Source organism: Mobula birostris, chromosome 24 (assembly GCF_030028105.1).
Source record: "Mobula birostris isolate sMobBir1 chromosome 24, sMobBir1.hap1, whole genome shotgun sequence".
Taxonomy (NCBI): domain Eukaryota; kingdom Metazoa; phylum Chordata; class Chondrichthyes; order Myliobatiformes; family Myliobatidae; genus Mobula; species Mobula birostris.
Window position 1 is genome coordinate 17,537,462 of NC_092393.1, and position 288,358 is coordinate 17,825,819.

Below are 288,358 nucleotides of genomic sequence, written 5' to 3' on the forward strand. Positions count from 1 at the left end.
GCAACACACACAAAATGCTGAAGGAATTCAGTAGGTCAGGCAGCAACTATGGAAAGCAATGAAAAGTCATCATTTTGGGCTGAGACCCTTCATCAGGACTGAGGAAGAAAAAGAGAAAGAAGCCAGCATAAGGGAAAGGGGATGGGATGGATTACAAGCTAGAAGGTGACAGGTGAAGCCATGTGAGGGGGAAGCTGGGTGGGTGGGTGTCTTTTAAATGATGTTACTGTACTACCCTCAACTTCTTCCTCTGACCGCTCATTTTGATTATCTTCCGCCCTCTGCCTGAAGATATTTCTGAACAGGTCCCTTTTAAATCTTTCCCTTCACCTTAAATCTATGTGCTTTAATTTTTGATTCCCTTTCCTTGAAAATTACAGTTACAGCTGTATGAAAAAACTGGCTACCACAATTTTTAGCTTCATCTCTTTTTATTTGCATACTTTTGCTACTCTTTCAATTAACATTCACTATTTTCATGTATCAAATATTTTGTGATGTGACTTCATTAAATTATACGGCTTTTAGTTCCCCAAAAATAAAGAGGTGAAAAACAACAAGTCGGGGAGAAGCTGTGGACAGATAAACAGAGTTAATACTTCAGATTCACAAACACAAGAGATTCTGTAGATGCTGGAAGTTCAAGGCAACGCACACAAAATGCTGGAGGACCTATGGCAAAGAGTAAACAGTCTTTTCCTTAGATGCTGTCTGGCCTGCTGAGTTCCTCCAGCATTTTGTGTATGTTGTTAATGTTTCAGATTGTTGATGCTTCAGATTTCAATCTCTCAAATGGTTTGAATTTCTCAATCCATGGGACCACCACCGTTGCGGCCTCAAGCTCCATTTTTGGGTTTACTCTCCTCATTATTTATACTGCCTTCTGATATCAACACGAATAAATAATCTACACCAATAATCTTCAATGCTAGTTTGTTGTAACCACTGCTGGCTCCTGGGCAGATTTCATATTTGATCAACAAACCTGAATCACTTAAAGTTATTGAATACAATTAGCCATTTAAATGAAAAACTTTGCATTCATTATAGCACTTTTTATGTATATTAAAAGATGCCTCAAAAGCTTTACCAACACTGAAGCACTCTTGAGGTCACATTTATATCATAGGAAATTAATTAAATATAACTATTTCTTGCTTACATGTCATTTCTTACCCTTTGCTTTCAAAAGCCTCATCTGTGCTCCCACCATTTTGGATTTTGCATTCTGAAGACTTCTACTGACTGATCTCTGCATCTCCAGCCTCACGCCCTTAGTTGGTCTAAAACTTCGCTGTTGTTGACCTAGCTTAAAGAAGGATTTTACAGCTAATCTAACTTGTCCTTTTGTATTTTACTTACACCCAATGCTTCAGAAAATGGTCTTCAATGCTCTCATTCTCTGTGCCCAGTGGCTTCCCATCTTGCCCGGATAATCTTTGCGACAAATGTATACAAGATCATGCTTTTCACTTCTTCGGGGATTTCATCTACTTTTGCATTCAACTCATTATGGTCCACCACAACAAAGGAGAGAGTAATGTAATATCAGATTATTGTTTACTTTTTTTTTAAATGGCTATCCCTCTACAGCTATCTTAATTCATTGTCCTCTTTAAAAGGATGCAAATTATGAAATGTAATGGAGAGGGGCAGGTGCTTGCAAGAAAATAAATACATTATTGAAAACCTCGAATCTGTAATATATAAGTGATGTTCTGTAGAGGTCAGTAGTTGGACCCCTTCTTTTCACTTTATATGTCAATGATTTGGATGACGGAATTGATGGCTTTGTGGCCAACTTCGCAGATGATACAAAGGTACGTGGAGGGACAGGTAGTGTTAAGGAAGCAGGGAGCCTGCAGAAGATTTGGACGGATTGGGAAAATAGGCAAAACAGAGCACATAGAATATAGTGTCAGAAAGTGTCATGCACTTTGGTAGAAAGAATAAAGGCATAGACTATCTCTTAAAAGGGGAGAAAGTTCAAAAACCAAAGATGCAAAGGGACATGGGAGTCCTTGTGCAGGATTCCCTAAAGGTTAATTTGCAGGTTGAGTCAATAGTAAAATAGTAAGGAAGACAAATGCAATGTTATCATTCATTTTGAGAGGACTAGAATACAAGTGCAAGGATGTGAGGTTTTATAAGGCAGGAGAATGGTGTTGAAAGGGATAATAAATAAGCCATGATGGAATAGTTGAGCAGAATTGATGGGCCAAATGGCCTAATTTGTCTCCTATGTCTGATGGTCTTAGGATAATATTCACAGTCTTTCCAACCTGTAGCAGTTATACTTTAGTCTATTTGTTCTATGCGTTCATTATTTGTGTATCGGCGCTATTCTTACATGTAGTCTCTTATCACACTGAACAATAAAATCACAATATAAATATTCCTCCATCACAGTATCTGGCTGCTGTCTCATTCCTTGAATATACCTCCTCTTGTTATCTTTGTAATCAATTTACAGCCTACAATTATGTTCTGTATGTGTGTTAAAGAGCAGCTGGTTATCTGGTCTAGCGAAGAGAATTGGAGAGCTTGATGTTGAATAATAGAATTAACAACACTGTAGGAAACTCTTCAGTCACTCTAATTCTATTTCACCGAGCTCTGTCATGATATCTGTTCATTTATTACATTCCCAACTGTTTATTACTGTGCTTCTGATCTTTTTATGATCCAATTTCTCAGTGAGCTTTAATAAATACTCCTTTTTCTTTACAAAGAGTGATCCATTTTCTCTTTAAATGGTGAAATGATCTCAGCCCTCCTCATTAAGTGTGCAGCCAAAGAGCTATACACAGCTCACCATTTGATGACAGAATTTCAGCCATCTCATGAATGGAAACGACCTTTGGTTAGACACTGCGAACGCAGAATGCCCAGGTCCACAAGGGAAGTGGCGACATGCTAGAAAACTGCTTGCATGCACTGGGAAAACAGGGAACTGTGTACCAGCGTGACTCAAAATAAAAAACAAACAAGTCTCCTGACAACTTTTGAAGAAGTTCACAGCAAGCCATATCCATAAGACCACTCAATACTAAAGGAATTAAATGCTGTCTACCTAGGGTATACACAACTCAGCTGTACCTCTACAAATATACGTTTGACCTAAGGGGACATTGGACCACCTGTTGCCAAAAATTATTATTTATTAAACAGCACTGATTCATTTTGCAGGGAAATGTACTATGGACATGTGGTCAATGTTCAGGGATCTCCGACAGGATGATAGGGATAAATTTGTCCTGGTGAGGAAGATAAAGAATAGTAGGGTGAAGGAACCAAGTGAGGTGGAAAATCTAGTCAGGTGGAAGAAGGCAGCATACATGAGGTTTAGGAAGCAAGGATCAGATGGGTCTGTTGAGGAATATAGGGAAGCAAGAAAGGAGCTTAAGAAGGTGCTGAGGCAAGCAAGAAGGGGGCATGAGAAGCCCTTGCCGAGTAGGGTAAAAGAAACCCCAAGGTATTCTTCAATTATGTGAAGAACAAAAGGATGATAGGAGTGAAGGTAGGACCGATTAGAGATAAAGGTGGGAAGATGTGCCTGGAGGCTGTGGAAGTGAGCGAGGTCCTCAATGAATACTTCTCTTCAGTATTCACCAATGAGAGGGAACTTGATAATGGTGAGGACAATATCAGTGAGGTTGATGTTCTGGAGCATGTTGATATTAAGGGAGAGGAGGTGTTGGAGTTGTTAAAATACATTAGGATGGACAAGTCCCCGGGGCCTGATGGAATATTCCCCAGGCTGTTCCATGAGGCAAGGGAAGAGATTACTGAGCCTCTGGCTAGGATCTTTATGTCCTCGTTGTCCACGGAAATGGTACTGGAGGATTGGAGGGAGGTGAATGTTGTCCCCTTGTTCAAAAATGGTAGTAGGGATAGACTGGGTAATTATAGACCAGTGAGCCTTACGTCTGTGGTGGAAAAGCTATTGGAAAAGATTCTTAGAGATAGGATCTATGGGCATTTAGAGAATTATGGTCTGATCAGGGACAGTCAGCATGGCTTTCTGAAGGGCAGATCATGTCTAACAAGCCTGATAGAGTTCTTTTGGGGAGGTGACCAGGCATATAGATGAGGGTAGTACAGTGGATGTGATCTACATGGATTTTAGTAAGGCATTTGACAAGGTTCCACACGGTAGGCTTATTCAGAAAGTCAAAAGGCATGGGATCCAGGGAAGTTTGGGCAGGTGGATTCAGAATTGGCTTGCCAGCAGAAAGCAGAGGGTTGTGGTGGAGGGAGTACATTTAGATTGGAGGGTTGTGACTAGTGGTGTCCCACAAGGATCGGTTCTGGGACCTCCACTTTTTGTGGTTTTTATTAACGACCTGGATGTGGGGGTAGAAGGGTGGGTCGGCAAGTTTGCAGACGACACAAAGGTTGGTGGTGTTGTGGATAGTGTAGAGGATTGTCAAAGATTGCAGAGAGACATTGATAGGATGCAGAAGTGGGCTGAGAAGAGGCAGATGGAGTTCAACCCAGAGAAGTGTGAGGTGATACACTTTAGAAGGACAAACTCCAAGGCAGAGTACAAAGCAAATGGCAGGATACTTAGTAGTGTGGAGGAGCAGAGGGATCTGGGGGTACATGTCCACAGATCCCTGAAAGTTCCCACACAGATAGATAGGGTAGTTAAGAAAGCTTATGGAGTGTAAGCCTTCATAAGTCGAGGGATAGAGTTTAAGAGTCGCGATGTAATGATGCAGCTCTATAAAACTCTGGTTAGGCCACACTTGGAGTACAGTGTCCAGTTCTGGTCGCCTCACCATAGGAAGGATGTGGAAGCATTGGAAAGGGTACAGAGGAGATTTACCAGGATGCTACCTGGTTTAGAGTATGCATTATGATCAGAGATTAAGGGAGCCAGGGCTTTACTCTTTGGAGAGAAGGAGGATGAGAGGAGACATGATAGAGGTGTACAAGATAATAAGAGGAATAGATAGAGCAGATAGCCAGCGCCTCTTCCCCAGGGCACCACTGCTCAGTATAAGAAGACATGGCTTGAAAGTAAGGGGTGGGAAGTTCAAGGGGGATATTAGAGTTTTTTACTCAGAGAGTGGTTGGTGCGTGGAATGCACTGCCTGAGTCAGTGGTGGAGGCAGATACACTAGTGAAATTTAAGAGACTACTAGACATGTGTATGGAGGAATTCAAGGTGGTGGGGGGTTATATGGGAGGCAGGGTTTAAGGGTTGGCACAACATTATGGGCCAAATGGCCTGTACTGTGCTGTACTATTCTATGTTCTAAGTTCTATATGTTAATAATACTTATACTTTATTGTTGCCAAGCAATTGATACTAGAATGTACAATCATCACAGCGATATTTGATTCTGTGCTTCCCGCTCTCTGGATTACAAATTGATAGTAAATATTAAAAATTTAAATTATAAATCATAAATAGAAAAATGGAAGGTAAGGTAGTGCAAAAAAGAACCAAGATGCAGGTCTGGATATTTGGAGGGTATGGTCCAGATCCGGGTCAGGATCCGTTCAGCAGCCTTATCACAGTTGGAAAGAAGCTGTTCCCAAATCTGGCCGTATGAGTCTTCAAGCTCCTGAGCCTTCTTCCGGAGGAAAGAGAGATGAAGAGCATGCTGGCTGGGTGAGTCGTGTCCTTGATTATCCTGGCAGCACTGCTCCGACAGTATGCGGTGTAAAGTGAGTCCAAGGACGGAAGATTGGTTTGTGATGGGCTGCGCCGTGTTCATGATCTTCTGCAGCTTCTTCCGGTCTTGAAAGGGACAACTTCCATACCAGGTTGTGATGCACCCTAGAAGAATGCTTTCCACGGTGCAGCTATAAAAATTAGTGAGGGTTTTAGGGGACAGGCCAAATTTCTTTAGTTTTCTCAGGAAGTAAAGGCGCTGGTGGGCTTCTTGGCAGTGGACTCTGCTTGGTTGGACCAAGTCAGGTCATTTGTGATATTGACCCCGAGGAACTTAAAGCTTTTGACCTTGCGCACCACCGATGTGAATTGGGTCGTGCGGTCCGCTACTCCTTCTGAAGTCAACAATCAATTCCTTCGTCTAGCATCACAATTTAGATAGGATACTCTGTTTTACCTTATCAACACTTTAACTAAAGCAACAGGAGTCAGAGGAAGAAACAAATAGGTTGATAATTGACTTAATGACCATTTTTAGATTATTTACACATTGTCTGCAGCAAGTTGCATCCTGAGAGAATGCAAAGTCAAAAAGTCAAAGCAAAATCATATTTATTGTCATGTGCAATGAAAAACTTACTTACAACAGCATTACAGGCACGTAGCATCAGATAAGCAGTATTGACAAGAAAAACATAAATTAAACCTAAGTTACACACAATTTCTACAAGAGAGAACAGAATTAGAACATAACAAGTCAATTTTAGTGCAAAGTGATCAAAGTAGTCACTGTGTCGCTATGCTGTAATGATTGTGCAGGTTGGTTCAAACACCAAATGGTTGAAGGGGAGTGATCTGTTCTTCAGCCTGCTCTTATTTTCTGGTGACCCAGTCTACCAACCAGGACCTGGGTATCTTGTTTGTCAGTGAACACCATTTGGCATTCTGTTTGATTGCTTCCTCCCAACATGGTGATGGCTTCTTGAATTTTTCACGGTAAGGGTTCTATGTAAACATAAATTAATATTGCCAGAGAGATGTAATTCTGGAATGCACCCACTTAATAGAGTAGTCAACAAACTAATTTACAAAGGGGGTTGTAAATACTGCAGTTGTAAACATGCTTCAAGATGCAGACTGCACATAAAATGAAGAAAATTACAACTCCAGCAAGGAAACTCACATAGTGTTTATATAAAATTAATGGTAACCTTAATAGAAGTCAGAATGTTGATTCCAAGAGGGTCAGTTTATTTTCCTTAAATAAATCTGAACTTTATATGAAATCTAAGAAAAATTTTGGTGACATTTTTAAATGAGCTCTCTATCTATCACTCAAAACTTTAAGCACAGAAGGCAGCCTTCAGCATTCTTGACTCTCAGTGGATTTTTGCTTTAGCTTTAAATTTTTCACAGTTTCTTTTTGGTCCCTTTTTAGAGCAGTGATTCCTTCAGCATCTGTTATGTTGTATTCTACACTCTACGTCCCATCTAGCCCTACCGACATGAAGATTTGTGTGAATCAACCGCTTATTCTGATAGAATGGCCAAGATGGTGTCTTCAACTCACAAATGGAAGGAAAGATCCCTCTTAGTTTTATCTAAAAAAATGTTTTTGGCCATTTTGAACACTTACATCAAGTCTCAATTAATCAAATGTTACTGTCCTTGTTTATTCCGTACCTGCTTCTGACATCTGAAGGATGTCTGTGAATTCTTCAGTTTGTCTGTCCACCATTGCAATGCAGTTTTCTGAGAATTCCCTGCTGCATTTTCCTGTCAGTCTGGGTGAGGCTCATACAACATCACTCCATCCGCCTTTGTGCTTCATACAATATCGTTCTGTCTGCTCGTGAGAGACACAGCCTGGAAACAGGCCTTTTAGCCTTGCCAACTATCAGTCACCCATTTACACTCATCTGAGATTAGTCCCATTTCTTTTCTTTCCACATTCTTCTCAAATCCCCTCAGCTATTATCACCCACCTAAACAGGGTAATTTAACGTGGACAATTAATCTACCTGCCCACAGACTTTTAGGATTTGGGAGTAAATTGGGCATCCAGAGGTTAGCCATGTATTCACGGGTAGAAGGTGCAAACTCCAGGCGGACAGTATCAAAAGTCAAGGTTGGGTCCTTGCATTCCCCTCATATTCATGTGTCTTAAATTCCACCAGAAGGCTCATTTCCACTGCTACCCTAGTAACCTATTCCAGGCAACTACCGCTCTCCGTGTTAAAAAAAAAATTGCCACATATGTCACCTTTAAACTTCTCACCCCCACCCCAACCCCACAATAGTAAAAGCATGCCCTCCTGTGTTTCAAATTTCTACCCTGAGGAAAGAAAAAATGGACAATCTGCTCCATCTATGCCTCTCATAATTTAAAAAACCTCAGTCAAGTCTCCCTTCAGCCTCTGATGCTCCAGAACTTGTCCAACCTTTCTTTAAAGCTTATATTTTCTAATCCTGGTAAAACCTCTTCTGCACCCTCTCTACAGTCTCCACATCCTTTCCACAATGGGGCAATATGTGATACTCCTAGTACCATCTTACTAAACTTTATATAACTGCAGCATGATTTGCTAACTGTTTCACTCCACACCCTTACCAATGAAAGCAGGGAGGCCATACACATTCTTTATCAACTTAAAGAAAGTAAGAACGATTTGCTTTATTTGTTACATGTACATCGAGACATACAGTGAAATGTGTCCTTTGCATCAAATCAAATCAGCAAGGATTATGCTGGATAGGCCATGCCCACATAGGATGTCCGCAACTCACTAAACATAACTGTACGCTTCTAAAGCGTGGGAGGAAACCAGAGCACCTGGTGGAAACCCACATGGTCACAGGGAGAAAGTCCAAACTCCTCACAGACAGCAGTGAGAGTTCAACCCCAACATTACAGCTAGCACTATAAAGAATTGCACTAGTATATTTCAGTAAACTATGGACTGGTCTCAAGATTCCTCTGTCCCTTAATGCTATTAAGGAGTCTACAAATAATTGTATGCTTTCTCCTTTTTCATTTGACTGCCAGAAGTGCAACAGTTTACACCTGTCTGGATTAAACTCCATCTGCCGCTTTTCTACCCATATCTGAACAGATCTGTACTCTCTTATAGTCCTTTAAACAGTTCACAGCTCCACCAATCTTGGCATCATCCACAAACTTGCTCATCTCCCATCTATATTTTCATCAAAATCAGTGATATGTATCACAAGCAACACAGACACCAGCACTGATCTTAGCAGAACACCACTGATCATGGACCTCCCATCAGAAAAACAGCCTTCCATCATTACTCTGTGATGAAAAATGCACATGGACTGGAGGTTCTTGATCTGATTGCATATCTGACTGTACATTGTATCTGACTGTAGATGTATGAATACAAAACAATTATGTATACAATTTTAGTGTTTGGGCAATATCCTTTCACATTTCCCTTCCTTATTGCTTGTACGTAGCGATGGAAACGCAACCTAAAGATTTCTACCCCCTCATGTTGTGAGATAGGTATAAGAAATAAAATTCTAATTCTAATTCTAATTCAATGGACAAGCCAATTCTAAATCCATACTTGCAATTTCCACTGGATCCCATGCATACTTATCTCCTGGATCAAGATATCATGAGGGACCCATTAAATATCTTACTAAAATCCATCTAGATGACATCCACGTCCTTACTCTCATCAAACTCCCTTGTCATCACCTCCAAAAAAACTTGATCATATTTGTAAGGCATAACCAACTCTGCACAAAGCCGTACCAACTGTCCCTAAGCAAGCCATGGTTATATAAATTTGCGTAAATCAATCCCTCAGTATCTACTCCAGTAGTTTCCCTCCCACTGACATGTGGCTTATTGATCTATAAATACCCGAATTATCCCTATTCCCTTTCTCGAACAAAGGCAAACAAAATTGCTATCTTCCATTCCATTGGTCCTTGCCTATTCCTAATCAAGACACAAAGATCTTTGTCAAGGCCCTGGCAATCTCCTCACTTGCCTCTTTCAATTTCTGGGATATATGTCATCAAGTCCTGGGGACTTACCCACCTTAATGCTTTTGTGAAGATCCAGCACCATCGCCATCTCAAAGTATCCCAGAACATTAGGATATTCTACTCTGCACTGTACTCCCAGATTTTCTCCTCGGTAAATATGGACACAATGTACATACTTATGTACACACTTCACTGAGGAAGACATCAGCAGTATACCGGACACTCAAGGGTGTCAGGGAAGAGACGTGTGCACAGTCACAATTACGACAGAGAAAGTACTCAGAAAGCTGAATAGTCTAAGGGTCGATAAATCTCCCGGACCAGATGGAACACATCCTCATGTTCTGAAGGAAGTAGCTGTGGGGATTGCGAAGGCATTAGCAATGATCTTTCAAAAGTCAATAGATTCTGGCATGGTTCCGGAGGACTGGAAGATTGCAAACATCACTCTGTTATTTAAGAAGGGAGCAAGGAAGCAAAAAGGAAATTATAGACCAGTTAGCATGATATCGATGGTTGGGAAGTTGTTGGAGTCGATTGCGGAGTACCTGGAGGCATATGACAAGATAGGCAGAACTCAGCATGGTTTCCTTAAAGGAAAATCCTGCCTGACAAACCTATTGCAATTTTTTGAGGAAATTACAAGTAGGCTAGACAAGGGAGATGCAGTGGATGTTGTGTATTTGGATTTTCAGAAGACCTTTGACAAGATGCCGCACATGAGGCTGCTAAAGAAGATAAGAGCCCATGGAATTATGGGAAAGTTACATACGTTGATAGAGCATTGGCTGATTGGCAGGAAACAGGGTGGGAATAAAGGGTTCCCATTCTGGTTGGCTGCCGGTTACCAGTGGTATTCCACAGGGGTCCATGTTGGGGCCGCTTCTTTTTACTTTGTACATCAACGATTTGGATTATGGAATAGATGGCTTTGTGGCTAAGTTTGCTGACGATACAAAGATAGGTGGAGGGGTTGGTAGTGCTGAGGAAACAGAGAGTCTGCAGAGAGACTTGGATAGATTGGGAGAATGGGTAAAGAAGTGGCAAATGAAATACAATGTTGGAGAGTGTATAGTTATGCATTTTGGTAGAAGAAACAAACGGGGCAGACTATTGTTTAAATGTGGAGAGAATTCAAAGTTCTGAGATGCAATGGCACTTGGGAGTCCTCGTGCAGGATACCCTTAAGGTTAACCTCCAGGTTGAGTCGGTGGTGAAGAAGGCGAATGCAATGTTGGCATTCATTTCTAGAGGAATAGAGTATAGGAGCAGGGATGTGATGTTGAGGCTCTATAAGGCGCTGGTAAGACCTCACTTGGAGTACTGTGGGCAGTTTTGGGCTCCTTATTTAAGAAAGAGTGTGCTGGTGTTGGAGAGGATTCAGAGAAGATTCACTAGAATGATTCCGGGAATGAGAGGGTTAACATATGAGGAACGTTTGACCGCTCTTGGACTGTACTCCTTGGAGTTTAGAAGAATGAGAGGGGACCTCATAGAAACATTTCAAATGTTGAAAGGCATGGACAGAATGGATGTGGCAAAGTTGTTTCCCATGGTGGGGGAGTCTAGTACAAGAGGACATGACTTAAAGATTGAAGGGCACCCATTCAGAACAGAGGTGCAAAGAAATTTTTTCAGCCGGAGGGTGGGGAATCTGTGAAATTTGTTACAACGGGTGGCAGTGGAGGCCAACTCATTGGGTGTATTTAAGGCAGAGATTGATAGGTATCTGAGTAGCCAGGGCATCAAAGGTTATGGTGAGAAGGCGGTGGAGCGGGACTAAATGGGAAATTGGATCAGCTCATGATAGAATGGCAGAGCAGACTCAATGGGCTGAATGGCTGACTTCTGTTCCTTTGTCTTGTGGTCTTATGGTCTTATTACCTCAACCACTTGCTCTGAGTCCAAGAAGAGAGTCCTCTTTTATCTTTGAGTGGACCTATCTTCGCCTTACCATTTTCTTGATGTAAGCATGAAATGTTTTGAGATTCTCCTTGATCTTTATTGCCAGTGATATTCCATGGCCATTTTTGACCTTCCTAGTTGCCTGCCTGAGCACGTTCTTGCTATTATAGAAACATCCCGCCCGATCTTGGCTTCTTGAACCTTGCTTTATTTTTCTTCCAGACTGAACTATAATTATCATGGTGTCCAGAGTTACAGAATCATGCTGTACAACCATAAGTGTCGCACCCAGTTTTACTCTAACCATCTGTGAGAATTTCACACAGTATCATTTTGTTCACCTCTGAATCTCATACAGGATTGTGCCTCCATTTACAGTCATAGGTATTATCAGTAAGATCCATAACACAACCAGTCACTTGAAAAAGTTTTTTCCTGATCACCATCGGTTCTTTACCCAATTTCCTTCATTCTTGTCTCCGGGCTTTTGACCGTTCCACCAATATGAACAGTTTCTCTGTATTTGCTCTGTCCTTAATATTCATGATTTCAAATCTCAGCTCCTCCATTCATTGTACACAACTAATGCTCCTCATCTCTACAATTATTTGTAAAATCTCTTCTATACTGGTTCCAAAGCGTTTATATATGTTGGTAAACTTGTGATGCACAGACTTGGACACTGTACTTGTGGTTGAAACACCTTTTATGGAGGTTCATCGTGACTTCCTTGTTCTTACACTGTGGATCTCTAGGAAACCTGAAAGAGCTAAATTAAAAAAAGACCAACACCCAATTCGCAGAGAAAGAGAAAAAAAAACACAAATTGTGCAAACATTAGAAGCGAGCTCTCACTCCATCCTCCCACCACCCCACTAGGAATAGGGTTCCCCTGGTCCTCACTTACCACCCCACCAGCCTCCGGGTCCAACATATTAGTCTCCGTAACTTCCGCCACCTCCAACGGGATCCCACCACTAAGCACATCTTTCCCTCCCCCCATCTCTCTGCTTTCCGCAGGGATCACTGCCTACGCGACTCCCTTCTCCAATCGTCCCCCCCATCCCTCCCCACTGATCTCCCTCCTGGCACTTATCCTTGTAAGCGGAACAAGTGCTACACATGCTTCTTCCCTTTCCACCATTCAGGGCCCCAGACAGTCCTTCCAGGTGAGGCGACACTTCACCTGTGAGTCGGCTGGGGTGATATACTGTGTCCGGTGCTCCCGATGTGGCCTTTTATATCTTGGCAAGACCCGACGCAGACTGGGAGACCGCTTTGCTGAACACCTACGCTCTGTCCGCCAGAGAAAGCAGGATCTCCCAGTGGCCACACGTTTAAATTTCACATCCCATTCCCATTCTGGTATGTCTATCCACGGCCTCCTCTACTGTAAAGATGAAGCCACACTCAGGTTGGAGGAACAACACCTTATATTGCGTCTGGGTAGCCTCCAAAGTGATGGCATGAACATTGACTTCTCTAACTTCCGTTAATGCCCCACCTCCCCCTCGTACCCCATCCGTTATTTATTTTTATACACACATTCTTTCTCTCTCTCTCCTTTTTCTCCCTCTGTCCCTCTGACTATACCCCTTGCCCATCCTCTGGGTTTCCCCGCCCCCCTTGCTTTCTCCCTGGGCCTCCTGTCCCATGATCCTCTCATATCCCCTTTGCCAATCACCTGTCCAGCTCTTGGCTCCATCCCTCCCCCTCCTGTCTTCTCCTATCATTATGGATCTCCCCCTCCCCCTCCCACTTTCAAATCTCTTACTAACTCTTCCTTCCGTTAGTCCTGACGAAGGGTCTCGGCCTGAAATGTCGACTGTACCTCTTCCTAGAGATGCTGCCTGGCCTGCTGCGTTCACCAGCAACTTTGATGTGTGTTGCTTGAATCTCCAGCATCTGCAGAATTCCTGTTGTTTGCGAATCTTCAAATCTGAATGTCTTTGGAATGTGGGAGAAAACACACACAATCACAGGACAAACATGCAAACTGCACACAGACATCAGCAGAGCCCTGATCATTAGACTATGAGGCAGCAACTCTTCCAGCGGTACCACTGAGCCATAGCTTGATATGGCAATTACCCTGCATGTGACTGCAAGAAACTGCAGAGAGTCGTGGACACAGCTCAGCACGTCATCGAAATCAGACTCCCCTCTATGAGTACTGTCTGTTCTCGATGTCTCAGTAAAGAGCCAATGAAATCAAAGACCCCTCCACCAAAAACATTCTTTCTTCTCCCTTCTCCCATTGGGCAGAAAGTAGAAAAGTGTGGAAGCAGATACTAGGCTCAAGGACAGCTACTATTCCATTGTTAACAGACTCTTGTGTGATAAGTTGGATCATTGGCTTCACAATCTACCTCATTATGATCCTCCACTTTATCATCTACCTGCTCTGATATTTTTCAGCAGCTTCCACACTTTATTCTGCATGGTTATTGTTTTACCTTATTCTAGCCCAATGCATGGTGTAATGATTTGATCTTTATGATCAGAAAGCAAGACAAGCTTTTCACTGTATTTTGGTACATGTGACAATATTAAACACCAGTACTGTGCTGTTTTATTTTTGTTTTGTGCATTTTCAGCTGATGAATCAAGGATTCTATTTGTCCTTTTTAGGCCCTTATTGACTATAAATTATGCTGCCGCAGTTTATGATCTAATCTTGTGAAAGCCTTCTCACAGACGAAGTGACAATTCCAGACTAAACTTGAATCAACGAAGGATGCTCAACAGTCGTGGCAGGGCTTCAATAACTTATAAAGTTAAACTCATGTGACATACAACAGGGCTTCACTTTCAGATGAGGTCAATGCCTTCTATGCTCACTTTGACAGTCAAAACATAGAGAAACCATCACCCACTCTCACGGCCCCCGGTGATCCTGCAATTTCTGTCTCTGAGAGTGACATGTGAGCAGCCTACAGGAAGGTGAACCCACAAAAAGCATCAGCCCGGATGGGGTACCTGGCCAAGTACCAAAGGTCTATGCTGATCAACTGGCTGGAGTGTTCACTGAGATCTTCAATCTCTCGTTCAGCAGTGTGAGGGACACACCTGCTGCAGGCATTCTTCATTTATAAGCAGATGACTAAAAAGAACATGGTAACCTGCCTCAATGACTATCAGCCACAGTGATAAAGTGTTTTGAGAGGTTGGTGATGTAGCATATCAAACTCTGTCTGAGAAGAGACTTCAATCTGCTCAAATTTGCCTACTGGAGCAACAAGTCCATAGCAGATGCCATCTCACTGGCTCGTCACTCAACTCTGGAACATCTAGACAGCAAAGATGCATACACCAGGATGCTCCTTATTGACCACAGCTCAACATTCAATGCCATTATCTCCTCAAGCTGATCAATAAGCTTCATCGCCTCGGTCTCAATACGCTTCAAGACCTTGGTCTCAGTATCGCTTTGTTCAACTGGATTTTCAATTTGCTCACATGCAGATTCCAGTCAGTTCAGATTGACATCTGCTTCATAATGTCCAACAGCACAGGTGCACTATAAAGCTGGGTGCTGAAACCCCTTCTCTCCTCGCTTAACACTTACGACCGTGCGGCTAAACACCGCTCCAATGACATATTCAAGTTTGCTGACAACACCACTGATGTAGGCTGAATCAAAGGTGGTGATGAATCAGCATACAGGAGGGAGATTGAAAATTTGGCTGGATGGTGCCATAAAAACAACCTCTTACTCAATGCCAACCACTAGACCTAAAAGCTGATTATTGGCTTCAAGAAGAAGAAACCAGAGGTCCATGATCCAGTCCTCATCGGAGGATCAGAGGTGGAGAGGGTCAACAATTAAGTACCTTGGTGATAATATTTTGGAGGACGTGTCCTGGGCCCAGCATGTAAGTGAAATAACGAAGAAAGTATGGCAGTGTCTCTACTTCATCGTCAGTATGCCCCGCCACCCAGGACATGCTCTCTTCTTGCTACTGCCATCAGGAAGAAGGTACAGGAGCCTCAGGACACACACCAACCGGTTCAGGAACAGTTATACTCTTCAACTATCAGGCTCTTGAGCCAAAGGGAATAGCTTCACCCGCCCCATCATTGTAATGTTCCCATAACCTATGGACTCACTTTCAAGGACTTTTCATCACATGTTCTTGACATTTGTAGTATAATTATTTATGATTATTATTTCTTTCCTTTTGTATTCACACAGTTTGCTGTCTTTTGCAGACTGGTTGAACACGCAAGTTGGCGTGATCTTTCATTGATTCTGTTATAGTTATTATTCTATTTGAATTTATTGAGAATACCATACCCACAAGAAACTGAATCTCAGGTTGTATATGATGATACATATATATACTAATATACTTTGATATTAATTTTACTTTGAAATTTATGATCTGTTTGTTCATACTCACAGGACCGCATCTACATTTAAAATATTACCAATTAAGGTGCAATTTTTAATCCTATTTTTGCTTCCAATAAATGTTTTCATATTTCAGGTCATTGTTTGCAACTCATAGCAGCTTCAGGCAAGGTGAATGAATGTTATGAAAGGACCACAAGAGTGTTTTGAGGAAGTATGTAGGAAGTTGGAGCTTTACAGTGTGAAAACAAGAGGATTAAGATGATCTCAGGGAAATACAAGACCATAAGACAAAGGAGCAGAATTAGGCCATCTGGCCCATCAAGTCTGCTCCGCCATTCAATCATGGCTGATCCTTTTTATCTATCTCCTCCTCAACCGCAGTTCCCTGTAACCTTTCATGCCATGTTCAATCAAGAACCTATCAATCTTTGCCTTAAATACACCCAATGACCTGGCCTCCACAGCTGCATATGGCAACAAGTTCCACTAATTCACCACCCTTTGGCTAAATTTCTCCACATCTGTTTTGAAAGGGCACCCCTCTATCCTGAGGCTGTGCCCTCTTGTCCAAGACTCTCCCAACATGGGAAACATCCTTTCCAAATCTACTCTGTTTAAGCATTACAACATTCGAAAGGTTTCAATGAGATCCCCTTAACCTTCTGAATTCCAGTGAGTACAGACCCAGAGTCATCAAGCATTCCTCAAATGATAACCCTTTCATTCCCGGAATCATCCTTGTGAACCTCGTCTGGACCCTCTCCAATGCCAGCACACCTTTTCTAAAGATGAGGGGCCCAAGACTATTCACAATACTCAAGGTGAGGCCTCACCAGTGCCTCATAAAGCCTCAGCATCACATCCTTGCTCTTATATTCTAGACCTCTTGAAATGAATGCTAACATGGCATTTGTCTTCCTCACCACTGACTCAACCTGCAAGTTAATCTTCAAGGTGTTCTGCATAAAGACTCCCAAGTCCCTCTGCATCTCAGATTCACGAATTTTCTCCCCGTTAAGAAAACAGTCCGCACATTTATTTCTACTACCAAAGTGCATGACCATGCATTTTCCAACATTGTATTTCTTGCCCACTCTCCTAATCTGTCCAAGTCCTTCTGCATCCTGCCTGTTTTCTCAACACTACCTGCCTCTCCACCAATTTTCGTATCGTCTGCAAACTTGGCAACAAAGCCATCTATTCAATCATCTAAATCATTTACATACAGCATAGAAAGAAGTGGTCCCAACACCGACCCCTACGGAGCACCACTACTCACTGGCGGCCAACCAGAAAAAGATCCTTTTATTCCCACACACTGCCTCCTACCAATCAGCCAATGCTCTAACCATGATAGTAATTTTCCTGTAATACCATGGGCTCTTAACTTGGTAAGCAGCCTCATGTGTGGCACCTTGTCAAAGGCCTTCTGAAAGTCCAAATATACAACATCCACTGCATCTCCTTTATCTATGCTACTTGTAATCTCCTCAAAGAATTCCAACAGGATTGTCAGGCAGGATTTTCCCCAAAGGAAACCATGCCGACTTTGTACTATCTTGTCCTGTATCACCAAGTACTCCATCACCTCATCCTTAACAATTTACTCTAACACCTTACCAACCACTGCAGTCAGGCTAACTGGTCTATAATTTCCTTTCTGCTGCCTTCCTCCTTTCTTAAAGCGTGGAGTAACATTTGCAATTTTCCAGTCCTCTGCCATGATGCCAGAGTCCAACGATTTTTGAAAGATCATTTCTAATGCCACCACAATCTCTAATGCTACCTCTTTCAGAACCCTAGGATGCAGTTCCTCTGGTCTGGGTGACTGATGTACCCTTAGGTCTTTTAGCTTTTTGAGCACTTTCTCTCTTGTAATAGTAACTGCACCCACATCTCTTCCTTCACACTCTACAACATCAGGTATACTGCTAGTGTCCTCCACAGTGAAGACTGATGCAAAATACTCATTTAGTTCATCAACCATCTCCTTATTCCCCATTATTATTTCTCCTGCCTCATTTTCTAGTCATCCTATATCCACTCTCATTTCTCTTTTATTTTTAACATAGTTGAAAAAAAATTTACTATCCACTTGGAAAGTACTTGTTAGATTGCTTCTATATTTCATCTTTTCCCTTCTAGTGATTTTTTTTTTAGTTGCTCTCTGTAGGTTTTTAAAAACTTCCCAATCCTCTATTTTCCCACTAATTTTTGCTTTGTTGTATGCCCTTTCTTTTGCATTTACAATGGCTTGATTTCCCTTGTCAGCCATGGTTGTACTAAATATAACAAATATTCACGGTGGGTCATTACTTCACAGCAAGCCAGAAAAGTTTGAAGGGCTATTCAGATATTACAAAGGGTGAAGTTAGCAGATTTGGAATCCAGAGGCCTGGACTAAAAGCTAAGTGATCCAATTTCAAACCACAAGACTGCTAGGAAGTCTGAACACTGTTAATAATTTGGAAGTGCCTCTAGCTTTATTAAACTGGTAAAAACTACAGGGTGAACAAGGTGGGCTGAAGGATTTTGGTCCCTCACCATAGGACACTACATAAAAATCCACCTGGCTTAATGAAGGGAGAATCTGATGTCCTTGCCTTCTCTGGCTGATATGAAACTCTTGACCTATTCATTGGCTAAAACAGCCTTCAAAGATATTTGGTGATGAATAAGTGCCCAAGTCATAGATTAGAACTTTGTGGATATAGCCTTAAGATTTAGATGGAAAAGAGGAGGAACTGCTTTTCCCAGAGGGTAGTGAAGCTGTAAAATTCTCTGCCCAAGGAAGCAGAAGAGGATACCTCATTAAATATATTTAAAACACAGATATAATTTGCACAGCAGAGGAATTAAGGGTTATGGGAAAAAGGCAGGTGGTGGAGCTGAGTTTACGGCCAGATCAACCAGGATCTTCTTGAATTGCAGTGCAGGATCAACAGACCAGATAACCTACTGCTGCTCCTAGTTCTTATGTTCTTAGATCCTGTAAAGAGAATTACAAACAATGAAAGGCAGGTCTGGAAATCAGTGGGAAGGGTAGGTGGAAATTATTTACTTACAATTATACGTAGCCCATTTAATCTGCCAGCAGAGCATTAGAGGCAGTTACATTAGAGTTGTATATTTTGTACTCTTGGATGGCAGTTTTGGAAATCAGCCAGCTGATTAGGATTGCATGACTGACTTCAGACTTTGTGACAGCAGCAATTCAGCTTGTGTGCAAATGGAGAAACTTGACCTCCTTCTAAGACTTTCTCTTTTGCTCGAGACCCATGTGGTTTCTTCAGAATGGATGCACCAACCCAGCAGCCAACATGGATTGGTGTTTAAACCACAGAAAAACCACACATGCAAATAGCAATCAGATTTACTATTAATTTTGTCCTTTAATTGTGCAGCCAAAAGTAATTGAATTGCTTGTAAAGGAAGCCACCTTATTCCTAATAAACTGGACTATGGCCAAGGGTGAACATTATCATGTTCTTCCACAAGCATGCACAAATTGATCTCCTCCCAGTGTCACAAAGCTCCAGTCATGCCAAAATCATTACCTTAATACGTATTAGCAACACCAAAGTCTCACAGTTTCAGAAACCAAGGCTCAGTCCTTCCCTTGAGTACTGCCTGTGTTGAGTTGGTACATTCTGCGGGTTTCCTCAGGGTGCTATAATTTCCTCCGATATTAATTGGCCAACATTAATTCTCCCTAGTGTGCAGATGAGTGGTAAAACTTGATGAAAATGTGGTCAGATTTTTTTTAGATATGGGTTTATTATAAGATTATATTAATGGGTGATTGATGGCTAGCATAGACTTGATGGACCAAAGGGCCTGTTACATGCTATATCTTTCTATATAGTTAAATAGATTTGCCTCTACTTGATCCTCCATTCATGATGTTCTAGGTCTGGCAATCCATCTGGTGGGGCAGAATTTCTGCCCTCCAGTTGACCTTGATGTTGACCCTGTCAGCTGATTCAAATGTTTCTATCCAGGACAAAGCTGCAGATGTTTAGGCTGGGAGGTGGAGGTGAGTATCCTGGTGGAACACCTCAAAGGTGTTGATTATAAAGTAAGACTATTCTCAAACAATTTGAAGCCAGTGAGAGGGAAACCTTAGCTTCACAGGAGCTGCTAGGAAAGTGAAATGAAAAACATCATGGATAGAATACTAGAGGCCTATTAGTTAGGGCTACTTGGAGTGAGTTAGTCAGGGTCGTGAATGGCAACTCTTTAAGACAAGAGTTTACTCTCGTGCAGAAAGAAATCTAATAACCTGACAAGGCCAGACCAGCTGACTATGAGGGCAATCACAAACAAGAGAAGATCTGCAGATGCTGGAAATCCAAGCAACACATACAAAATGCTGGAGAAACTCAGCAGGTCAGGCAGCTTGTATAGAAAAGAGTACAGTCGATGAAGTGTCTCAGCCCGAAACATCAACTGTACTCTTTACCATAGATGCTGCCTAGCCTGCTGAGTTCCTCCAGCATTTTGTGTGTGTGAGTATGAGGGCAGCCAGCTGCCATTGATCTATATCTACAACCTGAGCTACCTCCCTTCCAATGCCATGAGTGAATCTTCGAGCAGAATTTAGGCCGTAAGATAAATTGGGTACCTACATAATGTCACCTTAGACAGACTAACAATACATTACACATTCCCACTTAAAAAATTTGAGGTGACTCTCAAATGAAAATTAAATTGAGAAACTTATCAACATCTCTAGTTCTGCACCCAGTGAGTCTTATGATTTTATTTCTATCTTAACTTCTCCCTCTGAGGTACACTGGGAAATGATAAATCAAACCAGCAAGGGTATTATATCAGATAAAGGAAAATATGTGTCAGGAAGCATTTTGCCAGGGTTTTCTTAAATATCCAACCATGTTACAATACAGAAAGCTGTTGGTTACCTGATTTGAAAGTGGGACCAACCAATATTATATATGCAAACAACAGGAATTCTGCAGATGCTGGAAATTCAAGCAACACACATCAAAGACGCTGGTGAACGCAGCAGGCCAGGCAGCATCTCTAGGAAGAGGTGCAGTCGACGTTTCAGGCCGAGACCCTTCGTCAGGACTGAAGAAGGGTCTCGGCCTGAAACGTCGACTGCACCTCTTCCTAGAGATGCTGCCTGGCCTGCTGCGTTCACCAGCAACTTTGATGTGTGTTGCCAATATTATATATGCATCAAATGTTACTCTCTCTTTTTATAATGAAGAATAAAAAGAGGAGAAGCAAACATCCAAGGTGTCTAGCCTTATGTACTTTACCTTTTTGTAAAACATCTTTAAGATACTTTAGCCCACGAGCTGTCCTTCCAAATCTGGTTATGCTTTTCTCAGGCCTTGTATAATCTGGATCTTGAATCATCACTGCTTTCTGTCATGCCTATCTTCCATCCATGCTGTGTAAACAACTTTAAATGGTGACTGGCCTTTGGTAGCTCAGTTGTAAACATGTTAATTTGGCTTCCTCTAGTTCTCTGGCAGGTTTTTTTTTGCACTTCAGGTTCTTGCCATCTTTCTGTAGCTGGGAATAGAGTTCTAGGTCCTTGGTTTAGTGGTTTCTGCATTGGAAAGCTCATCATCCCTAGGATCAAACCATTGCAGAATCTAGGACCTCAAACAGAGTCTGATCACAATGACTTAGCTTCCTTAAGCAGTTCATTGAGTCCCTTAGTAATGATGTCTACCTATCCAGCGTTCTGAGAAAAATAAGGCGATGTAATCTGGTAATCTGACTGCAGGACCAGTGAGGAAACCACACAGTTGCTTTTCATCAGCTTGAGCATGCCATTTCCTCCCTTGTGTCAATCTCCATTATAGCACAGCTGGGTGCCTCTTGGCACGTGGCCACTAGGAGAGGGCTCACAAGTGGTGCACAGCTCTCTGATCCCTCTCCCTCCCTCACTGTGATACTGGAACATGGTCAACAATTCAAACAACAAAGATAAAACAAAAGTTCGCAGTAGCATGAAGCATTTGTATCAAATGTTTTCCCCCAAAGGCAGAGAGACTCTGGACAATAATGCAATGTAATGAGTAGGTGGTCACATGAAACAATTTTAAAAGTGGTATGGAAAATCTTATCTGAGCCTTTAATGCTACATTATTTTGTTTGAACTGTTGTGTGATTACCAAGCAGTCTGCTGAGTGGAATAAAATACTCAAGCTGTTAAATTGGCTATAGTTTATTTTCAGGGAAAACAAAAACATAAAAGAGAAATGATGGATCATTCTAAGTTCTAAAAATTGTAGCCAACTGAATGCATTCAATAATTACTAATTCTCAGGCTGCATTTGTTAATTGAGCAAGATGTAAGATAATCAAGCTGCTTAAAAGCCATATCAACATTCCGCCCTTCTATTTCAAAAGTAATCAAGTGTGGCACAGTTTTTTTGTTGTTTTGTTTTTATTTTTTTTGTTGAGATACAGCATGGAATAAGCCCTTCCAAACCTTCAGGTCGCATCACCCAGCAACCCTCGATTTAACACTAAGCTAATCATGGTACGTCTTTGTCCGGGAGAAAGCCCACACAGTCACAGAGCGAATGTACAACTTCTTTACAGGCAGTGGTAGAAATTGAACCCGGGTTGCCTGTACTGTAAAGCATTGTGCTAACTACCAAGTTACCATGCTGCCCAAATTATCAATCTGTAATATAGAACCTGACCTATTGCTTCTCTTATGTTATGTTGCTAATCTCCTTAGTACTAGTTTAGCAGCTTTTTCATACCATAAGTCGAAATGTTTCAAAGCGTCAATGGAATGTTGGCTGTTCTCTGGAATTCAGAGTTCATTCCAAATTGAATCTCTTTGTCATCAATTATATCTAGATCACTCTATCATAGGTAATGGCTACCTCAGAAATGTGATTAATCGGGTGTTTAGCTGTGCAGTTGTGTGCGAGCAGTGTACAGCAGTAGGCTCAGCGCCCAGCCCTGGGAGACACCTCTAACCTTGAATCTCTGTATCTGAAAACTCTCCCTGTATCTAACCATTAAAGTTTTGGCTTGCCTTCTAGTCAAGTCAAGTGGCTTTTTATTGTCATTTTGACCATAAACTGCTGGTACAGTAGACAGTAAAAATCAAACAACGTTCCTCCAGGACCATGGTGCTACACAAAACTACACTAGACTAAGTGAGACAACACAAGCCTACACTAGACTATGTAAAACAAAACAAAAACTACACTAGACTACAGACCTACTCAGGACTACATAAAGTGCACAGAATAGTGCAGGGGAGTACAATAAATAATAAACAAGACAATAGGCACAGTAGAGGACAAATTACAATATAATGATAAACGATGTAGATGTCAGTCCAGGCTCTGGGTATTGAGGAGTCTGATGGCTTGGGGTAAGAAACTGTTGTACAGTCTGGTCGTGAGAGCCCGAATGCTTCGGTACCTTTTGCCAGCTGGCAGGAGGGAGAAGAGTTTGTATGAGGGTATGAGGGGTGCGTGGGGTCCTTCACAATGCTGTTGGCTTTACGGGTGCAGCGTGTGGTGTAGACGTCTGTAATGGCGGGAAGAGAGACCCCGATGATCTTCTCAGCTGACCTCACTATCCGCTGTAGGGTCTTGCGATCTAGGATGGTGCAATTCCCAAACCAGGCAGTGATGCAGCTGCTCAGGATGCTCTCAATACAACCTCTGTAGAATGTGGTGAGGATGGGGGGGTGGGAGATGGACTTTTCTCAGCCGTCGCAGAAAGTAGAGACACTGCTGGGCTAAATGCTCTGACAACCAAAAAAAAGGATCCTTCAGCTTTTCCGACCAGATGAAGATCTTAACTGAAAACGCCAACAGTCCCACTTTCTTCCACAGGTGTTGGCTGACTCTCAGAGTTCCTCCAGCAGTTTGCTCTATTGACTCTATGTTCCAGCATCTGCAATCTCTTGTGCCCCTTCATTTCTTTGCTGATTTCATTGTTTTGATTTTGTATTTAACTATGTGAGCTAATGGTTAATTTCAAATAAAGGCTGAGATTCTCAGAGAAAATTTAATGTAAACTTTGTGTTGATCGTGTTAGTACTGTTAAGTATGGGAGACAAAACATTATGGTGTATTGTGCTTTGACTCTGGAATGCCCCTCAGGAAAGTAAAAGCATTCCCAACCCTGAGTCGAATGGGAGTCAGTACCAGTTGGATAGACTCAGTGAGAACCTAAATCTCAGGTGGAATTTTATTTATTCAGAATGTTTCTGTCCATTGCGCATGCTGTAGGAGCCTGTAAGACATTCCCATGATTCACTATTGACAAACAAAACAGTGTTTGCAGTCCATTGCAATGTGAATCGGCCTGTAAATCTATACAGTAGTTACCACAGCTCTCCAATGAAAGATGCAAAGAAACAACCATTGTTTTCAAGGCCAATATGATGCCACCCGCCAATATGATGCCACCCACCAACAATGCTTTCAACTTTAGAATGCATCTCAGAATCATTTTCTCCCAAACAAGACATTTTTTGTAATTGAAAATTAAGATAATGCTGGCCTTGAAAACACGTGAGAATTCAATGTCCACTTCACAGCTGAGCACTTCTAATCTGTACTAAAGCTAAGTATCATATTAAGGGTGTACAATCTACTGATTGCAGTCAAAGTTCATGAGTTCAAAGTACATTTATTATCAAAGTAAATATACTCTACACAGCCCTGAGATTCATCTTCTTGCAGGCAAGCACAAAACAAACACAATAAAACTCCTTTAAGAAACATACGATACTATCATGCACCCAATGTGTGGAAACAAAAAGAATGGATCTTGCAAACAGTAAAAAAAGTAAACAAATAACACAGAGAACATTAAACGCAGAGTCCCTGAAAGTGAGGCGAGTGAAGCTGGTCCAGGAGTGCGATGACTGCGGGCCATGGCCACGAAGCCAGTTCAGTGCTATGGTTGCAGTCCACAGCTGCAGGGTCAGTTCAGCACTGAAACATCCTGATCAAGTTGTGCAAGTTTAGAGTGCAGAGTTCCCGAAAGTGAATCCACAGCTGCAGAGCAAGTGAAACCCGTTCAGAAGCCCAATGGCTGAAGGGCGACAACTGCCCCCGATCCTGGTGGCATGTGACCCAAGACTCATGCCCCTCCTGCCCAACGGTAGCAATGAGAAGAGAGGGAGACCAGTCAAACGCAGGCAGACAGCGCTGGACACCCGTTTGTTTTTCACGCTCAGCCTTGATGATCTTAATCTTGCTCAATGCTTTGATCTGCGCGGAGTAATGCAGTCAACCATGGGTTTGTGTTCAACCATCAGGAATCGATGCAGCATCCACCCCTAGTGATGACCGCCCCAGCTGTGCCTACACTCTCGAGAGTCTAATTCCTCGAATAACCCAGGAGATGGCAAAAGTACTATGACATGGGGGTTTTTGTCAAAACCAGCATTTTTTGCTGATTCCGAGTTGCATGGTAGAAGATGGATATAAGCCACGTTCTGAAGCAGTTTGGTTTGTGTACAAGATAATAGTGACTCAGGTTACAATGTTCAGAGCAGCAAGAGGGTTCATTGAACTGAAAACTAAATTGAAGTGAGAGTGAAATTAATAAAGCAAGTTTGAAATATAATCCTTGGGATCTGTTGAGGTCATAATTCACTAAAACTATGGTTGCCATTCAATCCCTTCATAAATTACAACCATGAAGTTCACTTTCAGTTTCCCATTCTATATTTGCACCTTGGAAAAAAAGCCAGCAATGTGTCCTCACTGCCTGATGAACTTGCACAGAACAATAATGAAATGGAAAATGCTGAATTTGTCCAGATCTGATGAGAGAAACAGAACTGTCATTCCAGGTCAATGACCCATTATCAGAATGTGCACCAAGTTAGACTCCGAGAGAAAGTGTGTAATTCAGTAAATATTTTACCAAGATACACAGCAGCTCCATAAATTAAGTGAATCTTGCACACTTAGATGCTCTGATTGATACAAGAGCGAACTCTTGCTGACCTACCTCAAGATGGAAAATTCCAGACTTAACAGAGGGTATGCGAAGTCCATGAATCTCTTTCTGGCCTTTCCGTGTATCTGATGAGGAGTACAGAGTGGAACGCAAAGAGGTGCAGCAGCATCTAATGCTTTGCCAGGTATTCTGAGATGCCTTTTCTGGACTTTATACATAATTGTTCCTGGCTCAGGCTGTTCTGTTAGATGCAGAATTTGACTTCCAGCCTTCTGATCTTGCTGTTACTTGCTGACTTCTTCCCATGGCCAGGCTAAATTATGGGCAGCACAGAAGTGTAGTGGTTAACAAAACATTTTACAATAACAGTGACCGAGGTTCACTTCCCACCATTACCTGTAAGAAGTTTCCTGTGACTGTGTGGATTTCCTCCAGGTGCTCAGGTTTCCTCCCAGAGTCCAAAGATGTATTGGCTGATAGGTTACTTGGTCATTGTAAGTTGTCCTGTGATTAGGCTAGGGTTAAATTGGGAGATTGCTGGGCAGTGCAGATCAAAGAGCCGGAAGGGCCTATAGCACACTGCGTCTCAGTAACATTAACAAGCTTTCTCAATGGTTATTTCATTGCCACAGCATTCTTTGCGTCTCTTCGTGGATTCAAAGGCTCAATCCTGATCTTCTGTTCTAATGAGGAGGAGGAGAAGACGTTGGCATGACGCAGCACACGTGGCCGCTTCAGTGGTGATGTCTGTTATTTGTCAAGTAGGGGACTGTGCACAATTCTGATTTGATGGAGACAGACATGAGAGTACGGAGGAACATCTGGAGAAACTTCTGAAATGCCCGCTTCACTGCCGCTGCTACTGTGTGGTCCGGAATCTCCGGAGGAAAAGGCCCCGAATCCTCAGCTTTGCTTGTTTCAGCAGCCGGGTGAGGTTGAAGGCGCTCGGCAGAGGATGGTGTTCGGGAGGCTGTATCAGAGCGGCTGGTCAGAGGCTCGAAGTTTTCGGACAGACAGACTCAGTGTCAGCTGTGGTCGGGTGCTTCCAATGCATCAGCAGTTGTCGGTGCCTGGAGGTTTATGGCAGGGAGTTTCTCCCCTGTTGCCACCTGCAATCGGGGACTCGAGAGTCAATCGACTCGGGACCTCGAGACTTTTTTTTACCGCGCCCATTGTCTATTCTTTATCAAATTGTGGTATTGTTTTGCACTGCTTTAACTATATGTTATAATTATGTGGTTTTGTCAGTGTTAGTCTTTGGTTTGTCCTGTTTTTCTGTGATATCACTCTGGAGGAATATTGTATCATTTCTTAATGCATGTATGCATTTCTAAATGACAATAAGCGAGGACTGAGTGTCTCATAATCTAATGTCCAATTTATTCTGACCGCCCAAGGCTGCACTAATATAGGCATGTTTCTCTTACATTATGTTATATGCATACATCCCTCTATGTCTGTGTGATTACTTATGTATCCACTTTCCAGCTAAAACTAGCACTCAACTTCATTTTAATGTAAGCTCTCCTTCATGGCGACTATAAACAATGACTACTAACAATGAAGACACAAATTTGGGCTGCCAGCATCCAGTTTAGTCATATTACAGGTGGAAAAATGACTTCATCTGAGGCTGATGGTGCCAATGAACCACAGCAACGTTTGGAGGGTTGTGGATAATACATCTAGATATACTTCTTTCAAATTACTCTCACTGCAATCTGCGGCACTTAATTTCCCTTTAAACAGTGTGCTTTTAATTCAACTTATTGGTCTACAGATTTTACGACATTCTGAAAGACAGCAGACAAAGAACGGATGGTACCTTCAAGTGCACGAAGGTTTATCACCATGGCCGTAAGCAAGGCAGGAGCGGGATGGGACTCCAAGCCAGGCTAAAAAGTAGAGTGATGAGATCTCCTCTACCCAGCACCTTGTTAGCAAACGTGCAGTCACTGGAGAACAAAATTGAGAAGCTGAGGGCAGGATTGCCGCATCAGAGAGAAATTAGGGGCTGGTGCGTTCTATGTCAGATCGAGACTTGCCTGTCTCTGGGCACGACAGATGCAGTGATCAAACCAGAAGGCTTCTCAATTTATTGGATAGATTGAACTGCTGATTTGGAAAAGGGAAAAAGAGAAGTTGTGTGTTTCGTGATAAACTCTCAGTCGTGGTTTTATTGAACTCATGTCTCCCCAGCCTTCAACACCTAATGATCAAATGCCGTCCAATCTATTTACCTAGGGAGTTCTCCTACATAATCGTGACTGCAGTTTACATACCTCCAGTGGTCAGCTATAAACAAGCACTTGAGCTACTCCATGATGCCATCTCCAATTACAAAACAGTCCATCCCACTGCATTTCAAATCATAGTTCAGGACTTCAGCCAGGCTTGGTTGAAGAAAACCTTGCCCAATAACCATCAGCAAGGTGAGGAGGTCCTCAAGGGAGATTATAGACAATAGACAGTAGGTGCAGGAGTAGGCCATTCGGCCCTTCGAGCCAGCACGCCATTCACTGTGATCATTGTAGGGAGCTAGGTAAAAAGTTGAGAAGCAGGACCTCCAGTTTAGTAATCTCTGGATTGCTGCCTCTGCCATGTGCCACTGAAGGTAAGAATGGGAAGTTTTGGCAGGTGAATGCGTGGCTGAGGAACTGGTGCAGGGGGCAGGGGTTCAGATTTATGGATCATTTGGATCTCTTCTGCGGAATGTATAACCTGTAAAAAAGGGAGCGGTTACACCTGAACCCTTGCAGGGAGGTTGGCTAGAGTTGCTTGAGTGGGTTTAGACTAACTTGGCAGGGAGACGGAAACTGGAGTGATAATGCTGAAGATGAGGCAGTTGGTTTACAAACAGAGGCAATGTGTAGTGAAACACCTGGCAAGGAGAGGCTGATGAAGGCAAAATTGCAATCAACAGGATAAGTTGCAATGTCAAAGGCAGTCAAAATCAGAAGGGTGAATACAGGACCGAAGCTGCTGTATGTGAATGCACGCAGTATGCACAATAAGGTGAACGAACCTGTAGTACAGTTACAGTCCGGCACGTATGACGTTGTCGGTGTAATATTGATGTGACTCGGACACCGCTGTAGATTGAACAACCAACTTTATTCACCAGGCTTCCATTTTTTAAACCCTTTTCCACGTCCTGACGTCATACGCACTCTGACACTACGAATACTCACACAATACATTACATCCCCCTTCTCAAGACTTTTTTTTTACAACACTGTGAATTACCAAAACAATGCCTGTAGGTATGCACTTCTTACAGTGCAAGACTATGGCATTAACTATAAAAAATCTTACCTTCTTGTACTGTATTCTGCATTGTATTTTACAATACTAACAGCAGTGTATTTTCTTTTACTAACATACACTAATAAACCTTTTATTTCACACCTTGGAACTTATGACATGTGTGACTTTGCCTCAAACTGTACGTCTAGTCTCTGTATCTAGCTGGAAGTTTGACTTGTCTCCCAGACCGTGTGTGATACAACTGTGACTGTGCTTGACCTTCATCCGTGTCAGTCTCTCGAGTGACCTCTGTGTCTTTGCGGTCTGCATCGTTCTTGGTGTCGTTTGTTTCCATGTCTGTATCTGTGGAAATGTCCTGTGCATCTGTACGTGGAAACTCCCCCTCTCCTGTCTTCAGCAGATGCTTCCTGTTCCTCCTGTAGACGTTTCCATCCGGCGTGCGAGCTATGAAGGATCTTGGTTGCTGATGTCTATTCACAACCACAGCTGGTTGCCAAGTGTCTCCTCTCTGTATTCTGACATTTTCACCTGTATGCAGATCTGGCAACTGTCTTGTATGTCTGTCATAGTAGCTCTTTTGCTTTATTTGCTTGCACTTTTGCTTGTCATGTACTTGATGATTACGTTCAGGAGTCAGTAGAGTTGTGGATGTTGGCAGTTTGGACTTCAGACGGCGTCCCATCAACAGCTGCACAGGAGAGAACCCCTCACCCTCAATCGGTGTTGCGGTATTCAAGCAGAGCAATGTAAGAGTCACCGTTGCTGCTATGTGCCTTCTTGAGCATGTTCTTGACAGTTTGTACAGTTCTCTCTGCTTGTCCATTAGAACATGTTCAACTTCTCCTCAGAGATGGGTAGCTGATGTGTAACCCAGTTGACCTCCATCTCTCTTCCTAGCAACTCTTCCTTTTGCTCTTTGAGGTAAGCACGGCTCAAAGCATCAGCAATGTGCAGTTCTTTTCCTGGCTTATAGGTGACTGTGAGAGTGTACCTCTGTAGCCTGAGAAGCATCCTCTGCAGCCTCATAGAAGCTTGGTGGAATGGCTTTTTGAAGATGGTCTCAAGTGGTTTGTGATCACTCTCAACCTGGATTTCTTTGCTATATACATATTGGTGGAACTTCACACACCCAAAAACTATGGCGAGTAATTCCTTCTCTATTTGAGCATATCAGCGTTGACAGTTCGTAAGTGCTCATGATCCTTACGCCACAGGCCTCCCATCCTGCAGTATAACAGCTCCTATTCCTTCCGAACTGGCATCCACAGACATCGTCACTGGTTTATTGACATCATAGAACTTGAGTACTGGTGCATTGGTAACCAACTGCTTCAATGTGTCAAAACCTTTCTTTTGTTTGTCTTCCCAATGCCATTCAGTGTTGCTCTCTAGTAGCTTTTGGAGTAGAGCACTGATCTCTGATAAGTTGGGAATGAATTTGGCAAGATACTGTATCATGCCCATGAACCTCAATAGTTCTTGCTTGTCTTCGGGTGGTGGTAGCTGTACCACAGCTCTGACCTTTTCATCATCTGGTTTTAGCCCATCAGCACTGAGCACATGACCTATGTATTTGATCTCTGTAGTCCTGATCTTACATTTACTTTTGTTCAGCTTTAGGTTGTACTCACGTGCTCTCTCCAGGAGCTTCCTCAATCTCTGATCACGTTCCTCAATTGTATCACCCCATATCAGCAAATCATCAATGATGTTGACCACCCCATCCAGGCCTTCAGTCACTTCTGCCATGGATTTCTGGAATACCTCTGATGCAGAAGAAATCCCAAAGGGTAGACGCAGGAAATGATATCTCCCTATGGGAGTGTTGAAAGTGCATAATTTGGAACTTCCTTCATCCAGCTTGATCTGCCAGAAGCCTTGATTTGCATCTAATACTGAAAAGTATTTTGCATTAGGCATGTGGGAGACAACCTCTTCAACCGTGAGCAGCGGATAGTGCTCTCTTTTGATGGCTTGGTTGAGATCTTGTGGATCCACGCAAATCCTCGTCTTTTTTTCTGTGACCACTGTCACCATACTATTCACCCAGTCGGTCGGTTCTATTTGTCTTGTTATGACTCCCTTCTGTTCCATTCTGTGAAGCTCCTCCACTACTTGATCCCTGAGAGCTACTGGAATCTTTCTCAGGGCATGCACGACTGGTGCAATAGTTGGATCAATCTGGATATGGTGCTTCCATGGTAAACATCCTAATGCAGAAAACAAGTCATCAAAGTTTTTGAGAATATCATTTTCTTTTTCAACACCATAGATTCACTTCACCAGGCCTAGCTTTGTGCATGTTGCTTTGCCCACTATTGCTGGAACATGTTGCTGTACTATTTCAAACTCGATCTTGTATTTTTGGCCTTTGTACACACAGGTGAGTGCCTTTTTGTCCAGTGGCACCATCCTGTGGCCGAAATATGCAACAAGCTTGCAGGCAGATTTTTCCAGTCTTCCTCTGGTATCCAGTGAGTTGAATGTTTCTGCCGACATTACATTGCACTTTGCCCCAGTTTCAAGCTTAAATATCACATCCCTCCTGTTTATTATCAGATCTTGGGTCCAATCATCTTCATCCTCCATCTCTGCATGGTCAATATTCTTGATGCATACCTCCTGTTCCACTTCAACTGTGCCAATGAACATGTCACTGTTGCCCTCACTCTGTTCCACAGCATGCATTTTCCTTGCGTGCTCCTTCACTTTGCACATCCTTGCAAAGTGATTTCTTTTCTGGCATAACTTGCATGTCTGACCAAAGGCTGGACATTTTCTGTACCCATGTTTATAACCACATCTGTTGCAATTAACTTCCTTTTGATCATCCTGTGGAGCTCGCTTTGTCCTACTCTTGTTAGTTTACAGAGTTTTTATTTTGTGCACTTCCATCTCTTCATTGAGCACTTTAACCTGATTTAACGTGATCTGGCTGGCACGGCAAACATCAGTCGCCTTATCTAATGTAAGATCCACCTCTCTCAATAGCCTGCCTCTCACTCGATCACCCCATATGCCGCATACAATCCTGTCACGTATTAAAGAATCATGCAGTTGTCCAAACTCACAGTCTTTTGCCTTGCTCTTCAAATCTGTTACATAGGTGTCTATGGTCTCTATTGGTCCTTGAGCCCTCGTGAAAAACTTGTGTCGGATATACAGTAGGTTTTTTCTCGGTTCACAGTAATCTTGAAACTTTTTCTTCAACACTTCAATTTTATCTTGCTCATCATCTTGGAAGACAAACGTGTTGCAAACCTTTATTGCCTCTTCCCCCGATACGTGCAGAAACGTAGCACACTGCACTTTCTCCGTCTTTTCAGCTAGGCCACTAGCGATGCAAAACAGCTCAAACTTCTGGATCCATATTTTCCAGTTTTCAGCAAGATTACCTTGTCGGCTTAAACTTGACGGTGGCTGTAACTGTGACATCTTTTACATGTCTTCTCTTCCTTTTTATTTTTCACATTTTCTTCTAACACCATATAATATTGATGTGACTCGGACACCGCTGTAGACTGAACAACCAACTTTATTCACCAGACTTCCATTTTTTTAAACCCTTTTCCACGTCCTGACGTCATACGCACTCTGACGCTAAAAATACTCACACAATACATTACAGTAGGCAGCACTGAAACATGGTTGAAAGAAGATAATAACTGGCAGCTTAATGTCCAAGGACACACATTGTATTGAAAGGACAGGCAGGAAGGCAAAAGGGGTGGTGTTGCTCTGTTGGTAAAAACTAAAATCAAATCATTAGAAAGAGGCGACATAGGGTCAGAAGGTGTTGACTCACTATTGATAGAACTAAGGAACTGCAAGAATAAAAAGACCCTGATAGAAGTTATATATAGACCCCCAAACAGTAGTAAGGATGTGCTGTACCAATTACAATGAGTGATAGAAAATGCATGCCAAAAGGGCAAAGTTACAATAGTGCTGTAGAATTTCAATATGCAGGTGATTGGGAAAATCAGGTTGGTGCTGGATTCCAAGATTGGGAATTTCTAGAATGCCAATGAGAGAGCTTTGTAGAGCAGCTCGTGATTGAGCCCAATAGGGGTTCAGGTATTCTGGATTGTGTGTTGTGCAATGAACCAGAATTGATTAGAGAGTTTAAGGTAAAAGAACCCTTAGGAAAATGTGATCACAATATGATCAAATTCACCTTGAAATTTGAGAGGAGAATCTAAAGTCAGATGTATCGGTATTTCAGTAGAGTACAGGAAATTACAGAGGCATGAGAGAGGAGTTGGCCAGAAGTGATTGGAAAAGAACACTGGCAGGGATGATGGTACAGCAGCAATGGCTGGAATCTCTGGAAGCAATTTGGAAGGCACAGGTGTTACATGCTCAAGGAGATCTGTTTTTTTTGAGAGAATGATGTAATGGTCTTTTGGCCGTCACCTGATGTGATTTTCCCGCCGATGTGAGGTCACGTGATGACATGTGCCCCGTGACTATATAAGGGTCGACCCAGGTGACACAGTAGGATTTTGAGTTTGTAAATTTCCAGGTAGAACGTATTGTGCCTCCGTTTCTATTGCATGTTTTTTTTGTGATGCAGTTTCATTTTTAAAATGGAAGGTGTGTTCTCTTACAAGATATTGTATTATTGGACTGGGAATTTGTGGCTGCAAGTGCCAATTTGCTCAATTCTGACATTTGAAGGGAGAGTGAAGAATTCATCGAAGGATCGAGAGAAGTCGGCATCGTTTGGCAGTTTAATAAAAAAAAAATCGACCTTATTGAGTTTTCGTTGGAGAGAAACTGCATCGAGATAACTCTTGCAAAAGGGCAATGAGTCCATGCAAAAAGGTGCTCTCTCTCTAAAGGAACTTAAAGTCAGTCGATTTAAACTGTTTATTTTCGGCATCAGGAATCCTGTGGACAGAACCATCGGTAAAAGTGCGTCAGTGAAGAAATCCTTCTTCAGAGAAGTCTCTCCCAATTGAACGTGTAAAACTGTTGGACTTCCGAAGTTATTGCTTTAAGAACTATATCTGACTGTTTCACTTTAAGAACTGTTTTCGCATTTAACGCTTTAAGAACCAGAGCCGAGTGGAGTTGGTGAACGGCTGCGTACCTGTTAACCTCCGGTTAAAGTTTTCGTGTGTTTTTTTTCCCTTATCGTTTATACATGTTTAATAAATGTTTGGTTGTTTTTATAAAACCTGTCTCGATTAATATTCATTGTTGCCGGTTACATAACACAGGATATATATCCCAAGGAGGAAGAAGCATTGTAAAGGAAAGATGAAACAACCATGGCTAACAAGGGAAGTCAAAGCAAACATAAAAACCAAAGAGAGGGCATATAATGGAGGAAAAAAATAGTGGGCAGTTAGAGGATTGGGAAGCTTTTAAAAATGAACAGAAGGCAACTAAAGAAGCCATTAAGGAAAAGATGGAATATGAAAGTAAGCTAGCCAATAATATTAAAGAGGATACCAAAAATTCCTTCAGGTACACAAAGTGTAAAAGAGAGGCTGGAGTGGGTATTGGACTACTGGAAAATGACACTGGAGTGGTAGTAATGGGGGGACAAGAAAATGGTGGACCAACTGAATAAACATTTTGTATCAGTCTTCAATATAGAAGACACTAGCAATATGGTGGAAGTTCCAGGTGTCGGGGTTGTGAGGTGTCTGACGTTACCATAACTAGAGAGAAGATTCTCAGGAAACTGAAAGGTCTGAAGGTGGATAAGTCACCTGGACCAGATGGTCTACACCCCAGGGTTCTGAAAAAGTGGCTGAAGAGATTATGGGGCCATTAATAATGATCTTTCAAGAATCACTAGATTCCAGAGTAGTTCTGGAAGACTGGAAAACTGCAGATGTCACTCCACTCTGCAAAAAAGAGAGGCAAAAGAAAGTAAATTATAGGCTAGTTAGTTTGACCTCAGTTGTTGGGAAGATGTTAGAGTTGATTGTTAAGGATGTGTTTTGGGGTATTTGATAAAATAAGCTGAGTCAGCATGGTTTCCTGAGGGGAAAATCTTCCCTGACTGTAACTGCACCGGTCCAATGAAATAATGCCCACGCAACTTACAGATGTCCTTGAAGATTTATTTTTATCTTTCTCTCTTCAATAGACACCGTGAAAACTACAAGAAAATGAAGGACATAAAGTTTGAAACATACATTCCTCAGTTTTTTAAGGTCTCTCAAGCTAGTGTCCACTGATAAACAGGCCGAAATACGTTAGCACATCAGAAGTGTGCACGTCAGAAATGTGTTGAAATCAAACAAATCACTAAAACGTATCACACTGGTCATATAAAGACACTTCAACAACATTATATAAAACAAATTAAGAAAAACAGTTACCGTGTGTGCCTCTTGGACCACATGCAGAGTGAGGTTCTTTTAGTGTCTTTCTCTGCTTCCATGTCAGTTCTGTCCCATAATACCATAGTCATGCTTTTATCAAACTCTGGTCATGTGACCTGTTAACTCTGGTCATGTGACCAGTTACGCTCTGCATTAAATAAACGTTACATAAAACATTTAAAAGTGATAAATTGGTCATGAATTTATGACAAAAACATAAAATAAACATTTCAATGAAGCATATCCCTGAGACAGTTACACTCCTACCAAATTGCTATGATTTATGATAACCTTTATACAACTATTTGAATAAATCTAGTAATTTCTAGAACCAAATAATTGGTATTTGTAACAAACTCTAAGGTCAAGAGGGATACTTTAAACTGTCCACACAGGTGTGTTTAGAAATTAGTTCCATTGGAACACATATTAGTTGTTCTCTACAAGGACAACTAATTTATGAATAGGACATTCAAGAATGGATGGATTAATGAGTCGTTGACCCTCTTTTCCCAGCTGTTTATTTCCTAAATGTATTGTGGCTCTTCACACCAGTCCATCTTCATCTTCACAAACATCAAGCACTCTTCCAAGTCTCCATTCACTATGAGGAATCCCTTCCTCTTTTACGATGACAATATCTCCAAACTTCACATTTCTTCTTGAAGAGTGCCAGCGCTGTCTGAAGGTGATGCTTGCTAGATATTCCTTCTTCCATCTACTCCAGAATTGCTCTGTCAGATATTGCACTCTGTGCCACCTTTTCCTGGCATACAGATCTTCTGCCATAAATTTTCCTGGTGGAGGCAGCGGGACAGAGGTTTTCATGGTAAGTAAATAGTTTGGTGTAAGTGGCTCTAGGACTTTGGGATCATTGATGCTGTCAGTGGTGAGTGGATGGCTGTTTATAATTGACATGGCCTCATAGAAAAGGGTTCTCAAAGAAGCATCATCTAATCTTCCAGCGCTCTGTAAGAGGACTGAGCTTAGGACACTCCTAACTGTCCTGATCTGTCGTTCCCAAACACCTCCCATGTGACTGACATCAGGTACATTCATGGTGAAGTCACATTGTTTTTCGGCTAGGTAAGCCGTCACTCTGTCTTTGTCCACTTCCTTTAAGGCTTTTATCAGTTCATTTTTCACTCCAACAAAGTTTGTCCCTTGATCCGATCTGATTTGCCTTACAGCTCCTCGGATAGCTATAAAACACCGTAAGGCATTTATGAAGGCATCAGTTGTTAAATCTTCCAACATTTCTATGCGAATTACCCTCGAGGACAGACAAGTGAATATGAGACCGTATCTCTTGTACTCTCTACGACCTTGCTTAGTGTGAAATGGCCCAAAACAATCCATCCCACAGTATAAGAATAATGGCAAGGGATCAACACGGTAAGCAGGAAAATCCGTCACCTTTTTCGTTTCTGTTGGCCTGCCAGCTTTCCAGCACGTAACACATTGTTTGATGTAGTTCGCCACAACTTTGCTGCCACCAACAACCCAGTAACCATTTCCTCTCAGTTCGTTAAGGGTTTGTCCTCTGCCTTGGTGCTGAGTTTTTCCATGGCAGTAATCTAGGATTAGACGTGTGACCACTCCATCTCTTGGTAGGATTACTGGATGCTTCAAGTCAAGAGGTAAAGGAGCTTTCTTTAATCGCCCTCCCACCCTGAGAACTCCATCTTGCAATACAGGGTCAAGTTGGAACAATAGATGGCTGTGTGGCAGTTTGTCCTGACTCAGTATTCACATTTCCTCTTTGAAGGCATCCCTTTGTGCCAATTTTACAAGCACAAGACTGGCCTTTCTTCTGTCTTTGACAATTATGGGTTTTGCTGTTTTGGCTCTCTTTGCTAGTTGCTGGATCCGGGCAACCACATTCAATGCTGTATGCCATTTTGAGAACCGTTTAAGTCTCTCCAAAAAATTGTCCTCTTTTACCACCTTTGTTTCCTGGGCTTCTCTTACTTTGATCAAATGACATTTCTCTTCTCTGAATTCATTGACAAGTGAATTATTCTGCATATGAAGTGACTTTAATGCTTCAGTTAATTGATCAATCTTGTTGACACTTTTTAGTAATTCTGCCTCTCTCTCTCTCATTCTTGACTTTGTCTGACATTTCCTGGACATTTTCAAGTTCTTTCTAGAGGAGAGATTTGTCATCCTCTAAAATGTAGACTTTTTCATTCAAGTTTATAGTCTCTTGCTGGCAAGCTTTTGTTTCCTGCTCAAGCTCAAGCTGAGACAAAACTCTAACTGTTGAAACTTCTCAGGTAGTGAGTGTCTTACTTGCCCCAAGTTGTAAACCTCTCCTTTCTTGACTGTAAGCATGTTCTCTAGGGATTACACTTCCAAAGACTGTGGTTCATGGACCTGGGACTTGTGGTCAACTTGTGATATGCTCTTTTCCCCAGGGTTTCTATCTCTGAAGTCTGATTTTAGGGCTCTAATGACAGTGGCTGGTGTTAATGGTGGAAATTCCTTGACTGATACATGATGGCACAGACCTCTCACTTCTGCTGACTTTGTGACCCGTGGTGAGCTGTCGACAATGTTCCAACCCATGTCAGTCTTGATGGCATACGGCTCATCGTCACCTCCTGTGATGACATGCCATGGTGCCAACGCTGTCACACAGTCGTAGCCTATCAGGGGTCTGAACTCGCAATCCATCAGCTCTGGTATTTCTTGTGCTATTCCATTCAGATGTTTCCACCTTTTAGCCATTTCAAGGGTAGGAATGTGGGAACGTTCGAGTTGGATGAAATCTCTGGTATAGGCAGGTGGGAAGTTGATAAAACTTTGCGAGGAAAATGCTCTAACTCTAAGCCCACTACCTCTTCCACTCTGAACAATGGATTTTTTTCCCATCATACTGGTAAGCTTTAACTTGACTGGCTCTATTCCTGCCCCCACCTTCTCACACACCTTTTGGTCTACAAAAGTGTTGCTACTCTGTGTATCCAGTAGTGCATACACTGAGGTCTCCGCTTTAGGGGTGGTGATTGAAGAAATCCATACAGGCAATATCATGGATGTGCTCCCACCATTGCCTCTGTCTACGCAGCAAGAAAGGGAAGATGTGTTTTCTTCCACTTGCATAACATGAGAGGATGTGTTTGCTGCAGCAGAAAGACAGTCTTCATGAAGTGGTGTTGGATGATGCTTCTTACATATGCCACAAGTAGCTTTGCTCTAACAATCCTTTGAATTATGTTCTCTCCTAAGACAGCCAAAGCACAGGTTATTGTCCAATTTGAACCTTCTCTTGTCCTCCACAGGCTTATTGGATGGAGTGGCTTTCCCCACAGCACATGCATGTGACTGGGTTTGAAGACGAAAACAAAGTGTTTACCTTCTTGGATCCATTTGAATCCTTTGAGCTGTTCTCCGTGGCACTGTATGCTTCCATTACTGGGCTTGATTTATCCGACACTTTCACACTTGTGATGAACGCGTTAGCCTTTGTGCACTTCATGTCTCTAGGTGGCTTTTCTTCATTCGGCTTCAAGGCATGAAAGGATGTTACAGGATTGCATGCGATTTCTGCTTCTTGTGCCACAATATCAGCAAACTCCTTGAAATCAGGGAATTCCCCTGTTTGTCACAACTGCATTGTGACATGACAATTCCAGCCAGAGGTCACCCAATCAGGGAGTTTTTGGAGTGTCCTTTGATTCTCTTTACAGTCATTTTAACAGCTGAAGCCCTTTGATATGTGACATGGCATTGTTACAGGCTGTCAGAAGATCACTGAATTGTCTCAGTTTAACTGACTCCCTTGAGCCAATCTTTGGGCAGTTATTCAGTTTTGCTCTAACTGCGCGCTGGATTACAAAGGGATGGCCATACCGAGCACTCAAAGCCTCCCATGCCTGGTCGTCAGCTTCATCATCCTTTCTGTAGAAGCTTCCTTCCAACACAGATCCTGCCTCACCACTGATGTATCTTTGTAGGTGGAACAACCTGTCAGCTGCATTTGTGTATCGCCGTTCTATCAATGCCTTAAAACTTGTGCTCCGCTCTAACAACCTCAGTGGGTCCACTGAGAGGACTGATAGCTCGGGTGTAGGGAGTCTGGTGAGAACCATTGTGTCATGTAGGGCTGGTACTAACAATGCTTCATTGTTAGTACTGTTTGTTTGTTCATTGTTAGAGCTCTTACATGTTTGCCCCCCCCCCCCTTTAATTTCTTTATAAGGTATTGGAAGACAATTAGCCGGCTCACTGCTTGCCGTTCTACTTTCCTCCAAGGCCTCACCTGAGACAGCTTCAGAGTAAGCCTTAAGCTTTGCGGCTATTACTTGAAGATCTCTCTGACTTTCCAGTCTTTTAAGTTCTTGCCTTTGTACAGCAATAGCCTCCTCCATCTCCATTTCGGCCTGCTTCGCAGCACACTCTGCACTTTTTGCTGTAACACTTTGCTGTTCTGATAAACAGCCTGAATGGTGGCTGCGAACAGCGGATTTGGAGATCGTAGTCCCAAATATTGACTGGGCATACTCTCTATTGAGCACCATATGAAGTCTTGTGTTTTCTGTCTTAGCATCTAATTCCTCTTGCCCCACTTCACTCATATGTATGTTCATTGGCCCCATCAAATCTTCTGTTACTGCTGTGCAGGAATCCATCTTTCCTCTAATCTCAGTAGAAGGTGCTGATTGGGATCGTATATTTCCAGACACATCTTTCACTTGTGTCTCCAGCCCTTCAACAGCATTCATCGTGTCACATAAGTCTCGGTCAGAACACTCATCCTTAAGTTTGGTGCGTGTAGCTCTAACTTATTCTTTCCAGCTTTCATATAGCTTGATGAATTCACTCTCCTTCTGAGAAGCCTCTTGTTGCTTAAGCTCCAGCATTTTTAGGGTTAACTTTCTTTCCCCTGAAGATATCCTAGGTTCTGCTCTCCTTGAAGTAGCATTGAACATGTTTTAGAAAAAGCAACACTGTATCTATCACCAAGTTATTGCTAAGTATGCATATAACCTTTAGCAACTATGTAATTGTCAGTGCAATTCAAGTACAAATATTTGGTAACTGTTTACTCAATAAACATCCTAATACTCTTTTGATCATGCGTTTGAACTCTCAGATCAAAAGCACCATTAGAACATTCAATACGATGCCACAAGTAAAGCAGGCACAACAGTTAGGCTACAATGATAAATCAATTACTTTTCTCATCAATAAACCAGTATCTTAATAAGTATTTCTCAAATTTTATGTATGTCCATAAGGTGGTAAAGGTAGCACAGTCAACCCTAACACCATCTGCAGAGCCGCACTTTCCTGCCTGAAGACAGCAAGGGAATGAAACAGACACTGCAGTCTGAAGCCTGTAGAGATGATATGTGCAAAGCTGTAGCCTACTCTGGTAAACGTTGCTCTCTCTTAGTGAAATCGTGGTATTCTCAATCTGACAGTGTCAGGAGCCAATAGTCTCATTTTCTCCCTTGAATCAACAAGCCTTTTCTCCAACGACTTCTCCGGCCACCCACTGCTCCAGCGATCGTGCTTCCTCCTCTTTCTTCCCAGACACGCCGCGCTTCTTACTTTGAACTCTCGGCCACGCTGGCTGTACGCTTCCACTTATGCGGCGCTCCTTACTTTGAACTCTCGGCCACGTTGGCTGCACGTTTTCACTGTAACTGCACCGGTCCAATGAAATAATGCCCATGCAACATACAGATGTCCTTGAAGATTTATTTTTATTTCTCCCTCTCTCTCTTCAGTAGACACCGTGAAAACTACAAGAAAATAAAGGACATAAAGTTTGAAACGTAGATCTCTCAGTCTTTTAAAGTCTCTTAAGCTAGTGTCCACCGATAAACAGGCCCAAATACGTTAGCACATCAGAAGTGTGCTAAAATCAAATAAATCACTAAAACGTATCACACTGTTCATATAAAGACATCTCAACAACATTATATAAAACAAATTAAGAAAAACAATTACCGTGTGCGCCTCTTGGACCACATGCAGAATGAGGTTATTTTAGTGTCTTTCTCTGCTTCCATGTCGGTTCTGACCCATAATACCATTGTCATCCGTCTGTCTGTCTGTATCTTGTTTTACAGTGGTTGGCATCCAGCTTAATGGTGCATTACCGCCACCCTCTGCTCCAGAATGTGCACTAGGCATACATTCTAAATCCCTTCACCCAATCACACACACACACAAACCTACAATTCACCCTCCCATCTTTGACCATCCTAGTATCCTATTCCTGTTTATTTGTCATATTCTGTAAAAAACCCCTGTACCCCTTTAAAATGCTAAAAATACCCGGACTTGTGCTCTCTCACCCATGCCCAGCAACCCTTTTAATGTGAATTCCTGCATCCCCAACTCCCTTAATTTATTTCTCATCATCTCTCTCTGTATCCCATACTTCCTGCAACTCAGAACTACATGTTCTACTGACCCCTCTTCCTGACATTCCTCACACAATCCTGTCTGGTGTTTCCCTATCATTTTCAATGTTTTGTTTAATGCACAATGCCCCAGCCTTAACCTAGTCCACACAATTTCCTCTCTTCTGTTTCCATTACCTACCCTAGTAACTGCAACACTCTTTTGTATTTGATATAAATGCCTCCCTTTCCCCTCCCTGTCCCATCTTTCTTGCCACATTTGGTTGACTTTTTCCCAGATTACACACTTAACCTCTGCTTTACTGATACTAATGTGCATTTCCACATTTTCTTTCTTTAACACCCTCTTTGCCAACTCATCCACCCTCTCATTCCCCTTCACCCCTACATATGCTGGAACCCATAGAAATTTTACCTGACCTCCCTGATTTGCAATTCTTGTAACTAACTGAAGGACTTCATAAAGTACATCTTGCCGACTGTTTGTGTGAAAAGACCTTAAACTTGCTAGAACTGAGGACGAATCTGAACATATCAATGCTTTGACTTGTCTGGCTTTCTGCACCCATTGCAACGCAACCAACACTGCCAGCATCTCCACTGTAAACACTCCTAACTTATTAGATGTTCTCCTGCTGATTCCAATTTCTTTTGCTGGTATAACCATCCCAAACCCTGTCACTCCTGTTGCAGGTTCCTTCGCACCATCCGTATAAATGTGAGTATAATCGCTATACTTTTCCATCACATGACAGTTAAATGCATTTACCAAATCTGTTTTATATCTTTCTTTCCTTTTTACCTCTAACAAATGACAGTCTATGTCAGGCCATACAAGCTTCCATGGAGCTACAACCGGATAAACTACTGAAGGACTTATCCTCAGATCAAATACTCCACATTCTTTCGCGATATCATTCCCTACCTGACTAAAATACCATTGCCATGCTTTTAGCAAACTCTGGTCATGTGACCTGTTAACTCTGGTCATGTGACCTGTTACACTCTGCATTAAGTAAACCTTACATAAAATATTTTAAGGTGATAAATTAATCATGAATTTATGATGAAAACGTAAAATAAACATTTCAATGAAATATGTCCCTGAGACTGTTACACTGACAAACCTTTTAGAAATTTTGAAGAAATAACAAGCAGGATAGACAAAGGATAATTGGTTTATGTTGTTTACTTGAAGTTTCTGAAGGCTTTTGACAAGATGCCACATATGAGGCAATTTACAAGCAATGAGCCCATAGTATTACAGGAGAGATTTGAGGGGATAAAGCAGTGGCTGATTAGCAGGATACAAAGAGTGGGAATAAATGGAGCCTTTTCTGGTTGGCTGCCACTGACTAGTGGTGTTCCCCAAGAGCCTGTGTTGGGACTGATTCTTTTTATGTTATATGTCAATTGAATGATGGAATTGATGGCTTTGTTGCAAAGCTGGTAGATGATATAAAGATATGTGGAGGAGCAGGTAGTTTTGATGAAGTAAAGAGGCTACAGAAGGACTTAGACAGATTAGGAAAATGGGCAGATATGCTGCAGATGGAATACAGTGTTAGGAAGTGTATGGTCAAGCACTGTAGTAGAAGAAATGAAAGAGCCGACTATTTTCTAAATGGAGAGAAAACACAAAAATCTGAGGTGCAAAGGGACTTGGGAGTCCTTGTGCAGGATTCCCTAAATGTTGTTTTGCAGGTTGAGTCTGTGGCGAGGAAGGAAAATAGAATGTTAACATTCATTTCAAGAGGACTAGAATATAAAAGGAAGGATGAAATGTTGAGGCTTTATAAAGTACTGGTGAGGCCTCATTTGGAGTACTGTGAGCAGCTTTAGGCCCTTTATCTCCTTGCCTTAGGAAGAATGTCTTGAAGCTGTGGAAGGTTCAAAGGAGGTTGAACGGCTTGTCATGTGAAAAAGTTTTGATGGCTCTGTACCTGTATTCACTAGAATTCAGTAGAATGAGGGGTGACCTAATTGAAACCTATCAAATGGTGAAAGGCCTTGATAGAGTGGATGTAGAGAGAATATTTCCTGTGGTGGGAGAGTCAAAGACCAGGGGACACAACCTCAGAATAGAGGGGTGTCCTTTTAGAACAGAGATGAGGAAGAATTTCTTTAGGCAGAGAAAGGTGAATCTATGGAATTTGTTGCCACAGGCATCTGTCGAGATCAGGTCACAGGGTGCATTTAAGGCAGATGTTGATAGATTCTTGATTAGTCAGGGAGAGAAGGCAAGAGATTGGGGCTGAGAGAAAAGATCGATCGGCCATGAGGAAATTGTGGAGCAGGGCCAAATGGCCTAATTCTGCTCCTGTACCTTGTGGTCTTATGGTCTTTTGTAGCTTCAGTAGTCCCAACACACTAGACCACTGTTATACTAAGATAAGGAATGCCAACTGCTCCATGCTCAGACTGCATTTCATCACTTTGCTGTCATTCAGGCAGAGGTTAAAGTGCAAGTTCCAGAGATTAGGACAACAAAGAGGTGGTTGCAGAAGGGATTGCTTTGAGACAGTGGACTGGACTATGTTCAAGTCCTAATCTGTGGATCTGAATGAATCATTGGCCCCACAGAATCATTTAGTCTTCCCCTATCAACAGCACTGGTTGAACTGTGAGATCCACAATCTGCTGAGGGCCAGATCAGAGGCATTCAAAAGTTACAGGAGGTACAGATATGATTTCCAGAAACCCATCCTGCAGGTGAAATGGCAATTCTGAACTAAATTTGAATCAGCTAAGGCTGAGCTGCAGTATTATCACCTCTTATAAAGTTAAATCAAGCGACTTAAGTGACAGTGCCTTCTATGCTTGCATTGACTATAAAAACATGGAGGAACTATCACAAACTTCCACAGCTCCCGATAATACTGTATTTTCAGTCTCCGAAGCCGACATGTGAGCAGCCATAAGACCATAGACATAGCAACCTTCAGGACAGTGACCCCACAAAAAGCACCTAGCCCATGTCGGGTACCCAGCCAGGTACAAAAGGCTGGTGCTGATCAACTGGCTGGATTGTCTACTGAGATATTTTACCTCTTGCTTCAGCATTCTGAGGTACTAACCTGCTTCAAGTAGGCTCTAATCATACCAGTACTAAGAAAAACATGGTGACCTGCCTGCCTTGGTGACTAACATTCGGTAACACTTATATCCACAGTGATGAAGTATTTTGAGAGGCTGGTGATGAAACATATCAACTTCTGCCTGAGAAGCGACTCGGATCCACTCCAATTTGCCTACTGGAACAATAGGTCCGTAGCATATGCCATCTCATTGGCTCTTCAACCTGGAACATCTGGACAGCAAAACTGCATTCATCAAGATGCTCCTTATCAACTACAGCTCAGCATTCAATACCCGCATCCCCTCAAAACTATTCAATTAACTCCAAGACCTTGGCCTCAATACCTTCCTTGTGCAATTGGATTCTCAATTTCCTCACTCACAAATCCAGTCAGTTCGGATTGGCGACAACATCTCTACACTATCCATCAGCCAAGATGCACCACATGGCTGTGTGCTTAACCCTCTGCTTTACTCACTTTACACTTATGACAGTGTGGCTCAGCACAGCTCCACTGCTATATTCAGGCATTCTGATGACAACATTATCCTAGACCAAATCAAAGGTAGTGACAAATCAGGCAGATTGAAAATCTGGCTGAGAGGTACAACAATGACAACCAATGTCAGCTGGAGCAAGGAGCTGAGTATTGACTTCAGGAGAAGGAAACCAGAGGTCCATGAGCCAGTCCTCATCAGAGCATCTGAGCTGGAGAAGGTTAGCAACTTTAAATTCCTCAGTGTTCTTCTTTTGGAGTACCTGTCCTGGGACAGCGTTTAAGTGCAATTATGAAGAAAGCATGGTGGTGACTCCAATTCTTTAGGAGTCTGCAAAGAGTCAGCATGATGTCTAAAATTTTGCCAAACTTTTTTAGATGTGTAGTGGACAGTAAAGTGACTGGCTACATCACCACCTGGTATGGAAACATCATTGCCCTTGAATGGAAAATCCTATAAGTAGTAGTGGTTATGGCCCAGTCCACCATGATTAAAACCCTCCCCACCATTGAGCACATCTACAATACATGAAATGCTGTCAGTAGAAAGCAACATCCATTATCAGAGACCCTCACCACCAAGGACACTCTCGCTTCTTGCTGTTGCCATCAGGAAGAAGGTTGAGAAGCCTCAACATTCACATTAAGGAGTTATTACCCCTGAACCATCAGGCTATTGAACCAGAGGGGATAACTTCACTCAACGTTACTTGCCCCATCATCAAAATGTTCCCACAACCTGTGGACTCACATTCAAGAACTCTTCATATCATGTTTTCAGCATTTATTGCTTAATTATTTATTTATTATTGTTTCTTTCTTTATGTATTTGCACAGTCTGTTGTGACTGTATATGCTTTATACTTTATATGTGACCATATATGCTTTATACTTTATTGTCGCCAAACAATTGATACTAGAACATAGTGATATTTGATTCTGTGCTTCCCGCTCCCTGGATTACAAATCGATAGTAAATATTAAAAATTTAATTTATAAATCATAAATAGGAAATAGTAAAATGGAAAGTAAGGTAGTGCAAAAAAACCGAGATGCAGGTCCGGATATTTGGAGGGTACGGCCCAGATCCGGGTCAGGATCCGTTCAGCAGTCTTATCACAGTTGGAAAGAAGCTGTTCCCAAATCTGGCCGTATGAGTCTTCAAGCTCCTGAGCCTTCTCTCAGAGGGAAGAGGGATGAAAAGAGTGTTAGCTGGGTGGGTCGTGTCCTTGATTATCCTGGCAGCACTGCTCCGACAGCATGCGGTGTAAAGTGAGTCCAAGGACGGAAGATTGGTTTGTGTGATGTGCTGCGCCATGTTCACGATCTTTTGCAGCCTCTTCAGGTCTTGGACAGGACAACTTAGATAGTAAATTTACTTTGAACTTTGAACTTCATTGGTTGACATCCCCAGCAGGTGACCTTTGCACCAGGGTAACAAGTCTGTTGCAACACAAGAAGTGCTGAAGCAATACAGATGAAGGGTCTCAACTCAAAATATAGAGTTTCCCTGCATAGCTGCTCCCTGACTGGTTGAGTTCCTCCAGTGCTTTTTGTGCTGTTCCAGATTCCAACAACTGCAGTCTCTTGACACCTCTTTAGTTTGCTGGGAGGATTGGACTGATTGATGAGGGTGGAGAGCCACAGGGTGAATATGGCAGCTCCCCCATATTCTATACCCAGAAAAACATCTTTATGTTACAAACTGTAGTAAGCAAGAAGGAAGATCCAAGTCTGTATATACTGAACAATGAGGTAAGACTAACATCAAAACCTGTACTAAAGGACGTGCCAAAAGAAGCTTGAAGTAAAGTTTTGCCAAGATCATTCTGGAGTGTCACTTACACTGTTGCTCCTCAGATCATGTTAAATGCTATGCACCTCTCACCAGTGATGAGCTTTGGAGAAATGGTGAATCCAACGTACTCTGACTTAAATCCCACAACAGCAGGAGAAGATGTGTGTAACATCTGTAAATTACCACTCTTCCCGTCCCAGGAGAATTCCTGGCTACTACTCCACACACTTGGGTTATAACCAGGATGTTGGTTTGTTCACGTCATACGCTAACTGCTTAAACCCTTGTGAAGCCTATTCATACACAGAGGGTAAAAATTGCCACCTCCGCCCACCAACCCTGTGATCTGTTTCAAACCCTGTTCACAATCTAGCCATTTGTTTTAGGTCAAGGAACTATACATAAAAGCAAATGTAACTTTCCCAGCCACTCTCTGATTAAAGGACTAAGAAGTAAGTGTTGTTTTACCTATCCCTTAACACTATTCGAGAGGTTTCATACTCCAGTCTCTTGTCACACATTCACATTCCACTGTAATCGGATATAAGCAATATATCAGACTTAAAGATCACGTCTCAAGAAACATACTCAGGCACTAGAGATTTTACCCACCTTACTTTTCATCTGGTCTCACATATCACCTGCTAGCTTGTACGCCTGCTGCACCACCTTCTTACTCTAGCTGCTACTGACAGGTATCAGTCTGAAATGTGAACCGTTGATTTCCCTTCATCGATGTTGCCTGAATGCCTGAGCTCCACGAGCATTCTGTGTGTATTGCCAAGAAACGTATTGGCAGATCTTTCCAATTTTCTGACTTTTGCAAAGATATCCTGTAAGTCGAGATGGGGAACACTTGGGTTGATGGTGTTGAATGGTGGGTTGGCAGCCTCCACCCGTGTCAGAGGGATCAGTTAAACTTTAGCTGCACACTAACCAGAAATATACACTTCATCTTCATTGAAGTAGAGCAGCAGCCTTCTTAAATAAATTCTAACAGATCCTAATATATCCAATAACATATTACAAAAGGGCTTTTGTGGTGCTGATAAATGTTAAGACTGGGATCTTTTCCCAGTTTAATGCAATGTTAGCATCAAGTGCTGTTGGCACAGGGTGAGGTAAAGACTGAATGTTCACAGCATGGAACTTGCTACCGTGTGATGGTCTTTGTCATGAAATTTAAAGAAGTCATGGCATTGGAGAGGGCAACGGGCGACGGATTTGATGGTCTTTCCTTTGAGTTTATGTCTAGCAGACTGTATCTAACTTTCGGTTCACTTGTGCCAAAGCAGAAAGCAATTACATTCGACTAAAGATACCTGTAAACTTCACTCAGCAGTGCAGAACAGGAGAATTGTTGATGTGGTTAGATCTTCTATTGTTGGTTCATAGCTTATAATCTTTGTTTCTGATTTCAGAGTGCCAGGGAGAAATTGTAATATGTGTGTGAGATTATTAATGGCCATCCATGTTGGAGCAAGCACCTGAAACAGTTTCCATTCTCATTACCCAAGACAATAAACTGAGAGAGCAGAAAATCAGAAGAAATCAGTATTAGATGAGAGATCCCTTCTACTATATTATCACTTTGCAATGAAGACAAGAATCTACTCCTAAAATTATATCAATGTGATGCCATTTCTAATTAGATTTGTCTGCTGCTTTACCATGACTACTTGCTCTGCCTGTCTTTATATCAGTCATATCACTGACAGATGCAGATGACAATGCTAAGCTATCCAAGAATTTCATTGTTCAGTAATGACTTTGAAAATTTCTAGGAATAGCAATACTCCATTACAACTCAGTGGGGAATCAGTCATCATAGTTCCATTCTGGGCTACACTGGCAAATTATTCTGAGGCTGACTTCAGTGGGAAAATCTAAGATTCTGTTAACCAATATGAAGTAAAAACAAAATGAAGACTGTCTCTGTGTTAAAAAATGTGCCTCATACATTTTCCTTGAACATAACCCTCCTCATCTTAAATGTAGGTCCTTTAGTATTAAACATTTCAACCATGGGAAAAGGGATATTAGCTGTTTAATGTACCAATGCCTCTCATAATATTAAAACATTTCATCAGGTTTCCCTTCAGCTTCCAGCACTTCTGAGAAAATAATGTGAGTTTTTCCAACCTCTCCTTACATATCCTCTAATCCAGGACACATCCTGGTAAACAGAGAGTCTGCAGAGAGACTTGGATAAATTGGAAGAATGGGCAAAGAAGTGGCAAATGAAATACAACGTTGGAAAGTGTATGGTTATGCACTTTGGCAGAAGAAATAAACAGGCAGACTATTATTTAAATGGGGGGAGAATTCAAAGTTCTGAGGTGCAACAGGACTTGGGAGTCCTCATGCAGGATACCTTTAAGGTTAACCTCCAGGTTGAGTCAGTGGTGAAGAAGGCGAATACAATGTTGGCATTCATTTCTAGAGGAATAGAGTATAGGAGCAGGGATGTGATGTTGAGGCTCTATAAGGTGCTGGTAAGACCTCACTTGGAGTACTGTGGGCAGTTTTGGTCTCCTTATTTAAGAAAGGATGTGCTGACGTTGGAGAGGGTTCAGAGAAGATTCACTAGAATGATTCCGGGAATGAGAGGGTTAACATATGAGGAACGTTTGTCCGCTCTTGGACTGTATTCCTTGGAGTTTAGAAGAATGAGGGGGGACCTCATGGAAACATTTGGAATGTTGAAAGTCATGGATAGAGTGGATGTGGCAAAGTTGTTTCCCATGATGGGGGAGTCTAGTACGAGAGGGCATGACTTAAGGATTGAAGGGCGCCCATTCAGAACAGAAATGCGAAGAAATTTTTTCAGCCAGAGGTTGGTGAATCTATGGAATTTGTTGCCACGGGCGACAGTGGAGGTCAAGTCATTGGGTGTATTTAAGGCAGAGATTGATAGGTATCTGAGTAGCCAGGGCATTGAAGGTTATGGTGAGAAGACGGGGGAGTGGGACTAAATGGGAGAATGGATCAGCTCATGATAAAATAGCGGAGCAGACTCAATGGGCCGAATGGCTGACTTCTGCTCCTTTGTCTTATTCTATTCAAACCTATTATTCTTATTCAATATTCTTATTGTCTTATTCAAACCTATTCTGTGCTTTCTCCAAAGCCTCCACATACTTCCTACAATGTGGCAACCAGAAATGAACATAAGACTCCGGATGCAGGCGAGTGAGTGTTTTATAAAGCTGTGACATAACTTGGAGACATTTGAGCTCAATGTCTCAACTAATATAAGTAAACGTGCTATATGCCTTCTTTACCACCCTATCTACCTATGCATCCACTTTCAGAGAGCTATAGACTTGGATTGAAGATCCCTCTGTATATCAACACTGCTGAAGGTCCTGCTGTGTACATTCCCTTTACATTAGATCTCCAAAGTGCAAAACTTCACACTTGACCAAATTAAACTCCGTCTTCCATTTCTCCATTTCTGAATATGCTAGCCTGTATTTTCACAATAACTATATGCTACATATTCATTTAAAATCTGTTTCACATCAAGTTAAGAATTGCCAATCATGCCACATTGTGGGACTGACATCATTTATTTTGGTCTGTGTTCCATTCAGCCCCGATGCATTTCTGTTCTGCTGTAGAAATAAAAAATAATCTGCTACTTAAATATGAAGTTAATACATTGATCAATATTGTCCAAACTATTAGCCAACAGCTGCATGTGGAGACTGCGGAATCCAGTTTTGACTAATTGTTTTTTGATTAGCGAAGACAACATAACTAAATGGTATCAGTACTGGGCTTGTGAACTCAATGCATACAGGTATACAGTATACTTACAGTGTTTCTATACCTCTAAATGAGTTGTTTGGTAAAAAGTAAAGCAGAAGTAGAGTATGTGAGTGTCTTCTACTGTTGCATGTATATTAGTTCCTTGGTTGCTGCTTCTTAGTCATCCACCTAAATGATGTGTGACTCTATTTTCACAATGGACAATAGTCAATCAAAAAGCCATCCAAAATTTATGGTCAGAATATACCTCTCCCTCCCCATCTCCCTCTCCCCCTCTCCCTCTCTCTCTCTCCCCCACCCTCTCCCTCTCTCCCTCTTCCTTTACCTCCCCCTTTCCCTCGCCCTCTCCCTCTTGCTCTCCATCCCCCTCCTTCACCCCCTCTCTATCTCACTTCTCCTTCACTTAGGTTTTGTTTAAGGTCTATAAGGTGACTTATCGGTGACTATAAGGTGACTAAGGTGACTGGCAGACCACAGTACGTGTGCTTGCAACACTGTGTGTCCGACAGAGTGATCAGCAGCACTGGGGCTCCACAGGGGACTGTCTTCTCTCCCTTTCTCTTCACCATTTACACCTCAGACTTCAAATACTGCACAGAGTCTTGTCATCTTCAGATGTTTTCAGATGACTCTGCCATAGTTGGATGCATCAGCAAGGGAGATGAGGCTGAGTACAGGGCTACGGTAGGAAACTTTGTCACATGGTGTGAGCAGAATTATCTGCAGCTTAATGTGAAAAAGACTAAGGAGCCGGTGGTAGACCTGAGGAGAGCTAAGGTACCGGTGACCCCTGTTTCCATCCAGGGGGTCAGTGTGGACATGGTGGAGGATTACAAATACCTGGGGATACGAATTGACAATAAACTGGACTGGTCAAAGAACACTGAGGCTGTCTACAACAAGGCCCTCTCTATTTCCTGAGGAGACTGAGGTCCTTTAACATCTGCCGGACGATGCTGAGGATGTTCTACGAGTCTGTGGTGGCCAGTGCTATCATGTTTGCTGTTGTGTGCTGGGGCAGCAGGCTGAGGGTAGCAGACACCAACAGAATCAACAAACTCATTCGTAAGGCCAGTGATGTGGGGATGGATCTGGACTCTCTGAAAGTGGTGTCTGAAAAGAGGATGCTGTCCAAGTTGCATGTCATCTTGAACAATGTCTCCCATCCACTATATAATGTACTGGTTGGGCACAGGAGTACATTCAGCCAGAGACTCATTCCACCGAGATGCAACACAGAGCATCATAGGAAGTCATTCCTGCCTGTGGCCATCAAACTTTACAACTCCTCCCATGGAAGGTCAGACACCCTGAGCCAATAGGCTGGTCCTGGACTTATTTCCTGGCATAATTTACATATTACTATTTAATTATTTATGGTTTTATTACTATTTAATTATTTATGGTGCAACTGTAACGAAAACCAATTTCCCCCCGGGATCAATAAAGTATAACTATGAATATAAATAGGCCATATCACAGTGCCATTTGTCCAGATGTCCTGACATTGATTTTGTCCACAAGTTGGAAAATATGCAAAACACTTGATCTGTCAGCCAACGCACACAAAATGGTGACAAAGGGTCTTAGGCCTGAAACATCAACCGTTTATTCCCTTCAGTAGATGCTGCCTGACTTGATGAATTCCTCCGGCATTTTGTGTGTGCTGCTCAAGATTTCCAGATTTTTTTGTGTTTATATGTTAACCTTACCTTTCCAGTATTGTACCAAATGATGTTAAAAAGATACAATTACTAAAAGGGATGAGGGAGAAAATCAGTTTTGCCATTTGTAGGAATAAACCTATGTACGTACGTCAAACTTTTGAACTTAATAGTATTATGGACATTTGTTTGGATGTAGAGATATCAATTCACAAGTCAGATGTTCTTAATCAATAAGTAGCCTGTAGTATTTATCCTTAATTTTTGATGCAGTTTCTTTGCCATTCTGATGAATCCCTGTATAAAAATGGAGAATTACAGCAATTGAGGACAGCAGAATTATAACAAGCTGTAAAGGACTGTGTATCATTACCTCCAAGAGAGAAAATATATGTATGGCAGACTGAGAGGTGTATCTTAACCTTTACAACTATTTACATTGATAATGCGTCATTCAATTAAGCAAATTGTTAAATTTGTTTTTGTGTGACTCAGAGACAGCAAGGTTTATGAACATGATTGATACCTTAGTGAACCTCGATACTCTGAAATGCACTTCTGCATCTTCACTCAGTTTGGTAAGAAAAGATTTGAGAGCAAAACTGCAGCTGGAGTTTGACATTTAAGAGATCACTATTATCCCTACATTTTGGATCCTGCTACAAGTCAATAATGTTTTATTCCTGTAACAATATCTGACTACTGAATAGAAGATATTCGTTCAATGACTGCATTTCTTATGCCTGTTGTAAAACAGAGACAATAAGAATAGATATTTCTAAACAGTAGTCCAAAATCTAAAACATGACTGCCAAGTAAGTGCTATGTTATCAGTTACTAATAATAAACGCTCCAGACAGTTATGTTGGACGTTGTATTCTGCCTCCAAAATTCAAGCAACTTCAAAGAAATTCATTTTGGGGGTGAATTAATCATGCTGCTGTAAATGTAACATCTTTAACAGAGGTAAAATTCTAAAAACAGTGGCCATAGATGGACAGCTGCATTGTCAGTGTCACTCAGGTACTTCAAATTCCTTAAGGTTGTTATAGTTGGAGGGTGGTAAGCTCCCACTGTCTATTAAACGCTCCCAATGGTGTGCACTTCAAATAGCTTCTGACAGCCAAGTCCAGCTCCTGCTTTTCACATGTGGCTTGGCTACTAAGCCTGGCAGAAGCATTTCTACCGGCACGAGAAAGAGCAAAGGTGGGTTGCTGGCGCCTTTAAACCAATTGGTTTGGGCAGGTGAGGCTCGGCAGCTGTGGTTGACAGCTCATCCAGAAGAAGGACAACACTGAACTCAAACCTCCCGCTGCTTTGCAGCTATACCCACTCATGGGGAGGGCTTCAGGAGTAAGCCCCGGGGGGGAAATTGTGGAGCTGGAGTCCCTAAGGCAGTCCTACGTTCAGTTCAATGTTGACTGGCAACTCCAGCATCACTGCTGCTGCTATACTGTATTGGTCTCCGCTGTTCCTTCGAGTTCATCAGATGTGTGAAGAGGGGGAGCTTGGGTAACAGCTTGCTCTCCATATTATACTGCCTAGCCTTGTGTATCTAGATAGCTAAGATGCAAATCCATGGTCAACCCTGACCAACAGAAGCCTCAGGCTCGTGTATAAGTTGATAACAGGTCCCAGAGTGAAGTGTGACCACAACCATTTCTAGGTCAAATTGTAGTACTCTGCAAATTGGAATGGACAGGAATGATGCTGATACATTTTCATTAATAAACCATCAAGACAGATAGATTGGAAATGAGAAATCCTTTCTTTGTGTGTGTTGTAGATGGTAAAGCAACTACATCATGGGAATCTGAGCCTAAAATCGGGGTCTGGAAATTCAAGAGAGAAACAAAGACTTTAAATGTTACTCATCCATGCAGCATTCCTTAGCTCTGGATAATTGAAAACAAAATTAACTCTCAATCACCAAGGAGTTCAGGTGATCGATCCTATTTTGCAATTTGCTGGTTTGCCTTGAACATTCCTTTATTTCATAATGCTAAAATCACACCCATGACTATTTTATTGACACATATCCAGCATTCCTTCCCTTTGCTCTGTTTCATTCATGTTTGCTTGCTGTAAGTCTGTGATTTGGTCCTTCTTGTGTCAGTGAATTAGCCTATTGTCCACTCATTGTCATCTAGTTTCGAGTTTGGGCCATTGTGATAGCCTAGCTGTTTTGATTGGAAAACTCTGGGTTTAGGAGTGTTTTGGAAAAATCTATGAATATGGTTTATTGAGCACCAACTTGAGCATTAATATCTCCAAAAGCTTTAGAGGGTGAATCCAGGCTTCTTGAAATCGTGATAGTTATCCTCTGTAAATTTGTAAGTCTTATAAACAGCCAGACCACACGCATCAGAGTAGGCAGACATTTAGACTAAAACAAGATACATATCACTGTGTGGTCTGATTACTGATGTTCTTGAATTAGTGTGAAGCTCATACTATTTGTGACTACAGCTCCTTCAGCATCTCATTCAGACATAGATTACCTTAAAAGTTAATTTACTATCCCCTTCATTCTTCATAGAATTCTTTGATATGAAGCTTACTCAATTCAATGTGTGAAGCTCCAATACTGGTTTACTTTGAGTGAAATGGGTTTCTCCTGCAGGTCTGTCTATGGAGCATGACCCGAAGTGACTAATATCTGATTCATCATTCAGTCAGTCACTTCTGCTCTTGTTGAACCAAACCCTCATGTATTAACCTTCCTCCCATTCCTTCCTTCATTGTCCTTGTTTTAATGTCACCACCAGATACAACAAATAGTTCACAATGTCAATGACCAATAAAGAAACACAATTCTGATGCAGGAATTGTTCTTGATTGTCCACCACAGTTCCCATAATTGATGTCCCTTTGGATTAATTGCTAAGTTTGATCTCTATTCCATTTAGTTTGCCTTTGCTTTAATTCCCACAATTATTTCATAGAAACATTTAATAGCTTAGCAACTGGGTGCTTAGAGCAATTTCACCTCCTTCCAGAGAAGATGCCTGCTAATCCTCAATAGTCGTGATCATCTTTAATACAAATTCCTGCTTCCTTTCATTTCTCCTGACTACCTGCAGCATTAACTTTAGTTTAGGGCCACTAATGAATGGTTCCTGTTTGCTGATCTAAATCATCAATTTCCCAAACCTTGTCAGCAAATAAAAAACAAGAACAAAGTCCAAACAGAATAATTTATGGTGAGTGATGTGCTCTCTGATGTTTTAATAACTTCATAACTCAGATTACAGATCCCACATCTCACTGCCCTTCTCACTTTTCCATGCAACTGGTAATCTACAAACTTATCCCTTATGATCAGGCCAAATCCCTTCTTAAATGCTCCTTCTGTTTCCCACAGCCCTTCTACTGTACATTGATGTAGCTTTCCCACATGTTCTACATTTGCTGCAAAGGATCAACGACCCTGCTTTCAGATGGAACAATCTCAATAATGCTATCAGATCATCTGCTGTATATTAGACTGGACTCTATTCCCTCTCTAATTCTTCTCTCTAGTATTAACATCTCTCCAGGAAACATCCCTTAATCTACATAATGTGCAATTAAGCTCTGCACTTTCATGATTTCATTCCCATCCATAAAGCCATTTTCTATACACTGTTAACATATACCCTTCTTTCTTTGTTCATTAATCTCCACTGTGGCATCTACAACTCACCTCAGTGGAACAGCCTCGCCAGTGCAAATCTTTAAATTTAACCTGCAGTAACTCCTCGTAAACTGTCTCTGATACCAATGACACTGCAGCGCCCATTTTCATCCGCACTGTGGCCTCATCCAACCGCGGGGTCACCCAATGGCTGACTTCGTGTCTGGAAACACGTAAAACATACTGAGCTTCTTCAACCACAGAGTGAGAGTCACTCAGTCCACCCTCCATCTTGTTCACATGTTTCTCTTTGTTTTTTTCCAAAAGTCACTTTTCTTTATTACAGTCTTTTTGGTTGATAGTGTCTTTTTCCTTTTACAGGTGCATTCAATATGTCCCCTTTTGCCACAGCTTTGACAATCTGAATCGTTATACCAACTCTTTTCCTGAATTCCCAGTTTTGCCACAATGGTAATATTGATTGCCAATAGTCGCCTTATTCTTAAAGTCAGTAGAAACTTTATGAACTTGGGAAAATGTGCTTGATAGCTGTGCTTCTTTAGCTGCCATCTCCATAAATGCACTAATCTCAATTGCCTTCTCCATAATGTTTGTCTGGCTTCTGTAGGCATATGTCTCTGAATTGCCTCACTACACAGACCATATATGAAACTAACTATCATGTAATATGCTATTCCACCACAAACTGTGAAATAGACTTACCTTCCTCTTGATTCATAGAACGCAGAATATAGAAAACCTACAGCACAATACAGGCCCTTCGGCCCACAATGCTGTGCCAAACATGTACTTACTTTAGAAATTACCTCGGGTTACCACATACCCCCTATTTTTCTAAGCTCCATGTACCTGTCCAGGGGCCTATTAAAAGACCTTATTTTATCCACCTCCACCACAGTCGCCGGCGGCCCATTCCACACACAGATTCCTTTTATGAAATCTAAAGGTCTCAGCAATGAGACTATTATTACTAGACTGTGTAATAAATTAAATGTGTTTGCACCCATCACAGTCAGAAAAGCTGGAACATGAATATCATCTGAAATTTGATTTGACAATGCAAAATATTCAAATCATTCGGTAAATGAACTCCATTGTGCTGTTATTTCATCATATGGCCCATACTTCCAAATATTGTCACTATTCTCAATCACAAGCACATTTCAGAAAGCTTAACTAGTCTTATCTATCTCTCCCTCCCTCTCCTATTTGTTTTCTTTAACCCCCCAGTTCTCATTCTCCCCCCTCGGATTCTTCACTCTCTATGCTTCCTGCTCTTTTCCTTTTAATTTCTGTTTTTTTCTTTTTATCGTCTACAATTTACCTCTAAATTAATTAATCCTAGCTTCATCCAATTAGAGATATTTCCACTGCTCTATCTATCCACCCACTTTTCCCCAACATTTCTGTAATTTAGCAATAATTTCTTTCTCAGCCCTGCCAAACTACCTTCAGGCTGAAATATTAACACTTTTGCTCAGATGCAGCTTGAGCCAATGAACAGTTCCAGCATTTTCTATTTTTATTTCAGATTTCCATTTTAGTTTTGCTTTTAAGTCTTCTGGCTGGACGTAGAGTTTTACTTTCATATAGGAGTCTCAAGTGTGCTGGCACGTAAAACAGCAGCCAGTGTTTCATAACAGACTCTGGCCTATAATTAAGTTGTTTCTAAATATTGCTGCATATTATATATTAAAAGAGAACATTGTACATACATTGTCATCAGTCTGTGCTTTCTGATAATATCTTACGTGAATAATGTGATTCCTGATACTACACATTAAAAATATAAAACCTGGTCATTTATCTTGCTGCTGGTTATTTGCTACTTGTCTCTACATGATAAGTGGCTGCCCATCAAAAATATTTCAATTGCTTTGCAGTGTCTTTTGAAGGTCTGAGATTGCACACAGTATTTACTTGTGAAGGGATGCATATTAAGCTGTATACATTTTATTTTTAAAAATGAGGAATTTTGGATTTATAAATTGAACAGAAAAATAAACTTTATTAAGTCACCAACAAAATAAAATGGATAGAAGTAAAGAATAGTTTTAAAGTTGCATGACATGAATCAATGTGCTGGTGAGTGGTAGAAATAATCACTTTATATGCAAATGAAATGTGATTGTGTAGCTATGTTTCTATAGCAACTGCCTGTTTTTTGCTGTGATTGGTTAGAGAACAGTTTTGGAGTCAGTGCGATGTGTGAGACAACGCAAGGTTCTGACAGTCACAGATTCAGTAGCTGTAGATCTCTCTCTAGAGACTGCACAAGAATCCTACAACACTCTCCACCTCTACCTGTTAATTTTGAATTGGGTTGGCGATGAATAAAACATTGTTGTAACTCAGCACACTAGGGCTTACAGATCTTGAAACAGTGGACAAATAGAAAAAAAGGGGACCTAACAGGAATTGCCTGAGTGATTCCATAACTTTGGGAAAAGGTGTCGAGCGTTCTGGGCTGTGAAGGGAGTTGGATGTTCTTCGATGAATTTGAAGTGGACTATTCTGAAGCAATGGGGATCTTCAGTGACAGAGCCAAGGATGAAAGATTAAGTTTAAATCTGTGGCTGTGTCGTTTACAAACTTCGAGGGCTACAGTATCAGTTTTTCTCTTCATGCTGTTGCTACACATAATGCAGGTAAGGTGTGAAAATGAGTAAGTAAAGACTGTATTAAAATGGTCATGTAAAGGAAATGAATGTACAAATAAAATCATGCAACAAAGATGATTAACACGGTGAACTGTGTCAACTGTGCATTTGGCTAGTTTATTTGTCAGTTAAGGCAGAATCAGTTTCACAAGTTTTGCAAGAACTGCTCCCCTCTCATAGAAAACTTCTCTTTACTTCCGTTCATATTTTGTTACATTAGTTAACGTGTTTGCACTTTTTTGTCTAAATCCTTAATCGGTTTAAATAGTTCAACAACATTGTTAAAATGCCACAGAACTTTCATTAATGCATGGAACAATCAATAAGGAAAAGAAGCTTTTGCTTTCGTTTAGAAAGCTTTGTTTCCTCATCTACTTATTAGAAACACACTGTTGTATCTGAAGTACAATAAGTATGCTCTTGGCAGAATTTTGAGTGTTTACATCCCACTCTATGATATGAGGTAATGAAGCAGACAAGAAGAAACGGGGTAGGAAAGGACAGAGATTCTTGATTGACCAGCAGCAAAACCAGACCCTAAACTCTAGTCCCATATTAAAATAGCTGATATTCTAAGGACTGAATTCCCCAAGCTCAGCTAACTAATTGAAGTTTCTCTAAAGCTCTTTTCTCCTCAAAATATCTTTCACAAACAATAACAGATTTATATCCTATGAAGAGAACAGAACACTCAAAATAGAAGCTTGTTCTGCGATTTAAACACTGGATTATTTACTCAGGATTACTGGTCTGGTGGTATAACCCACACGTTATTGTTTCCAGTGAAGAAGAGGTTTTATCAGCATCTGAGCACACACAAGAATAGATGACCTTTATAAAAACTTGTGTCACCTGTGCTGCAAAGATTTCAAAATCCTAAAGTGTCAATGTTGCTTTCACCAAGCACACATACTATCACTTGAACAAAATTCAAGTGAATTTCATTTTTTTTATTTACTGATATTTTTTCCACACATACATTGAAACATGCAGTGAAATGTCATTTCCATTAATAAACAAGGCAGGAAGACCACAAATGTCGCCACACATTCCAGCATAAAATTGTGCAACATAAAAGACACCATACCTCAATGAGTTTTAAAATAGCTTATTACACTGTAAACTCATACTTCCTACACAAAACACTATATCAACTTTTGTAGAACTTTGCCCAAAAGTCATGCTTCATTTTTTAGAACAGATGTAAACACATTAATTCCAAACTGATGAACAGTTAGAATAACAGTAATACCAAATTAGATACAGTTTACATGTTAAAGATCATTGGAACTTGTACATAGCAAATATTTTATTCACCCTACCAGCGAAGGGCTGGGATACCTAAATGATTAGTTAAGTATTGTCTGACATTTTTCATTAACTACTTAAATAAAATAAAATTTGTGCATAAATAAGCTTATCCAAATTATGTCTTTTCCTTTTAGAAAGCCTGCTTTATATGTAAGTTGAGATGGGACCATAAACTACATTTTTTAGTATGAAAAAACACATTGAAAAGCTGTCCTAGCTAAAGCAAACCATCCAAAATATTGCAAATTGGAAATGTATTAAGTTGGCTAATGACAGGAACTGACTATTACAAATATTAGGATCTGCATTATAAATTTCAAGATTTATGCACTTGTCTTTCTGCAAGAATTTGAAGTTCATGTAAATGTATTTGCTTAGTAATCTTGTTACTCTGTTGTCAAACAGCTGTAATTATCATCCAAATTTTACTGAACAAAATATTTTTTAAAACCTTTTTAAATTTTACAGCTAGATGTTGAGTTTGTGCAATAGTGTATATTGGCTGCTTTGTATCTACTCTATATTTCTCTGTATAAAGCTGAGAAAGTGGTATTACATACTGCAGTTTCAATATCGCCAGTACTATACCATCACAGCGTCAACTCCATCCTTTGTATTTTTATTCAAAGGTATTTACAGATGTGAGATACTGTATGTATAACTGGCCATCTCTATGGCCTGGAACATGAACAAATCAGTGTAATACCAACTGCTAAATCAGAACAAAAAGTAAAATATTCTCCTTCAATCTTAGAACTTGCTTGACCTTATTCTCTTGTTCTCTGCTGCTCGCACTCACGAACTCTTCCTTATTTTCTTCCTTATCTATCACAGTTTTTCCAGTCTCTCCCCTGTTCTAATAAGTGCATTTTACACTAATGTAAGAAATTTTGTTGTAAATTTCTTGAATAACAGAAATATTCCATCTCAACTCTTTAATAAATGAAGTAATTTCTTCAATAATTCTTCCTTCATATTTGGCAATTTTCACATTTTGTGATGAGGTTTGTCTGTTCCGTTGACAGGTATTATTTTATGACACATATTCCAAAACACAACTTAAATGAAATGTTCTTAAAAAAGAATCTTTTGTTTTCAGTGCATGGACCAATCTGCTTGATCTTGAATCTAATTATGTTATAAGAATAAATTAAAAAGAATCATTTATCCACTTCTGTGGCTCATTAAATAAAGTTGCATTTCCAAATTAGAGAAAGCAGTAAGTACTATAGTTAACTCTGGCGATGACTAAAGTCTACCTCTCTCATCACTTGCCTCATACACTAGAGAGCATTTCTCCTCTTCATAAAGCCCTTGAACTCACATCCAAATCATGATATCTGATTTTCTCCAGAAACAGTAAATGTCTTTAATTGTGTTTATTTTTCACCACAAATTAAAGAAGATTATGGAAAGTTGTAATGAATTATGAGGGGTTTAGATGGAGTGGATCAGAATCAGGTTTAAAAATCACTGGCATATGTTGTGAAATTTGTTAACTTAGCAGCAGTAGTACAATGCAATACATGCTAATAGAGAGAAGAAAACTGAGTTTCAGTAAGTGTATATACAGGATATGAAATAGTTAAATGTAATACATAGTGCAAAATAAAATAGGAAATAAAACAGTAGTGAGGTTGTGTTCATGGGTTCAATGTCCATTCAGAAATTGGTTTGCAGAGAGGAAGAAGCTGTTCCTGAATCGCTGAGTGCGCGCCTTCAGGCTTCTGAACCTCCTTCCTGATGGTAGCAAAGAAAAGAGGAATGTCCTGGGTGGTTGGTGCTATTAATGATGGATACTGCTTTTTTGAGGCACTGCTCCTTGAAGATGTCCTAGCTACTACAGAGGATAGTAGTCCCCCATGCTAGACGGAGAAATGCTCTCTATTGACGCGATATTTGCAACTAAATTGGAAGTAAAGTTGAAAAAAGAGAAGGCAATTTTTTTTGTTTTATGCAGTATGGTGCTGTGATGTGTGCAGCATTATGATGACGACACTGCTACCTCATAGTTTCTGAAGCCGGGGCTCAATCCTGACCTTGGGTCTATAGATTCTTCACACTCTCCCCGCAACTGTGTGGAATTTACCTGAGTGCTCTGGTTTCTGCCGCATCCCAAAGATGCATTGTTAGGTAGGTTAATAAGCTACTGTAAATGACCCCTTAATGAGATGGGTGACAGAAGAGCAGGGAGCTGGTGGGCAAGTGAGAGAGACATAAGAAGGGAGTTGAAACTACTGGGGTTGCTCAGAGACCCCCTGTTGACTCAGTGAGCTGAAAGGCCTCTTTTGCTGTTGTTATGAAACATGAATGCACGGTCCTTTGTCGTAGCATATTCAGCGGAAACATTAGAAGGGAATTAGATAAATCGGTTGAAGGAATCATTTATGAAGCTACTGGGAAATAAGAGGGAAGTTTCAGAAAAAATTGACGCAGACGTGATCATTAGGTATTTTATTCAGCTATGCAATAGTATGTAATGGCTGAACTTTTTCTGATATGTAAAGCATTTGTAGGATGAACAGACATCACAGAACTCTTCCAATTAAGCAAGCCAGACAAAATATTACAAGTTTAGAAATTTATTGTTGGCCAGTGACTGGAGTTGACCGTGGATATTACAGATGCATATTCTGAAAGCAGGCTTTTATTTCCAATTCCATGCATTCAAACGCTCATAGGTTCCTTACCCATTTCTAAAATATTATCCCTGTGGTTCAGCCATATTTAATTTTATACGGAGAAATGATAATGACTAATTATTAAAATTACAGTGAAAACAATAGTGACTTCCCTCTCCTACAGTCAACCTGTTCACTTTTATAAGGGTTGCAATAATAATCTTTCTTCCAATAAATAGCATAAACCATCTATATGAAATAAGAAATGGTACTAAATCTATAGAAATGTGCAGTTTAGGAACTTTCATGAAACAAACTACTGAGTTGTTACCCACATCTCCTCCAGTTCCTCAACATCCACCCATCTTCTCGCCGCCTTAACAATAATAGAGTTCTTCTTGGCCTTACCTACCACACATGAGCCTCTACATCCTACACAACTTACACCATCTCCAAAGGGATCTTACCACAAAACATACCTTTCCTCCCTTTCCACAGGGATTGCTCACTCCATGATTTCCTGGACCATTCATCCCTCCCTACTAATCTCCCTCCCGTCATTTATCCCTGCAGTGCGCAAAATGCTATACATGCCCATTCACCTCCTCCCTCACCTCCATTCAGGGCTCCAAACAGTCCCTCCAGGTGACACAGCTCTTCACCTCCGAATCTGCTGGAGCTGTCTATTGTGTTCAGTGCTCCCAACGTGGCCTCCTCTACATTGGTGAGATCCATCACAAACTGGCAGATGACTTCATTAAGCAGCTCCGCTCTATCCGCCAAATGAGGAACTTCCCAATGGCCAGACATTCTAATTCCGATTCCCATTCTGACATGTCAGTCCATGGCCTCCTGGTGTGCCACGATGAGGCAACACTTAGGGTGGAGGAGCAACACCTTATATTCCATCTGGGTAGCCTCCAACATGATGGAATTCTCATTCCAGTTAAAAAACTTTTTCCCTCCCTCTCCCCTCTACTTCTATTCCACACTCTGGCCTCTTACCTCTACTCTACCTGCCAATCACCACCCACTGGGTCCCCTCCTGTGGTCCACTCTCCTCTCCTATCAGATTCCTTCATCTCCAGCCCTTTAATTTTCCTACCCATCTGGCTTCACTAGCGCAAGAAAATCTGCAGTTGCCAGAAATCCAAATCAACACAAACAAAATGCTGGAGGAACTCAGCAGGCCAGGTAGCATCTATGGAAAAGAGTAAACAGTTGACGCTTTGGGCCAAGACTAGAAAGGAAGGGGACAAGTACGAATATGAAGGTGGGGGCAGGGGAGGGAGAAGTACAAGGTAGCAGGCAATTGGTGAAACTGAGAGATGGGGAGCATGTGAAGTGAAGAGCTGGGAAGTTGATTGGTGAAAGAGATAAAGGGCTGGAGAAAAGGAAATCTGACAGGAGAGGACAGAAGACATGGAAGAAAGGGAAGGGGGAGTAGCACCGGAGGGATGTGATCGGAAGGTAAGAAGAGGGAGACAAGAATGGGCAATGATGAGCAAGAAGAGGATGGGGCAATCACCAGAAATTTGAGAAATCAATTAGCATGCCATCAGGTTGGAGGCTGCCCATATAGAATGTAAGGTGTCGCTCCTCCAACCTGAGACTAGCCTCATCTCGGTAGTAGAGAAGGCCACGGATTGACATGGTGGAATGGGAATGGGAAGTAGATTTGAAATGAGTGGCAACTGGGAAATCCTGCTTTTTGTGGGAGATGGAGGAGAGGTGCTCAATGAAGTGGTCTCCTAATCTACATCGGGTCTCACCAATATACTGGAGACCACACTGGGAGAACTGGATACAACCAACTTGCAGGTGAAGTGATGCCTCACCTGGAAAGACTGTTTGGAGCCCTTAGTGGTAGTGAGGGAGGAGACATAGAGGCAGGCGTGGCACTTGTTATGCTTGCAAGGATAAATGCCAGGAGGAAGATCAGTGAAGAGGGACGAATGGACAAGGAATTCACTTCGGGAGAGTGTGCTTGGTGATGGCATCCCGTTGGAGATGGCAGAAGTTAAGGAGAATTATGTGCTGTATGTGGAGGCTTGTGAGGTTGTAGGTGAGGACAGAAGGAACCCTATCCCTGGTGTGCCAGTGGGAGGATGTGGTGCAGATGTGTGCGAAATGGAAGAGATGCGAGTGAAGGCAACATTGATGGAGGAGGAAGGGAAGCCTCTTTCTTTGAAGAAGCAGGACATCTCAATTGTTCTGGAATGAAAAGCCCCGTCCTGAAAACAAATGCGGTAGAGACGGAGGAACTGAGTATGAGGAATGGCTTTTTTACAAGTGACAGGGTGGGTAGCGTGGTCTCCCAATCTACACTGGGTCTCATCAGAAAAGGTACAGTGCAGAAAGCTGCGAGAGTCAGTGGATTTATAAAATATATCAGTAGATAAATTCTCTCCAGTGATGGAGACAGAGAGAGATTGAGAAAGGGGAGAGAGGTGTCAGAAATAGACTAAGTTAATTTGAGAATGAAAACATGAGGAAATCTGCAGATGCTGGAAATTCAAGCAACACACACAAAAAGTGCTGGTGAACGCAGCAGGCCAGGCAGCATCTATAGGAAGAGGCACAGTCGACGTTTCAGGCTGGGACCCTTCGTCAGGACTAACTGAAAGAAGAGATAGTGAGAGATTTGAAAGTGGGAGGGGGAGGGGGAGATCCAAAATGATAGGCGAAGGCAGGAGGGGGAGGGATGGAGCCAAGAGCTGGAAAGTTGATCAGTCCTTCCAGGTGAGGCGACACTTCACCTGTGAGTCAGCTGGAGTGATATACTGCGTCCGGTGCTCCCAATGCAGCCTTCTATACACCGGCGAGACCCAACGCAGGCTGGGAGACCATTTTGCTGAACACCTACACTCTGTCCACCAGAGAAAGCAGGATCTCCCAGTGGCCACACACTTTAATTCCATGTCCCATTCCCATTTTGATATGTCTATCCACAGTCTCCTCCAGTGTCAAGATGAAGCCACACTCAGGTTGGAGGAACAACACCTTATATTTCGTCTGGGTAGCCTCCAACCTGGTGGCATGAACATTGACTTCTTTAACTTCCGTTAATGCCCCCCATCCCCTTCGTACCCCATCCCTTATTTATGTATGTATTTATTTATTTATTTTCCCCTTTTTCCCTCTTTCTCCCTCTGTCCCTCTCACTAGAACTTCTTGCCCATCCTCTGGGCTTCCCCGCCCCCTCTTTCTCCCTAGGCTCCCGTCCCATGATCCTCTCCCTTCTCCAGTTTTGTATCCCTTTTGCCAATCAGCTTTCCAGCTCTTGGTTCCATCCCTCCCCATCCTGTCTTCTCCTGTCATTTCGGATCTCCCTGTTCCCCCTCCCACTTTCAAATCTCTTATTATCTCTTCTTTCAGTTAGTCCTGACGAAGGGTCTCGGCCCGAAACGTCAACTGTACCTCTTCCTACAGATGCTGCCTGGCCTGCTGCGTTCACCGGCATTTTTTGTGTGTGTTGCTTAAGTTAATTTGAGGGCAGGGTGGAAATTGGAAGCAAAGTTGATATAATTGATGAGCTCAGCATGGGTGCAGGAAGCAGCACCAATGCAGTTGTCAATATAGCGTAGGAAGAGTTGGAGATCGATGCTGTTGTAGGCTTGAAACATAGACTGTTCCATGTTGCCGACAAAAGCGCAGTGATAGCAGAGACACATACGAGTGCCCATGGTCCACCTCGAGTTTGAAGGAAGTGGGAGGAGCCAAAGGAGAAATTGTTGAGGGTGACGACCAGTTCCACCAGATGGAGGAGAGTGGTGGTGAAAGATAACAGATCTCCTCCCCACATCTTTTTATTCCACCATCTTCCAGCTTCCTTTCCCAGTCCTGAAGAAGGGTTTTGGCCGGAAATATCAACTGTTTATTCATTTTGATAGATGTTGCTTGATGTTGCTGAGTTCCTCCAGCATTTTGTGTGTGTTACTGAGTTATGTAATTTGTATCTTTAAAATGCAGAATACAATTTTCAGTTCTGCAGATTTCTGTGTACAATAGCCAATTTATATAGTGTAAATACATTTTCATGTCAATTTGTATTTTATATACATCTCCTTCTTCATGTCCCTTGCGCGTTGCACGCTTGGGTGATCATGGCTCTCCAGATTGAACGATCCCATGCAGAATCAATGGTATCTCGCATACTTGGATCTGTTAGATCTTTCACAGTGTCCATATATTTTTATATACATATTGCGGGAAAATAAAGTATTCCAAACATCAAATTATTGAATGAAGTATTCTTGAATCATGGAATAGATTGCTATTTGGTTAAGTTAAGCTGCCAAAATAATTGCACAGTTAACAGCTTCTCAATTGTGTTTGTATAAATAATAAGACAACTTCAGACAGGAGGCAGGCCTGCAGTTACGTGTAACCACAGCTTCACAAAACCTTCAGAAAAAATATCACTTTGCTATTTGCCTTCTAAGTACAGATGCATGCACTGGAGGCCATGAGCCTCCGGAATTTGAGTAACAGACTACATTTGCTACAGTGCTTGCGATTATGTACGACGAAAGTAATACTCTTTTATTGATGTGTTAATATCTGCCAAGTACTCATTCTCAGCACAAAAGCTATCTTTTCTTGATATAGGGTCTCAGACTGTGAACTGGTTCAATAGATAACAAATATTTATCATTTGCATTTTGGTACTAAATTCTCCTTTATCAGGCGTTCAGGAAAAGGAAGGGAAATGCACAGCCAGTGCAGAGTACACCTGTGGCCGTTCCCTTCAGTAATAAGTATATCACTTTAGATAGTGTTGAGGGGGAAGCCGCAGTGACAGGGCCTCTGGCTCTGAGTCTGGTGCAGTGGTTCAGAAGAGCAGAGGATTGCAATGTTGATAGGAGATTCCATAGCCAGAGAAACAGAAATGAGATTCTGTGGGCAAGATGGAGACACCCAGGTGGTATGTTGCATCCCAGCTGCTAGGATAAGGGACATCTTGGATCAGATCAATGGCATTCACAAAGGGGAGGATGAGCAGCCAGAAGTCCTGGTACATATTGGCACCGATGACATAAGTAGTCAAGGTGAGGAGGTACTGAAGAAAGATCGTAGGGAGCTGGGTAGAAAGCTGAAAAACAGGACTCCCAGATGGTAATTTCTGGTTTGCTGCCTGTGCCACATACCGATAAGGGTAAGAATAAGATGATTTAGAAGGTGAATGCGTAGCTGAGGAACGGGTGCAGGGGACAGGGGCTGAGACTTATGGATCATTGGGATTTCTTCTGGGGAAGATACATCCTGCACAATAGGGTTACACCCGAATCCAAAGGGGGACCAATATCCTTGCGGGCAGGTTTGCTGGAGTTGTTCAGGAGACTTTAAACTAATTCGGCAGGAGATTGGAAACTGGAGTCATAGTGCTGAAGATGAGGCAGCTGGTTTACAAATAAAGGCAGTACATAGTGAGACTCCTAGCAATGAGAGGTTGGTGAAAGGGCAAAATTGCAGTCAACATGATGAGTTGCAATGTACAAAGTAAAAGGTGAACAAAATCAAAAAGAATACAGGACTGAAGGTGTTATATTTGAATGCGCACAGTATATGGGATAAGATAGATGAATTTGTAGCACAGTTACAGATAGGCATGTATGATGTTGTAGGCATCACTGAATCATGGCTGAAAGAAGATTATAGCTGGGACCTTAAAGTCCAAGGATACAAAGGTGTTGAATCATTGTGGGTAGGGCTAAGGAACTGCAAAGGTAAAAAGAACCTGATGGGAGATATATACAGACCCCCAAACAGTAATAAGAATATGGTCAACAAGTTAAAAAGGGAGATAAAAAATGCATGCCAGAAGAGCAATGTTACAATAGTCATGCGGGATTTCAAACTGCAGGTAGATTGGGAAAATCAGGCTGGGGCTGGATCCCGAAACGGTGAATTTCTAGAGTGCCAATATGACTTTTTAGAGCAGCTCATTGTTAAGTACACTAGGGAATCAGTTATCCTGGATTGGGTGTTGTGCAATGAACTGGAATTGATTGGAGAGCTTAAGGTAAAAGAACCCTTAGGGGAAAGTGATCATAACATATTATTACGATCTAATTCACCCTGAAATTTGAGAAGGAGAAGCTGAAGACAGATGTGTTAGTATTACAGTTGAGTAAAGAGAATTACAGAGGCATGAGAGAGGAGTTGGCCAGAATTGAATGGAAAAGACCACTCGCAAACATGATAACAAAGCAACGATGGTTGGGATTTCGGAAGGCACAGGTTATATACTTCCCAAAGAGGAAGAAGTTCTTATTCTAAAGCCAAGATGACACAACTGTGGCTAACAAGAGAAGTAAAAGCCAACAGAAAAACCAAAGGGAGAGCATATAGTAGAGCAAAATTTAGTGGGAAGTTTAGAGGATTGGTCAGCTTTTAAAACCAAACAAGGCAACTGAAAAACTCATTAAGAAGTATTCCCTAAAGGCTACTTTGTAAGTTGATTCAGTGGTGAAGAAGGCTAATGCAATGTTTGTATGGATGTATGTTGAGGTTTTATAAAACACTGGTGAGGCCTCATATGGTGTACTGTGAGTATTTTTGGGCCTCTTATCTTAGAAGGGATGTGCTGACACTAGAGGGGGTTGAAAGGAGGTTCACGAAAATTATTCCAGGATCGAACAGCTTATCATATGCAGAACGTTTAATAGCCCTGGGCCTGTATTCACTGCAATTCAGAAGAATAAGGATGACCTAATTGAAACCTATCAAATGTTGAAAGACCTTGATAGGAAATATCGTTTCCATATCCATCCTATGGTGGGAGAGTTTTGGACCAGAGGACACAGCGTCTGAATATAGTGGTGTCCTTTTAGCATGGAGATGAGGAGGAATTTCTTTAGCCAGAGAATGGTGAATCTGTGGGATTTGTTGCCACAGGTAGCTGTGGAGGCCAAGTCTTTACAAATATTTAAGGCAGAGGTTGATAGATTCTTGATTGGTCAGGGCGTGGAGGGATATGGGGAGAAGGCAGGAGATTGGGGTTGAGAGGGAAAATAGATCAGCCAGGATGAAATGGTGGAGTAGTCTTGATGGGTCAAATGGCCTAATCCTACTCCTACATCTTATGATCTTATCTTATTATTGTTTACCCTGTCCATTCTAATTCTATATGCTCTGTTTCCTGCATTGCACTGTCACTAGATTAGACTTTAAGCTTCCTGGTCAGCAAGGTGTTTCTTGGATGGTGGGCCATAGGAGTTATTGTAGTCAGTGCCAATTGCTGTTCATAGTACAACTGTAATTAAGTTTGACCTAATGATCACTGATGTAGGGAGAGAGTAGGAGTACTTTGAAACCAGCCACTATGTTGCTGTATAGCTGATCCAATCATTTAATGTGTGCTTCTTCTGTTGTGTCATAGTACATTTCAATGTAACAATGATTTTAAATATGACGCCAGCTCTGATTGTATATGATGTCATGGGGGGTGGGGCATTGATAACAGACCCAAAGGCAAGACACAGACACTGACGTACTAGGAACAGGACTAGTTTTATTGAGATGGCAAGGTGAGTAAGGAAGAAACAAAGCTGTACATTGACACAGGCCCTGGACGAGACTAGGATTCAGGGCCTGGGCTAGGACTTGGACTGGAAACACGGGACCTGAAACCAGAGCCTGGACAAGGACCCGGAACCTGGGTCTTGGTTGCGACTCAGAACCTGGGTCTTGACTTGGAACCGGAATCCGGGTCCAGGCTAGGACTCAGGACTAGGATCTTGGCAAGGACAGGATGAGGTACCCCAGCACAGGATGAAGAATCTCCAGCACCAGGCTGGGCAAGGAACTCCAGGGCTGGGCGAGGCACTGGAACTAGATGAGGATACGAATCTCAGATTTGGACAGGGCTGGAACACGGCGCCTGGACTTGGTCTTGGAACACAGGAACACAGAGCCTTGGACTTGAACTGGACACTCAGAGACTTGGACGTGGACTGGGCACTCAGAGACTTGGACGTGGACTGGGCGCTCAGAGTCAGGCAGGACGAGGAACTCCAGGGCAGGACGTGGCTCTTGGACTAGGTTTGGCTCGGCTCTTGGATTCGGCTTGGTTAGGCTCTTGGGTACAGGGCTGGGACCCTTCCTTGGAGCGCAGGGCCAGGACCCTTTCTTGGAGTGTAGGACCAGGATGACTGCCGAGGACACTTGCCGAGGAACTCCTGGACTGGACGAGAACACAAAGCCTTGACTTGGACAGGACTGGAACACGGCACCTGGAATTTGGAACACAGGAACACAGAACACAGAACCAGGGCTCCTCCTTGGGAACGGGACTTAGGGCCGGGGCTTTACACAGAGTCAGGACTCCTCCTTGGGAACAGGATCTAAGGCCAGGACTCCTCTTTGACACAGACACTAAACACAGGGACACAAGGAGATAGTTCCAAACTCAATGATAGATAGTTCCTTATCTTGGCGTGGCAATGCTCCAGTCTCACTCCAGCGGTTGAACTTGAAGGGAATGTAGGCGAGGCTTCAGAAGGAAGGGGAAGGGAACAGTCCAGCAGAAAATCCTTGGTTTGAGAGGTATTTATGTGCCAGCCCAAAACGAGAATCAGGTGCCTCAATTAAGGCACCCAATGGAACAAGGGAAAACAGGAAAACCCAGAATAAGGAATCGCCGGACCGGACCGTTTACTGGAATGCAGGACCATGACATATGAAGGAACTTCTGGAAAGGATGTACATCCTGAAATGGCTGCAGCAAAATGATATGCCCTTTATGGCATGTTTCAGGACACTGAGGATGTTACTCTCTCCCCCCAACGTGGCTACACTGCCGCCTGATGGCTCTCTTTGTGTGTATCAGCACTAACTTTGTTGATGCTTGCACACCAGTCAGGGGGGTGTCAGCTAAAACCAAATGCCAGTGGCCATTTGGAGCAGACTGGAGATTGTGTTGGAGGCATTAATCCTGTCATGAAAAATAAGGAAAATTAGTGAGCAGACATATCCTGTTGGCTATAATGGACGAAGTAAACTATACCTTCAAATCATTTACCCCGTATGTAAAGGTCAGAGGAGTAGACAATATTGTCAAGGAGCCTTGACAGGACACAGAATAGAGCCATGCTGGGCAACATTACAATCTGATGTTGTGCTTGTAATAAGCCCAGGGACATATCTGAATTTGGTGATTCTCTTAGCCCAATATACTACAGACCAGGTGTTTTGTGAGGTATTGCAAACAACTTGAAGGGATAGTTTAATTCAACCACTTCAGTAAGTGTTAGGAGCTACAAGTTTAGTTCTTGCACCCATGAAGCAGATGAAATGGTTGTCACATGTATAGTCAGCAAAGTGTAACTGTCAAGTTCTTCAAATCCAACAGTGACATCATTTTGTGTGTGAACTTGTCAAATGCTGGACCTCACATGTGGGAGTGTGCAAATTGCCACCACGGTGGAGGTGCTGTATAACATTGTTAAGCAGTTTTGTCAATGTCAAGATATAAACAAGGAGCAAGCCTACAAAAATATGCTGTTATAATCATCTTCTTTGAAAATGGGTCATGAGGATGCTACAAGTGGATTTGTAAGGACAAAAGTAAATAGGAAGAAGAGAAGGCAGTGGTTTAGGAGGACTTGCCATAACAGCCACCATGACCTAATGGCCTAGAGCTCAGAATTGCCTAAACTTATAAGTGGTATCAGTGTCATGAGGTAAGGGAAGATCCACAGAGGTGTAGGTCTCTGAATAAAGTAAAGTCAAAGTTCCTGTGTAGGCCTGTACACAAAATCAGAGAAAGGACACACACTCTGGCCAGTCAAGTCCACATCAGCTTTATCTAGATAAAATCCAGCTATTCCCTCTCTCCTGGCCTCATCCCATTGCCCAACAATTGTTTTCCTTCTGTAGGATGTAGGAGTACAAGTGCATTGTTCTTTGAAAGTGGTGTCACAGGTATTTAGGGTGATGAAGAAGGCATGTTGGCATATTGGCCTTCTTCACTTGGGGCATTGAATATAACCTGCCCATTCACCTGTTCTCTCACCACCACTCAGGGCCCCAAACAGTTCTTCCAGGTGAGACAGCACTACACCTGCAAGTCTACTGTCATCTACTGCATCTGGTGTTCCCTGTGCAGACTTCTCTACATCAGTGAGACTTGACAGAGATTGGCGGACCGCTTTGTTGAGCACCTTTGCTCCATCTGCAACAGGAAGGGTTTCCTGATGCCAACCATTTTAATTCCATTCCCCATTCCAACATGTCGGTCCGTGGCCTTCTCTACTGCCATGATGAGGCTACACTCAGGCTGAAAGAACAACACCTCATATTCCGTTTGGGTAGCCTCCAACCTGACTGCATGATCATCAATTTCTTCATCTTTCAGTAATATCTCCCCCACCTCCTTCTGTCCTTTTCCATTCCCCATTCTGGCTCCCCTCTTACCCCTGCTCTTCCCCTTACCTACCTATCACCTCTCTCCAGTATCCATCCTCCTTCCCTTTCTCCCATGGTGCACTCTTCACTCCTATCAGATTCCCCTAGTGACAGGGGACTTGATAGTGAGGGGAACAGACAGGAGATTCTGTGGACATGAACGGGACACCCAGATGGTAGGTTGCCTCCCAGGTGCTAGGGTCAGGGATGTCTCAGATCATATCCGCAACATTTTGGAGTGGAAGGGGGGAACAGCCAGATGTCTTGGTACATATTGGTACCAATGACATAGGAAGGAAAAGAAATGATGTCCTGAAAAGAGAATTTAGAGAGCTACGTAGAAAGCTGAAAAGCAGGACTTCCAGGGTAGTAATTTTTGGATTGTTGCCTGTACCACGTGCCAGTAAGGGTAGAAACAGGAAGATTTGGCAGATAAATACGTGGCTGAGAAGCTGGTGCAGGGGGCAGGGCTTCAGGTTCTTGGATCATTGGGATCTCTTCTGGGGGAGGTATGACTTGTTCAAAAGTGACAGGTTGCACCTGAACCTGAGGGGGATGAATATTCTCATGGGCAGGTTTGTTAGAGCCATTGGGGAGGGTTTAATAATTTGGCAGGGGAGTGGAAACCAGGGTGAAGGGACTCAGGATAGGACAGAAGGTAAAAAAGTAAAGATAGCATGCAGTAAGATTATCAGGAAGGGTAGGCAGGTGATGGGATTTAGTTGCAGCCAACAGGCTGAGTATCAAATCATTAGGGATGCAGAATCAGAAAGGATAGCAAATACGGTACTCAAGGTGTTGTATCTAACTGCACGTAGTATAAGAAATAAGGTGGATAATCTTGTTGCAATATTACAGATTGCCAAGTATGATGTTGTGGCCATCACTGAATCGTGGCTGAAGGATGGTTGTAGTTGGGAGCTGAATATCCAAGGTTACTTGTTATATCCGGGAGATAGGAAGGTAAGCAGAGGGGTTGGTGTGGCTCTACCAGTAAAGAATGGCATCAAATCAGTAGAAAGATGTGACATAGGATCAGATGATGTTGAATCCTTGTGGGTTGACTTAAGAACTACAAGGGTAAAAGGACGTTGATGAAAAAGACAAGGAAAAGAAAAGGCCTGTCAAAAGGGCAATGTTATGGTAGTCATGGGAAATTTTAACATGCAGGTTGATCAGGAAAATCAGATTGCTAATGGATCTCAAGACGGTGAGTTTGTTGAATGCCTAAGGGATAGCTTTTCAGAGCAGTTTGTCGTTGAGCCTACTAGGGGATCAGCGACACTGGATTGGGTTTTATGTAATGAACCAGAGGTGATTAGGGAGCTTAAGCTAAAAGAACCCTTAGGAACCAGTGATCACAATATGATTGAGTTCAACTTGATATGATTGGTAGGAAACAGTGAGTGGGAATGGGGGGATCCTCTTCTGGTTGGCTACAAGTGACTAGTGGTTTTCCGCAGGGGTCGGTGTTGGGACCGTTTCTTTTTATGCTGTGTGTAACTGATTTGGATGATGGAATAGATGGCTTTGTTACAAGTTTGCAGATGGTGTGAAGATTGGTGGAGGAGCGGGTAGTGTTGAGGGAACATGTAGGATGCAGAAGGACTTGGACAGATTGGGAGAATGGACAAGAAAGTAGCAAATAAAATACAACGTTGGAAAATGCATGGTCATGTACTTTGGTAGTAGAAATAAATGAGCAGACTATTTTCTAAATGGGGAGAAAATCCAAAGATCTGAGATTCAAAGGGACTTGTGCAGAACACCCTAAAGGTTAACTTGCAGGTTGAGACAGTGGCGAGGAAGGCAAATGCAATGTTAGCATTCATTTCAAGAGGTCTAGAATACAAGAGCAGGGATGTGATGCTGAGGCTTTATAAGGCACTAGTGAGGCCTCACCTTCAGTATTGTGAACAGTTTTGGGCTCATCATCTTAGAAAAGATGTATTGACTTTGGAGAGGGTTCAGAGGAGGTTCACAAGGATGATTCTAGGAATAACAGGGTTATCATACAAGGAATGTTTGATGGCCCTGGGTCTGTACTCACTGGAATTTAGAAGAATGAGGGGGATCTCATTGAAACCTTCTGAATGTTGAAAAGCTGAGACAGAGTAGATGTTTCCCATGGTGGTGGAGTCTAGAACAAGAGGGAACAGCCTTACAATAGAGGAGCATCCATTTAAAAGAGAAATGAGAAAACATTTTTTTCACCAGAGGGTGGCACATTTCTGGAATTTGTTACCAGAGACAGCTGTGGAGGCCAGGTCATTGGGTGTATTTAAGTCAGAGCCTGATAGGTTCTTGATTGGACACAGCCAGGAAATGGGGTTGGGGGGTGGCGGGGACAATGGGTCAGCCATTGTTCAATGGCGGTGGAGACTCGATGGGCCAAATGGCCTAATTCTGCTCCTATGTCTTATAGTCTTTATAACTTGAAATTTGATAGGGAGAAAGTAAAGTCAGATGCAGCAGTATTTCAGTGGAGTAAGGGAAGTTACTGTGGTATAAGAGAGGAGTTGGCCAAAGTAAATTGGAAGGAGCTGCTGGCAGGGATGTCAGCAGAGCAGCAATGGCGTGTGTTTCCGGGAAAGATGAGGAAGGTGCAGGACACATGTATTCCAAAAATGAAGAAATACTCAAATGGTAAAATAATACAACCATGACTAACAAGGGAAATCAAGCCACTGTAAATGCAAAAGAAAGGACATACATCAAAGCAAAAATTAGTGGGAAGATAGAGGGTTGGGAAGATTTTAAAAACCTACAGAGAGCAACTAAAAAAATCATTAGAAGAGAAAAGATGAAATATAAAAGCAATCTAGCAAGTAATTTCCAAGTAGATAGTAAAAGTTTTTTCAAGTATGTTAAAAATAAAAGAGAAATGAGAGTGGATATAGGACGACTAGAAAATGAGGCAGGAGAAATAATGATGGGTGTCAAGGAGATGGCTGATGACCTAAATGAGTATTTTGCATCAGCCTTCACTGTGGAGAACACTAGCAGTATGCCTGATGTTGTAGTATGTGAAGGAAGAGCAGTGGGTGCAGTTGCTATGACAAGAGAGAAGGTGCTCAAAAAGCTAAAAGACCTAAAGGTACATAAGTCACCTGGACCAGATGAACTGCATCCTAGCATTCTGAAAGGGGTAGCATTAGAGATTGTGGTGGTATTAGAAATGATCTTTCAGAAATCAATGGACTCTGGCATGGTGCCAGAGGACTGGAAAATTGCAAATGTCACGCCACTCTTTAAGAATGGAGGAAGGCAGCAGAAAGGAAATTATAGACCAGTTAGTCTGACCTCAGTGGTTGGGAAGATGTTAGAGTCAATTTTTATGGATGAGGTGATGGAGTACTTGGTGACACAGGACATGATAGTACAAAGTCAGTATGGTTTCCTTCAGAGAAAATCCTGCCTGACAAACCTGTTGGAATTCTTTGAGGAGAGTACAAGTAGGATAGATAAAAGGAATGCAGTGGATGTTGTATATTTGGACTTTCAGAAGGCTTTTGACAAGGTGCCACACATGAGGCTGCTTACCAAGTTAAGGGCACGTGGTATTACTGGAAAGTTATTAATGTGGTTAGAGCATTGGCTGATTGGCAGGACGCAGCGAGTGGGAATAAAAGGATCCTTTTCTGGTTGGCTGCCAGTGAGTAGTGGTGTTCCACAGGGATCAGTGTTGGGACAACTTCTTTTTATGCTGTATGTAAATGATTTAGGTGATGTATTAGATGGCTTTGTTGCCAAATTTGCAGATGATATAAAGATTGGTGGAGGGGCAGGTAGTGTTGAGGGAACAGGTAGGATGCAAAAGGACAGGCAGGTTAGGAGAATGGGCAAGAAAATGTCGAATGAAATACAATGTTGGGAAATGCATGGTCATGCACTTCGGTAGTAGAAATAAATGCACGGACTATTTTGTAAACAGGGAGAAAATCCAGAAATCTGAGATGCAGAGGGACTTGAGAGCCCTTGTGCACAACATCCTAAAGGTTAACTTGCAAGCTGATTTGCTAATGAGGAAGACAAATGCCATGGTAGCATTCACTTCAAGAGGTCTAGGATACTAGAGCACGGATGTGATGCTGAGTCTTTATAAAGCACTGGTGAGGCCTCACCTTGACTATTGTGAACAGTTTTGGGCCCCTCATCTTAGAAAAGTTGTGCTGGCATTGGAGAGGGTCCAGAGGAGATTCACAAGGATGATTCCAGGAATGAAAGGGTTATCATACGAGGAACATTGGGTCTGTACCTGCTGGAATTCAGAAGGATTAGATTAGATTAGATTAGATTATGAGGACACTCAGTCCTCGTTTATTGTTACTTAGGAATGCATGCATTAAAAAACTATACAATGTTCCTCCAGTATGATATCACAGAAACACAGGACAGACCAAGACTAAAACTGACAAAAACCACATAATTATAACATATAGTTACAACAGTGCAAAGCAATACCGTAATTTGATAACAGCAGACCATGGGCACGGTAAAAAAAAGTCTCTAAGTCCCGATAGCCCCAACATCTCACGCAGACAGTAGAAGGGAAAAAATCTCCCTGCCATGAGCCTCCAGCGCCGCAAATTTGCCGATGCAGCATCCTGGAAGCACCCGAACACAGTTCGACTCTTGAGTCCATCCAAAAACTTCGAGCCTCCGACCAGCCCTCCGACACCGAGCACGGAGCACCATCTCTGCCAAGCTCTTCAACCCCGCCCCGGCCATCGAGCAACAAGCAAAGCCAAGGATTTGGGACCTTCTCCTCCGGAGATTTCAGATCACACAGTAGCGGCGGAGGCGAAACAGGCATTTCAGAAGTTTCACCAGATATTCCTCCGTGCTCTCACGTCTGCTTCCATCAAATCAGAATTGTGCACGGCATCCTACTTGACACATAACAGATATTCATCACTGGAGAGGCCATGCGCGCTGCGTCACGCTGCCATCTTCTCCTCCTCCCTTTAGAGGGAGGAGGGATCTCATTGAAACCTTTCGAATGTTGAAAGGCCTAGACAGAGTAGATATGGAAAGGATGTTTCCCCTGGTGGGAGAGCCCAGGACAAAAGGGCACGGCCCCAGGATAGAGGGCACCCTTTCAAAACAGAGATCTGGAGAAATTTCTTTCGCCAAAGGGTGGTGAATTTGTGGAATTTGTTGCCACGTGCAGCTGAGGAGACCAGGTCATTGGGTGTATTTAAGGCAGAGTTTGATAGGTTACGGGAGAAGTCTGGGAAATGGGGTTGAGGAGGAGGGAAAAAAAAGGATCAGCAATGATTGAATGTCGGAGCAGACACGATGGACCAGATGGTCTAATTCTGCTCCTATGTCTTATGGTCTTATGGTCTTATTTCTTCAGCTCTTTACCTCTTCCACCAATCACATCCTACCTTCTCATTTCATCCTCCCTCCCCCACTGACACCTTCCGATCTCCTCATTTCACCTATCACTTGTCAGCTTGTATTCCTACCCTTCCCACACCTTCTTATTCTGCCTTCTCCCTTTTTCCTTCCCAGTCCTGATGAAAGGTCACAGCTGGAAATGTTAACAGTTTATTCCTCTCTATATTTGCAGCCTGGCCTCTGAGTTCCTCCAGTATTTTATGTGTGCTACATTGAATATTGGAGCTGGGAAATTATGTCATAGTCACATAGAGGTTGACAAGGCCACACTTGGAGTATTGTGTGCAGGTTTGATCACCCTATTATAGGAATATGTTATTAAACTAGAAAGAGCATAGAACAGATTTCAGGATGTTTCCTGGACTTGGAGACCTGAGTTACAAGGAGAGGTTGTGCAGATTTAGAAATAGGAAATTGAAGGTGACCTGACAGCAGTTTATAGATCATGAAGCAGCATAGGCAGAATAGAAGCACGTAGTTTTTTCTACATAGAGGGAGTACTAAAAACAAGAGTGCATAGGGTTTAAGATCAGAGTGAGAGATTTAAAAGGGACATCAGGAATGGTTTCTTCACACAAAGGTGGTGAAATGAGCTGCCAGAGGTAGTGGTTGACGTGAGCACATTAATAACATCTAAAAGCCATCTAGATAAGTACATAGATAGGAGAGATTTGGATGGCTATATGCCAAATACAGGCAGATGGGACTTGTTTGCTAGGCAACACAACTGGCATGAATGAATTGAACCAAAGATCCTTTTTCTATGCTGTATGAATCTATGATTAATGTCCCCCAAAGGGATGGCTGATCAAAAAGTAATACACATTCCATGCATATTCATCAATGATTTCTGCAAGAAATTATCATGAAGGACAAAAAATTAAAGTGGAACATGGAATGTAAGCTCACATGGGCATGTGTGGTGATCAAAGTGTAGAGAGCAAGGCACGGTAAGTATTACAGAAAGAACCCGCTGATCATCTATCTGAAAATGAATGTGAAGTTTGGGTTGAAAGTTAAGATAAGAAGCTAAACGTGAGACTTTCCTGGAAAATGTAACATCAGAAGCCGGTAAATGCAAGGAATATATGCTGAGGAGATGAAGGAGTGAGAGTCCTAAGGCCAAAGGCTGTGGTGAAACAGTAAGCCAGAAATTGGGAATATGATGCCTCTGGAAATGAGTTGGTGATGTAAGTTGTAAACATCAACAGAAAAGCTGCACCTTCAATAACATGAAAGGAAGTTTAAGAACATTCTTTGAAAGTTAGAGATTTGTAATAATGGGCATTCGGTATCTATCAGTAAGGGGGTAGACACATCAGCCTTGTTGTGATTCACCAAGTATCTAAAATACCAGTTTTTCATAGCAGTAAGTTGTTGAGTCCAATACAAAGTTAATTAAGTTTGCAATGACAAGTAAGAGGCAAGGCAGTGAATGAGATGAGGGTGGGATAATCAGAGTGAAGGGCAGTGCATTATGAAACATCTGAATCTAGCATACTATTTAGATACTTGTTACTTGTTACACCGTAGCCTTCAGCCAGGAGCAGATGTCATCAGGTGGTTCCCAACCTTCACCGAGTGTTTCGACCCTTAACCACAACACTCCCCAGTTGGTGGGCCGGCAGTGGTGGCCAAATCACTGCCCATCTGCTCCTGGCTTCTAGCTTCCCTCCTCTCACCTACTCTAAATCCAACAAGAGGCTCATTCTGCCTCCTGTCCCATCCTATGAGCTGCTTGTTTTTTGCTCCTTTCGTCCAGGCTCAGATCTGACAACAACCGCCATGCTGATTTGGCTGGGAAACCTCTGCAGCCGATCTCCACAGGGAACAACCATGCCTGCCATCCCTTGTCTTTACACCCCTGCACTAAGGGCTGGTACTTCAAGGCCTTTCTCTCGTGGGCCTCTTCCCATCCCTCCTCCCATGGCACAGTCAGCTCAACCAGAATTATTTTCAGATTTAGCACTGTTACAGCAAAAGGCATACTCATAATCCTCAACAGTTGTTAAGAGGAAATATTGGTGATGTGTTCAGATGGTACAAGAGTCTGTTCACTTGAGATGTGAAATAATGGCTGTGTCATTAAAAGGATCCACAGAGAGGGTGAAAGATAAAGGACGAGGTGACTTCAATAATGTTTGGCACAGATGGTACTGTACAGAAGACGAGAACGTGTGAGTGTTAGCAAACAGGCTTCTGTTTTTACAGAAGTACTGAATTAACTGAATCAAGTGCAGACTGAGTTGGATGCTTAAGGGGCATTTGCATTGTCACGTGGATGCATTTCTAAAGTTCCAAAAAAAATCCTACAAAAAATGCAAAAATGGGCATGGACTTCCTGATGTCAACTTGACACAGCAAAGCCAAAGTGTAACAAGACAAGTTGAAACCATGACCAAACAGAAAGTCTTAATGACATCCCAGAAAGCAAAGGTGTTATGGAGAAAAGTGAATGACTTCCAAAGGGACAGCAGTAAAGAGGAAAAGTCAGAGCCTAGTGGAGGTCAGGATGGAGTGAAAACAGAAGCCCAAAGATCGAGAGCCTTGAGAACAACCAAAGCAAAAAATGATAGTAATTGAGCTTATGGTATCAGACAATATACCAAGAAAACACATATAATGCAGTAACAGCCAATATCAGCTGTTATGTTATTGAGTTTATCATTATCTATAGTTATGGAGAAAACTGTTACTACAATTGAAACATGGAATGTGAGATCAGATATATCTGAAATATCAGAGAAGTTATTCACTGGCATTGCCAGTGCTCAGAATGGATAATTCCAAGTAGTTAAATAAAGCTGATGAGGTAAATATTTGTAATTGAGAAGTCTAAAAGACTGATCTAACCAAACTTTATTTATTTATTCAGTTGCTTAGTCCTTTCTGCGTGAATCACTCTGTCAATAATAATTTAGTTGTATAATTTCATTTCTGCAGGCAGTGACCTTATGGTATAATTTAAAGTAAATAAATTATTCATTGATTGCTGTCAGGGTTTATTACTTTTTAAGGAGATCCATTGTATTAGAGAGGCTTAATTGTCTTTAAAACTGAGTAAACTGTACCTAATGATATTTGATGCTTTGTTGAAACAGTAGCTGACATTAATTGGACATTATCTACCTCTAATATCTTACATTTTGTTGGTAGTTTCAGCTTTGTGGTTTCCCTTTGTAGCACTAAAGGGCCCGTAGACAGTACAGACTACCAAATCTTTTGTCAACAAAAATCCACTGCAACCCAAGGAATGAAGCCCTGCACTAAGAAAAGGCTAAAGCCCACCTGACGAATTTCACTGGTCAACAATATTTGTTCTGGAAAGGGGTCATAATTTTAAAAACATATTCCAGGCGCAATGTTTGAACTTGTGCTTTGTCATCTCTTCAATTCTTTTCTCTGTGGATTCAGTTCAATGAATAGTGCAGCAAACCAACAGGACCTCTGGGTTTTATTAGCAATCGCCACATGGCCTGTGCATAGTTCTTTGAGAGGCGCTGAATCTGTGGAGTCTCAGTTTGAGCACTGAACTCTGGATATTACACAATATCTGATATATCAGAATGTAATGATCTTGATCAGCTAAGTAATTAATGTATGTAATTAAGAGACACAACTGTGTTTGATAATCCCCATGTCAGCAGACACAACTACCAGACCAGACTAAAAGTGTAATTAAAGCAGCATAAAGAGTTATTAATGAACATAATTTACAATACATCTGTTGCATTTGGATGTTGCACTGAGTGACCACTGTGGTAATTTGGAAGCAGAGAGATCAGAACTATTTCAGAGTAAGCTTGATGTGTGCACGGTATATCTCCCTGCTTTCTCCCTCATGGGGTCTCTGTTGGACATCTTTACCAAGAAAAGATGGGCAGAATATCCATGTAACCTTTTATCATCATCACTCTTTGTGGAAGAGCTAAAGGCAATGACTCTTACAGAAGTAACATGAGCAAACTGCTCAGTACAAACAGTACTATGATCCTTCATATTATTATGGAGGTAAAAGATCATTGATTTTTCTCAATGACTTAGATTTTTTTAAATAATCATTCATTGTCTGCTTTGACATACTCTTGTCCTTCCACTTATCTTGTTTTATCTTTGACAAGACGTGCTGGTATTAACTAAAATAGAACATAAATTTCAACATTCACGGTTAACAACAGTGCACATGGTACTATCAAAGATAAATGCCGAACCACAAGCAAAAGATGAAGGGTCTCGGCCTAAAACATCAACTGTTTACTCTTTTCCATAGATGCTGCCTGGTCAGCTGAGTTCCTCCAGCATGTTGTGTGTGGTGCAGAAGATTAATGCCTTTTTTAATTTATTGAGATACAGCATGGAATAGTCCCTACCAATCTTTTGAGCGATGCTGTCCAGCATTCCCCTGATATAATCTTAGCCTAATCACAGGACAATTAACAATGGCCAATTAACCTACCGACTGGTGTGTCTTTGGACTGTGGGAGGAAACCAGAGCACTGGAGGAAACCCACACAGTCGTGAGGAGAATGTACAAATTCCTCACGTGCAGCAGTGGGAATTAAACCCGGGTCATCTGGACTGTAAAGAGTTGTGCTAAGCACTATGCCACCATGCTGCCCAATACTAGTCAGGTGCTCTCCATGAATTAGTGTGTTCCTGACTTGCATAGTTGTAGATTGTAATGGTGATGTGAACTGGAGATCAGACACTGGCAGGTCTGTTCCCCTTCCATCTCATTCGACACAATATTAAATCCAACAACAGAAAATCAATAGGCTGATCTATAGAATCATATGTAATTTGCTTCAGCTTGTTCAACTTGACACTAATCATGACTGGAGAATATTGCACAGCCTTCTGAATAGTTTTACTGCTCTGATCGGAAAGTGTAAGTGCAATTGAGTGAATTTGTTTTATTTATTCTATGTTTTAATAATTAATGATAATATAACTTATTATCTTTGGTTGATATTTTAAATAAATATTTTTATATTTTAATTTTAAAAAGTACTTCTCATGTTTTAAATTAAAATATTCCTGTTTGGTTAACTAAAATTCACCTATATAGAACAAAAATTAGTTCTTGTGGAAGTTATATGAAAAAGGAGCAAACATTAAATGTGTACAGAGAACAAAATGAATTTACCAAGAGAGAAGATTACGGACTTCCAGTTTACAGCAGGAGTTCATGTAAGGCATTTGCTTTGGAAACTGACAAGGCAATATCTTTGATTGATAAATGTGCAAATATACTTTATCAAACAATGTAATCAAACATTTCTGGTTAATTGAAACAGTAACCCTTTTTTCTTCTGCCTAAAATGTATTTATAATTCCTTTGTTTGTAGGCTCATGTACTCCTGAGGATATAACTGTTGAGAGCCCATCTCCCATAGGTGTGCAGCTCCACTTATATCATGGGATTCAATGAGAAAGAATGGGTCATATCATGGAAAATAACTATATATCAGCAGTTTCCTAGAAACATAGTCCCTCTGTAATGTAGTGGTATACCATGCATTGAAATGCCAAAATAGATTCATGCTAGACGACCCAATTCCTATGCCCTTTCATATGTTTTACTCGGAAGAAGTACATTGCCAAAGGGAATTCTACAAAGTTATTTCAGTCAGGCAGAAAAAAAATCAAGAGTAAAATATAAATGATAATTGTTTAAGTTTGTGGGATTTAATTTACAAATATAAGCAGATAGAGTGCAATTCCCAAACACATCCCCACTATTAGCATTAGTTAAAATATACACTCAATCCTTACTGGGTAAGCTTATCATCCAAGGAATCCAAATTGAAGTTCTAGTTAAATAATAAATCTTAAAATTAACTGACTTACATTTTGTTAGGAGATTGTTCGAACAGACCCTGATAGTAAAGATTTTGTGATGTTCATTGTGCTGAATCATACCTTTAGATAGCTAGATAGATCGATAGATATACTTTATTAATCCCTAGCATATCTGATACGGTTTTTCATAAACTTACATCAGGTTACTGTAAATGATGCCACAGGTATTGAAGATTAGAAGGAGTGATAAATCAAGAAATAATGTATAAGAATTCAACTCAGTTGCAATCAAGTACATTGCTTTCCACACAAATCATAACAGCAGTTATTTCCTCTAGTAACTTGTAAAGAATGTTTCTTGTTGAAATTTCTCATAGACTTGTTTATATCTTCCATCCTGTTTATTCTGCAGGTCAATGGCACGCTACTGGAGGATATGGTCAGTAAATGGCACTTGTATAAGGAAGAGTGTTTGCAAAACCTAAGCATGTCTAATGGTAAAACTGGTGAGCAACCTAACTTAATAGCAAAACTAATTCATAGGAAAATAACACTCTTTAAACATTTTTAAATTTGGCTAATAGAATTCTAATGAAGAAATGGTTGGTGAATGCCCTCAGTCCTCTCATTGAATGCAGTCAGATGCTTATTGGTGTTTGGGATTCTCAGAACCATATTATGTAGTAACATTAAGAGAGGGGAATAGCTAAAGGAAGCTTTGCCAATAGTTTGACCTTGAAGAGTGGTTTCAATGTGGGATCATAGTTTGTAGTAAAAGCAGAAACTTACTAACTGGACCTAAAGAATACATTTTCTACTTTCCTCTCCCAGAAAATGGTCTCACCCTGCAGAAGCAAAGGAGGAAGCTTATGCCAGTATCACTTACAATTAGTAAAAACATTATCTTCCACATATGTACCTGAAACTGTTCTTGGTGGATGACGTGATCTGCTGCAAAATAAGAAAATAATTTGTCATGCTGAGAACTGTATTGAATTTTTAAGCTGTTCAACAGGAGAGATAGTGCTGAATTTAATTCTAGAAGTTATAGGCCGCTTATTTGAAGTGAAATTTGAATATTAATAATTAGTGATTGTCTTACTTTTATTTTTCTTCAGTTTGTGAATTTTTTGCTTATAAATATTCAATAACATGGGGCAAGTTCAGTCGTTAGAAAAAAAGTCATTCAGGAGTGAGTAAAAACTAAATGAATTGGATTCCCCATAATGGGCCAGAAGATTTTGGATTTGGCCACCTTTGTGACTTATATATACAGGATATACAGGTTAATGTGGGCACATGGCCAGGTGGTTAAGGCATTGGACTAGCGACCTGAAGGTCGTGAGTTCGAGCCCCAGCCGAGGGAACGTGTTGTGTCCTTGAGCAAGGCACTTAATCACACATTGCTCTGCGACGACACTGGTGCCAAGCTGTATGGGTCCTAATGCCCTTCCCTTGGACAACATGGGTGTCGTGGAGAGGGGAGACTTGCAGCATGGGCAACTGCCGGTCTTCCATATAACCTTGACCAGGCGTGCGCCCTGGAGAGTGAAGACTTTCCAGGCACAGATCCATGGTCTCGCAAGACTAACGGATGCCTTTACTACAGGTAGAATGTGGTGTTCGTGTATGTGAACATGTGAAAGAGTTACATGTGCATGCAACACACTGCCTTCATCGTATGTGTAACATAAGCGTGCATGTTAGTCGTTGTTGTTCTGCAACCTTGCTTTGAAGTTCCTATTGTTTTATGGACATTATTACAGATAATATTTACCAATCCAACAATGTGACTCCTAGAGCAGTTGGAGGGAGAATCAAATGAGTTGATCCTCCAAGTCTGCAAGGCAGACAACGGGGCATGTATCAGGAGGGCAGGGCGTCGGAATGCCATAACAACTATTGACTATAGGCTTTTGATTATCTGAGACATTTAACAAAATATTTAACGTCTTCTTACAAATAATTAATTTAATGCACTCACACAGTACTACAAAAGCACATATGAAAATAAATGAATTCACTCACTTTGAAAAGCACAAAATTCTGCAAATGCTAGAAATCTGAAACAAAAACATGAAAATAAAGAGAAGTATTCAGGCAGCATCTGTAGATAGAGTTCAGAAGAAAAATCAATAGCCTGAATATTTGGCTTTTTAAGCCTCCACATAGGTGCTGCCTGGCCCACAGAGTATCACTAGTGTTTTCTCCTTTTGTACTCAAACATTCACCCACCCTTCCCTTTTGGTATAGTGGAATGAGTCACAGAGTCATAGAAAAATACAACACAGAAACAGGCCCTTCGGCCATCTAGTCAGTGGTGAACCACTAAATCTGCAAACTCCCATCGATCTGCATCCACACCGTAGTCCTCTATACCTCTGCCATTCATGAACCTATCCAAACTTCTCTTGAACACTGTAAGTCAAGTTCACATGCACCACTTGCTCTAGCAACTCGTTCCACACTCTTACAACCCTCTGAGTGAAGACATTTTCCCTCATGTTCACCTTAAACATTTCACTTTTCACCCTTAGCCCATCGTAGGATTACATAATTGTAGGGGGGAATCTCATAGAAACATTCGGAATGTTAAAAAGCCTGAACTGATTAGATATGGCAAAGTTATTTTCCATGGTAGGGTATTCTCGGACAAGAGGGCACGACTTCAGGATTGAAGAACGTCCTTTTAGAACTGAGATGTGGAGAAACTACTTTAGTCAGAGGGTGGTAAATCTGTGGAATTTGTTGCCACGAGCGGCTGTGGAGGCCAAGTCATTGGGTGTTTTTAAGGCAGAGATAAATAGGTTCTTGATTAGCCAGGGCATCAAAGGGTATGGGGTGAAAGCAGGGGAGTGGGGATGACTGGAAGAATTGGATCAGCCCATGATTGAATGCTGGAGAAGACTCAATGGGCTGAATGGTCTACTTCTGCTCCAATATCGTATGGTGGTATGGTCTTATGGTCTTATAATTGATGGAGATGTACATAATTCACAACCACTGACATTGAGGTGGGGTTTCACTTTAAGAGGCTGGTCTGACGTGATGGTATAATTAAGTAAAGGGCTTTTAGCATACTTTGAGTTCAGTTTTTTGGTGTTCAATAAGTGACTTGCTACGGTTTTCCTGAAGCATAAAACGGCTTGGCCATTGTACTTCAGAAAACCGACACCATGACCTCTGGTTGTAGTTCCACCCAACCTCAGTGGGGAAAAAAAACCTGTTTGCATTTATTCTTTCTATACCCCTCATAATTTTGTATATCTCCATCAAATCTCCCCTGGATTTTCTACATTTCAAGGAATAAAGTCTTAACCTATTCAATCTTTCCTTATAACTCATATCCTCCAGTTCCGGCAACATCCTTGTAAGTTTTCTCTGTATTCTTTCAACCTTATTTACATCCTTCCTGTTGGTAGGTTATCTAAAACTGCGCACAATACTCCAAATTAAGAGCATCACGAATGTCTTACGCAACTTCAACAAAACATCCCATCTCCTTGATTTATGAAGACCAATATGCCAAAAACTTCCTTCATGACCCTACCTACCATTTATGATTCCACTCATGTCAATGTGGTCTCCATTTGTACGTCAGCTAATCTGGGGTGAAGCTAAGCAGGGCTGACTGCAGATGCATCCCGGCCCTCCCAGCGCCATACCAATGTTCCACCGCAGGGCTCAGTTTTCACCTCTATGTTGGGGTGAATACACGTAAAAATCAGAAACAAAATGAGCCATGAATAAATAACAGTCTTCCATTCAGCATGATTTCGGACACCATCAAGCCACACTCTTCTAAAGACGCATTGACTTGTTTAGACATGCACCTTTTATCAAACAAAAGACAATAAAATACTTGGTTTGATGGTATAACTGACTAATAGCCTTGCATGGACTATTGAATCGTGTGGGAGAATCCAGCACCAACCTTGCCCAGGACTTCTTACTGAACTTAGCTGCTCCACTTTCCAGTGTGGAATTGTGTGCAGTTCCACTGGCCCATGTGGACCTAATTACAGTACCCGACAGCTAATATCTCAACTCCCGTTCTGGCACAGATGAGAAACTTGTCCAGACTTCTGGTTGCTCAGACTTTTATCCAGAGTGCATCTTACGACAGGATCACAAAAGTGCCCTGTGGTGAGGGTGTACTGTAGCTTGTGGAATACAGGTCAAGGTGACCTCTTGAATGCTCCCAAAATGGACGCTCAGACTGCAGTCATGCACCGCTTGTCAATCAGGCAGCCCAGACTGCTGCGGACACCCCTGGCTCTGAGCTACAAGGATTGTTTACACGGCATTTCCACTGGAATGTGGCAACCATCCACCAGGCATGATGAAGCACACCCTCAAAGCACAAGAGCCAATAAAGACACAAGGGCAATAAAGGAAATATATGTAACAGTTATTAGTTGGAATGTGGCTGCAATTTAGCAAGCTTTAGTTTATAGTTTTGGCTTGGAGATTTAATTTTATGTTGCAGACACTCTGATGGCCAGCCACAGAGAGAATATAAATGTGGCTGCTGGCAATTTGGGGAGTATACAAGGCTAGGGATTGGTGATTTAAAACTGGTGTGTACCAACTACTACCAGCAGAGGGTGATAAATCACTAGCATTCTCTACCCCAAGCATTGTGGAGGTTAGATTACTGGTATATTGAAGGAGAAGGTAAACTAATTTTTGAAAGATTAGCTATGATCATATTGAGTGGTGGGGTTGGATAGAAAGGCAAAGTGGCCTACTTCTATTTTTTTATGTTCTTATGTTTTAGCAGTATTTAGTTTGGGCCAATTTGGGACTTCTCAGTATCCGACTGCCTTAAGATCTTAAATAAACTATTGTCTTGTGAAGCAGTACTCGACATGAATAGTGGATGATCAGGTCCCTGGACATCCAATTTCAAGACTTGCTTTGACAACCAAGGCCACTTTCATTCCTTCACAGTCATATGGAAACAATTTAACTTGAATTAATTTTTAAAAAATTATACAACTACATTAATAAATAATGAAATTATTATCCACACTATATCAAATTTGAAAATAAAGTCAGGTAACATCTGCCTCTGTTTTCCTCTTCTACAGATATTTCCTGAAATCCTTGAATTTTCTATTTATTGTTTTTATTTCAGGTTTCCACCATCCGCATTATATTATTTTTATGTTAGCTTTCTCTCCCTGTAAGAACACCATGGACACCAGGTACAATGACAGTGCTTCAGCTTAATAGCTCATTTAAAGCATAGAGCTTCCAACAGTGCTGCACTTCCTCAGCTATCCCTGAGCTATTGTTTTTGCCTAGATCTTTGCATTCAGCTGTCTGTAGTGAGACTTGGATGCACCACTTTCGATCTCAGAAGCAGGGTTGCCACCAGTTAATGGGCAATGGGTCTTGGTGAGTAGCTGAAAACTAGCTATGTAGCAGGTTAGTACAGTAACATGACCACTACAGGGATAATGCACAATGAGCCCCATCACTGGGGAATTGGAAATAATTCCATCTGCAGTTCACTCTGAAACTAACCAGTGGCACCTACAAAACAACATGCAAAGTATAAAGATTTAAAGGATATTTATTATCAAAGTCTGTATGTAGTATACAGTCCTGAAATTCATATTTCCCACAGACAGCCACAAAACAAAGAAACACCATGGAACCTGTTCAAAGAAAACATCAAACACCCAACATGCAAAAATAAAAGAAAATTCACACAAATGGGGAAATAAAGAATGATTAACACACAGAATATTAAACATCAAACCTATGGTCCTTGATGCAATCTAAGAATGTTCAGTTTAGTTCAGTTCAGTTCAGTTTAGTGCTGTGTTGTTCATTGACTGCAGGCTGCAGAACCAATCCGCCTGGTCAAAATCGCGCAAAATAGCAATAAAAAAAGGAGTAACCAAAAACTAGAAACACATATAACATGAACCGCACGCTCATTTTCAACATCGCTCTCAACCACGGTGAGACAGCAAAAGCACCAGATCCCTCAGATGGCCTAAAAACACATCAACAAAATGTAAATTACAGGCTCCAGTCACACACAGATTGGTGGTAGAAGTATATTTCCAAAAGAAGGAGGAGAAAAAATAGTTTAGTCGCATTGGTCACTGGCAGCATCTTGCCAAGAGATGGCGCCAGCTTGTAATCCTGCAGTCACTCCATCTTCCGCATTCTGGCATTTATTAGAGAAGAATATGTGAGTTACTTCCCTTACACATCACTGAATGATCAAGCACATACTCTGCATATCTTCACCTTCAGCTTGTTAGAGACGTAACTCATAACAGTTCATGGCAATGGTATCATCACAGCCAAAGCAAGGTTACTCTGGCCCTGCTTCAGTGCTGGAGATGTGTCTGGAGAAGGGGGACCTATTTCAGTTAGAATATTCTTAGTGCACCATAACATTCAAACTTCAAAGTAAATTTATTATCAAAGTACATTTCTGTCACCCTATACAACCATGAAATTTATTTTCTTTCCAGCATTCATAATAAGTCGGAAGAAACATGACAGAATTAATCAGAAACCCATACAACAAGATGGATAGGTAACCAATACACAAAAGACAACAAACTGTTCAAATCAAAAAGAAAAGAACAAACAAAATAATAATGAATAAATAAGCTATAAATGTTGAGAATGTGACATGAAGAGTTCCTGAAAGTGAGCCTCTGTTTCAAGAGCCTAATAGTTGAGTAATAACTGTTCTTGAACCTGGTAGTATGGGTCTGAGGCTCCTGTATCTCCTTCCTGATGGCAGTGGCAAGAAGGAAGCATGGCCTGGATTATGAGTGTCCTTGATGATAGATGCCGCTATCCTGGCACAGCGCTCCTTGAAGATGTGCTCAGCAATGAGGAAAGTTTTACAGGCATGATATGCAATTTTCCTTTCAGATTCAGTGGGAGAAAGGGAGTGAATCTCCAAGATCCTGAAAGTGTATTGTTCCCTTTCTTCTTTCACCAATTAAGCAACTCCAGTTCAACAGTGGCAAGGCTGTGTGCTGATTGATGGAAAGGACTGTGTCCAGCAGGTGTCACCATTGTGCATACAATCATCCATCAACACTATCAGGAGAAAACCTGCAGATGCCAGAACTCCGAGCAACACATACAAAATGCTAGAGAAACTCAGCAGGCCAGTCAGCATCTATGGAAAGGAGCACAGTCGACATTCTGGGCTGAGACTTTCAGCAGGACTCCTTATCTTTATTTTCTCCAGGTCTGCACAATGGTCTTGGCCCGAAACATCAACTGAACTCTTTTCCGTAGATGCTGGCCTGCTAAGTTCCTCCAGCACTTCGTGTGTGTTGCTCCATGAACACTATGACACTTCTGTATGCAATTTTTGTATTACTGTCAAAAACCAATGAGAAAACTCCCAGTGCCAGACAAGGGCCCTCTGCAGAAACATGGATCATTGCTTAACAAATTCTTGGTAAAACTGACCCACAAATCCAGGAGTGACGAGTCTGATCCCAAACAAACCTCACTAAATTCTGCAAACAATTACAATTATTAACAACTACCAGCCTTAAATTAGCTAATTTTCTTGAAGAAAAGCAGAGGTCACAGTACATAGGTCACTGATGTACAGTATCTAAAAGAACATAGATCATTATCTGAAGTGATGTGATGCAGAATAGATAGAGAACTTCTTTTCAGGGAATCCAATGGAATTATCTTCAAACCACAAAATAAATTTATTATCAAAGTGCATATATGTCACTATATACAACTCTGAGATTATTTTTCTTGCGAGCATACACAGCAAATCTAAGAAACACAACCCTGAAAGACCATACCCAACAGGATGGACAAGCAACTAATGTGCAAAAGACTGCAAACTGTACAAATACAAAATAATAATAATAATAATAATAATAATAAAAATAAACTGATAAATACTGAGAACACAAAATAATCTGCAGATGCTGTGATCAAAGCAACACCTTCAGTACGCTGGATGAACTCAGCAGGTTGGGCAGCATCAGTCAGAAACGATGAGTCGACGTTTCGGGCCGGAACCCTTTGTCAGGACTGAGGAATGAAAGATGGGGAAGGTTTTGAAGAATGCTTGTAGCTTCAGTTGAAGGACCAGTAATTTGAAAGACAAAGGGGTAGGGGACGGGAAGCATTGACGTCATAGCCCTGAAAACAATGGGTAGTAGAAGAAGGAGGCGGGACTATGGGGGATTTGGGGGAGGGGTAGAGTGAAATAGGGATAGAGGAAGGGAGGGAGAGGGAATTACCGGAAGTTGGAGAATTCTATGTTCATACCAAAGGGCTGGAGACTACCTAGACGGTATATGAGGTGTTACTCCTCCAATCTGAGTTTAGCCTCATCATGGCAGTAGAGGAGACCATGTATGGACATATCTGAATGGGAATGGGAAGCGGGGTTGAAGTGGGTGGCTACCGGGAGATCCTGTCTGTTGTTTGATAAATAGCGAGAACATGAAATGAAGGGTCCTTGAAAGTGAGTCCATATGTTGTGGAAATAGTTTAGTGATGGAGTGAGTGAAGTTGAATAAAGTTATCCCCTCTGGTTCAAGAGCCTAATAGTTAAGAGGTAACAGGTTTTGTTGAACCTGATAATGTGGGCCCTATGGCTCCTATTCCTTCTTCCTGATGACAGCAGTGAGAAGAGAACAGGGCCTGGATGGTGAATCACTAATGATGGATGCTGCTTTCCTGTGACACCACGCCATGTGGATGTGCTCAGTGGCAGGGAGGTCTTGATCTGTGACGGGCTGGGCCATATCCACTATATTTTATAGGAATTTTCATTCAAGGACATTAGTGTTTCCATGCCAGACTATAATGCAATCAGTCAATATACTCTCCACCACACATCTACAGAGGTTTATCAAAGTTTTAGATTGTCATGCTGAATCTTCACAAACTTCTAAGGAAGTAGAGGCACTGTTGTGCTGTCTTTGCAATGACATTTATGTGTTGGACCCAGGACAAATTGTTTGAAATGATGATGCAGAGGAATTTAACATTGTTGGCACTCTGCACCTCTGGTCACCCAATGAGGATTGGGTCAGGGACCTCCAGTAGTCAATAATCATCTCCTTGGTCTTGCTGACAGCAAGTGAAAGGCCGTTGCTGTGGCACCAGTCAGGCAGATTTTCAGTCTCATTCCTATAATCTTCCTTCTAGGACCAAAGGGCACAACTTCAGAATAGAGGAACACCAATTTAGAATGGAGATGAGGAGAAATTTCTTTAGCTAGAGGGTGGTATTTGTTGCCACAGGTGGCTGTGGAGACCAGGTCACTGAGTGTACTTAAGGCAGAAGTTAATGGATTCTTGATACGTCAGGGCATTCAAGGTTACGGGCAGAAGGCAGGAGAGTCAGTTTGAGAGGGAAATGGATCAGTCTTGATCAAATGACAGAGCAGACTCAATGAGCCAAATAGCCAAATTCTGCTCCAATGCCCATGGTCTTATGGTCGTTATGCTGATTCATTACCACCTTTGTTTTGGCCAACAAGAGTGGTGTTGTCAATACAATATTGCATTGGAGCTGTGCTTAGCCTCACAGACATAAGTGTGAAGCGAGTAGAGCAGGGTGCTAATCTCGCAGCCTTGTGATGCATATGTGCTGATGGAGATTGTGGAGGAGATGATTTTGCCAAAGTGAACTGACTGGGGTCTGCAAGTGAGGAAATTGAGGATCCATCTGCACAAAGAGGTATTGCGAACAAGATCTTGAAGCTCATTGGTTAGTTTTAAGAGGACGATAGTATTGTATGCCGAGCTGTAGTCAATGAAGAGCAACTTGATCATGCATCTTCACTACCCAGGCGTTCCAGGGTTGAGTAAAGTGCCAATGAAATGGCATCTGCTGTGGACCTGTTGTGACAACAGGCAAATTGGAACAGATCCAAGTCATTTCTCAGGCAGGAGTTGTTATGCTTCATCACCAGCCTCTCAAAGCACTTCATCACAGTGGATCTAAGTGCTCCTGGATGATAGCCATTGAGGAAGGTTACCATGTTCTTCACAGGCATGTGTATAATTGAGGCCTGCTTAAAGCAGGTGGGTATCTCAGACTGCTGAAGCATGAGGTTAAAGACATCAGTGAACACACCAGCCAGTTGATAAATACGAGTTTTTAATGTTCACTCAGGTACTCCAATTGGGCAGGATGCTCTCTCTAGGTTCACCCTCCTGTGGGTTCAGCCCTCAACACAACAGCCGTCTATGGGTCCAGACAGAGAGTAGCTCCATTACCTAAATAGCAACTCTTAATTTGGAGTTGTAGATTAATGATACTGGAAAATTTTAGATTAAAAGGTAATGCAATTTTGAGTATTTATCGAAGAATTTGCCGGAGCCGTGCGATTTTGCATAAATAGATTGTTTTCAAATTTGTTCTTTGGTTATGATGTTAATCTGAGATTCAGCCTGATGGATTGGTTGCCTCATTTATCTCAGACAAAATAATTCAAGACAAGGAACTTTAAGAACTTTATCAAATATTTTTCCCCTCTTCATGATTCCATATAAATTAATCAATTCATTTGTGAATAAACTCCATTGGCATTTATCCTTGTACTCGATGGCATTGAAAAATAAATTGGTTTAAGGAGTTGAGGTGGTACAATGCTGGAGTAACACTGTGAATCTGTAAACTTATAAATGACTAATAAATGACTGAAAAATAATCTTAGATGTATAGTCGTGGATGTCCTTGAATTCACAAGTCAATAATTTGAGAATTGCAAGAACATAGCAACAAAAAGAGACCCATTTCAGCTTTTTGCTCAGACATTTACAGGTCTATTTTCATTTCCCTTCAGACTTGTTGCCACATTGTGAACCTCTGCGCTGGCGAAACAATGAATCACTGTGATTCCTTTTTGAATGCCTTAGAGTTTAAAAGGAGAGGAAATACTACCAAGGTTAAAAAAAAGGATAAGCAAGTTACTTATAAAGACTGAAATACAATCTGATTTTGAGAGAATAACTGAGACAAAAATTAAAATATACTGCAGAGTTAAAACAATGCTGGGGAGTTCACAGCTTTTGAAGCAGGTGCTGAAAATTGAGACAAATGAATAAAATAATTCAGTCCTCCAATTGTTAGCTCTCATAATCTTTGGATGTATAAGTAAATGGTCTCAGGGGGTGGTGAGGCTGGAAGTTCTAGAGGAATATGAGAATGTGATGGATATTCACTGTCCACGACCAGGGGGCCTTTTTGCCAAGCTCAGTTTTCTAACATGATGGTTGTGAACTTCCAGAGATCAAAGTGCTGTTTTGAGTAAGATAAGTGTCCAACTAATATTCTTTGTTCAGCCTCTAATCATAACCTGGAGCTAGTCTTCAGTTCTTAATGTAAATTGCAAGCAGTAATCAGTCTGAAGTTAAAAGGACAACTTTGTAAACAAACCGCTCTCTATATAGAGCACAATATGCTGGCCCACAGCATGGAGCTGGTTGCTAAAGAGTGCAGTGTAAGACAATGGTGTTATGTTAATTGGGCTTATATCAAATCAGATGACACTGGCAAAATTATTTGGTTCAAGGAAGCTTGCAGGCCAGATTGATATTATCACTTATCACATCAAATAGCTAACCTCTCAATAGTTGGAGGAATTTGTGTACTCATATACAAACGTAGTCAGCATTCAATCTAAGGAAAAGATACCCCCAAGGGTGCCCGGGGGGGGGGGGGATGAGCACCCCAGTCGGATGGACACAACGACATCAGACCCAGACAATGAACAAATGATGATGAGGAAGCAATGTGCATGTGGCAAAATCTGCAAGAACAATCGCGGCTTGAAGATCCACCAAGCGAGGATGAAGTGTCTGGCGGGAGCAGGAGCAGCACAACATGCAGGTGTCCAACCTGGTGAGACGAAGGAGGGGCCAGGCCCGGAGTCACCCCATAGTGCCCGGAACCTCCAAGTGTTGCAAACTAATCCCTCGAACATCAAGTCTAACAGGAGGCGGATCAAATGGCCTGCAGCTAACATGACTTCACTGTGTGGAAGCAGTTTGATGAAGATGTTAACCAGCAGGCTGGATGGAGAGAGAGGTGTCTCCCAGTGGAGGTTGGTTGTAGGGGATTCATAGCCCATTCTTTAGTTAGAGCCTTCAGCATTTTAGGCATCAAAGGAGAGAGGAAGAGGAGAGCGATCCGCAGTACCACCGATGCAGCAGAGAGGGCCTCAAGATGGCTGTGGCTCAAAAGAGGGGAGCCATGGAGTCATAAGTAGCTAGCCATCTGGACACAAGCTGGGGTCTGATCAGACCCGGCTGGGTCATCTGGAGGAGGTTGTACGATGTTGAAAGACCCGAAACACCCGATGATTCCAGGAACATCACTGAAGATGTGTCCAGAAGCATCAATAGATGTATGTACACAGTAAGTGTCTGAAAACTATGTTCCTGGAAGCTTTTAGACCATCTGTGTGAAAATGTATCTGAAAGAACATATCATGTGTGCAAGAAATGGCAAAAAACAGAATAAGCATAAGAGAGTAGTTAAGCTTGTTAGGAAAGGTCAAAGAAAAACAAGAAGAATGACAGAAAGTGAGGGTGTCTAGAATCCATTCCTCTGCCTTTGATTTCTGTGATGAACAAAACATTCACCTGCAACTCATTGGTATGTCTTTCCAGCTTATAAGAATTGTACCTGTGTGTACTTTGGAAATCCTTTGTGTTTTAGAAATCATTTGTGATTTGGAAATCTTTTATAAGATAGAAATCCTCCGTAAGTTTTAAATGGGTTTTAAGAATTTTATTTAAATTTAAAAATAAATGAACTATGTTTAAGCTACTTTGTTAGCTGGAAGTACCTCCTCTTTTGTAGGTAGAGGAGACCCATTGCTCAAATAGTTGATATTGCAAATTAAATTTGCTGTGTAGGATAAACAGGGAAGTGATCCAGCCTTTGAAGAGTAAGTGGCTACAGTATAACTTCCCTTTAGTGAGGTACCCAAAGCTATCTATATCACATAAGGCTTCAGATCTTAGTTTGAGTTTAGAACTCCAAAGTCATCAAATCCATTACCATCACAAGAAGTTCCTCAAAGGAATAGTGCAAGATTATTCAGAGCACCAAATAAATTATTAATGAAACTGTCCTCCCAGATTAAAACTCAACCTGAATTAGGGAAGAAGAGCCAAAATTGAAAGTTGTATTATATTTCAAGACACACTGAAATGAAATCTCAACTTATTCTTGTATTGTTGTTACACAGAGCAACTGGAGGCTGACCCAAGTGCAGAACACAGGCACAGAGACGGAATTGGACTGGGAACTTGACTTGGACTCTGAACTTGGAACTAGGACTTGGACTTGACTTGGAACTTGGAGCCTTGACTGGACTCAAAGCCTTGACTGGAACCTGAATCCTTGACTTGGACTGTGAATCGAAGCCTTGACTTGGACTGTGAATCGAAGCCTTGACTTGGACTGGGACTCAAAGCCTTGATTTGGACTGTGACTCGAAGCCTTGACTTGGACTGGGACTCAAAGCCTGGAACTGGAACTGGAACACAGAGACGACAATACCAAGCAAAGACAGACGATTCATATCTTGGCTCAGAGGAGCGGCAAATGGCCAGCAATCCTCAGCTAGACATGAAGAGACAGAATTCCCAACTCGAAGTAGCGGCAAATGGCCGGACCTACTCAGCTGGGAACGAGATGACTAAACCAACCAACAACTTACAATATAAATCTTGACATGGAGTAGCTCATGAAGTGACAAACGGCCAGCAATCACTTAGCTGGAAACGAACAGACAGAATTCCCAACTCGGAGTAGCGGCAAATGGCCAGGCCTACTCAGTTGGAAACGAGATGACAGAAACTAAACAACTACAGTCCATTTGTATCTAGACACGGAGAAGCTCATGAAGACGGTCCCCTATTCTTGGCGGCTAGGAGTGGCGACAATTGGCCAGCAAATCTCCACCAAACATGAAAGCGACAGAATTTGAATCTTAGCTCGGAGTAGTAGCAACGGCCGGAAACTCAGCTGGACACGAAAATGACTGAATTCACTAAGCAGCCACAGGCACCGAAGCAACTAGAGTCCACAATTCTCCGCTGCCGCGGGACGAGCATAGCTGCACTGGCTACAGTGACAAACCGGCCGCGAGTAGATGAAAGCCGCAGTCTTTATGCTGCCGGTTCAAATGAGGATCAGGTGCCCTAATCAAGGAGCCCAGTGGAACACGGGGAAAAGGAAATTAACTGAAATGAGTAGTAATGGACCGAACCATGACAGTTGTAGTTAGAGATGTTATAACGTACTGTAAATCAAAGTCAAAAATGGCCTATCAGTGGTATAACAATTAGTGACAGAAATAATATTCCTTATTTTGTATTTGACTGTGGATTACTGGCTTATATTTATGCTTAATTCTATTATATAAATTCAATATAAATAAGGTACCTGCTAAGTGCACTGCAATTGAATGGTTAATATAGAATCACTTCTGAATGAGAAGTTATGTCTATCATCTTAATCAGAAATTAGAAATATTAATGCAGTAACTTATTTAGCAAAACACTGCCAAGGATATAATGCAAGTGAACCAGTCACTATCCAAATGGAGTTTTGATGAGATTTATGCCAAGAAACCCCCTTCCTAGGATTTAGGCAGAGTATATCAAATCTCACCTTACCTCAAAGTCACAGTGAATGTTCCATTCCAAAATCAACTATGAGACCTTAAAGGTTATCACTCGTAAAATTGTGTTTCATATTTATCTTCTTGAATTGTACTTTCAGAAACAGCTTGTTTGTCACAGCTTAAACAATTGACATGTTTGCTTCCACTAGGAATATTTTGTAAGGAGACATTTGATCAGTATGTCTGCTGGCCGGCATCATACCCGGGGAATGTGTCAGAACCTTGTCCCTGGTATCTTCCTTGGATTACGCCAGGTAATTTTTACATTATTTCTTGGACCCTTTGAGTTTTCCCTCTGCCTGTTAGGAAAACAATGCAACTCTCCATTAGGTTCTTATTCATATCTGTGCCAAATGTTCACTTTAATCCATTTGTAGCAATGATCACTCGCGCTCTATAGAAAAGGCAGTCTGGAGTTAACTGTGTTCTTGATTTCCTTCCTTCCCAATAGACCTGGAATTGAGTGATGATATCCTCTTTGGACTGATAAACCATCCCACTTTCCCACTGCACAGCATGCTGAAGTTCCAGTGTACTGTGTCATCAAAGTACATTTCATCCACAACATTAAAACATCAACTTCTTCCCTGGCTTTGATCATCATACTATGAATGTGATATTGTGTATTGTGATTAGCTAACTTCAGTAATTATGTAACTGAACTTCAGTAATTATGTAATTGATACCAAAAAATCGTGGCCAAATGGTTAAGGCGTTCACCTAGTGATCTGAAGGTCGCCAGTTCAAGCCTTAGTTGAGACAGTGTGTTATGTCCTTGAGCAAGGCACTTAACCACACACTGCTCTATGTCAATGTGAGGAGTGGCGTGCCACAGTCTTTCGTTCCGCATGAAAATGCCCGACGCTGGCCTCTTAGTCGTGAGTCAACGGTCCCCCCCCACACCCTCCGTCCCTCCCTCCTACCAAAAAATAATGGCACTAGTTGATTTAATCTTTGTGCGTTGGTGTAAAATATATCAATTTCACACAAGTATGGATAGGAAATTTGGACAGTTGTGCTCATGAGCCCCTGCTTCCCAGAAATCTTACATCCCCTCCATCTCTTGTTCTGTCTGAAGCTATCAGTTAACCTTGTGTGATAGCATGCAAAAAACTCTAATTTGCATTCAGTATTCATGCTGCTTGACCATGCAAGGGGTTCAGTGTTCTGTCTTCTGCAGAAGCTGCTGCCCAGCAGTACCTCCTATTGCGCCATTTGCCATTCCTCACATGTGATACCTGTACCTCCATCCTTCATTAGCAATACAGATAAATAAAGCATTTAAAAAATGCTTGAATACACTCCATCATTCCAGCAGCTGAGAACGACAAGACCCTATTCATTACACCACAGCTGCTGCCTTAGATCAGGTGAACTAAGTCCATTTGGTTACTACCAGGTGATCTATTTAGCAAATAAGGATCTTACCTGCAGAAATAGTGGGGTTTTTTGGTAGTGATTAGTACCAGACATATAAAATAAATGTCCAATGGCCAAGGAAAAGGCAAATTGTCTGTGGTGTTAAACCCACACTCCATAACAGTTGTGCTAATGTGGATAGACAACTCACACTGCCCTCCTGCCCCGCCTTCTTCCTCCTGCACCATGAACTGCTTATTCTTCTGAGAAAGGAAGAAACTTAAAAAAAAACCTATTGGATAATCAGAACTGTTCAATGTAAGTCACTTCTCTTGGGTCTTAAACCTTGAATTTCTCACTCCATCAATTTCAGCCAATAATCTAAAAGCTTTGAAAATGTAACATAGCTGTCTTCTGTCTACCTCTTCCTTGCAGGCACTACAAAGAGGGTCTATAGATACTGCCTGGACAATGGAAGTTGGTTGACAGCCCCAAACTCGACTGTTATCTGGAGGGATCATACTGAATGTAATGAAGACAGCCAGAATGACCAGCAAAATGTATGTCATCAAAATGTCTGTAATATTTTATTTAGATTAGATTATGAGGACACGCGGTCCTCTTTTATTGTCATTTAGTAATGCATGCATTAAGAAATGATACAATGTTCCTCCAGTATGATATCACAGAAACATAAGACAAACCAAGACTAAAAAACTGACAAAAACCACATAATTATAACATATAGTTACAACAGTGCAAAGCAATACTGTAATTTGATAAAGAACAGACCATGGGCACGGTAAAAGAAAGTCTCAAAGTCTCTGGAAAGTCCCATGATCTCACGCAGATGGTAGAAGGGAAAAACTCTTCCTGCCATGAACCTCCAGCGCCGCAAACTTGCCGATGCAGCACTCTGGAAGCACCCAACGACAGCCGACTCTTGAGTCCGTCCGAAAACTTCGAGCCTCCGACCAGCCCTCCGACACTGAGCACGGAGCACCATCTCTGCCGAGCGCTTCGACCCCGGCCCCGGCACAGGCAATAGGCAAAGCCACGGATTTGGGGCCTTCCCCTCCAGAAATTCTCGATCGCACAGTAGCAGCGGCAGCGAAGCAGGCATTTCAGAAGTTTCTCCAGATGTTCCTCCGTGCTTCTCACGTCTGTCTCCATCAAATCAGGATTGTGCACGGTACCTACTTAACAAATACCAGTATCATTCCGGAGCGGCCGCGCGCGCTGTGTTGCGCCGCCATCTTCTCCTCCCAATTTATTTATTTAAATACTGCATAGTGTAGGCCTTTTTGGACCTTCACCCAGCAACTCCTGATTTAACCAGAGCCTAATCATGGGACAGTTTACAAAGACCAACTAACCTACCAACCAATAGTTATTTGGACTGCGGGAGGAAACTGGAGCATATGGAGGAAACCCATGCTGTTATAGGGAGAACATATAAATTCCTGACAGGCAGTGGTGGGAATTGAACCCAGGTCACCTGTACTGTAAACCGTTGTGCTAACCACTACACCTTCAAGATTTAAAACAGCAATGGTATGCATCTCCAAAACCTTTGATTCAGTCAGAATAAAATTATAACAAGATTAAACAAATCCATGATACTTTCTGTTATTTATCTCTTCAAAACTTTTGAAAATGTTCATCAATGATTAGACTGCATATTTTGGGCAGTTCATCTGTTTTTTTGAAAAATAAATGTAATCTGTTCAGATTTTCTAACTGTATAGGCTCCAGAGAGGTTTTGATGATGTGCTGTTCCATTGCTATGCAATTGGATCCCCTTTAAAACAGCTTTTTTAAAGCTTAGTTCTATACCCTGCTGTACTTGATTTTCACTTCTATGAGGTCACTCCTCAAAGAAAAAAAACCCTATTCAATCTCACCCAATAACTGAAGTCCTCCAATTGAAGCAACATCCTGGTGATAAGTTAAGATCAGTATCTTGATAAGACAGTGCTTAGCAAGCTTGTCTATTATTTCAAATTAATATAACTGGAGATGATACAAGTTACTGAATAATTTGCACCAGTTGAATGTACTTTTCCAGGTATGTGTCTATTGAACAGATCATCTCATTCCTATAATACTCAAGGTTTCTTTGCTGCATTGGAAATTGCCTGCTATGAAGCACTTCTCTGAAAGTTATTCACGATGGTACCATTTTGAACTTGCAGCATTAACTTTCTCCAAATGAAAAGAATTTCTTGAATACATTACCATAGATTGCTTGTTTTCAGCAATGTTGTTAGAAATTGCTACATTCTCTTCAAGTCTAAATCATAATCTCTGATGATTTTTGAATTTTCTAATTTAGCAGCATGAAGATTACCATTCAATCTCCTAACCATCTGAGATTACCATTCAATCTCCTAACCATCTGAGATTACCATTCAATCTCCTAACCATCTGCCAAACTTCAACTCACTCACTTTTTTTATCCAGGTAAATCGTGTGCACTCGACTACCAATTGCAATCTTCTTTAGAGAACTTTCCCCATGCTACTCAATGCACTACTATTAATGAGCACTCCAAAACTTAGATCCCTGGGATGGACACCCTTAAAAAGAAACAAAACTCAACTAGCCACGTAAATACATTGAGAAACTCAAGACAAAAATTGAGTGAAGAGCTGCTTACTTTGTGACTCCCCAAATATGAGAACTCCATTACCTAGAAAGACGTGAGCAGCAGATGCAATGAAGTTCTCCGCAGAGTTGCACACAATGATGACATTTATTTGTGGTCTCCTGGCCAATGTTTGATCTAACTTTATTGTAACTGGGCTTTAAGCGTTTGGTTTGTGATTCTTTAAGAAGGAGGTTCTTATTTTGTCAGCAATGATTGCATCTCCAGATGTAGTATAATTATCAAACTGAGATATTTAAGTAGATTTATCAATATATATGGAATGAAAAGATGTGTATCTACAGCCCTGAAAATACATTCTCAGTTATTTTATCACCACAGGAATGCACTCTTACTGCTTTTAATAATATGTATTGTGTTTTTGTGTCATATCCTTTCTTTCTTCACAGAACAATCGGCATAGGCTATTGAAAACCTTGCAACTGATTTATACCGTGGGTTACTCAGTCTCGTTGTCTTCGCTTTCATTGGCCATATTGATACTACTGTGGCTTAGGTTTGTTACCCACATATTACATGTTAAACACTTTCACAAGGTGCTTGACTTAATATTATAGGTTTATGTTGCACTTTTCCATTGGTTTGCCTTCTTCTATGTGGTAATGTAGTGCAATAGTGTCAGTGATCTAGGTTCAGTTCCACCTATTTTTGCAAGGAGTTTCAACGTTCTCCCTATGACCATGTGGGTTTCCTCTGGCAGCTTTGATTTTCTCCCAAAGACATGCAGGTCAGCAGGTTAATTGGTCACTTGACTGCAATTGGCTGGCACAGTCTTGTTGGTCTGAAAGGGCCTGTTAATGTGCTACATCACTAAATATAAAATCAAAGGATTATTGATATGGCACAAATGATTAGTACTATATGATATTCCTTGCATTAGTCAGTGACATAAACCCTACTGCTGCATCTGACAGAAGCATATGCTCAGTATCATTTCAACCCTAATGATGTGTTGCAAAAAGGTATGAACTTTCTGTTGCATTTATCATGACAACACCATTGGAATGAAAGCAGAGATGAAAAACAGGGAGAATAAAGAAATGGCACAAAGCCATAATGGAATTATAAAGTCTATAGTATAAGAAATCACTCACACTTCTTTTGGTCTGATTGATACTATTCCTAATATTTAAAACACTAATTTATTGTATCGCAATCTGTTCAGTGTTATGGAAATGAAAGTTCTTTCTGTTACTTGAAATCTGAGTTCTGTTGTTTAGCCATGACGTATTTTATCTTGATGATCCCAAAATTATTTCTCACACAGTGTAAATAAAAACCATTTTTGCTGGGTGTAACTTCATGTGGAGCGATGCAACCCTGACCACATAGTACTGCCCTTTCCCCATGTATTTAACTACTGTGGGCACGTGGCTAAGTGGTTGAGGCATTGGACTAGTGACCTGAAGGTCGTGAGTTCGAGCCCCAGCCGAGGGAGCGTGTTGTGTCCTTGAACAAGGCACTTAATCACATATTGCTCTGCGACGACACTGGTGCCAAGCTGTATGGGTCCTAATGCCCTTCCCTTGGACAACATCGGTGTCGTGGAGAGGGGAGTCTTGCAGCATGGACTTGTCTTCCATACAACTTTGCCCAGGCCTGTGCCCTGGAGAGTGAAGTCTTTCCAGGCACGGATCCATGGTCTCGCAAGACTAATGGATGCCTTTACTAACTACCTCTAGATTGAGTATTTATGAATTTTTCCTTTAATGATACAGACCCAAAAATTCCTCTGCATAATACCCCAAAACCCAAGTGAATTTTACATTAATGAATATCACAACTTTTAATTGGAGTATGTCACTAGTAAGGATTTTTTTTCTTAGTACAAGAACTTGCCTTCACATTACTTCAACCAACACACATAAAGGTTGCTGGTGATCGCAGCAAACCAAGCAGCATCTCTAGGAAGAGGTACAGTCGACGTTTCGGGCCGAGACCCTTCGCCAGGACTAACTGAAAGGGTACCTCTTCCTAGAGATGCTGCCTGGCCTGCTGCGTTCACCAGCAACTTTTATATGTGTTGCTTGAAATTCCAGCATCTGCAGATTTCCTGGTGTTCACATTACTTCACTAGCATCCTGGTGCCTCAGTGACATCCACAGTAATGAAATGCTCAAGCTTTGTTTCCAGCAGGATTTTTGAGCATATTGATGCTAGTGAGAATGACATCCTGAAAAAAAGGAATTGTAGTAATGCTAGACATGAGAAAGTCTAAAAATGCTGGAAATCCAAAGCAACACACACAAAATGCTGGAGGAACTCAGCAGATCAGGCACCATCTATGGAAATTAATAAACAGGCAATGTTTCAAACCAGGACCCTTCTTCAGAACTGAAATGCGATGGGGAAGATGCCAGAATAAACGGGTGGGGAGGAGGAGAAGGAATGAGACTAGCTAGAAAGTGATAGGTGAAGCCAGGTGGGTGGAAAAGGTCATGGGCTGGAGAGGAAGGAAACTGATAGGAGAGGGGAGTGGACCATAGGAGAAGGAGGAGGGGATTCAGAGGCAGGTGATAGGCAAGTGAGAAGAGGTTAAAGGTCAGAGTGCAGAATAAAAGAAGAAGAGAGGGTGAGAGTGAAAAAATACCGGAAGGAGAAGTCGATATTCATGTCAGAATAGGAAAGGGAAATGGAATTGGAATTAGAATGTTTGGCCACTGGGATGGAGTGGAGGTGCTTGACAATAATGCTGAAGGCTTAAAATGTAGATTAAATAGAGTCAGGTATGTCTCTTACTCACAAAGGTAGAATACAGCACAAGTTTTAGGTTCAAGTTTAATTATCATTCAGCCATGCATTAATATAGCCAAATGAAACAATATTCCTCTGTGGCCAGGGTGCAAAACACATTACCAACAGCACACAGAACACACCATAAAAAGCACATAGCACAAGTATGGTCACAATTTCAGAAAAACATACAGTTACAAAGAAAAATAATAATGTAGATCAAGTCCCTGAATGGCATGACTGTAGATTGTAGGCAAGTAGTCCTGGTTTAATTCTACTTCCCATTCTCATTCTGATATGTCAATCCATGGCCTCCTCTACTGTCACGATGAGGCCACACTCAGGTTAGAGGAGCAATATCTTATTTTCCATCTGTGTAGCCTCCAACCTGATAGCATGAACATCAATTTTTCAAATTTCCAGTAATTGCACCCCCTCTACCATTCCCCATTCCCATTTCCCTCTCTCACCTTATCTCCTTACATGCCCATCACCATCCTCTGGTTTTCCTCCCCCTTCCCTTTCTTCCATGGTCTTCTGTTCTCTCTTATTAGATTGCCCCTTCTTCCGCCCTTTATCTTTCACTAATCGACTTCCCAGAACTTTACTTCACCCTTCCCTCCCTCCCAGTTTCACCTATCACCTACTACCTTGTAATTCTTCCTCCCCTCTCCCACCTTCTTACTCAGATTTCTCATCTTTTCTCTCCAGTCTTGATGAAGGGTCTTAGACTGAAACATCGAATGTTTACTCTTTTTTCAGAGATGCTGCCTGACCTGCTGAGTTCCTCCAGCATTTTGTGTGCATTTCTTGTCCTGGTCTAGCTTGTTCTTCCACTGAGTGAACACCAGAGGGCAGCATACATATATTTCTTATTGGAATTACATAACGCATCAGTGATAAAGCCATGGAGTCACAGAATTATACCGCTCAGGCAGAACCTTCGATCCACATGTCTAAGCTGACCATTGTACTCATCGACACTCAGTAGCCAAGTTAAATCATATGCAGCATATATCAACAGAGATAGCTTGCAAGGTTCCTGAGGCTTGTTTCTGAAAATGAGGGATGCCTTGACATTGACATTGAGAGCAATGCAAGCAGTTGTCTGAGTGGTGCTTTTGGCTTTCAGAGATCATGGACAAACCTGAAGTTAGGTCAACCAAAATGGAATCTGCCACCACATATTCATATAGTTTCAGCACCCCACTGCACCACCGTCAACAATGATCCATGGTCAGAAATGCCGGGAGAAATCCTGCAGAGGCAGAGAGTTGTATGGTCATTCGGTGAGAAATATGTACAATGCAGAAGAAAGATGACGGGCCGAAGAGGAGGCACCAGGAACCATCTCACCGTTCCTGGTGCAACTCTCAAAGGGTCATTCCCCAGCCAATCAGTATTATGGAAGGTTTCTCCCTCATGAGTTGTTGATCAGAGGTTGCTCGCTGTGAAGATGGGAGGGCAAGGCTTTTGGTACCACTTCTTTCATGTAAAATATAAGAATTTGAGTAAGCCCAGGGTAATGCATTTCAGGATACAGAGACATGGAACAGCTGAGACAAAGACGTCAGAGATAGATATCCACTTTACTCAAAACCACTAAGAAATTACAAGCAGACCAACACAGTTAGCATTGCAGCTATATTGACCTGGATTGGACTTTGATCTCAGGTTCTCCCTTGGTTGAGTTTAGACATTCTCCTTGTGACCATGTGGATTTGCCCTGAGTGCACTGCATTTCACCCACATCCTAAGGGCCTGCTGGCAGGTTAATTGGAAACTTGAAGAAACACTTAGTAAGCAGAATAGCAGGGGAATAAAGGGATCCTACGGAAAACAGGTTACAGAGTGGTGTGGGGAAATGCCACTGCTCTGAGTGGTGTCATAGATTCGACGGGCTGAATGGACTGATTCTTTGCCCCAAGAAGCTATGAACAAAATGATAGGCTGCATTATACCAGTTGTCGCCAAGTATGCACAGCACCTATGCATTTATCATTAACTCATGTTACCTCAAGCAACTTCATATGTTTCACCCTTCCCACTATAATTAAGCTGCATCTATTCCTTTACAATTTACATGCCAGTTAAATTACCACAACCAAATTTACATGGTGGGACAACCCGAATGTTTGTTTCACCTTTGATCCAATTTATCATTACTGGCTAACAGCTAGTTTTGGCCCTAACTGCAAATGTGCATTGGCAGCACTTTATACAACTTGGAGGCTTGCATTCCTTGCAAAATCTGCAATTCCTGGAAAGAATGTGGTCAAATTTACTCAAGTTGACTAACTTAGGCTTTCTGGAAAGCAACTGTACATGCATATCACAGGACTAGTCAGACATGATGGTTTCAGTTCAACTTCCTGGCAAAATCACATGACCCAGTAATAGTTTAGTTCCTTTTTCTCCTGGAAATCAGGTGATCTGTAGAATTCAGTTAAGTAGTCAGAAAAAGAAAGTCTTAACATATTCAGGTCTTGCAGGTTCACATCATTAGATACTTTTCTCTAATTGTGGACTCTTCTGATCTAGGTAACTGATGAAACATAAATATTCCTGTAGGATTTTTGCTGGATACTGAGTTTTCAGTGGAAATATACTGAGACTACCTAGGTGTGTGAGGTCAGAATCCTAGTTTAGATCAGTCAGTTCAAGTTCTGTTTTGCTATTTAAAACCTTTTTATAATCTCCAAAAACCATTCAGATTGGTCTCACTATTGTCTCAAAGTTCACCTTCACTCTCGGTCATCAGGGTCCTTCCAGGCTGCCTCTGATATACACACAGTGGCCACTTTATCAGATACCTCATGAGTGTATGTTTCTGGTCTTCTGCTACTACAGCCCATCCACTCAAAGGTTCGACATATTGTGCATTCGGAGATGCTCTTCTATACAACACTGTTGTAACACATAATTATTTGAGTTGCTGTTGTCTTCCTGTCAGTTTGAACGAGCCTGGCCATTCTCCTTTGACCTCTCTTATTAACAAGGTGTTTCTGCTCACAGAACTGCTGCACACCGGATGCTTTTTTTTCATTTCTTTTGCACCATTCTCTGTAAGCTCTAGAAAATCCCAAGAGACTGCAGATTTGTCTGGCACTAACAATCTTCCACAGTCAAATTCACTTGGATTATGTACGTTCCCCATTCTGATGTTTGGTCTAAACAGCAACTGAACCTCTGAACATCTTGACCATGTCTGTATGCTTTTAAGCATTGAGTTGCTGTCACAAGCAGGTCTACAGGTGTACCTAATAAAATGGCCACTGAGTATAAGTCAAATATTGTGCCTTGCTCAACTGGCAAAGTGGGGGCCTTATATTTTTGTTAAATGAGACAGTTTCTTTCACACTTGGAATGGACATCCAACTGAGTAGAGGGTATACCAACAGTGTAGATATTCCTAATTCTACTCATGCTCTATTAGATACATTCACACTTGGGCTCAAGGACCTAAATTAAAGGGAGAGTTTGGACAAGCTATGATCTTCTTCTCTGAAGCATAGAATGCTGAGGTGTGACCTTATTAAGGTGTATAAAATCATAAGGGAGAAAGGTATGGTGAATGCAGAGTCAATTCGCAGAGAAAGGGAATCAAAAACTAGATGGCCTAGGTTTAAGGAGAGAGGGGAATGATATCAAAGGGACCTGAGGGGCAAAAGAGTGGTGCATGTAGGGAAGGAGATGCTAGAGAAAAGTGATTGAGTCAAGTACAATAAAGGCACATGGATTGGTACATAGATAGGAACTGATGAGCGAGGATGAAGTTGGCAGAGGACCTGTTCCAATTCTGTATGACTCTATGACTTCATCAATAATGACAACCTCCTCTCAGTTTCCCTCTCTCGACTACACAGTTCTTCAGGAGCCTGTGTATTGAGGGTTTCCTAGACAGGTTCTGCCACTACCAGCAGCCACCTCCGTTTAATGAGCCTGCAAATATTGCCCGGCAAAACTTCCTCCTTGTTGAAAGAATGCTGCTTGTTTGTTATGTGACCTTTCGACATCTATTGGACTGAGTTCACATCTGTGTGAAAGTTGCATGAAAGAGCCCAAGTGTATAGGTCTCAAAAGGTTACTAACAAATTTAGAGATCTAAAGCTTTTCAAAACAGTTAATGCCAGAAAACAAGTGCAAACATTATGTCAGGATATAATATTCATGCCAAAGCAATTAATTCATCTTTATAAAGCTTTTCTGAAACCTTTAACATCCCTTCAATTTGTTAATAATTCTTTTCCCTTCAGCTGATATCAAACTGAAATTTTTCCAAGAAGCCTCCTGTGAGACCCACTGAAAATCTATTTACTGGATTCTGCTGCATTCCCTTCATCCTTCCCCTCTGTCTGTAATCTAAGAAATGATTTAAACATATGCCTCTTAAGACCATTTACATAGAAACATAGAAAATAGGTGTAGGCCATTCGGCCCTTCGAGCCTGCACCGCCATTTATTATGATCATGGCTGATCATCCAACTCAGAACCCCACCCCAGCCTTCCCTCCATACTCCCTGATCCCCGTAGCCACAAGGGCCATATCTAACTCCCTCTTAAATATAGCCAATAAACTGGCCTCAACTGTTTCCTGTGGCAGAGAATTCCACAGATTCACCACTCTCTGTGTGAAGAAGTTTTTCCTAATCTCGGTCCTAAAAGGCTTCCCCTTTATCCTCAAACTGTGACCCCTTGTTCTGGACTTCCCCAACATCGGGAACAATCTTCCTGCATCTAGCCTGTCCAATCCCTTTAGGATTTTATATGTTTCAATCAGATCCCCCCTCAATATTCTAAATTCCAATGAGTACAAGCCCAGTTCATCCAGTCTTTCTTCATATGAAAGTCCTGCCATCCCAGGAATCAATCTGGTGAACCTTCTTTGTACTCCCTCTATGGCAAGGATGTCTTTCCTCAGATTAGGGGACCAAAACTGCACACAATACTCCAGGTGTGGTCTCACCAAGGCCCTGTACAACTGCAGTAGTACCTCCCTGCTCCTGTACTCGAATCCTCTCGCTATAAATGCCAGCATACCGTTCGTCTTTTTCACCGCCTGCTGTACCTGCATGCCCACTTTCAATGACTGGTGTATAATGACACCCAGGTCTCGTTGCACCTCCCCTTTTCCTAATCGGCCACCATTCAGATAATAATCTGTTTTCCTATTTTTGCCACCAAAGTGGATAACTTCACATTTATCCACATTAAATTGCATCTGCCATGAATTTGCCCACTCACCCAACCTATCCAAGTCACTCTGCATCCTCTTAGCATCCTCCTCACAGCTAACACTGCCACCCAGCTTCATGTCATCCGCAAACTTGGAGATGCTGCATTTAATTCCCTCATCCAAGTCATTAATATATATTGTAAACAACTGGGGTCCCAGCACTAAGCCTTGCGGTACCCCACTAGTCACTGCCTGCCATTCTGAAAAGGTCCCGTTTATTCCCACACTTTGCTTCCTGTCTGCTAACCAATTCTCCATCCACATCAATACCTTACCCCCAATACCGTGTGCTTTAAGTTTGCACACTAATCTCCTGTGTGGGACCTTGTCAAAAGCCTTTTGAAAATCCAAATATACCACATCCACTGGTTCTCCCCTATCCACTCTACTAGTTACATCCTCAAAAAATTCTATGAGATTCATCAGACATGATTTTCCTTTCACAAATCCATACTGACTTTGTCCGATGCTTTCACCGCTTTCCAAATGTGCTGTTATCACATCTTTGATAACTGACTCCAGCAGTTTCCCCACCACCGACATTAGGCTAACCGGTCTATAATTGCCCGGTTTCTCTCTCCCTCCTTTTTTAAAAAGTGGGGTTACATTAGCCACCCTCCAATCCTCAGGAACTAGTCCAGAATCTAACGAGTTTTGAAAAATTATCACTAATGCATCCACTATTTCTTGGGCTACTTCCTTAAGCACTCTGGGATGCAGACCATCTGGCCCTGGGGATTTAACTGCCTTCAATCCCTTCAATTTACCTAACACCACTTCCCTACTAACATGTATTTCACTCAGTTCCTCCATCTCACTGGACCCTCTGTCCCCTACTATTTCTGGAAGATTATTTATGTCCTCCTTAGTGAAGACAGAACCAAAGTAATTATTCAATTGGTCTGCCATGTCCTTACTCCCCATAATCAATTCACCTGTTTCTGTCTGTAGGGGACCTACATTTGTCTTTACCAGTCTTTTCCTTTTTACATATCTATAAAAGCTTTTACAGTCTGTTTTTATGTTCCCTGCCAGTTTTCTCTCATTATCTTTTTTCCCCTTCCTAATTAAGCCCTTTGTCCTCCTCTGCTGAACTCTGAATTTCTCCCAGTCCTCAGGTGAGCCACCTTCTCTGGCTAATTTGTATGCTTCTTCTTTGGAATTGATACTATCCCTAATTTCTCTTGTCAGCCACGGGTGCACTACCTTCCTTGATTTATTCTTCTGCCAAACTGGGATGAACAATTGTTGTAGTTCATCCATGCAACCTTTAAATGCTTGCCATTGCATATCCACCGTCAATCCTTTAAGTGTCATTTGCCAGTCTATCTTAGCTAATTCACGTCTCATACCTTCAAAGTTACTCCTCTTTAAGTTCAGAACCTTTGTTTCTGAATTAACTATGTCACTCTCCATCTTAATGAAGAATTCCACCATATTATGGTCACTCTTACCCAAGGGGCCTCTCACGACAAGATTGCTAATTAACCCTTCCTCATTGCTCAAAACCCAGTCCAGAATAGCCTGCTCTCTAGTCGGTTCCTCGACATGTTGGTTCAAAAAACCATCCCGCATACATTCCAAGAAATCCTCTTCCTCAGCACCTTTACCAATTTGGTTCACCCAATCTACATGTAGATTGAAGTCACCCATTATAACTGCTGTTCCTTTATTGTACACATTTCTAATTTCCTGTTTAATACCATCTCCGACCTCACTACTACTGTTAGGTGGCCTGTACACAACTCCCACCAGCGTCTTCTGCCCCTTAGTGTTACGCAGCTCTACCCATATTGATTCCACATCTTCCCGGCTTATGTCCTTCCTTTCTATTGCGTTAATCTCTTCTTTAACCAGCAACGCCACCCCACCTCCCCTTCCTTCATTTCTATCCCTCCTGAATATTGAATATCCCTGAACATTGAGCTCCCATCCTTGGTCACCCTGGAGCCATGTCTCTGTGATCCCAACTATATCATAATCATTTCTACCAGTTGTCTATGTATTTAAAACATTCTCTGATTTGATTTTGAATTATTATGTAATTCAAAGAGTTCAAGTTTTCCACAGATGGCGTTAAGCTATCTCATCTAAAATTACCCAAATTATCCCCTTTTTTTTCAACAAGTATGTTTCTTTGGTTTATCTCCTGGTTCTATCTGCAATGCATTTTCATCATTGACTAGGTCTACTCCTCAAAAGTTATTTGTTTTCTTTTTATAACTCAACAAGAACATTTCTTAGCTTTATTAATTTCTCAGCTAACTTTCTTTATTTGATTAGTCAAAGTTCATTTTCTCCTCCCTCCAGCTTTCAGTACTGTCTCAGTTAACCCTATTTGCTTTCAATCCTTTTATGTCTGGAAGTCTATTCCTTAACTCTGCCCCACTTATACAGTAGTGAATACCTATTCATTGTTGTATCTTTCATGCATCTGAAGGTTCTCCACTGCTGTTCAATCACCCTTTATCTGATTGCATTAACCAATCAGCTTGAACCCATCATCTTAATAACTCTATCATACCACCATTTATTTCCTTGTTTTTCTAATTCTCTCTCAACTTCAATTTGTCCTGTTTCATATGAATGGACCAGACCAAACAATGATCTTTATAGATGTATAAACAATCTTTAGCTTAACGAAACAACAAGTTCTAGTTAATGTTCTGAATAACACTGCACTGCAAATCATTCCTATAAAAAAAAAATCCATGCATTTTTTAAATATTTCATTATACTACTCGGACCATACAGAAAGTCTAGCAGTTGCTGCATAAAGTAGGAACCAAGAGTATAGTCCTTTTTATGTGTTAATGAGCCTACTGGAGCACACGCACAAATATTAGAATACATGAATATTTCCATTTCTGAGAGGACACTCTTTTTGTGTGAACATAGAAAAGATATTCTTATCCATCATAAATTTAAGGGACAAATGGATAACTGTATTTTTATTCTTTCCATTTGTAGGAAGCTGCACTGCACTCGAAATTACATCCATATCAATTTATTTGCTTCCTTTATCCTGAGAGCTCTGGCAGTCCTTGTAAAAGATATTTTTCTGAAAAATACTTACGCGAAACGTCCAGATGATGAAATGGGATGGAAGTCATTTTTTGATGGTCAGGTAAATGATAAATACTGTATCTGCTTGTATCCAATGTCTTCTGAGACTGGATGTCAGAGTAGTCTAGAATGATACAACTTACAATGACACCCGTCAATCAGCATACTTTGTTTACCGTCAGAGACCATCTCTCCATCTATAACTTTCTCTATGTCCACACCTTCAGTTTATATAGTTGCTCCTCTAATGAATATTCAATGTCCCAAATCAAATGATATTTTAAGGAATAGGTCTGCAACTAAAATTTGCCATTTGATTCACTGTTGTTTTTAATATAATTAAAGATGAAGAGGATTTTATTCTCCAGTATAAATTTGATAGCTCTATACAACAAGCTTTACTAATGTTACTCCCTTACAAACTATACTTTACCGCATGGTTAGGTCTTACCAAAATTTAGAATGCCAGTCCCATAACGTCTTAAAAAGTTCTAGTCTTTTAAGGCAAGATTTTGAACATACAGGGAACAGAACATTGGAGCACAAGAACAGATCCTTTGGCCAACAATGTCTGTGCTGAATGCAAACCCAACTAACCGAACTCTCTGCCTGCGGATGAATCATGTCCTTCTAACCCTACATATTCAGAGACCTGAATGCCTCATATACGCTTTCGACCACTCACCTCAAATGCATACCATATAGAATTTGATACGTCTATCCTGGGAAAGGGGCTCTAAGTAGAATACACATAAAAGTTGCTGGCGAACGCAGCAGGCCAGGCAGCATCTCTAGGAAGAGGTACAGTCGACGTTTCAGGCCGAGACCCTTCGTCAGGAAGTCCTGACAAAGGGTTTCAGCCCAAAACGTCGACTGTACCTCTTCCTAGAGATGCTGCCTGGCCTGCTGCGTTTGCCAGCAACTTTTACGCGTGTTGCTTGAATTCCAGCATCTGCAGATTTCCTCGTGTTTGCGTTTTTGATCAGAATATTTTTCTTTTCACACATAAAAGCATTTAAAATAAAATTGTGGGCAGTGACATTGTAATAAAGAGTCCTGGAATTCCTTGCTACCTATAGAAACAGAATTCAGAATTCTTCTGCCTTTTTTAAAAATTTCCTAGGCATGGAGTCACCTGAACAATAATTGCCTCTTTTCCAGCTTTTATTTTTGGGTCTTGCCCAATCAGCCACATTCTATAAAATAAAGAGCATGTTCTCTGCAGTGTTAAAGTACAGCTGTGCAACTATGTAGCATCAAGCAACTAATCATCTGGAAAATTAGTCATTCAAGAACTGAGTCCTGTTCCTGCAGCGACCACATGAACAAGATTCACAAGCTTCAAAAACTATTGAGTTGTACTTGAATTTCTTGGGGCACATTTCAACACTTGTTAATGAAGGTTATACTTCGTCTTTTCCAGACTTCAAATGGATGCAAGGTGGCTCAGGTTTTCATGCACTATTTCATTGGAGCAACATTCTTTTGGCTTTTAGTTGAAGGCATTTACCTCAACAAACTGATAGTCCTGGCTGTCATATCGGAGAAAAGATTGCTAAGGCAGTATGTGCTGATAGGATGGGGTAAGTGAATCTCGGGGTCAAAACTGAATTGTACACCTCCTCTTTGCTACTACATTTAAAATTATTTTTTCCCACTATAATCAGCTGCTATTCTTTTCAATCAGAGTGAGACAAAATGACTCTCTCTTTGACTTCTTATACAACTGAATAATTCTTGTTGATGTAAGCATTATGTGGATTGTGAAAATATTTCACTTCTGGTTGTGGATCAGATATAGAGTCAAGCTTCATTCTAACACCTGGGCTACATGGCGCTGTGGTACTAGTGCAGAGCAGCAGAGTGGAGATGTTCACTCTGTTGTTCTCTTTACAACTAAGACACTCAATAATGGATGTGAAATATCGCATGGCATTATTCTGACGCAGAGCAAGGGGGTCTTCATTGGTATTCTCCCTCATGTTACTCCTCCAGTGACAACTTTAAGCTATTTACATGTTAATTTAATCATTTATATCTATGGAACCATACAGCATGCAAATATGCAGGGACATTTCTCTTTCATCTAAAAGCTAATCTACTTTTTAGTTAAAGAATTCTTAATTTGTTCTATGGAGTTGTAGGAAACCCTGTATTCAGGAAAAGCAGTAACTATTCAATAGTTTTACTTGTATGTAATATCTTGATATTCCCACCAACTGAAAAGGAATGATTTGGCCAGTCCAATATACAATGGAACTGTTAATATTTCAGCAATTTTTCATCATGGTTTATATGTAAAAGTATGTAACTGGCTTATGTCATCACGCCACCATAACATATGTATGCGCCTCGCTAAAAGTAAAAATGAATTGAATTGGATTGAATTGAATTAACTTTATTTCTTACATCCTTCCCATATATAAGGAGTAAAAATCTTTATGTTAAGTCTCCATCTGAATGTACAATGTGCAAATTATAGTAATTTGTAACAAATAGTATGTACAGTAAGATATACAACAGGACAGTCAATATAGCTTAGAACTACAATTGCGTCAGCATGAATTAATCAGTCTGATGGCCTGGTGGAAGAAACTGTCCCGGAACCTGTTGGTCCTGGCTTTTATGCTGTGGTACAGTTTCCCAGATGGTAGCAGCTGGAACAGTTTGTGGTTGGGGTGACTTGATCCCCAATAATCCTTCAGGCCCTTTTAATACACCTGTCACTATAGATGTCCTGGATAGGGGGAAGTTCACATCCTCAGATGCGAACAATGAAGTACATGAGTTATTCTAGCTCCATGTTTTTCTTTTAATTAGTTTTATGTTTTGGAGTTACAATATATAATAATGGTGACAAGGAAGTTTTAAATGAACCGTATCTGATGAAGCACAATAAGATGTTCGAGTTAAAAATGAAGTCCTGCGAGAAACAGCCCAGCATATGCTTCTTCAGAAAAGGAAAGATAATTGAGTTTAATAAAAGGCAAAAAACTGGATAAATCCACGGGTTTATAATCAGGAGTACTTGGTGATAATAATGATAGATAAAAGAAGAGCTGAAATGTCTAGCTGCATCAGAATGATATACACATTTGATTCCACAACAGATAACTGGATTTTGTATACTAAGCAAATTGAGCAGTATTTTGAAGCAAATGAAATAACCAATGAGAAGTGTGTGCCAGTTTTATAGTGTGTAATAGATGGGAAAGTATATAGTTTTCTTTGAAGTTTAACTGCTTCAAGCAAACCAGATGAAATGAGCTTTGCTGATATTGTGAATATAATGCTGGAACATTTAGAAATAAGAACATTGTCAGCTGCAGAATGTTTTATGTTTCATAAGCTGAATTGAAAGGAAGGAAAGTCCATTTTAATGTATGTGGCTGAATGATGCAGCTAGAGATCATTTTTGTTTGTGGAATCTTACGAGAAAATAGCCAAAAAAGGCCCCTAACCAAAACACAAAGTACATTTAAAAGAGCAGTTGAAATAACGGTATCAATAGAAACAGCAGACAGAGACACAATTGACTTACAATCATTAATGAAAATGGATGTGAACAGAATTGCAATGTCTAAGCAGAAACGTGTTGGCTGAACAAATTGTATTCCCATTTTGGCAGGGACTCACATATACCAGACCGATTCAGATTTAGAGGTGAACCTGCAGAAAGTGCCACAAATTAGAACACCTACAAAAAGCATGTCAGGCAGACAAAAATAAATGAACTACACAGGATAGAGAAAAAAATAGTCAAGTTGTGGTTTCAAAAAAATCTGAATGAAGTTGATGAAAAATGCAGATGATGCACTGTGATGACAGTGACACAAGACTGGGAAGCCTTGAGGATGACAATGGGAAAACCAACAGGAGACAAGTAATATGGCTTACACAAGAAGAGAAAGGCAAATTAGTTAAAATGAAATTGGATATTGGCTTAGCTGTTGTGGTTATTACATAAAATGAGAAACTAAGAAATTATACTGAAGGAATAATAACTCCTGTGGGAATGACATTCTTAAAAGTGAAATACAACAACTAACAAGCTACATTAGGCTTGTAATTGGTAAAAACAAGAGGGCCAGCATTGTGGGGCTGTGATTGGCTGATGTAACTACACTTGATTGGAGCCCCATACCACATGCCCTGCAAGAGAGTAAATTAAAAGTGAATTAAGAAAAGTAATGGATGATACCACAGAAGCATTCAAGGATGGCATTGGAAATCTCCAACAAAACAAGGGTAAAATCATGTTAAATGAAAATGCCACACCCAAGTTTTACAAAGGCAGCCCAGTTCGTTGTAAAGCAGCCAGTGAGCTGGGTCACATGGAGGCTGAATGAATTCTTTCCACGGTTGAGTGGAGCCTATGGAAAACACCAATCACCCTGGTGGCCAAGAAGGATTGGTCTGTCAGGATCTGTGGTGATTTTAAGGTCACCATCAATCCAGTACTGAAAGTAGATTAATACCCTCTGCCTAGGATAGAAGATTTCTTTGCAAATCTCTCTGGAGGGAAACATTTCAACAAAGTGGACTTAGCTGAGGCCTACCTAAAGATGGACATGGAAGAAGAGTCCAAACTGCATCTCACCTTAAACACTCACAAAGGGCTTTACCGCTACAATAGGCTTATTTTTGGAGCATCTGCACCTGCAGTCTGGCCGAAAGCTATGGAGCGGGTGCTGCAGGACCGTCCAATGTTCATGTCACAGTTGCAGTCCTTTTTAAGCTTTGTCAATTACTATAACAGGTTTCTGCCAAACCTGTCTATGGTGCTCTACCCCTTGAAATCATCACTACAGATCAGGAAGAAATGGAAATGGACAAAACAGAGTGAGGTGCCTTTCCAAAAGGTAAACAAAATGGAGACGTCAGACACTGTACTCACACATTATGATCCATATTGTCCAGTGAAACTTCCCATCCCAACCCATCCAGAGGAAAACTGGCCAGCGCTGTCAGAAACACTTCCTGCAGTCCCAGAGTCAACTTCTACCACTACCACTTAGGAGACCCCAGAACCTAAAATTGTTATACAGCCATAAGTCTCTCCTGCCAAGCACAATGACTCTCCTTGTCAGGAAACACATTATCCTACAAGGGTAACAAATCCTCCTCAGCAATTGATGGGACAATTTAAAATTTACTGTTCTGTGGATGTCTATATTGTAGTTGTATTATATAGTATAACATTCTATATTCATTATGGGTTACATGTAGAAGTACATAAATGGCATACAACATCATGCCACCACATCATACATATGCACCTTGCGAAAATTAAAAACTAAGTTAAACTCACATTTTGGACTCATGTCTTTTTCTTTTAATTAGTTCTATGTTTTGGAATTACTGTCACACAAGCGGGGGGCTTTGAGAGCAAGGGTGGACCCAAATGCAAAACACATCTTGTGAGGTTACTTAGATTTACTTTATTGTTCGATACCAGGAGAGCAAGGCAGGAGCAGGAAATAGCGAACTGGACAAGGACTCAGGACTACGACTAGGCTGGGACCAAGGGTCTGGGCTTGGATTCGGAATCGGCTCCCAGAACTAGAGGAGACATGAAGAGGCTAGGGCATGGACTCCGAGCCAGAGACTGGGAAAGGACCCAGTACCTGGGTCTCGCCTCGGGCTCAGACCCCAGAAGCAGGCTTGGACATGACATGAGCTAGGGAGAGGATGAACATGGAAAACAGAGCCTCGGTCTCTGGACAGCAGGTACATGGAACCATGGACACATACACAGAACACAGAGTCAGGACCCCTCCTTGGGTACAGGATATAGGGCCGAGACTCACACACAGAACAGAGAGCCGGGACCCCTCCTTGGGTACAGTACATAGGGCCGGGACTCATGACCCTCCGCGAGGCAACAGCAAGACGGCCTGACTTACCCCACAGAGGCGAGGACAAGACAAGACAAACATGACCCCCCCGTGGGGCAACGGCAAGACGGCCTGACCTACCCCACGGAAGCGAGAACAAAACAAGACAAGACATGACTCCCCACGGGGCAATGGCAAGACGACCAGACTTACCCCCACGGAGGCGAGGACCAGACAAGACAAGACATGACCCCCCGTGGAGCAACAGCAAGACGGCCTGACTTACCCCATGGGGGCAAGGACAAGACAAGACAAGACCAACACGAATGAACACCAGACAGTACCTATCTAGCTCCGGTGATGGAACTAGACTGAAGTGCAGGCGGGGGCTGCAGACGAGGGCTAGAACTGAGAGGAGCAGAGAAGGGATTCAGACAAGGGGGTAGGACAGGAATCACAGACCGCCAGGGCCAGAACTTGACTCAGAACTGGGAAGCCACCAGAAGCCACCATGGGACAGGACTTGACTTGGTGCTTGAATGCCGCCAGGGCCAGGACTTGACTAGGAATTTGAATGCCGTCGGAGCCAGGACTTGACTTGAAGCCTTCGGGTAGTGGCGAGCTCTCGACTCAACCTGGGAACAGTAGACAGCGGTTCTTGATTCCCTCCGACAGGTTAACTGACAGACCCACCTCGGTGAGGAAACTTTGCAGGCTCGCTTCGGCGAGGTAACTGGGCAGGTTTGCTCCGGTGAGGAGAGGCGAATTACTGGCTCTCGCTTCGACAGAGACTAAGTTTGCTCCGGCCAGATGACATCGGCACACCATACCTTAGATGACTTTGCAGACGCTCTCGCACCAAACGGCTGAAAACCGGAGACTATAAACTACCGGTTCAGCCGAGTGTTAATTGCCTCTAATCACCAAAGTTGAGGGACATGGAAAAACATGGAATCAATGGTCCAGATCGTAACATAAGCAAGCTAAATTTAAAGGGACCCCAATCAGGACCATGACAATTGCAAAATATAACAGAGATCCTTCATAATTTAGTGCTGAAGTTCACAAGGACTCAGAACTGGTTTTTGGCAGACTGAAATCTGGTCTGGTTTTTGTTTTGATCATATTAAAAGATTCATAAATATTATGCATTTTACATTTACTATTGGGTGTAGAAAGATAAGCAAAAGACTTTAATGTTTTTTCTGTTTTCCACTTGCATTTTGCAGGACTGTAATGTCTTTTGTGTTACACATTTTTATTATGGGTTAGGGTAATCTGTTACGTGGGTTGGAGCGTGATAGAAGTAAATGAGTATAGTCAGGTGTACACCCTTTGTACCACTAGTTTAGTTAGAGATAGACTGGGCAGGGGATGAATATTTTTTGTTACTGTTAATTATTCTCCTTTTGCTGACTTTGCTTATTATGCTTATGTCACTAATTCTGTAAATTATGTTAATATCACTAATTTAGTTATTGCAATTTTTGTTTGTTTGGCTTTGTCACTCAGCTTTTCTGGTTTCGTAATAAAGGATCATATATACTGATTTCAACTTGGAGCTCAGTTATTTGGAAGAGTGTCACACAGTGTTACCTCCCTCGCTCAGTCTCTCAGCGGTTTTACTATGTTTTTCAAGTAGCCGCTACATTTTGTCAACAAAAGTAGTTATATTCAATGAACACCAGTTTACAGCAAAGGATTGCCTCAGACCTATTGCTGAAATTGCAATTACAACACTGAAAAGCCAGCACGTTGTCAACAGGAGCTGCTTGTGGTTGGGTTATCTGCAACCTTTTGTTGACTCATGTACCCTATTTGTGGTTTGAACATATTTTTGAATGGTCAGCACTGACTGACCATTGGGGACCATTGCTCAATCATGTAGTGCTTGCTGGGGAGTCATTGTTTTGTTCTATTGAAGTGCTCAAATATTGTCCCAGTAGTCCACATTTGAATTATACACTTTTTGTTTTGTCTGATTTAAGCACTGTGAATGCGTGGTCAGTTTATTTTTTGCCTATAGTTATTGAACAGAATATCGCCTGTGCTATTTGAAAATGTGCTGTGGGTGAACATGGAGTTAATTGCAAGTTGTGCATCAAGGAGAAAGTAACATGAGTGAATCAAAGCATGGAACTCTTGCCAGCAAACCTGCAGTTGGGGCTGGCAAAAGAGAAATTAAACTCACTGCCAAAGCTTTGCTGAATAGAATTGAAAGTTTTCAAAAGAATATAAAACAAATGTAAACAAAATTGAAGGCTTATTACCATCAATTAAGGATCTCTTGGAAAATAAGGAAAATGTCTTACAAGTGCAATCTCATCTTGAGAATTTGACTACTCTCTGTGAAGCTGTTGCTAATCAATATCAAATACTGATTTCTTTACTTCCCAAGGATGAACAGGAAAAACAGAATGAATGGTTCTCCACCATTGATAACTATAGCAATGCATTCAAAGAGAATGTGAAACAATGGTTGGTCCAAGCATGTTATATTGAAGGTCATGTTGCTGCAATAAGTGAATATGTGCATCACCTTCCAAAAGACAATATTTCTCAAATTCCAAAGCATGCTTCGACTACACATGTACCAGATATGGAACTGAGTGACAGTGTGTCAAAATGTCAGAACTCGAAGCTCTGCTGCAGGAGGTAAATTTTTTCTGTTAACTACCTCCTCTGCATGCATGAAAACAGAGGCTGACCTGACGGCATTAATGACATGTCAATGATTATTGAAGGACAAACATTCACTGGAAGAGAAAGAGGAACTGCTACAGAAAAAGAAGGAGCAGATTAAGTTGCAGGAAGTGGTTGTTGCACAGGTGGTCAAAGTTAATGCGCTAAGGGCTTGGTGTGACAAGTGTTAAGATGTTCGAGCAGGTCACTCTTAAAAGTGGAGGGGCATGTAGTTTTGAGGAAGTAAAGAGGCTACAAAAGGACTTGGATAGATTAGGAGAATGGGCAAAGAAGCAGCAGATGGAGTATAGTGTTGGGAAGTGTTTGGTCATGCACTTTGGTAGAAGAAATGAAAGGGTTGACTATTTTGTAAATGGAAAGGAAGAACAAAAAATTGGAGGTGCAAGGGGACTTGGAAGTCCTTATGCAGGATTCCCTAAAGGTTAATTTTTGCAGGCTGAGTCTGTGGTAAGGAAGGCAAATGTGATGTTAGCATTCCTTTCAAGAGGACTAGGATTTAAAAGCAAGGATGTAATGATGAGTGTCTATAAAGCACTGGTGAGGCCTCACTTGAAGTGTTGTGAACAGTTTTAGGCCCTTTGTCTTAGAAAGGATGTGCTGAAACTGGAGAGAGTTCAAAGGAAATTTCACAAAAATGAGTCCAGGATTGAACTGCTTGTCATATGAAGACCATTTGATGGCTCTGGGACTGCATTCACTAGCATTCAGAAGAATAAGTGGTGACTTAATTGAAACCTATCGAATGGCAAAAGGCCTTAATATAGTGGATGTGGAATGGATATCGCCTATGGTGGGAGAGTCTTAGACTAGAGGACACAGAATCAGATTAAAAGGGCATCCTTTTAGAAGGGAGATGAGGAGGAATTTTTGAACTAGAGAGTGGTGGATCTGTGGAATTCATTGCCACAGGCAACTGTGGAACTCAAGGTTTTTATGGATATTTAAGACAGTGGTCAATAGATTACTGATTCATTCAGGAATGAAGTGATATGGTGGGTGGGGGATTGTAGGTGGAACGCAGGAGATTGGGACAGAGAGGGAAAATTGATCAGCAATGATGAAGTGGTGGAGCAGACCCAATAGCCCAAAAGGGCTAATTCTTCTCCTATATCTTATGGTCTTATGGCATGTTGACACTAAGAAAGGATGTGTCAAGGCTAAGTCTTTACTACAAGAACATTTTTGTAATAAACAGAAAATTGCATCTACCTACATGCAAAAGGCTCTTTCTTGTATACAACCAGCTACTTGGAGCCACAGGTAAGAGCTGAGGATCCAAGGGGTACAAAGGTGAGCGAGCTGCCTTGGAATGGACACAACAGGCTCCCACACCAGAGCTGCTACTCCTCCCTGGACACCCCATACATCCCAAAACTTGTTGGAAGAACTCTGCCTATTGGTAACCTACAAAGATGTTAAATGTTTGAAACCCCTGGATTTTGGAGAAGCTACTGCTGCGCAGTTAGAACAATTTCAGATACAAGCAAAGATGGCTATGGAGCAGTGACCTTCCTGTTGTTGCACAACATGTACTCTTAGGTGCACAGTGCTTCTATCATGGGAAAATCTTTGGTAGTTCTATTAAGGTCAGTTTCCATCCATTGTATCGAGCTCACTGCTGCTACGATGGCAAGCCATATGGACACATTGTGGAGGAAGGAGTTGCACATGCAGATTCATGACTCAGTTTTTCGGACCGATAGTACTTCTGTGGTGAAATATATTAAGAATGAAACTTACAGGTTCTGAACCTTCATTGCAAACAGAGTTTCAGAAATTCTTAAGGTCACACAGGCATCTCAGTGGAAGGTATGTAAACACTTCAAGCAACCTGGCAGATGTGGCTTCAAGAGGATTGAAGGTGAAAGTATTCCTGAAGAATGAAACTTGGGTGTCAGGGCCTCAATATCTTCTTCAGCCTGAAAGGGAATGGCCTGTTAATCTTGATTGTTCTGAAGAACTCCTGTTATATGATCTGATCATCAAGTGGAGTATTACAAAGAATGCCATGCAGATTGAGGAGGAGATGGATAAGGCAACATCACTTCTCATCTTGGACCCATTTGGGGAAGACAATGACCTGGATTATTGGATTTAAGAACCTACTCTTGTTTTTCAGACAGAAGAGGAAGTAATTGAGCATAGCTCTTGCTTAGTCTGACAGATGAAGAACAATACTGTATAAGTATATTTTGGAGAGAGATTGAAAGGGCTAAAAGTCATATCAGCCAGGATTGTCTCCATGAAGGAGCTCTGAAAGGCTGAAATTGAGATCATCGGATTTTGTCAGAGAAAGAAATTTTCAGACAAATTCTCAAGTTTGCAGTGGGGAGAAAGTTTGAAACAGAACAGCCATATTTTCAAGCTCAACCCAGGGCTTGAAGATGGTGTCTTGTGAGTTGGTGGACAGCTTAGTAGGACAGCTATGCCTAAGACTCTAAACATCCTGTTATACTGGCAAAGGATTTCCATATCTGAGACATCATTCTGAGACATGTACATCACGAGGGTGGACATGGTGTCTTTAACCACGTTATCCAGGTTTTGCCAAAAATGCTGGATTCCCAGTGCTAATACAGTTATACGAATCCTAAGTATGTGTTTGTTGCATGCAGCTCTAGGATACCAGCACATGGCAGCTTGTCTTTGGACAAGGTCTCTCCAGATGAGCCTTCGTTTACACATGTAGTAGTGGACTACTTTGGACCTTTTGAGGTAAAGAGCAGGAGGAGTACAATGAAGAGGTATGGCATCATATTTACCTGTCTGGCTATATGAGCTGTCACATTGAAGTGGTATCTTCATTGGACACAGATCCCTTTGTTAATGTGCTTCTGTGATTTATAGCAAGATGAGGACCGGTTCGTGAACCACTCTCTGATATGCGACAAACTTTGTTGGACCTGAACATGAATTGAGAGAAGCCATTGAGAAGTGGAACCATTCTCAGATAGTGATGTGCTTCTTCAAATAGGAATTTAGTGGATTTTTAACCCCCTAGCTGTCTCATAACATGGGAGAGATTGATCAGGTTTGTATGAAAGGTCCTTAATTCCACCATGAAGGTACAGGATCTTGACGAAGAGGGCTTCCACGTAGTCCTTTGCATAGTAGAGGCTATTATCAATGGCCGTCCAACCATTAAGACATCCTCTGATCCCAATGACTTGGAAGCACTAACACCCAACCATCTGTTGCTTCTGAAAACCTCGCCATCCATCTATGCTTGTCATATATGGAAGCTGGTTCAATTCATGTCAAACTTCTTTGGAAACTCTGAGTCGAGGAGTACTTAACATAGTTATAGGAAATAGTCAATTTTCTCCCAGGAGACATTAGGCCTTTAGTTGACAACTCAATATTTCACCAGTTCGTAGATCATGGGAAGAATCATTCAAGTCTTTCCAGACAGAAGGGTATTTGTGCAGATGTGCTCATCAAGACGAAGACTAGCTGACTGGACAGGCCTGTAACCAAGATCTGTCTTTTACAGAAGGCAGAGGTTTGAGGAGCTACAGCTCTAGAAGCTTCCCTTACTTTGGTCGTTTGAATTCACGACTTTGACATGGCTTACTGACTGGACAGAGAGTGGTGGTAAAGATCTCTCTGTACAGGGCTGTGCTGATAACCTCTGGCCTAGAAGACTGTTACATGACTTGGCTTGATGAAGAAAGAAGCCATTTGCATAAATGTTAAGAAGTTTGCATATCTCTTATTTTTTTAGTATGTAGGTGTAATTATTATAATGTAATACTGAGGAGCTGTGATGTAGGAGCCATGTATCTATCTGCTGTCTGTATTTTGTGTTGCTTATTTTTATTAAGGTTTACGAGTATTTGTTCCATAGGTTGGAGCGTGGTAGAAATAAATGAGTATAGTCATGTGTTCACCCCTTGTGCCGCTCGTTTAGTTAGAGATAGACTGAGCAGGGGATGTATACTTTTGTTGACCATTAATTAGTCTAATTTCGCTAACTTCTCTTGTTACCCTTATATCACTAATTTTGCTATCGTTACTTTTGATTGTTTGTCTTTGCCGCTTATCTTTTCTGCTTTCATAATAAAGGATTATACTTACGTTTTTCAGCTTGAAGCTCAGTTATTTGGAAGGGCGTTGCACAGTGTTAATTCCCTCACTCAGTCTCTCAGCGGTTTTGATATGCTTTTCAAGTAGCTGATACACGTTTGTTCAGTTACCGCGTGTCGTTGCTGCAATGCTACCTGGCACCCACCTTATCTCTGCTCGCCTGAGGTCAGCAAAGCTCCAATTCAGAAGATCATTAACCATGTGCAGGCAGATAGCCCTGGTAATCAGATGAGGTATATTACCCAACGGCAGCTTTTTTTTATCTTCACAGATTTTTATTAACCTGATGATTTACAAAAGGCTAAACTTAATAACAGTGCTTTAATGGTGGACTAACCATACTTCAAGATGGAGAGTTCTGTAAACATAAGCAACTTGAGAGAGATGCAGGCTGACCTTAACACAGAGTAAAATTTACATCTGGTCCCCAGTGTTCTAAGTGAAAGTCGAGTTTATTGTCAGATGCTCAACTGTATGTACAGATGCAATGAAAAGCTTCCTTGAAGCAACATCATGGGGTGTGGCATCAGATACACAAAATTCATAAGACTTTTCAACAGATAGTTCAATAAATAGTGCTATGAAGGCAGAAGCTTTCTTTCAACTTTGCCTTTGTTAACTCAAGAATCATCTCCAAGTATATATCGAAGTTGCTGGTGAACACAGCAGGCCAGGCAGCATCTGTAGGAAGAGGAGCAGTCGACATTTCAGGCCGAGACCCTTCGTCAGGACTAACTGGACTCTTCCTTCAGTTAGTCCTGACGAAGGGTCTCGGCCTGAAACGTCGACTGCACCTCTTCCTACAGATGCTGCCTGGCCTGCTGCGTTCACCAGCAACTTTGATGTGTGTTGCTTGAATTTCCAGCATCTGCAGAATTCCTGTTGTTTGTCCAAGTATATATGCCAGGTTTCATAGAAACATAGAAACATAGAAAATAGGTGCAGGAGTAGGCCATTCGGCCCTTCAAGCCTGCACCGCCATTTATTATGATCATGGCTGATCATCCAATTCAGAACCCCGCCCCAGCCTTCCCTCCATACCCCCTGACCCCCGTAGCCGCAAGGGCCATATCTAACTCCCTCTTAAATATAGCCAATGAACTGGCCTCAACTGTTTCCTGTGACAGAGAATTCCACAGATTCACCACTCTCTGTGTGAAGAAGTTTTTCCTAATCTCGGTCCTAAAAGCTTCCCCTCTATCCTCAAACTGTGGCCCCTCGTTCTGGACTGCCCCAACATCGGGAACAATCTTCCTGCATCTAGCCTGTCCAATCCCTTTAGGATCTTATACGTTTCAATCAGATCCCCCCTCAATCTTCTAAATTCCAACGAGTACAAGCCCAGTTCATCCAGTCTTTCTTCATATGAAAGTCCTGCCATCCCAGGAATCAACCTGGTGAACCTTCTTTGTACTCCCTCTATGGCAAGGATGTCTTTCCTCAGATTAGGGGACCAAAACTGCTAACAATACTCCAGGTGTGGTCTCACCAAGGCCTTGTACAACTGCAGTAGTACCTCCCTGCTCCTGTACTTGAATCCTCTCGCTATAAATGCCAGCATACCATTCGCCTTTTTCACCGCCTGCTATACCTGCATGCCCACTTTCAATGACTGGTGTATAATGACACCCAGGTCTCGTTGCACCTCCCCTTTTCCTAATCGGCCACCATTCAGATAATAATCTGTTTTCCTATTTTTGCCACCAAAGTGGATAACTTCACATTTATCCACACTAAATTGCATCTGCCATGAATTTGCCCACTCACCCAACCTATCCAAGTCACCCTGCATCCTCTTAGCATCCTCCTCACAGCTAACACTGCCACCCAGCTTTGTGTCATCCACAAACTTGGAGATGTTGCATTTAATTCCCTCATCCAAGTCATTAATATATATTGTAAACAACTGGGGTCCCAGCACTGAGCCTTGCGGTACCCCACTAGTCACCGCCTGCCATTCTGAAAAGGTCCTGTTTATTCCCACTCTTTGCTTCCTGTCTGCTAACCAACTCTCCACCCACACCAATACCTTACCCCCAATACCGTGTGCTTTAAGTTTGCACACTAATCTCCTGTGTGGGACCTTGTCAATAGCCTTCTGAAAATCCAAATATACCACATCCACTAGTTCTCCCCTATCCACTCTACTAGTTACATCCTCAAAAAATTCTATGAGATTCATCAGACATGATTTTCCTTTCACAAATCCATGCTGACTTTGTCCGATCATTTCACCGCTTTCCAAATGTGCTGTTATCACATCCTTGATAACTGACTCCAGCAGTTTCCCCACCACCGACGTTAGGCTAACCGGTCTATAATTCCCCGGTTTCTCTCTCCCTCCTTTTTTAAAAAGTGGAGTTACATTAGCCACCCTCCAATCCTCAGGAACTAGTCCAGAATCTAACGAGTTTTGAAAAATTATCACTAATGCATCCACTATTTCTTGGGCTACTTCCTTAAGCACTCTAGGATGCAGACCATCTGGCCCTGGGGATTTATCTGCCTTCAATCCCTTCAATTTACCTAACACCACTTCCCTACTAACATGTATTTCGCTCAGTTCCTCCATCTCACTGGACCCTCTGTCCCCTACTATTTCTGGAAGATTATTTATGTCCTCCTTAGTGAAGACAGAACCAAAGTAATTATTCAATTGGTCTGCCATGTCCTTGCTCCCCATAATCAATTCACCTGTTTCTGTCTGCAGGGGACCTACATTTGTCTTTACCAGTCTTTTCCTTTTTACATATCTATAAAAGCTTTTACAGTCCATTTTTATGTTTCCTGTCAGTTTTCTCTCATTATCTTTTTTCCCCTTCCTAATTAAGCCCTTTGTCCTCCTCTGCTGAACTCTGAATTTCTCCCAGTCCTCAGGTGAGCCACTTTCTCTGGCTAATTTGTATGCTTCTTCTTTGGAATTGATACTATCCCTAATTTCTCTTGTCAGCCACAGATGCACTACCTTCCTTGATTTATTCTTTTGCCAAACTGGGATGAACAATTGTTGTAGTTCATCCATGCAACCTTTAAATGCTTGCCATTGCATATCCACCGTCAATCCTTTAAGTGTCATTTGCCAGTCTATCTTAGCTAATTCACATCTCATACCTTCAAAGTTACCCCTCTTTAAGTTCAGAACCTTTGTTTCTGAATGAACTATGTCACTCTCCATCTTAATGAAGAATTCCACCATATTATGGTCACTCTTACCCAAGGGGCCTCTCACGACAAGATTGCTAATTAACCCTTCCTCATTGCTCAAAACCCAGTCCAGAATAGCCTGCTCTCTAGTTGGTTCCTCGACATGTTGGTTCAAAAAACCATCCCGCATACATTCCAAGAAATCCTCTTCCTCAGCACCTTTACCAATTTGGTTCACCCAATCTACATGTAGATTGAAGTCACCCATTATAACTGCTGTTCCTTTATTGCACACATTTCTAATTTCCTGTTTAATACCATCTCCGACCTCACTACTACTGTTAGGTGGCCTGTACACAACTCCCACCAGCGTCTTCTGCCCCTTAGTGTTACGCAGCTCTACCCATATTGATTCCACATCTTCCCGGCTTATGTCCTTCCTTTCTATTACGTTAATCTCTTCTTTAACCAGCAACGCCACCCCACCTCCCCTTCCTTCATGTCTATCCCTCCTGAATATTGAATATCCCTGAACGTTGAGCTCCCATCCCTGGTCACCCTGGAGCCATGTCTCTGTGATCCCAACTATATCATAATCATTAACAACAATCTGCACTTTCAATTCATCCACCTTATTACGAATGCTCCTTGCATTGACACACAAAGCCTTCAGGCGCTCTTTTACAACTCACTTAGCCCTTATACAATTATGCTGGAAAGTGGCCCTTTTTAATGCTTGCCCTGGATTTGTCAGCCTGCCACTTTTACTTTTCTCCTTAGTACTTTTTGTTTCTACCCTCACTTTACACCCCTCTGCCTCTCTGCACTGGTTCCCATCCCCCTGTAGTGAACTAACCTCCTCACGCCTAGCCTCTTTAATTTGATTCCCACCCCCCAACCATTCTAGTTTAAAGTCACCTCAGTAGCCCTTGCTAATCTCCCTGCCAGGATATTGGTCCCCCTAGGATTCAAGTGCAACCCGTCCTTTTTGTACAGGTCACGCCTGCGCCAAAAGAGGTCCCAATGATCCAAAAACTTGAATCCCTGCCCCCTGCTCCAAACCTTCAGCCACGCATTTATCCTCCACCTCATCGCATTCCTACTCTCACTGTCGCGTGGCACAGGCAGTAATCCCGAGATTACTACCTTTGCGGTCCTTTTTCTCAACTCCCTTCCTAGCTCCCTATATTCTCCTTTCAGGACCTCATCCCTTTTCCTACCTATGTCATTGGTACCTATATGTACCACGACCTCTGGCTCCTCACCCTCCCACTTCAGGATATCTTGGACACGATCAGAAATATCCCGGACCTTGGCACCAGGGAGGCAAACTACCATCCGGGTCTCTAGACTGCGTCCACAGAATCGCCTATCTGACCCCCTTGCTATCGAGTCCCCTATCACAACTGCCCTCCTCTTCCTTGCCCTACCCTTCTAAGCTACAGGGCCGGACTCTGTGCCGGAGGCACGGCCACTGTCGCTTCCCCCGGGTAAGCTGTCCCCCCCAACAGTACTCAAACAGGAGTACCTGTTGTTAAGGGGCACAGCCACCGGGGTACTCCCTATTACCTGACTTTTCCCCTTCTCCCTCCTAACCGTGACCCACTTGTCTGCCTCCCGTGGCCCCGGCGTGACCACCTGCCTGAAACTCCTCTCTATCACCTCCTCACTCTCCCTGACCAGACGAAGGTCATCGAGCTGCAGCTCCAGTTCCGTAACGCAGTCCCTTAGGAGCTGCATCTCGATGCACTTGGCGCAGGTGTAGACGTCCGGAAGGCTTGTAGACTCCAGGGCCTCCCACATCCGACACCGAGAACAGCAAACTGCCCTCACACTCATACTGCCCCTCTCCTCAAATAACAACAGAAAATGAATGCCAAACCTTCCTCGCCCGTTTCCGCCTAAGCCCGTTTCCTACTCGTTCACGTGTTGTTTGGAGTATCACTACACTTGACTTTTGCATGTAGTCCTGCGCTTTTATTACACAACTTCTCCCTTTTTCAATTCACTTTGAAGAATCTAACCCCCACCTTCATTCTAGCCCTATAATAAAGACATACAATATAAGGCTTGTAATGATCAGCAGGTCAATCAGCATCTGTTAACAAAGAAACAGAAACATTGTTTCAGACTGATAACCTTTTTCCAGAGTCCTGCTGCTGCTGCCTTATTTCCAGAGTATTTCTAGCGTTTTCTACTCATATTTTGGATTTCCAGCAGCTCCAAGTATTTGTTTTGTCCTATGACCTACTTCCATCAGATCCTTCTCTGACATAACCCACTCTGCATTTCAGACATCTGACATAAGAATGATGCCTAAATCATAATGCTGGACTCTACACTGGAGCTATTCATTGGAGGATGAGAGAGAAATGTAGCTGTTGTAGAAGTCAAAGGTTTCAAATGTTATTAAGTTGCTGGAGATTTGTTATCTGAAGAAAAAGCAACTTCTATAAACCGTCTTGACATTTTGAAATTTAGCTGTCCATGTACAGTAAATGGATTGGTCCTAAGAGAGGTCAGCCCAATCTTTTTATGGAAACCATTCAGGTTTTGCTTATTAGCGTCTCTCCACATGTTTCTGTGTTAACTGGTGTCAGGCCTCCAGCCCTAAGCTTCCCCATCCAGCCACATGCTGCTTGGAATGACTTGAAGGGATGGAGAACCATTTCTGATTTTCTGGTAATGACTTCATTGGCCTGTGGATGAGGTAGAGAGGGGGAGGCAGGTCCTCTGTATCAGGAGTGTCAGAACGCCGCCCAAAGCTGACATAGTGACAGAAGCTGGCTGCTGATGTTTTTTTCCCTGCAGTGATTCAGCCCACAGCAAGGACCGTTGCTACAAGAAATTAACATTAATGCTTGGACTGCTCTTCATATACTGCCTTCGGTGACAGCTAGTGCTAGGATAATTACCAGTGTGAAAATTCCATATAGATAGCAGCTAGGGTCGGGATTGAAACCCGGGCGTTGACAGTGTGAGGCAGTGCCTCTGTTAGCTGCATGAGCATGCTGCCCTTTTACGACCCCTGTCACTGATGTCTGTGACAGATGGAAATGTGAACACAGACGCATAACGAAATACTTGATGCACTGTTTGGACTGATGGACTATGTGCAAAAGAAGCTTATGAGAATATAGAGCCAGGAATGCAGGCTCTAATTTGGAACTAGTACAAGGGACTATTAACATTTCAAACAGTGGCTACTGCAGCAGGTTTCTACTTCCAGTAAAGCAGAGGTGGAGGCCAACAACAGTTTTCATGCATCATTTTCCTAACGGTAGGTCGACTTGTTGCCGACCACTGTTGTGCAAGAGCAGAAAAAGGCGCAGGATAGACAGTCTGTAGTTCCTGTACTGTGGTTACAGCACATGCAACACACCAAGCAGGGCCTTCACAAAGGCCATGTGGTATTAGGCGAGAAACAAGGTTACAGTGAAGCAAAGTTATGGTGATCAATAGCTTCCCAAACAAGCAGAGTGTTCTGTTGCATACTGCAGAAGTGTGTGTCAATTGTGTGAAAACAACATCAGCCTTCAGGAATAACCCTGAGCTTCCAGTTACGAGAGAGAGAGAGAGAGAGAGAGAGAGAGAGAGAGAGAGAGAGAGAGAGAGAGAGAGAGAGACAGAGAGAGAGACAGAGACAGAGAGAGAGAGACAGAGACAGAGACAGAGACAGAGACAGAGACAGAGACAGAGACAGAGACAGAGACAGAGAGAGAGAGAGAGAGAGAGAGAGACAGAGAGAGAGAGAGAGAGAGAGAGAGAGAGAGAGAGAGAGAGAGAGATTTCTGCTTGTATATGCTTTCCTATTTCCCACATGTGGAAAGTTTGCCTGCTGCCCATATCTTCGGTGGGCCAAAACCACATCATGTAATGAATTACACAGCCAAGCAGCTTAATCCAACTCCATATGCCACAGGCCTTTATTAACATCAAAATTCCATTTGTTTCATCCACATTTTTCTGCTACCAATGGTAATTTATTTCTCTCTCATGTCTGCTGAAGGGTGTTTCACCTGAAAAGTTCACAGTTTTTCTTTCCGTAGTTGCCGTCTGAGTTGCTTATTTTTCCAACATATTCCACTTTCATCTCACATCAGCTCAGTTTTTCTCTTCCTAGTTGTAAAAGTCTCGCTTGCCAGGCAGGTCCCAGCACCTTACCATTGATGAAGGGTCTCGGCTGAAATGTTGATTCTTTATTCCTCTCCATAGATGCTACCTGACACATTGAGTTCCTCCAGCGTTTTGTGTCTTACCATTAATGATTCATTAATCAAACCACAAAGGTTAATGTACTGGTAATGGCCCCTTTAAGCTATTTTGACTCACTCTATCACAGATATTGCCTTTTTTTCTACTGAAAACCAACTTGCACCTCTCTTTCCTACTTCAGACAACGATTTCCATATTTAATATGTTGTCTGTTTACTCCTTCCTTATTTGCTGCCTGACATGCTGAGTTTTTCCAGAATTTTGTCTTTTTGTTTCGGTTGTATGGGTTTCCCTTTAACTGAGGGGTTCCCAGACTGGGGTCCACGGACCCTTCAGTTAGTTGTAAGGCTCCATAGCATAAAGTTTGGGAAGCCCTGCTTTAACTCATACAGCTGGAGGGAACCCAGCATTACAAAACTATGCTTGCCTGTCAGTGGCCAAGCATTTCTCTGCAGCTTGTATAGGGTGGAAGATAACCTACTTGCAAAGGTCCAGTGGAGAGGCTATAATCCCACTTACACATTGGTAAATTGAAGTAACAACTTGATGCAGCTCTACCCCATGAGTGGTTTCTGCTCTCCCAGAAGTTCATCTGGCATTTACAGTATCAGGGAGCTTTTGCTTTAGTTCTCCAGTCCTACATAAATCTTGATAAATCTGCTGAAGGGAATAATCAAAAACTTGATTGCTTTTCATCTGAATCTTCTTACTTTGATCAGTTAGTCTTAACGTAACTTAGTAAGTAAATCTGGTATGATGTTAAAAAAAACTTTTTGTTTGTCTTTCAGTGTTACCGCTATTGTTCGTCATCCCTTGGATAATAACGAAGATTATCTATGAGAATGAAGGGTAAGACTTTGCAGAAAAATAACTAATAGCCAAATTAAGGTGATATTTTAAACCCTTGAAACCGATTCCAACTTTCTAATAGCCACATTTCTGGATCGTATTCAAGAAAAACTTCTTCGAATCTGAAGAGTCCTCCTTCACCACATGTATCTTTCTCCTTTGCTCATCTATTTCTTTATAAATATTATTCTCTCTTGCAATCATACTAGTTACCCTGAGGTCAAGGCCTGTTGTACTTTCAGTCCTGTTCCAGCTAACATTTATGTGACGTCCACGGTTACATCCAACTGGAAATTATTTCTATCACAAGGTCTCCTTCTTCCCACTTTCTCACTCTATTACAACAAAGGTTCATCACACAATTTCCGTGTTATTTTCCCTCGGTCTTTGCTCCATATTAGGCTCTTTAAGCAATTAAATCTTGGTCTGTCATTCTTTAATCACTGATTTACATTGCTTTAACTTCTACTCTTTTCAATCTTTCCACTGATTTACACAATGAATATTAGCCATTAATATTCTTAATTGAAAGAATGTAAATATACTGGAGAGAGCAATTCAATATTTTAATTCATTTTTGGTATGTGGTTATCACTGGCAAGACAGACATGTTTTGCCAGACCTTCATTTTCCTTGAGAAGGGAGTGCTGAGCAACTTTCTTGAGCTGCTGCAGTCCTTCTGGTGAAGGATTCCCATAGTGCCGTTCCAAAATTAAGACCTAATAATGATGGAATGGCAACTTATTTCCGAGTCAGGCTGGTAAGTGACTTGGGGACACTTGAGACTGCAGATGCTGGAAAATGGATCAACAGACAATCTGCTGAGGGTTCTCAGCAGGTTGAGCAGCACCTGTGGGAGGAAGGGAATTGTCAACATTTTGGGTCAAAGCCCTACATCAGCTCTTTATGCAGGGAGCGCTTTGGCCCAAAATGTTGACCACTCTTTTCCTCTAACAGACGCTGATTAACCTGTCAAGTTCCTCCAGCAGATAATTTATTGCTTGGTAAATGATATGGAAAGGAAACTGCAGATGCTGGTGTTTGCTGAGCAACTCATTCCCTTGTTCTTCTCAATAATAAAAGGTTTCAGGGTTGAGAGGTGCTGGTTGAGTACCTGTAAAAACATTAACTATTACCATGTTAAACACCCACGCATGGGAGTCCATTTGTCTGATTTACTTGACCTTTGAAAGGAGTTATTTAACCTTTCAGTAGTAAAGTAGCTCTGTAAAAGAAATGCATTTTAGATGCATTGTGGCCATAATGAAATCAGGAAGCCACGTTGGGGTTGATTCTTTCACTAACATTGAGTTGACATGTCAGGAATGCGGTATTTTCAATAAAACAAGGAAAATGCTGAAACACTTAACAGATCAGGCAGAATTCATGGAAGGATTTCTGTTGAAAAGTCATCAACCTGAAACATTAGCTTGTTTCTTACTCTTTTTATAGATGTAGGTGGTAGGGTGTTACAGGTTTTATAGATGTTTCTTCACAACTACAGCAACCTGGATCCATTCCCAACCACAACTCCTGTTGCCGTGATAATTGTATTTTCTTACTCTGACCCTATGTCCAGGTTTTTTGGTTTCCTCCCATATCCAAAAAAAATGTGTGAGCTGGTAGACTGCTTGGCTAGTGTCATACATCCTATTATAGGTAAATGATAGAGTTAAAGCAGGAGTTGATACAGATGGGGGAAAACAAAATGGGTTAAGGTAGGATATGTACAATTGGGTACTTTATCATTAGCATGAAGTTGATTGTCCATAGGAACTAATTCATTCTATATACCCCTATAACTCAATAACTCTAAGTATTATCGAGTTAAAGAAATATTCAGCATGAATCAGCTCTTTTGGATGATTGACTTCACGCTGGCTGACTAGCTGAGTGATTTCTGTTTTTGCTTCAGTTTTCCTGCATCTGCAGTCAAGTCTCACAAGATGTTCTCACCCCTTTATGGTTGAATGTAGCAGAAACATTCCAAATTTTGAGTATAAATTTTTGATCAGAGTATTCTGCACATTAATATTCTTCTTTCCTAGAGAAGGTAGTGAAACTGGTGTCCCAAGCACTAAAGGACATGTGAACCTGCCGACTTGGCACACTTATACATCAATATAAACAGGAAACTACACTAAGAGCAAAGGGGTTCACAACATAAAAACTAATCACCTAATCCATAATCAGAGGTTAAAGACATGGGGAGAAAAATAAGCAAAATATACAGCATTAACAATAGTAACGGCATTGAATTTCTTTTCAAGTATTGATGTGTGGTATATAAAAATGATGACTGCTTTTTGGGTATTAGGTGCTGGGCAAGAAACCACAACATGGTCATTTGGTGGATCATTAGGGGACCAGTGATATTTGCAATTATGGTAAGTATGGATATCTTGTTGGTATATTTGCAGTGAAAATAGTTGCGATCAAGAGTCCCTCATTGTTCAGTTTCATTTTCTGACAGAGGGACAGTATCCTTTATTTACAGTCACTACTAACTTTCTGATACTGTTATAAATTTCCTTCTGCAGTCTTTCAGTCCTGTTGGAAAAGCTCCTTATTGATCTCCCATTCATTTGTCAAATCAGCCATATGTAACAGCCTGTAGCTGGGAGATTTTAAAGGAGTTTACTGAATGCAGTCCTCCAAGAGGACTACAACCTGTCATAGGACTTGGAGGCTTGCATGCCTCAATGAACCAGAAAGCTATGTTGGCTGGAGTTAAGGCAGTATGCTTTGACTCTCGGTAGGGTCACCCATGCCAACCAGGTCAAAGGGTAGAGACCAGACTGAGAGCAAACCACCAGTCCTCCAGGTTCAGGGGTTCAGCTCAGGGCCGGCAACCCTGACTGGTAAAACAAAACTGTTACAGAAACAGCAATGAAGGATCCTTCTACTTCTTAGTGTGACGGTATTCCTGAGTTCCCAGCCAGGACTTGCATGACTGACTGTAGTGAAAATCAAGAACAAGCCACTTGCACAATGAAGGAAGCCCTGAACACCACCAGAGATGGAGGACCCTCATTGCTGCCAGTGGCATAATGGGCAGTTAGTAAGTACTTAAGGCAGTAGTTCTTATGGAGAATCTACTCCTCCTCTCCTGTGTTTTTAAACACAAAGACAACAATAAACAATCAAATAGTTTCAGTGGCTATAATCACCAACTTAGCTTTAACATTTTGAGTGTATACTTATAAACTTACAATGGTAGCTCTACCTAACTAGCAGAATTCCTTTGAATAATCAATACTACTGGTCCTCTTGAAAATCATTGTGGTCATGGATACCTTAAATAGATTATTTGCATCTGTACTTACGTGGGAGATAGACACAGAGCCTACAAAACTGAGGCAAAGCAGCAGTAAATCATGGACCATATGTTGATTCCATTGCAGGATGTGCTTGTTGTCCTGAGGGGAATTAATAGGGATAAATCCCCTGGGTCTTACAAGTGTCTTCTTGGACATTGTGGGAAGCTATTTCAGAAATTGCTGGGGCACCTGGAGAATTGCTTAAAATATCCTTAGCTGCGGGTAAGGTGATGGGGGCTGAGAAGATAACTATTCTTTTCCCTTTGTTTAAAAAGGGATCTAAGAAGAATCCAAGAAATTATAAGCCAGTGAGCCTGAAGTCAGCAGTGGGTATTCTACAGGACTGGGATATAAGAACTTGGAAAGACAGGGCCTGATTTGGGATAGTCAACATAACTTTGTGCATGATAGTTCACATCTAATCAATCCGTTTTTCAAGGAGATTACTGCGAAAGTTGGTGATGGAAAGCCAGTGAATGGTGTTGACATGGATTTTAGCAAGGCCTTTGAGAAGGCCTCGCATGGGAGGCTGTTCAAGAGGCTTCAATCGTAGTAGGTTTTCAAAGCTTGCAGAGAGATTTAGGCCAGTTAGAAGTGTGGGCTGAAAGATGGCAGATGGAGCTTATGCTGCTAAGTGTGAGGTGCTACATTTTGGTAGGACTAATCAAAATAGGACATACATGGTAAATGGTAGGGCATTGAAGAATGCAGTAGAACAGATGGATCTAGGAATAATGGTGCATAGTTCCCTGAAGGTGGAATCTAATGTGGATAGGGTGGTGAAGAAAGCTTTTGGTATGCTGGCCTTTATAAATCAGAGCATTGAGTATAGGAGTTGGGATGTAATGTTAAAATTACACAAGGCATTGGCAAGGCCAAATTTGGAGTATTGTGTACAGTTCTGGTCACCAAATTATAGGAAAGATGTCAACAAAATAGAGAGAGTACAGAGATTTACTAGAATGTTACCTGGATTTCAGCGCCTAAGTTACAGAGAAAGGTTGAACAAGTTGGGTCTTTATTCTTTGGAGCATAGAAGGTTGAGGGAGGACTTAATAGAGGTATTTAAAATTTATGAGGGGGATAGATAGAGTTGACGTGGATAGGTTTTTTCCATTGAGAGTAGGGAAGATTCAAACAAGAGGACATGAGTTGAGAGTTAAAGGGCAAAAGTTTAGGGGTATCATGAGGGGGAACTTCTTTACTCAGAGAGTGGTAGCTGTGTGGAACAAGCTTCCAGCAGAAGTGGTAGAGGCAGGTTCGATATTGTTATTTAAAGTAAAATTGGATAGCTATATGGAAGGGAGGGGAAGGGAGGGTTATGGGCTGGTTGCAGGTCGGTGGGACTAGGTGAGAGTAAGCATTCAGCATGGACTAGAAGGGCCGAGATGGCCTGTTTCTGGTGCTGTAATTGTTATATGGCATTCATCTTGAGGTAGTAAATTGGATTTGACTTTGGCTTTGAGGGAGAAGCCAGAGAGTGGTTGTAGATAGTTGCCTCTCTGACTAGAGGCTTGTGACTGGTGGAGTGCTGCAAGGGTCAGTGGTGTGTCTGTCCATCGTCGTTTGTCATCTATATCATGACAATATGGTATACAGGATCAGCAATTTTTGCAGATGAGACCGAGACTGGGAGACACAATAGACAACAAACAAAGCTATCTGGGGATGCAGTGTGATCTAGACCAGCTGGAAAAATGGGATGAAGATGGCAGATGGAATTTAATGCAGAAAATTGTTAGGTGTTGCACTTGGAAGGACAAACCAGGGTAGAACTTATACAGTCAATGGTAAGGCACTGAGGAGCACAGTAGAATGATGGTATCAGGGAATACAGGTTCATAATTCCTTGAAAATGACATTGCAGATAGATAGGGTCATAAAGAGAGCTTTTGGCATATTGGCCTTCCTAAATCAAAATATTGAGTACAAGAACTGGCATGTTATGTTAAAGTTGTATAAGGCATTGGTGAGGCCTAATTTAGAGTATTGTGTGCAGTTCTGGGGTCACCTACTTACAGGAAAGATATCAATAAGATTGAAAGAGTACAGAGAAAACTTACAAGGATATTACCAGGACTTGAGGACTTGAGTTAGACAGAAAGGTTGAATAGGCCAGGACTTTATTCTCTGGAGTGTAAGAGAATGAGACATGTTTGGTAGAGGGTTACAAAATTACAAGTGGTATAGATAGCATTAATGCAAGCAGGCTTTTCCCACAGAGGTTAAGTAAGACTAGAACTAAATGTCATAGGTTAAGGGTGAAAGGTGAAATGCTTAAATGGAACCTGAAAGGGAACTTCTTCACTCAGATGGTAGTGAGAGGGTGGATTGAACTCATAGTGGAAGAGCTGGCTGCGCGTTTGATTTCAACATTTAAGCAAAGTTTGGATAAGTACATGGATGGGAGGGCTATGGGCCAGGGACAGGTCAAAGGGATGAGGCAGAATAACAGCTGGCATGGACTAGATGATCTGAAGGGCCTGATTCTGTGCAGTAGTGCTCTGTGACTCTATGACTAGTGGCCGATCCAAGAGCTTCTGAAAAACAACTCCTGACATCCAAAAAAACACTTCTTTTGATGCAGTGTTGAGGGATGGCTCACTCAAAATTCAACCAGCCAGAATATTCTGACAGAACATACATGTGCTAAACTGTGCATGAAGTGCCATGGATACACTTTTAACAATGTATAAGTACAAGGGATAGCCACTTAATGACTTCTCTGATGAAGGTTTCAATGAGTGCAATTAACATGACATGACTTTGTCTAGATTTCCCACTGTATCAGTAAAGCAGCCAACATAATCAAAGATACTTGCTGCCCCTGATATTCTCTCCCCACCCCATCAGTTAGATGATACAAAAGTTTGATAGTACCAGATTCAATGACAGCTTCTATCCCACTGTTATAAGGATATTGAACAGATCTCTTGTACATCAAGATGCTCCCTTGACCTCACAATCCATCTCGTCATGGCCCTTGCGCCTCATCGTCGGTCAGCACCTCACTTTCTCTGTAACTGTAGCTCCTCATTCTGCATTCAGTTATTGATTTTTCCTTGAGCTCTCTCAATGTACTTATGCGATGAAATCATCCGTACTGATAGTGTGCAAAGCAAACTTTTCATTGTACTTCAGTGCATGGGGACAATAATAAACCAGTTTACCAATTCATAATCAACTATTGTCTTCTTCTGCCTATTTTAGTGGTACAGGATAAGAATGCGCCACATCTTCAAAAGCCTTAAAGTATCAGTTGATGTTGAATTGTGAACAGCTTTTATTTTCTGAAGACTGGTTTCTATCTTAATTAACACCTGCTATGAACTAATTTCATAACTCCAAGATAATCCCTAATAATCACCTGCTGATAAGTTAATGGAATCACTTGCTACTCCTCTGTGTCTAAGACAAAACATCTAATGCACACATTGTGAGGCATCTGCAAGGAGAAATTCCTGTTTGTTTGTCAGGTAGCTGGTAGAACCACTGACTCAGATTGGTAATGTTCACTTCATTTGTGAGTTTCCACTAAAGTTAGTAGATCCAAATATTCAGAGAGCTGATAGCCATGCATACATTTCACACAGACTACCAAAAAATTTCTCCTTTCCACTACTATGCAAGCTATGTCTCCATAGTAACAGAAATTATTGATTGGACAAACTCTGGATCAAGAAGTTATAAATGTCAAACTGCCTTCTCTTAATTGCGTGCCTCTGATTTTGGAAAACATCTAGAAGTCCTTCTTGGAATCATACAAAACAAAATTTAAACTGAATCAGATACTAAGGTACTCAAAGGTTGGTCAAAGGGTAATATCAGCCAGGTGACTAAAAGGAGAGAAAAAGGTAAAGGGATTATGGTGGGAGAGAATTGGAATGCTTAAGGCTCAGAGAGCTGAATGGAGAACGAAAGAAGAATATTTAGAGACAGAATCGGATGCACGTCATTTCAAGCATAGTTTGCAAGCCATTACGTCTGACAAGCTGAAACCTAACACCGTGAATGATTGTGATGCTTCGCTTCCAGATGAGCTCAATGCCTTTTATGCACAATTTGAAAGAGGGAATAAAACTACATTTGTACGAATCCCTGCAGCTGCTGGTGACCCTGTGATCTCCATCTCAGATGCCAACATCAGAACATATTTCAAAAGGATGGCTCTCGCAAGGCATCAGGCCCTGGTGGTGTACCTGGTAGGGCATTAAAAACCTCCACCACCCCACTGGTGGGAGTGTTCAAGGACACCTTCACTCTCTTACTGCTGCAATTGGAGGTTCCCACGTGCTTCAAAAGGGCGACGATCATACCAGTGCCCAGAGAAAAGCAGGGTGAACTTTCTCAATGACTATTGCCCGGTTGCACTCACTTCTACTGTGATAAAGTGGTTTGAGAGGTTGGTCATGGCCAGAATCAACTCTTGCCTTAACAAGGACCTGAACCTACTGCAATTTGCCTATCACCACAATAGGTCTAGAACAGATGTAACCTCATTGGCTCTCCATTCAGCTTAAAATCAGCCGAGAGAATAGCAATACTTAGGTCAGCCTGCTGTTTATTGATTACCACTCAGCATTCACCATCATACCCCTTTTTTTAATCAACAAAAGGCCAGAACCTGGGCCTCTGTACCTCTCTCTGCAACTGGATCCTTGACTTCTCCACTGGGAGATCACCACCAGTATGGATCAGAAATGACATTTCCTCCTTGCCGACAATCAATGCTGGCGCACCTCAATGATGTGTGTTCAGCCCAGTGTTCTGCTCCAGCTATACCCATGACTGTGTGGATAGGCACAGCTCAAACTCCATCTATGAATTTCCCGATCGCAGAATTTCAGATGGTAACAAGGAGGCATATAGGAGTGAAAAAGATCAGCTGGTTAAGTGGTGTCACTGCAGCAACTCATTGTCAGTAAGGCCAAGAGATCGATAGTGGACTTTGGGAGGGAAAAGTTGAGGGAGCACACAGCAGTCCTCATCGAAGAATCATCAGTGGAAAGGGTGATCGGTCTCAAGTTCCTGGGTGTCAACATCTCTGTGGATCTATCCTGGGGCAAACATATTGATGCCATTACAAAGAAGGCACAACAGCAGCTATATTTCATTAGGAATTTGTGGAGACTTGGTATGTCACCAAAGACCCTCGCAAATTTTTACAGATGTACCATGGACAGCATTCTAACTGGTTGCATCACCGTCTGGTACTGAGGGGCCACTACGCAAGATCGGGAAAAAGCTATAGAAAGATACAAATTCAGCCAGCTCCATCACAGACACGAGCTTCCCTGCATCAAGAACATCTTCAAAATCTATGCCTCAAAATACACAATGTTTTAAGAACAGCTTCTTCCCCTCCCCCATCAGATTTCTGAATGGGCAATGAACCCATGGGACAGCACCTTGCTACTTATTTTCTTCTTTTCTCTCTTTTTGCACTACTCATTTAATTTAATTTTACATATATTTCTTATTATAATGTATAGTTTTTTTATTATGTATTGTATTATACTGCTGTTGTAAAACCATTTTCATGACACATGGCTGTGATATCAAACCTGATTCTGATTCTGATCTCCAACTGAACTTGGATTATCTCAAGTCGACACCCAGCGATAGCTGAGAGGTCAATAGTATAATTGGGGGCTATTGAAGTGATAAAGGCAATAAAAACACAACATATTTGCACTATTTACATTGTGTAATGTTGACTTAAGAGGATGCATCCCTTCTCATGCGCAAACACTGTGGCCTTGAGCCTCAACCCTAGCCTTCCAAGTCTAAAATTCCTGCTGCATGCCTTCTTTCAAGTTAGATGCTACATCTGGCTGACAATTCTTCATGAGAACATTAAATATTCCAATTCTCTTAAAAGGAGGGGAAAACTTAATCTGCCTCCTGATAAACACCTCTCTGCACTAATTCCCAGTAGTAGGTTCATTTCCTCATATTATGTTTCAATTGTAAGTACATGCAATTATTGTATTTTGATTTTTTTTCTCCGCTATTCTTTCTGGCAGATGAATTTCTATGTATTCATAATGATCTTGAAAACGTTGCTTTCCAAACTTAAAGCTCAACAGAGACGATTTAATGACTACAAATACAGGTACTGGATTTATTTACCACATGACTTTACATGCTATGCTGAATTTATAATAAATATCTGAGGTTCTGAGATCACAGATACAACTCATTAAGCCTTAAAGCAATTTTGTTGGTTTGTTTATCAGATACTTACCTTTCTTCATGTGGATACTCATGGGTTTGTAGTTCCCCAGGAACCAACTGCCTTCTTGGTTGAGTACTCATCAGTAAGGCACGTATATAAGTAAAATAATCAAGTAAACTATGGGTAGGAAGAGTCCATTCTGACTTCACTGTAAATCAACAGGTACATAATGCAGAAGGATTCACGGGGAAACAATGAATACAAGAATCCTCAGTGATGATTTTCTCTGCTTCCCAGTTGGATGAGATGTAATCAAGTGGTCTGTCAATTGCGATAGAGTGCTGGTCCTTGTCCTTTACTCTACACAGGTCATCCTTCACAATTTCCACCAGCTTCAACAAGACTCCACCATCATATACATCTTCTCCTCTGCTCCCCTTTCAGCATTTCAAAGCATTTCCTTCACAGCTACCAAGTTGTTCTCCCATCCCCACCGACCAGCTCCCTCTCAGTACTTTTCTATGCAGAACCAGGAGGTGGCCCACTTACAGATATCCTCTCCTTTTACCTTTTTTCTTTCCACTATCCAGGAACCCAAACACTCCTTCCAAGTTAAACAACGATTTGATTGCACCTTTTCGAATCTGCTTCAGAGTGTGGTTTCCTCTGTGTAGGAGAAACCAAACTCAGATGGGTGACCACAAGATGGAACACGTGCTTTCAGTTCACAGAGCTTTCACTTTAATTCTCTCCCACTTACACCTATCTGTCTGTGACCTTCTGTATTGTCAAAAGTAGGCTCAACAAAATCATGAGCATCAGCACCTCATCTTCTGTCTGGATGTTGCAGCCTTCCTGAATCTACATCAAATTTTGCAAATCCTTTTAATTCACTTTCTCTGTTTATAGCTGAAATGACCATTTCAACTGTAAGCATTCCATCTGTGAGATTAATTGAATATTTCTTTTTCTATTAGCACAGTCTAATCTGCCGGATATGTCCTACAGCCCTGCATTTCATAACTTTTACTCCCCTTCACTTATGTTCTGTACATCTGAAGTGTTGTGTCCAGTCTGCCACACAATATGAAGGACGTGGAGAGGGTGCAGAAGTAGCTTGCACATTTGTTTGCTGGTTTGGAGCAATTTGGCTTGCGGGGAAGTTTGGACAAACTTGAATCGTATTATTTGGAGTGTCAGGGGTCGAGGGTTAACCTAACAGAACTATATAAAATTATAAGAGACATAGAAAGGACAGTTCATGGGTTTTTCTCCCAGGATGGAAATGTCATATATTAGAGGACGTAAGTTTAAAGGGAGAGTTCAAAAGTCGAAAGGAGATTTATAAAGCGAGTTTATTTTACACAGAGTGCTAGCTCCCTGAAACACACTGACAGTGAACATGGTAGAAGCAGATACAAAGGCAATGATTAAGAGGCACTTTAGACAGACACGTCAACAGGTAGGGAATAGAGGAATATAAGCCAAGTGTAGGCAGAAGGGGTTACTTCAGATTGGCTCCATGGTCAGTGTAGACGTGTTGGGCTGAAGAATTGATCCTTTGCTGCAATGTTCTGTGCTCTATGCTTTATGTTGGTTTTATCTACACAGGCAACATCCTCATTCGCCACTCTGCCAATTAAGATGAACTTGGCTTCTCTCTTTCCCAGATCTGATGAAAGGTCTTTGATCTAAAACATTAACTCTCCATAGACACTGTCTGACCTTCTGAATGTTTCCAGCATTTGTCTCCAACTTATTTCAGGTTTCTGGCATCTGCACGCTTTTGAGTTTTACTTGGTATGTCTGATACCCTCGCGTATAATTTCCATTTCTTCAATGAGGGTGCTGAGTTTGTGAATGTGTATCAGAAATACTGTCCTGTCATCTTTAAGTAATTAAAGCAGAGATTCTGTCTGCTCCAGGGGCCTTGCTGTTTCTTAACCATCAAACAGCCTTCTCAAAGTATTCTTTTTACTGGCTATCCTCCCCTCTACACTCTCATTCCTGATACAGGTCTCAAGCCAAAATGTTAACAGTTTCTTCACCTCCGTATATGCTGCCTGACCTGCTGGATCTTCCAGCAGTTTGTATCTTTGGTAACAAATGTTTATTCAATTTCATTCACATCAGCAAGCTAATAGAGCATTGAACGAATCTTTTATAAGCCCAAAGACCAGAATAAATGTCTCAACCAACAGGGCAGAGTGACATTCTGGCACAGCGGCCCCCAAAATACGATCAAGCAACACACATTTTAATTCCACATCCCCTTCCCATTCTGACATGTCTATCCACGGCCTCCTCTACTATAAAGATGAAGCCACACTCAGGTTGGAGGAACAACACCTTATATTCTGTCTGGGTAGCCTCCAACCTGATGGCATGAACATTGACTTCTCTAATTTCTGCTAATGCCCCACCTCCCCCTCATACCCCCTCTGTTATTTATTTTCAGACACACATTCTTTCTCTCACTCTCCTTTTTCTCCCTCTGTCCCTCTGACTATACCCTTTGTCCATCCTCTGGGTTTTCCCCCCCCTCCCCCTTTTCCTTCTCCCTGGGCCTCCTGTCCTATGATCCTCTCATATCCCCTTTGCCAATCATCTGTCCAGCTCTTGGCTCCATCCCTCCCCCTCCTGTCTTCTCCTATCATTTTGGATCTCCCCCTCCCCCTCCCCCTCCCACTTGCAAATCTGTTACTAACTCTTCCTTCAGTTAGTCCTGACGAAGGGTCTCGGCCTGAAACGTCAACTGTACCTCTTCCTAGAGATGCTGCCTGGCCCGCTGCGTTCACCAGCAACTTTGATGTGTGTTGCTTGAATTTCCAGCATCTGCAGAATTCCTCTTGTTTGCCCCAAAATACGATGATTGGAACATAAATTCACCTCATAAAGAAGAATAAAGAACTTTCTTCCATTTAATGACTTTGACAACTCACGATGTCCCAGAAATCTTCAAAGCCAAGGAGTAGTGTCGAAGGAGCAGCATGAAAAAGACACAGATAGTCTGTCTCTGCACAGCAAACTCCATCAACACAAATAAAATGAAGGAACATTCAGCTTCAGCTGTTTCAGGTTGAGATAAATGGTTCCTAGGAGACCAAATAAACTCTCCTGCTTTCCATCAAAATAATTGCTGGAGATTCTATTATATTCACGCATGCAGTTTTAAAACTAGAGCCACCAACAGTGTAAAATTCCTCAAGTGCTGACTATACAGATTAAGTGTTCAAGCTTTTTGGCACTGAGCTTGAACACAGAGCCTGGATGAACGAGTGTTACCAGTGAGCAATCTATTACAGAGAATTTGCAAAGGGGAGCCATTCAATCAATTTTACATGTGCTAGTTGAAATGGAGAAACCTTCTTCATCCCAGCACCAAGCATGTAGTCTAGGCCTGAGATCACAGGTCTCCAGGTACCCACGTTGAATTTAAAGTAGTGAGGTTTTCTACATCAAGTTGAGTCAAGTCGAGTTTATAGTCTCATACATGTATGTAACATATACGAGGGGTGATTGATAAGTTCGTGGTCTAAGGTAGAAGGAGTCAATTTTAGAAAACCTAGCACATTTATTTTTCCTACATTTACACACTGAGTCCAGCGGTCATGGAGCATACAGATCCCTCCTTTGTAGAAGTTGGCGTCTTCGACCTCCAGAAATTGGTCCACAGCAGGAGTGATTGATAAGTTTGTGGCCTAAAGTAGAAGGAGATTGGTTATTAACTTCAATCTTTCTGCATTTTCACTCAAAGAGTTGAACTGCATGTGCATTTAACGAGAACTGTATAACTCATCTCCTTCTACCTTAGGCCACGAATTTATCAATCACCCCTCGTATAACCATGTAACGTATTTCAAAACAAAGCATTGTTTCTCAGAACCAGGGTGTAAAGTACTGTAGTACACATAACACACATAACATATGGTAATTTATGAAGGTAAGGATAACATCTACAGATGAATCACACATAAATTACAAACTAAAGTACATTAATATTAAATATTATAAGGTACGGGACAGATTAACAGCTCTACTTCCTACTCATACAGTTGGGTCTAGACACACCGCCAACTCCACTAGTCTAATACTAATAATTTCAGCTCCATTGATTCTTGTCAGCTCCCCTGCGCTTCCCACCACCACACAAGCCTTTGCCTCCCTCCGGTGTGCAGCACTTTCAGGGAGTTATGGACGTGGACTTGGACTATGATCTTTCCCTTAACAGTGTGGGACATTGGTGATATAAAGGCTAGAGCCAACAACAGAGCAGAGTTCCTCAAGTGCTTTGCTGAGGAGTATAACCTTCCTTTATCTGTTGTTCTGAAATAGAGAACCATGGTTAATCCAGTCTTCTCTCATAACAAGTTTCAGTCCTGACAACATCCTTGTAAACCTCCTCAATCCTTCCATACTACTGTGACCAGGACTGTTTGCAGTACTCGAGTTCCTGTTGCTGTTATCATTATGTACAGTTGCACCTCTTATTCCCAGCTCTCACATTCTATGCATTCACTAGTAAAAGAATGCATTCTAGGTGCCTTTTTAACCAACTTAATGGCTTATTCTGCACACTGAATAGTGCACAGGTGCTCCAAATTCCTTTGCTCTTCAACATCACCAATGCCCTACATTTATTGAATTTACTCTTCCAATTTTGCAGCTTTCTAAATGCATTACTCCATACGGATGCATTGCTGCATTACTCAATGGGATATATTGTAGATCAGCTGAAAGTTCAAGGTAAATGTTATCATCAATATGTCACTGTATAGAGTCCTGGGATTCATTTTCCTGGTGGCATGCTCAGCAAATCTATAGAATATTTACTTTAACAGGATCAACCAGAGACAATAAACTGTTCAAATGCAAATAGAAATAAATAGTAATAAATAACGGGAACATGAGGTAACAAGATAAAGAATCCTTAAAGTGGGAACATCTCAATGGATGGGCAAGTGAGTGCATTTATCTCTCTTGTTCAAGACCCTGATGGCTCAGTGATAGTAACTGTTCTTGAAACTGGTGGTTGCGTCTTGAGGCTCTTGTACCTTCTACCTGGTGACACCAGTGAGAAAAGAGTATGGCTTTATGCAGGTAGGGCCAGCTGGTGGTGTAGTGGCATCAGCACTGGACTTCAAGGCAGCTGGACCTGAGTTCAAACCGTATCTACTTCCGTACCTTGCCATGAAAACCCTATGGACCCTATGGTCCATGAGGCTACGAAGAGTCGGACTTGACTTAACGGCAGAACAACAACAAACTATGTGGATACGGATGGAGCAATGGCAGATGGGGTTTATATGTGAAGTGTTGCACCTTGGTAGGTGAAATGTAAAGAGGAATTACATTGTTAAGGGCAAGGCCAAAGTCCTAGTCCAAGTACATAACTCCCTGTAAGTATTACACTGTTTGATAGGGTGAAGGCATATAGTATGCTTGCATTTATTAGTCAAGGTTTTGAGGTCAAAAGTCAGGAAGTTATGTTGCAGATTTATAAAACTCCACATCTGGAGTATTGCATACATTTCTGATTGTCCCATTATAGAAAGGATGCCAAGGCTTTGGAGAGGAAGCAGAAGAGGTTTACCAGGATGCTGCCTGGATTATAGGACATGTGCTATAATGACAGGTTGGACAAACTTAGGTTGTTTTCTCTGGAGTGGTGGAAGCAAAGGGGAGATCTGATAGAGGTTTATGAGAGGCTTAGTTAGAATAGATAGACAGCACTTTTCCCTGGGTTGAAATGTCTAATACCTGAGGGCATGCTTTTAAGGAGAGGGGGAGTAATTTCAAAGGAGATGTGAGACATTTAGATTGACAAATAAGTATAAGGAAGATGGAGGGATATGGACATTGTATAGGCAGAAAAGATTACTTGTTAGCTATTTGATTACTAATTTATTTGATTTAGCACAACAATGTGGCTGGAGGGCCTGTTTCTGTGCTGTCCTATTCAATGTGATATTTTCTATGTTCAGATTGCATTAAATTCCCTCTACCATGTTTTTCTGCCCTACTTATCAGGCTATCCTTATTGTTTAACAGTCTGGAGTATTCATCCTTAATCTGCTTTCAATGAATCAGTGGTCCCATGCACAATGGTAATAATGCCTGGGATTCGTTAATCTGTTCTGAAATGGTTAAAGCATTGAGTGGAACACTTTTAAACTGGACCTAAGTTATCTCAAGTACCATGCCGAACATACTTCAGACTGTTAAACTACCCGATCCTAAAATACCATGTGAAAAAACATTTAGAATGAAATAAACAATTTCTCTGCTTCATATACTAATTGTCCTGCTCTGTATATACTGGTATGATTTATTCATTCTTAGTAAAATTTTCTCCATATGGGAATAGATTGGACAGAGAGTATGGAGCTGTTTTGATGAATTTGATGCCAGATACTGGGAAATATCAAAGGCAGGATTACATTATAAACTAAGTCTCCAAAAGATATTTTTTCCCATCTACTTTAACCTTGTATGGCCTTAATGTCAGCTCTGCTCAGTTACTGTTGAACATAGCTGGATTCAAAAGCTAGACTTCCAAGGCTGATCACTTTTGGGAAATATACATAAAACAAAGAATTATAATATTCTCCCTGACACCCTATTTCAGAATCCAATTCTTATATGAAGAATAGCCGTTTACATGAATATAGAATTACAGCATTATGTAGGTATGCCCCTACAATGTATCAACCAGCTCAAGACAAAAGGAAAGAGAGAGAAATGTTTTCAAGCTTTGCCATTCATTATCAGCATAAAGAGAATCATACATACATCATTCATACACATAAACAGCATTTTGAATAATTAATGCTTGTAAATAATATAAATTGTGAGCTACAAGGAAGATCTAGTTTCTGCCACATTACTTTGCATTACAGCTTTGTTTTGTACTTGAATTTCCATTCTTCCTTACAAGGTAGAAGAAGTCATTTTCTCCATTGAGTATACACTACCTTGAGCAAACCACTCATCTGGTGACAAGTAGAGAAGAGAAAAATCTAGGCAAACAGCAGACTCATAGAGTTGTCCAAAACAGAAAAAGGCTCTTTCGTCCATCATAACCATGCTGACCTATTAATCCATTTACTCCAATCACATTTGTTCACATTAGGACATTATCCCTCTATCTCTTGCCTATTTAAGTATCTAGCTAAATATATTTTAAACGTAGCATTTGTTTCTCTTAAACACAGTTAGTCCACCATCTCCACTGATAGCACATTTCAGACATCAACCTTTCTCTACAGGAAACATCTTAGAACCTTTTCCTCCTGCCTTAAAACTATGCTGTCTTGTTTATGATATCCCTGCCATGGGGACAAATGGCTATCTATCCAATCTACTGCTCTCATCATTTTATATACCTCTGTCATGTTACCCCACAGTCTCGTTCATTCCAGGGAACACAATTCAGCCTGTGCGATCTCACCCCATAACTAAAGCTCTCCAACTCAGACAATATCCTGCTGAATCTCATCTGCACTCTCTCCAACACAATCACATCTTTCCTATAGTATGGTGATCAGAACTGCACCCACTACTCCAGCTGAAGCTTAATCACTTTGCCCTCCCTCCATACTGAGTCTACCTTGCCCTTTATCCTCCTGATTCTAAATCCCACACAGTCCCAATACCCACTCCCAAGCCATTCTTCCGTTCCCACTCTGCTTCCATTATCTCTCCTCCCCTCCCCTCAATAACCCTAGAACCTAATCTTCCCTCTCTCCCTCTGACTCCACGCCTTATCCTAGCCACAACCCCTGTCATAGCTTCAAGGGATGTCCTTAAGTTTTCCCAAAGGGATGTTCTATGTGTGGATTCAGGTGATGAGAGTGAGCTTCGAAATGAATACCTCCCTATATGCTCCAAAGAAAAGGACATGAAAGATAGTGAGTTCAGGGTAGAGTACACTGATAACCTAGAGGAGGAGGAGGAGGTGTTAGATGTCATGGGATGTATAAAGTTGATAAACCCCTCATGTTGGGTAATATCTATCCCAAGTTGCTATTCAAGGCAGGGGAAGAGATACCTAGGGCCCTGACAATGATTTTTGCATAAGTGAGATGCTGAAAGACGGAAGTTGTTACTTTATTTTAGAAGATCAGCTTGAATAAGCTTGTTAGCTATAGACCAATGAACTTTACATCAGTAGTAGGGAAATTATTGTCAAACATCCTCAGGGATAGAATTTATAAACATTTAGAAAATGAGGGTCTGATCAGAGAGTTGGCATGGCTTTGGACAGGGTGCATCCTGAGTCGCTAATTTGATTGAGATTTCAGAAGGATTAACTAAGCAGATTGATGAAACCAAGGAGGTAGATGTTGTCTTTTTCTTTAGCAAGGTGTTTGTCAAGGTGCCGCATGGTAGGCTGGTTCAAGAGGCTAAGGCACATGGGATCCAAGGTGAGCTTTCTAATGGGATCCAAAATTAGCTTACTGATAGTAGGCAGAGGGTAATGGTGGAAGGAAGCCTTTTTAATTGGAAGTCTGTGGCCTGTGGTGTACCACAGGGACTGGTGCTGGGACCCTTGATATTTGTGATATAAACAACTTGGATGTTAATACTTCCAAGGTATAAATTAGTAAGCTTGCAGATGACACAAAACTTCTTGTGGAAAGTAAGGAATGTTGTCTATGACTAGAGCAGGTTATAGATTATATGGAAAGTTGGGCTGAGAATTTGCATGAGGAATTTAATCCTGACAGGTGTGACATAAACACAAAATACTCTGCAGATGCTGGGGTCAAAGCAACACTCACAACACGCTGGAGGAACTCAGCAGGATGGGCAGCATCCATGGAAAAGAACAGTCGACGTTTCGGGCCGGAACCCTTCGTCAGGACTGAAGAGGGAAGGGGCAGAGGCCCTATGAAGAAGGTGGTGGGAGGTTGGGAAGGAGAAGGCTGGTAGGTTCCAGGTAAAAAACCAGTAAGGGGAGAGATAAAGGGGTGGGGGAGGGGAAGCAGGGAGGGGATAGGCAGGAAAGGTGAAGAAGGAATAGGGGAAAGCAAATGGGTAGTAGAAGGAGGCGGAACCATGAGGGAGGTAGTAGGCAGCTGGGGGAGGGGGCAGAGAGAAACACGGATAGGGGAAGGGAGGGGGAGGGAATTACCAGAAGTTGGAGAATTCAATGTTCACACCAAGGGGCTGGAGACTACCTAGATGGTATATGAGGTGTTGCTCCTCCAACCTGAGTTTAGCCTCATCATGGCAGTAGAGGAGGCCATGTATGGACATATCCGAATGGGAATGGGAAGCAGAGTTGAAGTGGGAGGCAACCGGGAGATCCTGTCTGTTGTAGCGGACGGAGCAGAGGTGCTCGACGAAGCGGTCCCCCAGTCTGCGTCAGGTTTCAAATGTAGAGGAGGCCACACCGGGAGCACCGGATGCAATAGGTGACCCCAACAGACTCACGAGTGAAGGGTTGCCTCACCTGGAAGGACGGTTTGAGGCCCTGAATGGTGGCAAGAGAGGAGGTGTACGGACAGGTGTAGCACTTACGCTTACAAGGATAAGTGCCAGGTGGGAGATCTGTGGGGAGGTACATGTGGACCAGGGAGTGGTGGAAGGAGGATCTCCTCCATTTCCCACACTTCGGCCCTCACCCAATCCTCCCGCCACCACAACAGGGACAGACTTCCTCTTGTCCTCACCTACCACCCCACCAGCCTCCGGATCCAGCACATTATCCTCCGCAACTTCCGCCACGTTCAACAGGACCCCACCACTAAGCACATCTTTCCCTCTCTACCCCTCTCCACTTTCCGCAGGGATCATTCCCTCCGCAACTCCCTGGTCCACACGTCCCTCCTCACGGATCTCCCACCCGGCACTTATCCCTGTAAGCGCAAGTGCTTCACCTGTCCCTACACCTCCTCTCTTGCCACCATTCAGGGCCCCAAATAGCCCTTCCAGGTGAGGCAACACTTCACTTGTGAGTCTGTTGGGGTCATCTATTGCATCCGGTGCTCCCGGTGCGGCCTCCTCTACATCGGTGAAACCCAATGCAGATTGGGGGACCGCTTCGTCGAGCACCTCCGCTCCGTCCGCCACAACAGACAGGATCTCCCAGTTGCCACCTACTTCAACTCTGCTTCACATTCCCATTCGGATATGTCCATACATGGCCTCCTCTACTGCCATGATGAGGCTAAACTCAGGTTGGAGGAACAAAACCTCATATACCCTCTAGGTAGTCTCCAGCCCCTTGGTATGAACATAGAATTCTCCAACTTCTGGTAATTCCCTCCCCCTCCCTTCCCCTATCCCAGTTTCACTCTGCCCCCTCCCCCAGCTGCCTGCTACCTCCCTCATGGTTCCGCCTCCTTCTACTACCCATTGTGTTTTCCCTTATTCCTTCTTCACCTTTCCTACCTATCCCCTCCCTACTTCCCCTCCCCCACCACTTTATCTTTCCCCTTACTGGCTTTTCACCTGGAACCTACCAGCCTTCTCCTTCCCACCCTCTCCCCACCTTCTTTATAGGGCCTCTGTCCCTTCCCTCTTCAAGCCTGACGAAGGGTTCCAGCCCAAAACGATGACTGATTGTTTCCACGGATGCTGTCCGACCTGCTAAGTATGACAAAATGCATTTTGCAAAGTCATATTGTGGAAAGACGTATGAAGTATATGGTAAGACAGGAAGGAATGTTGAGCTGAATTAAGAGTGGAATTCAGATTGGTTTATTATTGTCATATGCACCAAGATGCAATAAAAAGCTTGCCTTGCTTACTCTTTGTACAGATCAGACAGCACATTATGTTAGAAAAAGATAAAACAATAACAATACAGAATAGATTGAGAGCATCATAACTGAGTACAGCAACTGCTTTGCCCAAGGCCACGATTTATAGAGTTGTCTGAGGGTTGTGTGAGAGTAGCTCAGTGAATCACAAAAGCCAGTCTCCCTTCCAATGACTCCATCTACAATCCCTGCTGTTTCAGTAAGTACCCCCCCGCCACACACACACACAAACACACACACACACACACACACACACACACACACACACACACACACACACACACACACACACACACCATTCTCTCTCTTGCACACAGACAGTTTTAGAGGTCAGGATTGAACCGAGCTCACTGGAATTGTGAGACAGTAACTCCATTAAATGTGCCAGAGTGCGATACCCATATCTCAGGTCTAGAAATGGGGCTGGACAATAATGCAAGTGATATACTTTCATAACTATCGTAATGGTTATCAGACAATCTAACTGAATGTGCTGCTCATGCTGAAATCAGATCTAAACCCAAAGATAACCTCTATATGTCTTCAATGTTTTAGGTTGACACGATCAACTTTGGTTTTGATACCATTGCTTGGGATCCACGAATTTGTCTTCACCTTCCTGCTAGACGAACATGCTCATGGCTTACTGCTGCACATCAGACTCTTTCTTCAATTAGCTATCAGCTCATTCCAGGTACAAGAGAAATACTTTTCAATAAGAGCCTGGACATTTAAGTTTGCATTCTTTATCTGCTATTTTAAGAGATGCGAAGAGCTAGTTATTTCCTCTCATAAGTTCTTACTTTGAACAATAATTTCTGAGCTAGATGAATCATAATTATAGAGAGATACAGCACAGAAACAGGTCCTTTTGCCCACTCAATCCACACCAAACATATTTACACCCCCACTAGTTCCCCCAATATTCACCTACCATTCACACCTATTCTACAAGTCATTTGACCACCAAATTTGAGATATAGGAGAACTAGAACACACTGCAGTCACAGGGATTATGTGCAGTCTCCACACAGACAGTGCTGGAGGGCAGGGTTGAACCCGTGACACAGGAGCTTTGAGACAGTGGCTATGTTAGCTGTGCCATCTGTAGTTGAGTTCATTATTACATTCATTCCAGGGCCTAGGGATCCACAAACAAAATGTTCTTTGCCCACCTCTAGTTGCCCTAGAACTTACAAGTGAAACCTTCTTCTTGAACACCAAGGCCTGCATAATGAAAACCCACCTGGAACAGAAGTTAATGGGGATTGCAGTACTTTGACCCAGCACTAACAACATTATATTTCTAAGAAAAGATGGTAAGAGGCTCAACGTGTCAAGATGGGGTTTCCCTGCACTTGCTGTCATTGCCCAGGTATCTGGTGTTGAGGTAAGAGAGGAAATTCCATCTGAAGCTTGTTTGAGTCTCTGGATGGCATTTTCTAGAATCCTAGCCAGGTGGAGAAAAGAGTGAAGGTATAGTGATGTAAATGTGCTGTTCCACTGGTAACTAAACTCTAAGTGCAACTGTGAGGAGTTCAGAAAGTGAATACAATTATGTTGATCAAAAATAGGGAAATAATGAGCACAAACTCAGTTTACTATTTGTTAAAATTCACAAAATCTGCTACATTTATCCATTGGTGATGAAACAAGTCATTCTCAACTGCTGTCCAAGTGTTTTCTATGTCCAGATATCAAAAACGAACACTAAAAAATCTCCAGCCATCTCTTTGGAACAACAGCAACCTACACAGCCTGAATAAACTGGTGATATGTTCATGCTGTGGAATTATTTATCAGGAAGATCTGTCATGAGAAGGATTAGAAGAGATCTAAGGGGAAAAAAACAATCAGAAGGTGGATGCAATCTGCAGCATTCTGTCTGAAAACGTAGTGGGGGCAGATGCAGTCACAGCATTTAAGAAATATCTGGATGAGCACTTGAATCACTAAAGCATAGTAGGATACAGATCAAGTGTTGATAAAAGGGATTAGGATTGATGCTCAGCATGGATGTTTTGGGCTGGAGAGCCACATCTATGCTGCATAACTGTGATTCTAAAAGAGTGTATGAACCCTTTTATTTTACCTCATAAACCTTATTTGTCCTGTACGTTTGAACTGCAATAACAACCTCAGGTAGCTACATGCCTTGCACCTTTAAAGGTAAACCCAGCGATGCTTTATTTTTTTGTTCCTCTCCGCATCTTGTGGCACATCAGGTGACATCCTTGCGGTTCTTTTAGCATTTTGTCATTTAGCAAGGCTGAGTTGCTAGCTCAACACTCAACCCAGCACGGATGGAAGCATGCAAGGAGCTGGCCGGATTCGAACCCAGGACCACTCACCTCAAAGTCCGACGCAGATACCACTACACCACCAGCCAACTTATCAATACTTTATACATTCTGTTAATTGTTTTTGTAATCCATGTGTCTCTGACAAGACCACCATTTATTGTTCAACCAAATAATGCTTCACCAGACTTTTCCCCTTACTGGTTTTTCACCTGGAACCTACCAGCCTTCTCCTTCCCACCCTCCCCCCACCTTCTTCATAGGGCCCCTGCCCCCTCCTTCTTCAGTCCTGACGAAGGGTCTCGGCCCGAAACGTTGACTGATCATTTCCACGGATGCTGCCCGACTTGCTGAGTTCCTCCAGCGTGTTGTGCGTGTTGCTTTGACCCCAGCATCTGCGGAGAATTTTGTGTTTACTTCACCAGATCATGATGAGCCTCCTTCTTGAAACACTGTAGTCCTTGTGGTGCCATTGGGTGGTGAAGTCTAAGATTCAGAGCCATTGCTTTTGAAAGATCAGTGATTAATTTCCAAGCCTATGTGTCTTCAAGCGGAACTTGTAGCTGGCGGTGGTCCCCTGCTGTCCTTGTCCTTCTTACCGGTAGAGGTTGTAAGTTTGGGCGATTCAGATGGAGTAGCCTAGATCAATACCCGTTATGCATTTTGTGGTAGTTGCAGACTAGAATAAGCTGCATCACTGGAGGAAGGTGTGAATATTGGTTGATTGGGTATCAGTCAAGCAAGCTTTGCCCTGCCTGCGGGGTGTCAAAGTGTTACTAGAGCTGCACTCAAATGCAGAGTATTTCATGCCATCTCTGAATCTGCTGCTGATACAACCATTGTCGGCAGAATTTCAGATGGTGGTGAGAGGGCGTACAGGAGCAAGATATACCAGTAGCTGAGTGCTGTGGCAGCAACAACCTTCCACTCAATGTCAGCAAGGCCAAAGAGCTGATTGTGGTCTTCAGAAAGGGTAATATGAGTGAACACAAACAAACCTCAGAGGGATTAGAAGTGGAGAGAGTGAGCAATTTCAAGTTCCTGGCTGTCAATCTCTCTGAGGACCCAACCTGGACACAACAAATTGATGCAGCTGTAAAGAAGGCAAGGCAGCTGCTATATTTCATCAGGAGTTTGAGCAGACTTGATTTGTCCACTAAAACACTCGAAAACCTTCACAAATATTCCTTGGAGAGCATTCTGACAGGCTGCATCACTGTCTGGTATGGGGGGAGCGACTGCACAAGATCAAAGTAAATTGCAGAGCCCTGTAAAGTTAGTCAGTTCCATCATAGGTACCAGCCATCATAGTATCCAAGACATCTTCAAGGAGTGGAGCCTTAGGATGGCAGCGTCCATTATTAAGGAACCCCACCACCCAGGACATATCCTCTTCTCATTGTTACCATTGGGAAGGAGGTACAAAAGCCTAAAGGCACACACTCAGTGATTCAGGAACAGCTTCATCCCCTCTGCCATCCGATTCCTAAATGGACAATGAACCCATGAACACTACCTCATCATTTTTTTATTTATTTGTTTTTTTGTACTACTTATTTTAACAACCATTTAATAGATAGATATACACTTCAGTTTTTTTCTCTCTATTTATTTATAGAAACATAACATAGAAACATCGAAACATAGAAAACCTACAGCACAATACAGGCCCTTCAGCCCCCAAAGCTGTGCCGAACATGTCCTTACCTTAGAAATTACCTAGGGTTACCCATAACTCTCTATTTATCTAAGCTCCATGTACCTGTCCAAGAGTCTCTTAAAAGACCCAATCGTTTCTGCCTCCACCAACGTCGCTGGCAGCCCATTCCACTCACTCACCACTCTCTGCGTAAAAAACTTGCGCCTGACATCTCCTCTGTACCTACTTCCAAGCACCTTAAAACTGTGCTCTCTCGTGCTAGCCATTTCAGCCCTGGGAAAAGCCTCTGACTATTCACACGATCAATGCATTTCTTCATCTTACACACCTCTATCAGGTCACCTCTCATCCTCCATCGCCCCAAGGAAAAAAGGCTGAGTTTACTCAATCTATTCTCATAAGGCATGCTCCCCTATCCAGGCAACATCCTTGTAAATCTCCTCTGCACCCTTTTTATGATTTCCACATCCTTTCTATAGTGAGGCAAACAGAACTGAGCACAGTACTCCATGTGGGGTCTGACCAGGGGCCTATATAGCTGCAACATTACCTCTCAGCTCCTAAACCCAATCCCACAATTGATGAAGCTAATGCACCGTATGCTTTCTTAACCACAGCTGACCTGTGCTGCAGCTTTGAGTGTCCTATGGACTTGGACCCCAAGATCCCTCTGACTCTCCACACTGCCAAGAGTCTTACCATTAATGCGAAATTCTGCCATCATATTTGACCTACCAAAATGAACCATTTCACACTTATCTGGGTTGAACTCCATCTGCTATTTCTCAGCCCAATTTTGCATCCTATCAATGTCCCGCTGTAACCTCTGACAGCCCTCCACACTATCCACAACACCTTCAACCTTTGTGTCACCAGCAAATTTACTAACCCTTCATGTATTTCATTATACGGCTGCCATAAAGTTAACAAATTTCATGACATATGCCGGTGATATTAAACCTGATTCTGATTCTGATCATGTTTCTGGCTTGTGCCTTATGGGTGGTGTAAAGGATTAAGGGTGTGAGGAGGTCAATCTCCCACTCAGGATACCCAGCCTTTGACTATTCCTGTAGCCATAGTGTTTAGATAGCTGGCCCAGTTAAGTTTTTATTTAACATTAGTTCCTGAGATTGGAATCTTTGTGTTGCTTGGAGGTGTTAATGTCATTGAACAAGGTGAAAATGATGTTATAAAAAATTGGATCTGAGTTAAGTCTCTGAAGCTGTAATTTGTTTTGTGACATGGAACTCCTGAATTAGCATTTCAAATTGACTGTTGCGTACTTTGTCACAGGTTTGGTCATCGATTGTCTGTAGGCTGAGGAGAAACAGGGACTTAGAGAGACTCAATTTTCTAAAAATGGTCAATAAAACAAATTTGCCATTAAATTAAAACACCTCATTCAAAAGCCTGGTATCCCGTTGCTTGTCTTAAACTTCAGTTTTGGTAAATTGAGTTCCTTATATCAGATGTTAGAAGCTGATGAGAGCTTTAATAAGTCACACATAAACTATGGACACTCCCATCTCTGTGGACAGCGATGGTCTAACTTTTCACTTGTCCATCTCACTTCACATTTCAAAACATCTGAAGTACTTTGTGTGAAAGATTGTAGTTACAGATGACTTGTTCCAACTGTAAGGTTCCATTTCAAACTTTTGACATCCAGCCCTGTGATTTCAGCATCTTGAGGTACAACGTGATATTTATCAGTCAGCACTGCCCTCCTTTGGTGGACAAGGGTAGACCACGAGATGCATTCATTGTTCGCCATACAGAATTGTAAGAATTTATATTTATTCGGAAATTTTGACATCACTAGAAGAATATTTGATTATACCTGTTGCATAGCTAATTTCACAGGAAACCAGCAGTCAGCAAAACAGCACATTCTCACAAATAACAATAAAAGAAAAAAAGCAGATCATCTGTTTCAATGATAGAGCTTGAGCCAGAATGAATGCTCATCTCAAAAACATTTAGATCCTATTTCTGGCACTTAATCAAAGAGAATAAGGCTCAGTCTAAATTCGGTGCTCTCGAAGTTCATCCTTCAATCGAATGAATTTTAGAGACAAGTTATGTGCTCCCAAAAGCAACCATTTCCAGAACAGCCTGTATTGTCACCAAGGGGCCTGGCTTGTATCAGAAAGCTTGTACCAGTTGTGCTCCCAACTGAAACAACTCCAACACAGTGATAGGATTGAACTGAAGCAAAATCAGAACAGCTACAAAATCATGAAAGATTTTGTGCCACTGAGAAAAACATTGACTTGAGCCTCTGCTGAAGATCAGGAGCCACTGAACAGTTGCACCGTGTACAAAAATTATAAGGGCTTTCATTCTAAAGATTTGAACACCAGGAGAAAGTTTGATCGTACGCTCTCGTGCCATTACATTATCAAACACCTTGAGATGGATTAGGAACAGGCAAATGCCGGATAGGATGGTATGACCTTCTCATTCACCTGGCAACTTCCTCAAAGAGCGGTGCCTCAAAAATGCGGCGTCCATCATTTGGTTCTGGTAGCCAATTTCTCGCCAGATTCCCAACTATTGACACGAACCTTGTTAATCCAGGCAACGTCCAACCCAGCATGACTCTTCTTGTTCTTGTCACTCTCACCCGGAGCTTTTAGTGGCCAAATGTAGTGACACAAGGGGTCCAGCCCATGAACCTCAGCAGCCACCACCACCAGGACCTGAACCCTGGGTTCGGGTCCCAATGGCTGCACAAGAACAGGTACTGAGCACAAGAGCAATAGAAGCAGAGGTCTATCATGCCGGACAAGACCGAAGATACAAACTGTGCAAGGAATCCACGAAAACCATCCAGCACATAGTAGCAGGGTGCAAGATGCAGGTAATGACAGCATACACTGAACGGCACAGCCAAGTTGCAGAAATTGTGTACAGGAACATCTGTGCTGAGTATGGATTGGACAGTTGTAAGTCAAAAGACAATAGACAATAAGTGCAGGAGTAGGCTATTCGGCCCTTTGAGCCAGCACCGCCATTCACTGTGATCATGGCTGACCATCCACAATCAGTACCCCGTTCCTGCCTTCTCCCCATATCCCTTGACTCTGCTATCTTTAAGAGCTCTATCTAACTCTTTCTTGAAAGCATCCAGAGAATTGGCCTCCACTGCCTTCTGAGGCAGAGCATTCCACAGATCCACAACTCTCTGGGTGAAATAGTTTTTCCTCAACTCCGTTTTAAATGGCCTACCCCTTATTCTCAAATTGTGGCCTCTGGTTCTGGACTCCCCCAACATCGGGAATATGTTTCCTGTCTCTGGTGTGTCCAATCCCTTAATAATCTTATATGTTTCAATCAGATCCCCTCTCATCCTTCTAAATTCCAGTGTATACAAGCCCAGTTGCTCCAATCTTTCAACATATGACAGTCCCGCCATCCCAGGAATTAACATCATGAACCTAAGCTGCACTCCCTCAATAGCAAGAATGTCCTTCCTCAAATTTGGAGACCAAAACTGCACATAGTACTCCAGGTGTGGTCTCACCAGGGCCCTGTACAACTGCAGAAGGACCTCTTTGCTCCTATACTCAACCCCCCTTGCTATGAAGGCCAACATGCCATTAGCTTTCTTCATTGCCTGCTGTACCTGCATGCTTACTTTCAGTGACTGATGAACAAGGACACCTATATCTCATTGTACTTCCCCTTTTCCTAACTTGACACAATTCAAATAGTAATCTGCCTTCCTGTTCTTGCCACCAAAGTGGATAACCTCACATTTATCCACATTAAACTGCATCTGCCATGCATCTGCCCACTCACCCAACCCATCCAAGTCATCCTGCATCATCACAACATCCTACGCACATTTCACACTGCCACCCTGCTTTGTGTCATCTGCAAATTTGCTAATGTTACTTTTAATCCCTTCATCTAAATCATTAATGTATATTGTAAATTGCTGCGATCCCAGCACCGAGCCTTGCGGTAACCCACTAATCACCAACTGCCATTCTGAAAGGGACCTACTCTTAGTTTTCTGTCTGCCAACCAATTTTCTATCCATGTCAGTACCCTACTCCCAATACCACGTGCTCTAATTTTGCCCACTAATCTCTTATGTGGGACCTTATCAAAGGCTTTCTGAAAGCGCAGATTCACTACATCCACTGGCTCTTCCTTGTCCATTTTCATAGTTACATTGTCAAAAAATTCCAGAAGATTAGTCAAGCATGATTTCCCCTTCGTAAATCCATGCTGACTCGGATCGATCCTGTTACTGCTATCCAAATGTGCCGCTATTTCATCCTTTATAATTGACTCCAGCATCTTCCGCACCACTGATGTCAGGCTAAATGGTCTATAATTCCCTGTTTTCTCTCTCTCTCTCTCTCTCCTTTCTTAAAAAGTGGGATAACATTAGCTACCCTCCAGTCCTCAGGAACTGATCCTGAATCTATAGAACATTGGAAAATGATTACCAATGCGTCCACAATTTCTAGAGCCACCTCCTTAAGTACCCTGGGGTGCAGGCCATCAGGCCCTGGGGATTTATCAGCCTTCAGTCTCATCAGTCTATCCAACACCATTCCGGAAGTCCAAATGGGAAACACCCTAGAATGTAGTGGAGAATGACAGAGCTAAGATCCTGTAGGACTTCCAAATTACGGACTGATAGGCAGGTACTGACCAATCAATCAAACACAGTAATACTGGACAAGGAACAGAAGAAAAAAATCTTAATAGATGTGGTAATCCCAAATGACATAAACATCAGGAAGAAAGAATATGAAAAGCTAGAGAAATACCAGGGCTTGAATGAACAGATAGAAAAGATGTGGTAGGTTAAAACTAGAGTAATCCTGGTAGTGATAGGAGCACTTGGAGCTGTGACACCTGAACTTGGAGCATGCAATCAACAAATCCTGGGAACGACATCTGAGATCTCAGTCCAGAAGAGCGCAACTACTAGGAACAGCAAGGATAGTGTGTCAAGCCCTCAAGCTCCCAGGCATCTGGTAGAGGACCCAAGCTTGAGGGAAAATTGCACATACACACCACTCATTAAAACTGAGAGAAAAAAATATGGAAAACTGTAATCCACAGGATTTTTTTCTATCACATGTTGCAATGTACTCCTGGTGCAAAGTTAACAAATTTTGCGACATATGCTGGTGATATTAAACCCAATTCTGATTCCAGGCCAATCACATGCAGATTGTATTAAGAAAAAGCATTGTATTTACCACATCAATGTAAGAAAAGCCAAGTTTTGGAATAATCCATTAATTACTATGGATTTAAATGCAATAGGGAAAAGATAGATTAAAACCTGTAATAATGCATTGTTTCTTGGCAGAACTAATTTCTTAATAATTTAGTCTTGGAACATGGTTGAATATCTAAGTTTATTGCATTTCTTGTCCATTCGGAGCAATGCTGTGGTGCAGCAAACCAAACAATGTTATTGTTTATGCATTTTCTTTGATTAAAAAACATTTGCGATTCATAGTCAATTTCCTTCACAATGCCTCCTTTCAATTGTTTAATGTCAGAATCAGAATCAGGATTAATATCACTGGCATATGTTGTGAATTTTGTTAAATTTGCAGGAGCAATACAATGCAATACATAATTAATAGCGAGAGAAAAAGAAAACTGAATTATGATGTGTATATAAATACACACACACTACACACACACACACACACACACACACACACACACACACACACACACACACACACAGACACACATGTATAAGTGCAAAAAACGTAGGAAGTTTAAAAAAGTAGTGAGGTAGTATTCATGGGTTCAATCTCCATTCAGAAGTTGGATGGCAGAGTGGAAGAAGCTGTTCCTGAATCATTGAGTGTGTGCCCTCAGGCTTCTGTACCTCCTCCCTGATGGTAGCAATGAGAAGAAGACGTGTCCTGAGTGATGACGGTCCATAATGATGGACGCCGCCTTTATAAGGCACTGTTTCTTGAAAATAATTTGGATAGTACGGAGGCTAGTGTCCATGATAGAGCTGGCTAATTTTACAGCTCTCTGTAGCTTAAGTACTTCGATCCCGTGGAGTAGACATCCCCACGCCCTACCAGGCAGTGATGCAGCACGTTAAGGTGCCATCCATGGTACATCTGTAGAAATATGCAAGTGGTTTTGGTGACATACCATATCTCTTCAAACTCCTAATGAAATATAGCTGCTGTCTTGCCTTCTTTATAGTTGCATCAATATGTTTGACCCAGGTTAGGTCCTCAGAGAGAATGAAAACCAGGGACTTGAAATTACTCATTTGCTCCACTTCTGATCCCTCTATGAGGACTGACTGATATGTTTCCCCTCATCTTACCCTTTCTGAAGTCCACAGTCAGTTCTTTAGTCTGACTGACGTTGAGTGCAAGGTTGTTGCTGTGACACCACTCCACTAGCTGGTATATCTCAGTACTGAACGCCCTCTCATCTCCATCTGAGATTCTGCCAACAATGGCTGTACGGTCAGCAAATTTATAGATGGCATTTGAGCTGTGCCTTGCCACGCAGTCATAGGTGTAGAGAGAGTAGAGCAATAGGTTCAGTACACATCCCTAAGGTGTGCCAGTGTTGATTGACAGCGAGGTGGAATGTTATTTCCAACCCACACCTTTTGTGGTCTTCCAATTAGGAAGTTGAGGATCCAGTTGCAGAGGTCCAGGTTCTGGAGCTTTTCAATCAGAATTCTGAACTGTAGGTATCAGAATTGTGTTAAACACTGAGCTATAGTCAATAAACAGCATCTCGACATAAGCAGTATCACAAGTACAAGAAAATCTGTCGATGTTGGAAATCCACAGCCATGCACACAAAATCAGTCCTGATGAAGGTCTCGGTCCAAAACGTGACTGTCTACTCTTTTCCATAGATGCTGCCTGGCCTGCTGAGTTCCTCCAGCAGGCATCCTGACATAGGCATTTGTATTGTTCAGGTGATCCAAGGCCAAGTGGAGAGCCAGTGAGATCGTGCCTGCCATAGACCTATTGAGGTGATTGGCAAATTGCAGTGGGTTCTAGTCCTTGCTGAGGCAGGAGTTGATTCTAGCCATAACCAACCTCTCAAAGCACTTCATCACCATAGATGTGAATGCTACTGGATGATAGTCATTAAGACAGCTCACCCTGCTCTTTTTGGTCACCAGTATAGTTGTTGCCCGTTTGAAGCAGGTGGGAAATTTCTGACTGTAGTCATATTTACTATAGCTTTAGTAATGAGTTTTAAAACATTAATACTGCTTCCTTTCTCCACAGGGTTTTCTGGTTGCTTTGCTCTATTGCTTCATCAATGGAGAGGTAAGGGAAATGAAAATCTTCATAATGACTGAGTTCTTCCTGTGACGATAACGTACTGTACATTAAAAATGAGGGAGATGTTCAGGTTTGATTCTTAGCTGATGCTGCATTGATAACTGATCAGCAACACTGCTGCAGGTGATCGATGGATGAGGAAGAGGGAAAGGCAGAAAAATAGTTAACAAAATCATATGTTCAAGGCATAAAGACCTGATCTATTAACTCCCCTTTTAATCATATGTTCAAGGTATAAAGACCTGATCTATTAACTCCCCTTTTAATAACTGACATTAATTGCAATATTTCAGACTTTGGAGCAATGCCATGACTTGCCTTAGATAGAAGTTGTGCCTGCTCTTATGAAGCATAAATTCATTTTTTTAATGATTTTTGCGGCAAAATCCACAAAACATTTTGATACAGATCTTAACTGTCAACAGGATCTGGCAAAAGGCAAAAATTAACCCTGGCAGTTCACGACTTCGTTTATGTCCCATGGCTTCACTGTGCCTATTGTCTATTTCTCTCAGTGTGCTTAACCTGGGGAAGCTCTTGAAAGAGAGGGTTTATGTGCGTTACTTTTTAAAACAGAAACTGGAGTCCTGTACTCAATGCAAACAGGTGTGCACTACTTACTTGCTGTCCGTTACATCGCTGCCATTTAGGACAGCAATAGGTCCTTCTTCTCTGTCTGTTCTTGGCCACTCAGATGCAGAAGGATTTTTCATTGCTATTTCTCCAACTGTTTTGTTTGACCAGTCAGGGTTGTTCGTCCTGAGCTGAACTGCTGAATCTGGAGAACCAGTGGACCAGCCTTGGTCTGGCCTCTATTCTTTGACCTGTTTGGCATGGGTGACCCCTACAAAGCCAAAGTATAAAGCCCTGACCCCAGCCAACATAGCTCCACAGGTCATATAGGCATGCAAGCCTCCAAAGCACAATAAGATTCCAGTCCTTTTGGAGGAAGTATTCAAAATTTCAATGTTCAAAGTAAATTTGTTTTCAACATACATATATATCACCAGATACAACCCTCAGGTTCATTTTCTTGCAGACATACTCAAAAAGTCCATAATAGAAAAATAACCATAATAAATCAATGAAAGACTGCACCAACTTGGAAGATCAACCAATGTGCAAAAGATATAAACAGTGCAACTACATAAAGAAAGAAATAATGATAATAATAACAAATAAATAAACAGTAAATATCAAGAACATTAGATGAAGAGTCCTTGATAGAGTGTCCATAGATTGTGGAACGTTTCAGTGGTGGGGCTAGAGAAGCTGAGGGAATTTATCCACTCTGCTCCAAGAGTCTGATAGTAGATGTGTCATAACTGTTCTTGAACCTGGTGGTGTGAGTGCTGAGGCTGCAGTACCATCCTCCTGATGGCAGCAATGAGAAGAGAGTGTGACCCAGGTGGTGGAGAACCCTGATGATGAAAGGGAAGAGAGCATGCCCTGGGTGATGGGGTTCCTGATGATGGATGATAAGAGAGCACGCCCTGGGCGGTGGGGTTCCTGATGATGGACGATAAGAGAGCATGCCCTGGGTGATGGGGTTCCTGATGACGATGATAAGAGAGCATGTCCTGGGCGATGGGGTTCCTGATGATGGGTGATAAGAGAGCATGCCCTGGGCGGTGGGGTTCCTGATGATAGTCGACAAGAGAGCATACCCTAGGCAGTGGGATTCCTGATGACGGATGATAAGAGAGCATGCCCTAGGCTGTGAGGTTCCTGATGATGGATGATAAGAAAGCATGCCCTGGGCGGTGTGGTTCCTGATGATGGATGATAAGAGAGCATGCCCTGGGTGGTGGGATTCCTGATGATGGATGGTAAGAGAGCATGCCCTGGGTGGTGGGGTTCCTGATGATAGATGAGAAGAGAGCATGCCCTGGGTAATGGGTTTCTGATGATGGATGATAAGAGAGCATGCCCTGGGCGGTGGGATTCCTGATGATGGATGATAAGAGAACATGCCCTGGGTAGTGGGGTTCCTGATGATGGATGACAAGAGAGCATGCCCTGGGCGGTGTGGTTCCTGATGATGGATGATAAGAGAGCATGCCCTGGGTGGTGGGGTTTCTGATGATGGATGATAAGAGAGCATGCCCTGGGCGTGAGGTTCCTGATGATAGATGAGAAGAGAGCATGCCCTGGGTAGTGGGGTTTCTGATGATGGATGATAAGAGAGCATGCCCTGGGTAGTGGGGTTCCTGATGATGGATGAGAAGAGAGCATGCCCTGGGTGGTGGGGTTCCTAATGATGATGATAAGAGGGCATGCGCTGGGTAGTGGGATTCCTGATGATAGTCAATAAGAGAGCATGCCCTGGGTGGTGGGATTCCTGATGATAGATGAGAAGAGAGCATGCCCTGGGCGGTGGGATTCCTGATGATGGATGATAAGAGAGCATGCCCTGGGCGATGGAATTCCTGATGATGGATGATAAGAGAGCATGCCCTGGGCGATGGGGTTCCTGATGATGGATGATAAGGGAACATGCCCTAGGCAGTGGGGTTCCTGGTGTTGGATGAGAAGAGAACATGCTCTGGGTGGTGGGGTTCCTGATGATGGATGATAAGAGAGCATGCCCTGGGCAGTGGGATTCCTGATGATGGATGATAAGAGAGCATGCCCTGGGCGATGGGTTTCCTGATGATGGATGATAAGAGAGCATGCCCTGGGCGATGGGGGTCCTGATGATGGATGATAAGGGAGCATGCCCTGGGCGATGGGGGTCCTGATGATGGATGATAAGGGAGCATGCCCTAGGCAGTGGGGTTCCTGGTGTTGGATGAGAAGAGAACATGCTCTGGGTGGTGGGGTTCCTGATGATGGATGATAAGAGAGCATGCCCTCAGTGGTGGGATACCTGATGGTAGTCGAGAAGAGAGCATGCCCTGGGTGGTGGGATTCCTGATGATGGATGATAAGTGAGCATGCCCTGGGTGGTGGGGTTCCTGATGATAGTCGATAAGAGAGCATGCCCTGGGCGGTGTGGTTCCTGATGATGGATGATAAGAGAGCATGCCCTGGGTGGTGGGGTGCATGATGATGGATGATAAGAGAGCATGCCCTGGGCGGTGAGGTTCCTGATGATAGATGAGAAGAAAGCATGCCCTGGGTAGTGGGGTTCCTGATGATGGATGAGAAGAGGGCATGCCCTGGGCGGTGGGATTCCTGATGATGGATGATAAGGGAGCATGCCCTGGGTAGTGGGATTCCTGATGATGGATGATAAGAGAGCATGCCCTGGGTAGTGGGATTCCTGATGATGGATGATAAGAGAGCATACCCTGGGTGGTGGGATTCCTGATGATAGTCGATAAGAGAGCATGCCCTGGGTGGTGGGATTCCTGATGATGGATGATAAGAGAACATGCCCTGGGTAGTGGGGTTCCTGATGATGGATGACAAGAGAGCATGCCCTGGGTGGTGTGGTTCCTGATGATAGATGAGAAGAGAGCATGCCCTGGGTGGTGAGAGCCCCTGATGATGGATGGTAAGAGAGCATGCCCTGAGTGGTGAGAGCCCCTGATGATGGATGAGAAAAGACAATGTCCTGGCTGCTGAGGGTCCCTGATGATGGATGGGAAAGCATGCCTTGCATGGTTGGGGCCCCTGATGGTGGAGTTGTCACTACATTGACTGCATAGATTTGTAGTTTAAATCCAGGACCACCATGTCCATGCTGACCATTGATTATCTGCTGAAACTAATCCTATTTACCAGTTCTTTGTTCCATTGCCTTCTATACCTTTGTCATTGAAGAACTCACACAGATGATATTAAGTGTTGTAAGAATACCCGGTCCAGCACTTTCTCAGGCAGCGTATTCCAGATGGCAATCCCCCTCTGAGTGAAAAGTATTTTCATTATATTCCTGCTCACCTTAATCCTATGCCCTTGGGTTGTAAGCATCCTCCTAGTGGGGAAAAGTTTCTACCATTCGATCCATGATTTTTAAATCCCTATCAGAATCCCACTTCAGCCTCCTCTGTTCCAAGTAAATTAAATTTATTGTATCCTGTCTCTCCTTGTAGTTAAAATGTTCCATTCCAAGCAGCATATCACTGCTCTCTCTCCAGTGCAACATGCCCTCTGTCAGCTCATGCCACGTACGAGATCTAGGTGTTCTTGTACATCAGTCACTGAAAGCAAGCATGCAAGTACAGCAGGCAGTGAAGAAAGCTAATGGCATGCTGGCCTTCATAACAAGGGGAATTGAGTATAAGAGCAAATAGGTCCTTCTGCAGCTGTACAGGGCCCTGGTGAGACCACATCTGGAGTACTGTGTGCAGTTTTGGTCTCCAAATTTGAGGAAGGACATTCTTGCTATTGAGGGAGTGCAGCGTAGGTTCACAAGGTTGATTCCTGGGATGGTGGGACTGTCACATGTTGAAAGATTGGAGCGACTGGGCTTGTATACTCTGGAATTTAGAAGGCTGAGAGGGGATCTTATTGAAACATATAAGATTATTAAGGGATTGAACATGCTGGAGGCAGGAAGCATGTTCCCACTGATGGGTGTCCAGAACCAGAGGCCACAGTTTAAGAATAAGGGGTAGGCCATTTAGAACGGAGTTGAGGAAAAACTTTTTCACCCAGAGAGTGGTGAATGTGTGGAATGTTCTGCCCCAGAAGGCTGTGGAGGCCAAGTCTCTGGATGCTTTCAAGAAAGAGATGGATGGAGCTCTTAAAGATAGCAGAATCAAAGGTTATGGGGATAAGGCAGGAACTGGATACTGATTGTGGATGATCAGCCATGATCACAGTGAATGGCGGTGCTGGCTCGAAGTGCCGAATAGCCTACTCCTGCACCTATTGTCTATTGTCTATTGTCTATTGTACCTGTGCCTTTTTACAGTGTTCAGTTTTAAGCCTCTGTGATAAAAAGTCACATCTTCTATTCATTATCCTGGTATACTCTTACTGTAGGGCTCTAGACTGGAAAAACACTAGTATAAGACACTGATGCACGTTGTATTGAATTATCTGCTTCAATGCCAAAGTACATAGAGGGACAGAATATGGGAATTAGGAAGAAAAAGGAGGGAAAAAAGCACTAAAAAAGTTACATAAATTCTTTATATTTTGAAATCTTCAGTAATGATTCAAACTGCAATGGGGATGGAAATATTATTTTGCAATAGAGTGCCAGTAATTAACTTGCATCATACACCAGGGTGCTCTCTTCAGTTACCTGATGAGGTAACCGTAGGCTTTGGCCTGGGGCAGATGTCGTCAGGTGATACCCAATCTTTATAGAGTGTTTCAACCCGTAATCACTACACTCTCCAGCTGGCGGATCAGCAGTTGTGGCCAAGTCACTGCCCATCTGATCCTGGTTTCCAGTTCAAATCCTCTCGCCTGCTCCATATGCAGCAAAGAGGCTCTTTCTGCTTCCTCCCTCATCCTGTGAGCTGCTTGGGTCTTGCTCTTTTCATCAAGGCCCAACACAGACAGCAACCTCCATACGTAAAAATGAACTTACATTGAAATGTTCAAGCTAGTGGTCTGTTGCACTTTGTGGATACAAATCAAATAATTACCAAAAATTCTCTTCCATCTATGTTACTTAGGAATAAGTCTTTTACCAAGAACTAACCAAGTTTACAGAATAACAGAGTAAATAAGCCAGCAACCTCTGATTCCAGCAACTAACTTCATGAGTGTGATCAGCAGTTGTTGCTGTCTGATTTGCACTGCATCATTTGGTATTTTGGACTTCATTTTTTTCTGTAGCAACATTCAGCAAAAATGTACTACAGGTCTAGAGTTTTCAGTTTCCTTGAGTCTGTGGGAGCTTTAGGCTGGTAAATACCAAGGCACCCATTAGACTGGATCGCGCTCATTCCGAACAGTCTCTCTCCCTCATCACGCTAGCCCAATTGCTACATTAATCTTCAGCAGCTGCACAGCTCAAGGTTTCACTCGATGGCTGTCTCACGAGGCATGTGGGTTGTGAGCAGACAAAGCCAGGATTAGCAACCAAATCTCCTGAGATCCTAATCCAACAGAGACTAATGGGTTTTGATGACTCAGTATGGTACCAGATTTACTTTGCTCTTTTATAAATACCAATGACAATCAGAGACTTCATAAAAGTTAAGGGACATTAAGGTGAATTGGCTATTTGAGTTCAGAACTGGCTTGCACATAGAAGACAGAGGGTAATGGTTCAAGGGATTTCTTTGAGCTTAAGATCTGTAATTTGTGGTGCTCTGCAGGGATCTGAGCTGGGACCTCTGCAGTTTGTGATGTATAAAAGTCACCTGGATAAAATGTAGCGAGTGGATTAGTAATTTTGTGGATGATGCCAAGATTAGTGGAGTTGAGGATAGTGTAGAAGACTGGCAAAGAATACAGTGTGATATAGACCAGTTGCAGATGGAGATGGAGATCAGTTGCAGATGGAGATAGAGATCAGTTGCAGATGGATTGCAAATGGCAAATGGAGTTTAACCCAGATAATTGTGAGGTATTGCACCTTTGTAGGGCAAATGCAAGGAGACAGTATGCTGCTAAGGTCAAGATCCTTAACAGTGTTGCTGAGCAAAGAGATCTTGGAACCTCTCCAAGTTCATAGCTCCTTGGAAATGGTTACATAAGCAAATCATGGTTAAGAAGGCTTATGGAATGCTTGCTTTTGTTAGTCGGGTCATTGAGTTCAAAGGTCAAGAGGTTATGTTGCAACTTCATAAAACTCTAGTTAGGCAACATCTGGAGTACTGGAAGAATGTTGAGACTTTGGAGAGGGTGCTGAAGAACTTTACCAGGATGCTGCCTGGTTTAGAGGGCATGAGCTATCATGAGAGGCTGAATAAACTTAGGTTGTTTTCTCAGGAGTGCCAAAGGCTGAGGGGAGAAGGGATAGGTTTTTAGATTCTGAGAGGCATAGATGGAGTAGACAGGGAATATCTATTTCCCAGGGTTGAAATGTCTGCTACTAGAGAGCATACATTGAAGGTGAGAGGGCTTAGGTTCAAGGGGGAGGTGAGGAGTAAGTTTTTTACTCAGAGGCTGGTGGATGCTTAGAATGTGCTGCCTGGTATGGTGGTAAAGGCATATACATTAAGGTTTATAAGATACATTTGGATAGGCATGTGGATGTAAGGAAAATGGAGGGATATGGAGATTGTGTAGGTAGGAGAGAGTTTGGGTGTCATTGATTTGTTTTTTAGCTGGCTTGGTGCAACATTGTGGGCCAAATGACCTGTTACGTTTCTGTGTCCATGTCTATGAAAATTAAAAATTACTTAAAATTAAGAAATAATACAAACATGGTTATATGCAAACAGACAAATTTGGAGCAGCAATAGGTGATTCGTCCCCTCAAGGTTGATGCACCATTCAATCAGATCATGTCTGATACAATGGCAACCTTATCTCTCATTCCCATTTAACCCTGGCAAACTTGACTGGCCTTTTTAATACAGATTGGTGACTATTCCGACAATGGTCCAGCTAGATGTACTGTGTAGCTAGCATAAAAATATGAAGTGTAATCATTCTACCTGCTCAGTAAATCCTGGAAAGTTGAGTCCAGGGAAGACAGTCAAGCCTCATCCATACTTCTCTGCACATCCTGCAGCTCACTGGTAACTACCTGCCAAGCCATTGATTCACCTTCTGAGCAATCTGGAGCTGTGTGCAATAAAATTTCATAACTACTACGTAGATTGATTCTTACTAAAAGTATTTTTTTGTTTTTATCAGTCCAAAAAAAAAAGAAAACTCACCACTGAAGGAATACAATGAGGAATACCAGTTTAATTCCATGGATGGCATGTTTGCTATACAGGGGTGGATTAATGAGATTAGGCCTGTGTTCTGCAGGGTCTGCAAGAATGAAATTTGACATTTATAGAGCTCCTAAAGGGTGCAGAAGGCTTTCACTGCCTGAGGAGTGGTTTCAGTTTCAGAATAAGAGACAAATTGTTTAGGACTGAGGTGAAGTAAAATTTCTTCTCTCAGTGGGTAGTAAAAGGGTGAAATTCTCTACTTCAGAACTCTATGGTGTCTCAGTCATTCAAAACAGAAGCTGACAGCTTTCTGGCTATATTAGAGGAATCGGGGATATAAGTATTTTGCAAGAATGGTGATCTATGATCTAAATGAACAGCAGAGCAGGTTTGAATGACCAGCAGAATAATCCTTTTCCTAATCCTAAAGTTCCTAGTTCTGCCCAGTACCCTGAAGCACATTATTTTTGATTTCCCAATAGGTCAAAGCAGAATTGAAAATGCGTTGGCAATCCTGGCTGCTGGCAAATCACTTTGAAAGTTCTGGATGTATGGGCAAGCACTTCAAGTACCTCGGAAAATGCTCCAAACCCCGGTTAAACAGTTACATTAACAGCAGCAGCTACTGCTACAGCGACACCAGAACTTCCAGCGTGCAGCTGAGCATGGCCCCCATGTCAGACCAGCAGACACAGAAGGCCACCCCAATGGAACAGTTTACCCAGACCAGTATCTGCGAGAGCAGTGAAGGGGATCTGGGAGTTGGTGAGAGTCAAATCTAAGAGCCAAATTTAACATACAGTACTGAAGACTGAATGGTGTATAGGCCTTTAACGCAAGAAGTCAGTGCAAACATGGCTCTTATTTGCTTTATGATGATCTCTACATCCTGCTGTAAATATTAAATCATGCAAGTGATCTCACTGGTGCTTCAAATGCACACTTGGTACTGGTAATATTGTCTCTGTAACCACAGAACAAGGACTTCACCAGGTTTGATTCTCTGTTAATGCTAAATCAGGTGACATCATCAGAAGTTCTGCAAATGGCTTCAGTGTGCATGAGTTCAGGAGAAGGACGAGATTTGTGGAAAACATGTGGACTTTTGAGGGTGCCAGCAAAGGCAGTTCCAATTGCCTTTTGACTAACACTCATTGTGTCACCTTACACTGCTTCAAGTTAACACATTGCTTTGGAAGGTCTCAGAGAACTAGTTGGGAATCCCTTTTGGCTTTCCAACTGCAGGACAGTTAATTTTTCCAACACATACTTTGACAGCAAAACTCCTACTGCCTTCCTTCTGCCTCGAAATAAGAACAGTCATGATCCACACTTTTAGAAGCAAGCACGGCTAGATACCATAATGTGATAAAGCAGCAATGGAAAATATCGTGTACATATCGTGCACTAGAGTCAACATTCCTCTCACCTCTTATAATACCAAGATATTTTACAATGTAAAGAAAAATTACTAATTCCATGTATTTTAATATTGTAGGTGTGAATTTTCTTATAAAGTATGCCCTCTCTATGTTCAAATAAAAAAACTCAACCGTTTCACACATTAGCAGTTATTTTCATCAGTTTCCATATTTCCATAATCATCTTAGTACAGAAGTTATTGTCCATTTACAAAGCCACATTCAAAGGTGAAGACTGTTTGAAGATGATAGCCAGAAACTCCACTGCAACATATTAAAACATACCTTCTTGTTCAATTAGCCTGAAATAGAAAAAAAGTTTAAAATCCACTGCTGAGTGTTAAGAAAGGCCTTGTGTTTACATACAACCATACTGCGTCTATGAGCAGTTTACGATTGCAGGCCATTGCATCATTTTAATTAGATAAATGATCAGGAATTCAGTGACATTTGTTCCCCCTTAGCTCAATATCCCTGCAAATTATGGCCAAACAAATTTCAACACAAGAACCTGTTAGGAAATATTTGATGTAGCACTGAAGGAGATTTTCAAGAAACTGGAAACTTGCAGTGCATGTCTAGAGAACAGAGAAGTAATCATTGAAAGAGACTGGAAAAAGTAGTATGTTCTGGAAGTTTTATAGATTGGGCATTCGGGGATCACTTGACATGCAGCCTTACTGACAAGAAAATTCAGACACAGCAACCTACTAAGAAAAGCCTAATGTTCAAGGAATTGCCCGTGATGGAAATGAATGGCCTTCTCTACATTCCTGGAGTGTGAGCATCAAATAAGCAGCAAAAAGATGGTATTGGGAGTGTCCCTTTCCTTGACCCCAGTCTCAGATTATGTCCTTACAGAAAACAAACAGAAGACTTGTGTCACAAGAGCCTGAGACAATAGTACAGCTATGGTGAGAGGCATCACAGAGGGGAGCCCCATACACTGGGGACCTGCATGCACACCGGGCAACCCCAAGAGTTAACAATGTATCAACAGCCAAGGATGTGGAGTTATAAAAGCATAGAGATTAAAAGGTCATGGTAACAAGATCAAGCCACCTAGTGATATTGATACAGGAGTTTTATACAGATGTGTATTACTGGTATTAGTTGCAACACATCACCAGATGTTCCATTCAACTCCACTGAGGAACCCTTACAGATTCTTGGGCAAATATTATGCACAGTTTGGCACAAACAAATGGAGAAAAAGATTCCAATGATCCTGGCTAAGTGTATGAGACAGCTGATAGGTAAGGATTGGCCATGGACACTGCACATTGACCATGTCTTGGCATAATAACTGAGAACTTTAAGAAGCTTCGAACTGTGATATAGTTATCCCTTCACCATCTCAAGCTACAAAACCCATGAGGAAGAATTCAGACTCACACTAGCCTGGGTTCAAAGCCTACCTATTAGCCGAAAATGATTCCTTGCACCTTTATCAAAAAGGTGGAGAATGAGCTGTAGAGGTAGAAGCAAAATAAGGTGCTTTTAAAAGTTCAGCACAGTGATGGGCAAACCCATCGATTGTCCGCTAGAAAGGTAAAAACGTGCAGGTATATAGAGACTGCACAGACTAGGACTGCTCAATAATATCCACTGCCTATGTCACAAGATTAAGCAACAAATCTGGCAAACTCTCACTACGTTGGTAGCACAGCCTCCATTATGGCTGTGCACAGTTTTTTTCTGTGGGGATTGGGGTGCTTAGATATTTATTTTATTTTCCTAATTGCCCTAGAGAAGATGATTGTGAGCCATCTTCTTGAATCATTGCAGTCCTTCTGATAGGTGGGAGAGTGGTTACAGATTTGAACCCAGTATGAATGAAAGACCTGTGATAATTTTGCGAGTAAGAGTGGTATGTAGGTGGGAGATGATCTTGCAGGTGGTGGTAGCAGTAAAGTTTGTAGGTTTCAGAGGTGTAAAGACAAGTAACTTATATGCATTTTGTACATCATATGTTGGAGGGAATGGTTGGGAGGTTGATGGACACCAATCAAGCAGATTGCTTTGTCCTGGATGCTGTCAATCTTCTCGAGAGTGGTTGGAGTTGCAATTTCTCAGTTTCATTCAACATGCTCCTGGCTTGTACCTTGAAAGATTTATGGAGTAGCAGAAGGCGTATCACTCACTGAAAGATACCTGTGTCTGAGCTGCTTTTGAGATTCTGGATTCATGGCTGATCCTGATGAGATTCTGGTTAACCTGCGCTGCCCCATCTCTGCAACTGCGACACTATATTCTACATTCTGTTTTATTTTCACTACTTTGGCAAAATTATGCATGAAATGGTCTGTCCGAATGCCATGAAAATCAAAAGTTTTTCACTGTTCCTATGTAAGCAACAATAATACACTAAACCAATCAATAATGAATCTCAGGATGTTGATGCTGGGAGCTTAGCAAAAATATGGCACTAAATGTTAGCTTTAGATAGCTCAGACACTTTTGTTGGAATAACATTTGAATGTTACTTTTCTGTTAAGGTCTTGCTGCATGGAAGCAGAAGCTGCTTCATTTGCTGAAGAAAACAGAATATCGAACATAGAGGAATGCCGGACAAAAGCAGGCTCTCGGGCCCACGCGTTACGCTATCTAATTAAACCAACCCCTTTTGCTTGCACATGATTGATATCTATTCATTCCCTGGATATTCATGTGCCTCTTCAATGCCACTATCATACTGCTTCCGTGACAGCCTCTGGCAGTGTGTTCCAGGAACTAAACACTCGGTATAAACAATATCCCACACATGTCCCTTCAAACTTTCCCCCTTCACCTTAAAGCTATGCCTAGTATATTCATGTCTTCCTTGGCAAAAGGATTCTGGCTGTCTACCCTATCTAGGTCTCTGATCAGCTTCAGACATTCCAGAGATAACCACCTAAGTTTGTCCAACCTCCCCTTATAGCACAATTTCCCTCATCCATGAGCTAGACCTCACTAGTTCCCCACCACCACCACCCTCCTCTGGTTGGCAGAACTAGTACTCACACTTAATAACTTCTCTTTTGGCTCTTCCCACTTTCATCAGACCAAGGGTGTAGCTCTGGGCACTCGCATGGGCCACAGCTCTGCCTGCCTCTTCGTTGGTTATGTGGAACAGTCTGTGCTCCAAACCTATTCTGGTGCTGCTCCCCAACTTTTCCTTCGCCACATTGATGACTACATTGGTGCTGCTTCCTGCACCCATGCTGAGCTCATCAATTTCTTCAACTCTACTTCAAACTTCCATCCAGCCCTCAAATTCACTTGGTCTATCTCAGACACTTCTCTCCCCTTTCTAGATCTCTTGATCTCCATCTCTGGAGACAGACTGTCCACTGACATCTTCTACAAGCCGACTGACTCTCATAACTACCTCGACTATATCCCTTCCCACCCTGCTACATGCAAAAATGCTATTCCCTACTCCCAGTTCCTCCGTCTCCACCGCATCTGCTCCCAGGATGAGGCTTTCCATTCCAGGGCATCTCAAATATACTCTTTCTTTAAGGATCATGGTTTCCCTTCTGCCGTCATCAATGATGCCCTCACCTACATCTCCTCCATTTCCCGCACTTCGGCCCTCATCCCATCCTCCCGCCACCACAAAAGGGACAGAGTTCCCCTTGTCCTCACCTACCACCCCACCAGCCTCCGGATCCAGCACATTATCCTCTGCAGCTTCCACCACTTTCAACAGGACCCCACCACTAAGCACATCCTTCCCTCTCCACCCCTCTCCACTTTCCGCAGGGATCGTTCCCTCTGTGACTCCCTGGTCCACACGTCCCTCCCCACAGATCTCCCACCCGACACTTATCCCTGTAAGGCTAAGTGCTATACCTGTCCCTACATCTCTTCTCTTGCCACCATTCAGGGCCCCAAACAGTCCTTCCAGGTGAGGCAACACTTCACTTGTGAGTCTGTTGGGGTCACCTATTGCATCCGGTGCTCCCGGTGCGGCTTACTCTACATAGGTGAAACCCGATGCAGATTGGGGGACCGCTTCATTGAGCACCTCCGCTCCGTCCGCCACAACAGACAGGATCTTCCGGTTGCCACCCACTTCAAATCTGCTTCACATTCCAATTCGGATATGTCCATACATGGCCTCCTCTACCACCATGATGAGGCTAAACTCAGGTTGGAGGAGCAACACCTTATATACTGTCTAGGTAGTCTCCAGACTCTTGGTATGAACATCGAATTCTCCAACTTCCGGTAATTCCCTCCCCCTCCCTTCCCCTATCCCAGTTTCACTCTGCCCCCTCCTCTAGCTGCCTACTACCTCCCTCATGGTTCCAGCTCCTTCTACTAACCCATTGTGTTTTCCCCTATTCCTTCTTCACCTTTCCTACCTTTCCCCTCCCTGCTTCCCCTCCCCCCACCCCTTTATCTTTCCCCTTACTGGTTTTTCATCTGGAACCTACCAGCCTTCTCCTTCCCACCCTCCCCTCACCTTATTTTTAGGGCCTCTGCCCCTTCCCTCTTCAGTCCTGATGCAGTGTCCTGGCCCAAAACGTTGACTAATCGTTTCCACAGATGCGGCCCGACCTGCTGACATCCTCCAGTGTGTTGTGAGTGTAGCTATCCTGGTCAACCTCTGTGAACCCTCTCCGAAAGTCTCCACATTTTCCGTGTAATGCGGTAAAGAGTTGTGGAAACAACGGGAAATTGTGGAATTATTAGTGAGCACCCGCATTTCTGACCTAATAATGAAAGTACAATTTCAAGTAATTAGTATTCAATCATACTTGAATATAGCCAAACAAAACAATGTTCCTCCAGGGCTAACATGCAAAGCACATTACCAACATCACACAAGACACATCACCTAGCATTTATGTTTACAATAGCAGAAAATCATACTGTCACAAAAATAATAATATAGTCCAAGTCCCCGAGTAGAATGGCCTGTAGATTGACCGAGCATGTGTTGTCCTGGTCCAGCTGGTTCGTCCACCAAGTGAACACTGGGGGGCAGCACTGACAGGAGGGAGCAGTGGCCGACCGAGTACAGATTCCAGCACTCCCACAGAAGCCTCTCCCACACCACCTCCGGCGTCTTCTTCCCTGGGCAGCTGCCAGAGGCAACCCAAATGTGGTCTCAGGATTGCATAGAAGATCATATGTCTACACCAAGCTTCTTTGCAGAATTAGTCAGCCCAAAGATATTTCCATCCATAATTAACCAAGACAGATCTTTTTACTTTGATCTTGACCCTAAATTTGGTAAGGACAAAGTTACTCCTCATCTAGTCAACTTTCTGAAGTGCACCCCAGGAACATGCCAGCAGAATCTGATCTGGTGGAGGAGTCCGGCAGCACAGTGGTTCAGACAGAGGCCTGCTGCCTCAAAAACACCAGAGACCCATGTCCAAACTTGACATCCAGTGCTTTCTAATGGAGCTTATACCTTCATTATGTGACCACATTGCTTTCCTTCGAGTGTTTTGTTTTTCTCTCACATCACAATGATGTGCAGATTGGAAGGTTAATTGAAATTACAAGTGTAGTTGGTATTCCGATAGCTCAACGTGGAATTGTCATGTTATTCTCTAAAATTAATGAAGTTCTTGCTCCTGTGATAGCATTTCAGCATGAATAATGCAAATGACTTTCCTTAGTGTTCATTTAACTCTCTTTCTTCAATGACTTGCAGCCAGCATACTGTATATGATGCCTGAGTAGTCGGCCACCTTCCTAAAGACATGACTAAGAACTGCAAAGGCATGATAAAGCTTTGGAGTGACAGCTTTCGTTGATGCAGTACTGACAATTTCTACAACAAAAAGACTGTTACAGGGCCTTGAAAATCATTGGCCAATGATCACCAGAATGTTGATCAAGAAAATCAACACGACATTAACTACAACCTGAGGATTAACACATATTCTGATAGATTTCATAGTGTTGGAGACAATGTGTTAAAAAATAATCTGTTATTGAGAACGGTAATAGTTGTCATGATTCATGAGCAATGCCCATATCACATTTTATTAGCAAATGGGGGATGACAAAGCGATTGGTTCATAGCACAATTCAAAATGCACTGCAATCATAAGTTCATAATGAACTTTGTGTAGATCTTGCAGAGTACAAACAACATCACTGGAGAGTGCATCTTTTCTAAGCTTTGTTCTGTTTTTGTGATTGAATTGCAGTTTTACATAAGCATGGATAACATTTTGCTTCATTGCAGCTTTGACTTTTCTTAGTATTCTTTTTTTGGACACTGGATTCCTACTCACATAATCAGAATGCTGTCCTGTAACATTTTATTCATAGCTAGTAGGGTAGACTGTTAGTACTGTGTATATGATCCCTACAAAGTGAAGCACAGATGTTATGTTTTAAATAAGAAGAAAGTCACTTCAACTGAGTTGACTTGGAATGCTGAGATGACATCATTGGAGTAGAGTATCTTCTTGTAATGAAAACATTCCCCAAACTGCCAAAGATGTTAGATCTTGGTGTTTCCTCATTGAATTGAAGTAGGATGAAAGACAGGATTGTCAAAAGTTTGCTCACTCTTCACATTGTCAGAGGAATGTTTATTAACCAGGAAGTTGAACCATGAGTTGTAAATGTTTAATTTGACACAATCAGAACATTAAATAACTAATATGTACTCAGGATATTCAGAATTGTTGTTAATTTCTGCATCGACTTTAACATTTAGAGTTACAGAGTTCTAGAGACATACAGCATGAAAGCAGACTCTTCAGACCATCCAGTATATCAATCCAATGCGCGTCCCATTGACCTTCTGAACCTTTTCCATCCAAACACCTCTCCATGTATCTTATAAACTTTGTCAACCCTTTCCCATGACAGCTCATCCCACATGGAGTACATACCACCTTTTGTGTAAAAAATTGCCCCTTGAGTTTCTATTATGCCTTTTCCCTTTCACCATAAACTGCTACCCTCAAGTTCTTGATTCCCCAAGCCTGGGTAGTAAAATATTGAGTGCAGTCACCTGATGTATGCCCCTCATGATTTTATGCACCTCTATAAGCCATCCTTCTGTAATGGGTTCGCAATGGCTACAGAGAAAGTGCAGTGTAGGTAAACAGTAAAGTGCAAGATAATAACAAGATGAAAGATTGTGAGGTCAAGAATCCATTTTATTGTACTAGGGAACCAATTAGAAGTCTAATTACAGATGGGTAGGACTTGTCCTTGAGCCTGATAGTATGTGCTTTCAAGCTTTTGTATCTTCTGTCCAATGGAAGAAGGGGGATGAGAGATCACATGGGGTGGGTGCGGTTTTGATTATGCTGGCTGCTTACTGAGGCAGCAAGAAGTATAGGGTCCATAGAGGGGAAGCTGGTTTCCTTGATGTGCTGAGCTGTGTCCACAGCTCCCTGTAGTTTCTTTTGGTCACAGGCAAAAATGTTATTATACCAAGCTATTATGCATCTAGAAAGGATGCTTTCTATGGTGCAGCAGAAGAAAAATTGGTAAGGGTCAATGGAGACATTCCTTGTGGCATCCGTGGAAACGATGAGTCAACGTTTCGGGCCGGAACCCTTCATCAAGACTGAAGAGGGAAGGGGCAGAGGCCCTATAAAGAAGGTGGGGGGAGGGTGGGAAGGAGAAGGCCGGTAGGTTCCAGGTGAAAAGCCAGTAAGGGGAAAGACAAAGGGGTGGGGGAGGGGAAACAGGGAGGTGATAGGCAGGAAGTGTGAAGAAGGAATAGGGGAAAACACAATGAGGAGCATTGAGATGTGGTTCATGGGTCAAAGAATGATTGAATGGATTTGATTGATTTGTTATTATCAGATCGAGTGAAAAGCTTTTATTTATGTTTACACGTCCAATCAGATCACATCATACATAAATAGATTGAGGTCACAAAAAGGAAGCAGAATGCAAAAATAAGTTCAAGGACCGTGTGAGGTGGATTGGGAGATTAAGAATTCATCTGTAGTGAATGAGAGGCCCATTCAACAGTCTGATAACGGCTGGATAAAAGCTGTCCTTGAGCCTGGTGGCACATGCTTTCAGGTGTTTGTATCAGGAGATGGGAAAATAAAGAATGACCAGGGTTGGAAAGATCCCCAGTTAAGTTGACTGCTTTCTTCAGGCAGCAGGAAGTTTAGACCGAGTCAGTGGATGTCAGGCTGGTTTTCATGAAGGTATATCCACAACTTTACAATTCCCTGTGGTCTTCGGTAGAGCAATTGCCATGCCAAGCTGTGCTGAAGGAAATACAGGGTAGGGCTACAGCATTTTTAATCACAGGGGCACCTTCTTCAAGAAACATACAAGACTGCAGAAGCTGAAATCTGGAGCAAAAATGTGATTTGGGTCAAGCAGCATATAGGGAGGCAAAGGAATGGTTGCAATTTTGGTTTGAGACCTTGCATCAGGACTGAAAGCATAGAGGGATTAAATAAAACAGAGATGGGTCGATGATATGTGGAAGCAAATGAAGTGGGATGTGATGGGCTAGTGCATCCAGGTGGGGGAGAGGGGAGGGGAGGTTAGGAAAGAGGCTGAAGGGTGATTGGTGGAAATAGATAGCAATGGGGGAGGTGGTGCGATTAAGCAGATGGAAGAGGGTGAAGGATAGGAGAGGGAGAATAGCAACAAGGGCTGGTGAGTGATAAATGGAAACATAAGAGAAGTCGGATTGTTTATATCATGAGATTGTAGCCTGCAAGTCAGTGCTATGAAAAATGTATTCTCCATTTTCAGGTACCCCGATCCCCCTGTGTTCCTTTCCTACTCCCATACTGCCTCTCTCCTATTATTCACCTTGTCCATACCCAACCCCTCCATTACCCGGACTCATCACCCTCCCCCATCAGTTTCCATCTACCCACCACCCCACACGTATTCTCGTGGGTTTCTTCTCCCTGGATCGCCTCCACAACCCGACTCTACCTCCCCATCATCTGCCTCTCGCAAGCCAAGGTAACAGACAAGGTAGCTGCCATATTTAAGTTTGCTGCTGACACTATTGTTGTTGGCCGAATTAAAGGTGATGACAAATCAACATTTAGGAAGCATATTAAAAATCTTGTTGAATAGTTCCATAACAATAACCTGTCACTCAGCATCAGCAAAACCAAAGAAATTGGAGGTTCATGAACCATAAAACCAAAGGGCCATAAGATATAGGGGCAGAATTAGGTGTCTTGGCCCATGAAGTTTGCCCATGATTCCATTAAGGCTCATTTATTATCCCTCCCAAACACATTCCACTGCCTTCTCACCCAGAGAGCAGTGGGTGACTGGAATGCACTGCCCTGGGTGGTGATAGAGGCAAATACATTAGGAACCTTTAAGAGATGTTTAGATAGGCACATGAATGTGAGGAAAATGGAAGGATATAGATGTTGTGTAGGCAGAAGAGATTGGTTTAGTTGGCTGGTTGATTACTAATTTAAATGGCCTGCTCCCGTGTTGTAATGTTTTATGTTCCATAATAAACAGGGCAGGTTCCCACTTACTCTGCCTTTAGACATCAGTATCAAAGTTACTCCTACAAAATCAGCTCTGGCACCCAATGCTATAGAAATGTGCAAATGATAAATACACACATAGCAAGAATCTGTTAGCAATTGTGAACCCAAATGCATGGCAATTCAGGAGCTTTAAAACATTCTTACTTACTGCCTGTTACACCACTGACACTTAGGGCAGCAATGAAGGTCCTCCATCTCTATCTGTCCTTGGCTTTCTTCATTGCCGTTTCTGTAACAATTTTTATTTTACCATGAACCTGGAGGACCGGTGGACCACTCTAAGTCTGGCCTCTACCCTTTGACCTGTTTGGGATGGGTGACCCTACCAAGAGTCAAAGCACAAGGCCCTGACTCCAGCCAACATAACTCTCCACCTCATTGAGACACAAAGGCCTCCAAACCGTACGATAAGGTTGTGGTCCTCTTGGAGGTTTAAAGATAACAAGTAGTTAAATAGAAATAAAAAAAATCTGAAGATGTTGAAAATATGAAATAAAGTCAGAAAATACTGAAGACTCTGAAACATTAATTATATTTCTCTTTCTGCAGCTGCTACTTCACCTGCTGAGTGTTTCCAGCATGCTCTGTTCATGTTTTAGACTTCCAGCATCAGCAGCTTATTTTAATTTCTACCTACTGTTAAATTCACAGCTACATCTGTCCCAGATCACCCAAACTGGGACTTCACCATTCTCCAGTGAATGGGTTTTCCATCTGCCCCTTTGATCTTGTCCATTTCTGTTACGTTCCCTGCCTATTGTAAGGTATGGACCAAAAATATCTTGCACTGACACAACTCATTCCAGAGCAAATGTCTTCAGCGGTTCAGATGAGGAGACTCAGAGCAAACACTTCATTATTGTTTCAGTCTACACAGATGCTGCCTGACCTGCTGAGAATTTCCAGCATTTACTGTACATGTAACTGAAACACACCTTGAGTTTCCAGGTTGGCATTCTTCGCATTCTTTACATTCTGCTTGGCAACAGTTTTCTTTGTAAATGTCTAATGGCAATAGATGACTGGCAATGCCATATAGAGACTGCTCACAACATTCCATTCAGTGCATTGGCAGAAATGGTGCATTCTTGTCATTCTTGCCCATATAAGCTACATGAAAGCAGAATGCAAATATTGTGCATTACACTACATCGGAAAGAGTCATTGTGACTCCTTAGCAGAATGGTAAGGGCAAGATGTTAAAATGTCTGCCTGCAGTGCTTATATAAAGAAGTAGCAGATGGAATACAGTGTGGGGAAGTGTTTGGTCACGTACTTGGGCAGAAGAAATGAAAGTGTTTTCTAAATGGTGTTTCCCCCCTTTTCTAAATGGAGTGAAAATACAAAAAAACTGAGGCACAAATATACTTGGGAGTCCTTGTGCAGGATCCTTTAAAGGTTAATTTGCAGGTTGAGTCTGTGGTGAGAAAGGTAAATGTGATGTTAGCGTTCATTTCAAGAGGACTAAAACATAAAAGTAAGGATGTAATATTGAGACTTTATAAAGCACTGGTGAGGCCTCACTTGGAGTGTTGTGAGCAATTTTATCTTAGAAAGAATGTGCTGAAACTGGTGATGGTTCAAAGGAGGTTCACGAAAATTAATCCAAGATTGCACAGATTGGCATATGAAGAGCGTTTGATGGCTGTGGACCTGTATTCACTGGAATTCAGAAGAATGAGGGGGTGACCTAATTGTAACCTAGTGAATGGTGAAAGGCCTTGATAGAGTGGATACGGAGAAGATGTTTCCTATGGTGGGAGGGTCTAAGACCGGAGGCTACAGCTTCAGAATAGGGTGGCATCCTTTCAGAATGGAGAAGAGGAGTAATTTCTTTAGCCTGACAGGGATGAATCTGTGATATTTGTTGCCACACACAGCTGTGGAGGACAAGTCTTCATGTACATTTAAGGCAGAGGTGGATAGATTCTCGGCTGGTCAGGGCATGAGTGGATATGGGGGCGGGGGGGGTGGATGCAGAGGCAGGATATTAGGACTGAGAGGAAAAATGGATCAGCCATGATGAAATGGCAGAGCAAACTCAATGGGCCAAATAGCCTATATTTCATGGTCTTGTGGTCTTATATCACACTTGCTTTAGCTGAATTAACAGGAGCCTTGAGGCTTCCTGTTGCAAACAGACAGGCAGAGAGAAGCCTGAAGACTAAAAAGATGGAATAACTCAGACCGCCATGTAAATTTAACTGAAAATGTCACTGTCTCAGAGTTGGCAGTGAAAGCTGCGTTGTGGCCAAAAGGTTTCTGGGTAAGTTTGACTTATTTTTCAGCATTTCCTTGTGGGCCACTACTTGACCCTTCTCTGCAGTTGAGCAAAGATATTTTCATTGGAGTCTTCACCTGAGTATTAAACATCTCTTCAAAAACAAACTTGATCTGGGTAAATTAAGTAAAGAAAAATAATCCGAACTTTTATCAGGATTGTTATTGAATCAATCTTGAGAGAACAGATGCAAATCCAAGTCAGATCTCAACTTTTCATATTGCAGCTTGTGTTGACTATTTGTGAGCGTCACCTGATGTTTGCAAATATACTTTTTGTATTTAACTTCACAGCCATTTAAATAATCACTTCACATAATTCCAGAAACATGCCCATATATCGAGTTAGATTGCATTCTTCCCAAATTCAGAAAAGGAAAGAATGAAAAAGAAAATCTGTGTAATTTTTTTAAAGCTTTTCTATAATTAAAGGTAATTTATTTAGGACACGAGTATCCATTAAAGTTATTACTGACCTCTCAGTAAATGACCTTGAGGATTAGAAGCTTTAACTGTCACTCCAGATTAAGAGAATCTTGATTACATTTACTGTGGGTGTAAATCCTTTGTAAAATAAATAGGCAAATTCAAGTAAAAATGTACAGTGATATTTTTATTCATATTTAATTGTACAGCTCTTGCACTAATTCATACAGAAACATGCAATTTGTAAACAATCTTGGACTAGTCTTTGGATATACTTTATCCCCAGGGCAATATTAAAGCTAGTTTCCTTTTAGCTTTTCTTTGATTTTCTTGGGTTCTAGCTGTATCAATCGAAGAATTTCCTTGTTTTCCAGTGTGCCCTGAATAAATTCACCCTCTGATAATTTACCTGTGGAAAAAGAACATTTAATTAATGTGTTATATTTGTAAGAAATTTTCACTTCAACACAAACCACACAATATTAGAAACAACTTTCATATTTTGGTTGTCTTGCAACATGGCTGGTGAAACATGCTCACCTGCATGAAAACATGAAGCTTCTTAATTGGCTGGATCTTTTTATGTAAACATAGATATTATATTCAATAGGAAATATAAAGAGTGTTGGAAATATACTCAGCCTCTGAAAAGGGGAGCTATTTCAATTTCTTGGAAAAGAACTACAATTTTAACTTTCATTTACCTTCACAGATAGACCTGCTGTGCATTCCTTCTGCATTCTATTCTCTTTGAAACAATCTGATTCGAATTGGCACATGGCAGTTTAAAGCTGCAAGCATTAATTCTGACAATCCTGTTAATGTATGAGTAATATTAACACAATAATTGTACCAGCAATGGCCATTTAAGGATTATTGATCATAGGTGGTTCTCTGTAATATTCAGGAGTTTGACAGCTTCCCTGTGTCGACGTGTGTCCCAAATACAATTTACTAAAACTATACTTTTAGTCCTTATGGACTCCCTCAGGATAAATTGAGAGAATGTATGAGGAAACCACAGAGACTTTACTATCTATCCTGATTGTCAAATTGCTGTCAATTCTTTTTTAACACAGGTGGGGGAGTCTGAGACCAGAAGACACATCCTCAGTATAGAGGGGTTTCCTTTTAGAACGGAGATGAAGAGAAATTTCTTTAGCCAGAGAGTGGTGAATCTGTGGAATTCATTTCCAGAGGCAGCTGTGGAGGCCAAGTCACTGGGTATATTTAAGGCAGAGGTTGGTAGATTCTTGATTAGTCAAGGCATGAAGGGATACTGGGAGAAGGCAGGAGATTGGGGCTGAGAGGAAAATTAGATCAGCCATGATGAAATGGCGGAACAGACTCAATGGACCAAATGGCTTAATTCTGCTCCTATATCTTATGGTGTTATGGTCTAATATCCAGATCACCCAGGCCATTAAAGGCATTGCAATTTTAAAAAATCAATATCTATTTTTATATGTACAGAACTATCACAAATTTAAAACCCATATTGCTCATAATGTCAGTTTAAAATGTATCGAGACTGATCTGCATATTGGTCTATCTTTTAATCCCTTTACCATATCTGTGTGCTTACCATTTTCTTTCTTGCCAAAGTAGTCCCAGATTTTGTCAGTTCTCTTCTCTGGTGTGTTCTCATCCTCCGGCAGGTCTTTTTGATCGTCATCATTTATCATTTTAAATATTGCCTGTTTGGAGTAAAGAATGGATTTCACTAAACCAGTCAGACCACATGATATTTCTTCACAGGATGCAGCCAGCTGTAGCTATCTTTTCATTAACGCACAGAAGCCCTGACTGCAATGTGGCACGGTAAGTGGAGCTGCTATCTCACAGCACCAGAGACCCAGGTTCAATCCTGGCATTAGGTGGTGTCTGCATGGCGTTTGCACATACCCCCAGAGACTGTACGGGTTTCTCCTAGGAGCTTTGATATCCTTCAGCCTTCCACATCTGCGTGGGTTGAGTTAAACTGTCCCCACTAATTGAGGAGCACTATAACTTCTCCCCAATTTGTGGGTGAGTGGCAAATTATGACAGAGGTTGATAAGAATCAAAAGTTGAAGAGAATGTGGGAAGAATCAAACATAATAATAGAGGGTCAGTATAAAATGAGTAGTTGATGATTAGAATACACTCTATGGGCTGAAAGGCCTGCTTGCATGCTCTATCACTCTACAACTATGAGAAACCTATTTGCTTCTTTAATTAATACAGCTAAAAATAAGTCAAATCATTTCCTTTTCAGTAAGTAATTGACGGAAAACGAGAATTCATTCGATATCTGCATAATCTCTTGTGTTTATCATATTTTTTTCTCTCTTCCTCTCCTTAAATAACTGTATGGTTACAAACCACTCAAGAGTCAATTCCTGGTCTGTACATGCCACTGACTTATACAACCAGAAAGATCATGACCTCAGACCTCGCTAAGTTTCCCAGCAGAGGTCATTAAGAAATGATCAAGACTAATTCCTGTTTATATTCTCCGTGCTCCCATTCCAAAGCCAATGGCAAAACGTACCTGAAAAACAATCCTCACTGAATACTTTTACCAATAGAAAAGGTGAAGTCTTCAGTTCAAGTCATGTTTGACAAAAGATTTCCTTGAGAAAGGCACTGTAGTTTGAATTAAAAGCTGCAACCAAAAGGGCTGTGAATGCTAAAAAAAAACTGCATTTCTAGAAGCTAGGTGTTTAACTAACACTCTTGACTAAGTGTTATAAAGTAATTAGGAATTAACAGGCCATGCAGAGAAGAGACAGATATAGTCATTGGGATAAATAATTTGACACAGTATTGCCAAACAACCTGTCGTGTGCTGAACGATTCCATGCTCTCTGTTTATTGGTGGCAATTTGTATGGCTACTTGATAATCTATCTGCAACCTACAATATTCAAACCTTTTCATGTTCATTAGTGCCAATGGTGAAAAGCATTGGCGGGATCTCAGGCACAATCTGCAAGGACCCCAGAGAGGTTTCCATGGACCATCTCCACCAAGACATCTAGAGGCATATTACAGAAACAGTGCAGGTCTCCACTGACTTCTCAGCTCAATATGGAGTACCGCCTCTACCTGTCCTCCAGTGGAGGCGAGTGCGAGGAACCTACGCACACTGTTCCAAGAAAATTGTGCCTTATCTGCACTGGAGTGGGGAACCTTAGGTTTCAGACTTAGAACCTCTAGACAAGGGTTGACAAATTAATATTTAGGTTTGAAACTGTATGCTAAGTACAGAATTTTCAGCAAGGCATGTCTTGTTAATGCTACAGATATTTAGCACCTGTTTTCACTGCAGGACAATCTCCTTCTTATACTACCCCACATGTATTTTATACACCACTTTTCATAATTGCAGAATATCAAAAAGCAAGTTGTAAGCACAAAGCAACAATGACAACACCCTTTTGTTATTCTTAGTCAAAGGTGCTACAACTCCAAAGCAGCATTGTGTACCCCAAACCAAAAAGATGATACACTTGGTCATAGAGGAAGCTTTTAAGGAAGGAATTTAAAAAGGAAAAGTGTTTTAGGAAAGTAATTTCTCAAGGTTAGAGACTTGATAGCTGAAGCCACAGGCATGAATGGTGAAAGAATTAAAATCCAGGATTGTTTAAGATGAACACACACAAGATGCTAAAGGAACTCAGCAAATTAGGCAGCCTATGGAGGGAAATGCACTGTCAATGTTTCAGGTTTTATAGATTTTGCAGAATCTCTTGTGTGTATATAGTTAAGAGTCCAACCTTGGAGAATTATCTTTGCCTTCCCCTCCAGCATTAGAGAACTATAAATCTGGAGGAGAGTGCAAAGATGAGAAGGTGTGATGTTTTGGCATGATTTGAAAACAAGGTAGTAATTTGAGAATCAAGGTCCTGCTTTTATTGGCAAAAAAATTTAGATCAGAAAACATGGGGCTGATGGATTAACAGATGTTGGTGGGAGTTGGGACAGAGGCAAGCAGACTTTTAGATGAGTTTTAAATGACTGCAGATTTGCAGAAGAAAGAATCTCAGAGACTAGTCATGAGTAGGTTGAAAAAGGCAAGCCTACTAATAAGATATGTATGAAGATCTTAGTGGGCGATGAGCTGAGGACCTGGAATGTCACAAAGCTGAGAATAGATGTTGATGGGGATGTACGGATTTGTAGTTGAAAGCTCATCATAGGATTAAAAATATTTTCATCATAGGATTAAAAATAACATCAAGCTGGCAATACACCTGATGCAATTTCAGAAAGAGGCCTGTCACAAGGGTGGAATTGAGGCTAGGGCTAGTGTTTTTGGTTGTCAGACTCAAGTAATTCTAATATTACCTTACAACATAGAAGGAAGCCATTCAACACATCGAAGCTATGCCAGCACTTGGATCCGATCAATTCCATTCCCTGCATATATCCCTGAAATTTATTCTCACCAAATCCCCCTTCTAATCTTCTTCCCATCCTCTACACTTGGGAGTATTTTACAATAGTCAGTTAACCCACTCACCTGTAGATCTTTAGAATGTGAGAGCAAACTGGAGCAACCAGGATCAACTTATGTAGGCACGAGGAAGGAAAAGGAAATTGCCTTTCAAACTCACGAGAGAGCATAGGCCATCAACTTTTTGCTGTTGACGTTTCTGTAGCAGGCAATTTCTTTTTTACAAGGTCGAGTTGCTAGCTCGACGCTCAACCCAGTATGGATGGAGAGCGTGCCTGGGGAGCCGGCTGGATTCGAGCTTGGGAGCCTTTGCTCCGAAGTCCGGTGCTGATGCCACTACGCCACCAGCCAGCCAATGTAGGCACGAGGCGTACATACAAACTTCACAAAGCCAGATGTGGAGATCAGGATCGGGCCCAGCTGGAGCTGGGAAATTGTGCCATACATGGAATATATGGTCAATAATAATTCCATGGGAGTTTCCAAAGTAAACCTTATGAATAAAAATGATGCCATTGGAGGAGAGTCTCTGACCACAGCTAAGAACGGAATCAATTGTACCATCTTCCAATGCCTTATCAACAGTCAGCTAGCCTGATGGTAAAACATTGGAGGGTAATGGAGCAATTGATAATATCCCAGGCTAAAGGAGATTGAGAAGGAGAAACTGTCTCATTGGATGCTACTTTGAATTCGACAAAAGTACACTTCCTTTGGTGTAAATCTGGTTGCAGAGATTCCTAGATGTTTCAAAGAAAATTTGGAAGTCCGTAACACATTCAAGGAATTTTGAGAGGAAAGTGAGTTTTAGATGGAGCAGTAATTTAGAAAGACAGATCTGGGACAGGGAAGGAATATGTGGGAACTTTAAGGAATGATTTTGGGCAGTATGGTGATAAATTAGTTTTAATATGTAGTCTTCATTGTAATATATGTAAAGCCTATTGCAATAATCCTCTGCATTTCTGTTAATCTAATAAGGAAAGGAGAGTTTACTGCCCTTTAATCTGTTTAGAGTTATTGCTCCAGTATAAAATACACCTTGAATTCACATCAATAACACTGTATATAGAACTGTGCAAAGGTCTTAGGCACATATATAAAACTAAGATGCCTAAAACTTTTGTAAAGTACGATAAATTATACGCATCTCTTTTTTTACAAAAAAAAAATTACCTGAACAAAGAATATGCACTCAGTGAGCACTTTAGTAGGTACACCTGTACACCTGCTCATTAACGCAAATACAGTACCGTGCAAAAGTCTTAGGCGCCCAAGCTGTATACATATGTATGCCTTAGACTTTTACACAGTACTGTATTTCTATTATAACTTTTGTAATTCTGAACTGTATTTAGTTAGTTCTTTAAAACTTAATATTTACTAGCATTGCAATAAAAGTACATTAATTCCAGTTCAAAGATATTGAAAACACATTACTTAGTTTGGATATACATATTAATGAAAGAGAATAGTTATGATGTTTTTTACCTTTTATACATAACTGAACAACAAAAACAGTTTACGAGGCCCTAATTCTTCCTGTAATTGAGATAACATTTCTCCCATGTCCTGCCCTTCAATCATTTGCTTAGTATGGCACCTTGCTGAGAATTTACATAACAGGGACAGCTTTTCAAAAGCAAAGTGCCTTTAGATGACTGGGGCATCTGTTAAGCTGCAATATGAATAAAAACACCCTTTCACTGTCTTTTAAAGTAATGGCTATTGCCATAAAATGGTAGAAGCCATATTGTTTTCCGAGGGGAAAGGCCCTAGATTGTCTGAGAGGAAACTTACTTTAAAGCGGGATAAATATAAAGAGAATCACATCAACCTTCCCATTCCCAGTAACTGGTTATAAAGCAGGGATAACTGAATTGGCTGCCTGCAAAAGGTTCTCAAAAGAGGAAAAGTAACAACTGAAGGAAAATAGATGGAAGAAAAAGACCAAAATGGAAAATGAGTATCAATATTTTCTAGCAGTTTGTATAAACAGAATCATGCAATTTAAAAATCAGTGTACCTTGACAATTTCTAAGATCTCCTGCTTGTTGATTGTGCCATTGCCATCCACGTCATAAAGGGAGAAGGCCCATTCAAGCTTCTGAGAGGTTTTTCCAGAGGAGGTGAGGTGAAGGGCAATGATGTATTCTTTAAAATCCAAAGTCCCATCAGCGTTGCTGTCAAAGCTTCTGAAAACATGCTGAGCATATTCTTTCGGATCTGCATCTGGGAAGAAGCCTGAGTAGATTTGCAGAAATTGTGGCATAGTGATCTTACCATTTGGACATTCCTTCAAAAAGGATTGATACCATTCACAGAGTTCCCCCTCTGAGTACTTGGTGTTGAGTTTGAGATCTTCCAAGATATCTTTGGAGAGGGCACTGCTTTTGGTGTTTCCCATTTCCAGTTCCGGAGGCAAGAAGCAGGAAGGGCAACAAAGGACTACTCCTGACTGAATACTGCACAGTCTGGCACCAGATGCATATTTATCTGAGTAGATTAAAAGTTCATGGTTTAGAGGGATTAGCCTTTATCTCCTTAAGGTTGACATTCACACAGACAGCAGAATTCCTATAAACAAAGAAAACTAATTAACTAATGGAAGTAGCTGTAACTTAAGGCATAAATTCCTAAAAATATTAACAAATCACATCTCCCCTACTGCAGTGTTTTATTCCCTACAGTGTCGTTTAACATCAGAAGTACTTTTGGTCATTTCTCACATCTGAATTTACCAAGGATTGGACAAATATTATCATTTGTTCTCAGGATGAGAATGATATTGGTGTCTAAATTTGTCGCCAATAGAGCTGGTGCTCTAATCCCTGGAATAGCTAAAATCTTTGTGGTGAAAATGCCTCTGCATTGAACCAAAGGAGGACCTTAACATGACAATGACATTTGGCACTGGGGTGGGGAACGTGAAATGAGAGACAGGAGAGGAAATTAAACTGGAAATGGACATTGGAAACAGAATAAGCAAAATAAATGGGCTGTAGAAACAAAGGGAAGTAGCAAAGAGGATCAGAGTGTGGGGAAATGTAAGATTAAACATAATGGAGTACTGTCGTAAAAAAGCAGGATCCATCATCAAGGACTCCCACCATCCAGGCCATGCTCTCTTCTCTCTGATGCCATCAGGAAGAATGTACAGGAGCCTTAGGTCACATCCCACTAGATTCAGGAACAGTTATTACCCTTCAATTATCAGGCTCCTAAACCAGAGTGGCTAACTTCACTCACCCAAACACTGAACTGATTCCACTTTTCCACTGTCACAATTGATTGGTCCTATACTCTCATGTCTTATCCTCTTGCTCTTCATATACTTGTGGAATGCCTTGGGGTTTTCCTTAATCCTGCTCACCAAGGCCTTCTCATGGCGCCTTCTGGCTCTCCTAATTTCATTCTTAACCTCCTTCCTGCTAGCCTTATAATTTTCTAGATCTCTTTCATTACCTAGACTTTTGAACCTTTCATAAGCTTTTCTTTTCTTCTTGAGTAGATTTTCAACAGCCTTTGTACACCATGGCTCCTGTACCCTACTATCCTTTCTCTGTCTCACTGGAATGTACCTATGCAGAATGCCACGCAAATATCCCCTGAACACTTGCCACATTTCTGCCCCCAATTTCCCTGAGAACACCTGCTCCCAATTTAGGCTTCCAAGTTCCTACCTGATAGCTTCATATTTCCCCTTACTCCAATTAAATGTTTTCCTGACTTGTCTGCCCTGTCCTTCTCTAATGCTATGATAAAGAAGATAGAATTGTGATCACTATCTCCAAAATGCTCTCCCAATGAGAGACCTAACACCTGACGAGGTTCATTTCCTAATACCAGATCAAGTACAGCCTCAGCTCTTGTAGGCTTATCTATATATTGTGTCAGGAAACCTTTCTGAACACACCTAACAAACTCGACCCCATCTAAAACCCTTGCTCTAGGGTGAAGCCTATCAATATTGGGGAAGTTAAAATCACCCATCACGACAACCCTGTAACTATTGCACCATTCCAGAATCTGTCTCCCTATCTGCTCCTGAATGTCCCTGTTACTATTGGGTGCTCTATAAAAAACACCCAGTAGAATTATTGACCCCTTCCTGTTTCTAGCTTCCACTCACAGAGACTCAGTGGACAATCCCTCCAAGATTTCCTCCTTTTCTGCAGCCATGACACTATCTCTGGTCAACAGGGCTACATCCCCACCTCTTTTGCCTCCCTCCCTGTCCTTTCTGAAACATCTAAAGCTTGGCGCTTGAAGTAACCATTCCTGCCCCTGAACCATCCAAATCTCTGTAATAGCCACAACGTCATAGCTCCAAGTGCTGATCCACGCTCTAAGCTCATCCGCTTTATTCATAATACTCCTTGCATTAAAATAGACACATCTCAAACCATTGGTCTGAGCCCATCCCTTCTCAATCACCTGCCTATCCTCCTTCTCACACTGCAACAAGCTTTCTCTATTTGTGAGCCAACCGCCCTTCCTCCATCTCTTCAGTTCAGTTCCCACCCCACATCAATTCTAGTTTAAACTCTCCCCAATAGCCTTAGCAAACCTTCCTGCCAGGATAGAGGCAAACTACCATCTGTTTTGTTTTCCTGCGTCCACAGAATCACCTGTCTGACCCCCTAAATATAGAGTCTCCTATCACTGCTGCCATCCTCTTCCTTTCCCTTCTGAGCCACAGGGCCAGACTCTGTACCAGCAGTGCAATCACTATTGCTTCCCCCTGGTAAGTCATCCCCCCAACAGTACTCAAACAGGAATATTTATTGTTAAAGGGGACAGCCACAGGGGTACTCTCTAGTATCTGACTTTTGCCCTTCCCTCTCCTGACTGTTACCTACTTACAGTATTTGTTTCCTGAGGCCCCGGTGTGACTACTTGCCTATAGCTCCTATCTATCAACTAGTTGAGTGGTGTCACAGTAATAACTTTGCACACAACGTCAGTAAGACCAAAGAACTCATTGTGGAGTTCAGAAAGGGTAAGATGAGGGAACACACACCAGTCCTCATTGAGGGATCAGAAGGGGAAAGAGTGAGCAATTTTAAGTTCCTGGGTGTCAATATCGCTGAGGATCTATCATGTAGCTGTAAAGAAGGCACATTACCGTCTATATTTCATTAGGAGTTTGAGGAGATTTCGTATGTCACCAGAGACACTTCTACAGACATACGAGGAAAGCATTCGAACTGGCTGCATCACCCTGCAGAGACTAGTAACCTCAGTCAGCTCCATCATGGGCACTAACCTCCATCGTATCCAGGATATCTTCAAGGATCAATGCCTCAGAAAGACGGCATCCATCATTAAGGACCACCATCACTCAGAACATGCCTTGTTCTCATTGCTACCATTGAGGAGGAGGTACAGGAGCCTAAAGGCACACACTCAATGATTCAGGAACAGCTTCTTCCCCTCTGCCAACCAAATTCTGAATGGATATCCAACACTAATTTAATAATTTTATATATACATATTTCTGCTGCAAAGACAACAGATTTCATGACATATGCCAGTGGTATTAAAACTGATTCTAATTCTGATTCTTCAAGGTTGGATGAGAAAATGAAATCTTGAGAGCCAAAAGTGACATATGAGTATAAGAAAGTAATATTTCTGATAAGGACAGGGCCAGATCCATCTGGTAAAAGAGTTCTTTTTTAATGATGTGTAGAAATTGTAATTCAAACCCATTAAGAATAATATATAAGTAAGCTATAAGCCTTGGTTAAAGAGAGAGGAGGGTGAGTCAATTACTGAATACATTATTAACGGTGAAAAATTTATTCTTGTAATACAACGTAAGTGCATTCTTGGATTGAATCTTACTTGGCAAATCTGTGTCTGAACTGGTCCATGTAAGGCTTCAGTTAAAGCTTGTGTCCTCATGAGACCTGGCATTTAAAAGTGAATCCAATATTCCTCTTTAGCTGTAAATAACATCCAAGGATTTCAGGCACCAGGTGCAACTGATAAAGAGCAAGCCAGATACAGAGAGGGTTAGCAATATCCAAGGCTTTGAACCGGAGTCTGAAGCAAATTAGTGAGATGAGTTCTATCAGTTTCTATCTTTTCATTGACCATTATTCAGACATGCCTGGATTTAGAAGGAAAGCTCATACTTTGGTAGATTCTAGATCTAGAATGTAGGAAGGAAGGATTGCCTTAATCCTGAAGAAAGTTAAAAGGTTGGCACAACATTATAGGCCAAAGGGCCCGTACTGTTCTATGTTCTATATCTAAGGTTAAGAAGAGCCACATAATCAGGTTTAGTGGCACTTGAAATAGCAGAGAAATATCACAGTTCGAAAATTTATTTTGATAACGAGGAACTGGGATGGTTTAGTATCTATGCAGTTGTGACAGCAAACAGATTGATTGATCTTTGTGTGAAAATATTGATTAACAACAGTACATTGACAAATGAATTGGTATTTTAATGAGCCAAGACATTTCTAGTAAGCTTGACCATGTTACTGACGGAGAACACTATCACATTGGAAACTTACTTTGGTGAAGTTTTATTTTATCTGAACAAATGGATTGTACCATACATTATAATGGACAAACACTAAAGATATTTATCATTGTAGTGAATAGGCCAGAACTGAGGAGAGTGCCTGCTCAAACTCAATCCTTTCATGAAGAGCAACCGCCATGCTGTCAATCCATGGCCTTCCGAATGCCATCGACCCATGGGCCTCCACTGAGAGCAACCACTGATCTCCTCTGCATTCACCTCGATGCTTCAATCTTCCCCGACACTTTGAAATGCAATCCATCATGTCTCTGGTCTTCTGCATGAGGCAGTCCAAGCTCACGGTCCTCCCCAGGGACCGCAGAGCACTGGATCACTCGATCAAACTTCAAACTGCATGTCACAGGCTCCAAAAGTCTCCAAAATTTCAAACCTTGAAATGTTGTCATAGTCATAGTCATAGTCATAGTCATACTTTATTGATCCGGGAGGAAATTGGTTTTCGTTACAGTTGCACCATAAATAATTAAATAGTAATAAACCCATAAATAGTTAAATAGTAATATGTAAATTATACCAGGAAATAAGTCCAGGACCAGCCTATTGGCTCAGAGTGTCTGACCTTCCAAGGGAGGAGTTGTAAAGTTTGATGGCCATAGGCAGGAATGACTCCCTATGACACTCTGTGTTGCATCTCGGTGGACTGAGTCTCTGGCTGAATGTACTCCTGTGCCCAACCAGTACACTATGTAGTGGATGGGAGACATTGTCCAAGATGGCATGCAACTTGGACAGCATCCTCTTTTCAGACATCACCATCAGAAAGTCCAGTTCCATCCCCACAACATCACTGGCCTTACGAATGAGTTTGTTGATTCTGTTGGTGTCTGCTACCTTCAGCCTGCTGCCCCAGCACACAACAGCAAACATGATCGCACTGGCCACCACAGACTCGTAGAACATCCTCAGCATCATCCGGCAGATGTAAAAAGACCTCAGTCTCCTCAGGAGACTGACCTTTTTATTGGACTTCAGAGATGTCCCCCCTCCCTCACTTTGCCCACAGCTTACAAAGCTTCTTTCCTCTCCTTCCCTACTCTGACAAAATATGTTTGCGCTGAAATACTAACTCTCTCTCTGTTCCCACAGTTGTGGTCTGGCCTATAGAGCATTTCCCAGCATTTTTTGTTTTTATTTTATAAAAGAAGGCGGCTGGCTTCAAATTCTTTAGGCCTATTATATTTGTATCTCTGAAGTAGCATTCATTTAAGACCATAAGACCCATATGATATAGAAGAAGAAGTTGGCCATTTGGCCCATCGAGTCTGCTCTGCCATTCAATCATGGGTTGATCCAATTCTTCCAGTCATCCTCACTCCCCTGCCTTCTCCCCATACCCTTTGATGCCCTGGCTAATCAAGAACCTATCTATCTCTGCCTTAAATGCACCCAATAACTTGGCCTCCACAGCTGCTCGTAGCAACAAATTCCACAGATTTACCACCGTCTGACTAAAGTAATTTCTGTGCATCCCTGTTCTAAATTGTGAGTAGTTTTGAGCCCCTTATGTAAAAAAGTTTCTGTTGATTTTGGAGAGGATCCTGAGGAAGTTCATGAGAATGATCCCAGGAATGAAATTGTTAACATATGAGGAGTGTTTGGTGGCTCTGGGCCTGTACTCACTGGAGTTTAGAAGAAAGAGGGGGGATCTCATTGAATTATTTCGGATATTGAAAGACCGGATAGAGTGGATGTGGAGAGGATGTCTCAAACATGAGTCCTAATGCAGGATTCTGTAACGGTTAACTGCAAGTAGAGTCAGTAATCAGGAAGGCAAATACAATAATAGTGTTCATTTTGAGGAACTAAAAAATTTAAAAAATGGATAAATATATGTAACATGCTGCAAGGTTTCACTGCCAATGTAATGACTTTTCTGTAATGTTCCACTGCTGAGGTAATGGTTTCTCTGTAGCAGTAGTGTTTGGGTTATGACTAGAGATAACGGGGCATGCTAGCCAAGGAGCAAGATGTTGTTCTATCATGTGTGTCTGAGAGCTAGGAATTCGCAGTTCTTTTGCCAGGGAGAGATGAGGAGAGAAGACGCAAATGGGGAGAGTTGGTAGACCTCCAACACAGTGGACTTGGAGCGAGGTTCTGAAGGTCAGCAATGATTGGAGGAGGTTGACGGTGGACGAACAGCCTTATCAGTGAGCTCCAATGTTTGTGCATTAGACTGTTTCATGGGAATTCCCCTTTTTCTTTTTTTGTTTCCTTTACTAACCACATAGTCAAATAGAGAATTATAAAGCTCAATCATTTAATCACATATTGTGTACTGTTTGTTATTTCATGGTACTGATTTGTAACGGGGACACATCATGCAGCATCCACCCAAATAAGATTTCTTAAGTTTGGCCGGGCTGGGTGGCGGGGGCTATCATCTGAAGCGAGAGTTACGTATGAAAGTGGTCTCTGTTGGTTGGGGTGAGAACAATAGTCCGTGTATCAAGTGGAGGAAATTGGTGTTTCCATATTGTAAGTTTGGGAGGCATAAATTCAACATAAAATAACTTCAGAGAGAACAAAGCAAATTGAGAGAGGGGCTTGGAAATGCAACCAAAGAGCAAGAGCGTGAGCACTGGATTGGATTGGTTTATTATTGTCACCTGTATGACACTGATGACACTGGGCCTGAACACCTCCCTCTGCAATTGGATCCTAGACTTCCCGACTGGGAGACCTCAGTCAGTCCGGATTGGAAGCAGCATCTCCAACACCATCACACTGAGCACGGGGGCCCCCCAGGGCTGTGTGCTCAGTGCACTGTTCTTCACTCTGCTAACCCACGACTGTGCTGCAACACACAGCTCAAATCACATCATCAAGTTCGCCGATGACACGACCGTGATGGGTCTCATCAACAAGAACGATGAGTCAGCAAATGGAGAGGAGCCGCAGCGGCAAACGGACTGGTGCAGTGCCAACAACCTGTCTCTGAATGTCAACAAAGGAGATGGTTGTTGACTTCAGGAGGACACGGAGCAACCACTCTCCGCTGAACATTGACAACTCCTCCGTAGAGATCGTTATGAGCACCAGATTTCTTGGTGTTCACCTGGCGGAGAACCTCACCTGGTCCCTCAACCCCAGCTCCATAGCAAAGAAGGCCCAGCAGCGTCTCTACTTTCTGTGAAGGCTGAGAAAAGTCTACCTCCCACCCCCCATCCTCACCACATTCTACAGAGGTTGTATTGAGAGCATCCTGAGCAGCTGCATCAGTGCCTGGTTCAGAAATTGCACCATCTCAGATCACAAGACCCTGCAGCGGATATTGAGGTCAGCTGAGAAGATCATCGGTGTCTCTCTTCCCGTCATTAGAGACATTTACTCTACACACTGCATCCGTAAAGCAAACGGCATTATGAAGGACCCCACACACCCCTCATACAAACTCCTCTCCCTCCTGCCATCTGGCAAAAGGCACTGAAGCATTCAGGCTCTCACGACCAGACTATGCAACAGTTTCTTCCCCCAAGCCATCAGATTCCTCAATACCCAGAGCCTGGACTGACACCTACCTACTGCCCTCTTCTGTGCCTATTATCTTGTTTATTATTTATTATAATGCCTGCACTGTTTTGTGCACTTTATGCTGTCCTGGGTAGATCTGTAGGCTAGTGTAGTTTTTGTGTTGTTTCATGTAGCACCATGGTCCTGAAAAACATTGTCTCATTTTTACAGTGTACTTTACCAGCAGTTATGGTCAAAATGACAATAAAAGGTGACTTGACTTGACTTGACTCTACCAAGATATGATGAAAAACTTTTGTTTCACATGCCATCTAGACAGATCATTCCTTACTCAAGTACATCAAGATGACAAAACAGAATACAGTATTTGTTGCAGTTACCGATAAAGTGTGGTGCTGGTAGACAAGTAGGTTGCAATGACACCAGTGAGGTAGATGAGGAGATTAACCTCATCTTTAAGCATGCAAGGGATCCATTCAGGAGTTTGATATCAGCAGGATAGAAGATGCCCTTGAGCCCAACGCAGTTTGGTCTCCAGCTTTTGTATCTTCTCCTGACGGGAAGAGGAAGAAGAGAATATGACTGATTTGGGAGGGGTCCTTGATCATTTAAGGTGATTTCCTGAGGCCACAGGAAGTGTAGGCAGAGTCAATGGAAGGAAGGCTGGTTTGCATCATGAACTCAACATAAGGTCAAACTTCTGCAGTTTAGTGGTACAGTACATCAGAACCACTGCCCACTTCCTGGTGTTATCCAAGTTAGCCCCTTCAAACTCATGGAACAAAAATCCAATACTGTAAGATGATCAAATATTATTTGATCAGACCAACAGGGAAGTGAATGGACATTGAACCCATGAAAACTACCTCACTACTTTTTATTTATTTAGTTTGCACGACTTAGTTGCCTATTTATTAATAATATACTGTATTTACTGTAATTCCTGGTTTTTCTCTATTATTATCATTATGTAATGCATTGCACTTCCCCCACAAAGTTAACAAATTTCACAACATATACCGGTGATACTAAACCTGATTCTGATTCTGAAGTGTCAGGACTTGAGTAGAGATCCCTTGGCTAGCTCACTCTTCACATGTTAAGGGGCACAATGGTGCAGCTAGTACAGCCACTGTTTGGTGTATTAGACTAGGGACCTGGATTCCAGCTCAACCTTCAAAGCAGCTTCTATGGAGTTTGCATATTTTCCCTGTGGTTATGTGAATTTCTCCTCATCCCAGAAACATGCAGGTTGGTAAATTAGTTTAAATTGCCATTAGTGTATAGACGAGTGGTAGAACCTGGGACTGGGGGTGATCCTCAGAATGTGGGAAGATTAAAAAAGGTGTCTGATGGATGGTGAGACAAAGAGCTTGTTTTCGTGCTGTAGCTATGATCTATATTTAGATATGATGCAGAGCTGTACCCCCAAAACCTCCAAATGTGTTTTGATTGTTTCAGTATCTGCATCTTATCTACACTTTCCACATTTTCTCCGGCCTCGGGGACAGCGAGACTTGCGTTCACAACTTCCTGGCAAAAAAAAGTGACGTTCCGTATCGAGCTGTAAACATTTCGACAGAACGTGGGGATTTTGCCCAGAAGATCACTGTAACGTTGCCTCGTATTATCGTGCGTCATTGGCGAGAGCGTATGATTTACAACGTGCAGGTGTCAGCCAACTGAGACACAAGATTATAGCTGTTGAGATGGAGGTGGCAAATGCGGAAAACGGAGCAAGAGCTCGCAGAGTGGTGCGGGTCACAAGAGTGGAGTCTTTCTGTGCAGCTCATCGCCTCCACAGGTAATTGAACAAACACGTCGGCCGCAGTTTCAGAATGTGTAATTCAAGGCAGAACAATGTATCTGCAATATCGGAGGACATCGGTATAAAGAAAAGTATACGTTTCCCTCTTCTGCCTGCGGTTAAATCATTTGTAGTTTTTTTGTTGATCTCGGAGCTCACGGGAAGGAGTGATCCTAAACTACAAATCCCAGAACCGAGGGGAAGTCTCTCCGGTACGGGGACGTGACGCTGTTTCCTTCCGTTGTACGAATAAGCGAAAGCGCGGCCTTCATTTCACTGTGGTAAAGTTAAGGTTGAGAGACTCTTACTGTGATTGTCCAGACGGCACTTGCAAATTGCAGAATAAATCCACGCCCAGGACGTTAACAAAACCAAAAAAAAACTGCTAGAGACTCTCGGTAGGTCAGGCAGCAAAAGCAGACCAGAGTTCATGTTTCGAGCGAAGATCCCTCGTCAGCCCCAAGTTACCATTTTTAATTTCAGATTTCAAACAGCTACAGGGTTTTTTTGGAGTTTCATCGACTCTGAACCTCCGAATGATGTTTGGCCCTAAATAGCCGACTGTTGAGATTATTTAATTTCATAGATGACATATAAAATTGCCTTAGAACCGAATATATTTTTTTAAAATAATTACACATTTGACTACATTAACAGGGCAGATTGTTTTTAATGCATTGTTATTGTATGCACTTAGATATTTTAAACTTTTTTTTTTCTCTTGCTTTCCTTTAATTGATTCACTGCTGGTTAACTTTTCCAGTAGAGAGAGAAAACATTGGCATGGATAAACAGGCTGACCATTCACCCATTGATGAGGAAAATTTAACACATCCTTCATCAAAATCACATGATATGTGAATTCATCTTTTGGGCAGCACCGCTTCTGACTGATGCTAAACAATTCACATGGATTTCCCATTTGGGAGGGAATTGACTGCTTCTGGAGAAGGTTCAAACTAAATTGGCAGCATGGATTGACGAAAAACATGTCCATAATCTTCATCAGCACTGGTGACCACAGGAATGTGGACTTAGCCCCTTGCTCTACTTGCTTTACACCTATGACTGTGGCTAAGTACAGCTCCAACACCATATACAAGTTTGCTGATGACACCACTGTTGTGGGCTGTATCAAACAAGATGATGAATCAGTATACAGGAGGGAGGATGAAAATTTGGCTGAGTGGTGTAATAACAACAACCTCTCACTCAGTGTCAGTAAGACCAAGGAACTGATTGTAGACTTGAGAGGGAAACCGGAGATCCATGAGCTAGTACTCAGGTGGCAAGAGGGTCAGTAATTTTAAATTCCAGGGTGTCACTATCTCAGGGAACCTGTCCTGGACCCATTATATAAATGTAGTTGCAAAGAAAGCTTGACAGTGCCTCTACTTCCTCAGGAGCCTGCTGAGATGCGGCATGTCATCAAAAACCTTGGCAAACTTCTATAGATGTGTGGTGAAAAGTGTGCCGACTGGTTGCAGTATGGCCTGGTATGGGAACACCAATGCCTCTGAGCAGAAAATCCTATAAAAGGTAGTGGATTTGGCCCAGTACATCGTGGGTAAAACCTTCCCAACCATTGAGCACATCTACATGAAACATTGCCGTAGAAAAGCAGCATCCATCGTCAAAGATCCCCACTAACCAAGCCATGCATTTTTCTCACTGCTGCCATCAGGTAGAAGGTACAGATGCCTCAGTACTTGCACCACCATGTTCAAGAACAGTTACAGTATTACCCCCTCAACCATCAGCCTCTTGAACAAAAGGGGATGACTACACTCATTCTGTTTCTGGTGTTTTCACAACCAAAGTGATGATCTCACTTTAAGGAATCTTGATCTTGTTATTTCATACTCGTTATTAGACCAGAATTAAGCCACTTAGCCCATTGAGTCGGCTCCGCCATTCCATCATGGCTGATCCCGGATTCCACTCAATTCCATGCACCTGCCCTCTCGCCATATCCTTTCATGCCTTGGCCAATCAGAAAACTATCAAATTCCGTTTTAAATATACCAATGGACTTGGCCTCCAGCACAGTCTGTGTTAGAGCATTCCACAGATTCAACATCCTCTGGCTAAAAAGATTTCACCTTATGGTCTTAACTTGTGGGTTGAGTTGGTGGTGAGGAAGGCAAATGCAATGTTAGCATTCATTTCAAGAGGTCTAGAATATAAGAGCAGGGATGTGATGTTGAGGCTTTATAAGGTACTGCTGAGGCCTCACCTTGAGTATTGTGAACAGTTTTGGGCTCCTTATCTGAGAAAAGATGTGCTCACATTGGAGAGGGTACAGTGCAGGTTCACAAGGATGATTCTGGGAATGAAAGGGTTATCATATGAGGAACGTTTGATGGCTCTGGGCCTGTACTCCCTGGAATTTAGAAGGAAGAGGGAGGAGATCTCATTGAAACCTTTTGAATGTTGAAAGCCCTAGACAGAGATATTGGAAGGATGTTTCCCATGGTGGGAGAATCTGGGACAAGGGGGCACAGCCTCAGGATAGAGGGGCATCTATTTGAAACAGAGATGCAGAGAAATTTCTTTAGCCAGAGGGTGGTGAATTAGTGGAATTTGTTACCACAGGCAACTGTGGAAGCCAGGTGCTTGGGTGTATTTAAAGTTGAGATTGACCATGCCATTAAATGTTATGGGGAGAAGGGCAAGGAGTGAGGCTGAGAAGAGTGAAAAAGGATCAGGCATGGTTGAATGGTGGAGCAGACTTGATGGGCCAAATGGCCTAATTCTGCTCCTATGTCTTATGGCCTTATGGTCCTTACCTCTGTTGTAAAAGGTCACCCCTCAGTTCTGAGGCTGTGCCTTCTAGGTCTGAGTACCCGCACCATAGGACACATCCTCTCCACATCCACCCTATCTCGTCCTTTCAACATTCAGTAGGCTTCAATGAGATCCCCCTCCACATTCTTCTAAATACAGTGAGTACAGGCCTGAAGCTGCCAAGCACTCCTCATATGTTAACTTCTTTATTCCCAGAATCATCCTCTTGAAACTCCTTTGGACTCTCTCCAGTGACAACACATCCTATATGAGATATGGGGCCCAAGTATGGACTGACTAGTGTCTTATAATGCCTCAGCATTATCTTCTTGCTTTTAAATTCTCTTCCCCTTGAAATAAATGCCAGCATTCCATTTGTTCTGAACCTTACAGACTGAACCTGTAAATTAACCTTCTGGCAGTCTTGCACGAGGATCCTTAGTCCCTCTGCACCTCTGATGTTTGAATTTCTCCCCATTTAGATAATAGTCTGCACCATTGTTCCTTTTACCAAAATGCATTATCATGCATTTCCCAACACTGTATTCCATCTGCCACTTTTTTGCCCATTCTCCCAATTTGTCTAAGTTCTGCTGCGATCACATTGCTTCCTCAGCACTACCTACCCCACCACCAGTCTTCGTATCGTCTGCAAACTTTGCCACATAGCCATCAGTTCCATTATCTCATCATTGACAAAACAATGTGAAAAATAGTGGTCCCAATACTGAACCCTGAGCAACATCTGTAATGTATCGAATGACTATTTTTCAAAAAAAGATATGCTTGCCATTTTCAACTTGTTTTCCAGTAATTCCTTGAGTGCTGAGGAGAACAAGAGAATTTTTGGACAATGCAACAATCCAAATGGTCATGGTCATAACTACAAAGGTCAGTACGTGATGAATGGCTTGTTGGTGTAAGCATATAGTTCAAGAAGCATATGATTAACAATTGACTGAATCCAGATATGGCATGGGATCTGTAGCTGGTAAACTCCCTCAAAAGAGTTTGATTATTGTTCTCAGAAGAGCTGTGGTGCTCCTCTGTGGATCGGAGACAGATGTGTGAGCTTCAGGAGCCACTGAAGCACAGAGGGGTGGATAGACTCGACTATGGAGTCAATTATATAGCTAATTTGGGTTGTATTTTTTTGTTTCACCGTTAGTGTGTTAGTGTCTAGCTTGTGATGATCCTGGGCTAAAAGGAGCTGAATGGCAACTATTTCCAGGTCCCTTTGCATCATTTTGGAGATTCAGACAGGTGGGAGACCCAAATGATGGAATCAGGAGAAACTCAGCCAGTGAGCAGCATCTGTGGGAGGAAAGGCAAGGTAATCTTTCAGGTTGAAACACTGCATCAGGACTTGTAGAGGGTTTCAACCTGAAATTCCTTTCCTCCCACAGATAATGCTTGACCTGCTGAGTTTCCCGTCAGATTGTTGCTCTTCTGGTCAACCTTTGTGCCACTACGGTGGAGCATGGGTTAATTCTCTTTACAACGGAGGTTGCGGGGGAAATTAGCACTATGGTCCCCTTTCAGTTCTCCTGAGGTAAACTAAACAACGGATGGAGCTCCTGTATATCAAATCCCAAACTCCCGATCTTGTACAGAATTGCCATCCATTCACAATTTCCCCCCCATATGACACAGGCATTACTTGCTCATCTCCCTTCTCCCCCTGCCCACAAACCAGCCCTTATAGAGCTCGTATTCTATAATCCTGATGCTTCAAGCACCTTTCCAAGCCCCCAGTGGAGGCCCCCAATTCCCATTACCTAAAGCCAGGTCCTATTGCTACCTCTCCTGAACCTGCCTTGGAAACTTCCTCGCCTATCCATTCTCAGGCCTTCATCAGACTATAGCAACTAACCTGCTCTTTACTTCTCACCAAGCCATTAGGCTGGGTAAGCACACTTCCAACCATAAAGCCATACAACACTCATTGAAGTCTCAGCCTTCAAGGGCCATCTAGCAAACCCATCTTATTGCATTAGAATTGGTATGAGAGTGATCCACTGCATCAGCATGCCTTGCAATGGAAGAATATTAACAATGTCTGTGATCCTTGATTGGAGTCAATGCAACAGTGAACTGTTTTCCAGGGAAAACACACATTGGCTCCTGCCTGCAGCTGATAAAAACTGTTACAAAACAGCTTCAGTTGGGTAGGTCACCAAATCTGCTTAGTGTTACTGCACATGGCCTTTGCTCTTGATCAATAATTTATCAACCCAACTTTCTGGAGATCCCTTCCCTCAGACAAGCTTCACTGCTGGAGGAGTATCATTGGCATATTGTTTCCTTGTGTTGCTCAATAGCATTTGAGAAGGTGTGGTGCTGGGGAGGGAACCAAGCAGTTAGTAAGCAAAAACTGAGGTGAGTAGATTGGCTAAAATCGAGTGATCAAGAATGCTGAAATCCATGCAAAACATTTTTTTCTTCCATGCTGTCTACTGGCTCCAGTGAGATCAAGTTCTGGCGCTTTTCAGAACTACATCTGCACATCTGTGCCATGGTGCAGTGGACTGTGCAGAATTTAATCCGACCTTTATCTTGTGTATTTATTGACCCTCAACTAATTCTCAACCTTTTACTAAAGGTGTTGTGCTTGTTCCTAAGTTGAAATTCTATATTTTAGAAAAATCTGAAAACATATTCTACAAAGAAGATTTTATCTTTTGAGTGGTTTTCTAGTTTCATTTCAGCAGTTCAATTTCTGGTCTGAATGTTCTAACTCAATATAATTTGTGTTTTACAGTGGAAGTTACTGTATGTGGTGAGGTGAGTCGTGAAATTGCTGGAAACTGTTAAAATGATGCAAGAACTACATAGAGTCATAAAGTCATACAGCACAGAAACAGGCCCTTCAGCCCAACTCATCCATGCTGCCCAAGTTGTCTACCTGCACTAGTCCCATGAGCCCACATTTGCTCTATATCAGTCTAAACTTTTCCTATCTATATAGCTGTCCTAGATCCTAAATGCCTTTAAAATATTGCAGTTGTACTCACCTCCTTATAGTTTTTACAACTTTTTTATGACGAAAAGGAATGTGACTATCTGACTTACCTGTGCCCCGATGATCTTATCAACCTCGACAAGGTAATCATTTAGCCTTTCACACTCCAGGGATAAAAAACCATAGCCCATTAAGTTTCTCCTGTTAATTCTTAGCTGCATATTTCCCACATAGCATTAGGTCTTGGCATTATTTTTATAACATTAGATGCACCTTTTCAATGGTCTTGAGTCACACAACCTGTCAAGAGTTCAGTAACTTACACTAAAGAGACTGTTATTGCTTTAGAGAAAAGTAAGAAAAGTAAAGGCTGCCTGTTAATGATTCTTTAGTACAAAAATACTCCAGAAATTGACTCAGTGTCTGAAAGCCTTTGACCTGTTGGATACCAATTAGGACAAAAAAACAGCCATTTATTAGCTACTCCTAAACTAGACATGTTTCAACTGAATTATTTTAATATATACCTTTAGAATCAGAATTAGTGTTTCAGGTTGGAGGCCTTTGTCAGCTGGTAGAAGACATATTAGAGGCACATCAGTGAAGAGTCAACATTACTGGAAATGGCTAACCTAAGTTAACATTCCTTCTGTATTGTCTAGGAGTCTGGAATTAAATTAAACTCTCAACCATATCTACAAGCAACATGAGACACAGGTCTGCTTATAAGTACAAACATGGAAGAAGTGCACAATCAGGTTGTGGAATGAACTATCCAGCTGAATGAATTTGAGGGCAGTGATGTCGTGGTAAAGTTGTACTCTTTGAGAAGCTGATCTCTCTCGTCCCCTGGGCTGAGGCATGAGGTAGAGAAGGGGAAGACAGCCCTTACATTGAGCGAGGCTTGATCACAGCAATGAAACTTGTGTCTAATCCAAACTGAAAATTGTGTCAGGAGTTCATCTTGGCTGGTGCTGGTTGTTGAGGAATCATCAGTTATCAGAAACTAAGATATCCAGGAATAAATGAGTCAGCTGGATATTGTGAGAAATGGAAAATGGCAAAAGTAAATACATTTTTGAGTTTTGCTAAGGAGACAGACTTGAAACATTAACTTCACTTCTTTTTCCACTGTTGCTAGCTGACTTGTTGAGCCTTAACAGTATTTCCTTTATTTTTTTTAGATTTACAATATCAGAAGTTTCTGTTTTGATTTTCACCAAAGTTAGCATTTCTGGTTGAATGTACGAGGGGTGATTGATAAATTCGTGGCCTAAGGTAGAAGGAGTCAGTTTTAGAAAACCCAGCACATTTATTTTTCAACATAGTCCCCTCCTACATTTACACACTTAGTCCAGTGGTTGTGAAGCATACGGATCCCTTCTTTGTAGAAGTCAGCATCTTGGACCTCCAGAAAGTGGTCCACAGCAAGGGTGATTGATACGTTCATGGCCTAAGGTAGAAGGAGATAAGTTATTAACTTCAAACTTTCTGCATAATCACTTAAAGAGTTGAACTGCATGTGCATATAACGAGAGCTGTATAACTCTTCTCCTTCTGGACTAAGTGTGTAAATGTAGGAGGGGACTATGTTGAAAAATAAATGTGCTAGGTTTTCTAAAATTCACTCCTTCTACCTTAGGCCATAAACTTATCAATTGCCCCTCGTATTTCATGGGTCATCATACTGGCTCCATTCAGACTTTCTATTGTTCATTAGGGAAACTGGGGAATTTAACTTCAAATTATTTCATGATTTGTTTCAGGTCAATCCTATCACTGGTATGGTGATTAATATCACAGAACTGAAGGAACACTTGCAGGTGAGTAAACTGAGGAAGAATTTTTATTGAGTGAGTGGGTGGGTGATTCACTCTGCCCTGTTGTGTTGTTGAGTGGCCAGGATGAATGACCATGTTAGTAAATAGTACCTAAGTTAATGAATTACCCTGGTATGGCTGCTGTGTCTAAACCTTTCAGGAAAGCAATATTTGTTCCAATACTGATATCAAATCCTTGTCTGATTTTTCTTTAAAAGGAAGTCATTATAAAGCAGCTTGACCACAAAAACTTGGACAAAGATGTTCCATACTTTGCTAATGTTGTTAGGTAGGTATATAGCTTTTATCTTATATAGAAGATTCTATGTGCACAAAAACCTTCTGTGTGTTTATGACAAGTAGAAAGGTGATAAAGAGTAATTGAGGGTATTGTATGGATAGGGATGTTAATGCTGAGGAATATACAATTAGTCCAGTTTCGGTATTGCAAGTCTAATTGAAATTAGAGAACAATTAGAATTAGAATACTTGAAGTATTCGAGTTAGACAGGATCTACAGGGAGGGAAACAGAGTTAATGTTTAAAGTTTGTGACTTTGTAAAGGAGGGTCGTTGACTTGAAGTATTAGCTCTTTCTTTCCCCACAGAAGCTGCTTGATTGGAGTGTTTGTAGCAATTTCTGTTTCTAATCTCCAGCATTTGCAAGCCTTTGCCATTGGATTGAATTCTGCAGTAATACAGTTTCTTTTGGTGCGAATGACAGTGAGGAGGAAGGATTTGGGCAGCAAGAAGATGTAAATAGCTGGTCATTTGCATGGACAAATGGCAAATTGAAATTATTCCAGGGAAATGTGAGGTAATTCATTAGGGGAGGAGCTGCAAGGCAATGAAATATGTAATATAAGGGTGTACATTTCAAGTGTGCAGGAACAGAGGGTCTTGGAACATATATGTAAGGATACTTTAAAAATAAAATAATGGGTCAATAAGGTTAAATAACAATAAAATGACAACTTTTCCCAGAGGAATAGAATATAATTAGGCCACAGCCTGAAGCCTGCATATATTGCTGTTCATCACCTAGCATGAAAGTTGCAATTGCATTGGAGATTATATGCCAGAGGTTTACAAGGATTTTGCCAGAATGGGAAAATTGTAGATATTAAGATTATTCGGATAAACTGGAGTTATTTGCTCTGAAGCAGCAAAGGCTGAGAAGGGACTTAATTGAGGTGAATAAAATTGTGATGGTTCTAGACAGATAAGTACAGTGTGTATTTCCTTTGACAGAGCGATCAAAAGCCAAGAGAGATAATCAGTAGTAGAAGGCGTAAGGAAAAGGCAAAGAGATTGTTTATCACGTGGAGGTCATAATCTGGAATTCTATATGAAGGGTCTTAACCCTAAATGTTGACTACTTCATAATCTGGAATTTCACATGAAGGATCTCAGCCTGAATATCGACTGCCTCATAATCTGGAATTCCACATTAAGGATCTCAACCCTAAATGTCAATTGTCAGTTTCCCTTCGCAGAGCAGCTGAGTTCCTCCAGCATTTTGTGGGGTTTTTTTGCTCCAGATTCCAGCAGTTCAGTCTCCTCACATTTAAACAGTACCTGAACATGTGCACAAACAGTCATGATATTCTGGGCTACAGATGTAGTGCTGGTAGCTGGGATTAGGCAGGTCACCCTTTTTAGGATGATATGAATGTGAAGGGCCATTTCAGTATTCAAAATAGTTCTGTTGTTCAGTACAGCAGGGCTGAGCAGCCAGTGATTACTGGAGGAACATAACAAGTTAGGCAGTATCAAGGAAGAGAAGTGGACTGTCAACATATCAGGTCAAGACCCTTCATCTAGATGGGCTGATCAGTGCGGATGAAGGGTTTTGATCAAAACATCAACTGATTAACTTTTCTGTTAAGCTGAGTACTTTTATTGTTTTTGTCTGAATCTCCATATTTCAATACCTTCAGTGTCCTGAGACTCAGTGTTTTCTTTCAGAGAGTCGTTGAGTACTCTAGCATAGAAACGGGCACTCTGTCCCACCTAGTCTATGCTGAACTGTTATTCTGCCTAATCCCGTCAACCTGCACCTGGACCATAGCCCTTCATAACACTCCCATCATACAGCTGGTAAACACCCCTTAAATTTTGAAATCAAACTGGCATTTATCACTTCACCTAGCATTTCATTCCACCCTCTGAATGAATAAGTTCCCACTTAGAGTCTCCTGCAATATTTAACCTTTCACCCTTAACCTGTGACTTCTAGTTCTGGTTTCACAAATCCTGCACAAGGACTTCCAAGTCCCTTTGCACTTCAAAAGATTGAATTTTCTCTCCATCTAGAAAATAGTCTTTCCTTTTATGACCATTCACTTTCCAACACTGTATTCCATCTGTCACTTCTTTGCCCATTCTCCTAATGTGGAAGTCCTTCTGCAGCCTCCCTGCTTCTTCAGCACTACCTGCCTCTCCACCATCTTCACATCATCCACAAACTTAGCCCCAAAGCCATCAATACCATCTTTCAAAAGTAAAAAGAAGTGGTCCCAATACAGACCACTGTGGAACACTACTAGTTACCGACAGCCAACCAGAAAAGGCTCCCTTTATTCCCAGTCTTTGCCTCCTGCCAATCAGCCAATCTTCGATCCATGCCAGTATCTTTTCTTTAAATACCATAGGTATTTAACTTGTTAAGCAGCCTCATGTGTGGCACCTTGTCAAAGGCCTTCTGAAAATCCAGGTACACAACATCCACCGATTCACCTTTTGTCTATCCTGTTCGTTATTTCTTCAAAGAATTCCAACAGTTTTGTCAGACAAGATTTTCCCTTAAGGAAACCATGCTAACTTCACTCTATTTAATCATGTGCCTCCATGTACCCCGAAACCACATCCTTAACAATTGACTCCAACCTCTTCCCAACCACTGAAGTCAGACTAATTAGCCTATCATTTCCTTTCTCTCTCCTCTCTCCCTTCTTGAAGAGTGGAATGACATTTGCAATTTTCCATTCTTCCTGAAGCATTCCAGGATCTAGTGATTCTAGAAAGATCATTACTAATGTCTCAAATATCTCTTTGGCTACCTTAAGGCAGGAGTGCAGGGTATAAGGCATAAAGATTGCTGTAAACACAAAAGGAATCTCTCAAAGATGGGTGTACCCAAAATATTGTTGATGGGATGAACGTTATCTGAACAGGTGATATGCAATAGGTGATGTCTGCTCCTTTGAATATGCCTGAGTGAGCTTCGACCTTAAATGACACGTGCACAAAAAATCACAAACAGAATTCTAGAAGGGACTTCTTGTGTGCTAAGTACTTAACTGTATTTAGTAACAGAGTTTTTGATGAAATTCAGTCAGATGTAGTGCAGTACCATTAGATAATGGATTAGTACGTTAGGTTGGTGTTGCGGGTCACACGAGATGAAACCATGTAGGCTTTAGGTCTTCTCTGTTTTACTGCCTTCTGGGGCATTGAGCTACGTGCAGATTCCATGTTCATCTTGCATACGGTATGTTGTGAGCCTGTTGCTCCACTACCTATGTGAATCAGTATACCCGTTATTACCCTTCTTGGGAAATGTTTAGATTGATCCTTCTTAAGCTTTAATCTGTCAATTTTAACTTTCCAGAAATATGTTCAAATTGCTTTGATTTTGACTTGTAAAGCAGCACCATATAGCAATGTACTTAGAGGCTTACTATAGACAGGTTTGACATTGCACATTTCAAGATTGATGTTTGCCTACTTTTTCCAGTCCTGTAGCCATGATGTGACTAAACTACCCAAGTGCAGCTAGCAGGTAGAATAAACTCAGAACAGCCTGTATAACTGACCATCTTATGTTTCTGCATAGTACCACTGAAAACATAGCCATCTACATCTGGGAAAACCTACAAAGACGCCTTCCACCAAGTCTACTCGATGAAGTGAAGGTATATGAAACCAAAAAGAACATTGTTGTGTACCGTGGAGAATAAGGAAAATCCTCGTTGTGATTTGATAATGTTCTTGTCGTACCGTGATCTTGTGACGCAGAATTTAACCCCAGCAAAGACTCTGCATTATACCTTTATTAACTTATGTTGACTTCTGTAGAAATTTACTAAGATTAGGAATGAGAACCCCAAAACGTTCCACAGTCCATGTTGACATCCAGTTGTTGCTGAAGAGACGCTAGAGTTTCTGCATCTACTGCCTTCCCTGAAATTTAATTCCATTTGTTCACTCTTTGGCTGAAGAGGAATTTTATGACATTTGAATTTATATCTATTTGCCCTACACTTGCTACTTGATTTAAAGTAATTGGGTTTATGATCATTCTTTGTTTAGTTAAGCAGTAACAAAACAAGTTGGTTGTTACTTGAAGCACTGTAATCTCAGCATTGCAAAAGGGGGAAAAGAAGGCAGAAACTATGAAATTGGATTTCTGCCGTAAATTACAATGTTATTTTCAAGCTGTGAATGGTGAATGGTTACAAAGAACTGCAAACTAAATCTACTTTTCATGAAGCTATTTCTGTATATTGAAATCAATGCTGTAGCAGTTGCTGAAAGCCACTCAATCATGATATTAACGTAACCAAAGAAATCAGAAGTAGCAAAAAGTAATGTGGCGGAACACAGCGAAAAAAAATGCGTATCAAGGCTGAGAGAAAATGAATTTACAAAGCATTAACTGACAGTCTAAAGTAAAATTATATGGCTGTTCAAAGTAAATTTTTGTTATCAAAGTACATATATGTCGACATATACAACTCCCAGATTCTTTTTGTTGTGGGCATACTCAGTAAATCTATAGAATAATAACCATAAGAAAATCAATGAAAGGCCGTCCAAGTGGGTCATTGAACCAGAGTGCAGTTTACAACAAGCTCTACAAATACAAAAAGTAATAATAATAATAATATATAAACAAACAATAAATAGAGAAAATGAGAGGAGGAATCCTTGAAAGTGAGTCCATTGGTTGTGGGACCATTTCAATGATGGGGCAAATGAAGTTGAGTGAAGTTATCTCCCATAATGAACTGGGGCCATATCCACTCCTTTTTGCGGGATTTCCCGTTCAAAGGCATTGGTATTTCCATACCAGGCTGTGATGCAGCCAGTCAGTATACTCTCCACTACACACCTGTAGAAGTTTGTTGAAGTTTTAGATATTATGCCAAAACTTTTTAAAAATTGATGAGGATTTCTTAATGCTGCTTTTTGTCCGCTATCATCTTATAATGTACAAAATTCAGACTAAAGAGAATCCTATCAATCTGTTTTTCTTCTGTTTATGTAGTCCATTATAAACAACGTTGAACGATTTTGCTATATACAGATGTCATGAAGTCTTACCCATGAGGAATCTGGACCGGGAACTTCCTGGCTCTGTTTCTCTTCCACCGGTATCATTTCCTTAAGATATTATTTGTATGTTATAAGGTCAGGAAGAGGTGCAGCGCCATTTATTTATTGATTGGTAATAGTTGCATCAGAAGTTCACAATATATGATCTGTATTATTAACACAGAGCTCTCCATGGAATTCACTGCTGTGAAAGACATGAAAGTTGCACGATAAAAAAGCTCCCACCTGCAATATTGTTTTGAATGTAGAAAATAATTTCCTGTCATTTATTTCTATAGAATTTTCTTGCACCTGCTCCAATCTAATCATGCTTCTGTAAGTTATCATTTCACAGTGCCTCAGTGTGAAACCCAGTGGCTGCTGCAGATTATATGGACATAGTCATAATCAAGATACTGCTTTGGAGGTGGAGATAGATAAAGAGGGGATGTTCCCATGGAGAATCATGCCCAAGACAGTCAAGGAATGGTCACTTTAACAGTACTGAGCCGTTCTTCCATGTCAGTGCAGTAAAATGAATGAAGGAGCAGTGTAAGACCAGAAGACGTAGGAGTAGAATTATTCCAGTTGGCCCATCGAGTCTGCATCATTCAATCATGGCTGATCCTTTTCTCCCCTCCTCAGCCCCACTCCCCTGCCTTCTCCCCGTAACATTTCATGCCATGTCCAGTCAAGAACCTATCAATCTCTGCCTTACATACACCCAATGACCTGGCCTCCGCAGCAGCTTGTGGTAACAAATTCCACAAATTCACCACCCTCTGGCTAAAGAAATTTCTACACATCTGTTTTAAATGGTCGCCCCTCTATCCTGAAGCTGTGCCCTCTTGTCCTACACTCCTCCATCATAGGAAACATTCTTTCTGCATCTACCCTGTCTAGTCCTTTCAACATTTGAAAGGTTTCAATGAGATCCCTCCTTCTAACTTCCAGTGAGTACAGACCCAGAGTCATGAAATGTTCCTCATATGATAACCCTGTCATTCCCTGAATCATCCTTGTGAACCTCCTCTGAACTCTCTTCAATGCCAGCACATCTTTTCTTTGATGAGGAGCCCAAAACTGTTCACAGTACTCAAGGTGAGACCTCACCGGTGCCTTATAAAGCCTCAGCATCACATACCTGCTCTTGTATCCTAGACCTCTTGAAATAAATGCTAACATTGCATTTGCCTTCCTCACTAGTGACTCAGCCTGCAAGGTAGCCTTTAGCAAATTCTGAACAAGGAATCCCAAATCCCTTTGCCTCTCATATTTTTGGATTTTCTTCCCGTTTAGAAAATAGTCTGCACATTTATTTCTACTACCAAAGCGCTTGACCATGCACTTTCCAACATTGTATTAAATTTACCATTTTCTTGCCCTTTATCCTAATCTGTTTTAAGTCTAATGTAACCTACCTGGTTCCTCCACACTACCCGTCCCTTCACTAATCCTCATATCACCTGCAAACTTGGCAACAAAGCCATTTATTCTATAATCGAAATCATTGATATACAGCATAAAAAGAAGCCAACATTGACCCTTGCAGTTCACCACTAGTCACTGACAGGCAACGGAAAAGGATCTTTTTATTCCCATTCGTTGCCTCCTATCAATCAGCCAATGCTCTAACCATGCCAGTAACTTTCCTGTAATACCATGGGCTCTTAACTTGGTAAGCAGCCTCATGTGTGGCACTATAACATCTTCACAACCACTGAGGTCAGGCTAACTAATTTCCTTTCTGCTGCCTTCTTTCTTAAAGATCGGAGTGACATTTGCAATTTTCCAGTCCTCTGGCACCGTGCCAAAGTCGAATAATTCTTGAAAGACCATTACTAAAGCTTCCACAATCTCTACCACTACCTCTTTCAGAACCCTAGGGTGCAGTTCATCTGGTCCAGGTGGCTTAGGTGCCTTTAGCTCTTTCAGCTTTTGAGCAGCTTCTCCCTTATAATAGTAAGTGCACTCACTTCTCTTCCCTCATACCCTTCAACATCTGGCACAGTGCTCATGTCTTCCACAGAGAAGCCTGATGCAAAATACTTATTTGTTTCTTCTGGCATCTCCTTGTCCCTTGTTACTATTTCTTTCGTCTCATTTTCTAGCAGACCTATATCTACTCTTTTATTTTTTACATACTTGAAAAAGCTTATAATATCCACTTTGATATTGATTGCTACCTTGCTTTCATATTTCATCTGTTCCTTCTTAATGATTCTTTCAGTTGCTCTCTATAGGTTTTTAAAAGCTTCCCGATCCTCTTCCTGTTTTTTCTCTTTGTTGTATACCCTCTCTTTTGCTTTTACATTAACTTTGCCTTCCCTTGTCAACCACGGTTGCACTATTTTGCCATTTTAGTATTTCTTTATTTTTGGAATACATCTATTCTGCACCTTCCTCATTTCTCAGAAACTCACACCATTGCTACCCTGCTGTCATCCCTGCCTGCATCTCTTTCCAGTTTACTTTGGGCAACTCGTCTCTCATACCACTGTAGTTTCCTTTACTCCACTGAAATTCTGCTATGTCAGACTTTACTTTCTCCCTATCAAATTTCAAGTTGAACTCAATCATACTGTGATTACTGCTTCCTAGGGTTCTTTTACCTTCGTGGAAGGCGGGGTTTGTACCATCTCTTAAACGGCAGATAAGGTATGATAATGCTTCCATAAACCAAGGGTGTGTCAAGAAATGTAGAGTACAAAAGTAGAGCAGTGGAGATGATTTAGCAGTAAACAATATTTTACCAATAAACTGAAAAATAACGTGGGTGTCACAATGGCGGGGGCATTGGGAGCAAGGGTGGACCCAAATGCAAGACATATCTTGTGAGGTTACTTAGATTTAGTTTATTGTTCGATACCAGGAGAGCTAGGCAGGAGCAGGTGAAGTGAACTGGACAAGGACTCAGGACTACGACTAGGCTGGGACCAAGGGTCTGGGCTTGGTCTCGGAATTGGCTCCCAGACTAGAGGAGACATGAAGAGGCTAGGGTATAGACTCCGAGCCCGAGACTGGGCAAGGACCCAGTACCTGGGTCTTGCCTCGGGCTCAGACCCCAGAACCAGGCATGGACATGACATGGGCTAGGGAGAGGAGGAACATGGAAAACAGAGCCTCAGTCTCGGGAGAGCTGGTTCATGGAACCATAGACATACACAGAACACAGAGTCGGGACCCCTCCTTGGGTACAGGACACAGGGCCGGGACTCACACACAGAGCAGAGAGCCGGGACCCCTCCTTGGGTACAGGACATAGGGCCGGGACTCATGACCCTCCGCGAGGCAACGGCAAGACGGCCTGACTTACCCCATGGAGGCGAGGACAAGACAAGACAAGACATGACTCCCCGCGGGGCAATGGCAAGACAGCCTGACTTACCCACGGAGGCGAGGACAGGACAAGATATGACTCCCCATGGGGCAACGGCAAGACGGCCAGACTTACCCCCACGGAGGCGAGGACCGGACAAGACAAAATATGACCCCCCGTAGAGCAATGGCAAGACGGCCTGACTTACCCCAGGGAGGCAAGGACAAGACAAGACAAGACCAACACGAATGAACATCAGACAGTACCTATCTAGCTCCGGCGATGGAACTAGACTGAAGTGCAGATGAGGGCTAGAGGCCAGAGGGACAGAGAAGGGATTCAGACAAGGGAGTAGGACAGGAATCACAGACCGCCAGGGCCAGGACTGACTCAGAACTGGGAAGCCACCAGGGCCAGGACTTGACTTGGTGCTTGAATGCCGCCAGGGCCAGGACTTGACTTGGTGCTTAAATGCCGCCAGGGACAGGACTTGACTTGGTGCTTGAATGCCGCCAGAGCCAGGACATGACTTGGTGCTTGAATGCCGCCAGGGTCAGGACATGACTTGGTACTTGAATGCCACCAGAGCCAGGACTTGACTTGGAGCCTCCAGGTAGTGGCGAGCTCTCGACTCAGCCCGGGAACAGTAGACAGCGGTTCTTGATTCCCTCTGGCAGGTTAACTGATGGACCCACGTTGGTGAGGAAACTTTGCAGGCTCGCTTTGGCAAGGTAACTGGACAGGGTTGCTCTGGTGAGGGGAGGCGAATTACCGGCACTCGATTCGGCAGAGACTAGGTTTGCTCCGGCCAGATGACATCGGCACACCGTACCTTGGATGACTTTACAGACACTTCCACCTGAACAGCTGAAAGCCAGAGACTATAAACTACCGGTTCAGCCGAGTGTTATTTGCCTCTAATCACCAAAGTCGAGGGACAGGGGAAAACAGGGAATCAATGGTCCGGATCATAACATAAACAAGGTAAATTTAAAGGGACCCCAATCTGGACCATGACAGTGGGACCACATAACATGAGAAAACAGATACTTAGCACAGCAAGGTAACTGAAGGCTAGGAGCATCTGGTTGAGGCTAGCTGGTTTGACAGGTAAACAAGGACTGTGGATAAGAGCTGGGTTTAAATAGGTTGCAGGTGATGAGTGGCACGTGACTCCTGTTAGTTCTGTGGAGACTAGATCTGTGCTTGTGCAAGCCTGACAGGATTCCCCACCCCTTACTACCAGCACTTGAATCCCAGGCCCAAATGGGTCAGGTGGAACTCCTCAATGAACAATGGATCCAAGGTGAAACTGGACAGCACCCGAGATCTCTCTTCCAATATATAAACTTCCCAGTCGACCAAGTCTACGTCCTATCCATGATGATGTGAATCCATCAATTGGAGAACCATGTACACTGTTCTAGAGGTGCAGGCTCAGGTGGGTTGGGTGGACCATAGGCAACTGGCTTGAGGCAGGACACATGGAATGTAGGTGTGATCCTGTGGGAAAGTGGCAGCTGTAGACTGTAAGTAACTGGATTAACATGATGGTAATCTTGAAGGGACCGATGAAGCAGGGCGAGAGCTTGTGGGAGTTGGTGCACAGGGGCAGATCTTGAGTGGATAGCGAGACACACTCCCGAGGCCAAAGTAGTCTAGCTGTGTGCCAATGGCAGTTAGTCTGGCAGTAGTAGGGGCAGTTTGCAGCTAGGGTGGCTCTCCTTGCTCTCTTCCAAACATTCCAGCATTGGTGAACCAAGGCCCTAAAGGATGGGATCTCCACCCCAGGGAATAATGGGGCTTGGTAGCCACGAAGGACTTCAAAGGGTGACATACCTGTGGTAGAGGTGTGGATTGTGGGACAGTCCAATCCAGAGAAGATACTTCTTCCATGTGGAAGGGTTGGAGGCAGTGAAACATCACAGAAACTTCTCCACTTGCTGATTGGCTCCTTCTGATTGACCATTGGTCTGCAGATGATAGCCAGAGGACAAAGTCACTGAAGTGTGGAGGAGGAAACAAAGCTCACCTGAAGACAGAGGGGTATTGTGGGTCCCGGTCCAATACAATGTCCTGAGGGAAACCATGGAAGTGAAGTACATGTTGGAGAACTAGGTCTTCCATCTCAGTAGCTGGCAGAAGCTTGGGGAGGGCAATGAAGTGGGCCACCTTGGAGAACTGGTCCACCACTATCATGATTACCATGGCCCCAACAGAAGGTGGCAAAGCTGTGATGAAATCCAAAGCGATGTGGGACCCTGGACTTTGGGGACCAGTAGGAGCCTCTGGTTGGAGATTTAGACTAGGCACATTGAGGAGAGGCAGCAATGAACTGACATACATCTGCTATCAGGTGGGCAAGAAGAACCAGTATTGCAGAAGATCCAGAGTCAGTCGTGCACCTGGATGGCCAGAGAGTGGTGAGAAGTGGACCCACTGCAATGCCATGGTGCGCACGGCTGCTGGCACGTACACGCAGTCGTTAGGTGTGTCAGCCACAGCAGGCTTGTCCTGTAGGGCCTGGCAGATCTGGTTCTCAGGATTCTAGATGGTTGGGGCAAATCTCTGCAAGGATGGAGTGATGGGATGAGTGCGGATCTCCATTTCAGCTGGGTCTGCCTTAGTGTTCTTGGAGCCAGGTTGGTAGGAAATGATGAAGTAGAATTGATAAAAGTAGAGGGCCCAGCGAGCCCAACGTGGGTAGAGTTGTCAGGTCTGCTGAATGGATGTGAGGTTCTGGTGGTCAATCCAGATCAGGAAGTGTTATATCTTGTAACTCCAAAACATTCAATTAATTCTAAGGAAAACAAGTCAGCTGAGAGATGTATGATTTAGTTCGTTCTTTAATGAGGCATGTGTGTATCATGTGGTGGACTCATGATGTAAGCAATTTACATATTTTATATAGTGCATAACCCATAATGAATTATTTAAATAAACAAGAATGCTTAAACAATATATATATATACAATATTGCTGAAATATTAAATACACAAACTCCTCCCTGTTTTAACTATAAACTTCAATTCAATACAAAAGGCATCTCAACTGTATACACAGTATACCATATAATACAATGACTATACATTCAACACACACACACACACACACACACACACACACACACACACACACACACCACACACACCACACACACCACACACACCACACACACACACACACACACACACACACACACACACACACACACACACACACAATGTTGGGGAAGCTCAGCAGGCCAGTCAGCATCTTCGGAAAAGAGCCAACAGTCCTGATGAAGGGTCTTGGTCCGAAATGTCAACTGTGTACTCTTTTCCAAAGATGCTGCCTGGCCTGCTGAGTTCCTCCAGTATTTTGTGTGTTGCTTTGGATTTCCAACAACTGCAGATTTTCTCATGTTTCTGTTATTGAAAATTAAATCATCTTTTGTCTTGGATATTGCCCATGATAGGATATCTGTAGCCTCCGCGCCCCCCCCCCCACCACCCCCCAGGGTAGAGAATTCAAAATGTTCACAAAGATTAAAACTCCACTCATCTCAGTCCTATATTGCAAATACCCTCTCCAACCAGGGCACACATTCTTTGGCATCTACTGTGAAGTACTTAAGAATGTGTGTTTTAACTTGCACCTTTTAAAGCCTTGCAGACAAAAGTGAACAGTAAATCTAGCAAAAGTTAAGTCTTCATTAACAAAAGAATGGCATTAACAAATGTGACGCAGATGTATGGGTTCCTCTGTTGGTGTTTTGCATGTTCTGCAATATAGATATGGCACTGTGGCAACTCAGAGTTAGACAGACATACTGTCCCCCACCTCTTCACACTCTTGAGTAGCTGGTGGCACAATTGCAAACAGCTTCTCAAAGGGACAGACTTCTATAGAAGCAAAATGCTTCCAGCCACGCAATGATGTGAGTGCTCTAGGGACTTGGAGTGATCAGGGATGTCTGGTAATGTAATTCTCACATGAGATGTGGACACTAGGTGACTACTGCAGAGCGTCCAGAGCTGAAACAAACCACTCCTGGGAAACTTCAAGGAGGCCTGCAATGGTACATCCAGTATCTTCTAAATGTAGCTTCCACTATAGAATGATACTGCAGAGGCTGTTTGCCACAACATGCACCTTTTGAAAGAACTGATCAATTAATTCCAGTCTACAAGAAAATCAAATAATTGAAGAATCACTTGAGACCCAAAGCTGGAGAGAACTTGTGTGTGTTCCAGTCAACTACTCTACAAAGAAAACATCTTCAAACTTTTCCTTTTCCTCCCAGTTTATTACAAATGGATATTAACAATTGTGTTGCAAGGTGCACTGGTAGCAGACCCAAATGCAAGACACAGACACTGAAGTACCAGGAACAGGACTAGGTTTGTCAAGAAAGCAAGGGAAGAAACAACGCTGGGCCTAGACACAGGCCCTGGACAAGACAAGGACACTGGGCCTAGGCTAAGACTAAGACTAGGAAAGTGGGACCTGGACGAGGAACTTGGAACTAGGAGCCTGGGGACTAGGACTCCGAGCCAGAGACTGGACAGGGACCCGGAACATGGGTCTTGACCCGGGCTCGGAACCCGGATCCAGGCAAGGACTTGGGACTAGGAACAGACTAGATATTAGATAGTACTGGGAATATGAAGCCTTGACTGGGGCTAGACGAGGTACTTGGACGTGGCTTGGACTAGATTGTGAAGGCACGTAGTCCCCTTTTATTGTCATTTAGTAATGCATGCATTAATAAATTATACATTATTTCCTCCGGTGTGATATCACAAAACACAGGACAAACCAAGACTGAAAAAACTGACAAAACCACATAATTATACATATAGTTACAAACAGTGTAACAATACCGTAACTTGATGAAGAAAGTCCGTGAGCACAGTAAAGTTCAAAGTTCCTCAGGTAGACGAGGCTCTTGGACTCGGCTTGGACTAGACCAGGCACTTGGACGCGGCTTGGACTAGACGAGGTACTCCAGGGCAGGACGAGGCTCTTGGACTCGGCTTGGTTAGACTCTTGGGTACCCAGCCGGGGCCCTTTCTAGGACGCAGGGCGGAGATGCTTTCACAGGGGCGGGACCCTTTCTAGGACACACAGCCGGGATGACTGCCAAGGATACTTGCCGAGGGAACTGCCGGGGTAAACTGTCAGGGATTCGGATGGGGACAATCCATCACAGGACGAGAAACTCCAGCACAGGACGAGAACACAAAGCCTTGACATGGACAGGACTGGAACACAGCGCCTGGAACTTGGAACACAGGAACACAGAGCCGGGACCCCTCCTTGGAAACAGGACATAGGGCCGGGGCTCTACACAGAGTCAGGACCCCTCCTTGAGAACAGGATGTAGGGCCGAGACTCTTCTAGACTCAGAACATGAGGACACAAAGGGACAGTTCCAAAGTCAATAATAGATTGTTCCTTATCTTGATGCGACAAGGGTCCAGTCTCTCTCCGGCGGGTTCACTTGACGGGGAATTCTGGCAAGGTAGCAGGTGAGGATTCAGAAGGAAGGGGAAAGGAACAGTCCAACAAGGAGTCCTTGGTTTGCCGAGGTAATTATGTGCCAGCCCAAAACGAGAATCAGGTGCCTCAATTAAAGCACCCAATTGAATAAGGGAAAACAGGAAAACCCGGAATAATGAATCGATGGGCCCGACCGTGAACTGGAATGCGGAATTCACGGACCGGACCATGACAAACTGATTATGTTCATTATATGCATACCCAAGCAGATGCTTTACGAATATTGAAATGATTTAGCCATCTTATGGACAAATGATAGCTCTGTGTCATCCTATGATGCAAGCCAGACACCCTGTTCACTGTTTCTGAACAAGGGCAAGAACTGTTTTGTCTGGCCTTGTACATCCAGCTCAACCTGTCTCATTGCCAGTAGGGGGCCTGGCTGTTTAATTCTGTCCATGAGACTACAGAAGTGGAATAAGGTCAAATTCCACAAACTTAGTCCTTTGTCCATATCATGACAATGCTCTCCATTTTTGCAACGTCTACTTATGCATTGGTAATTGACTAACTGTAGGATTGATGTTTTCACTTTCACCGCCTGTAACACAATTCCCTTTAACTCAATCGTACTGAGCATCAATACTTTCCCATTTCAGACTGTAGTGTCTTTTCAGCTGCATTAAGGCATAATGTACACCAGATAAGTCGAAAAGTTAAGAACAAATAGAAAATGTTGGAAACATTAAAGAGATCAGGCAGCATCTGGATCAAGAGAGTTAAAGATTCTAATTAAAAACCCATTGTTAGAAAAAAGTAACGCTTTACAGTACCCCCCCTGGGGTAGCAGGTGAATATTCTGTGTCCCCTTTAAACTAACATGGAATCTGGTTCCCAGGCTCCCTGTGACTGATGAGGCTCTGTTTCCTGCACTCTATTTAAACATATCAGGTTCACAAGAAAACTTATTATAAGACTGTCTGGTATGGCTGTTATTTATTCAGATGTGTCAATTATTTAAGATTGTCTAATGTCTTTAAACAGAAATATGAAATAAAAGTAAGTTACAGTATTAATGGGAATAGCGTTCAATACAGAATAAATCCCCATAAGAAATTCTGGCAGTCCAGCACCATCAAAGTCCTAAGAATATTGTTTTTTTATTGTCATTACAAGGATTTATTGTGGCTTAAAACCTCTGCTACAGGCTGACCGTGTCATTCATTGTTACACAGATACTAAGCACAGTGCATGATTGCCCACTCCAGGAGATTCACAGTACTTGCAAGAGCAATACAGAGGTTAATATAAATACATGGAGATTTCTAAGCAACAAGTTTAAGGATTTCATCCCTTATGTTATTTCTGGAATTTTATATTTAAATCTTTCTGACTTGCCAAACTCAGTGGTGGGGAACTAATTCTTTGCACATGCACTCTCGAAGGTCAGCCATCTCTGTATCTCCCTATTATCTTTTAATAAATGTCAGCTCATAATTTGAAGCAGCAAATTTTTGATTAAACTATGAATATACCAGGATTTCTGACTCCAAAAGGTTAATGGAAACAGGAAAGAACATGTAATGCATTCTCATGAGAAAATATCAAGTTCAATTCTGTTCTTCTGAGAGAGAGATGTTGAAGCTGTCACCATAATCTCTCTGGCACCAGAGGGTGCCAGACTTCAGACAAACCTTACACTTAGAACAATAAATTACTTAAAAGGGTGTAAATATTACTTATGCAGATGTGCAGCAAGGGGTACTGCCCCATCATTAAGGAGCCCCACCACACAGAACATCAAGGAGGATGTACATGAGTCTACCGACAAACTATCAACATTTTAGGAAAAGTTTCTTCCCCTTTGCTGTGAGAGTCACGATTCATGAACCCCTTGAACACTACCTCACTATATTACATACAAGACCAGAACCATGTCACTTAGCCCATCAAGTCCACTCCACCACTCCACCCATTATCCCCCTCAACCCTACTCGTCTGCCTTCTCCTCATACCCTTCGATGTCCTGACTAATCAAGAACCTATGAACTTCTGCTTTAAATATACCCAATTACTTGGCCTCTGCAGCCATCTTTAGCAATGAATTCCACAGATTCACTATCCTCTTGCTAAAGAAATTCCTCCTCAGCTCTGTTCCAATTGGATGTCCTTCTGTACTGAGGCTGTGCCCTCTGGTTGTAGACACCCCTACAACAGGAAACATCTTCCTCACATCCACTCTGTCTAAGCATTTCAATATTTAATAAGTTTCAAGGAGATCACCCTCATTCTTCCAAATTCCTGTGAGTTCAAGCCCAGAGCCATCAAATACTCCTCATACCTTCACCCTTTAGTCCTGGAATCATTCTCATGAACATCCTCTGGATTCTCTCCAATGCCAACATACCTTTTCTTAGGTAAGTGGCCCAAACTTAGTTTGTCACATACCACATCAAATGTGGTCACAGGAATAGGAGATCAATCAACATTTGGGATATTTGTGTACTCAGAGAGTCAGCCCTCACAGTGTATTTTGGGTGACTGGGATCTCTGTCCCAGAAGCTTTTTGACCATCTGTGTGAATTACTTTGTCCCTGCAAAGGTATTTGAAAAATGTCACTTGCAAATAATGTCAACTAATAAGAAAACAGAATAAATGTTTGAAAACATTGGGGTGGTTAGAAATGTCAAGGAGAATAACAGAAAGCTGAGGTGACAGAAAGAAAACTAGAATTCCTTCGTCAGCCTTTGGTTTTTGCAATGGACAACTTGTTGGTGTGTTCTTTTAGTTTGTAACAATTGTACCTGAGTTAGGAAATCCTCTTCCTATAGATGCTGCAGGGCCTGCTGCATTCACCAGCATTTTTTGTGTGTGTTGTTAGGAAATCCTTTGCAGTTTATAAATCTTTTGGAATTTGGAAATAAGACCAAAGATGATAAGATATAGGAACAGAATTAGGCCAATTAGCCTATCGAGTCTAGTCTGCCATTCCATCATGGTTGATCCAATCTTCCTATCAGCTCCAATCTCCTGCCTTCTCTCTTTATTGCTTCATGTCCTGGCCAATCAAGGATCTATCAACCTCTGCCTTAAATATACATAAAGATTTGGCCTCCACAGCTGCCTATGGCAATGAATTCCACTGATTCACCACTCTGGCTAAAGAAATTCCTCCTCATTTCCGTTGTAAATGACCCCCCTCTATTCTAAGGCTTTGTCTTCTGGTCTTAGACCCTTCCACCAGAGGAAACATACTCTCCACACCCACTCTATCATGCCTTTCACCATTTGATTGGTTTCAATTAAGTTACCCCCACATTTTCTGAATTCTAGAGAATATAAGCCTAGAGCCATTCGTATGAATTGCTGTTCATATGACAAGCTGTTCAATCCTGGAATCATTTCTGTGAACCTCTTTGGAGCCCTCTCCATTTTCAGAATGGCCTTTCTAAGTTAAGAGGCCCAAAACTGCTCACAATACTCTGTGAGGCCTCACCATTGCTTTATAAATTCTCAGCATTACATCCTTGCTTTTATATTCTAGCCCTCTTCAAATGAATGCTAACATTGCATTTGCCTTCCTCACCACTGACTAAACCTGCAAATTAACCTTCAGGGAATTCCGCACATTAGTTTTTTGTATTTTCTGTCCACTTAGAAAATAGTCTACCATTTCATTTCTTGTACCAAAGTGCATGACCATACACTTCCCGACACTGTATTCCATCCTGCCACTTCTTGGCCCGTTCTCCTAATTTGTCTAAGTCCTTCTGTAGCCTCTCTACCTTCTCAAAACTACCTGCCCATCTACCTATCTTTGTATTGTCTGCAAACTTTGCAACATAGTCATCAATTCTGTCATCCAAATCATTGACATATCACATAAAAAGAATCGGTTCCAACACAGATCCCTGTGGAACATCATTGGTTGCCAGCAGCAAAGCAGAAAAGGCTCCCTTTATTCCCACTGTTTGCCTCCTGCCACTGCTTTATCCATGCTAGAATCTTTTCTGTGCTACTGCAGGCTCGTAACTTCTTAACCAGCCTCATATGTGGCACCTTGTCAAAGGCCTTCTGAAAATCCAAGTACACAACATCAACTGATTCTCCTTTGTCTATCCTGCTTGTTATCTCTTCAAAGAACTCCAGCAGATTGGTCAGGCAAGATTTTTCCTTGAGGCAGCTATGCTGACTATGGCCTACTTTATCATGTTCCTCCAAGTACTCCAAAACCATATCCTTAAAAATCAACTCAAACATCTTCCCAACCATTGAAGTCAGACCTTATGCCTTTATCCCTTCATGAAGAGTGGAGTGTCATTTGCAATTTTCCAGTCTTCCAGAACCATTCCAGAATCTAGGGATTCTTGAAAGATCAGTACTAATGCCTCCACATTCTCTTCAGCCACCTCTTTCAGAAACCTGAGGTGAAATACCATCTGGTCCAGGTGACTTATCTACCTTCAGACCTTTCAATTTCCTCTTTAATATTATTGACAAGCTTATGTTTGCATTCCATCTTTACCTTCTTAATGACTTTTTAGTGGCCTTTATCCTTTATAAATCAGAAGTCCTCTGAAGTCCTCTGTGAGTTTTAAATGGGTTTTAAGAATTATTTGTCTAATTTCAAATGTGTAAGCTACTTTATTAGCTGAAAGTATCTTCTACTTGGTATTGAGGAGGAACCCACCACTCAAATCGTGGGTATTGGCAGCTAGCCCTCCCTGCAGAGACTAGACAGGGAAGTAAGCTGTTCTTTGAAGACTGGTTTGATGCAATACAACTTCCCAATAATGAGGGTACCCATAGATACCCTAATCAGATAGAGCTGAAAATCTTCTTTTGAGGTAAGGGGTTTGCAGACAGTGAATCAAATAGCATCATACAGCCACCTAGAGGAAAGCCACGTGGTCACAGAATGAAGTGAACAACTCTTTACAGGTAGTAATGGGAATCGAACCCTGATCCATGTTTGCTGGTGCTGGAATAGCATTATGCCAACTATTATGCTACATTGCCACCCATTTTTATTTAAAGTTTTCTTCTTTTACTCCTTTCAACTTCTGTGCCTTGGTGCTGCAATGCAGACTTTGGAACAGGCCTGGAAGTCAGTTGGTAATGAGCTGGTGTGCTGCACAGACACTGGATCCAACCTCTGTGTTTAGCGACAGTGGAGGCTACCCAGATGGAATATAATGTGTTGTTCCTCCAACCTGCGTGTGGCCTCATCATGACAGGAGGGGACGCTATGGATAGACATATCAGAATAGGAATGGGAAGTGGAATTAAAATGGGTAGCTATGGGAAATCCTGCTTTTTCTGCAGATGGAGCATAGGTGCTCGGCGAAGTGGTCTCCCGATCTATGTCAGGTCTCACCAATGTACAGAAGTAGGTATTCTCCAACCTGATGGCATGAACAGCCATTTCTTGAATTTCCAGTAATGCCCCCCCCTTCACCATTCCCCATCCCCTTTTCCCTCTCTCACCTTATCTCCTTGCCTGCTCATCGCCTCCCTCTGGTGCTCTTCCCCCACTTTTCTTTCTTCCTTGGCGTTCTGCCCTCTCCCATGAGATTCCCCCTTCTCCAGTCCTGTACCTCTTTCACCGATCAATCTCCCATCACTCTACTTAACAACCCCACCCCCACCCCGGTTTCACCTGTCACCTTGTGTTTCTCCCTCCCCTCCCCCCAACTTTTAACTCTACTCCTCATCTTTTTTTCTCCAATCCTGCTGAAGGGTCTCAGTTGGAAACGTTGACTGTACTCTTTTACATAGATGCTGTCTGGCCTGCTGCGCTTCTCCAGCATTTTGTATGTGTTGCTTGGATTTCTAGCATCTGCAGATTTTCTCTTGATTGTGATCTGTCTCACTCCTTTTTGTCTCCACGTCACTGTCTGAGATTCTGCTAACAACAGTTGTGTCACTGGCAAATTTATAGATGATGTTTGAGCTGTGCCTGGTCACAGAGTCATGGGTGTAGGGCAGGGGTTCCCAACATTTTTTGCACCACGGACCGGTTTAATATTGACAACATTCTTGTGGACCGGCAGACCCGGGGGGGGGGGGGGGGGTGTTACTCAGGATCAGAATATAGATGATAAGTCAACTATAAGTCACGTATAAGTGGCTAATACACTCAATTTCTTTTCTAAACGGGGTTTATCTAATGAATTTAATATTAAACACACAGCACATATTTTCCTCGCATGAATATAGTGATAAGTCAATAAGTCAAAAGTCAATAGCATCATAACATTTTAAGCAACATTTGGATATTAAACACACAGCACATATTTTCCCCATATGAACATATAAAATCTTTGCAACACACCAATATCGCTGAATCAGTGGGAGCCCTGGGCTTGTTTCCCTGCAACAAGATGGTCCCATCGAGGGATGATGGGAGACAGCGATACTCAAAGGGGGTTCCTTATGTCCAGTCTATTCCGCAATTTAGTTTTCATTGCATTCATTGCAGAAAACGCCGCTTCGCAGAGATATGATGTTAGAAATGAAAGCAACGTTTTCACGCTTTCGTGGCTATCTCAGGATATTCAGCCTTGACTTTGATCCGGAATGCCAGCAGAGATGTTATGTCAAACATATTTTTCAGCCCACTAACATTTGCAAGCTTGAGGAGCTGATCTTTTTCCCGTGCTGATATGGATGATTCACCAGGGACATTCACAAATGGGTCACGGATCCATTCCTTTGCACGTCTTGGGTCACTGATGACCTCGCATGTGTTCAAGTTCAACAGTGTGCGTGACAGGGAATGAGGAAAGGTGCAGCTGACTCGTATCATTTCATATCACCAAATCATATTGTTTCCTCGCGGCCCGGTAGCACATGCTTTGTGGCCCGATGGTCGGGGACCGCTGGTGTAGAGAGAGTAGAGCAGCAGGTCAAGCATGCTTCCGCGAGCCGCACTAATGTTGATTGTCAGCAAGGAGGGTATCTTATTTCTGATCCGTAATGATTGTGTTCTCCAATTCATGTGAATATTCTTTTATTGTCTGACTCCATATATTATTAATTAACATGCAACACTTTAATTTATTTTTGTTTTTAAGTTGTCTTTAAATCTAACTGATTTTAAGTATTTTTATTTGAATTGTTTTTAAACATGCATAGGTAGACATAGTGAAAATGTATTTGATAGTCAGAAATCCACAGGTACTGCAGCAGGTAAAATTAGAATGAATGTGAGGCAGAGTGCAGATGATGGGTTGGAATGAACAGGAACAAGACCATTCTAGTCCAGTCTAACTATTGGTACCACCCATTCCTTTCCTTATTCACCCTGTTCCATTTAATTGCAGGGACCCAGGTGCAAAATCATCCCATATGGAATGTTGGATAAAAAAAGGTAGAAAACAGTAATTGTGATCACCCTAGCCCAAAGCCTAAATGCATCAAAACATCATGAAAAGAAAATGCTGGAGAAATCTCGTAGGTGTATGGTTCTGCTTGCAGGTTCAAACAGTTCTGAAACCTCAGGGATTTCAACAGCATAATTTTCCAAGCCTGCAGTTAGATAAAAACATGAACAAATGCCGTGCGTTCACTCACAGTGCCAACTTTTAATAGATCATGATTTCTGTCAAGATCAGGTCCTCGAAGCTGGCTCCAATAGGAATGTCAGGTCTTGCAGCAGTTTCTATATATGGAAAATCAATGGAGCAGCAGGGCAAACACTAATAAATCTCATTCTCCAGCAGCTGTTTGACCTCCAGTTTCCTGATCCACATGTCTGGAATTTGATTGATTAAAAGATTTAGGTCAAAACTTACTTTGTGTTTCATGACAACTTTGCAAGAGAAATGATTCCTTGCAATAAAGCCATCTGTTTTCTTTGTACAATGGCAGTGTGGTGTCATGTTTTGGGTAATTAATGGAGCTGCAGATAGACTTGTTTACTTTACCAACTGGTCTTTAAAAATACAATATCTGATATCAAAGCAATAAACCCTGAATCTGGAAATTACACAGTGCAATTGCAATTGTCAGTCTAGATCAGTGGCTGCCTTCTTTGTCTCTCCAGGAGTTGGGCACACAGTCTATTTTGAGGTTGCAGTATAATATTATTGAAATAACAAATATGCTGCTAGAGGATCTCAGTGGGTCGACCTTCATCTGTGTGGGGAGAGGAATTATCATTGTTTCAGGTCAAAACCCTGCACCCGTAAGTCCTAGTGTGGTTCCCAATTGGAACTGTGTCTTTGAGGTGATTTACCCTTTTTTATATCATTCAGCTTCTTATCAGGACAGAGCATTGGAGAGGTGACATAAATAAGTTTTAAAGATAATTATTCATGCTTCAGAAACTTGTTCAGGTCTTGCACAACTTAATAGTTGGGGTTCAAAATGAATGTATTATCATCTCAGTTTTCAGAATGACACCAGGGGAGCACTTCTGTGCAAGAAGTGAAGTCTTGAGAATAGTTCGGTACATTAAAAACATACTTTCTCTAGACTCTGGCTTCCAAGATTAAAAGTACAAGGTCCGCCGATGATCATTAATTCAAGCATTTTATCTCCTTGGAGCTGCCTTGGGGCTATTTCTTGTACAGCCTGGAGGATTAGATTCTTTTTCTGCTACTTTAAAGGCAGAGATTTTCATCATTCAGTGAATGATTTCTCTTTTGTTCCAAGCAGAGGTCTCTGTCTGAAAGGGGAAGTGCAGCATAATGGTTTACTTGTAGTTCAGGCATAAGCTCCAGCAGGGCACCCTAAATAAAAACAGCCGGACTCCAGTATCTCTTTATAATGATATCCATCTGCTGTAAGCCTACTGGTTGTCTTGTTTATTCTGCTGTCACGTTTGAGTTCAGCCGGTTCTTTCAACAAGGCTGAGATCCTGATTTGGTTTGATCCGAATGTCATGGAATAACAGACATCTCAAATCTTATCAAATATTTCTATGCGGTTGAGCTGTGTAATCAGGCCCTGGGATCAACAAGGTGCCAGTGGTAGATCAATCTACAATTCATTTATTTGTGAGGTTCCTTTACAAGGAGAGATGTCTTTTTCAGTTGTAATTGGGACATGGGCCAAAAATGCTTCTCTTAGTTTGTAGATCAAATGTGAATGTTAGATTCTATCAATCCTCATGGCAGCAGTAAGAAAGATTCTGATGACTTCAACACTTTGGCCTTTTCACGGTATGAGTGTTATGATTTTAAACTTGACTAACATTCCAATATTGCTGCAGATGTGCTGGACAAATACATTACTGTATATTTGCTCCACACAGGGGAGCACAAAAAGGATAATTATCAAAATGTTAATTTTTAATTAGTTTATCTTTGGATTTCTCTCTTTTAGATCTATTTTATTTCACATTTTCGTCTAGGCACACCATCCAATGGATTATCAGGTGAGGATATTGGAGGAGATTATTCATATTTCTGTGTTTGGTTCTACTGGGTTCCCTCTAACAGTTAACATAGGAAAAAACTGAATTACACTAATTATATATATATATATATATGTATATTAAATAAAGTTAAAATAAGTATTGCATTAACAAAAAAGTTTAAAAAATAGTGAGGTTGTGTTCATGGGCTCAATGTCCATTCAGAAATTGGATGGCAGAGGGGAAGAAGCTCTCCCTGAATCACTGAGTGTGTGTCCTTAGGCTCCTATGCCTCCTTCTTGATGGGAACAATGAGAAGAGGGCACGTTCTGAGTTCAGGAGGCACAAGTGAATTGACTGCATGCATTTTATAGTCAAACCATAGAAGCTCTTCTTTGTAAGAGGGGCAGACTTAGAAGTTATTCCCATTTGGGAAAGCATATCCATCTGGTGATGAATGGTTGACAAATGCACATCTGTGCTGGGTGCTCCCACTGCAAAATTCCATGGTGCATTATGCTTATTGGATTTTCTGGAACAGCATCTGATTTGCCCAGTTTGTAAAGATAAAAGCCTTTCCTCCTCATCCCACCGCCGGACTTGGGAGCTAGGGTTGAGAGAGGACTTGGTTGGCTCAATGGAGGGATGCAATTTCCGCCAAGGATGTATTGGCACCTGGAGTTGGGAGTTGGCGCTGTGGTGCGTTTAGAAATTGTCTGGGGAATTGTCGCCACCATCATTGGCTGATGGCGATCAGTTTGCGAGTTGGGTCAGATATGAACTTAGGTATGGTTCAAGTGCTGACATACTCAAAGGATACCCACATCGATGGTTAAAGAGCACTTAAAAGGGAAATGTCAATAAGTTCTTCCAAGTTGCAGATGTTACAACCGGTTAGGTAGGTTCACTTTATATCTCACCAAGGCAGTGTGAAGGCTTATCAGTATATGTGTGGTCTTCATTATTCATGGGCAATGTCGTCACAAATACATCAGATAGAAAAGACGCCAAAATCGGTACTGACAGATATCTTAGTTGAGTGTGAACTGTGCAGGCATGACTGAACTCTATGACCATTCAGGCTTGATAACATTTCTAAGCAAAGATGAAAGTACTGATAACCCATAATCTCTCAGGTTAAACATTGAACATACCTGCTATTTGGGTGATTGTAAACTATCCTTTAGGTCTTTTGGAAGAGCAGTAAATACTCCAGGTGTCCACTGTAATATACCTCAAACATCTAACAGCATAGAAACACAATATTTCTCTATTCAGTTTACTACTATTGATAAGAACTGACATGCACATTTGCCAAAGTAAGATCAATTATATTGGAAGTACTTTATTGCTTGTGAAAGTTTGATTATTCTACATAATGGAGGATACAACATAAAAATACTTCCTCTATAAAAAATAAGGTATATTTAGCTAAAATAAAGTAAGGTTTACATTTTATAGGTTAATTGAGTCTAATAGCCATTCTCTCTTCATAAAACTAATTTGGCTGAACCATGCTGTTGAATGCATTCTCAGACATCCCACCCTGCAAAAACTCATTTCAGGGAGGTAGCACCATCAATTTGCGGGAGACTTCTGGAACTTCCAGGAGAGGTGGGATATCTGCAATAGAGTAGCTCCTTAGCAGTTAGCCAGATAGTTTAAATAACGTTGGCTATACTAATGAACGAATGACACCTGTTAAACTCACCTCAACATGTCTTTTCCAGTCTTAACCCACCATGGACAATAGAAAAATCACTGTTGCAAACAGTGCAGCAAGCAACACTGTCATTATTTTGACCCCTATTAGGCAGGGGTACACTTTAGGGTAGTCTGAGGTGACGTACGTATTATATTTTCTTTTTTTGGAACATTCTGCCATGGTGCGCTCGTTCTCTCTCTCTCTCTCTCTCTCTCTCTCTCTCTCTCTCTCTCTTTCGGTCGCTCTCTCGCTCGTGCTCTCTCTCACGCTCTCTCTCTTTCTCTCTCTCTCTTGCACTCTCTCTCTCGCTCGCTCTCTCTCTCGCACGCTCTCTCTCTCTCGCGCTCTCTGTCTCTCTCATGGTCGCTCTCGTGCACTCTCTCGCTCTCAAAAAATTTGATTTCCGGGATATTGTATATAATTTGCGGGCATCAGGGAGCCACTATTAATATGCGGGAGACTCCCGGAACTTCCAGGAGAGGTGGGATGTCTGCACTCTTTCATTCATTTGGGACTCTCAGACCATCTGTCTCTGTCCCTGACCCCGGCATATAAACCACTCAGCTGTAGACAAAGACCATATATGAAGACAGTCAAAGTATGGACTAAGGAGGCTACCTCTGCCCTACAAGACTGCTTCGATAACACAGACTGGGAAGTTTTTGATGAAGGGGGAGATCTGGAAGGGCACACACCAGCTGTTCTTTCATATATAAACTTTTGTTCTGAGAATGTCATGGACACAAAGTCTGTCAAGGTGTTCCCCAACCAAAAACCCTGGTTCAATAGCATGATGAGGATCTTGCTAAGAACACGGGATGCTGCTTTTAAATCTGGGGATCGACAGGCCTATGGGCAGGCAAGAAGAGCCCTGAAAAGCGGCATCAGAGAGGCCAAGTGCAGGTAGAAACAGCGTATAGAGGAGCACTTTACCAATAACAACTCCAGATGTATGTGGCAGGGGATAAAGACTCTTACTGGGTACAAGGACAGTGATACAGTCACAAACTCCTCAGATAGGACACTGCCAGACACTCTGAACCAGTTCTTTTCTCGCTTTGACAGTCAGAATGGAGAAGTTGGCATCCAGTCAGTACTAACAGAGAAGGATGACCCGATACAATTACACCAACACCAGGTCATATCCGCCTGCGCAGAGTCAATGCGAGGAAAGCAGCTGGCCCAGATGGAGTCACCGGAAGGATTCTTAACGACTGCGCAGATCAACTAGCGGGAGTATTTACTACCATCTTCAACCTCTCGCTACTACAGTCTGTAGTCCCCACCTGCCTTAAGTCAGCCACAATAATACCCATACCAAAGAAAAGTACAGTGAACTGCCTTAATGACTATCGCCCAGTTGCTCTAACTCCTATCATCATGAAATGTTTTGAGAGACTCATACTGTCTTGTACTAAGTCTGCCATACCTACTGACCCTGATAAATACCAGTTTGCGTATTGTGCAAACAGATCGACAGAGGATGCAGTCATCACAGCTCTCCACACAGCCCTTGCAAACCTGGATCAGGGTAACACCTATGTAAGAATGCTGTTTGTGGACTACAGCTCAGCTTTTAATACAGTCATCCCCTACAAACTGGTGCAGAAATTGAGCAACCTGGGCCTTGGCAGTTCACTGTGCTCATGGATACTGGATTTTCTGAGTAACGGACCCCAAAGTGTCAGAATGGGAGAACACACATCATCTACTCTCATCCTGAACACCGGTACACCACAGGGTGTGTTCTCAGCCCCATCCTCTATTCTCTTTTCACCCATGACTGCTCTACCATTCACTCCACCAACACCATTGTCAAATTTGCTGACGATACCACCCTAATAGGTATCATATCGGACTGTGATGCGACAGCATATAGGGAGGAGGTACAGCATTTGACAGAATGGTGTTGTCATAATAACCTGGACTTGAACATCACAAAAACCAAGGAGCTGATAGTAGACTTCAGGAAATCAAAGCGCGTCGAGCACTCTGCTCTGCACATATACGGGAAAGAGGTGGAGAGAGTAGAGAGTTTCAAGTTCCTTGGCGTCCACATGTCGGCTGACCTCACCTGGACTGCCCATATCTCTTATCAGGTGGGGAAGGCCCAACAGAGGCTCTACTTCCTAAGGAAGCTAAAGCACGCTCTCCTCCCTCATTACCTGCTGATCAACTTCTATCGGACAACGATAGAGAGCCTCCTGACATATTGCTGTGCAGTGTGGTTTGCCAGCTGCACAGAACAGAACAGTAAGGACTCTCAGCGGGTGGTGAGGGTAGCAGAGTGGGTTATTGGCACAACATTACCCTCCCTCAGAGACATTTATACTGGCAGACTTCAAAAGAAGGCTACTTGTATTTCAAAGGATCCCACTCATCCTGGATATCACCTGTTTTCCCCTCTACCTTCTGGGAAGAGATACAGAGCATTAAGGACGAAAACAAAGAGACTCCTTAACAGCTTCTACCCACAAGCAGTGAAATGTATAACACCCCCTTCCCTTCTCCTGCCCCCTCCTAAGACGGTGGCAGCTAAATGCATCACACTTCCAGGAATGGCAGGTGTGCAATAGTCCTACCCCCCCCCCCCCCATCCATATATTATTAATTTTGGACTGCACTCCTGAGGTTTCAGAGTTTATGTTATGTATATATTCTTTGTCATGCTGCAAAACGTTGAGCTGCTAAACTGTGTTTCATTGCTCCACAACAATGACAATAAAGATATTCTTCTTATTCTTATTACTCTTAATGATCACTGGAGGGCAAGAACCTGAAAGAATAATTTGTGTGGCTAGTCATTAGATCAATGTTTACAAAATATTGAGATTACATTCCATTCGAAGAACAATATGATTATACAACTTAGCAAGAGGATAAGACATGAGAGAATAGGACCAATCAAGTGTGACAGTGGAAAAGTGTGTATGGAACTGCAGGAGATAGCAAATGTACTTAATGAATACTTTGCTTCAGTATTCACTACAGAAAAGGATCTTGGCAATTGTAGGGTTGACTTCAGTGGACTGAAAAGCTTGAACTTGTAGATGTTAAGGAAGAGGATATGCTGGAGCTTTTGGAAAGCATCAAGTTGCATAAGTCACTGGGACCAGACGGGATGCACCCCAGGCTACTGTGGGAAGCGAGGGAGGAGATTGCTGAGCCTCTGGCGATGATCTTTGCATCATCAATGAGGACTGGAGAAGTTCCAGAGGATTGGAGGGTTGTGGGTGTTGTTCCTTTAATCAAGAAAGGGAGTAGAGATAGCCCAGGAAATTATAGACCAGTGAGGCTTAATTTAGTGGTTAGTAAATTGATGGAGAAGATCCTGAGAGGCAGGATTTATGAACATTTGGAGAGGAATAATATGATTAGGAATAGACAGCATGGCTTTGTCAAAGGCAGGTCGTGCCTTATGAGCCTGATTAAATTTTTTGAGGATGTATCTAAACACATTGATGAAGGTAGAGCCATAGATGTAGTGTATATGGATTTCAGCAAGGCATTTGATAAGGTACCCCATACGAGACTTATTGAGAAAGTAAGGAGGAATGGGATCCAAGGGAACATTGCTTTATGGATCCGGAACTGGTTTGCCCACAGAAGGCAAAGAGTGGTTGTAGATGGGTCATATTCAGCATGAAGGTCGGTGACCAGTGGTGTGCCTCAGGGTTCTGTTCTGCGACCCCTACTCTTCGTGATTTTTATAGATGACCTGGATGAGGAAGTGGAGGGATGGGTTACAAAGGTTGGGGGTGTTGTGGGTTGTGTGGAGGACTGTCAGAGGTTACAGTGGGACATTGATAGGATGCAAAACTGGGCTGAGAAGTGACAGATGGAGTTCAACACAGATAAATGTGAGGTGGTTCATTTTGGTAGGTCAAATATGATGGCAGAATATAGTATAATGATAAGACTCTTGGCAGTGTGGAGGATCAGAGGGATCTTGGAGTCTGAGTCCATAGGACACTCCAAGCTGTAGGGTGACTCTGTGGTTAAGAAGGCATATGGTGCATTGGCTTGCATCAACGGTGGGATTGAGTTTAAGAGCCGAGAGGTAATGTTGCAGCTCTATAGGACCCTGGTCAGACCCCACCTGGAGTACTGTGCTCGATTCTGGTTGCCGCACTACAGGAAGAACGTGGAAACCATAGAAAGGGTGCAGAGGAGATTTACAGGGATGTTGTCTGGATTGGGGAGCATGTCTTATGAAAACGGATTGCGTGAACTCAGCCTTTTCTCCTTGGAGCGACGGAGGATGGGAGGTGACCTGATAGAGGTGTACAAGATAATGAGATGCATTGATCATGTGGATAGTCAGAGGCTTTTTCCCAGAGCTGAAGTGACTAGCACAAGAGGGCATAGTTTTAAGGTGCTTGGAAGTAGGTTCAGAAGAGATGTCAGGGGTAAGTTTTTTATGCAGAGAGTGGTGAGTGCGTGGAATGGGCTGCCGGCAGCAGTGGTGCAGGCAGGAACTATAGGGTCTTTTACGAGACCGCTGGATAGGTACATGGAGCTTAGGAAAATAGAGGGCTATGGGCAAGCCTAGGTAGTTCTAAGGTAGGAACATGTTCAGCACAGCTTTGTGGACCAAAGGGCCTGTATTGTGCTGTAGGTTTTCTATGTTTCTATGTTTTCTTTTTTAGGTTGATATTTCATCACCTTGCAAGATGGAATCCATTGATATATAACTGATTAAATACCAGAAATGTCTGTTAGTAAAAGACAGTTATCAATTGTGAAATTGAGACTTTAGATTGTCATGAGATTGCTTGCACCTGAACCTGAGGAAGACAGAAGAAAATAGCAGCAATGCCAGAGCTTATTGTAATGAAAATCTTGGTAAAGGATATTACAGTGATCATCTTCAATTTATGTTTCATATAATGCTTTACTTCCCTGTTTCTCAGCCCATTTTGTTCTGTCCAAATCTCTTCATGCTTCCTCTTTTACTCTATAGTGTTGGTAAATTCTTTTGCTTTCCTTTGTAATACGTGACTCTTCCTTGTAACGTTTCCTGTGCTTCAATTTTCTTCCCATTCCCACTAAGCTCATCCCATTTGCCTGCATTTGGCCCATATCCCTCTACACTCCTTCCTATCCACACCTTTTAACTGTTGTTACTGTATCTGCATCAACCACTTTCTTTGGCAGCTCATTCCACATACAGTACATACCACACTCCTCCCCATCCCTCAGATCCCTTTTAAATCTTTCCCCTCTCATCTTAAAACTATGCTCTGTCATTTATAGTTTCCCTTCCCTGAGAAAGAGACTGTGTTTGACCATCTTATCTATCTATTCGGGTCATCACAATAAAAAAATTACTCCAATCACAAACAAGAGAAAATCTGCAGATGCCGGAAATCCAAGCAACACACACAAAATGCTGGAGAAACGCAGCAGGCCATGCAGAACCCATGGAAAAGAGTAAACAGTCGATGTTTTGTGCCGAGACCCTACAGCAGGACAGTGACGTTTCAGCCCAAAATGTCGACTGTACTTTTTTTTCCATAGTTGCTGCCTGGCCTGCTGAGTTCCTTCAGCATTTTGTGTGTGTTGCATGAAGAGATAGTACTTGGATTCTGTTTGGGTTGAACAAGGCCAGGCCTTAAATTTTATGCTCAGCCAGATTTCTGGCGTGAGTCAGCCTTTTCCTTCTTTGCACCTCATCATCTTCCTCTGAGATCTTGGCTGATTGGCAACTTAATTATATGTCATCAGGTTGTAGAAAATTTACAGCACAGAGCCCATTGGACCTACTAATTCAGTACATGTAATATAACTGATGATCATTCTTGTTTTAGACGCCTCTGATATGTATAACAATTACCTCATCTGTGCTTTTCAGAATTTTGTAAACCTCAGTCAGGTCACCCCCTCAGACTGCTCAACTAAGAGAAAAATAAGCCCAGACTATCCAGTGTCTTCTCATTACTGGAAAAAATCCATCCAAAGCAACATCCTGGTGAATCTCCTCCACATCCTTTCCAGTGCAGTTACATCTTTCCAATAACATTACCTCCAGAAATGTACACTAAACTCCCAATGTTTTGCCTTCCCAATGTTTCAAAAAGTTGTACCTCAATCTATTAGCTCTTATATTCTAAGCACAAAATAAAGGCAAGTATTCTCACCTGTTAAAATAATGAATACAGCTGTTAATTTTCTTTAACAGATTAAGTGCATTTATTTCTATTTTAGCTAGTTTTTGCTAACCATACAACTAACCAATGGATTATTCTTTGATTATTGGAGCTTGAAACTTCATACTTAACTCTCTTGGACGGAATCTCTATATTCACAGTTCTTGGGCTTGAGTTAAATAAGATAAAGGAAGGTCTTACGCTTCACTGTAATCTGGATGTGTACATTTGCCCTTTTGGAGTTTCCACTGTTGCAGTTTGCTGGTTCCTGCTAATAGTTTCCACAGGCCTTCTCTATCATAGGATTATTCTTTGCATCATGGGAATTTAGTCAATTCATACAAGAGGTATGAAATGATGAGTGTGGCAAACTCATTCAATGGATTGGCTGGAGGACTTGAAAGTAGAATTAAATTGAGTGCAAGTCCTAGTTCGGGAACTGGTCAGAATCCAGACTCTCGGGTTAAATTGTCTCCTTATGGTTCCATGAACTGAAGGTGTGGATGACTCAATTGGAGTCAGCCTAAAGCTTGCCAGGAATTGTTCAGAGACAGATGGATGTTTTACAATATATAGAATTTAGAGACTGAAGAAAATTTTGAACCTCTGCAAATGTGGAGAATGAGGCCTATATTGATTATTGATCCTACCTGAGTCTAACTTTTCCTGTTCATCATTGACTCTATTACGGGTATGAACCTGAGATATTAATGTGAGAGTTTAAAATTTGGTGGGCCAATAATGCTGCCATTGTGGAAGAAACAAGCTACCTTCACATTCGGAAGATCCAGGATTTTCTTCTTACATGTCCCATTAGGATCAGTGTTGGCACGTGGCCAAGTGGACAATCCAAATCCAAACATTTTAAGGCGTTCGTCTAGTGATTTGAAGGTCGCTAGTTCGTGCCTTGGCTGAGGCAGCGTGTGTGTCCTTGAGCAAGACACTTAATCACACATTGCTCTGCGACGACACCGGTGCCAAGCTGTATGGGTCCTAATACCCTTCCCTTGGACAACATCGGTGGTGTGGAGAGGGGAGACTTGCAGCATGGGCAACTGCTGGTCTTCCATACAACCTTGCCCAGGCCTGCACCCTGGAAACCTTCCAAGGCACAAATCCATGGTCTCATGAGACTAACGGATGCCTATATGTAGGATCAGTAATGCTTGTTTCCACAGTTCCATGAATTCTGGGGTGATTGATAAGGCCAATGTGGGGAATGCAGATTTTCCACAGGAGAGGAAGGAGGCCTTTGGGACAGCAGATGGATGAGGTGTTAAAGCACGAGTTTTGTGCTGGGTATGAGATCTGGATCTTCGAGCAATCTTTTTCCTCACATGGTCAGTGTACTGAAGGCGATGGTGAATTTTATTGCTGAAATCTGTCTTTGTTCAGTTTTACTATTGAGTGATGCAAAGTAGTCCACATTTTCCATGGTCTTCTGGACCTTTATTGATGAAGGACAGCATGTGCAACAGCAGCAAATCGTTACAGATCCATCCTCACAATCAACAGGTTATTGTGGCCTTGGAACTCATACATATCGCAGTTTGAATATTAGGTCGGGCTGACCTTGATTCTCGACTGGAAACAACAAAGGTTGAACAGTTTCCCATTGGCCCTGTAGATTTACTCCACAACAGCAGAATGCTTGATGGAAGTGAAATGCAGTCTTGTTGGAAGTAAGATCTAAGAAAATGTCGTGCAATGATGTAGCTTTGTTTGACTTTGATCAACTATGAGATTGGATTTTATGAGGATGCTTTGGTGAAAATCATGGCTTGCATGTCATTGTGTGGCAGACAACAGTGAAGAAAGTTTCTGTAAGCAGCCAAATCTGATGAGTATGCTTCATCATAAGTTGTTACCCAATCCATATTGACTTCATCAGCCATCTCAGAAATCACAAAACTTGAAGGATTAAAATCTTCCTCAAACCCAACAGACTGTCTATGTACCAGTCACATTTGACCACACCTTAGTAAAGAGAGGATACCAGGAAGGATATTTGTTCATAGTCTGTTTACTTTGTAGCACTAAAGCAATCAAAATCTACCACTGACTTTCTTAATTTAATCCACACAGAGGCATACCTGGAATTCAGCTTATTTACATTCTTATGCAAACAGACTGTATTGTAACCACTTTTATAGGTACACCTGTATACCTGCTCGTTAGTGCAAATATCTAATCAGCCAATCATTTGGCAACAACTCAATGCATAAAAATATGTAGACATGGCCAAGGGGTTCAGACCAAACATCAGAATGAGGATGAAATGAGATCCAAATTACTTTGATGTTGGAATGATTGTTGGTACCAGACAGCGTGGTTTGAGTATCTTGGAAACTGCTAATCTCCTGGGATTTTCATGCACAACAGTCTCCAAAATTTATAGAGAATGGTATGAAGAACAAAAAAAAAATCCAGTGAGCAGCAGTTCTGTGGGCGGGGGGTGGGGTGGGTGGAGGGGAACATCAACTCAGACCATGAGAGGGAGAGGCCTGTGTCGGGCATTTTCATGCCTTACAAGGTGCAGATTGGAAGTCTGTGTGGGGCGCCACTCCTTGCACAGACTAGAACAATGTGTGATTAAGTGCCTTGCTCAAGGACACAAACACGCTGCCACAGCTGAGGCTCGAACTAGCAACCTTGAGATAACTAGACGAATGCCTTAACCACTTGGCCACGTGGGCAAAAATGCTTTCTTAATGAGAGGGGTCAGAGGTCAAGCTTACAGGAAGATGATGGTAACTCAAATAACCACATGTTATAACAGTGGTGTGCAGAAGAGCATCACTGAATGCAGAACATGCCAATCTTTGAAATGGCTGGGCCACAGCTGCAGAAGGCTATGGAAGTACCTAATAAAGTGGCTACCGAGTGTATTTCCCATTTGTAAGTCAGCCAACATACTATACTTACAGTCAGAGGTCCTAGAGTACAGGCTCTTCAGCCCAACTCATCTATGCTGACCAGGTTGTCTATTACCAGTTGCCTACATTTGCCCCACATCACTCCCCTCCTTTTCTATCCATGTACCTGTCTAAATGTCTTTTAAACATTGTAATTACACCTGCCTCTACGCATGTTTAGTTTGATTGTTGGATTAAATGTTCTCAATTTTGTGTGCGTGTGTGTGTGTGTCTGGTGTGTGTATGTGTGTGCGCACTTGTAGTCACTCACTTTGCCTGGGGATAAACACGCATTTTGCGCAACTATTCATAGAAATAGAACTTTCTATCTGAAGTTTATGGCCTATCAAGGTTCTACCACATCTGGTCATGAGCAGATGCGATTAAATAGTTGATCGATTTAGGAGGGTCCAACATCGTTCTCCATCCCCAAAAATGGTGAGGCCTAGCATGTGAGTGAAAAGAAAAAAAAATAAAGCATTTGTAACCATGTTCAGCAGGAGTATCAAATAAACAATCCATACCTCCTTCCTCCAGAGATCTCCACCAACAGAGGCTCTGACTAATATCCTTCATTTCATACGATGTCAAGAAGAGACTGAGAGTACTGGATGCAAAGGCAATGGAACATGACAATGTCCGAATTATAGCATGAAAGAACTGGTGTTCTAGAATTATCTTCACCTCTTACCAAGCAAATTCCAGTACAGTCACAACACTGGCATCTTCCCAAAGCATGGAAAATTGTTCGGGTTCTTAAAAAAAACAGAAAAACCCAATCTAGCTAATTAACACGATCAGTCTAGCCCTCAGTCATCAGCAAAGTGAGGGGAACGGTTGCAAGAGTGCTGCCATGTTGCATTCTGTCACCAATAATCTACTCACCCAGTTATCCCTCAGTGACATTAATGTCCCCCAGTTCCACATCATCAGAACACCCTGGGGTCATCATTGGCAAGAAACTCAAGAAACTAGAGACATAAACATTGTGGCTAGAAAACAGGTCAGAAGCTGGATATTCTGAGGCAAGCAACTCTCCTCTTAACGCCTCCTTTCCACCATCTTCAATATGCAAGTCAGGAGCGCGACAGAACATGTTCCACTTGCCTGTATGAGTGCAGTGCTAGCAGCTTGTAAGAAGTTCAAAAGCACTGAGGACAAAGCAGATTGATTGATACTCCATCGCTCACCCAGCACCAGTGTGTATCATCTATAAACTTCCCAGCAATTACTCGCACTGCATACTCCAGCGGCACCACTGAGGACAAGGACAGCAAGTGCATGGGAACACCAGTTAGTGCATATTCCCTCAAAGCTGCATAAAACTCTGACATGAATATATAACACTAGTACTTCATTGTTACTGGGCCCATACCTTAGAATTCTCTACTCAATAGCTCTGTGGGAATAATTTCACAAAAAGGATTACAGTAGTTCAAGCAAGCGTTCTAATATTTTTGACCCACACAAAATTGAAGATGTATTTAAAAGTCACTTTCTGTCCAGGGTCATAGATAAAGCAGGATAGGACAGTGTGGGTAAAGCTGACAAATATCCTTCCTCTCAGACATTAACAAAATAAAAGACATGTTTCAACAGTTTGGTTCTTTTATGATTACCACTACAGCAACTAGTTCTTTTAATTAACTATGTGAAAAACAAGAGAACACATAATTCTCCAAAACTTCCGCCACCTCCAATGGGATCCCACCAGCAAGCACATCTTCCTCCTCACCCTACTTTCAGCCTTTCGCAGGGATCACTCCCTACACAACTCCCTTGTCCATTCATCCCGCCCCACTGACCTCCCTCCTGACACTGATCCTTGCCAGTGGAACAAGTGCTACACCTGCCCTTACAACTCCTCCCTCACTACCATTCAGGACCCTACACAGTCCTTCCAAGTGATAATATCTATTACTTTGTGGTGACTGTGTTCCCACTTTAACAAAAACATGGCCTTTCTTTTTGAGCAGTACTCCATCCAGATGTGTTTTTTTTCTTATCAATTCAGCAGCTGCACCTTTTTAACTGACTTTCGAGCAATGGAGCTTATTATTTTCTGTCAACTCACATATGTTGTATTGTCAGTGAATTCATGAAGATATCTGCCCTGATGTTCCAAAAGGATCACAATAACTGGTGTGACAAGAATACACATAGATTAAGATGTAGCTGTCCTGTGCTGGCACCAGTGGGATCAGCAGTTGGTCTGCCACCTGTCTTCAGGAGAGAGAGAGATAAGGAAAACAATGGAGCAGCATTTGGAGATGTGTAATGAAGGGGAAGGAGAGCTGTCAAGATCGGCTCCCCCTTTGAGCCCTGAACTGTTTGAAGTGATGGACAGGCGATACCCCAGCAGGGGGGTAAAAAGGGACAGGTTCGCTAAGGCAGGACACACATGACACCCCGAGGTAACAAGACCCTGGAGGCGGTGCGTCTCTCACAAGTCGGTGGGAAGTTTTGGAAGGCCGGCTGCGGGACCGGGCCATAGACGCACAGGGTGGAAAGGCACGATCGGCGGGAACCTGGTGTGTGTCCACCCTTGCCTGGGTGCCAGGTTCACTGCAGGGAAATGATCGTATCTGGAAACGGAGGGGTCACGGTCGGTGACCTCAGATGACATCACAAAGGACTCGCCCGAAAGCTGACTGCGAAGGTCTGTGTGGAAGCCTTGAATATTCATTCGTTTTGCTGTCTCTCTCCTTCCCCCCACTGTCCATCGCCACGGCAGCGATTACTGCGAACTGAACTGAACTAAATTGAACTGAACTTTGCGTCACTTTGAAACTGGTCATTTACCCCTAGACAACGATAGGGCTTGATTGATCCTGTTATCTTAATTCTGTGCACATGTATGTTTATCATTACTGAACTGTTGCATTTATTATCCTTTTGATTAGAGTACTGTGTTGCTTGTTTCTTTCATAAAACTTTCTTAGTTCTAGTAATCCAGACTCCAACTGAGTGATCCATTTCTGCTGGTTTGGCAACCCAGTTACGGGGTACGTAACACTGGTCTGTAACAGGATTCTAAAGCAAGGGTTGTTTTCAGCCAAGCACGAGGGTTTAATTCACAGTATTTCTGCTAGGTGAAATTCTAAGACATTTATTATAATAATCAGTGCAGGAGAAATCTGTCTAAAAGTACTTATCATCCCAGTTAGCAATTGCATGAATTGTAATGAGCTGACATAGTTTCATTTGCAATCCACTCAAGATGATGCTTAAGTAATTAACTTAACCCTTAAGTTTTTTTTAAGCTTTGATTGAGGACTGTTTATAAGTTACACCGAGCCTTATTTGGATTGTAATTACTTCAGGTAGCATGGTTCCTATCTCTCTCCCTCTGGTTTTAGGGCTGTCTGATTAATGTTTTACAGCCAATTATAACATCCATTTATCTAGCCCTTTAATAACCATGGCAACTGGAGCTCTTTTCTGGACTGGGTCAATTGCTATCATTCTTGCTTTCTCTTGGTCAGTCGCTTGAGACTGAAGATGACCTACTACCTTCCACTGCAGCTTCCTACATTCAGAGATGACTAATGAAGTCAATGTAGGAACTGCAGTCTTTTACTTACACATATGGGGTGGGTGGGGACTGTCAGACAAGTGAGCGGTGACTTGTGAGGCAATGTTCTGCCTTTGTCATTTATACTGGACCTCTGTGTCCTCCTCATGCGTGGTCTAGCATGTTGGATTGTGTGTAAGTAGGTTTTCAACACTGGAGAAAGGCTGTGTTTAGAAGTCTGGGTTAGGATCGAGATCAGAGTCAGAGTTAAAACTGATGTTGGTACCAGAATGTCTGAGATTGGAGCAATGTTCAGCTTTGTGGCTGTTCAGATTGCCCATGGGAATCTGGACATTATAAATTCTGAGATTCACACTGGGGAGAGGAAGTTGCCTGTGTGGGGTTTCCTTTAAGGCGAGTTAGCCATTGCACAGCTACCATAAGGTCTTCACAGAGTAAAAACTTCATCCAGTGATAATAGAGACAATGGTTACTGGGGATCAGACTGATGGGAATTAAACAAAAACATGAGAAAATGTGAAGATGCAGGAAATCCAAAGCAACTCATCCAAAATGCTGGAGGAACCCAGCAGGTCAGGCAGCATCTATGGAAAAGAGCAAACAGTCAATGTTTCAGGCAGAGACTCTTCATCAGGACTGATGAAGGGTCTCGGCCCAAAACGTCTACTGTTTACTCTCTTCCATAGATGCTGCATGGCCTGCTGAGTTCCTCCAGCATTTTGCGTGTGTTGCTGATGGGAATTAATGTTCACATATTAGTGGCCATAGGGCACAATCCATGGTGCTGGACTTTGCAAGTACAAAGATAGAGGTGGAGCCCCATTTAGAACCATTTGCACTTCCATTCAAAGTTTCAACTGTGAAAGCAACAGTCTTCTTCGTGCTGAAGCTTCTCATGTCCAGAATAAAGTGTAATATCCACCTCTGCTGCCTTCCCAGAATAAAAAGCTTTGTCATATTTTATGCATCAGCAAAATATTCAGGCCTGAGCATTTGGAGAAGTTGGCAGGTGTGATGAATGTCAAGGGTAAGTAACTCAGAGGTTGACCAAAGCTATTTTATAGCTGATTTAAATCAATGTCACAAGTGGATGCCTGTCTGACTGGATTAAAAGTACCAGATAAATTTCTGATTAAGTGTATATGTCTTCTTACATAATTCATAACAAGTCAGGTTTGATGAATTATATAGGTGTCATTGGCAAGGCCAGCATTTATTGAAGACATGGAACTTTCTCAGACTGCCTTTGCTTTTCTGATGACAGTTTGCCTGAAGTGATGTAGGGTACAGCGTTCAGCATGTAGATCCAGGATGAAGGAGGAACGGTGATATATTTCCAAGTTGGGAGTGCGTGATTAGAGTGAGTCTGCAGATAGCGGTGTTCCCTTGTTCTAACTACCCTTATCTCAAAGTTCAAAGTTCAAATTTATTATCAAAGCACATACACATCACCATGTGCAGATCTGAGGTTCATTTTCTTTAGGGCATCCACAGTAAATACAAAGAAATTCAATAGAATCAATGAAAGAACAGATGGACAAGCACCAAGCAACAATCTGTGCAAATACTAAAACAGAAAAAATAAAATAGTAATGACAAATAAATATCAAGAACATATGATGAACAGTCCTTGAAAGTGAGTCCACAAGTTGTGAGAATAGTTTAGAGATGAGCTGAGTGAGGGTGTGTGAAGTTATTCCTTTTGGTTCAAAAGCTGATGATTCAGGGGTAATAACTGTTCCTGAACTTGGTGGTGTGAGTCCTGAGGCTTCAGTACCTCCCTCCTGATGGCAGCAGTAAGACGAGAGCATGGCCTGGATGGTTGGGGTCCTTGATCATGGATGCAGCTTTCTTACAATGGCGTTGCATGTACAGTAGATGTACTCAGTGTTGGGGAGGGCTTTACCCATGATGGACTGGGCTATATCCATTACTTTTTGTAGGTTTTTCTGTTCAAGGGCATTAGTGTTTCCATACCAGGTCATGGTGCAACCAGTTAATATACTCTCCACCACACATCTATTGAAGTTTATCAAAGTTTTAGAAGTCCTCTTGAAGCTTCACAAACTTATAAAAAAGTAGAGGTGCTGCCATGTTTTCTTTGTGGAGGCACATATGTGCTGAACCCAGGACAGGTCTTCCAAAATAATAACACAGAGGAATTTAAAATTATTGACCCTCTCTGCCACTGATCCTCTGATGAGGGTTGGCTCATGGACCACCGGTTTCCTCCTCCTGTAGTCAACCATAAAATATTTGGTCTTTCTGACATTGAGTGAGAAGTTGTTGTTATTACACCACTCAGCCAGATTTTCAGTCTCCCTCCTATATGCTGATTTATCACCACCTTTGATTCATCCAACAACAGTCATGTCATCAGCAAACTAAAATACGGCATTGGATCTGTGCTTTGCCTCAAAGTCATAAGTATAAAGTGAGTAGAGTAGGGGGCTAAGCACACAGCCAATCTGATGGAGATTGTGGAGGAAATGTTGCTGCCAATCCAATCTGACTGGGTCTGCAACTGAAGAAGTCGAGGATCCATTTGCACCAAGCTACTGAGGCCTAGCTCTTGAAGCTTATTGATTAGCTTTGTGGGGATGATAGTATTGAATGCCAAACTGTAGTCAATGATGGGCATCCTGTTCAATGCATCTTCCCTGTCCGGATGTTTCAGGGTTGAGTGAAGAGCTAATGAAATGGCATCTGTTGTGGACCTTTTGTGATGGTAGGCAAACTGGAGTGGATCCAATTCATTTCTCATACTGGGGTTGACATGTTTCATCACCAGCCTTTCAAAGCACTTTATTACAGTGGATGTAAGTGCTACTAGACAATAGTCATTGAGGCAAGTTACCACGTTCTTCTTAGGCACTGGTATAATTAAAGCCTGCTTGAAGTAGATGGGTACCTAAGCCTGTTAAAGCAGGAGGTTAAAGATCTCAGTGAACACTCCAGCCAATTGATCAGCACAGATCTTTAATACTCGGCCAGATACACCATCTGGGCCAAATGCTTTTCACTAAAGGATGCTTTCACGTTGGCCTCAGAGACGTAAATCACAGGGTCATTGGGGCCTGTGGTAGTTCGTGAAGATACCTCCATGCTCTGATTGTTAAAGTGAGCATACAAATCTTCAAACTCATCTGGGAGCAAAATCTTGTGTTGCCATGTCGCTTGATTTCACTTTGTAGGAGATGAGAGCATTCAAACCCTGCATCAGCTGTTGAACACCCTTCAGTGTTTCAAGTTTGGTGAGATGGCTTTACGGAGGTCATACCTGGTCCTCTTGTATCTTACCTGTTCAGCAGACCTGAGCACCATTGATCTGGCCCTCAGAAGATGGTGTAGATCTCATTGTTCTTCCAGGGCTTTTGGTTGGGGTTGACACTGACTGATATTGTAGGGACACACTCATCTACAACTGTTTTTGTAAAGTCCGGGACACCATGACATATTTTCTTTGTTGGTATAGACATTATTGGGTTCAGCAGGTACATTGTGAAGGATTCTAGTTGAGTAACTGCTGTGCATTTTGTAGATGGTGTTGTACAGCAATGGTCTATCAAGGGTAGAGGGAATATTATTTCAGTGGCTGACCTTGTCCTGGGTGATGTGGTAATTTTCTTTCCGAACTTCACTTAGCTAGGCAAGGAGAGTATTCCACTACATTCCAGAAATATGAATTGAAGATGGTGGAAGGGTTTTGCAGTACCAGGAGGTGAATGGCTTATCACCAGATACCCAACCTTTGTGGCTACTATGTTTATGTAGATGACTCTTTCTGAAATTTGCATTTATCAAGTAAATAGTAAATGACATTAAGGTTGTATTTGACTACAGGTATTACAGAAAAATTGTATTGATTTCTATTTAAAGAGTGTCTTTAACATGGTAAATCATTCCAAAACCTTTACTTAAGTATTATAAGCCACAATTTGACGCACAGTTTCACAATAATTGATCATAATCTATCCTGGTTAATATGGTGGTAGATCTCCTGGAGTTTCTTGAAGAAGAAGAGGGATGAACATAGTTACCAATAATGCGACAGTCAAAGCAAGGGGCATACATGAGATCAGGATTGGATTGGAGGAGGAATTTGGCATAATTGGATCTTCATAGAACAAAACAGGGGTGCTCAGAGAGGCATTGCTAGAACAAAATGAATCAAATTAAGCAAAAAAAAATCATCAGAATCAGGTTTAACATCACTGGCATATGTTGTGAAACTTGTTAGCTTTGCGACAGCACTACAATGCAATACAGGATAATAGAGAGAAAAAGAAAACTGAATTACAGTAAATATATATAATAGTTAAATTAAGTAAGTAGTGCAAAAAGTAGGAAATTAAAAAGAAGTAGTGAGTTAATGTTCATGGGTTCAATATCCATTCAGAAATCTGATGGCAGAAGAGAAGAAGCTGTTCCTGAATCATTGTGCCTGTGCCTCCATCCTAATGGTATCAATGAGAATAGGGCTTGTCCTGGTGGTGGAGGTCCTTAATGATAGACACCGTCTTTTTGAGACAGTGATCCTTGAAGATGATCTGGATACTACGGAGGCTAGTACCTATGATGGAGCTGACTAATTTTACAACTCTCTGCAGCTTACTTCAGCCCTATGCAGTAGCCACCCACCCCTTCTCCTCCCATACCAGACAGTGATGCAGCCAGTTAGAATTCTCTCCATGGTGCATCTGTAGAAATTTGTGAATAATAGTGAACATTATGAACAAAATAGATTTCTTAAATGATGTCTTATTATTGAGCTACCTTGATAGAGCTGAAATGAATCAAAATCATAAATATTATAGATTTCTGACTGGAACACATTCACTATCATGTTGAAAAATCAATCTCCAGAACTATAAGTCACACAGAGAATTAATGAGTTTAATTTCCTTCCTTACCCCAACAAATAACATTTTCATTAATCTTTCAAAGAAGTAAATATCCTCAATGAATTCACCTACGGCAGTGTTTGTGTTATGAATCTCTTTCATCATTCTGCTCTTCTTACTTTATACCTTGCCTAGCAGATAACACAAAGGCAAGCATCAGCTCTCAGTTCCATGAAAACAAAGATAACATGATAAAGAATGAAGCAGTCTGCTGTTGTTTGATTTGAAATGGTTTGATGTCAGGCTGGCAAAGCAACATCAAGAGTGTTTGCTTTTGCTAAAGACCTATGTCCCAAATATGCTATGTTATGGAGCAGATTGAAAGATATATTTATCATTTCATCAGTACAAATACCACAGGGCATCAGGGCATTCATATGAAACTTGGATCTTGCCTCGTTGACTCTGGAAGCCTTGATCATGCACGAATGGTAGGAACCTTTGTTCATTTCAATAAATCCATTCTACTCACTATGATCATCTCATTTTACTGGCTCTTGCTCTTACTTGGTTATTTAGAATGGAGAAGTATTACAGATGTCCAACTCCTCACTTATATGATGCATGTTTCACATTGTTTAAACTAGTTTTACTCAGTACTCAGGAGGGAGAAGAAAGTGCTTAGAACATCTTCAGGGACTATCAAAACCTAGCAGATTTATTACCATCACGCACTAAACATGTCAGAATTTAACATCTGTAATGCATAGAGATTTTCATCCGTTGCCAAGTTACAGATGGAAAAGCTGGGATAAAAAAGTTTCTCCTGATATTTTATAACTCTGTTAAAAAATTGCTACTTAACTAAATTTTTGAATTCAATAAATCCATATTGTCATCGTTTAGCCAGTTTTGCGTAAACCAGTAATCCTGAAATCATTGTAACTGTATCATTGGATTTCCCAAAAGAGATAGAAACATATTATAAGTTAAAAGGACCTGCTTCAGCTCATACTTGTGTAGTAATATTATTTTGTAAAGCTTGGATGGAGTTTTGCTGGGAGTGAATAATTTAATATCAGGAGGAAAATGCCGCAAAAGAACATGAACCATCACTTGATTCAGTGTTTATCAAAATAAGGTGATTAGGAAAGAGAATCTAATTTAATCAATGCAAGGGTCCATTAACTGGTTTTGTCACACCAGTATAATTCTGTCATCATCATCATCATCATCATCAGGTGCCATGCCCAGTTTGAACTTTGACTGCCATGGCCCACACACTCCAGTTTCGGGTCAAGTGGATCAATTCATTGGTATTCATTTCCAGTTCTCTGGCTGCTGTCTCCATCACCATTTGTCTTTGCCTTCCTCTTGCTTTCTTCCCTTCAATCTTTCCAATAATTACCGTACATTCTACCTCCTCTTTCCTAATCACATGTCCAATGAAGTCACATTGCCTTTTCATGATCTCATACATTATTTCTCTTTTTGTGATTGCTGTGTTCATGACATCCTCATTAGATATTCGTTTCATTCATGAACCTTAGAATGGGCATTGACCATTGCAATATTGTTAGAGTCTGCAGCAAAGGATGCAGCAGAACTACGGAAAAGGAGGTTAGAATGTGAAATGCACAAAATGTCCTTGAATGGTGCAAAAAGCCAAATATTTTGCTGATGTAGCAAATCCTCGCATGATGCAAAAGACCTTTGGTTCAAAGAAAAACTCTGCAGATAATGTCACAGACAAAGTCATATATAGAAGGTTATGTGCAAGGCAGACAAAAAGCACAACCAAGTGAAAAGTCTCAAACACAAAACTAAGAAGTGCATAAAGTTACTGAATGTAAAGCAGAATCAGACAACGCAGAGTCTGGCAAAGGTGAAGTATCTTGCCTAGAATTGCATAGAATTACTGAAACAGAGCAAAGAATCAACTGGATCACACTAGATGTGTCCGGTGTAAAACTGAAAATGGAGCTGGATACAGTGTCAGCTTTGTCCATATGTCCAGAGGCTGACCACAACAGTCTGTTTTCTACGATACAACAAGAGAAGACCTCAGTGATGTTAAAGAGCTATACAGGGAAAAAGTGTCTTCCAAAGGTGAACTGAAAGTGAAGGTCACACATGGAGGCCAAACACAGCAGTTAGGGCTTTATATATTGAAAAGTAGAGGGCCAGCACTTTTTGGAAGTGAATGGTTGAGAAGATTCTAACTAGACTAGGACTCAATCAAAGACCTCAATGTGACATCAACAGGCAATGACAACCCAAACAGTAGCACTAACCAGAGACTGGCACAGCTGCTTAATGCTAATGAGAAGGTGTTTGAGAAGGGTGTCTGCAAATAGAGATTGAGGTATCAACAGTTACAATTTTGGGCACTATTTCTAGGAGCCCACTCTTATGACATAGAGTTCAAAGATACCAAACAATACAGCAACGCTGATGGCTTGTGTCATCTTCCACTACTGGCAACTGAAGAAGAAAATTCTTCATACTGTGACCCAGCAGAGGTCTTCCCACCACATCAGTGGACCTGTTGCCAGTAACAAATTCTGAAACACATCCTAACATTTTCAAAAGTCTATGAAATCACCACAAAAGGATGGCCAGCTCATGATAACCCTAAGTTTCCAGAGTTTCCAACTGTCGGTATGTCAAAGAATGCTGATCTGTGGATCTCGTGTTTTGATTCCCTCTAAACTGCACACCAGAGTGTTAGAAAATCTGCATGAAGGATACCTGTGTACAATCAAGATGAGTGGTCTCACCGAGAGTTATGTGCAGTGGCCAGAAATAGATAAACAGACTGAAGGTTTGGCCAAAAGCTGTCCAGGATGCCTAGAAGTTCAAAATGCACCCAACAGGCAGCTTTACACCTGTGGGAGTAGCCACTGTCACCATGGCAAAGAGTACATACTTTATTCTTATACTTCAAAGTCGCTGGTGAATGCAACAGGCCAGGCAGCATCTCTAGGAAGAGGTATGGTTGACGTTTCGGGCCAAGACCCTTCATCAGGACTAACTGAAAGAAGAGCTCGTATGCCTGCCTGCAATCACTGTTTTTTTTGACTTAGTCATGTTAGGCAAAGATCGCAAGATCTTACATCTGCAGACGCCAGAGCCTGCTGACCCTGACGTTAGCAGGCATGAACTTCAGATTGCGGACCTGCCATTGATCTCGCCGGCTCCAACACCTCAGGGCATATTCAAAACCTGGACTCCAGCAATGACCATGGACACCTTCAAAGCAATTACGCAACCACCAGCTGCGACTCCAGCCTTGAACTCCAGGCCGGGTCTTTATATGCCACTATTGTGACTCCCGTCTCCACTTCCCCCACCACTCTGCAACCCCGTCTCCCTCAGATCCCACTGTTAGCTCCTGGGCCCTCAGAGGCTCCATCTTCCTCGCACCCCAACCCTCCCCTCTCCACTGACACCCCCAGCCTCCCCCCTCCCCCGCCTCTGATCCCAGCTCTCATCCGTGCCGGGTCTTTACCATCCCCTCTGACCTTCAACTCTCTGAGGCAGAACGCTCTGTCCTCAGTAAGGGCCTCACCTTTGTCCCTCTTCGCCCACACCTCAGCAAGTTCCGCGTTCGCCATGACGCGGAACTCTTCTTTCGCTGACTCCGTCTCCGAGCCTACTTCTTTGGCAAGGACTCTTCCACCCCTATCGATGACCCTTTCTCCCGTCTTCAACCCTCCTCCTCTTCATGGACACCCCGCTCCGGTCTTCTGCCTGCTCTGGATCTCTTTATCGCTAACTGCCAACGGGACATCAACCGTCTCGACTTCACCGCACCTTGTTCCCACTCAAACTTCACTCCTTCGGAACGCTCTGCTCTCCACTCCGCACTAATCCTAACCTTACTATTAAACCCGCCGATAAGGGGGGTGCTGTTGTAGTCTGGCGTACTGACCTCTACCTTGCCGAGGCACAGCGACAACTCGCGGATACCTCCTCTTACTTACCCCTCAATCGTGACCCCACTAAGGAGCACCAGGCCATTGTCTCCCACACCATCACTGACTTTATCCGCTCAGTGGATCTCCCATCCACTGCTACCAATGTTATAGTTTCCACACCCCGTACTTCCTGTTTCTACCTCCTACCCAAGATCCACAAACCTGCCTGTCCTGGCAGACCTATTGTCTCAGCTTGCTCCTGCCCCACTGAACTCATTTCTGCATACCTCGACACGGTTTTATCCCCCCTTGTTCAATCCCTTCCCACTTATGTTCGTGACACTTCTCATGCTCTTAAACTTTTCGATGATATTAAGTTCCCTGGCCACCACCGCTTTATTTTCACCATGGATGTCCAGTCCCTATATACTTCCATCCCCCATCAGGAAGGTCTCAAAGCTCTCCGCTTCTTTTTGGATTCCAGACCTAACCAGTTCCCCTCTACCACCACTCTGCCCTGTCTAGCGGAATTAGTCCTTACTCTTAATAATTTCTCCTTTGGCTCCTCCCACTTCCTCCAAACTAAAGGTGTAGTTATGGGCACCCATATGGGTCCTAGCTATGCCTGCCTTTTTGTTGGCTTTGTGGAACAATCTATGTTCCAAACCTATTCCGGTATTCTGTCCCCCACTTTTCCTTCGCTACATCGATGACTGCATTGGCCCTGCTTCCCGCATGCATGCTGAGCTTGTTGACTTCATTAACTTTGCCTCCAACTTTCACCCTGCCCTCATGTTTACCTGGTCCATTTCCGACACTTCCCTCCCCTTTCTAGATCTTTCTGTCTCTATTTCTGGAGACAGCTTATCTACTGATGTCTACTATAAGCCTACTGACTCTCACAGCTACCTGGAATATTCCTCTTCTCACCCAGTCTCTTGCAAAAATGCCATCCCTTTCTCACAATTCCTCCATCTCCGCCTCATCTGCTCTCAAGATGAGGCTTTTCATTCCAGGACGAGGAAGATGTCCTCCTTTTTTACAGAAAGGGGATTCCCTTCCTCCACTATCAACTCTGTTCTCAAACTCATCTCCCCCATTTCACACACATCTGCACTCACTCCATCTTCCTGCCACCCCACTAGGAACAGGGTTCCCCTTGTCCTCACCTACCACCCCACCAGCCTCCGGATCCAACATATTATTGTCCGTAACTTCCGCCACCTCCAACAGGATCCCACCACTAAGCACATCTTTCCCTCTCCCCCCCACCCCTGCTTTCTGCAGGGATCACTCCATACGTGACACCCTTGTCCATTTGTCCCCCCCATCCCTCCCCACCAATCTCCCTCCTGGCACTTATCCTTGTAAGCGGAACAAGTGCTACACATGCCCTTACACTTCCTCCCTTACCACCATTCAGGGCCCCAGACTGGCCTTCCAAGTGAGGCGACACTTCACCTGTGAATCGACTGAGGCGATATACTGCGTCCGTGTCATAAGGAGGTGGCTAGGAGTGGACCCAAGTGCAAGACACAGACACTGAAGTACTAGGGACAGGACTAGGATACAGGGTGAGGGCAAGGACATGGATACGAAAACCGGGAACCCGGAACAGGAATAGACAAGAGAGCTAGGAGCCCGGGCTTGGACTCCGAGCCAGAGACTGGACAAGGACCCAGTACCTGGGTCTTGCCTCTGGCTCCGACCCCAGAACTAGGCAAGGACGAGGCTTGGCTGGCAGGCAGGACGAGGCTGGAGTCTTCAGGCTTGAGGCTAGAGACTAGAGGCTTGAGGCGAGGCTTGGCAAGAGACTGGAGTCTTCAGGCTTGAGGCTAGAGACTTGAGCCAAGGCTTGGCAGGAGGCAGGAGGCTGGAGACTTTGAGGCTTGCGGCTAGAGGCCAGAGACTTGAGGCGAGGCGAGGCAGAAGGCAGAAGGCTGGAGTCTTCAGGCTTGAGGCTAGGCAGGAGGCTGGAGTCTTCAGGCTTGAGGCTTGGCAGGAGACTGGAGTCTTCAGGCTTGAGGCTAGAGGCCAGAGGCGAGAGGCTCCTCCTGAGCAGGGCGTGGATCACCACCCAACAGAGACAAGGGACAGAACCAACCGCAGGTAACGGCAAGAGGGCCTGGCTTACCCTATGGAGGCAAGGGTTAGGAAGGGACAGAACCAACCGTAGGTAATGGCAATATGGCCTGCCTTACCCAATGGAAGCAAGGGACAGGAAGGGACAGAACCAACCATAGGAAACGGCAATACGGCCTGGCTTACCCGACGGAGGCAATGAACAGGAAGGGACAGAACCAACCGCAGGTAACGGCAAGACGGCCTGGCTTACCTGGGTGGAGGCAAGGGACAGGAAGGGAGCTAGGTACAGGGTGGCTCCAGGACAAGACTGCAGGCGAGACGAGGTGAGAGCTACCAGCAAGACAAGGCAAGGCTTCAGGCAATGCAAGGCGAGGTAAGAACTTCAGGTGAGGCGAGAGTTACTGGCAAGACAAGGCAAGGGTTCTGGCAAAGCAAGGCAAGACGAGAACTTCAGGCGAGGTGAGAGTTACCGGCAAGACAAGGCAGGGTTTCAGGCGAGGGAACAGAAGGCAGAGGAAGGGATACAAGGAGTAAGGACAAGAACAATCCAACAGCCACACCCTGGTCTCTGAAGGTATTTATGCAGCCAGCCCCAACGAGCATCAGCTGCCTCAATTAGAGCTCAACAAGAACAGAAACAGGGTAGACAGGAAAACCTGGAGCAAGGGTCGATAGACCAGACCATGAACCGGAATACGGACTTCACGGACCGGACCATGACAGTCCGGTGCTCCCAATGTGGCCTTCTATATATTGGCGAGACCCAACGCAGACTGGGAGATCGTTTCATTGAACATCTGTGCTCTGTCTGCCAGCGAAAGCAGGATCTCCCAGTGGCCACACATTTTAACTCCACATCCCATTCCCATTCTGATATGTCTATCCATGGTCTCCTCGACTGTAAAGATGAAGCCACACTCAGGTTGGAGGAACAACACCTTATATTCCGTCTGGGTAGTCTCCAACTTGATGACATGAACATTGACTTCTCAAACTTCCGCTAATGTCCCACCTCCCCCTCATACCCCATCCATTATTTATTTACATACACACATACTTTTTCTCTCTCTCCTTTTTCTCCCTCTGTCCCTCTCACTATACCCTTTGCCCATCCTCTGGGTTTTTCCCCGCTCCCCCTTTTCTTTCTCCCTAGGCCTCCTGTCCCATAATCCTCTCATATCCCTTTTGTCAATCAACTATCCAGCTCTTGGCTCCATCCTTCCCCCTCCTGTCTTCTCCTATCATTTTAGATCTCCCCCCTCCCCCTCCAACTTCAAATGTCTTACTAGCTCTTCTTTCAGTTAGCCCTGACGAAGGGTCTCGGCCCGAAACATCAACTGTACCACTTCGTGAAGATGCTGCCTGGCCTGCTGCATTCACCAGCAACTTTGATGTGTGTTGTTTGAATTTCCAGCATCTGCAGAATTCCTCGTGTTATACTTCATACTTTATACTTTATTGTCGCCAAACAATTGATAGCAGAACGTACAATCATCAGAGTGATATTTGATTCTGCGCTTCTCACTCCCTGGATTACAAATATTAAATATTTAAAATAGTAAAAGTAGTAAAGATTAGTAAATATTAAAAAGTTAAATTATAAATCATAAAATAGAAAATAGAAAAATGGAAAGTAAGGTAGTGCAAAAAAAATCGCGAGGCAGGTCTGGATATTTGGAGGGTACAGCCCAGATCCGGGTCAGGATCCGTTCAGCAGTCTTATCACAGTTGGAAAGAAGCTGTTCCCAAATCTGACCATAGGAGTCTTCAAGCTCCTGAGCCTTCTCCCAGAGGGAAGAGGGACGAAAAGTGTGTTGGCTGGGTGGGTCGTGTCCTTGGTTATCCTGGCAGCACTGCTCCAACAGCGTGTGGTGTAAAGTGAATCCAAGGATGGAAGATTGGTTTGTGTGATGTGTTGGGCCATGCTTACGATCTTCTGCAGCTTCTTTCGGTCTTGGACAGGACAACTTCCATACCAGGTTGTGATGCACCCTAGAAGAATGCTTTCCACGGTGCATATATAAAAATTAGTGAGGGTTTTAGGGGACAGGCAAAATTTCTTTAGTTTTCTCAGGAAGTAAAGGCGCTGGTGGGCCTTCTTGGCAGTGGACTCTGCTTGGTTGGACCAAGTCAGGTCATTTGTGATATTGACCCAGAGGAACTTAAAGCATTTGACCTGTTCCACTTGCACACCACCGATGTAAATTGGGTCGTGCGGTCCGCTACTCCTTCTGAAGTCAACAACCAATTCCTTCATCTCGCTGACGTTGAGGGATAGGTTATTGTCTTCGCACTATGCCACCAGGTTCTCAGTTTCCTCTCTGTACTCAAACTCATCATTACCCGAGATACAGCCTACAATTGTTGTGTCATCAGCAAACTTATATATTGAGTTTGATGGAAACTTGTACAATCATGGGTGTACAGTGAGTACAGCAGGGGGCTGAGTACACAGCCTTGTGGGGCACTGATGCTCAGAGTGATTGTAGAGGAGAGCTTGTCCCCTATTTTTACAGCCTGGGTCCTGTCTGTGAGGAAGTTGAAGATTCAGCTGCAGATTTGAGTGCTAAGGCCCAGGATCCGGAGCTTACGAATCAGTTTATTTGGAATGATGGTATTAAAGCTAGAGCTATAGTCAATGAAAAGGAGCCTTACGTATGCGTCTTTATTCTCCAGGTGTTCTAAGGAGGAACGTAGGGCCAGCGAGATGGCATCTGTCATTGACCTGTTGCTCCGGTAGGTGAATTGCAAAGCGTCGAGGTTGACCGGTAGGCTGTGGTTGATGTGTGCCATAATCAATCTCTCGAAGCAATTCATAGCAATTGATGTCAGAGCCACAGGTTGATAGTCATTCAGGCATGCCATCTTGCTCTTCTTCGGCACTGGGATTATCGTTGCCTTCTTAAAACACGAGGGGATCTTAGACTGAAGCAAGGAGCAGTAGAAGATGTCAGCAAACACTCCAGCTAGCTCGCTTGCACAGGCTTGGAGAACCGTCCTGGAATGCCATCTGGGCCCGTCACCTTCCTTGGATTTATCTTCAGGAAGGCCCTTCTAACATCCTCCTCGGTGACGATGAATCTCGATGCCACCAGGTCCGGTTCATCCGGAGGGAGTGGGACATTCTTCTTCTGTTCGAATCTTGCATAGAATATGTTAGGTTTGTCAGGAAGAGAAGCGCCACAGTTATTGATATTCCCAGCCTTTTCTTTGCGCCCAGTGATCTCATTTAGACCCTGCCATGGTCTACTGGCATCCCTCTGGTTAGCCTGGGCTTCCAACTTGGCTCGATATTGCCTCTTGGCGCCCATAATGGCTTTCCAGAGTTCACGCCTGGATTCCATGTAGTGACTGGTATCCCTGGACCAACGTTTGTGAAAGCCGCAGCTCTAGCCTTCAAAAGGGACTTGACCTCATAATTCATCCAAGGTTTCCGGTTAGGGAATACCCGGATCGTCTCACGAGACACACAGTCCTCCATGCATTTCCAAATAAAGTCTGTGACAGCTGAGGCATACTCATCGAGGTTAGCTGCCAAATCCTTGAATACTAACCAGTCCCCCGATTCAAAGCAGCCACGGAGGACCTCATCCGTTTCCTCCGTCCAACGCGATACTACTTTTGACACCATGACCTCCCGCTTCAGCTTCTGTTTGAAAGCTGGGAGGAGGAGTACGGCCTGATGGTCCAATTTTCCAAAGTGAGGTCGTGGGACAGAACGGTAGGCATCCTTGACTGCTGTGTAGCAATGGTCAAGTATATTCGGGCCTCTAGTGGGGCAGGAGACATGTTGGTATAACTTTGGCAGCGCTTTTCTGAGATTGGCCTGGTTAAAGTCCCCGGCTGTAATGAGCAAAGCCTCCGGATACCTGATCTCAAGTTCACTGATGTTGGCATACAGTATGTTCAGAGCACACTCCACGTCTGCCTGGGAGGGAATGTAGACCGCTGTCAGTATGACCAAGGTGAATTCCCGTGGCAGATAGTAAGGATGACACTTCACCGACAGGTGTTCCGGGTCAGGGCTGCAGGAGCTTGTCAGTGCCACTGTGTCCGAGCACCACGCAGTGTTGATCAGTAGGCAGACACCAGCTCCCCTCGACTTGCCCGAAGACTCCGTGTGGTCCATCCGATGGATCCAAAATCCCTCCGGTCGGATGACACAGTCGGAGGTGACCGGGAAGAGCCAGGTCTCAGTGAAACAGAATACACAGCAGTTCTGCATCTCCCTGCAGTAGGTGAGTCTCCCTTTAAGATCATCCACCTTGTTCTCTAAGGCTTGCACATTAGCTAGTAGGATGGTGGGCATAGGGACCCCGGAGCCCCTTAGCTTCAATCCAACCAGCAACCCAGCTCTTTTCCCACGCTTCCTCGGTAAATATTGCGTCTTTCCACGTTTCCATCGATGCAGTGTGTTGTCAGCTCTTTGCAGTTGGTGGACGCATCCCGCGGGGATCGATCGGCGGGTCCCGTCGTTGGGCACTCTGGGTCAGGCCAAGTGATGGGGGAGGCTCCGCTGCCACTTCCAGCTGCCGGAGGCCCAGGCTGTTGATTGGGTCGGGCTCCGAAGCTGACACTTATTCCCAGATGGCCGGGCTCCTGGCTGAAACAAGACCGTAAGCCGAGTCACAGTTTCGGAGACCTCTGCTCCAGTTGAGCCTCGGGCTCGATTTCCGAGGTCGGCGGCGGAGGCCTCACTTCTGGCAGCTGTGGATGGCCACCAACGGGGCTTTACGGTGGTCGCTCCGGGGAAGCGTCTGGGTCACCTTGAGGTCTCCGCCGTCACTTCTGTGTGGTTGTCTGCTCCGGAGAGGTGCTGGTCGGAATGGGCCGCATCTCCAAGCGCTCAGGCACGGTAGCAGACTGTGGGTATCTGGGAACGTGGTGGGCCTCGTTGGTCGGGTCCAGGTGCGGTCCAGAGTTTAAGTAGCAATTCTGGAGCGGTGGTCTCCAGCTGGGTCAGTAGCTTCGCCAGAGTGCTGTTGATCTTACTAGCTGTAGCAGATTAGAGGTTTAGAAGGGTTTCTCGGGTATAGGATAGTGGAGAGGGCAGCTTGCTCGGGAGAGCACGCGCAAAATCGCCAGTTACCGGCGCCGTCTTTAACGGATTGTGTTGCTGGGTACTGTGTGTTGTTTAATGCCTTGTAAGTAATTTTGCAAACTAACCAGAGTTTCAGAAATACATTAGTCCTATTTCAGTCCTCTAAAGGAGGCAAATTGCTTGGTTGCATTGCCCATTTTGTAATCATTGCAATAGTCCTAATTGTCTATCATTATTTATGAATTCCCAAAAAAAATTATCCTCCACAAAGAGTACATATTGTCTTTGTTGGGTCATTCATTGACTCCTTGTTTCCGATTGCTGTGGATGCTCATTCAAAGTATCCGGAGGTTATACCAATGAAGTCAACCACCTCAGCAAAGACTGTCTCCATTCTGAGGACTATCTTCGCCAGAAATGGCTTACCAGAACAAATCCTGAGTGACAATGGACCACAATACATGTCAGAAGAATTCTGACAGTTCTTAAAGAAAAATGAGATCAGACATTTCAATTCAGCTCCTCACCACCCAGCAATGAATGGGTTAGCTGAAAGGTTTATGCAAACCTTCAAGAAGTCCATAAAAGTGACGAACAAGGAGGACATCCCTCTACAACACAAGGCGGGCCACTTCCTTTTGTGTATCAGAATTCTGTTCATGCGACGACAAATCAAACACTTGCAATACTGTTCATGAACAGGAAATTCTGCATCATGTGCAGAATAAACAGTTCAGCCAGTTGCTAAGCGAAGCAGCAAGGAGCTCCGAGATTGGACAGGAAGTAATTACTAAGTGGACAAGTGGACACATGGTAGGATAGCTACAAGATCTAGACCACTGATGTACACAGTGGATGTTGGAGATCAGACATGGAGACATCATGTGGACTAGATACTGGATGCTCAACTGGAGAACACAACTGAGTCGATTGCATCCAACAAGACAGACACATGACAGTCACCGGACTTACCTCTCAGTGATGACCCCGTCACTGACAGCAGCGTGACACTAGCAACTAAGAATGTTGTCTTAGACAAGACATCTACCAAACCTGATGCCATTCCACAGGTCCAGCGGTGTTCTCCTGCAAGAAACAGAGCACCACCCAAAAGTCTAAACTTTTAGAACTGTGAAGTTAGTTATGGACTGTTATTGTGAAAGCATGTTTATTTGGAATATGAGTTTATAAAAGGGAAATTGAAGGTTTTGTACATAGTTTTATATTGCATTAATCTAAAGGTGGAGGAAGTGTGTAATGTATGGATCTATTTCTTTTAGACCAATGACACCGCCCCCCCCCCCCCGGCACTACGTATTGATCTGCTGTCTGCGCATGCGATGTTGTCTACACATATGCATTGTTCTGTCTCTCGTTGCAATATGAATACAACAGTTAAAGCCATCTCCCGCACGTGTGCTTTCGTTTAATCAATATGTAGCTGTGCACAGACACAACAATAGTCAAACTAAATTCTCTCCAGAAGACCTGCTTTGTTTGATAATTTTATATCTCCCAGATACATCTTCTGTTATCCTCATTTTCGTCAGTCACAACACAGACATAATGAAGTCTCATGGCATCAAGTCAAATATATACCATAAACCTCTTCCTACATTCTAGCTACCACCCTCCATCAGCTAATGAGCTATTGTTCCTCCCTGTTGAATAATCAAGAGAATGGCAATGAACTCAGTGTCCAATATTTCAATGTCCATTCCCAAATGGCTTGGTAACATCACCACAGGGTATATTTGCCAAATACTGAAGATCGTAGCTTCCAGACTGGGTCTGAAGAAGGTTGTGAGTGACCCAACACAAGAGATAAACCTACTGGACCTCAGCCTCAAGAATCTGCCTGTGGCAGGTGTATTTGCCTATAATAACACTGGTAGAAGTGACTGGTGGAGATAAAGTCTCATCCACATACCAAGAACATCCTCCATCACATTGTGGGTACTACAAATACTATATGGAGTATGCTGGGAACAAATCAGGCACCTCATATGTAGACATCTGTGAGAGGCTGCTAACCATTAGCAGCAGTAGAAATCTATATACACACCGTTAGGGTGTATTCTGAAGTTAGGGTATATTTCAAATATTAAATTCACCAGCAACAAATCTTCAGACATGAGCATGGATTGTAGATTGAATTTAAATGCAGCCCTGAGCAATAGTTTTCCTGGAGCTGTGGACTGGACTTAATTGCAAACCAGGCAATTATGATTAACATTCATTTTGGGTGTCTGGAGTGTGAGTGCAAAGAAGGAGGTGTGTGAAAATTATATGTAATTTAAAGGAAGCATTGTAGACACAATGTAACTATAGAATTGTCCTGCTTTTACCTTTGATCTTTAGCATATAAAAATATCATGTAATATTAGATCTTGAGGCCCCTGAGACAGTCTCAATATGATGCCTGCTGCGTGTTTTTGTTAAATAAATCACTCCTATAGCCATTAATTTCAGTGTCACTCTAGTGACTTTGTTGATGCTACCACAATACAACAATGTGTAAACTGGTGACCCTGTATATCCCCTATCATTATTATTATTATTATTATTATTATTAAGCCAGGGGATCATGCCTGATTCCATAAGGAATGCCAAAGGCCATGCTGGTTGCAGTTCCAGACATACTTAAGAATGTTGAAGTGCCATCCTAATAAATCTGCTAATCTGCTATAAAAATATATACATGCTAGGCGTAATAAAAACAACATCCAATGGGGATTCCTGTAACTACGAGGAAAATTGCATATATAATCAAATTTGAACACCTTGAGATGAGTTCAGAGGACAGAAAAGTTGTGAAGAAAAATTAACAGTATTGATTTTTATTTGGTTGGAAAGGCAGGCTAGAGACAAAATGTTTTTGCAATACTAAATCAAAAGAAAGAGGTGAAAGATAAATCATGCAGATACCACAATATTCATGGAAAGCAGTAGTTTATCATTCTGAAGGAACAGGCTATGAATAGAGATTGGAGCTCCTTGGCTCATTTGCCTTCTTGGGCAGAATGAGACAAAGTGATGAATTTTGTCTGCACACACAGATCCTCAGTGAAATCACAATGATGATTAATCAGGTTCAGGAGAGCATGATCTTGCTTCTCATTCTTCGTGAGAATCATTTCCTTTTGCTGCCCATGCAGGGTTATGAAACTATGTTAAAAATAAAGCAAAGAGGAAATAGAAAGGGTAAGGATCAACATAACAGCAGAAACTAAATTCTTCCTGAATATTTACAATAATGCAAGTTTACATTTGGTCACCAAAATATAAAAATATTTAGTTTGAATGGATCTAGTGTGCAAAATGGACATTAATGAAGTTGAGAGTATCGAGGATGCCAGAAGAAGCCCAGTTCAGAGATCATTGCCTAAATCATTGTACCATATATAGTACATACCTAATGTATCATTACGGCTATTTCTCCAGCTGTGTCCTAGACACTCCTTGGTGCTTTAACTCTACCTAGCAGCTTACATTACTCAAAACACACATAGTACACACAGTCACAACATTGGACCATGGCAACCATGTCATCACAATAGGTAGATTTTACCATTTCTCTGTGACCTACATCAGTACCTATGCTATCATTTTGAAGGTTCTTTTAGATCAAAGGGCTTATTAGGCAGGGGGCGAGAGTCTGTCTCCTTATGAACATTTGAGTGATTTAGTCCATTGTTTCTTCTGCTTCTGAGGATGTTGTTGGTATAGAAGTTATCCACTGGAGATCTAACATGCCCACTTTCTTCAAGCAGTCAGAGTTCTCTATGTACGTCTGCTGTTCCTTTCTTCTAAGACCACCAGACTTGCAATGTAACCATGCCCTTTTAGTCTTTGAGAGTCTCAGGAGAGACCATTCATCAATCTTGTTTTTCATCCTGTGGAGAGGCACCACACTATAGAGGAGGAGAGTCAAGGCCCCGTGTCCATGTGGCTTTCCTCAAGGTACTCTGATTTCCTCCTGCATTCCAAAAGTGATGACAGGTTAATTGGCCACTGTAAATAACCACTCAGTATCTGTAAAAGGAAAAGAAATCAGTTGGTAGTTGACAGGAGTGTGTGAAGAGAATCAGAAGCAAGGGGCAGGAAAATAAGAAAGCAAGAAATTAAACTGGTGAGATTGGGAGCCAGTGTAGACTGAAAAGACCAAAGGGCCACGTCTTGTGTCATCATAAATGTTATAATGAGAGCTCCTGACCACTAGGTGTGCATTTCACTTGCAGAAATATCTGGGGTTGCAGGCTGATCTTGAGGAATCAGACAAGCAATACAGTTGGAGACAATAGTTTGGAAAGCTTAGACCAATGCGTGTGGAAAAGCTCAGGCATTGTCTATGTACTGGACAGCATGTAATATGCTGCTGTCCAAAGTTGAGTACAGCTCCATTTGCTATTTATAGGAAGCCAGATGTGCATTGGTCATGGTCTGTGAGTGATCTGAAACTCAGTGTCAGCCAGCACTAGCACTCCCATAAGTTAACAAGTAATAAAGCAAAGATTCTATCTCCACTAAGCCATGAGCAGAAGTAATCCAAATTATTACCAACACAAGTGCAGAAAGCTGAAGGAACTCAGCAGATCAAACAGCATCTATGGAAATGAATAAACAGTTGATGTTTCGGGCCAAGACCCTTCTTCGGGATCAAATTCCATATGCCTCGGTGTTGAGCCATTCCAGTTAGTGTCCTCACACAGAAATTGACTGCTACCTTCCTGGAGCTGATCAGCAATGGAAGGATAGGCTGCAATCTGACAGAGTGTATAACATGTAGAATGTCAGAGAGCTACTCATGACAGTTTGTCACCTAAAGCAGTCCTGTCCTTCAATCCTACAGGGCAGAATGCCCAGTATTACTCAATAGAAGTCTCTGCTGAAGATTCTTGGGAAATCAGATATAGATAATGGGGGAATGCAATTTACAGGTGAAGGTAATCTGATATCTATGTAATTCCTTCCAGATAAAGATCAGCTGTTTATCCAGACTATGCAGATGAAATTGTTGTGACTGATATCTCAATTGGGAGTGAAACGTTTTAGAAGAATGGGGAATGGGTAGCTTTTTCCATTGATTCCATGGAGACATATAGCACAGAAACAGTCGCTTCAGCTCAATTAATGCATGCTGACCAAGATTCCTATCTAAGGTAGTCCCATTTATCTGTGCTTGGTCTATGTCCTTCTGAAGTTTTCTCATTCTTATACCTACCTAAGTGTTGATGTAACTTCCTCAACCACTTCTTCTGACAGCTCATTCCATGTACTGACAAACTTCTGGGTAAATAAAATTCCCCTCAGATTCCTAGTCAATCTCTCTCCTCTCACCTCTAACCTATGCTCTGTAGTTCTTGATTCCCCTACCCCAGTAAAAGACTGTGAGCATTCACCCTACCTCTGCCTTGCATAATTTTATACACTTCTATTAGATCACCCATCATTCTACTATGCTCCACTGAAAAACATTCCAGCCTGCCCAACCACTCTCTATGATTCAGTCTCTTAATCCCCACAACATCCTCAAAAATCCGCTGTACATTCCTTCCATATATTTCAAAAATGACATCTTTCCAATAGCAGGGTGTCCTAAAATGAACACAATATTCCAAAGAAACATGCATAAAATGCTGGAAGAACTCAGCAGGTCAGGTAACATCTATGGAAATGCATAAACAGTTGATTTTTTGGGCCAAGACCCTTCTTCAGGACAATATTCCAAAGGTAGCTTCACCAACATCTTGTACAATTGCTCCAGATTTCAATACTTAAGAGTGTGATGATGTAGACAGGAGCAAGCTCTATATACAATTTGGCATTTGGAAAGTAGACTCTAAAACGCCCTGGAGGTAACTACTTGAGTTCAATATCCATGATCCCCAGCTTTTGGAGTGGTATTTTACTCTATAGAGCAGTGTCCTGCTTAATGAAGCAGCATTGATCTGTCAAAGCCAAGCATTAGAACAAAGCATCAAACATGCTGATCTATCTGATTCAAATCTCCTCTGGACACAATGCACAAGTGATACAGTTTGCTGTAAATTGGCTGAAAGGACCACCAATTTAAAACTATCTTTGTAATTGAATGGATAATGTCAGGCAACAGATGTGGAAAATTAAATGGAAAGAACCCTTCAAGAAACCACTTGATTGCCCTTTAGGTTTGCTGAGAAATTCTTGCAGGCATAGCTGTAGGTGATTAAGTTATCTCTACCTTAAATTTAACCAGAAATACAGGAATTGATTAATGCTTAAGCAAAAGAACTACTAAAAAGGTAAAGGAATTTTAGCTTTACTGATGTTTTTTTCCTGTTTGATAACTGGCTGAAGAAAGCTTTATCTTTTAATGAAATTTGGGCAAATACCAACTGGCCTTGTAGGAGCTGTAACAAAATTTAACAATGATTTTCAAATGTGGTAGAAGTAAAGCCCACTGCGGTTGAAATGTAGACCATAAATCACACAGTGATGTCTGAGCAATGCACCTTGGCACCTGAATAACAAATCAGCTGAAGGTCCATTATTTTCACAGATTCCCTCCTTTCTCTGCATAGATCCAGTTATATAAAATTTTAAGAAAATCTCGAAGCCTTAACAAGCTCTGAAATTGTGTCCTTTTTCTCTGACTCCAACATCTCTAACTCTGCCAGTTACTTCTTTTTTCTCTCTCTCTCTGCTCCATTCATTTCTCTTCCTAGGTCCCTTATGAAAGGCATGGACTGCTTGATAGTGAGGTGATAAGACAACAGGCAATACAATCATCAGCTGTTTTGGGTAGCCTCTGCTGTATTGTAGTTAATGGATGTGAATGGCATTCTCCAGCTGTCTTGTGAAAACCATTCTCTCATTTACTGCTTGGGTCAGGTCACGGGTACAATTATGTTAATTCTGGTTCCTCTGTAGCCCTGCAATTTATTTTCCCTTGTGCATGACCATCAATTCCCCTTTGCTTTTATCCCCCACCTGCCTACGCTGAAGAGTTATTTTAAGTCACTAGTTAACCTACAAGCACTTCTTTGGGATGTGGGGAGAATCTCACGCAGCCACGGAGAATGTGAAACACCACGCAACCAGTACCTTTATCAGGAGTAAAACCAGGTCTCTGGCACCATCTGCTGAATCACTGAGCTGCCCATTAAAGCCTTAGGAAGTTATAAAGGCACACAGCTGAAGGTAGCAGACTCTAACATAGGAGAGGATGTTCCTTAACTCTCAATATGGTGCTGTCTGTGATGAGTGGCAGACATATGGATTCTAAGAATAAATGAGCCAAGCAAACTCCCCAGTTACGTGACACTGACCACATAATTCTTTTCTTGGGTTCCACAGCAAATCGCACATATGAGATGTGATGAGCTCGAGATTCATGTGTACTTCTGGGTTGCAAAAAAGGACTTGGTGTCCTGTGGCCATTGTCCATTACTTCCTGAACAAGGAATTCCCTGACGTACATTCCCTACTTGAACAAAAAGTGAATTCCAACTACAATCCCCACTCCTCAAGTATTACAGTAAACTGTAAAATATTCCAACCATGACTGCCTGGGAATTTTGGGGTAACAATGACATTTAACCTTTCCAGACAGAACAGCACAGAAGTTGGTCCCAAAGGTATCCACAGGTTTCCCTTGCCACTGATGTAGAAAATGTCTGCTGGGTATGTTGCTCTTCAGCGGAAAAGAAAGGTACTCCTGGAACATTAAGAGAATTCTTCAAATTAAATTGAGCTAGCGGATGAAATTGCTGATTGCAATCTTGACACTTCTTTCCTGCCCCTCTCAGTTCCCAACATGTCTGCAAGGCCTCTTATACTACCATCCATAACCAGAGGACAGAGACGTCTGAGTCTTTTAAATAGCCCAGTGAAGTGAAAGGAGTTTAATCATGCCTGAACCGCATCTCTTCCATTTCCTGCACATTTACCCTCATCCCATCCTCCCACCACCCCACCAGGGATAGAGTTCCTCTTGTTCTCACTTACCACCCCACCTGCCTCTGCATCCAGCACATAATTCTCTATAATTTCCAGCGGGCTCCTTCCATCAAGCATGTCTTTCCCTCTTCCTCACTTCCTTGTTTCTGCAGGGATCGCTCCCTATGTGACTCCCTCGTCCATTTGTCCACCCCCACTGATCTCCCTCCTGGCAAGTGGAACAAGTGCTACACCTGTCCCTCACTACCATTCAGGACACCAGACAGTCCTTCCAGGTAGGGATTCGCTTCACCTGTGAGTCTGTTGGAGTCATCTACTGTATCTGGCGCTCCTCGTGTGGCCTCCCGTATATCGGTGGGACCGACACAGATTGGGAGACTGCTTCACTGAACATCTACGCTCCGTCCACCAGAAAAAGCGGGATCTCCTAGTGGCAACCCATTTTAATTCCACTTCCCATTCCCATATCGACATGTCAGTCCATGGCCTCCTCTACTGTGATGATGAGGCCACACCCAGGTTGGAGGAGCATCAGCTTAAATTCCATCTTGGTAGCCTCCAACCTGATGGCGTGAACATCAATTTCTTGAATTTCAAGTAATAGCCCCCTCCCTTCACCATTCCCCATTCCATAAGACCATAAGACCATAAGACAAAGGAGCAGAAGTAGGCCATTCGGCCCATCGAGTTTGCTCCGTCATTTTATCATGAGCTGATCCATTTTATCCTATTTAGTCCCACTGCCCCGCCTTCTCACCATAACCTTTGATGCCCTGGCTACTCAGATACCTATCAATCTCTGCCTTAAATACACCCAATGACTTGGCCTCCACTGCTGCCTGTGGCAACAAATTCCATAGATTCACCACCGTCTGACTAAAAAAATTTCTTCGCATCTGTTCTGAAAGGGCGCCCTTCAATCCTGAAGTCATGCCCTCTCGTACTAGACTCCCCCATCATGGGAAACAACTTTGCCACATCCACTCTGTCCATGCCTTTTAACATTTGAAGTGTTTCTATGAGGTCTCCCCTCATTCTTCTAAACTCCAAGGAATACAGTCCAAGAGCGGACAAACGTTCCTCATATGTTAACCCTCCCATTCCCGGAATCATTCTAGTGAATCTTCTCTGTACCCTCTCCAATGTCAGCACATCCTTTCTTAAATAAGGAGACCAAAACTGCCCACAGTACTCCAAGTGAGGTCTCACCAGCGCCTTATAGAGCCTCAACATCACATCCCTGCTCCTATACTCTATTCCTCTAGAAATAAATGCCAACATTGCATTCACCTTCTTCACTACTGACTCAACCTGGAGGTTAACTTTAAGGGAATCCTGTATGAGGACTCCCAAGTCCTGTTGCATCTCAGAACTTTGAATTCTTTCCCCATTTAAATAATAGTCTGCCCGTTTATTTTTTCTGCCAAAGTGCATAACCATACACTTTCCAACATTGTACTTCATTTGCCACTTCTCTGCCCATTCTTCCAATATCCGTTTCCTCAGCACTACCGGCCCCTCCACCTATCTTCGTATCGTCAGCAAACTTAGCGACAAAGCCATCTATTCCATAATCCAAATCGTTGATGTACAATGTAAAAAGAAGCGGCCCCAACACTGATCCCTGTGGAACACCACTGGTAATTGGCAGTCAACCAGAATAGGATCCCTTTATTCCCACTCTCTGTTTCCTACCAATCAGCCAACGCTCTATCCATGTATGTAACTTTCCTGTAATTCCATGGGCTCTTATCTTGTTAAGTAGCCTCATGTGTGGCACCTTGTCAAAGGCCTTCTGAAAATCCAAATATACAACATCCACTGCATCTCCCTTGTCTAGCCTACTGGTAATTTCCTCAAAAAATTGTAATAGGTTTGTCAGGCAGGATTTTCCTTTAAGGAATCCATGCTGAGTTCTGCCTATCTTGTCATATGCCCCCAGGTACTCTGTAACCTCATCCTTGACAATCGACTCCAACAACTTCCCAAACACCGACATCAAACTAACAGGTCTATAATTTCCTTTTTGCTTCCTTGCCCCCTTCTTAAATAGCGGAGTGACATTTGCAATCTTCCAGTCTTCCGGAACCATGCCAGAATCTATCAACTTTTGAAAGATCATCGCTAATGCCTCCACAATCTCCACAGCTACTTCCTTCAGAACACGAGGGTACATTCCATCTGGTCCAGGAGATTTATCGACCTTTAGCCTATTCAGCTTCCTGAGTACTTTCTCTGTTGTAATTGTGACTGCGCACACTTCTCTTCCCTGCCACCCTTGAGTGTCCGGTATCCTGCTGTCTTCCTCAGTGAAGACTGATGCAAAATACTTGTTCAGTTCCTCTGCCATCTCCTCATCTCCCATTACAATTTCTCCAGTATCATTTTCTATCGGTCCTATATCTACTCTCACCTGTCTTTTACTCTTTATATACTTGAAAAAGCTTTTAGTATCCTCTTTGATATTATTTGCTAGTTTCCTTTCATAGTTAATCTTTTCTCTCTTAATGACCTTCTTGGTTTCCTTTTGTAAGGTTTTAAAAACTTCCCAATCCTCTGTCTTCCTACTAATTTTTGCTTCCTTGTATGCCCTCTCCTTTGCTTTAACTTTGGCTTTGACTTCTCTTGTCAACCACGGTTGCATCCTTCTTCCACTCGAAAATTTCTTCTTTTTTGGAATATACCTGTCTTGAACATTCTTCATTTCTCGCGTAAACTCCAGCCACTGCTGCTCTGCCGTCTTTCCCGCCAGTGCCTCTTTCCAGTCAACTTTGGCCAGTTCCTCTCTCATGCCACTGTAATTTCCTTTACTCCACTGAAACACTGACACATCAGATTTTGGCTCCTCTTTTTCTAATTTCACAGCGAACTCAATCATGTTATGATCACTGCCTCCTAAGGGTTCCTTCACCTCAATCTCTCCAATCACCTCCGATTCATTACACAATACCCAATCCAGTACAGCCGATCCCCTAGTGGGCTCAACAACAAGCTGTTCTAAAAAGCCATCTCACATACATTCTACAAATTCTCTCTCTTGAGATCCAGTGCTGACTTGATTTTTCCAATCTACTCGCATATTAAAATCCCCCACAATTATCATAACACTGCCCTTCTGACAAGCCTTTTCTATTTCCAGTTGTAAATTGTAGTCCACATCCCTGCAGCTGTTTGGAGGCCTATAAATAACTGCCATCAGGGTCCTTTTACCCCTGCTATTCCTTAGCTCAACCCATTTCCCTCTCTCACTTTATCTCCTTATCTGCCTATTACCTCCCACTGGTGCTTACCCTCCTCCCCCCCCCACTTTTCTTTCTTCCTTGGCCTTCTATCCTCTCCTATCAGAATCCCCCTTTCTCCAGCCCTGTGTCTCTTTCACTAATCAACTTCCCAACTCTTTACTTCACTCCTGTCCCACCCCCTCGGTTTCACCTATCACCTTGTGGTTCTTCCCCCTCCCCCCCCCACTTTCTTACTCTGACTCCTCACCTTTTTCCCCAGTCCTGATGAAGGGTCTCGACCGAAACATCAACTGTACTCTTTCCCAAAGATGCTGCCCAGCCTGCTGAGTTCCTCCAGCATTTTATGTGTATGTGTTGATTGGACTTCCAGCATCTGCAGATGTTCTCATGTTTGGAATTTAATGAGAACAAGTTTTATTGTGAGAAGTCAACAATCTTTCAGCAGCAGTCTGTTCCAGCTGCTGATGCCTTAAATGGTTATTTCACAACAGATGATATCCAAAGGTTTAATTTACAGTAGTAACCACTGCTACTGGGAATATTAGACTTTTTTTGTAAATTACATATAAATGATTATTCTTTCATGATTCAAGCATTAAAACATTGCATTTCAGTTGCAAAGCACCAATAAACATAGAATTACTTGATCATATTTCTCGGTAAATCTAATATGCAGTGAAACAGGAGATGCAGCTCCATTCCTAGTCTCCTGTCAAAGGTTGTCAGGGCAGCCCTGATAAAACACCATTTAAATCCTTGCTGTGCCTTCTGACCCAGATTGGAAATCATCTGTCAGTCATACAGTATGTAAATACATGGCAAACCAGGACTAGCTGAATCCATTTGCCATATTTCCTTATGACACATGAGGCCACTTCAACTCATCTGGCTCTCAGAGCAATCCCGTTCCCCCTCCAATTTTGCTTCCACCTAATCTTCTGGTATTCCCATCAGCTCCCCCAACCCCAGCACTCTACCTCTTGTCTGCACACTGGGGAGAGTTCACAATTGCCATTAAACCTACCAATTTATATCTTCGGGATGTGGGAAGAAATTGGAGCTGTCAGGGCAAACTTGAATATACAAATTCCACACAGGACCGCGCAGGTCATTGTATCTGTGAGGGAGTGCCATTGTGCCAATCAATTAAATTACAAACTATAAATTTTACTTAACACTAAAGGACTTCAACACTTGCACAGCCATTAAACGTAAAAACAGACTAATTTTTTCAAATGTAAATTGTACTGACTGCTTTCTTTTAAATTAATCATCCCATATTTCATTGCTGAGGTTTAGTGAACTGTTCTCCAGTAGAATTGTTGGGCAGTTGCAGCTAGTTATGCATTCCCCTGCCAGAATTAACATGGAACATCAGGGTGGAATCACCACAGAACCCAGCCAGGATTTTGAGCAAACTGACATTACTGTTGGGCAGGTAAATGCCAACAGCTCATCCCTGTTCATGGATCATTCTTTTTCTCATCATGTAGTTTCAATGTTCAACCACCACTGTTTATATACAGAACATCCTCGTTAACATTTTGGGATGATGTATTGTGCAAACTGGTTAAAACCTGCTTGCATTGTTATGAAGATCTTAACCATCATCACCGCGCGCGCCCCCCCCCCCCGCCGCCTTCCCTGCACAGACATAAAAGGCAGAAATGAAAATAAATTGCTTCTTAACACTAGAGTCGTATTGTCACCTTGACCCATTTGTATTCAATTATGTTTTCATTTTCTCATTAGTGCAGCATATCATTCTATGCCAATATCCCAGGTGCACACAAGTAGGAAGAACAGACCTTATTCAATTTAAAGAACTTGTAGCAGTGTAGCATTTCCACAGTAATGTGCTAAAGTGCTTGAGTAGGGTGTGGATTGGGTAAGGACAATTAAACAAATTTCTGCAATCTGAATAGAATGGCTGATCTTCAGTAGCTCAAGGTGGTGGCAGGTTTTGGAGGAGTCAAGTTGGTGGGTGACATTGACAATGAGCTCAGGATCCTGGTCAGTGTATACCAATCTCCTCCAAGGCCTCAACTGGTTGCATTATGGCCGACTAGGGCAATCCAACACAGGAATGCACGAGAGTGCAGATAGAATTGGATACAGTCTGATCTATCGCAGGTAAAGACCTCCCCACCATTGACAACAGCTACAGGAGGCACTGCCTTAAGAAGGCAGACTACATCTGCAAGAATCCCAACCATCCTAGTTGTGTGCTCTTATAGCTGCTTCATTGGGTGTAGAAGCCTGCAGATCCATGATCCCTACCACCAGGCACAGGAACTGCTACTTTCTTACAACCATCATGTTCTTGAAAAAACCTGCACAATCCTAATACTACCTTAGCAATGGAACATGACGGACTAACTCTTGCACTACCATGGACTTGATGAGGTCCTGATGGAGAGTCTCACCCTGACCTGTCGGCCACTTATTTCGCACCTTAGATGCTGTCTGATTTAGTGAGATCCTCCAACACTTTTTGAGTGCAGCTCAAGATTTCCAGCCCCTGCAGAATATTGGTGAGTACCATGAGCTTGTTTCTCTTTTCTGCACTAATTTCTTGTTTTGCAGATTGTTTTCCACTGTCTTGCGCAATATACACTATTCTGTTTTGAACCTAGGTGCCTGTGATGCTGCTGTCAGCAAGTTTGTCATTGTACTTATGTCTTGCTGTACTTGTGCATCTTGCCAAAGCACATGATTCGACCAGTACTCCAGGTGATGGTATTGATGCTTAATTTATAGGAAGAAAGGTGACACATGTGATTTCTATGAAAGCAAAGGCCAAGAAACTTTGTGACAGTTCATTCTTGTCATTTTAAATGCTTCCAAATAAGGGAATTCCCACTTTGAACATTATACCGAGGAAAGATAAAACATAGTTTCTCTTTACTGCCACTCGAATTCAAATTGTTTAGCCCCTTCTGTAGCCTGGGGCGAGTTGACAGCTAATAACTTCAATAATATTTGATTTGTGTCCTGCTGTCTTTTTGCATTATTCTTTGATTGACTAATGTTTGTGAATCGCTTTCTCGCATCTGCTAGCACTGAACATTATGGTTTCATGGTTTCCCCTTTTTACTGACAGATTAAAGTCATCTGGTCAATTTGTTTTGACAACATGTGCTAAGAAATCCATTTAACATACCATTTGAGGGGGGTTTTCTCCTCCCCTTTTATCTCAGTTAGCTTTGGTAGGAAAACAGACTGAGATGCTAAATGTGCTGTACAAGATTCTGGGCTGGAATGCTTAGAGTGTGGCTCGGGTAGAATAAATAGACTGAAGGTAAGAAGTCCAAGTTGGTCTGTTGCTTCCTGTAAAGTACTCCCAAAAGGTTCCAATGGCCATATAGAGAAAATGGTGTTCTTTCTAAGCAGCCTTGCTCTTAGCGGTTCATGAAGGAATTACCTTGTGAGCTAAAGACAGACATTACTTTATTCCAGTAGGGATGAATTTTCTATTTGCTCACAACTGAGCATTCACAGTTCTTCTGTATCCATTAGATGGTAAACTGACAATACATCAAAGTTCAAAATAAATTAATTTTCAAAGTGTAAGGGCATATTCTGGAGTTATGGCATCTAGAAAATATTAATTTCAATAGCAACCAGTCTTCAGACCTGAATGTAAGTGGTAGATTGGGTTTAAAATACAGCTCAAAAGAATGATGTCCTTGGAGCTGCAGACTGGGGTGCATTGCAAGCAAAGAAACACACCATTGACCTGAGACATATGCATATGTATGAATGCAGCCTAGCGTCAGTGAGACTTAGCATGCATTTTGGGTGTCTCAAGTGTTTGTGTGAAGATGGAGGTACTTGAAAGTTACATGTAACTCAAGAGACCCATGATGAAGGCATTGTAACTGTAGAAGGGCATTGTAACATATATAATGCGATGTAATACTGGGTCAGGAGGCCTCTCCTTCCAAGAGTGTCTCAAATATGATGCCTGCTTGTGTGCTGAATAAAAACTTCTATATCACCAGCTTCAGTGTCTCTCAGTGACTTCATTCATAGCCACAACACAAAATACATATATGTCACCTAATACAACCCTGAGATTCATTTTCTTGTGGGCATACTCAGTAAATCCAAGAACCATAATATCAAGAAGGCAGCTAACAGGGCAGTCAAACAACCAATGTGCAATAAACAACAAACTGCATAAATACAAAAGTGAAAATGAAAATAATAATAAATAAATAAGCAATAGCTAAGGAGAAAATGAGATGAAGAATCCTTGAAAGTGAGTCCGTAATTTCTGGGAATAGTTCAGTGATGGGGCAAGTGAAGTTGAATGAAGTTCTCCCCATTGGTTCACGCATCTGATGGTTGTGGGGTAATAGCCTGAAACTGGAACAACAGAAATTCATTTTCTTCATAGCACCCACTGCAGAGTATATCTTTGTGATTTTGACACCAATTTCTGATACAGGTTGATCACCACTTATCTGAAAAGCTTAAGGCCGAAAGTGCCTTGGGTTTTGGATATTTTTGGATTTTGAAATAATTGTATCCATATAATGAAATACCTTGCGGATGGGATCGAAGTCTAAACACAAAATCCGTCCATATCACATATAACTTATATATGAATATACTGAAGGTGGGTTTATAATATATGTTAATAATCTTGTGCATGAAACAATAATGTGTACATTGAACTATCAGCAAGGTACGCTATCACTACCTCAGCTGCCCAGGTGGACAGTCAATTGCTGTTTGACATCGCAATCATTCCCAACTCTGAATACAGTAACACACATCAAAGTTGCTGGTGAACGCGGCAGGCCAGGCAGCATCTCTAGGAAGAGGTACAGTCGACGTTTCGGGCCGAGATCCTTCGTCAGGACTAACTAAAAGAAGAGCTAGTAAGAGACACAGTTTGTGATATTGGTTAGCAGTCTTTGTTTTACACTTGCTCATCACACACATATGTACTTAACAGTAAAAATTATTACATACCATTAATATAATGAAAATATAAAGTATGCAGGGTATCAAAAGCAGAGTAGCAGCATCAAGTGAATACATGAATCAGCTGTTGAACAACTAACAATGTCTCCACCTATGATGCTGTGTTTTGAATAAAAGATTACAGTACGCTATCAGATGCTTCTCACTTATGCTTTTCCAACAACTTGATTTTCTGTGTTACATATAAACATAAATGCTTCCTCTTTCTCTTTTCACTATTACACATAGGCCTTCAGGAGGACCCCAACCTTGTCATGATTTGGAGGCTTGCATGCCTCAATGACCCAGAAAGTTATATTGGCTGGAGTCAGGGCTTTATGCTTTGGCCCTTGATAGGGACACCCATGCCAAGCAGGTCAAAGAGTAGAGGACAAACTAAGAGTGGTCCACCGCTCCTCCAGATTTGGGGGTTCAGCTCAGGGCTAAGAACTCTGACTGGTAAAACAAAGTTGTTATGGAAACAACAATGAAGAATCCTTCTACATCTGAGTGCAATGGTATTCCTGAGTCTCCACTGGAGACTTGCATGACTGACAGTAGTGGAAACTGAGAGGAAGCTTCTGACACAATGAAGGAAGCCCTGAACATGGCCAGAGATGGGAGACCTTTATTGCTGCCCTACACGCCAGCAACATAACAGGAAATAAGTAAGTATTACATATAAGGGTAACTGTAGACCCTTTAGACATTTTCAATAATATCTTTGCAGCACAGAGCAGAGAATAAGCACAAAATACATGGAGTACTCACTATGAGTAATGCATGAAGGTATGGCTATGATGACTGCTGAAAACACATTGGTGCCAACAGGACCCCATACAGGAGATCACCACTCATTCTTCCAAACTGCAGGAAGTACAGGCACAGAGCTATCAAACGCTCCTCATACATTAACTCTTTTGTTCCTAGATCAATCTCCTGCACCTCCTCTGGACCCTCTCCAGTGCCAGTTCATCTTAGATATGGGGCCCAAGTTGCTCCAGTGTGGTCTGACCAATGCCTTATAAAGCCTCAGCATTACATCCTTGTTTTTATATCCTCGTCCCCTGTACCTCATGGTGAGGAAATTCCAGGCTGAGGGTGAAGTTGAATATTTTAAGGGTAAGAATAAGTATAAGGGAACAATTCTTCTCAAAGGTGCTGTTTGCTCAGGATGAAATGAGCCTCATTTTCTTAACGAAGGAGTATGTTTTTTTTTATTCACCCAGATTTTTCATGACAAAATAACACACCATGTGGGGTGTGTTATTATGTGTACATAATAAAGAACTTCATTTCCCAGTGGACAAAATGAACCAGAAGCTTCCATGGTGAGCTGGTTATACACACTGTGTTGTTCTGTAATAAAATGTTGCCATACCAAGTTTGTCTTTATTGAGAACAAACATGGCTTGGTGGCAGAAGTCAGCATGAGGTCTAAACACAGAGTAAATGAACACCGTGCGTGGCTGAGAAAGAGACACTAGTTTCAATGGAAAGTGACAGACAGAAGCAGGCCTGTTGAGGCAACAGAGCACGCTGTATCCTGAAGTTCACTGAGTTCATCAAGAAATTCAGGTGAAAGGCCAAGAGTTTTCATCATGGATAAGCTAAGTCCTCCCACACGTACGCAGTTTACCGGCAATCTAATTGATAAGTGGTAACACTTCAAATAGTGATTCAATATATATTTAGCAGCTAGCAGAGAGGGAGGGGTGCTGATTAAAATTTGAAAGCATCTTTTTTTTTGCATGTAATTAATGAAGATGCTTTGGACATCTAAAACAGCTTTCAAATTGATGAAATAGCTTTTATATAGGATAGTCTGATGACAAAAATTTGAGGAGTATTTTGTCCCAAGTTAAAACACCACGTTTGAGAGATAAGTTTTTTTTCTTGTGACCAGAAACAAAGTGTGAGCTTTGACCAATACTTAGCTGAGTTTCACACGCAGAGTAAGTCCTGAGAGCTTGGAGATTTGAGGTTCTCACTAGTTAGAGACAAAATAGTTTGTGGAATCCCAGGTAATGGTGTCAGAGAAGGATTGCTCCGTGAAAAAGATTTGATGCTTAAAAAGGTTGTGAATATGTGGAGAGCAGCAGAGACCACACATACACAAGCTAAGGAGCTGCACAGGGTAGGTACAACAGTACATGCTGTGAAAACAGAGAAGCAGTGCACAAAGTGTTTCCCAAAGCAACAGCAAAGCAAAGAGTTAGGCTCAAACAGCAGATGCAGCAAATGTAGAGGCAGTCACATTCCAAAGACGTGTCCTGCTTATGGAAATTCCTGCAATAATTGGGGGAAGAAGAATCATTTTGCAAAGCTGGAGTAAGCAAGAGAAAAGTGCACATGGTTGATGAGGAAATGGATGGAGTATTTGTGGGTTTTCTGGTGCTGATAAAACAGAACGCATTGTTCCAGTGACTGTGAATGAGACAGTAATTCCATTCAAGTTTAACACCAGAGCCCAGATGAATCTGTTGCCTATGGATGTTTACAAGACTCTCAAAGTGAAGAACAATATTTACCAAATGAAGTTAAAGGTGACTGGAGGGAATGTTCCAGTGAAAGGGAGCTATATACTGACCTTCAAGCACAAGAGACAGGACCTAAAAGCACAGCTACTGATTGTAGAAAAGAGGGTACAGCCAATATTGGATCTGAGTGCATGTGAAAAGCTCAACCTGGTGAAAATGTTTTTGTATGCAAACACGAGGAAATCTGCAGATGCTGGAATTTCAAGCAACACACATAAAAGGTGCTGGTGAACGCAGAAGGCCAGGCAACATCTCTAGGAAGAGGTACAGTCGACGTTTTGGGCCGAGACCCTTCGTCAGGACTAACTGAAGGAAGAGCTAGTAAGAGATTTGAAGAGATTTTCAAAATAAAGAATTTCAGTTCCTGGTGGCAATGGAGCTGAGTAACCAGGAGCTGGAATCTTCAATGGTGAGCTGGTGTAGTTCTGTAATAAAATGTTCTAGCACTTACCCACACCAAGTTTGTCTTTATCAAGAACAAACATAACATACGGAGTCTTTGTTTTCTTATTACAGGAAAGATTTAAGGATGTACTTCAAGCCTCCAGCAAGAAACGATTCCTGATGATCTCTGGCTCACAATTGCAACAGATATGACGTATTATTGAAATGTGGCATTGAGCTAGTTAAGTTAAAAGCAGGGGTTCCCAACCTTTTTTTATGCCATGTACCAATACCATTAAGCAAAGGGTCCCTGGACCCCAGGCTGTGAACCGCTGATTTAAAAGACCACCCATGACTCCCCTTCTTTCTGTTTTGTGATTTCAACACTTTTACTACTTGCAATTTCTTCGTGATTGGGTGGTAGAAATGGTATCGCTGTTGGCATTTGCAATCCCTGAAACATCAATCTTTAAACATTTGGGTACAATAATTAACTTAAAACCAGAATACACAGAAGTGTGTGTGTGTGTGTGTAATTCCAGTATTCAATAACATCTCAGATTATCTTTTACCTTCCCTCTAGACCACAACCTCCAAGCCTTCCAGCTCAGATCAGGTCTGTAATAATTTAGGTAATTTTAAGTCAAGTTAATTTTAAATAATTGCAGATTCCTTTTTTACTTAAATGAAATTAAAATTTTGACCAACAATTTCAAAACTAGTGAAATCATAGAGATGAGAAAAAAGGAACAGAGTCTCATAGAGCGGGCAGCGTAGCTTGTGGGCTGCGAAGTGAGCCGGGAACAGAGTGAAGACTTAAGGGCTTCGGCTCAACGGTTTTAGGTGGAAACGGGCAAGGCGAGGAAGGTTTGGCATTCATTTTCTGTTGTTATTTGAGGAGAGGGGCAGTATGAGTGTGAGGGCAGTTTGCTGTTCTCGGTGTCGGATGTGGGAGGCCCTGGAGTCTACAAGCCTCCCGGATGTCTACATCTGCGCCAAGTGCATCGAGGTGCAGCTCCTAAGGGACCGCGTTACGGAACTGGAGCTGCAGCTCGATGACCTTCGTCTGGTCAGGGAGAGTGAGGAGGTGATAGAGAGGAGTTGCAGGCAGGTGGTCACGCCAGGGCCACGGGAGGCAGACAAGTGGGTCACGGTTAGGAGGGGGAAGGGGAAAGGTCCAGGTAATAGGGAGTACCCCGGTGGCTGTGCCCCTTAACAACAGGTACTCCTGTTTGAGTACTGTTGGGGGGGACAGCTTACCCGGGAGAAGCGACAGTGGCCGTGCCTCCGGCACAGAGTCCGGCCCTGTAGCTCAGGAGGGTAGGGCAAGGAAGAGGAGGGCAGTTGTGATAGGGGACTTGATAGTAAGGGGGTCAGATAGGTGATTCTGTGGACGCAGTCCAGAGACCCGGATGGTAGTTTGCCTCCCTGATGCCAGGGTCCAGGATATTTCTGATCGTGTCCAAGATATCCTGAAGTGGGAGGGTGAGGAGCCAGAGGTCATGGTACATATAGGTACCAATGACAGAGGTAGGAAAAGGGATGAGGTCCTGAAAGGAGAATATAGGGAGCTAGGAAGGGAGTTGAGAAAAAGGACCGCAAAGGTAGTAATCTCGGGATTACTGCTTGTGCCACGCGACAGTGAGAGTAGGAATGCGATGAGGTGGAGGATAAATGCGTGGCTGAGGGATTGGAGCAGGGGGCAGGGATTCAAGTTTTTGGATCATTGGGACCTCTTTTGGCGCAGGCGTGACCTGTACAAAAAGGACGGGTTGCACTTGAATCCTAGGGGGACCAATATCCTGGCAGGGAGATTAGCGAGGGCTACTGAGGTGACTTTAAACTAGAATGGTTAGGGGGTGGGAATCAAATTAAAGAGGCTAGGCGTGAGGAGGTTAGTTCACTACAGGGGGATGGGAACCAGTGCAGAGAGGCAGAGGGGTGTAAAGTGAGGGTAGAAACAAAAAGTACTATGGAGAAAAGTAAAAGTGACAGGCTGACAAATCCAGGGCAAGCATTTAAAAAGGGCCACTTTTCAACATAATTGTATAAGGGCTAAGAGAGTTGTAAAAGAGCGCCTGAAGGCTTTGTGTGTCAATGCAAGGAGCATTCGTAATAAGGTGGATGAATTGAAAGTGCAGATTGTTATTAATGATTATGATATAGTTGGGATCACAGAGACATGGCTCCAGGGTGACCAGGGATGGGAGCTCAACGTTCAGGGATATTCAATATTCAGGAGGGATAGACATGAAGGAAGGGGAGGTGGGGTGGCGTTGCTGGTTAAAGAAGAGATTAACGCAATAGAAAGGAAGGACATAAGCTGGGAAGATGTGGAGTCGATATGGGTAGAGCTGCGTAACACTAAGGGGCAGAAGACACTGGTGGGAGTTATGTACAGGCCACCTAACAGTAGTAGTGAGGTCGGAGATGGTATTAAACAGGAAATTAGAAATGTGTGCAATAAAGGAACAGCAGTTATAATGGGTGACTTCAATCTACATGTAGATTGGGTGAACCAAATTGGTAAAGGTGCTGAGGAAGAGGATTTCTTGGAATGTATGCGGGATGGTTTTTTGAACCAACATGTCGAGGAACCGACCAGAGAGCAGGCTATTCTGGACTGGGTTTTGAGCAATGAGGAAGGGTTAATTAGCAATCTTGTCATGAGAGGCCCCTTGGGTAAGAGTGACCATAATATGGTGGAATTCTTCATTAAGATGGAGAGTGACATAGTTAATTCAGAAACAAAGGTTCTGAACTTAAAGAGGGGTAACTTTGAAGGTATGAGACGTGAATTAGCTAAGATAGACTGGCAAATGACACTTAAAGGATTGACGGTGGATATGCAATGGCAAGCATTTAAAGGTTGCATGGATGAACTGCAACAAATGTTCATTCCAGTTTGGCAAAAGAATAAATCAAAGAAGATAGTGCACCCGTGGCTGACAAGAGAAATCAGGGATAGTATCAATTCCAAAGAAGAAGCATACAAATTAGCCAGAGAAAGTGGCTCACCTGAGGACTGGGAGAAATTCGGAGTTCAGCAGAGGAGGACAAAGGGCTTAATTAGGAAGGGGAAAAAAGATTATGAGAGAAAACTGGCAGGCAACATAAAAATGGACTGTAAAAGCTTTTATAGATATGTAAAAAGGAAGACTGGTAAAGACAAATGTAGGTCCCCTGCAGACAGAAACAGGTGAATTGATTATGGGGAGCAAGGACATGGCAGACCAATTGAATAATTACTTTGGTTCTGTCTTCACTAAGGAGGACATAAATAATCTTCCAGAAATAGTAGGGGACAGAGGGTCCAGTGAGATGGAGGAACTGAGCGAAATACATGTTAGTAGGGAAGTGGTGTTAGGTAAATTGAAGGAATTGAAGGCAGATAAATCCCCAGGGCCAGATGGTCTGCATCCCAGGGTGCTTAAGGAAGTAGCCCAAGAAATAGTGGATGCATTAGTGATAATTTTTCAAAACTCGTTAGATTCTGGACTAGTTCCTGAGAATTGGAGGGTGGCTAATGTAACTCCACTTTTTAAAAAAGGAGGGAGAGAGAAACCGGGGAATTATAGACCGGTTAGCCTAACGTTGGTGGTGGGGAAACTGCTGGAGTCAGTTATCAAGGATGTGATAACAGCACATTTGGAAAGCGGTGAAATGATCAGACAAAGTCAGCATGGATTTGTGAAAGGAAAATCATTTCTGACGAATCTCATAGAATTTTTTGAGGATGTAACTAGTAGAGTGGATAGGGGAGAACCAGTGGATG

The 288,358-nt window shown here is 42.3% G+C and overlaps 3 protein-coding genes across 16 annotated transcripts; 2 read left to right on the top strand and 1 right to left on the bottom strand.

Moving 5' to 3' along the window:
* The first annotated feature begins 58,766 nt into the window (after window positions 1-58,766).
* glp2r (glucagon-like peptide 2 receptor) lies at window positions 58,767-175,155 on the top strand. Its single transcript, XM_072242450.1, has 13 exons — window positions 58,767-58,931; window positions 84,906-84,999; window positions 99,326-99,430; window positions 100,971-101,095; window positions 103,593-103,699; window positions 114,144-114,300; window positions 115,663-115,822; window positions 135,013-135,073; window positions 137,391-137,460; window positions 144,420-144,508; window positions 155,896-156,034; window positions 166,575-166,616; window positions 174,856-175,155. The coding sequence occupies exons 1-13, from the start codon at window positions 58,767-58,769 to the stop codon at window positions 175,153-175,155; spliced, it is 1,614 nt and encodes a 537-aa protein (XP_072098551.1).
* Window positions 175,156-188,239: 13,084 nt separating this feature from the next.
* On the bottom strand, window positions 188,240-194,823 carry LOC140187065 (S-modulin-like). The gene is made up of 3 exons (XM_072241989.1): window positions 194,443-194,823; window positions 189,562-189,673; window positions 188,240-188,385 (listed from the first exon to the last, which is right to left on the bottom strand). Exons 1-3 carry the CDS (start codon window positions 194,821-194,823, stop codon window positions 188,276-188,278), a joined length of 603 nt encoding a protein of 200 aa, XP_072098090.1. The 3' UTR covers window positions 188,240-188,275.
* Window positions 194,824-204,007: 9,184 nt separating this feature from the next.
* Window positions 204,008-279,198, top strand: pts (6-pyruvoyltetrahydropterin synthase). Of its 14 annotated transcripts, none has more exons than XM_072242356.1 (8): window positions 204,008-204,253; window positions 207,855-207,934; window positions 209,805-209,827; window positions 211,772-211,828; window positions 212,044-212,114; window positions 215,663-215,741; window positions 235,306-235,329; window positions 238,059-239,752. In XM_072242356.1, the coding sequence occupies exons 1-8, from the start codon at window positions 204,159-204,161 to the stop codon at window positions 238,242-238,244; spliced, it is 615 nt and encodes a 204-aa protein (XP_072098457.1). In that variant the 5' UTR covers window positions 204,008-204,158; the 3' UTR covers window positions 238,245-239,752. The 14 variants fall into 14 exon arrangements, with proteins under 14 accessions (XP_072098457.1, XP_072098443.1, XP_072098444.1 ...); XM_072242342.1 differs by having other exon boundaries at window positions 204,053-204,253; window positions 238,083-239,752; XM_072242343.1 differs by lacking the exon at window positions 238,059-239,752 and adding an exon at window positions 246,615-249,124 and having other exon boundaries at window positions 204,054-204,253.
* The last annotated feature ends 9,160 nt before the right edge of the window (window positions 279,199-288,358 follow it).

What these genes read in the sequence shown, in the direction of transcription:
- glp2r (XM_072242450.1), top strand. Translation starts at nt 58,767, where the DNA reads ATGTTCTTCGATGAATTTGAAGTGGACTATTCTGAAGCAATGGGGATC. An exon ending in TGTTGCTACACATAATGCAG is followed by an intron (nt 58,932 to 84,905) that starts GTAAGGTGTGAA and finishes TTTATTCTGCAG; the next exon opens with GTCAATGGCACGCTACTGGA. An exon ending in ATTGCTTCATCAATGGAGAG is followed by an intron (nt 166,617 to 174,855) that starts GTAAGGGAAATG and finishes ATTTCCCAATAG; the next exon opens with GTCAAAGCAGAATTGAAAAT.
- LOC140187065 (XM_072241989.1), bottom strand. Translation starts at nt 194,823, where the DNA reads ATGGGAAACACCAAAAGCAGTGCCCTCTCCAAAGATATCTTGGAAGAT. An exon ending in AGATCTTAGAAATTGTCAAG is followed by an intron (nt 189,674 to 194,442) that starts GTACACTGATTT and finishes TACTCCAAACAG; the next exon opens with GCAATATTTAAAATGATAAA. An exon ending in CTTTGGCAAGAAAGAAAATG is followed by an intron (nt 188,386 to 189,561) that starts GTAAGCACACAG and finishes CTTTTTCCACAG; the next exon opens with GTAAATTATCAGAGGGTGAA.
- pts (XM_072242356.1), top strand. Translation starts at nt 204,159, where the DNA reads ATGGAGGTGGCAAATGCGGAAAACGGAGCAAGAGCTCGCAGAGTGGTG. An exon ending in GCAGCTCATCGCCTCCACAG is followed by an intron (nt 204,254 to 207,854) that starts GTAATTGAACAA and finishes CTTGTTTTCCAG; the next exon opens with TAATTCCTTGAGTGCTGAGG. An exon ending in TACTTTGCTAATGTTGTTAG is followed by an intron (nt 212,115 to 215,662) that starts GTAGGTATATAG and finishes GTTTCTGCATAG; the next exon opens with TACCACTGAAAACATAGCCA.